Source organism: Anopheles bellator, chromosome 1 (assembly GCF_943735745.2).
Source record: "Anopheles bellator chromosome 1, idAnoBellAS_SP24_06.2, whole genome shotgun sequence".
In the NCBI taxonomy this organism is placed as follows: domain Eukaryota; kingdom Metazoa; phylum Arthropoda; class Insecta; order Diptera; family Culicidae; genus Anopheles; species Anopheles bellator.
Genome location: NC_071285.1, coordinates 26,311,982 through 26,580,372, shown reverse-complemented (window position 1 = coordinate 26,580,372; position 268,391 = coordinate 26,311,982). Strand labels below are relative to the sequence as shown.

General features: G+C 43.3%; 35 protein-coding genes and 1 pseudogene across 50 annotated transcripts; 13 read left to right on the top strand and 23 right to left on the bottom strand.

Annotated features, from left to right (window-relative positions):
• Positions 1-4,918: 4,918 nt before the first annotated feature.
• LOC131206012 (myc box-dependent-interacting protein 1) lies at positions 4,919-21,062 on the top strand. The gene is made up of 10 exons (XM_058198359.1): positions 4,919-4,993; positions 6,124-6,304; positions 15,224-15,359; positions 15,456-15,646; positions 15,722-15,826; positions 15,900-16,152; positions 16,347-16,442; positions 17,351-17,614; positions 19,357-19,499; positions 19,600-21,062. The coding sequence occupies exons 2-10, from the start codon at positions 6,236-6,238 to the stop codon at positions 19,678-19,680; spliced, it is 1,338 nt and encodes a 445-aa protein (XP_058054342.1). The 5' UTR covers positions 4,919-4,993; positions 6,124-6,235; the 3' UTR covers positions 19,681-21,062.
• Positions 17,935-18,943, top strand: LOC131206014 (uncharacterized). The gene has a single exon (XM_058198363.1). The coding sequence runs from the start codon at positions 18,289-18,291 to the stop codon at positions 18,871-18,873; it is 585 nt and encodes a 194-aa protein (XP_058054346.1). The 5' UTR covers positions 17,935-18,288; the 3' UTR covers positions 18,874-18,943.
• LOC131206013 (acidic leucine-rich nuclear phosphoprotein 32 family member A) lies at positions 20,448-26,619 on the bottom strand. 2 transcript variants are annotated; one of them, XM_058198362.1, is made up of 7 exons: positions 26,034-26,405; positions 25,690-25,763; positions 24,283-24,659; positions 24,155-24,207; positions 23,506-23,940; positions 22,608-22,967; positions 20,448-22,539 (listed from the first exon to the last, which is right to left on the bottom strand). In XM_058198362.1, exons 2-7 carry the CDS (start codon positions 25,735-25,737, stop codon positions 22,475-22,477), a joined length of 1,338 nt encoding a protein of 445 aa, XP_058054345.1. In that variant the 5' UTR covers positions 25,738-25,763; positions 26,034-26,405; the 3' UTR covers positions 20,448-22,474. The 2 variants fall into 2 exon arrangements, with proteins under 2 accessions (XP_058054345.1, XP_058054343.1); XM_058198360.1 differs by lacking the exon at positions 26,034-26,405 and adding an exon at positions 26,418-26,619 and having other exon boundaries at positions 20,449-22,539.
• An 8,769-nt stretch (positions 26,620-35,388) lies between these two features.
• LOC131215333 (uncharacterized) lies at positions 35,389-58,021 on the bottom strand. Its single transcript, XM_058209721.1, has 7 exons — positions 56,207-58,021; positions 56,014-56,155; positions 55,618-55,762; positions 55,020-55,133; positions 54,466-54,559; positions 54,178-54,307; positions 35,389-35,495 (listed from the first exon to the last, which is right to left on the bottom strand). The coding sequence occupies exons 1-7, from the start codon at positions 58,019-58,021 to the stop codon at positions 35,389-35,391; spliced, it is 2,547 nt and encodes an 848-aa protein (XP_058065704.1).
• Positions 38,322-40,094, bottom strand: LOC131216820 (uncharacterized). The gene has a single exon (XM_058211399.1). The coding sequence runs from the start codon at positions 40,092-40,094 to the stop codon at positions 38,322-38,324; it is 1,773 nt and encodes a 590-aa protein (XP_058067382.1).
• A 10,603-nt stretch (positions 58,022-68,624) lies between the features above and the next one.
• On the top strand, positions 68,625-80,226 carry LOC131209556 (calcium release-activated calcium channel protein 1). Its single transcript, XM_058202652.1, has 4 exons — positions 68,625-69,208; positions 76,362-76,713; positions 77,892-78,035; positions 79,185-80,226. Exons 1-4 carry the CDS (start codon positions 69,177-69,179, stop codon positions 79,710-79,712), a joined length of 1,056 nt encoding a protein of 351 aa, XP_058058635.1. The 5' UTR covers positions 68,625-69,176; the 3' UTR covers positions 79,713-80,226.
• Positions 80,227-80,809: 583 nt separating this feature from the next.
• Positions 80,810-82,881, top strand: LOC131216071 (zinc finger CCHC domain-containing protein 8 homolog). Its single transcript, XM_058210471.1, has 2 exons — positions 80,810-82,160; positions 82,231-82,881. Exons 1-2 carry the CDS (start codon positions 80,877-80,879, stop codon positions 82,762-82,764), a joined length of 1,818 nt encoding a protein of 605 aa, XP_058066454.1. The 5' UTR covers positions 80,810-80,876; the 3' UTR covers positions 82,765-82,881.
• Positions 82,882-83,729: 848 nt separating this feature from the next.
• LOC131211124 (alpha-1,3-mannosyl-glycoprotein 4-beta-N-acetylglucosaminyltransferase A) lies at positions 83,730-87,564 on the bottom strand. Of its 2 annotated transcripts, none has more exons than XM_058204490.1 (6): positions 87,443-87,564; positions 86,025-87,035; positions 85,673-85,803; positions 85,309-85,610; positions 84,977-85,238; positions 83,730-84,897 (listed from the first exon to the last, which is right to left on the bottom strand). In XM_058204490.1, exons 2-6 carry the CDS (start codon positions 87,031-87,033, stop codon positions 84,868-84,870), a joined length of 1,734 nt encoding a protein of 577 aa, XP_058060473.1. In that variant the 5' UTR covers positions 87,034-87,035; positions 87,443-87,564; the 3' UTR covers positions 83,730-84,867. The 2 variants fall into 2 exon arrangements, with proteins under 2 accessions (XP_058060473.1, XP_058060465.1); XM_058204482.1 differs by having other exon boundaries at positions 87,320-87,504.
• A 724-nt stretch (positions 87,565-88,288) lies between these two features.
• LOC131215332 (uncharacterized) lies at positions 88,289-90,038 on the bottom strand. The gene is made up of 7 exons (XM_058209720.1): positions 89,981-90,038; positions 89,719-89,912; positions 89,522-89,626; positions 89,293-89,457; positions 89,095-89,229; positions 88,535-88,648; positions 88,289-88,438 (listed from the first exon to the last, which is right to left on the bottom strand). Exons 1-7 carry the CDS (start codon positions 90,036-90,038, stop codon positions 88,289-88,291), a joined length of 921 nt encoding a protein of 306 aa, XP_058065703.1.
• Positions 90,039-90,940: 902 nt separating this feature from the next.
• Positions 90,941-94,769, top strand: LOC131211987 (serine-threonine kinase receptor-associated protein). Of its 2 annotated transcripts, XM_058205705.1 has the most exons (4): positions 90,941-91,053; positions 91,146-91,684; positions 93,405-94,070; positions 94,142-94,769. In XM_058205705.1, the coding sequence occupies exons 2-4, from the start codon at positions 91,579-91,581 to the stop codon at positions 94,363-94,365; spliced, it is 996 nt and encodes a 331-aa protein (XP_058061688.1). In that variant the 5' UTR covers positions 90,941-91,053; positions 91,146-91,578; the 3' UTR covers positions 94,366-94,769. The 2 variants fall into 2 exon arrangements, with proteins under 2 accessions (XP_058061688.1, XP_058061680.1); XM_058205697.1 differs by having other exon boundaries at positions 90,963-91,684.
• A 542-nt stretch (positions 94,770-95,311) lies between these two features.
• On the bottom strand, positions 95,312-109,065 carry LOC131215331 (hornerin-like). Its single transcript, XM_058209719.1, has 14 exons — positions 108,472-109,065; positions 106,426-108,321; positions 106,182-106,359; positions 105,779-106,112; positions 105,577-105,700; positions 103,996-105,247; positions 103,837-103,944; positions 103,563-103,757; positions 102,026-102,626; positions 101,786-101,948; positions 101,089-101,363; positions 99,907-100,958; positions 98,714-99,007; positions 95,312-98,065 (listed from the first exon to the last, which is right to left on the bottom strand). Exons 1-14 carry the CDS (start codon positions 109,063-109,065, stop codon positions 97,992-97,994), a joined length of 7,140 nt encoding a protein of 2,379 aa, XP_058065702.1. The 3' UTR covers positions 95,312-97,991.
• A 5,600-nt stretch (positions 109,066-114,665) lies between these two features.
• On the bottom strand, positions 114,666-119,696 carry LOC131206062 (E3 SUMO-protein ligase PIAS2). 3 transcript variants are annotated; one of them, XM_058198439.1, is made up of 11 exons: positions 119,420-119,696; positions 118,957-119,120; positions 118,253-118,886; positions 117,952-118,192; positions 117,759-117,864; positions 117,552-117,680; positions 117,313-117,476; positions 117,137-117,234; positions 116,903-117,062; positions 115,211-115,294; positions 114,666-115,073 (listed from the first exon to the last, which is right to left on the bottom strand). In XM_058198439.1, exons 1-11 carry the CDS (start codon positions 119,459-119,461, stop codon positions 114,952-114,954), a joined length of 1,944 nt encoding a protein of 647 aa, XP_058054422.1. In that variant the 5' UTR covers positions 119,462-119,696; the 3' UTR covers positions 114,666-114,951. The 3 variants fall into 3 exon arrangements, with proteins under 3 accessions (XP_058054422.1, XP_058054424.1, XP_058054425.1); XM_058198441.1 differs by having other exon boundaries at positions 117,137-117,231; XM_058198442.1 differs by lacking the exons at positions 114,666-115,073; positions 115,211-115,294 and adding an exon at positions 115,349-116,213.
• A 588-nt stretch (positions 119,697-120,284) lies between these two features.
• LOC131206114 (calnexin-like) lies at positions 120,285-124,674 on the top strand. Of its 2 annotated transcripts, none has more exons than XM_058198524.1 (7): positions 120,285-120,743; positions 120,820-121,224; positions 121,281-121,414; positions 121,483-122,071; positions 122,140-122,280; positions 122,958-123,077; positions 123,182-124,674. In XM_058198524.1, exons 1-7 carry the CDS (start codon positions 120,639-120,641, stop codon positions 123,530-123,532), a joined length of 1,845 nt encoding a protein of 614 aa, XP_058054507.1. In that variant the 5' UTR covers positions 120,285-120,638; the 3' UTR covers positions 123,533-124,674. The 2 variants fall into 2 exon arrangements, with proteins under 2 accessions (XP_058054507.1, XP_058054506.1); XM_058198523.1 differs by lacking the exon at positions 122,958-123,077 and adding an exon at positions 122,499-122,627.
• A 147-nt stretch (positions 124,675-124,821) lies between these two features.
• Positions 124,822-133,995, bottom strand: LOC131213808 (small subunit processome component 20 homolog). Its single transcript, XM_058207947.1, has 5 exons — positions 129,912-133,995; positions 127,109-129,833; positions 126,655-126,820; positions 125,545-126,510; positions 124,822-125,449 (listed from the first exon to the last, which is right to left on the bottom strand). The coding sequence occupies exons 1-5, from the start codon at positions 133,993-133,995 to the stop codon at positions 124,919-124,921; spliced, it is 8,472 nt and encodes a 2,823-aa protein (XP_058063930.1). The 3' UTR covers positions 124,822-124,918.
• A 1,299-nt stretch (positions 133,996-135,294) lies between these two features.
• Positions 135,295-139,407, bottom strand: LOC131215329 (metabotropic glutamate receptor 2-like). The gene is made up of 13 exons (XM_058209718.1): positions 138,505-139,407; positions 138,269-138,439; positions 138,059-138,203; positions 137,737-137,988; positions 137,482-137,656; positions 137,149-137,405; positions 136,948-137,081; positions 136,690-136,880; positions 136,481-136,615; positions 136,240-136,402; positions 135,952-136,165; positions 135,731-135,882; positions 135,295-135,653 (listed from the first exon to the last, which is right to left on the bottom strand). The coding sequence occupies exons 1-13, from the start codon at positions 139,405-139,407 to the stop codon at positions 135,459-135,461; spliced, it is 3,087 nt and encodes a 1,028-aa protein (XP_058065701.1). The 3' UTR covers positions 135,295-135,458.
• A 3,425-nt stretch (positions 139,408-142,832) lies between these two features.
• On the top strand, positions 142,833-143,597 carry LOC131215328 (bcl-2-related ovarian killer protein homolog A-like; annotated as a pseudogene).
• Positions 143,598-145,179: 1,582 nt separating this feature from the next.
• Positions 145,180-150,962, bottom strand: LOC131215327 (chromatin-remodeling ATPase INO80). The gene is made up of 12 exons (XM_058209717.1): positions 150,710-150,962; positions 150,463-150,641; positions 149,478-150,378; positions 148,680-149,408; positions 147,990-148,602; positions 147,213-147,930; positions 146,964-147,131; positions 146,597-146,755; positions 146,425-146,527; positions 146,058-146,354; positions 145,782-145,946; positions 145,180-145,721 (listed from the first exon to the last, which is right to left on the bottom strand). Exons 1-12 carry the CDS (start codon positions 150,960-150,962, stop codon positions 145,327-145,329), a joined length of 4,680 nt encoding a protein of 1,559 aa, XP_058065700.1. The 3' UTR covers positions 145,180-145,326.
• Positions 150,963-151,414: 452 nt separating this feature from the next.
• On the bottom strand, positions 151,415-152,966 carry LOC131216567 (nonsense-mediated mRNA decay factor SMG9). Its single transcript, XM_058211095.1, has 3 exons — positions 152,403-152,966; positions 151,900-152,337; positions 151,415-151,828 (listed from the first exon to the last, which is right to left on the bottom strand). The coding sequence occupies exons 1-3, from the start codon at positions 152,860-152,862 to the stop codon at positions 151,563-151,565; spliced, it is 1,164 nt and encodes a 387-aa protein (XP_058067078.1). The 5' UTR covers positions 152,863-152,966; the 3' UTR covers positions 151,415-151,562.
• A 1,595-nt stretch (positions 152,967-154,561) lies between these two features.
• Positions 154,562-186,680, bottom strand: LOC131205502 (coiled-coil domain-containing protein AGAP005037). The gene is made up of 20 exons (XM_058197622.1): positions 186,521-186,680; positions 183,891-186,420; positions 179,842-180,020; positions 179,405-179,775; positions 179,200-179,347; positions 179,071-179,133; positions 170,571-170,655; positions 170,395-170,487; positions 170,186-170,306; positions 170,012-170,110; positions 168,184-168,338; positions 167,321-167,389; positions 166,371-166,454; positions 166,211-166,273; positions 165,861-166,141; positions 165,237-165,409; positions 164,966-165,148; positions 164,762-164,858; positions 157,789-157,911; positions 154,562-157,534 (listed from the first exon to the last, which is right to left on the bottom strand). The coding sequence occupies exons 2-20, from the start codon at positions 186,403-186,405 to the stop codon at positions 156,671-156,673; spliced, it is 5,766 nt and encodes a 1,921-aa protein (XP_058053605.1). The 5' UTR covers positions 186,406-186,420; positions 186,521-186,680; the 3' UTR covers positions 154,562-156,670.
• LOC131205503 (uncharacterized) lies at positions 173,707-179,012 on the top strand. Its single transcript, XM_058197623.1, has 6 exons — positions 173,707-174,060; positions 176,798-176,945; positions 177,232-177,325; positions 177,438-177,558; positions 177,740-177,964; positions 178,067-179,012. Exons 1-6 carry the CDS (start codon positions 173,842-173,844, stop codon positions 178,844-178,846), a joined length of 1,587 nt encoding a protein of 528 aa, XP_058053606.1. The 5' UTR covers positions 173,707-173,841; the 3' UTR covers positions 178,847-179,012.
• A 391-nt stretch (positions 186,681-187,071) lies between the features above and the next one.
• Positions 187,072-189,570, bottom strand: LOC131211696 (RILP-like protein homolog). The gene is made up of 3 exons (XM_058205276.1): positions 189,260-189,570; positions 188,375-189,192; positions 187,072-188,312 (listed from the first exon to the last, which is right to left on the bottom strand). The coding sequence occupies exons 1-3, from the start codon at positions 189,524-189,526 to the stop codon at positions 188,195-188,197; spliced, it is 1,203 nt and encodes a 400-aa protein (XP_058061259.1). The 5' UTR covers positions 189,527-189,570; the 3' UTR covers positions 187,072-188,194.
• A 619-nt stretch (positions 189,571-190,189) lies between these two features.
• LOC131216105 (ankyrin repeat and MYND domain-containing protein 2) lies at positions 190,190-191,742 on the bottom strand. Its single transcript, XM_058210516.1, has one exon. The coding sequence runs from the start codon at positions 191,648-191,650 to the stop codon at positions 190,376-190,378; it is 1,275 nt and encodes a 424-aa protein (XP_058066499.1). The 5' UTR covers positions 191,651-191,742; the 3' UTR covers positions 190,190-190,375.
• A 462-nt stretch (positions 191,743-192,204) lies between these two features.
• Positions 192,205-196,849, bottom strand: LOC131211943 (tectonin beta-propeller repeat-containing protein). Its single transcript, XM_058205636.1, has 4 exons — positions 194,160-196,849; positions 193,011-194,082; positions 192,471-192,926; positions 192,205-192,415 (listed from the first exon to the last, which is right to left on the bottom strand). Exons 1-4 carry the CDS (start codon positions 196,598-196,600, stop codon positions 192,374-192,376), a joined length of 4,011 nt encoding a protein of 1,336 aa, XP_058061619.1. The 5' UTR covers positions 196,601-196,849; the 3' UTR covers positions 192,205-192,373.
• Positions 196,850-197,290: 441 nt separating this feature from the next.
• On the top strand, positions 197,291-202,491 carry LOC131206545 (luc7-like protein 3). Of its 6 annotated transcripts, XR_009156806.1 has the most exons (9): positions 197,348-197,578; positions 197,649-198,014; positions 198,080-198,285; positions 198,354-198,491; positions 198,567-198,697; positions 198,779-200,251; positions 200,322-200,381; positions 200,462-200,557; positions 200,640-201,215. XR_009156806.1 is itself a non-coding variant. In XM_058199129.1 (6 exons), exons 1-6 carry the CDS (start codon positions 197,477-197,479, stop codon positions 198,844-198,846), a joined length of 1,011 nt encoding a protein of 336 aa, XP_058055112.1. In that variant the 5' UTR covers positions 197,348-197,476; the 3' UTR covers positions 198,847-201,215. The 6 variants fall into 6 exon arrangements, 1 of the variants encoding a protein (XP_058055112.1); XR_009156803.1 differs by lacking the exons at positions 200,322-200,381; positions 200,462-200,557; positions 200,640-201,215 and adding exons at positions 197,291-197,311; positions 201,229-202,491 and having other exon boundaries at positions 197,399-197,578; positions 198,779-199,056; XR_009156805.1 differs by having other exon boundaries at positions 200,462-201,215.
• Positions 202,492-202,969: 478 nt separating this feature from the next.
• LOC131215326 (2-Hydroxyacid oxidase 1-like) lies at positions 202,970-203,658 on the bottom strand. Its single transcript, XM_058209716.1, has 2 exons — positions 203,245-203,658; positions 202,970-203,185 (listed from the first exon to the last, which is right to left on the bottom strand). Exons 1-2 carry the CDS (start codon positions 203,656-203,658, stop codon positions 202,970-202,972), a joined length of 630 nt encoding a protein of 209 aa, XP_058065699.1.
• A 1,235-nt stretch (positions 203,659-204,893) lies between these two features.
• LOC131215325 (2-Hydroxyacid oxidase 1-like) lies at positions 204,894-206,641 on the bottom strand. Its single transcript, XM_058209715.1, has 2 exons — positions 205,784-206,641; positions 204,894-205,694 (listed from the first exon to the last, which is right to left on the bottom strand). Exons 1-2 carry the CDS (start codon positions 206,639-206,641, stop codon positions 204,894-204,896), a joined length of 1,659 nt encoding a protein of 552 aa, XP_058065698.1.
• A 700-nt stretch (positions 206,642-207,341) lies between these two features.
• LOC131206298 (protein Fe65 homolog) lies at positions 207,342-221,371 on the bottom strand. The gene is made up of 12 exons (XM_058198805.1): positions 221,227-221,371; positions 215,709-215,943; positions 215,303-215,619; positions 214,869-215,196; positions 214,481-214,670; positions 214,162-214,289; positions 213,381-213,479; positions 213,182-213,312; positions 212,908-213,104; positions 212,176-212,358; positions 211,932-212,099; positions 207,342-211,839 (listed from the first exon to the last, which is right to left on the bottom strand). Exons 1-11 carry the CDS (start codon positions 221,369-221,371, stop codon positions 211,953-211,955), a joined length of 2,100 nt encoding a protein of 699 aa, XP_058054788.1. The 3' UTR covers positions 207,342-211,839; positions 211,932-211,952.
• Positions 221,372-243,169: 21,798 nt separating this feature from the next.
• On the top strand, positions 243,170-243,996 carry LOC131205215 (ninjurin-2-like). Its single transcript, XM_058197230.1, has 3 exons — positions 243,170-243,313; positions 243,389-243,574; positions 243,672-243,996. The coding sequence occupies exons 1-3, from the start codon at positions 243,239-243,241 to the stop codon at positions 243,855-243,857; spliced, it is 447 nt and encodes a 148-aa protein (XP_058053213.1). The 5' UTR covers positions 243,170-243,238; the 3' UTR covers positions 243,858-243,996.
• Positions 243,997-244,481: 485 nt separating this feature from the next.
• LOC131216197 (transcriptional adapter 3) lies at positions 244,482-246,561 on the bottom strand. The gene is made up of 4 exons (XM_058210621.1): positions 246,154-246,561; positions 245,405-246,089; positions 244,889-245,291; positions 244,482-244,803 (listed from the first exon to the last, which is right to left on the bottom strand). The coding sequence occupies exons 1-4, from the start codon at positions 246,413-246,415 to the stop codon at positions 244,645-244,647; spliced, it is 1,509 nt and encodes a 502-aa protein (XP_058066604.1). The 5' UTR covers positions 246,416-246,561; the 3' UTR covers positions 244,482-244,644.
• Positions 246,562-247,329: 768 nt separating this feature from the next.
• Positions 247,330-248,564, bottom strand: LOC131216612 (uncharacterized). The gene is made up of 4 exons (XM_058211147.1): positions 248,342-248,564; positions 248,111-248,274; positions 247,830-248,040; positions 247,330-247,751 (listed from the first exon to the last, which is right to left on the bottom strand). The coding sequence occupies exons 1-4, from the start codon at positions 248,411-248,413 to the stop codon at positions 247,659-247,661; spliced, it is 540 nt and encodes a 179-aa protein (XP_058067130.1). The 5' UTR covers positions 248,414-248,564; the 3' UTR covers positions 247,330-247,658.
• Positions 248,565-251,550: 2,986 nt separating this feature from the next.
• Positions 251,551-253,249, top strand: LOC131216431 (histone H1-like). Its single transcript, XM_058210921.1, has one exon. It carries the CDS (start codon positions 251,574-251,576, stop codon positions 252,279-252,281), a length of 708 nt encoding a protein of 235 aa, XP_058066904.1. The 5' UTR covers positions 251,551-251,573; the 3' UTR covers positions 252,282-253,249.
• Positions 252,430-260,215, bottom strand: LOC131216427 (ATP-dependent helicase brm). The gene is made up of 3 exons (XM_058210914.1): positions 259,664-260,215; positions 253,624-257,950; positions 252,430-253,510 (listed from the first exon to the last, which is right to left on the bottom strand). Exons 1-3 carry the CDS (start codon positions 260,213-260,215, stop codon positions 253,344-253,346), a joined length of 5,046 nt encoding a protein of 1,681 aa, XP_058066897.1. The 3' UTR covers positions 252,430-253,343.
• Positions 258,552-259,585, top strand: LOC131216430 (uncharacterized). The gene is made up of 2 exons (XM_058210919.1): positions 258,552-259,078; positions 259,150-259,585. Exons 1-2 carry the CDS (start codon positions 258,617-258,619, stop codon positions 259,522-259,524), a joined length of 837 nt encoding a protein of 278 aa, XP_058066902.1. The 5' UTR covers positions 258,552-258,616; the 3' UTR covers positions 259,525-259,585.
• A 661-nt stretch (positions 260,216-260,876) lies between the features above and the next one.
• Positions 260,877-262,299, bottom strand: LOC131216432 (acyl carrier protein, mitochondrial). Of its 2 annotated transcripts, none has more exons than XM_058210923.1 (4): positions 262,016-262,299; positions 261,813-261,923; positions 261,317-261,404; positions 260,877-261,247 (listed from the first exon to the last, which is right to left on the bottom strand). In XM_058210923.1, the coding sequence occupies exons 1-4, from the start codon at positions 262,187-262,189 to the stop codon at positions 261,156-261,158; spliced, it is 465 nt and encodes a 154-aa protein (XP_058066906.1). In that variant the 5' UTR covers positions 262,190-262,299; the 3' UTR covers positions 260,877-261,155. The 2 variants fall into 2 exon arrangements, with proteins under 2 accessions (XP_058066906.1, XP_058066905.1); XM_058210922.1 differs by lacking the exon at positions 261,813-261,923 and adding an exon at positions 261,598-261,723.
• Positions 262,300-262,826: 527 nt separating this feature from the next.
• LOC131216428 (SPRY domain-containing SOCS box protein 3) lies at positions 262,827-267,445 on the bottom strand. 4 transcript variants are annotated; one of them, XM_058210916.1, is made up of 3 exons: positions 267,402-267,445; positions 265,529-265,903; positions 262,827-263,660 (listed from the first exon to the last, which is right to left on the bottom strand). In XM_058210916.1, exons 1-3 carry the CDS (start codon positions 267,405-267,407, stop codon positions 263,073-263,075), a joined length of 969 nt encoding a protein of 322 aa, XP_058066899.1. In that variant the 5' UTR covers positions 267,408-267,445; the 3' UTR covers positions 262,827-263,072. The 4 variants fall into 4 exon arrangements, with proteins under 4 accessions (XP_058066899.1, XP_058066900.1, XP_058066901.1 ...); XM_058210917.1 differs by having other exon boundaries at positions 267,164-267,439; XM_058210918.1 differs by lacking the exon at positions 267,402-267,445 and adding an exon at positions 266,028-266,244.
• On the top strand, positions 263,931-264,432 carry LOC131216433 (peritrophin-1-like). The gene is made up of 2 exons (XM_058210924.1): positions 263,931-264,182; positions 264,254-264,432. The coding sequence occupies exons 1-2, from the start codon at positions 263,942-263,944 to the stop codon at positions 264,430-264,432; spliced, it is 420 nt and encodes a 139-aa protein (XP_058066907.1). The 5' UTR covers positions 263,931-263,941.
• Positions 267,446-268,391: the final 946 nt, after the last annotated feature.

Below are 268,391 nucleotides of genomic sequence, written 5' to 3'. Positions count from 1 at the left end.
AACATTCATTTTATAATTCGTCATCCATCAGCTGGTTCTAGCGAGCTAATTCATTCAGTTATTACAAGTTTTCGGTCTACTTGATCTACTTCGAAAAGGAAAATCGTCTGTGTCCGAATACTTTTGACCAGGAGTGTATGTTCTCGTAAAGGATGGGTCATCATCACAGGAAGAAGAAACAGGTTTAAAACACAATACACATTTGAAGGCCTTACTTAGTGGGTCTTCTTTCGATTACTTAACGTATTCGTGAAATTGATTTTTATGTCACACACGTGAATCGCGATGTTGCCTGTTCTGTTTACCCAGAAGGACAGAAACTTACTTTCGCTTACCATCCACAGGGCCGATTTCTTCCTTTGCATAGGAACAACACGCTGTAAGTTCCCTTATCACTTAATTTAATTACACTCGCTCCTTTACAACGGGACCTCGCATAACGAGCATAATCTGTCACACAACCATAGACGTGTGCAACACATGTTTATGTCCTTCTCGTAATTGTGGCATTAATTCAATCGGAATGAAAAGGTTTCTCAAGACAATAGATGAATAATTTACAATAATTGATTGCCGAGTTCGAAATGTAAGGTGCCACATATAAAGACTATTAGAGATTTGTTGGTATAAGATAAATAGACAATTAAAGCCTACGAGATAAAATAACTTTAAAGAGGGATAAGATTTAAAATCGATAACTGTGCATCGGCGGTTTCCGTGCGGAATATACAAACTACAATGCTTTGGAGTCTATTCGAAGTACACGTCCCGAAAGTTAGAATCTTCCGATAATCAAAAATGTCAAATTTTCAGCTTCTTCCATCAAGGGAGTGGGCATTATTGTTCACCATTAACACTCACAGTGAATCCTGTAATGTAACACACTGGTGTGCAGCAGGTTCTTAAAAACCATGATTCTTGAAACACAAAATTTTCAAAAATTTAAATATTCTTCGCTCTTCTCTTTTATATCCTGGACCAGTTAACGTCCAGCAAAAACATTATTTTCACCATACCAAATATGCGAAACTAATCGTGCTAAAGACGTCGGTGTGCTTTACTTTTCTCGGTTTTCGCCCAAAGAGGATAATTTCTAGTAACTTACACCGAAGAATTACAATAATCACGAAACACGTCACGTCAGTACGAAGCGTTTATAATCGTGCTACTCTTCATTTGTGTAAAACTTTGTCCTTAATTATGTTTTGATTGAAAATACTCACGCTGGGAATAGTGGTAGTAAAACCATTCTCCAAAATAATCTCTGCAGCAGAAAACGAAAAGTGAGTGTTACTGAAATCGACCATATATCTTATTGCCGATACTAGTCTTTAACCATTGGAGACCGGGGAAAGAAGACTTTGCGCAAGGTGAGTCCGGTAAGCGTGTAAATTTTCTACGCAAGCGCCAGCAAGCGATGTGCAAACCCGGTGTGGCCAAGAAGTAGAGAAGCTTTGTGGCGAAGACCAAAATTGAACGAAAAGTTCAACGAATTAGATTGACGAATTTGGGAATGTTGCCTGTGTTGTGCAAAGTGAAAGTCAAGGGTTAGAACGTAGCATGTACTAAGCATATTTAAAACGCTCGCTATACTTGCACTTGCATTTTCCTCCAATTTCTATTAATAATAACTGATCCAAGCCATTCAACTGGGCTTTACACGCTGTAAAGGCTGATATGTGATGGCGCCGATTTGTTTGGAAAACTGCTATATTTTCCCCATTCTCCATATTCTTTGAATAGCGAAAGATGCTGAAGAGGATTTTCTCGGAAGGCTCGTGGATTTAATTTTCTCTTTCCATTGTAACTTGTGCTGCTCAGTGTTAGCCATTCGCTTCGTTGAACCGATGAGCTGCTGATCCTGTGGAATTCTGCTCTTCATTCACTTCTTTCTCTCACTATTTCTCTCTCTGCTTCCTATTTTCAGTGTTCCAAACCGTCTCGGTATGAGATATGCGCGTTTTACATCATTGATTTATTTTATCGGGCGAGGCAGATTTTCCATGTTATTCATATTTTCCCGCAGGAAGTTTCTCCGAAGAGAAACTTTCTCTCATGCTCTATCTCTCTGCTCTTTTGTCTTTGGTTTATTGTGAAACTCTCGTATACACAGTACCTTTCAGCAAAAATAAAATAATTTCATACTTCTAGAGACGATTCACTGTTCAATAGTAAAGTGTCCCAAATTATAAATGCTCTTGAAACTTCTACAAACATTTACAGTATTTCCACAATTTTCCGCACACTTTAACAGGCAGTTTTGCTCCGTATTCCGTTCTACCAGGAGTAATTCAGCGCACTCTCTCTCTCTCACTTCGTTCTCGCGGTAGAGTATCTACAGTACAAGCTATTCACAAGAAATTCATTTCTCGCAATTTGCGTTCGCCAATATTGGGCCGAATTCACACTTGAAACACACGATAAATTCGCCACCAAATCATTTCGAACGAAGCCGCATGTGGCCAAGATGTACAATATAGGCGGATGCACTTGTAAAACCACGAACATTTTATCCGGTTTTTGCTATTGTGCAGGGCATTGCGGAGGACGATAGATTTTGCTCGCGCAGTCACCACCGGTTCACTAGCGCTCATTTACACCTCACTTTCCAAGCTGAGATCCGAGAAAATGACAACCTGATCCCATCGACCTCTACTACATCTTTACGACATTCACACACAAAAGAGCAGTTGTAAGTGCCTATGGCTGCTAAATCCGCTGCGAGACCATGAATATTTTACATTCTTACATTTGACTCTGCATTGCTCACTGTGCGTTTTTATTCGCATTCACCACATACCGAGCGCAGAGCCGTGCAAAGTATCGCCTCTTACAAGCTTACGAATGACTGCATATCACGCAGCAACTAGCGACTTCATGTTCTCCAGCGGGTCTGCGGTAATCAGCGTTTAGTTTCCACCTTTACTCCGAAACTGCCCGAATCACGTTTTGATGCAAAGAAACGATTCCTTTATGCAGCGCAAAATCATAGATGACAAAAGGGTGTAGACACATCGTACGGTTTGCGTCGCGAAAAAGTGCTGAAAAATACTTCACCACCATTCACACACGGCACACACACAAACGCACGCAAACACTCATATGCGCATACAGAGCACAAAAGTTGCGGATGGATTTTAGGATATGCCAGCTTTAGAGATAACCGAAACGGAAACACGGATTATGGAGCTGCCTTTTCAACACAATTTACTGATCCGCGGAACACAGTTTCGGGTTTTACCGATTCTGCACTACGCTGTCTTCGTTGTCGTCTGCGGTCTGCGGTTCTTCGTTGCCCGTTTCACCAGCTTCCGACGACAAACGTGGAACTGTACACTAGGTAGGAGTCAAGATTTACCCAGTGGAAATGCATGACCAAACCGATAACGATTCTTTTATTCGGAAAAGAAAACACTTTTATTCACTGCTCTTACTTCTGCGGCTGTATTTCTCCGGTTCTTTTCAAGCTCTCTCGCTTCCTTTCCTTTCCTCTCTTCCTGAACCGTGATGATCTTTTCGCTCTCGAGTCGCTCGAAAAAAAACATATTTCTTCACTCTCCGGAGCAAGAAAATGCCGTAAGAAATGACAACCATCATTCGAGCAGTTTGACAACTAAACACCAATCAATTGTGCTCGAAACATGGTTCTTGCGATTGGCAATTATTTTTATAAAATAACTTACTTTAGCTTTGAAGATGCTTGGGTATGTGTGTATGGCACATATAAATCGTGCTTTAATAACTTATCCATTGCAGCGCAGTTCGCTGAACGTAAATATAAACACTGATATACAATGTTCTTAACGACCGTGGAACGAATAGCTGTTCTAAGATTTTAGGAAACGGGCAGGGTTGCCTTTTTTTAAATTTTGCGATGCGAGAAACAACCTGTTTCTTCCCTCCCACCCCGGCAGGAGGGCAGGAACGCGATGTGTAATCGCCCTTTATTTAATTTTTATACATTCATACATATATACATTTAGCACGTATTTACAAGTAATTTAACGAATAATCACATTCACAAGCCGCGGATGTAGACGTATAGACGGTTTCAGATCCGCTACAACGAGCTGTCAGAGCTGTTCACCAACTGATAGTTCGCAGTTTGTTTTGATCGTGAAGTTTCCGTTGGTGGTAAGTATATGTTAAAAAGCGTTGATTTTTATGTAATTTCGTGTTATTTTTAAGTTTACAGTTCGCCGAATGATTGACGAATGCCTCGCCGGAAGAATCTGGTAAGTATTGCAAGTGTTGTTGGCGATCAGAGTGATCAAAGATCGCTCGTCATGTTCGCGCAGAGTGGCGTAGTTTTTCGATTTTAATCTGTTTCTTTTGCTTGTTGCAGCTGCCGAAGTCGTTTCTACACAGCTTGATAAGTATCATAAACCGATCGCTTGATCAATTGGAAAGAATGTTGATACTTTATTTCACTTTCAGGTGATACTGAATATTGTAATGAATATTTAGATCCGAAACGAGGGGTATGAAAGGGTAGGGTGCTGGATGAAGAGGGTTTTTTTTTCTTTTGAATTATAGAGGTGTTTATCTGCAATAGCTTAAAATTTGCCTCTTGGATGAAGAGAGTTCATGACACGTTCTTTATAACGAAGCGTTGCAGCGCGGGGCAAGGTCACGCTTCCGCATAATTTCCAACACAGAAGCTAATACAGAAGGTTATGCACGACAGATTTTGCCCGTTTCAACTGTGTATTTAAGACTTAAGCTCCACAAAATTACAGCGCGCGTGTTTGACACATTGAATAAGTTTTTGATCCTTAGACAGCGTTGACTTTCTCGGTGATGTTATACTGAAGTGCGTTTATATTGAATGCTTTCTGTTCTTGTGGAAAACAGAGACCGGGAACACACAGTCAAAGCTTCCAAAATCTAGTTAGTTGGGCGGTCAGAAAATACAAAACAGAGACAATGTTTTTTCAGAGAAAGAGTTGAAAGAGTGCAAAAGTGTTTCGTTCGGCCTTTTTCCTATAGTGGTGTAAGCTTTTTTTGTTTTGTTGTGGCTTTACCTCGGTGTTCTCAGTGTATGTTGCGCTGCTACTATGTTTTTTACTCATTCTCGCCCTACTAGTGTGGTTTTCTGTTGCCTTCTTGCAAACCATAGATTGCGTGAATACCTGCAAATTGTTCCATGTTTACTTCGCATTTTCTCGGCAACGATGTGGAGGGTGATTACTTAATTGGTGTGGCGATGTAGATGTTTTGGTAGAGGTGTGCGTGGACGTGTAAATTATTGACAAAGTTTTGTTCCGCCTTGACATAATATTTAAAAAAGCTAATTAACTCTAGCATTGGGAAGCAAAACAGAAGGAATCATTTAAGAAAGTCTGCTTGTGCAGCGTATCGGAAGTTGTGTAGTGAAAATGAGTGATTGTACACATACACACACACGTACTCATTTGGGCCAAACACTGCCACCTGCTCCGAAGATATCAATAGACTCAATCAGCTAGTGTTGAATGTTATTATTTAGCAGCAACGACGAGCAAAGAATGTTTATTTGACGTTAAGGCTTGGGCTTCAAAAGAAGCAACGGGCTTCGAGAACCCATGATCACCTGACCGACAGGCGGGAACACAAGTCCAGCATCAATTACGAAAATAAGTGGAGTGGTTGTTTGGTGACCTCCCGATGTCCCACTGTGTTCCATGCGGATCCGACCCCAAGGTTGTTTAGTGCAGTTAGGTTAGTGACAAAACCAAACACTTCTGAAAATTTTAGCACGGTTATAAAGTTTGGGTATTTGTTGGCGCGAACGCGTTGCTTTCTTAAGTGCTAAGAATTGGAGAAGATCGAAAGTGCCGGATCCTCCCCCCTTCGGTTTGGCTGATGTGGTTTCAACGTGTGTGCGTGTGTGTCCTTTAGCAACGTGGACTAATTTGAAGGACATACAATGTTCAGGAATCATTAATTGTTCAAAAATGCAATTACGTAGCACAAAGCCGTTAGATCATGCAAGGGTCAAATAGTAGCAAATACAGGGTGAAAAAGTTATAAAAAAGGTGTATAAAGTACACAAGTGAAAATATTCATGATATTGAATTTGCCTTCTATTGTTCTATATGTTGTAATTCTCATCCATCGATAACAATCCGATGATCGTTTTAGGAAGTGTGTGATTGACAGTTAATGCAGGTTTGAAAACCGTGCATGATTTGAGTGAATTCTATTCTATTGGCGAAAAAAACAAAATTGAAAATTCAAGTCTCTAAGCTTAATAATGGCCGAGAATAAAGGAATGCTGCTCGCGAAGTCTGTCCAGAAGCATGCTGGGAGAGCAAAGGAGAAGGTAAGTGTACCTTGTCTCTGAGACATGCGTGAAAATCATTTAAACAGAGTAATTATTCACTTTCGAGCATAACCATACAATTAAAAGCGTGTAATTTGAAACCGGGGTAGCTTGGGGGCATAAATATTCGTAGTTTCATTGGTACTCTTATAACGGATCGCTTTTGGGAAGGACGGTATGAGCATCCAATCATAGCACCAGCTAGTGCAACAGGCCGGGCTGGGCTACAGGCGGTTAGCAGGATTATTGGGTTTGTTGCTTCTATATTAAGGTTGCCGCTTAGATTCCACTTAGGGTTTGCTCACAAAACCCGAACAGATTTGCTACTGGTAAAGAGATCTGATGTTTTCTTAGAGCAGTGTGTAGGGCTGATCGACAGTGGACATCCGAAAATAGAACAGCTCGTTGTGACGTTTGGGGATTGGATGTTGTGACTCGTGCACGACCGTGACAATGTTACTTCAGCTTTACTTTCTAGTAAATCTCAGCCTAAAGAAACACTACAATCTTCTTTTAGTTGTTAACGTTGTTTCCAAAAATTACTGTTCGCAGCTCTTTTTCTTGGTCGTTCCGGGTGTGTTCTCCTTAGCATCAACTCAAAATCGAATCATATTGAATTGAACAAACGTAGCACACAAAGTCAAGTCAAAGTCGAAAGATGAACTTGTTTGAATTGACGAAAAAACCTAAATTTGCATGTTTGAGACTATTTGAAAGCGATTTAACGTGGTGGTATCGGTTGGGATTCACACTGCCAACGGGTTACGAGTACATTCCCTTTCTTGATATCCTTTGGCAAATTAAGCTTTCCAATCACATAGTATCTTCCGTTGATAGAGCAGTCGGTAATGCTCGTCTGCTCGTCGTTGTCACGCAGCTAGCCACGGATTTCGAATCCCGAGACCGGTTGTCACGCAGCTGGCAATGGGTTCCATTCCCGATACCGGCGTGACACGGGGTTTGGCGCGAGGCCAAAAATTCCGCCCTCAAAACACATACTGTTGTAGAAAGCACCAGAAATTAATATTGTCTTTGGTGCAGGCCAAGACCGCTCAGCGGTTGTAGCAGGATAAGAAAAAGAATCGTATAACATAGAATATCCTGGAATAAACTTTGTTTTCTTGAACATTTTTTCGATGAAATTGAAAATTTTCAACTGAAAATCTTCTTCTTTTATTTAAAAAAGGCTTACTACTTTCAAAAAAAATCCTACGTCAATTCGCTGATCGAATAATTACATCGAATAGATGGAATATTTCGAACAGTCTCAGTAGCATTCACATACAGATGTCACTACGGCTGAATTGATGTGAAAATTGATAAAAAATGTTACTAATGCATGTTACTCTTAAAATGTTACTTAGTATGCATTGTGAACCCCGCGAAAGATTAATTTACACATTTACTTAATTTAAAGAATTGCTTATTTAGCGATGTACAATTATGGTCTCTCCTAGTCCTCGTTTAAGTTTACGTGCCAACTTGCAACTTAACGCAACCACAGTGCACAAACCTGGAAATTGTTAAATGTTTGTTTGTTAAAATGTCCATATTTGTTAAAATGTCCAACCAAACTAGTTACCTCGTAACATAGTGCCTTATATTGTTTGAGTTCATTAATCGCATTATCAATAGTCTACCAATGACGCCTGTCCAAGCAACACACATCCTAAATATGCATTAGCTGATTATGCTACACTGTGGACTGTTGTTACACGGTTGGAAAATCGATGTTTCTTAATTCATTCACTAATCATTGTAAGAACATGAGCTAAATAGTCTAATACAATGACTCTATTCGATATCAGAAGCAACTAATATTAGCATGTCGTGTCATAAGGTTGAGTTCGATTGCAAATTCGTGAATCAAGGTCAAGCCGGAAAAGAGTTCGTACGAAAACATCAAATTTCGTTTCATTTCCCACCGTAACAATGCAAACAGAGACAAAGCCACAAACGACATGCTTCAAAATATGTGGCAACTCTTTAAATTTTGTAATAATTTATACCTTGCGAAAAAAATCTGATATGAAGAATGTATTGTTTACACACCGGATATTTTGTTACATTATATTTATATGGCAAAGTGTGGTAGAATAGCGTAACACCAATTGAACTAACATTTATCGCATTGAAGCCAATTCGATCTCTAAAGTGATCGGAAAAATTAGTTCTAATATATCATATCTGCAGAAAACAGTACCACGAATGTGGTCACATTCAAACCAGGCTCAGTCGTTGCTCCGTTGTTCCAATGGACCGGCAGACCTGAAGAAAACATAGTCAACCAGGCAATCTAACATCATGTCCACGAGTCTAGCCTTCAGTAAAAACCTGCATTTGCCGAGAAAGCGTCGAGCACCTTACGCAGGTCGAAAATACGACCCACATGAGCTTGCCAGCCGTAGTATATCCCGGGGTAAACGTCGAACGTTAGAGTAGTCGTGTGTTATGTAAAATCGCCGTTGTGCCGTTCGTATTGGTGGTTACGTTCTCGTGACCGCCGTGACTTTTCGTTGAAACCTTGGAGTTGTCAGCTTCGCGTAGATCACTAGACATTGCCCCTACACACGTTGTAATCCAGTCTCGCCGCCGATGTACGTAGCTGGCGGAAAAGCGTAAACTCGGTGACGTGGTGCTCTTCGATGTGAATCAAAGAGACACATGTTGCTCATGGGTTGTGGTTTGCCGGTTGTTGCTATCTGTTTTATACTTTTCGACCTTAAACCTTCATCCTGTACTCGGAAAGTTGTACAACATTGATCATCAACTCTGGATGTGAATGCGGTCCAAAAGGCACGCTGAGTTTGATTATTTTTATTTCGATGTGTGGATGTTCTTGCATGGTTTGATTATTTATGTTTCGATTTTTAAATTTAGCCAAAACCATCATGGTTTCGCTCAGAGAAGTTTCGCTGGCTGCCAAACACACAACTCTTTGCAGCACCGTCAGCCATTACACTGGACGTGCATGTGGCTCCCAATTTTCACTTAGACGAGCACTGATTTGAAGAACAAGTCGTCGTATAGTGCCATTTGAACGAGATGAAGAAAAATCTGAAAAATTTATTTTTTGCTAAAAATAGATCTCACAAACAGAAAAAAAACGACAGCAACCAGGAGATCGTCGCGTAAGATCGTCGCACATGGCACAAAACAGCGTGGTTCCCGAGTCTTTAATCGAGTTTAAAATAATAAGTAAATGCAAAAAGAGCGTTCCCAGCCAAACTCTGTGTGTGCGTGTGTAAATTGCAGTTCTAATTTTGGACGAATGTCCCTTTGGCCGGCCACGTTTGGGGGCTTGCGTTTGCCGGTTTTTCCTCTACATTTTTATTTTAAAATATTTCTTTCGCCCAAATTATACGTTCATATCGGCCTCTCATATATCGTACGTGTGGTGTGTTGCTCCCGAGCATCTTCGATGAATTGTGTGCGTTTGCGTTAGGGGCTGAACCTGCGCCGGGTTTGGGGTAGCTGCGCACGATTGCGTGAATGAAACCCCGGCAGTAATGGCTTTTGATGTTGAGCGATGGCGGCGAGCACGAATGTCACCTCAACATGGGCGTTAGAATGTATTTTTATCTGCTCAACTACCCGCATGTGTGTACTTGATTGTAAGACTCCGTCCTATGGCACGGCAGAGAGATTCTTTTCGCTGTTCCCTGAGTAAGAAGGCCGTCTCAGAAGAAGGGCGCTCAGAAGTAGGTAGAAGTTGACAGCTACTTATTCTTGTGGATACGGACTTCCAATTGTTAGATTAGGATACTATTCATATTGATTCAACCAAGTGCCAACATTCAGACCACCACCTGATGCTCTCAGACCACCACATGCTTTAAAATCGACAAGAAGTCCGTTCCGATCAGGTTATGCAAAGTAGAAGGATGCTAGACGATCAAATTAGCACTCTTCTCCCTTGAACCGAATGATTAACATGTTCAGCATGAGCGGTCGATCTCACTTTTCACACTTGTGCCGTAACCTAGTCTTGAAAATGGTTCAAGCAGGGCACATTCCGTATGGACCAAGGATGCTACAGCTTTACAGAACCGGGTAACGGTCCGTTTGTTCGGCATTATTTGTAGCTGGATCGGAATATGCGAAATGTATTTAGTTGTTTACCAGGAAGCAAACAGTGTCTGTAGAGAATTCAAGGTGTAATAGTAATCGAAATCGTCCCGCGGTTACTGCTTCGCCATAAATGGCGATTCTGGAACCAAACGCTCGAACCACTATTGTTGTCCACCGCGTTTCAGTTAAGGTACAGGTTTTGCTCAAGCCATCCATATATTGTCTTAGCGTGGGACTCTGAAGAACTGCCATTTAGAATTCTGGTTTAGCTTAAAAGTCCTGCTGTAACCAAATATAGAGGGTGTCAGCTTAATGCGTGTGGAACCAAACGCTCGGATGACGTAATGGCGTAGAGGACGGATACAATATAGGCTCATTCTGCATGACCACAGATGTAGATGCAGGTATTGTACAAGTAGTCGGCAGTGTATCCATGTCCAAGCTCACGTTTACATTACGTTCGGGAACGTTGATTAAGCAACTTTTAAACAAGCTGTTCCGTGGCGTGTATTTGTTATCTCAATCGTAACATGCTGTAGACAAATTCGCTGTTTTAGGTTGCTTCATGGTAAACACGCTGACGGAAATAGTACTCGATAAGAAAACCAGACTGTCATGTTCCAGCTCGTCAAAGATACGCATTCGTCCAAACGACACTGTGTCGAAGAATCCGAAGCTGATTGCAGGTATAACGATTTTAAACAGCTTATCAGAGAAGCTGTATCGATAGTACAAACACCGCCCAGATCTATGCTGGCATAACGATTCCGACACAATTCGGCCCCGTTGTAAAGTGCCATCTAGTGTCACCTGACGTCATCCGGGCATGGTCCCGCATTTGTGTGAGTGTGTCCGGTGTTTGTGCGAGACTTTAGAAGCGGGCTTGAGCTCGCAGATAGTAGTTTGCAAATCACGAACAGATAATTATCACTTGTTTCATATCTGTGTAGCCTGTATGATAAGGTTCGTTTTGCGCTAAGCCTTAGATGCTTTTTAACTGCTTTTCTCCCCCGTGTCGCATGCCACCAATGTGGTTGTAAAAACGTGACCGAAAAGATCGTACCTTTGGTAATTATTTTCATGAGTAAACAACTTGAAGTCTAAATAGACATAGTTTAATCATCGCTCAATTTGCGACAAATCAGACATGATCTCAAATCCAACTTTTGTAACTTGTGGTGACACACACCTTAATGCTTCATCTGTTTTAGTGCTAGTACTGCATTTAAATATGAGGTATATACATCACCATACAAATGCACTGCACGACCAGCATTCGGTCAGTTTCAGTTTCTGGTCCAAAGGCCCCAAGCTTAAAACGATATAAATTGCAAGCGAATTGTGCTGCTTCTGCTGAGACGTTGCTACGGCTTCGATCTACGGAACTATCGCACCGCACTGCGCATATACCGTTAAATAAATATCATCTGAATACTTTTAACTCTCGATGCTAACTTTTCTGTGTGTCTGGCTTATACTGGCAACCTTGTCACCTAGCACTAATCACGATAACGATTTTACATCATTATCACAGTATTCTACCATTATATTGTATACCTGAACCATGGGATGGTGATGAAGTAACGAGTACCAACATGTTTTGTCTCTAACTCAGTTTAAACATATCAGACACGATTCCGCGTATTGCCGAATATGCATATGTTCCGGTGTTATATTCGCGAACTTATCAAATGTTATAAAAAACAGATTCCAAATTGCGTGATCGCCGGTTTGCCAACCTTGAGAAAACTGGTTCGTTGGGGTTGATCGTTTGTAGAAACGCAAAGCATCCAGCTAACGACTGAAGCGTTCTAAGCAGATTGCCGAATACACTTCCAGTATTGGGCTTTCTATTAGATTTTACCGGTTTATGATGCTTGTGTTCAAAGACTGCCTTTTTTACATGCTACAGGGTGTTAATCTAAATGATATTGGTGAAATGATATTGTTTTCATAAAATATTATTGCCTAATGTTTTAAGGTATAACTGTAAAATGTTTTGTGTAAACATTGGAAATAGATAGATTGGGAAGGCATGTCTGTCTTATTTTCATCTTTGCATACATGCTGATAAATGTATTGGATCATCTCAAATATTCTGACTATTGTCAGTGTTTTATTACGTTTGAATGGATAAACTTTTCAGTCAGGTTTATATTGAAACTTGGTTATAAACGTATTGAACAATTTTGATAAAATGAATCTATATTGTGTTGCGGGGGTTTGAGACCTGCAACACATTCAATCAGTCGTACTCTTCAATTGTGTAAACTCCGATATTTCTTTAAATTTTGCTTGGAATGTGCCTTTTTTGCCCTACTGCGTGACGTCTGTTTGTAGCCCAGCAACAAGCAGTCAGATGGTGGGCTTTTTCATGGCGCGAGTCTTATTTATGTGAAGGTCGCGCTTGCAGTTCCGTTCATTTGCCTTCGCTTCAAAGACACTTGAACTCGAGTCTGCAGGTTCTCCCACGTCCTAAATTAAACGACTAAGCTTATAGTTGTTTGTTTTTTTCTCTCTCTGTGAGAACTCCCACCCAGATCAGCAGATAGCATTTTCGTAATTCTTCCGTTTGTATGTGTGTTTGGGTTTCGGAAAGGAATTCCACATGCACTTGTGATCATCGCACTGGTGGTCGTGCGTTCACAACACGCTGTTGCTGGCTTCAAATATCGCTTTTCGAAGCTTTCACATTTTGTGTCACCTATATAACATTTTCAGAAAAAAATAAAAAGGAACTGGGTCATCCAAAACGAGAGTGGCAGACAGGGGATTTGTTGGCTTCGTGCAACTCGTGAAAACAAAATTCGACCAGCACGATAGCTTCCAGGACATGCATGTGTTGGAGTGTATTGCACTTACTATTTGTGTACCGACTGAAACTGTACAACATTCAACAATATTTCACATAGACAACATATGGAGGACATTGCTGAAGTATGATGAAAAAGACCGAAGTATGAAAAACACCAAAAGACTCATCGATACACTTTTAGCTACTGTTGATCACTTCCATTCGAACTAGCTGCGAGTTCCAAACATCTTATAGTTCAGGATGCCGGTGACGGAGATTGTCCATGCGTGTGCCAAACACTAACCCACAACAAACTCCTCGACAACTTTCACTTAGACTGTGGGTCCCCGCACTAACGGTTTCACTTAGTTCATGTCACGAACAGGAAAGCTAGCATCTTTTCTCTTAATTTCGCTTCTTTTGTAACGGGATGTTACAAATCGTGGCACGTTTCGTTGCTTTACAATTGGTCAAGTGTTTACAACTTTAAGGCAAAGATGAAAACACTAATATTGTCTATGCTCAAAAGACGGGCCAAAATTATTGGGAATTATTACGCTTTGTCCATGTTCTGAACCGATAATATAGGTGATCCTAGCACCTTGTGTCGTCGTCGGTATGAACGAAAATATAAAGTACGTCAGGCACATACGTTGCTTCGTACATTCTGCTAACTATATGCTAAGCGTCCTGTCACGAAGGCACATTAGTAAAAGCCTCGGAATACGCTGGCCACCAACGGACATAAGGAAGAGGATGAGCATTGACTTTCATCCCATTTTAGCATCTAATTTCTCTCCCGAACCACACACCAATTGGCTTTCTCCATAAAAATGTTGACACCGGCCGGTGCGATCGCCGAAAGCGAAAATCGAAACCTGTTTTCCAACTTAACTTGAGCTTTGCGGCGAACTCCGTGGGCCAAAGGGTTCCTCTCACCTCACTGCTGGTTCTGGTGTTTATCTTCGATCAACGCTTCTCAACATGCTGAAATGGCAGTTTGAGACAACATTTCAACAGAATCTTTCAAAACACCCCAAACTGTGCAACGATGTTAAGATCGTTGTGCATCTGAACAGGTGTCCGTCCCAATCACTGCTCCGGGTTGTACATTTCATTGGTAGGCTCTACGGTGCCCCACAGCATCATCGATGCTCATGATGGGGTGAATCGTGGCACTTTCTCTTCGGTGCGTACCTGTTCGCGTTTATATGGCGCACACCAGATGAATCTGGTTGTTATCAACGGCATTGGTTTGTTTTTTTCAATCATTGCGTGTTAGATTTAAAAAAAAACCAATGCGATTTCTAACACTCTGAATCCTCTCATTTAAGAATGCCCAGGATGTTGCTGTAGTTTTACTCCACGCACAGGGTTGGTCACACTACTTGTTTTTGTAGTACATATGGATGCCTGGGCGGTTGAACTGTTCGTCCCACCTAGTTTCGTTGCCCGTGTGCGTTTTTAGCAGCCGGTTCGTCTATGGAGAAACCAGATATACTCAGGGGGTCAAAAGTTTTCGCTCAGTATGGAGGTTTCAATTTCAAACCTGACTGTTTGGATTGTGAGAAAAACTGTGCTGGACACTTTCAGATCCAGTAAACAACTTCAAGGAATGGTCGTCTTTGGTATCAACGTTACGGAACCATGTAATAAATACTGACTGAATAAAAAAATAAGAAAACATGTGAACAAAAAACCCAAAACCGCACAATTATCATATTCGCATTATGGTGGTTATATTTTTTACGATGTCATTTGTCAACTACATTTCACATTACATTGTGTTTTGTGGTCTTCTTCTTCTAATTCAACATGTTTTTTGAAATTTTCTTTGAGTTTATCAATGAAAAGCCGCTCTACTTACATTTTCTAGTTAAAATATTGGTCAAAATACTTCGGACCCACTCGTACAATACTCTAAACTATTTTAATGGTACAATTCGTGACATCTTGAGAGAAAACATGAGGGGCCAAACATATTTCTCATAGAAAACATTGTAGTATTTATTTATTAACATATCATTTATTTTTTCTCCATGTATAAAATGCAGCTTCTTCAAAACCTCGGTAAAGTCGATCGAACAGCTGATGAAATTTTCGACGAGCATTTAACAAATTTCAACCGACAACATACCTGCGCTACACGACTGCAGAAAGAATTCAGCAACTACATTAGATGCATTCGAGGTTCGTACCACTTCGCTGGCATGAATATCAAATAAGCGGTGCCAATTGCTGCGATCGTTTTCGTAATGTTTGCCCCATTTTCACCACCTTCGAAAGCCGTCCAAAATGCATCGAAAAGCCTTATGGATGCCGTAGCCGAAGTGTACGAGAGCCAGTGGACAGGATCAGAGGCCTTGTACGCGCAAACCAAAGCAATTGACACTCAGTTTCAGCACTTTTCGTACAAGCTCGCGGACCAGGTTCTGAAGCAATTGGATACCTATTCGTTGCAGTTTCCTGAAATGAAGGTAAGTGTTCATTTCAGAAGTGAAGGTGTACTAGGCCACGAGCGTTGTAATTGTATCTTACTGCTTTTGCTGCAGAAAAAAATTGATAAGCGCGGTCGCAAGCTAGTGGATTACGACAGCCAGAGGCACTCGTTCCAGAGTCTGCAGGCCAATGCTGCGAAGCGGAAGGATGATATCAAGGTACGTTATGAGTTCGAGGGAACGTGCGTGTACGAAGGGTGACAAAAATTTAACTAAAATTACACACCTGCAGGTTACAAAAGGGCGTGAACAGTTAGAGGAAGCGAAAAGCACGTACGAAATTCTGAACTCGGAATTGCACGACGAGTTGCCGGCACTGTTTGACTCCAGAATACTGTTTTTGGTTACGAACCTCCAAACACTGTTTGCTTGCGAACAACAGTTCCACAGTGAAACATCCAAGGTATATGCGGAGCTAGAAGCAATCGTTGATAAGCTGGCCACCGAATCGCAGCGCGGTTCTTACACATTGAAGAAGATCAATGGTACGTAAAATACAACATACTCCACAATGTTAGTTCAAATTAGCGTGGCTTAACTTGAAGCAACTTGTAACAAAAAGGGCCGTGTGCATTGACCCGCATGCAAAAGCATAGATTTTTTTTAGTAACTTTCAAAAAACATTTGGCGAAAGAATCTTTAGGATTTCGGAAGACTGTATTATTATAATTTTTTTCAGCCAACTCCAATCCGTCAAGTCCGGCCCAATCCCCAGTGAAGACCAATTTATCGATTGTGAATAACGACACGAATGGTGTAGCTATTACAAATGGCCGTGAGTATATTAGCAATTTAGTCGCACCGCTGAGGAGAATGTTTTGAACACTGTTTTGTGGTTTACATGACATTCATGTGTACTAAACAAAGGCACTTGATCTGCTTTCAACAGTTCATCATGGTATAGGGAATGTATTCATGCTGCTTCTTTTCTTTTTTTGTTTTTGGGTTAGTACGCTTGACATTAGCAGTCGATTCACATTAGGCTCATCAATTCCTCTTGGCTCACAGAGCAAAAGCATTACTGATTAAATGGTTCAGTTTGTTGTTTATAAAGCAACACTAACCTTTTTCGATCCATTCATTGTATCGTTATTCGTTTTGGCTCCGCTACGTTTACGTTCCGCTAGCAGTATAATATGCTAGTTATATAATTATATATGTTGATGTTTGATAGTTTGTAGGAAAAGAAGATGTTTATGTGTATTGCAAAAAAAATTCAAAATTGATGGTAAATTTAGTTGATTTTGAGGTTAATTACACACTGAAGTCATCATTAGTTGACGTACATTGGTACATTTGGCTGCAATGTACTAGGGACAGAACTTTTCCATTTATGCATCTCATCGGCCACGTGCTTCTTTTCCTGTCCAAATGAAGTTGACATCTTCTCACTGTCTGAACCGTTGTTCAAGAACGCGTTGTTACAAACTGTTGTGCGTGCACATCATTTTGGACTTTGATAATGTAACAACCCCTTTTTGTAGAAAGCATGCATGTGTGACAAATTGTTTTTTTTCTTTTTGTGTTTCTCTCTATACATGTTCCCTACTCGCTCTCCGTTACTCACACTTTTGCAACACCTTCACAAACTGTATATTTGTGCGAACGCGTGTGGAATAATTTGTGGATGCCAATCGCGCTCAACATATACATTTCGTACCGACCTGCCCAATGTGACAATAGATAATTCTCAAATTGCACAAACACCGGAACCATCAGCAACGCTACGATTGCCCGAGGATGATGGCGAGGTTTCCTATCAAAATACGGAAACGATAAAAGCTGCCATCGCGGCCATCAGCAATGATGGTGCGGCTAAAGAAGTGTTTGAGACAAAGAATACCGCGGAGATTGAGAACGGAACGGCAACGTCTGCTGTAAAGGAAAATGGACAACCAGCGGTGCAAGAGAACCTTGTCAGCACACAGCAAACTTTCGTCACAAACGGTACGATTCATCCCCATCAATCGCATACTAATCCGCATCACCCGGAATCGAGGCAATCCATCACCGTGGCGATGTCGCAAGACTCCACCGCAACCGCTATGCCTAGTGAACCAGCCGCCGAGTCGATAGTAACTGATGCGACCAAAACTGATGCTTCTAAAGTGTCTGCCGATGCTACCCATGTTGCCACACCTGTTGATCCCCCTGCTACAACGCCCACTGCTACAGGCGCAGCTGTTTCGCAAACAAGTAATAATTAAGTATTTAATCTCTTGCGCTAGTAAGCTATCATATCTTTTTTTTTGTTGCAAACCATTTGTTTCATGCTTTCTTAGACTTCCTACCCGCTTCTGTACTCATTTCCCTTCCTCATCGCGTCATTTTCCATGATTTACTGATCTTCCTTCCGCTTAACATGTCTGCATTCAAATGTGACTGAGTCAACTCGATGTACATGGTACCAACAGAGCTTGACTCATTCTTTCAGTTACAGTAGCCCGTATTTTCGTTGGCAGTCCATTTTAGTCTTCCAATGCTATCGCAGCATGCCTGTACCATAAATACATTCATTGCCTTCCATTCATTTATACACATTTACTGTGTACCACCGTCACCGAACAATATCATCAGCTATTGGCCATTCGTCTAATCCACCGCCACAAGCTGCCGGAATTATGCGGATCAACAGCGGTTCACAAACTCAGCAAAAAAGGGTACAGCTAGCCGTGGTCTCGTCGGTGCCAGCAGCAACGGTTAGGAATATCGGCACTTCAACAACACTCTACACCACTATCCCTGATGATGCTGTATCCCGGGATGCTCACGGTTCTTCCAGCCCAAGCCTGCAAACCACTCACCACAGCCCATGCAACACACCCAACTCGCATCATCATCATCATCATGCAACTAGCATCAATCTCAATAATCTGAATAACAACAGTAACAATTCATGTCGATCCTCGCTGACTGCAAACCAGCAGCATCAAGTATACTACTCTAGTCTGAACAATAACAGAAAGCTGGACATTCTATATGACATTCCGGCCGGTAAGTGGGTGATGATGAGTATGCGCTCGTGTTTCAATGGTAGCATTTTCATTGTTTTGACGGCCATTTTGTGTAAAGGTCCTTCCGCTTCCGGCACTGATTGCTTTCGTTTTGGTTTGTTTCGGGTTTGCGTTTCTTTTAGTTTCTGTAAGTTTGACCTTCGCCTGCGATTGTGTTTTGTTACGGCATCGAGTCCCTTGCGGCCTATCTAATCATGTTACATTATCCTTAACAATCAATGAATAGGGAAAATTTACCGTTCATCTGTTTTGTCTTCGGTGATTTGTAGTACAAGTTATTTACGCTATATGTGGCTTTTCTGGCAATGTTAAAGCTAGGTTTGATTTTTTTAAGCTAGTCCGATTGTTAAGCTCGACGGTGATATATAAATTCTCCAATATGATTGCGTTTAATGAAGTATGATTTATGTTTGTTTTTTTTTTTGTTTGCAGTAGATCTCATGTGTACCAATCAAACTAAATCTGTATGTTATCGACTAAGATTTCATAGATAATGAAAATGTGTCCTTAACGCAAAAGATACAGCCGGCTGTGTCCATGGTTAGAAATGTAATTCAATGATGCTACATTCTTAGTAGTTGAAATTTTACTTCATTTACTTGTGAAAGAATTTATTGTTATGTAGAGCTGCGATTTTAATAACAATTCTAATTGAACTCGGAATTTTACTTGCAGGTACACCGACTGCCGACTTGCCACCAGGTGTTTTGTATCGCGTGAAAGCCACCTACAAGTATGTTCGAGAGGACGTCGATGAGCTAAGCTTCGAAGTGGGTGACATTATCGATGTGGTTGAATACGAAGATCCCGAAGATCAGGTACGTGCTGTAAGGTTTGACAAGAAATATTGGTAAACTTCGTCAAAGTCTAGCAAACACCGCTAATATGCGCTTCATTACGTATTTTTGGTATTTGCAGGAAGAAGGCTGGTTGATGGGCACGAAAGCAGGCACAAACGAAAAGGGCATGTTCCCTGCGAACTTTACCAGACCACTGTAAGAACGTTCGATTACTGTGGCATTTGTACTAGGTGGCCACGAATGGCATGAAAATACCGACATACTGACTTCCAATTTACCACTTGCAGAGAGAGAACTATGGGTGAACATGGACGTTAAAGCATTGCTTTTTTTAAATGAAAGAGCCTCATATGAAAACGAAAAATTCTAGTTGTTGGTATAATTGGAAATGAGGAAAAAGTGTCATTTATTGCGTTTACAATGCGTTCATATTTTGTTCACTGCATACCATTTTGTGTTATTTTTACAAAACGAAATAAAAAGGGGAAAATATAGAAAACAAACATGCCCCCCTAATACCAGAGCCATGGCTGGAACAGTACGATGGCGACACACGTGAAAACAACGGTTGCTTCACAATATGGTATCATCGAACAAAACGTTAAAAATGTGCGATCTTATAAAAAAGCCCTTAGATGGGTACGAAACACCATCTCATGTCGATCTTTGAGGATCTACAGCATAACGATGCAAACTAATGAATATTGTGTGCCTTTTTAATAGAAGAGCAAATGTGTCCAATCACGAAAGGAAAAGAAAACATAACGAATTACCCTTTTTTGTTTTGCTAAACTGTTATTATCGTGTTTATTTATGTTTTTCTTATCTGTTATATATTATCTTATCATGCTGAATGTTGAGTTGCATCTGTTAACAGAGTAAAACCTACTCGAAGCGGCATACAATAACTTCTCGAAAAACGTTTCACAGAACCAATTACGAGCGCTACTTACTAGTTTCTGCATACTTGAAAATGTCTTAGTGCTTTTGTTTTTATATTTATAACTGTGTAGAAGGCCAAATACCATAATTCAATACTAAAACTATGGAAACTAATAAAAAATTGAAAAAAACGATTCCCTCAGAAAGTTTTATTCAACTAGTTGTTTTGGCCCGCGTTGATTCCCGATACCGGCGTCGCATGGGGTTTGGCGCGGGGCCTCCTGTAAAAAAAAACACCACCGTTACAGAAAGCATCAGAGACTAACATTGTCCATGGTGCAGGTGCAGTGCGGGTGCATTCACCAATCTTTCAACCATGGAACACACGAAGTGAAAAAAATGCCTGTAAGGTTCGTTCTTTCGAAATAGAAAATGTAATCCAAAGGCATTGTTTTGTGTACCACATACCCTACCGATACATTCAGCTAAAACACTGTTGGGTATATAATGAAGAGAATAATTCTCAATGTCAACAGCATAATTCAATAAACTGTGTCCAAAATATGCTTGAATTATTTATTTTCGTATTATACAAAAAATTGATACAATTAGTTTGGGCTTTTATAGATCATTTCAATGATCGTCGATAGATACTGTGTTCCAGTCCCATCCCATGTTATTACTACCGATTCTTCCGTTCATGTTTGGTCTGTAACTGTAACTGGTATCAGTATCTTGGTTTTTGTCGCCACACTTTGTCCTTTGCTTATTTTGTAGAAATGTAGATTATGAACGATATCTTCCTTTTTTGATTTTCACGTGTAAAACTTTTAAACCTTCATGCCGGATAAAATAAAATTGTTTGTTACTCTTTTACGCTGCAATTATCTTGTAATGATCGTGAGTTTTTTTGTCGTAAGCAAAGTTGTGGCTCGAATAACCATTATTCAAATGGCCGTAAGTTCGAATCCCGACCCTGCAATAACATGAATGGAATGGAACATGAATTTGATGAAAAATTGGCTGTGCCCATTCGTATAAAAAGAAACCTTATAGTATCCAAATCTACTTCTCGCAACTCAACATTTGTACGTTTATTACAAAAAAAAGTTATGAGTTATAAAAGAACCCGACGACGCGTAAGAGGTGTTATTGATACTTCACTGTACATACCTCGGGAATTGTCAGCAAACTTAATATACGATAGTGTTCTATTTCGTGTGCACATTAACGCTGTACTCATGGAGTAACGAAAAGAAAAACATATATAACTGCTTCGGAAAATAAGAAAAATTCCTCCAGGATTTGCAAAGTTACTACCGAAGTGTTTTTGATTAATATAAAATGAAAACCCATATGCGGCAGCAAAATCACACAACATTTCTATCAGGTCCTACATTTTGTTCAGCAAAGCATTCTCATTGGCCAACAAGGACAAGAAATTAACATCGAACAAAAAATAGCGTATGGTCACTAAAGTATATTGTTTGGTATTGATGATACGCAAGACAAACCGCATTGTATATCAACTAATTTAGTGAAACCCAAAATACATTTAAGGAAATATACGGTGGCCGAAACGGCTCATTCGTAATCGAATCAGTTCAACAAAAGCATGGAACACAAGAGTTTCCAATATGTGCAAACGCCAATTATGGTTCAAAACGAAGCGGTTAAAATATCTCTTTGCCTGTCAATTAAGTGGACCAAACCAATGTTTTATTTGTTTTTCATGTTCATACTACAGAATGGTACCTTCCTATGTATTTTGAACATGCCACCAAGTTTTCCCCTCAAAAAGAATGGTATTTAGTGTTTATTTCAAAACTGCGGTTTGATGTCAACGTGGTCTTAACTATTCTTTGCTTGAAGGTTTTGTGTTGCTGTTTTCTCTACAACTTGCGCCTTGTTAAGACTAATATGCGGTAATTTGATGGAAACATAAATTGTATACTATCTGTAGACGTTCGAAGATTTGCAAAGTTCTTCGTACGAAAAATATGATGTGTATTTTGAAACTGGAGATCCAGGCTGGCGTGCTGAAGTGAACTTAAGATGTAGAATTCGCCGTTAAGGCACACTGCCTGTTTACGCAGAAGAGCGACATTCAATTAACCATCGGTATCGGCGTCGTCAAGCTTTCGCTTTTTTCCCCGTGCTTCTTCGGATTCGTGCTCTGCAAAGAAACAAATAAGTGGTGAGCACATATTTGGCAACACTTGCCAACCATTCGTTTCGTCGAACCTTTAATGGCTGCAGTGGCGTCCTTATCGGTAGCATCAGTTGCCGCCGCTGTTTTCGATGAAGCTTCGGCTTTATCGGTTGTACCTTCGGAATCTTTCTCTTTCACCTCCTCTTTCGCTTCGTCCTGCTCCTTTTTGTCCTGCGTTTCTCCACCGTCGCTCACTGATTGATCATCTTCGTCGTCTTCTTCACAAGCTTCACATTCCGATTCAGATGAGGATGACGGAGGATTGTATAAATCCCGTTCAAGGGCACATTTCCACTCCTCATCAACTTCATCGTCAGCACAACGATCATTATACAAGAACGCTAGTGAAACTTCAGAATCTCCATCGCACGAATCTTCTTCTTCTGCTTCTTCTGTAGTAGTAGATGAACCAAACAATGCGAAAGGTGAAATTCGGTAGAAAAATAGAGAAATATAAACTTTCATTAGATAATCTACTCAAGTAGGACATTCGAAATAAAATACACGCAAATAACATAATTTTAAATAACTTTCGTTATCTTTTTGCATGTTATTACATCGGCAGACAAAATAACGTAAAATCGTACAATGTGTTTTTAAATGTGGTATTGTTCGTTAGAATAACACTAAAATCCATTAGAAAATGTACTTTGAAATATTAAATACAATTAAAATAATCAAATTAATATTATTTAGATCAAGATGTTGAATGTACCAGTAACCATTTTAAGTGTTCTTTGAACAGGTCCTTGGAACGACATCTAAATAATGCAGTGCTGATGGGCACGGCTTGAGAGACAGCGCAATAACTAGTTACTTGTTTCATAGGTCAGCATGAACGATTGTGAAGAGGACGTGAAAGACGTTTCTAATGTATTCGTTATTTCGTCTATCGATGTACATATTTCACGCATGTTTTCGATTTATTACCAATGTTCAACTGTTGGTGATCATCTTCCTTTTCTGCGGATAACGGTTGCGTATCGCGAAAACATATTTGATTGATCATTGCTAACAATGAAGCAAACATCAATAGCAACGGTACAAAGGATAACAGTCTTTGGCGGTGAACCTCTTCTGTCCGCAAGTTTAAAACCGCTTGTTTGCGCTGAATGTCCTCGTACAACTCGTCTAAATCATCTTTAACGTTTTCAGCATCTACTGGTGGTGCTGCAGAGCTGTTCGTGCTAGTGCCAAGTTTAAGCTGCTCGAGATTGCACTCAAGTTCTTCAAGAGCATTCCCGGGTGCTCGTTCGTCATTTTTACTTCGCTTTTGTCGGATACGAGACTCAAGTTCCTCCAGTTCGTCGAGATCGATTTCGATACCGTTGATGGAGAATTGTGAAGGATGTTGATTACCATCATCTGCAAACAGGATGGGTCGTTGTGGCATTGTTTCGATTTTGATATCAACAATACTTCGCGTGTAATAGCAAATCGTAGACAAAACGTCTTTTAAGAACAACAACCCTACGTTCACAACAATTGTACGTTTACAATTTGTCTCCAGTCTGCGATATATGTGCAACTTTACTGTTTTCTACGAACTGCCCACAAAGCGATAGCAACATGTACTTACCAGCGACTTCTTCTTCTTCTTCGGATAATGCTTCCGAAAAGTCCTTGTCAAATCTAAAAGAGTTTCGAATTATATTTGGATTAATACAACTCAACGGCGTAGCTAACATGCCACCGTTTTATACCAACCCGTCCAGATGAGATAGCGATGGAATAAGCATGAACATTTTGTCGCGATAGTTTTCTGTCAAAGTTACTTGATTGTTAAATAAATCCAAACATTCCAAGTTTTCCAGGTCTTTTAATGGCTGCAGTTCCTCGAAATCTACTATGCGATTTCCGGACAGATTTAGGTGTGTCAGTTTAGGACTTTTTGTAAGATGAATTAAGCCGTTCGAAATTCTGTTGTCTGAGAGTTCCAGCTTCCGAAGGTTGCATAGTTTGGGGAAATTTTTCAACGATACTAAGCCGACATTGATAAGGCTGAGTGTCTCGAGCGCAGTGAACTCATCTGTTAACCCGTCGATGTATGTACTTCTACAGTTGTCTAGAATTAGCTCTGTGATCTAAAAAAAACGCAAAGATAAAAAGTTAAATTAGAACAAAACGATAGCGAATGTACTGAAAAAAAAAGTTAGTTTCCCATTCTCTTCTTTATTCTTTTTTCCAGATTTGCTTAACTTGACTAAAAACATTCACATTTAAATCTGCGTGTATTTTTTAACCGTAAAGGAATGGACTGGCCTGCTTTGATAGGTAATGTGTTCGTCCGTATTTAAATATTTTCTAGCAGGATCTCTGCAATTTGAAATTTCGAGCTTGACACAGTTTGCGCGCGCAAAGTTACGGTACATCGTTTGTTCGTTTGTGGCTATGTTTGTTTACAATGAGTTTTTCAGGGCAATGCGTTGACCAGCTAGCTCCTCAGCCTGCGCTAAACCCTAGTGCAGACTGCAGTAAAAACACAAAGATAACGCAAAAATGAGACAACCAGATTCTTGATGTACTGATTGATCGCCTACGGAGCGAAAGGACCGATGGTTTCGCGCTGCGTTATGGAACTCAATTTCGTCGAATGGCGTGCGAATTGCACAGGGAGGAAAGCACGACGACCGTGAACAACGTGACGACGAACGACGTCAGCGTGAAAGAGCTCAGAAGAGAATTGGAAAAGGATGCTGAACGAAACTTTGGATCGATTACGGCACGACATGGTGATTTGCCGACGACGATTGCCGGCTTCAGAGGGCAAAACACATCTTAAACTACCGATTGCTTTGATTAATAATAGTGTGACCATTTCAACCACCATGAACCACCATTTAACGTCGTGGTCAATCCACGAGAATGGTCGTTTTTCTTATTTCAAACGACTTTTTATTGTAAAATATGTACCCATATTCTGATGCCAACATGAACATTCGAAAATTCAACTTCAACTAATGATTCATTGCAATTGCAATTTTCCTTCGTTCGCAAAAGCAAAACACATAATTCCTTATCTGTGCAAATAAAAACTATTTCGAAAATAGTGCAATCGCTCGTAATATAAAGGTGTTTCACCTTCAGATATTTCGCATTAGCAGCATGGCTTACCTGATCATCCGTGCGTCCGCGTTTTTCCAGTGCGATGCGTTTCTCCATGATAATGTATTGTGCAAAACAGCACGCTATGAATTGAAGAATGTGTCACGAGAAATATTATTTCATAATTTTATCAAAGCTAGTCTAGTAGAATTGAAAAATCGCACATTTAAATGTTTTCGTTTCCGAACTTTATAGTGTTCGCTACAAAACCGAAGCAGTTACCCGAGAGGTCCGTCGCTCTTGGGTTGGCTTTTTGCATTTGGTAGCCTCCTTCGTTTATCATTGAAGGACTTACGGATTCCAATATTTACTGTTTTTATGGGGTATACGTTTGTTACGTGTCACACACATACCTATACAAACAATAGCGTGAGAATAATTTGCTTGCCAATCGCGAGGAAAAACTGAATGCTTCCCGGAAAGTCTCAGTCTATATTAATCACGTACTTCTAAAGCGTTCGATTTGTTATCAATTACAACACTTTTTTGCCAACAATTGTGCACTTACGAGCAACGTGCTAGTTTTTGTTGCTCAACGCAAAATAATATTCGTATCCGTTTTGCTTGCAAAGCCAACTAACAGAACACCTGTCGGAAGGAACCACTCTAGAATCCGGCGTTACAATGATGCTTTACTGGCAGCTAACGTGTTTCTGGACGAAAACCGCAATTTTTATATTCAAATAACATGCACGTTCGCATCCCAAATCACTGTTCGCTCTCTGGCGTTTACATACTTTTGACCGGCAGCTGCTGGTGGGAACCGTTGCCTCACTTTCTTTTGAAGTTCTTGCCCGCAAGCGACTGATAGTGTTTTCCTATATGCTTCCACTGAAACAAAGCGAAACTTGCAACACTTGAGATCCAATTCAGCGAAACTTTGATCACTTGTTCGAGCGAAATGGGACCGAAATTTTTCGTGCACAAACTTCTAGCTTCTGCTTTGCCTAACTACGCGCTACGATGCTAAGTACTAGGATTTCTACCGCCAACGGTATTGTGTCCTGCTCGCTCTGCAGGCAATGGACGGTGATACAATCGAATGAGAAATTCGTCGTCTCGCCTGGCCTTCAAAGCTGCAACCGATGAGCGGCGTTCACGCACACCTCCGGCAAGCGATGCTTACACAGAGTGTGTTTGTGCTATCTGATACTCTCACTAACCCAAACAAACAGCCGGGCGAACGATTGTCATTGCTTAACCGTCAGATGCATCACCTCAACCGGAAGTATAACTTTGAGAATAAATGTTCCCTTTAAACAAATGTGCCTTAAAGTGGCGTAGTTTTTACTTCCAATGACTTAAAAGGGCAATGCTGCGCACTATAGTTAGATATCGCACAAACTATAAATTTGATTTGTATCTGCAACTGAAGGTTAGTTTCAAAATTAGGATGGCGGAAGAACCGAACCAGACATTGTAGACACTACAGACATAAAGCTAATTGTTGACGGTCTCAAAATAACACCCAACAATTATTTGTGCACGCATAGAACTCGATGAAACAAGGAACAAACTTTAAGACAACGCATTATTCTTTCATCTGAAGAAGCGGACAGAAATATTGGGCCATTTTATTGCCTGACTGTTGCCTTCTAATTTTTTTAAATTTCAAACTCTTCAATTCAAATTTCTATTGAGGTCCTGCACTGTGATATCGTCCAATCGGCGCGGGAGATGAATGATTGGCGGCCCTGTGCAAACTTTGCAAACCAACTCGCCAAGTCTCCTTAGACCGTCCAGATGGTCGTAGGGGTGCGATAGTGAAGCGAAAACGGCTGGAATAGCGAACGGACGGCCTGAGAAGATATCGGAGAGTCATTAGCATAGGCCAAGATCTGGCTGAACTGGCACTAGGATGCTGGGCCCACCGCAAGAGGACCTCTGGCTGGTTACAATTAACACAACGATTAAAATGTAAATACGGCTCTTAGATAAGAAATGTTTTTTTCGAATGAAGCAATTCAACAAGTCCAGTTTTAGAACAACATATGTATTTAACCATATAAACATTTGTTTTATTTTTTCATGATAATTTTATACAAAACATTACAATCAAGTTTAACATCCTCCTACTGGTTGGTATGAACAATCGTTCATTCTGATTGCGTTACACTTTGGTTTTACAGATGTTCGGCCCTACGCCCTAAAATTACCAACCGAACTAAACCGATAGAATCGCACAATTTTATTCCTTTGCTTGGAAAGATTTTTTAATTCGTACTCAGGTGTCTTCCCGGCGTAGTTTCAATCTTTTTTACAGTTGTGCAGATTTGCGTGTAGAAAAACTATCATAACATCGTTCTTCTACATCCTTGATTCAACTTCCTTTAATATGCAATGATTTTGCAGCATTCGAATGCTGAATCTTTGATAATTTTTTGTTGTTGATAAGCTAGAGTTCAAGATAAGACTTGGATTTTCGAGATACTTTGTAGGCTTTGTATTTTCATTTTATTTTATAAGATGATAGAGAGACAATAATACTGTATCCGTTCTGTTACAATGATCGTTACCGCTCAGGCGTAGTTTTAATTTTCTTTATGAAATCCAAGTTATTTGCAGCAAATTTGTTACACAACTTCGACGCTCTGCAAACTGAGCTCACCCCACATGTTCGAACCGAAGCCACACAATGGGACAGTGTGTTCTCCTAGTAAATTTATTTGTTTTATTATAGATTTATTATTTTATTTACATTTTCAATACTATCAGAGCTCATCATTCAAACTATTTGTGCTGTTTAGGTGAACAAAAGATAGTTTGTCACGCTCATAAAATAATCCAAACATTCAAAATATTTGAGCCAAAATCGATCATATTCGATCGATCATCAACAATTTTATAGCTCTTACGATGCTCGGTCAATAAGTCCTTTCGGTTTTTTGAAGGAAGCCAATGTTTTTGTCACAAATCAAGCACATAAACCAATTATAAAGTTGCAATTGTTCACGGACTTATTGGACCCACCCCGTGTATTTCTTTGGTTGGATTTTAATTGCAAAATTTATTTCAAAACAGTTCTCCGTGTAGTTAGCATTCGTCAAGTGGATTTTTATATATCTTTTCTTTGGGGTACCTTATTTGATTAAATTAGCTAGGTTTCAAGAAATAGTCGTTTACACTTGTTGACATTATTCAATCCTACAAAATAATGGGAAATTACTATTAATAGTCTTCTTTTCCTTCATAATGACTGTTTAAAAGTATGCATCATCTATTGCATGAAAGATAACAAATTCATTCTGTTTTCCTAGAGATCATCATTTCATAGTCCATATTGATTTAGAAAAATATCAAAACGTGCGAGTATAAAATTGACCCTTTCCGCCTGAATTCCGCCTCATTGTTTCGGACCAAAAACGTATTGCATTGGCTTTACTTTAAGGCTGCACCACAAGCTAATGGTAATACAAAACCCCTTACAATAATGTTGTTTTGTGTGGTTCGACTTTGAAATAACTTGTGAAAATAAGACAACTTGGTTTTTCACATTAGGGCAACAGCTTCGAAGTCTGAAACCGTCTATGGACATAACGCCATCGATGCATCGTTCGAATAAGAACTTTTAACTTTTGCAAGCACAAATTAACAACAGAATCCTGTATATGAATAACGTTTTCCTCTTTGTTTCAAAACATCGGAAGCTGCAGGAATGCCTGAAGCTTCCCTGAAGCAGTATCGCGGCCCTTTTTCGCGTGGCAAATTTCGATAGTCTAATGTTCGCACTCTCCCAACATACCATTAATAGTTCAGAACCCATAGCACAATTTTATTGATATTTGTTGCAAATTGGTGGAAAACATTATAACGTTTGGTTAGTATTCGAAAACTGTTTTAGTTTTTTTGAATTCTGATTCCGCCTGGAGGTTTGGGAATTATAGAATATTACTTGTTCTAAGCACATTCCTGTTGTGATTTGCATTATTGACCGTTATCTTGTGCCCGTGTCGGTTCCGGTATGTTCTAGTTTTTTACAAATAGTGTTAAACTATATCTGTATTGACAGTTGTGGAAGTTTCACTTTTAATTTGACCAGATTGACTGTGTAGCAAGAGAAACTAAATTGTACATAATTATACCGATCTTATGCTCCTTATCCTAATAAAAATTGTTGATTGCTGTATTCAAACATATTAAACATGAACAACATATAGTTTTCTTATAATGAAATTATCTAGACCGCGTTGAGTAATCGCAGGCAACGTTTTAACACGGACGTTGTATGAACTTGAATGGATAAATTTAAGGTAAATGAAAATACAGTTCGATCGTTTCTGGGATAAAGAAGACATCTATGAAAACCATTTAAGAGAATGAAATAGAGATAGAACAACGTTATCAATATTATGTTAACCAGCAGAATAACCCTTAATTTTATTCGAGTTGCCATTTCTTATTGATATTCTCATCTTCTTTGTATTCAAATTTTGAAGAAGATTGTGAAACCTTGTTGTTGCTAGTACCGATTTCAAAGTTTTCAAGATTTGATAAACCACTGGACTCTTGAGTCACTCAAAGAACATAACATGGAAAAAACCAATACCTTACCAAAAAACCACATTTATGTATATATTTTATTGGTTTTTACCAATGGAAATAGTATTCGTATCGTACATGAAAATGTAGAACTATTACTTAAACACAACGATAAGATTAATATTCTCAATAGTGTTGAAAATACGAGAAAATAAAAGTATCAATATAAATTAAACATATAGTACTACTTTTACTTTGCAATTACATCGTGTCTTTCAATAAAACGTGAAATATTGGAAAATCTAATAAAAAAATTTAGTTTACGTTTAAAAACGTCCTATTTACATTTTATAAGTTTTTCAACTTTGCGTTCTCATTTCGATTCCGAAATGAGCGCTTGAGATCAACTGAGCCACAGTTTGAGTATCTGCTAGAGTTAAGTCTTAAAAGGCAAATGGCTATAACTGCTGCTGGTCAAGCACAACTGGCCTGTCTTTGGCGGTAGGCCACGTTGGCGCCATCAGCGGATGGCTACCTCGAGAAAAATAACTTATAGTGTGCTCTTACGGTCAGTTTATATAGGAAAAACATGCTGCTAGGTGTTGTGACATCTGTGATTCATTCTTTCACTGCGAGCGTTTTTTAAAATGTAAATTCTTTCACTGCGAGCGTTTAATCGAATGTATCATTAAAACTTGATCATAACAAAGCAGCAGCAATTTGCGGGCCAATAATTCAAAGTTGAATAGAATATCTACGGTTGCTGATAGATCAATAATCAAGAGAAAAATCGAAAATAAAAAATTAATGCAATGAATTGCAGGAGCCATTGGCAGCTTCTACTGTTTAAACGATTTATTATTATCTATGCCTTTTTCAATATACTATATCTTTCACAATAACGCTAATTATTATATTTTGTTGCTCGTTTAACAAATTCAGCCATTTTCAATCTACAGCAAGTAGCATTGCAATTATATATATTTTCATACTATTTATGCCTAATTATGCCTCATCTAGAGCTCGTTTAACAATATCTTTTTTTTCAATTAAGTCACTCTAGCTTGCTTCAGTCGGGCTTCGTTTTCCCTGTTGATTTGTGTGCTACGATGTTGGTGACTGCTGGGTATGATGTAAAATGAAGGATGTTTTTGACCCAAAATTAACACTGTACAGTCTAATCTGTACAACTCGAATGAGCCGCGTAGAGTTTACACTGTTTAAGGTTATTTAATTTAAAACTTTTTCAATTGGTTTACGTTGCGTGGCTTAAAATTCGTGTGGTCTGTTGAAACTTTCTTATCACAAATCGTGAAACGCACAAAGAAGTCCAACGGCTTGAAATGTTTCTCTATTTTTTTCCACTTTAGAAGATAGGACGACACTTTCCTTAACGTGTTAGGAGAGCCAAACCTAACGTTCCGTTTAACCCTATTAGCCTTTCCTTCCTGCCTTTAATTTTTCCAGTTTTATCTTCGTATCGCTGGACTGATAGCCAACGCTATGTTTTGCTTAGAACCTTAGGAAACCAGTAAATGGAAAGGAGATTCTTAAAGGAAGTATGTCTCATGCCGCGACTTATGCTAGTTTAACGCTAGAAAGCTCCATTCTGTCAGCTGCAGTTTTTTATCATAAGATTTATTCATAACGACACGTAAGACAGCTTCTGATCTTTGGGCATATTTCGTACAACACTTCGTCATAGTACGGATTCATAAAAATGCTACAAAACTAACAATCAATGAAATGCAGCAATTAATGTTTTTTTTTTGCTTAGTCAGCTGTCATTTTTATAGTTTCAACAGTTTTCATAGGAAGCGACCTCGGTTACTTTAAAACTACAACAAGCTACTTTCGTGTCAGAAAAGGCTGAAATGTGTGGGTAAGTTTTTATGGTAAAGATTAGAAAATTATATGCAATATACAATATATTAAAAAAGAATGTTGAGAAAATACAGGCTTGGAAAAACATACCAAGAGAGTACGTCAAAGCGTAAACATGATACTGAGAACCTAACAAGATGTTATGACTGTTATTCAAAGATCTGTCGGGATCGAGGGCAGATTCTGCTTGTAGCAAACATGTAATTGATTTCCATGGGAAATAATTGAATTACATTTAATATACCGAGTGGATATTATAATTTAGTATGTTTTACGAATACTTAGATTCGAATCACCGAACATTTTCGACCGCGTTTAAGCTGCTCTCTACAGTTTTCTAGTTTCACAAAAGGTATCCTTGTTTGGCGGATCTAAGGGCTACAAGACGACTTTGGAGATTCATGGATTGTTCGCGGATACCGTGGCTTGAAAGGCAATTGTTTTCAAAGTGATGTCTAGCATTGTTGTAAGTGATCGTTCTATTTCGTTACTGTCATTCTAATTAGTGTATTTAAAAATCGAATGCCGTTCGGCTGAACAGAAGTTTTCATTTGCAATTTACTAGTGGCTCAGAGGCTCGTGAGAATCCTGTCATAAATGTTTATTAGCAAATGTCCCTGTGAACTTGAGGCGGAGTGCAAGCATGGTGAACAATGATTGTTAAAAGATACTTAATTTGTTAACTTTTATTTTACTGTGCGTCCGTTTTTATTATATTGTTATTTATTTCCGACATTTTCGGATACCGTTTATCTATGTTTGTGTCCTGTTCCATACAAACTCTCTTACAAACTTTATTCCAACAGCTTATTTTCATACAATTTCTACATGTTTGAAATACCAATACTAATTTTGGCACGATTTTATTTATTTCATTTATTTTTATACGCTGCGCTAGTGACCAGTGCTATAAGAAATCTGAAAACCGATATGGTGTTGGAAAAAATATTGAATAATAATTGTAAAATATTGACGGACTGATAAATATTTGATTTGATTGGGGGTATTAGAGTTTTGCCTGAATCCTAATAAATGAATTGCAAATTTCTTTTCATTTGCCTTTCGTGAATACTGTTGAGAATCGACCGTAAATTTATTGCTAGAACAATGTAGTTTAAAGACATTTAAAACAGGATTATTCAGTAGCTCAATTGTAAAAGTTCTAGTTCTAGTGGAAACTTGCAAGTTCTAACACCGTCCAGGCGAAGCGATGCAACTGAAATGTTTGTCTCTTACATCTAAGGTAAGTACCGTATTTTCATTTACTTAAATTTTTGCATTCAAGTTACTGCAGTTACTGTAGCAGAAATCGAACAACATCGGGAGTTTTAGTAAAGTTTTTCAGCCTTCCATCATCTACTGAACTGGTGGTAGACGACTATTCTACTCGTCTCTCCACCAAGCTTTGGATTGATTTGAGCGGAATTTTCAATTTTTCTTCTATAACACCTTTCCCTTTTGAGCGTTAAATGTCATTATACAATTTTCGTGTCTGTGAAAGGAACAACTTTTAAACACTCACCGCAAAGCTTGTTTCTTTTAAGGTATTTTTCGGCTGAAGTCTAAAGCATATGACTGAGTTACTTCAAATGCCGGTGCAGCAATCTAATAAACTAGTTGCAATGATAATTAAAAACGATTGACGATAAAATATTTGTGGAATTCATTTAGGCGAGTCAGAATTTTGAGCTTGAAACTTTTGCTTATAAATGCCTAAATATGACATCTAAAACAAGTTTTGTGTTTAGCTTCCGAAGTGGTTTAGTCTATTGGTATCAACAACACTATTTTCGTTGGCTTAAGTTATTAAATACATGGCACGGTGACAGATAGAAATATCTGACATGGTACGGTAAAAAACGAATATTACAGCTATGGATAACTTACGTAGTATAGTGAATCTAATAATGGTCAAGAAAACGAGCTTCTTTGAAAATTTTGTGTCAAAATATACATGTCTGCTAACAACACGGTGTTAGAACGTAGATCTGGTTAAGGACAGATTTCTACATAAACCTGGCATTATTTTCAGTAACTTCTCATTCGTACGCTATACTGTTACTCCGTGAGTAGAAAAGTATTTTGCACTTCGTTTGAAGATTGTAAGAGTAGTGTACGCAAACCTCCAGCAGGTCTGTAAAATGAATATTGCAGTTTGGTCCACTCTCTACTACGACAAGTACCTGCATTCGTGAGTTAGTTGACTACGGTTGTTAACCAAAGCTGAGCATTATATAAAGTTGGTAGAGGTATAAATTGACTTTTGGCCATTGTGATCTAACTCTCCGTGATTGATTTTGTATAAAATTGACCCGAAGTAGGGGGAACATAATTTGAATGGAAGTGCCTTTTAACTCATTAATAAACTAATGAACTCATATTGTTATCCAGTAAGATTAAATGTGTACCTAAAAGCTAATCGGTATGATGCAAATAAGGAATTCAAACATACGAATGTTTTCAACCAGCAGCTACAACTTTATGTTTTAACGCACTCCAAACATTTTTTTATGATCCCGTACAGTGAGTGTACCTAAGACGGCTACTATGTTAGGAATTAGAAATCTTTACCAGAGTAGGTAAAATAAGTCTGACAATGACAGTTCGATCCTGAAGAATTTTGAGCCCTGGTGCCTTTAGAGGCCACCCAGTACATACCTTTGATTGCAATACTTAAAACCATTGAGTAAAATCTGAACTCTTTCGTGGTGCTTAATTTTTCTCCTGGTTTTGTGAAGTTGTTTAAGCTCATTGACAAGTTTAAGTATCGAAGTGGTATGTTGGCACACAAGTTCCCAACTCCCAGCCAAACTATTTAAGGAAGCTGAAAATTAGAAATTTGTTTCATAGCATTCCATTCCTAATTGATAGGTTGGATTTCCACGAGCATGTTGTCCCCATATAAACAATCGTATGGAAACTCTTTGATTATTGCAATTCTAACTCAACGCGTAAGAAACCCTAACAAAACCGTGTGTAAAATAGAGCAAGTTACCAAAACGGAAGCCGTCGGTAAAAAAAGGACGAAAATAACACTGAGCACCATGATCTGGGGTTTGATTTCCAAATGGCTGAAAACGGCAGTTTTCATTAAGTGCTTTCGACAGTTGCGATCTCTTTACCGGCTGCCTAAGAGCGATGCCACCTGGTGAACCGTAGCGACTAGCGACGGGTACTTTCGATGGTCTTGTCGAGTCTCGTACTCAGCTGCCATACACGAGCGCCGAATGATGGATGAAGGTCTTTTCCAATGATTGCCCAAGACGCTCCTGCTTGCGGAGGAGTATTATAATTGAATTATGAAGTGTAACAATGCGTGCGCGGCATCGTGTGGATCATAAATCGTTAAGGAGTTTCGTCGCCACCAATCATCCTGTTGTACTCGGTGTAGTTTTTGATCATCTTCGCCCTGTCGAGGGACTCGCGCATAAGTCGTTCGTTCTCTTGGCGTACTGAAACGAGCAATAAGTAAGTAGAGGTAGAGCTTGAGAAGTTGCCGTTCACAGGTGCGTAGCAGCGGTCGGTATCTAGTTCGAGTGGCTTCCCCCAACACTTTGGTCAAGGTAGTACAACCAATTACTAATTAAAATATTAAATTACGAGCTACAGTAGAAGATCAGAAAAATAACATGTGTAGAAGTTATAGAAATCCCCAAGTGCTTCGGCGGTATTTGGGAAGTACAATCCGACAGAAGACCTCTGCACTAAGAACCTCAACGTCACTTTGTCAGCCTCTGGCCTGGACTGACTTAAGGAGTTAATGTGACCGGGAGGTCCGGGTTTCGACGGTTTTTATATCCCTGCTGATTTGTGCTACCAAATACGCTACTTTAGGTACAGGTCCACTATTCGTCGCCCACATCAATTGTTGATGATGTCAATTTAACTAGTCCTTTTATCCGGTTACTCTTCTCGAAACAGACCAGCGGACAGAGAAACCAATTTAATTTCCATGCTACAACGCACGCAGCGGACTTCTTTGAAGTTGCCACGCCACAGTTTGCCCAAAAATTATTAGATAATTATGCATTGGATCCCTAATGGAAAGGTACTGGCGAGCTATGCAGAGACGTTCGCCATTCAACTCTCTTATGTACTTCAATCACTGCGATAAAAAATGTTTCATGTTAGTATCGTGCGGTACATTTACAACAATCTATCTTGCAAACCTTATGCAAAATTCATACTGTTCGAACCACGTTTTGTAAGTGCCCTGGACAACGGATAGACATTATTTGCATCTTTATTGAAGGTCAGATGCTTTCATCATGATGAGTTGCGATGATGATTCTAGGTCGTTTACATGCTACGTGATGACATTTACATGTTTTCGGTGGCCTATTAGATTGCTTTATATGTTTTGCAGGTTTCATAGAATTGCAAGAATCACAATTTGTCATCTCGAAGATGGTCCAGACTAATTTCGTTGTTCGTTTTCGACAATGACGAATTTCGGCTGATGCGAAGGATTATTAGCACATTATTAGATATTTAACGGAGGGGCTCGCTTCGAAGAATCATGTTTGCGGTTCATTTTCCACATCACTTCTCCATCAAAATCTTACCTGGGTAAAGTGGGTTCCTCGAAAGTTCAATGAATAGATTGCACCGAATGTGGAGACTTTGATTGTGCTGCTAGGTCTCCTAGGGCTCACACAGTGTAATTGCACTATCGGTCGTGCTATACCTTCGCATAAGGCCACTGGCGTTGAAGTATTCGTTAAATATTACTAATGCGGTTAAGAATGTGATGAGATTCTCGTTGCACAATTGGTGGGTGTGTGCGCGTAAAGAGGTACAGCTTTCCTCCCCCACTGGTTCGTGTAATGGAAGAGCCACATATTATTGTAAACGCATTTCCAGTGTCGAAACATACACAAAAACGCGCGGAGAAGGAACCGCAACGGAACAGTGTGCCCGCCGAACAGTGGAGTGGATGGCATACATAATGCAAATGGGAAAGGTACGAACCGAACTGAGCTGCCCCGTCAGAACCTCTCTAAGGCATTGTTAGGTGTGTCTCCTTTGTCAACGGCAAGTGACTTCACTACTCAATCGGTTCCAGTTTACTGTATAGGTTTTAATGGTTCACTTATCAGGTTTAGTTCCCACAGCACGATGCAATGCAAATGCGCACAACCAGCAAACATTCCAATTCATGTTCACGCTTTTACTATAATGTGTGTTGTGTTTTTATTTGTTTTTCTTTGTTTGCCTTTGTTTACTTGTATACCGCCGATAATGGTGCTTTTGATTATAGGTTTGATTCGTTTATTATAGTTTTGTATTGTTTATGATAGTTTTTTTGTTTTGTTTAAAAGACGACTTTTTGACCGTATGTTTGTTTTTAGATGTTTGATGTTTAAAAGTTAGCTGTTAGCAATTTAGTTGTTTCGGTATTAGAATGCTCTGTTTTTATGCGTAGTGTAATACTTTCATTTATAGTGTGTTTGTTTTAATATTTATTTATTACGTCTTCTTGACTAGCCGCGCCTTTCGTTTATCATTGTGTGTTATAGTTTGTTTGTTTGTTTTTTTTACTGCTGTAGGTTTTATGCTTCCATTGTTATGTTCAACTTGAGCGTTTATTATTGTTTTAACACTACTACTAACTCACGAAAACATCGTGTTTAACATGCTTTAAGATTAGTGGGTCCAGAGGAACGCCGCCGCTAGGTGACCTACGTTCAAAATGTCATCACTGCAATCCTCTCTCTCTCTCTCTATCCGCGTAATATGCTGTCGCTATAAACTTATGCCCTGCATGACCGATAACGTTCTTCGCTTTTTTTTCTCTCTCTAGTATTCTGCCAATTCTGTAGCCGACGCCGAGTTTAGTTCAATCCCATTTCCGTGTTGTCGTCGAGAAACGTTGCCCGATTTACGACAAAATTTGGCATTGGATGCTGCTGTAAGCCCTCCAGTTTGCTGCGATTGTTTTGTGTGTGTTTTTTTTTAATATGGCCGCCCTCGTTAGGGTCGTCCTTGGCACTTTGTTGGATATTGTGGAGCTACGATCAGGCGGTAGCGTTCTGTAGCAGTTGTCCTAGTTGCTGTCGCCTTTCGCCGTCGCTTCGATCGATCGCGAGATCGGTAGTCAACTATGGGGGCGATGGCGCCTGACGACGCCCCAGACGTCACTAACTGTAGTGCGTCGTGAGCAGACATAGGATCATTTCACCAGCACCGCCGCCGCCTCCATCGGCGCTGCCTCGTGTCTGCCAGCGTTGCATCGGCGTGCCGCTGTGGGGGAAGCTGGTGCGACTAACGTTACTGCATCAATTGCCTCCGTTGTAGTGCTTTGGCGAGTCCTTCGAAACCATGTACGTGGGGATGGCGTGTATGGGTGTGTCCCGGGCGAACGTGTACTGCGTTTTGGACTGGGTGGCCGAGCTGCTGCCCGAGCTGGTGTGCGTCAGCGTCACGAGCACCGCCAACACGCTCAGCAGGGCCAGGGCCAGGAAAACGCCCATCACGAAGCAAACGATGCGCTTCCGCTTCCGGGACGACTCGGTGTCATCGTCGAAGCTGCCGCCCTCGAGCTTCTTGCGCGAATCGGCAAATTTTCGGCGCCCCTTGGGCGGGGCGTTCAACAGCTTCTGGCGGTTCATTTGGTACGTCTTCATGATGACACCGTAGTTGATGTCCATAATGTCCATCGGTATCGGCGATATGTCCACCCGGCCGGCACCGTCCAGCATCAGGTTGGAGGACAGCTTCTGCGATGCCTTGTAGATCTTGTCCGCCTCGTCCGCCGTGAACGCCATGCTGCTCTTCCGGTACGGGCTACTCGTGGCACTGATGATCGCCGGGTGGGGCGGCTCTAGGTCTACGATGAAACTTTTGGACTTTTTCGCCTTAAAATTGTCCCGCGCGTCCTGCCGGCCGTTCTTGTAGCGCAGCGAGTAGGACTTTTTCTGATCGAAAAGCGGTGACTTTTGCGGCTTAAACTCGTCGCCGAACGTTTGATTCGGACTGAGCAGATGCACGTTCGAGTGCTGCATGAGCGACCGCCGGAAGCTGTCCCCGCCGCTCCCGGCCACGTATGGTAGCGCCCGGTCCAGGCTGATCGTGCTGTTCTTCTGGTTGTACTTTTTGCTGTTCTGGCGGCTGACAAAGTCCGAAAACGATTCGCCCTTCTTGTCCGTCCGACTGTTGCTGCGCGACCGGTAGATCTCGTTCTCTAGCGACGCATTGGCCGAGCTAAACTTTTTGCCCTCCCTCGGGCTCCGCTCGATCACCTCCGACGGGATATCGTCCCCGAGGGAGTGGAACTTTACCGAGTCGCGCCGCAGGAAGGCGGCGTTGCGCTTCTGCTGCTGGTCGAAGTTGAAGGACCGGTGCATGTGGCAGTTCCGCCGGTTGGAGCCCACGTTCGGCGAGTGGTGATAGCTGGACCCGCCAGCCACCGGGCTGAGCGCTTTCTCCTCATCACCGCCAGCCAGCCCGCCAGCGCTGCTACTTCCGGCTCCGGCACTGTCCTGCTTCACCAGGTACTCGCTCGGGTAGATATGTGTGTGCCGCACGCTGCTGTGCCGGATGATGGGCGCGGCCACGATCTCGTCCGGATTGGAGCCGCCGCCGCCACTGTTGGAGCGCGAGTGGAAGGACGTAGCCTTGCGCAGCTGGTGCATGGAGGGCGAGTACACGTGCAGCGTGTCGGATCGACGGAACTGTTTGCGGGCGATGCTCCAGGGATCGTCGACTTTCAGTGACGTCGGTGAGGCCTCGTTGCGGATGAACACTTTCGGGTCCGGCAAATGTTTCTTCATCGCCACCGGCGACACCCGCTCGACTGGACTGTGGTGCACGATCAGGCTGCTGTCCAACAGTATGGGACTGCTGCCTCCGGCAAACCCGGAACCACCTTCGCAAGGATCGCCGCCGCCGCCGCCGACACCGGATGCCGGGGCACTCCGAGGCGAGTAGTTGTCGATCCGCATCGACACGGTCCGATCGGCGGACTTCAGCTTTGGTGGACGCTTTTTACTGATCTCCATCATATCGATTATCGTGGGATCCTGGTGGGAGCTGGCGGAAACTTTGGCCATGCCGATCAGCCTTCGCTGTGCCCACGTCTCGTCGTACGCAGACGGTGCGTGGTGGCTTCGACGGCTTTTGCGTTTGGGTTCTATGGCGACGCTGGTCTGGTGCGGCAGCTAGGAAACCGGCTACGTCTACGTTCCAGAGGCAACGGCTGCTGCTGCTGCTGCTCGGTAACAGGTGCTAACGTTAACTGAGTTCAGTGCTTCTCACACGCTCGGCCGGAACGGTCTAGTGCGCGGCGGGAGTGTGAAATCGGTAGCGACGGCACAAGGGCACAGCCATTCTGTAACGATCCTCGCCACCGCTACTAAACAACTTCGGAAGACGACTATGGCACTGGACAGGTCGCTCATTTGGCAAAAACGTACGGACGCGTCTCCACGCTCGGTACTGGCTGATCGGTCCTGATGAGTGTAGTGTTACAAACGCACGGCCTCTCCTATGTAAACTGGTATAATTATTGTCACCATGCAGACGCGCGCAGTTTCCCGTTGGACCATCACCTGTCTGCTGCCGGCGGTGTATACATACGCGAACGGCGCACGAGTACGTTTAACGGTTTCTAGCCTTTTGATTTTTAAAATGGTTTTTAACGTTAAATGGCACTTATTACGAATTCGGGTTTGTGTGGTTGTGAGCAACACTGGCAACAATACAATCTTCCAAAACGCTGGCTGGGGCTGTGAAAAGCAAAACGGTACCGGGTAGCGGTCATTACCAATTTTTGGGACGTTATGATGCGTTACGGACAGTATTAGGTAAGTTTTGTTATTAGGCACGTTTATGCATCTTTTTTTTTAAATACATTCGATTGAGGTGGTGAGTCCTTTTTCTTTTCCCCAATTGATGCTCCGACCGAATATTGGTTCAGCAATCATCGGCAGTTCATTAACATGGAAATGTGGCCACAGATCGGCCACGGTACTAGGCTGTTCCATAAGTTTGTAGCCTCGATAAGAAACATACATCTTTACGGTTTGAAATACACTTGATTCGGTATGACCTTTCTTCGTTCCAACGAGACTCCAATTTATAAATTCCATCCCTAAAATGAGGAATGGTTTCAAAATATGCTTCCAAAGCTATCATACTTTGAATAAAATAGAAATTTGCAATAAAATTTTATAAACATTTTTTTTGTTAAAAATAGTCCGATTCTCAATGCATAAGCCTGGTGTTATGACGTCATCATTTGATGAAAAACGCTTTCAAACGCATGAGTTTTTTCCTCCGCAAAGCTGGTATTTTTTCACGAATTTTCTCTTTCAATTGGTCTAAGAGGTTACAACAATAATCGAAATTTTATTGTTTTATCAGTTTGCAAGTAATCCCACTAGCAAAATTTCATTCGCATTCCCAAAAACTAATGCTAACATCTTTTTAGGCAATTTCTGGCCACGAACTCGATTCGAAATCGAAGAACAAGGGTCACACACTTTTTTGCCTTTGATTCAGGATCATGGTGATAGACCCAAGTCTCGTCCGCAGTGATGAAATCAACGCACAAAACTCACTTTATCCTTTCGAAAACGCTTCAAATGTTGCCGAGTCTTTTGCGACCACATTTGCATTCAGTAACACCCCATTTTCATGTACTAATTGGAGGCAAAGAACCCTTATACACTTTTAACATTCGTTCATACATTTGCTTTTAATCCTTCCAAAAATAAAAATCGAATCACTGCGTGGTACTTGATTTTTTCCGTTATAAAAAAATACTGTGATACGTCGATATTAAATGGCTTATAAAAAAGAATTAAGTGGCTGATTGAAATGAAACTTCATATACGTTTTATGAAGAGTGTACCAATATAGCAAAAAAAAGGGAGTAGCAGCGCCCTGTGTTATCGAGACTCCGAACTTATTGAACACCCCAGTAGAAAAGCAGATAAAATCTCCAGAGCAGAGAAGAGCGGTCCGTAACGTATGTCAGAAACACGTGTGACGAGTTTAAATCGGCGGTGAATGTTTTGTAGTTCACAGCAATTACTACTACTACTACGTCATGATGTCAACAGGAAGCCGGAGCGATCTGACACTCCTGCCACGGATGGGTGGCATAATCCGAGAATCACACACAACAATACCTTTTGATGTTGATAGCCGCACCGTTTGGGCAATTCAACTGGATTGTTCTTCTTTCAAGACGCTCACAGCCTGGCCATTGAAGTGCTTGGTAACCCAAATCTTCCTGCGCCATTAACCGGTCAGTCATTTCATGACTGATGAACGCGGGGAACTTAAAAAAAATGAAAGTCGATTCACGGCGCGACTTGAAACACTGTTCCTGGCAGTGTTCCTGGTGTACGGCCAGTAAACCTGGATGGTGGCCAACGAGGGGGCAGAGCATTCGTTACTGTCACACACATGTCACACAGTTTCGATCCCTCCATCGCCGGATGTAGCCGGATCAGGCTGGATCGCAGCGGAGGATGTATTGTCCCCGTCCCTTCTCGGAGCAGGCTGAAACCCAGAAACCAACAATGTCATGCTGACCGTGCACAAGGCGGTAGAATGTGAAGCCCAAACCTTACGGAGACCGTAAGCAGGGACACGACAGAGGAAGGTAGGGCTTTGCGTGCCACAAATGAATAGTTCGTATTTGTCTAGAGCTTCGCCAGGACCCGCTGGGCCTCGCCCAGAACGAATCGATGTCAGGCAAAAATCAAACGCCGTTTTCTGTTATGCAACATTTCCGTTTGAACGGAAAACGTGGAAAAACTGTGGAGCCTGGTGAACCCATTTTCGTCATTCCCCTATCGAGGACGGAGCGCCCTAGTGTGTTATTATGAGGTCCGTCAGTCCGTCAGTCAGTGCCGTGTGCAGTGTGTGGTGTGCAGCGTGTCACAGTGCATCCAATAGCCCGGACTTTTGAAGGGTTTGTATAAACACTAATCAGAGAAAGACGATTACAAGCACGACGTTCCAGAACCGGGCTACCCTCTCCGGGCCGGACCGGTGTATTTGCAAGGTCGCGTCGGAGTGCGGAGTAGTGTAACGAGGCTATTAATAGAACCTTTATCCCTAGGTTAGTGATTTTCCTAGTGCGCTTGCCGGGAAAGATGGAAAAACAAAACAAACTACAGCCTCATGCATGGTACGACGGACGGCGTTGGGTATGGTTCCTGAACCACCACCACAGTCAAACATCGTTCGGTACGTTCATGAAGTGGTTAAAAATGCATCACTCGAGGGGAGGAAAGAGTGAGTGATTTCCCATTTCTTTTCTGCCCAGATTTACACGCGGCGAATCCCGCAACCCGTGCTACGTTTATCGGCAATTATGCATAAGAAATTTTCCCACACCGTTTTCCGTGTTGCCGGCCGGGCCATGAAGCTACATTTGTACAGTCACTTCGAAACCATGTCTCGTGCGGTCGGAGGCACTGCCAATCTTTCTAAGCTCACTGTTAATTTGAAATGAAAGATGGCAGGATGGTGGCGGGCGCTGGCGAAGGCCAGCGAGGCACCGGCAGTAGCGTACGTCATTATACCGAGCCAGGGTGGGTTTCAAAATTTTCAAGGATTACCGTCCGGGCAGGGTGTGCAGGGTACGATGTGTCACATGCAGGATGAGTTTCTGGCCGATACCTTTACCGTATCCCGGTTCGGTTCCACCCGGAAAGGCACATTTCATGGCCATTGCCGGGCCTGATATGATGCGCTTGGAGCACATTTCAAACGTCCCGGGGAAAAAGTATGTCAGACAAAAATCAATGAAAAAAGAGGGAAAGCTCAAAAATAAAATCAAGACACGGTAGCCAGGCGGCTTGAGAACGATCTCGATTGTAAGAGGTTCACATGTTTTCGAAACAAAATCGCACCTAAGTATAACTTCTTGTGTTGCTACTTTTTCGCTCCGTCCGCCTGGAAAGCGTTTCAACTGCAGGATTAGCGTCAAAATGTATAGTAACACACAATTATATTGTTGTTTGGTATGCTCTTAACTATGGCAATGATACTCATCAATTCAAGCATCGAAGGGTACCGTTTGCATTCGATAAAAGGCAATGAGCCAACTACCTTTAAAGTTCGTTTGTGTTTCTTAATATGTTGTCGAAATTGGCAAACTGGCGTAAGTTCTCAATCTAACCATTGTTATTGACGAGTGCTTTAAATTTAATAATTTTGAATGAAATAACCAGCTAAACTATATACTTTGTGATTATTCCTTTGCCCGGATAGCAACACTCACGCACGGGACAACTGAAATATTCTAGCGTTGAGTTTTGTTTGAGGGGCCCAATAGTTGCATAAAACTTGAAGTCGAGTTAGAAGGAGTTAGAATATGTTTCGAATATGCTATCGAGGAGTTAGAATAAGTTTAAAATATGGTTCCACTTAGTGAGCCCGACTGATGGTAGAAGGACGAAAATGTATCACATCGCAACCACTCTACGTGATCGCAAAACGGCGGACGGACAGTGCACCGGTGCAGTTGCACCGCAATTTGTTAATTGTGCTAATGGATTGCAACAAATTGGCCAATTTTTGGGCATCGCATCGTCGGACCACTTTTACTGGTACGAAAACCCCGCAATCGAAGGATTTCGTGTCGATGTTACATCCGTCATCCTGGGGCGACATATGCGCCCCGCGAGTGTCGTGGCGTATTTTTCCGAAAGTTTGTGGCAAATTCGATCGAGATCTTAGGGCAACTTTACCTCGAAGCACGATTGATACATCCTCGGCACCGATCGGTATAATGTCCAATCTCCAGATTGGGCTAAAGACTAATTCGAAAAATTTCTTACACCACCGGTGAGCGCTACTTAACTCTCTTGAGCTTAACAACAAATCTGTTTAAAAGATGCAAAAACATCTGCCACGTAACACAAACGTTCGCGTGCAGGGTATTACATATGTAAATCAAACAACGGCAACATTTTTATCTTTTACCTTACAGTCGCGGCCTCGTCACTGTAATACATTACCCTCCGCCGTAGGGGTTTACAAACAACAAATGGCGGCACAAAATGACGTCTTTTATGGAACGTTAATCAATGGTGCATAATAGCAGCGTGGTGAAACTGGGAATTCGCTGCACAACAAAGCCGCCGTTGTAGTGATTTTGTTTGAACCATGGGCGCGTGACAGAAATCTTTAAAAAGCGAGCATACATACACCATAGCATAGCACAACGTCTGAGAACTGAGCATTTGGGGCCTCTTTTTTAAGGCCAACCTCTTCTCGGCTCCGTCACAGCAGTGCTTGGTAAACACATCATTGATTTTCTGTTTCTGAATGATGCCTTCAATTTTAATGTACTTTACGGCGAGTGTCAGCAACAGCAACAGCATAAATCACCCGTTCGGCATTCCAGTTTGTTGAACTGTTTAAGCACAAACGCTAGTGCCATGAATGATCCCGCCCGATTCGTCTTCATCAGCGCTCCATGGTAGGGTAATATTCAGCAAGGATCGAAAAATTGCGTATAAGAATAGACTGTACAGCTTTGGGGCTTTCTTTTACTAATCGTTGCAAATTTATGCAATCGCTTAGCCGGTTGCAGAACCTTTTGTTCGGCTCACTAAACACGCCTGCCGTTGATCACCACCAACAATCGAATGATTGTGCGCATTTCCTCCCTCGATATATTATACCTATCTGTCACGGTCGGCACGGTCGTTGTGTGCGAGCGTGCCCGTCGCTCTGTAGTGTGATATTTATTTGCCATCCACTTTTTTCTCGCGCACGAACTAATTCTTCTGTCATTTGCGATAGACCATATCCGTTTTGTCCCGTTAAGCTGTCCTATGGCGACAGGGGAGGGATTAATAAAAATGGAACAGTGTACAACAACCGACACGGCGATGTTTTAAGCCCGACTGCTGCTGAATCCAGCCGCCTTTTCCACGGCAGAGACGATTTCAAACAGCCTTGTGATCTGGGGCGGGCGTTACAAGAACCGTTATGCACACTTTGGCTGGTTTTGGGCATTCCGATGAGTTTTTAGAAGCCAGTTTTAGTTATCAGAGAAAGAGAGAGAGAGAGAGAGAGAGATGGAGAGAGAGAGAGAGAGAGAGAGAGAAAGAGAGAGAGTTTCGCAGCATCGTGGTAAACATTCCAACCGAAATTCTCACGTTGTTTTTCATAAACTTGAGCCAAAATCAAAATGCAGGCTGATTGATGATGGCCAGTTTTGGGCAAGTGGTACCGTCTGGCCAGCGGATATCTTAGCACGGGTAGCGCACTTACACGACTGTTAAATTTAGAAACTCGCGAGCAAACAGAAAAAAAACCCTTCATACGCCATATCCGGAGCTGGGAGAAGCTCATTATATTGATGTATTTTCATTTATCATCCGTAGAGTAGTGCAACCCGAATTACGCCAAGTACGCCCATTGTAGGAGCCCAGTGAAGTAATTAACGAACCAACCGCCACCGTACACTAACACACGAGCAACCGAGCGCTGTAGCACAGGTTTCCAGGTATTGCTTTTGTGTAACACGCCTTTTTCTCTCCCTTTGTATCCTAGGAGAGTGGAATCATAGCACCGTGGCGACGGAATGCTTCGATCATGGTCACGATCGCACGACACACGACGCCATCAGCCACTGTTTGCTGGAACAACCAACCAACCGAGCGCACTGGCCGATAACACTGCCAATAGTCTGTTGATTTCCGTTCACTATCTATCAATAGTGCTTTCTGTTTGAACTGTCGAGGATTCGCGCCGCTCACCACACGACGCGGTAGGGTGTTGTACCACGAGTTTGAACAAGCGTTCCTTATTGTGTTTTGTGACTTTTCAGTGGTTTGCTCCACACCCACAGCCACGTAACGCAGGGCAAAGGCTAAAACAGGGGCAAAATTCAACACAGCCTACACAACAGTTGCCACCTTCTCGGGGCCCTTTTCTTACGTTGTAATAGTCTAAAACGGGTATCTGTACGCTCTTGGTTTCAAGCTAGTACTGAAAAGATGCAATCATTGAGCTACTCGAAGAAGCAACATGTTGAACATGTTGAATCGCTGAGATCCTTTCGGCCCGCGGTGAGTGGTTTATCAATGACCCTCAGCGTTCGGGCACGGCACGGAAAATACGTTTCAGGGTTTATCATGCGCTCACGCGCCGCCCGAGAGGCGAGTGCTTCCAGTGAAACGCGTTCAATTTCGCAATTTTAGGCGTTAGGCGAACCTGCGAATCCTACCGACAACCACATTACAACCCTTCGGAGCTCTGTGCCGAAGGCGTTCTTCGGAAGCCGTTTCGCAAAGTATTATCAGCGAACGCGCGAGCATCATCAGGGTGGTTGCTGAGTGCCAGCCGTGCTCGCCGTGACCATGTGACCTGTTGACCGGTAGATAATTAATGCGCCCATACAGATGGTGTGGTCTGTGGCATTCGGAACCATTCTCAAATCGCCAAACAGAGACTTACGGCGCCCTAGTGATGCCATGCCATCCCCGGGATGGGCATTAAAATGTTGCCCCTGGTAGTAGCCTGCTCAGCAACGGGTTGTAAAACGGCGTTTGTGTACCAGTGAGCCCTGTTGTCTGATGGGATTATTTTTATTTACAAAAACCGAACAGCAGACACTCAACGGACGGCCAGTCCGCCCAACATGCGAACCTAAAAATGGCTATACCATAATCAACCACGCACACTGGCGCAAACGCACTGAACACTAAACACTGCACAAGGCAATAAAAGATCGGAATATGTGTCTTGCCTGTAAGTTACAGCTAATCTCCCGTTGAACGATATCATACGGAAACAGTTGTTGAATGTTCGAAAGCATTATTTTTTCCCGATGTATGTATCAAACGTATGATATTTCTCTTCGCGGCAAACACATTACATAAATCAATCAAAAGTGACCAACGACGCGCTAAAATGCTCATTCAATGGAGGCGCCTGGTACGTTTCACTTTTCGGCTTGTGGAGATCCTTCACCGGCAACGGGTACGTGCCGACAATGCTTTGTAATGCCAGAAAATACATTGTTCTAGCCACGTACAGGGGTCGGGATGCCTGCTCAAGGCCATTTAACTGCTTGACACACCCTTTGTAAGCCCAAAAGATCTGTACATTTGTCACAAACGACATGGGTGGTCAGTATGTTTGTGTGTATGTGTGAGAATGAAATTATCAATAAAGCCCCATTGATTGTATTTTGTTTGTTTAATCATGCCGCTAAGACTCGGCTGTTAAGAAATCAGAGAGAACTCTCAATGATTAATGTCATATTATATTGCATTTGTTTTTTCCCCCTACATAGGTTGGGATTTTTGAAAAAATTCTACAATCAACTAGCCTACAGAAAGGTACGGTTTAGTAACTGAACTTATTCACAGGATGTTTGTTTTGGAGGAAAAAAACAAACTACAGGTGTAGTAACCCCTTTACGATAACCTCTCTAGACGGCCGACTACAAAGAAGGTGTGGAAAAGTAGGGAACGCAATAGAATCGACTAATCACGCACATATTTCTCGTGTTGCGGAAAGTCCGCCTCTTTACGTCATAAAAATTGCTCGTGTGTAGGGAACCGGTGCAGTCTGCGGTGGGTGATCCATTTTGTGTCTCCGAACTGCAACTGCGACCGCCGACTGCACGGGCGAACGCAACAATTTGCCGTATAAATAATTCTGCATGCCGTGCGAGCTGAACCACACGCATACGCTTATGCATATCACAAAGAGTGCCCAAACACACCCATTTCGTGGACGTGGTGAGAGGCTTCCCACGTGACCGGTTTTCCCCACAGTGTGGGTGAGCGATGCTACCGTTCGCGACGATGGACGTGAACCTGGATGGATTCACTGGAAGGAAAATGAGCGGCTCCCGATGAGCCGGCACATCTGAGCTCCACGCTGAGTGAAATATGGTTATATAAACTTTACGTTTCCTTGGGACGGTCGCCAAACTGAAAACGACAGGAGGTTTCCGGATATCTCCGAACGACCAACGGGGGCCAACGGGGCTTCATGTCGCTGAGCCACTGATAGCATCTCCGATGAGCACGTGGGTGACGATGATTAGAGCACTTCTATGATCCCGTATCAGACTATCATATGTACGCCCATCAGACGCCAGTCAAACGACCGTCAGTTTTAGGGGGGACACATTGCTTGATGTCCTTTTGCTGTCCTTCTACTTCTACTGACTTGTCAATTCAAGTAGCTATGGTTAACACTAAATGGTATTTCGATTGCATAACGATAAAGACCTGTAAGTGTCAACGTATGCAGGTTGACAGGTTCAAATTTTGAATTGATCCCGGGAGAAATCGCAAAACCGCAACGCCCGTAGTGCTTGTCACCGACGACAAATTGGCTTGGAACGAATCGTTAACTTTGTGATGGTCATCTAAACGAAGTTTTAACTTTAAGATCTGCCTGTCTGCTGTTACGTCACGTGGGTGCAAATTTAAATAAATAGCGATTACGGTTCAATTTCGAGCCTGACTGGAATGGATCAACAGAGAAAATGCATGCATAATCGCAAAGCTTAGTGTCATACTTCGTGTATCACAAGAAGAGAAATTACCACCTCCGAAAAGTTCCCGCCCGTAAGCTTTTTACGAAAACTTAATTATTGGTGTGCCGCCCCAGCCTGCAGCGTAAAATACATATATACACAACAATGTTCCATAGTCACGCAAATTTGATCAATGCAGTGTTATTAAAGTACGCAAAATAGTAAAAAAACAAACTAAATATAATTCCATAACCAAAACAACATAGTTGAAACAACTTCAGTTGAAATTAACGGAAACTTTGACCGACAGTTTTAAAGGTACTTGTTCCGACCGAGTTAGCATGTAATGGCAACTGCCGATGCAACTTTCTTGACTTCCTCAGAGCTGTTTCAGTTTCTCTGTAAATGGTTGTCATTTCACGTACTTTGAAAATTTAGCATTCTTTCTGTCGTATTAGATGCACAAGAATTCGCCTGTTGGCTCTCGTTGATGCGCTGATCTTTAACGTTTTTTCGCACATTTTGCCCGGAAACTCGAAATTCTTTCCATGCATCTTTTTGCTCATGACGAAGGGGGGAACCGTAGTGTAGGATAACACCAGACGATGTACTGGGTGTACTGTAAATCTTTAACCGCTGACGCTGATATCGTTGAAACACGTACTATAAATACGAATGTAACTTTTAACATGGATCGAGAGCAAAAGTTGTCAGTAAAATCATATATCTACACCTAACCCTGAACAGTGTGAGCTCACTGAACAATGCCGTCCCAGGCTCCACCCTATAGTAATATGTTAAAACGCTTATATGCTTCTAAGAAAAATGTTGGTCGTTGTGTAATGTAATGTTGCAGCGATACAAATTTGCTTAAACGTGTAGTCAATTAAATCGTTTTCCACATTCCATTCCTGATCGGATCGGTATTTGAGGGGTTCCATGACGCTCGTTCCGTTAAAGGACGTTCGTTTTCGATTGATTCTAATTTTATCTCAATCGGCTTTAAAATATAGCGGCGTTACACTCCGTACCTTCGAAATTGTTCGTCACTTACACCGAATTCCAGTAAAACCGAATTCGGCACATTCGAACACCGTAAATGGGATTTTTTCTTGTGGTGTGGGCCATTTCCATTTATTTCGATTGACTGGAGCTTTCTGTCACCCCTACACGCGTGTTTAAGCGTAGGTTTGATTTTAAATTAATGAATTGTTGAGCCCGGCGCGCAATAAGTTGCAACTGGAATCTGGAGCCTTAGGGGGTTGTTAAAGGAAGCAGCCTTACCATCAATGAACAATAATCAATCGGAGCCATGTTCTTTCCCAGACATGCAAGTACTGGAACTTTGTTTTGTGCTTGAAAAAAAATAAATACGCATGTACCAGAAGAAAACTTTAGAATGTTACAATTGAATTGTACCATGCTGAAACTTCAGAGACTAGGTTACTCGCAGCATTTGCTTTCAATTATTAGACTTATTGGTTCAAATGGAAAAGTTCAATAACTATTAATTGTGAAAAAGTGGCCTACGTGAGGATATTTAGTTTTGCTGTTACTAACAAATATTAGTGGTCTGGTTAAGTACATTTAAAGTAGCATCAAAATAGCCCAAAAACATTTTCATCCCTCCGTAAGTTTGTCCGTGCGGGTCCGTCCGTGTAATAAGCCACGGGAAGTCTGGGCACGCAAACTGGTTTTTGCTTTTCTCCGGCCCTACCAGATTTGGGTCTTGGTTTTCTTTATGGGGTTGATTTTATTTTTCTACATCAGACGACAAAAAAAGTTCGGTACAGCCAAGAACGTTTTGCGGAAAATATTCAAACAGGTGGTCGATCAACTAGTGAACCACAAAGCCAGTGCCGGCTCTCGTCGGTACACTTCTTTGACACTTGAACTATTCGCAGGCTTTTATCGCTAGAGGAGAGCAAAGATGATTTTGAAGGATGCTTTAAATGCACGGATATTGGTACACAAAGTCGCGACGGAAGCCGTTTGTGCAATTTTTCTTTTTAACGTTTTCTGCCCTCTTTAGGCCGTTTCCGAACGAATCAAGAGTCGGGATGATGACGATAAAACCATCACGACATGGTTTTTCATTTCGCTCTCAACGGGGTTCCCAGTGTCCTGTTGGTCTTTCGTATCGATTATACACTCGAAGGAACTGATGGTGTCGTATTCCTGGAACTGTAACGAAATTTGCCACATGGGGAGTGCACTGAATAGAGCGTTGGTTGGATGGGATTCACTTTGCGAGGCAACTACATGGTGATAGTGTGCAAACAATCCGCTTGTGGTCGTTACACATATTAAACTCAATTTGATACCAGACGTTGCTCAGCTGATGAAAAGTGATCCTAAAAGTGGTTGCTTTTTCATCACAGATTTCGGTGTTTGGCAATAAAATTAATCCGGATTGACAGATATTTTTATTAGGATGGATGAGAATAATGAAGCTATTGCAATGCAGTAAGACGATAATCTGTTAAACACCGTACGGAATCGGACAGCCCCATGCAAGCCGAGATTGTTGATGTCTGTAGAGAAAACCCCAAGCTACGCTGGGAGGCAAATCTTTCTTTTCTTATTTTTATAGCCGCTCACAAATCGCTGCGAAGTGGCGATTGAAGTAACCATTAAATTTAAAATACCAGCACGAGGCTGGGATAGAAAACTCGTTGTTGTATCATTACTCCCCCCCTGCTTACAAGTTCGCAAAGTCAAGTACTGCAAACCACAGTCCTAATTTAAGGGCTATTTAAGGATGTTTTATTGCTGCAATTTACAAGAAATATGAAAGAATAGAGGGCTCATCTAGGTCCACATACTTTTGGCACAAACCTTGGTGTACTTTTTTCAGGTATGTACCCAATAGCTGGTAGATTTTATTTTTGTTTCCTAACAGACTTCAGAATTAGGAGTAACAGTTTCATGCGTCATCTGCAGAACATTCATGCAGAACATTAATATTTCGAACAACATAGTGACTTGTGAGTATTTTCACCTACTACTGGAGGTTCGCAAGGTCGCGTGCTTACTTCAACTCTTTTCAATGTCTTGCTGTCCACCCTACCTACGATGAAAAAAGCCTCTAGTTTTTCTATGCATAACACTGAAATACCCTGAAGCTAGTCAGTATTTAGGAGGAAACTTAGACCAAAGATTTAATTTTGAAACACAATTAAATAGTGAGAAGATATTGATGACACCCCTTCATATATAGAAAATCAGAATGGGATCTGAAGATCAAATTACTTATTTTACATACCAACAGTAAATTTGACAGTAAGGCCTTTGATGCATTATTAATTTGACTAAAATATACCTTATCACATAGACAGAAACTTAAAATTATTTAAAACAAGTTAATAAAAGTAATCTTAAACTTGGCTCTCCGAGCTCGTTCCATTTTGAGAACCCTATTTAGTCGGTAAACTGTACATAGTTTAGGTTTTTGCACTAAGACAAGTTTTACTACTACAACTACAGGACAGTGATTTAGAGCATGCGTCTATTAATTTGAGCAGACATTGTCTGAAAAGGAAGTTCTTTTGGATAATGTCCTTGCTAGGTTCTGGCCACGTTCCCGAATGACCTCGCTTTGATCAATGCGAACTGATGAAAGAGGAATCATCATTAAAAATGGTTATCAGATTTGCGGCTCACAGGATATAGGCGATTCCACCCAATCAGAACGCAAAAGGCCAGGCATTTGCCACCAGCCGTTCATTAAAGAAGCTATCTAGGAAGATAAAAAATCGAATAGCTGGTTTTGCGACTATGCTTTTTGAATGAAAAAAGCCCCTACCCCCCTTATGTCGACTTATGTCGAACTGACTTTATCGACTTCTGTCGGTCACATTCGGCATCTAACTAGTCAGTATCAAAACCATATGCAATTCTCAACAAATCAGTAACGGGTGGACGCCTTTTCTCTTTCATTCGTAAGAAAAGCGGCGTTCAAAAAATTACAATCATATAATCTAAACATATTTCTGGCAGCATTCAAAGTGGTTTAGTAAATTTGTAATCCAAGCCCAACGAATCGACTACCGTCACAAATCACAGCATACAAGTTGAGAATAGGATGCTCCTCATCAAAAAGGTATTCCAAAAGAGGTGATAAGACGGTCACCCTGCAGTTTGACTGTATAATGTTCCTTTCATTGTCACGCGATGTTCGTCGGCACTCTATCCACCAAACTCATTTGCGGTGCATTCATCCCACATTATGAACAGAAGGCAAATAATAGACCGCAATGATTGGCGAACACGAGAGACCGTATTGCCTTCGGAAAAGTTAATTTCTCTACTATGAAATCTGTGTCGGTCGTGGCACAAACCCGAGAGGAAACGATAAATCAGAGAACTTCCCTGGATATGAGAAGATGCGAATGATTCGTGAGCAGACATGTGGGAATACGCTGGGAGAGCGATGGGTCAGCGCAAGCGCATGGCCGCTGCCACCTCACATTTCCGGCGGATGGTGCTCTTTTCTCATTTACCGTTCGGATGTCGGGAAATTCGAAACGCTTTCCTAATGGCCCAAACCGTCAGTTGGAGTGAAGACTCGAGGTGGGCAAGTTGTATTCCACGCAGTGTCTGGTATGCGAGTTACTAAGGTACGTAACGGCTACAGGGGAGTAGTAGCTCCTTCAACTTACCCATATCATCAATAATAGGAGCCATTCGCAGAGTGATTCCGACAAGTAGTAGGCACATAATTAGCAGTAAGCAAGCAGTCGCTATGATCGTCCAGCGGGCACGTTGTGGCAGATCGTCGGGGTCTATCACCTGTAAATGAAAATAAAACAACAATATCTTCCATCAACATACTGTTTGATGAGGATGACTTGGAAGTAGGTGTACACTATTTACGGTGATAAAACAGTGCACAAAGAATGCATTCGGAATACAAGGGCCCTTTGAGATACATTGAGCTGCTATCTTACCTTCACGCTTTGGTCGTCCAAATCGTGTACTAGGATTTTTCGCTTTTTATGTCGTGTTTTCTTACAGTGCCGATGATGGTGATGATGATGTCTGCTTGCCATCCATCCAGTGATGTATCGCCCCCAAAAGGAATGTAAACAACACGAAGGATAAAAAAATATCATGAAATAAAACTTGACAACGGTTCGCTTGTACACAGTAAGAGCACAACTTGAGCGGTGTCCTAGAACGTATGCATGTCTGAAGAGATCTATTCTGATTAGAAATGACAACAGTCTCATATTACAAGCAATGTGATATAGCTGAAGAGAGACCCCTGAGACTACTCTAGGGAGCGCTTATTAGCATACATGACTATCCTCTTGAGTGAAGAGCTCTACAAGTGGACGTAGCAGAATTCAGGCCTTCCTATGCTACTATTGTTGTCCAAGGTTTTCCAATGCGGGGGATGTTCGGCGTATCATCGAATTTCATTTGTTAACTTAACCTCCGTTGCTCGACTGGGTGTTGCGACTTAGAATCTCAAATAACGGCACGTAGAGGCACTTCTTACCTGTGCTTGTGTTTCTTCTTCTTCTCAGACACTATCGAATCAAGTTCACCGTGACAGTCTGACTCCATTTGCATCGAAATATCGTACATCAAGTCTTCGTCGTAAGGAAATTGGCTGCAATGCCCCGTGCATTTCGTTGCGACGAGTAGAAAAGTAGACATCAATATGAAAAGAGAAAAAGAATGTCCATAAATTAACTTATTTTCAAAAAAAGAATTACGCCGCGAAAAGCTGAAAACTGGAGAAAATTTGTTTACTGATGTTGGTTTATATCCATTATTATTCTTTTTAAACTCAATTGAGCTCTCCACAGTCGTCGCTGTCGTAATATCCGTATGTTGGACGGTGTTGTACAACTTTCTAATAGTGCAAAGTTTTGAAGCTACTTTGACTTCACGCCACTGGAGAATCGAGCTCAACCGGTGGAATGTCGCCAATATACAATCCAAACGTAGTATTGATGACTAGTATTCCCAGTTCATCAAGAGAACAAATTTCTAACGTTAATGGATGAGTCATTTAAATTTAGTTAAATAAATTTTAAAATTGTTATGATAAAAACAATATTATCAAAACGGAAAATGTGAGCAACACTTACATAAGCTGATTGGGTGGACGACTAAGGATGCAGTGCTGCAGTCCACTGGCACCGTCGCCGCCGCGGCCGCTGCCGCCGCCACTACCACCGCTGCCACTGGTCGTTGGGAACACAATGACGGGATCAGAGCATCGTTTCAAATATTCTAGAACAGGAGGATGAGTAAAAAAGTTACTTTGAGAACATCGACCGTTCCAGTGACATCGAATCTTGCAGAATTGGGCTTTCGGTGGTGGCTTCGCGATATGTGTGCAGCAACGTAACGGGAGAAGGGTCCTTAACGTGGAGTACACAACAAGAACAAGTAGTGCGTACAAAGGGGGGCAAAGGTTGGAGATACGTAGGGCACTACTGAAACTATTGCGCGTTAAGCACACCATTCCTTTTTCTACTTACTGTACTTCCTTTTGTTTAGCTTGTCTTCGTCGCTTTCGTTCACGTCGTAGCCCATTATGTAGGAGGAATCGCCGTAACCGTAACTGCCGGCCCCATTGCCCTTGCGATGGTGATGTTCTTTCGCGTTCGATCTGCGGCTGCACTGCGCGTGGCAACTGTTACCCGGCGCGACTTGGGATGGTACACCGGTGACGGTACCGGAGGTAGTAGGTCCGTGGTGTAGCTCAACGTTACAACTTGATTGTCGAAGGAAATCGCTCTCCTTGCGGTGCCGTTGGCTGCCCGATGCGCGAGCCAAGTTGGTGATAGACTTAGCCAGTTCCGCGGTTTTGACCATCGAGGTGCTCACGGTTTCGTCCACCATCGAGGAGTACGCAGGCGGCGGAAGCTTGTGCGACGCGGAAGGAGAGGGGTCTTGGACGTGGGGTTTGTTCAGCTCGCCAACGGAACAGTACGTTGTGGTGCCCCTGGGCGGTCGTCGGCAATGTTGCAGCTTAACCGTATCACTAACCGGCGGTGATTGACGTGCGGTATGCGTTGCTATCACAGCTAGGTTGGATGCCGTCAGTTGATTAAAGCTTTCAATGAATCCTAGAGTAGATGGAGACTCTGCCATGGGTTCTCCGATCGCGGTATTGTCATCGTCCGCAATGGCACTGTGATTGTTACAATTTTTTTGTGCTAATTTGTTTTTCATACTAGCGCTACTACTACTACCGCCATTAGTTCCTAGTAACTGTGTCGCTTTGGTGGTTCCACCACGCGCGGTACGCCGGCCGTCACCAGCCACCGGCACTAGCTTCTGTTCCTTCACTATCACAGTGGAGTTGTAGTGCTGTTGGTGCTGCTGCAGGTGCTGCAAATGGTTCGCTTCCGCCTTGCTGAGATCCATTAGGGAGCTATCACACTCTATGGCACTCGTTTTCGTCGACGAATGCTGCCGATAGGTTGCGGGGCTGAATGTCAGGTGCCGGCCCTCCGTACCTGTCCGTTGCCGTCGCAGTATCGGACTGTTTTGAGCGCTTATCGACTTAGCTTCCAGCAAACGCAGCCGATTGACGGCACTTCCGGGTGACAGGTACGAACCCGTACCGAATCGATAACCAGCGGCAGAAGCAGCAGTGGCGTGTTGCTGCACCGAGTTTTTGATGATCGATATCGGCTCGGAGGCAGTGCTTCCCCGTTTTCCCGACACACCGCCCCTGACCCCGTCCAGCTCCATCGCCACGTTCGTTGCACTATCGTTGAGATCAAACGATTCGTGTTCTATTTCGATTGAAATAGGCTCGAACACCGACGGTTTTCTCGTTGTAGTCTTTTGATCGCTCCGTTGCGGAGGCACGCCTGCTTTGATCACAGTTGACTCTCTCGTCCGCACATCTGCGTTTGACGGTTGACCGCTATCGGAGCTCGTAGGCGTTAGGTTCACGGCGGTCGACACCGGATTATCACGTACTAGGCTGGGTGAGTAACATTCGTCTCTGGGAATGTCCGCCTGGAACCGACGGGCTGAGTCAACCGCATTCGTCGTCACAACCACATTGCCATCGGAGTCCACCAACGACGAAAGGTCGCCGATTTCAACGATCACCTCGTCGGCGTCATCGCTGATAAGGGAATTATCGATCGCTAACGAAGCGGCCCCATTCGCTCTCCGATCTTCACTCTCGTAGATTCGCCATCCAGCAGCCGATCCGGAGGCGTGCTCAGCCAGTGCACCATTACGATCGGCATAATCTGGCTCACTGGTGCCATCGGGATCTCCAGCAGAGATACTGCCGCTGGCAGATGTAGTTACCGATTGATGGCAGCAGGCGGTGGTTACCTTGCGGTTGAAAACGGCTTTGCGCAGGAGCCGTGATTTTTTGTGCCGCTTCTTGAACTCACACTCACGCTTGATCGCCAACATTTTATTCTCGACCAATGTCGAGAACACGGCCTCAAACTGAATCGCCCGCCCCAGATCACCGAGGGTGCCATTCGTGCACACGGCTTTATCAACTTTCATCCTTGCGTCGCACAATTTCGAAGCCAAAATATTGGAACAAGCCGGACAGCACAGCTACTAACTGGATTTTCAACATAAAAGCGCTTCACAAGTCGTTAACAATCGCTAAAACAGGATTACGTTCACCGAGCGAAACAGCGTAACAATGTGGTGACAACTCGTTCCCCATCTTCTTTTTTTTCTGCCGAAAGTACGTCTGTGTACAAAGTAATGTCGTTTACGAGTAACTATGAGTATTTTGAACGACGGTGCTAGCTGTGATTTGTCCAGCGTATGAAACCTTCATGCTTGACGATGCGCATAAGCTGATCGGGTTGCCGAGTAGATCTGTGGAAAGTGGGCGACACTACCGGGTCCGCATTGTAACTCACTAAATCTGGGCGGTTAAGCTGTGAGAAAAAATAAAAAAAGCGATCAGTGCGGTATTCGAGTAATTACCTTAAAAAACGCTATACACGGTTTACATACAGTCGGTACATAATCCGCCACGAAGAGAGCAGATATAACTTTTATAGGAATAACTTAAATACACATTTCTTCGTTTCAAGTACAAGTTCTACCTAAAATCAGTTACCACAAATACCACACACATATGTCTTCAAGTTACGCTGTACTTTTTCAAAACAATTCGAAGGTTCCTTTGACTTGTTCAGCTCGCCATCGAAATACAGAACCGCAGAGCATAAGCAAAGCATAAGGGGCATAAGCTGATCGTTTTTAAAAGAGTTTTAAGAGCGTATGATATTTGTGTAGGTTCATAAATTTATGGTTAAAGAGACGATTATCTAAGAAACAAGTTATTTGTTTCACGAATATTTCGCTTACATTATGGCATAATTCTTTTACTCCACTGGCGCATACACATTGCCCCGAAAAAAGTGTTTATATTACCCGTATTGAAAACTTTACAGGCTTTCTCAATTTAAACAGAATCGCACATGCGGAAAACAGCAGTTAATTATGTCTTGACGGTTTTACTTGTTATCCGCGAACTAGAAATCAGGGCCAAACAAAACAATTTCAAAACAGACAGCAATAAAACATATACACAGCAGGTAGTGCATTGGTCAACGCTGGAAACAGCATAAGCAACATTTTAGCAGATGAATGAAATTTACAGGGTGTGTTAATCGTGTAAACCCAAAAACCTAAAAGTAAAAGCAGGAATGCAGAAGTCAGTTTTCCCAGTGTAAATGTTGCACTGATCACTTGTTAATCACAATCACAATCAAGTAGTCACATTCTCACAGTATTAGTATTCTTTCAGCGAAGAATTGTTTTGCAATAATTCCTATCTGCTTGTCTGGATCAAGTAATTTTATTCGTGCCATAAGAACGAACCGGAACGAAATGATTCGGAAGGCACACATAGTGCTAACAGAACGATAACGAACAAGAGTAGCCTTTAGGACTAGTTCGGGTGAGGCGTCTCAGTGAGGTTTAACGTATAGGATATCGAACATCTGTAAACCAGATCGTCGATGCCATTATTTTACGACTGTTTACGGGTGTTTAAAATGAGTGACAGGAGGTCATCTCTTTTACAAACCGTCCTAGTGTAAGTCGCGTTTTTGGTGGCATCTGCACGTTTCACGTATGTTTACAATGCCCTTGTGAATAAGCTTTATTTACGGCAGTGAATCGAATTCCACCAGTTTTCACTGCATCGTTCATAAATGTTCAATTTGGTATTTTGTAGAAGCTCGAAGAATCAAGAAATTCATCTTACAACAACGAAGTCTACGAAAGATCAGCGGAGGCGTTTGAGCGGTTTAAAGCATGGCACCGCTGTCAAGATTAATAGGTTTGAATCTTCAATGTATACACAGCTAATGACTTGGGCCGTTTAATGATGTACCCGAACAGAAAAAGGTGATAAGTACGATTCGTTCGCTTTGATTGGTTTTGGGCTTGATTCCATCACCGCGCAACAGTAACCAGAAATGGTCTACCCGTTTTTATTAACTATAAAATGGTTAAGCAAACCACGTACGAAATCTCCCAACCTTTATCATCGTCATCTGATATTGCAAAGCTGACACTGTGTTACAGCTTCGTGGGTGAATCCGAACCATTGCCTCTTAGATAAGGCGATGTCTGCTCGAAAACTAGTGAAACCTAGTGACCTAAACCGAGATTTCGCTCCATCGCTAAACTGATTAGACAACGTCCGATACTTGCAACATTTGAACCTGGCATATTCTCCAACCATTTCTAAGTTTAGTAGGAAGTCCACCAGAAAGGTTGTTCGATCGTTTAGCGCTGTATAGATAGCGATGCCACATGATTTTAAACGTTCTGATCACCTAAAATCACTAGTAATCGTAACGACCGGAAGAAAGGAAAACTCGTAAAACGGTAATCTAAATCGTAAAGGAAACCCGTAAGGCGCGAAGGAAAAAGCGAAAAAGGGCTGCGTAATTATATTCAAATGTTACGCCATTTTCTCCTCCATCTCTGTCATCAAGGACTAAGCACGGATTTAAAACTTTGCCTTGGACGAAGAAAAAATGGGGACAGTCGATTGCTGTGGAGTAGAACGTGTGAGACACCCGAAACCGCAAGGGTTGACCGGCAAAACATTATGGCTTTTACAATTACCGAATTCACACGAAACCCTTCCTAATAATCGTTCACGAAAGCGGAAGGGAGAACCAGGGAGCAACAACTAATGAGCAACATTAGTGGAACCTTCGGAAAAAAAACGATGCAACGAATCGAGTTAAGAAGTGCGCCCAGCACTCGTACACCTGTGCGCAGCTGTCCTGGCGTCAAGGCCAGGACACAACCTAAATCAGAACGTTTTCTGTGAAGTCATACCTTATAGCCGACGAAAGTGGCATACTCCCGCTATATTTGGATATCTTTGTCATGTGTAAACAGGTAAAGCTGCTGGCAGCCGTGGCGAATGACACTACCACCCTCGGAAGGAGTAATTTCGGACCGCCGTTCTGGATTGTCCGGAGCCTTACGCGGGAGCTTCTTGGGTTGAGCAAGCGAAAAGCGGTGGGCGGCTTTGTTGAAAAATTATCTCCAATAAACCGGCCAAACACATCGTTAATCTAATTTTAGGTCAGTACACCGCTGTGCACCTTCAGACCGATGGAACATATGTACCGAGCAAAAATGACGCCCGACGTATATCGATTATGTACCGCGGTGGGTGAAATATTTATTTCTCCATCTTACGCATACGTGCACTATTAATAGCGCACATACTGGCACGGAATATTATAATATCACACATCGGCGTGCCTCGCACATCGCAGTGTTTTGCTGTAATCAAACAGCACCGAGCCGAGTGTGGGAAGCCTAATCCCATGTAGCGATATCGTGGACGGGGAATGAAATATCTTATGTGAAACAGCAGTTGTGAAACTCCGTGACCGTGATTGGTGCCTGCACACTATTCACTATTCAGCCCTGTTTGCCAGACCATTCTTCCTCGGTGCCTAAGCTGACTAAGCCTCTATGGCAACGGTCCCCGACGAACGTCTAAGGCAAATGAAGGCCCAGCACGGCGAGTGGACGAAGCAATCGAAGCGATCAATCAAGCACCACCTGGGGGTGTTGACTACCGATAGACTCTGCTTCAAACATCACGCTATAGACTGCAGGAGAGGCGGAGGGCAAGTGTGATGGAGATTCTAGTAGCGCTCGATAGAATGCTACTAACCGCAGCGTGGTTTCGTCAGTTCTTCCCTATGATGCCTGTCAGCACCTTCCGTATGGAGGCACGAATCCGTCATAGAGTGTGTCTTCGTCGGCCTGTTGTATAATCGCCCCTAGTCAGGAACCTGGGACCGGAATACGAAATAAGACCCAAAGAACTGTGACACTGCAGCGTTTATCACAACTAGTTACCATTCGTTGGACAGCTTCCTTAGGTTTAACTGCGTCGTATTGTGTTTTCGGTAGGCTGGACCATTTTCATCCGGCGAACAATCTATTATTTGTTCCAATTTTTAGTCAATCTACATCTTTATTTGTCTTCTATTTTATCTATTGTTCTTTTAAAATGCTCTTGGGCCGTTTGAAATGTACGTGCTTTCATGCTATCGATTAAGATCACATGTTAAACAACGTATTAGGTAAATGCAAAATAATTTTTACCTTAGTTAAGCATAGACACTGTTTTGCGGAGACCTCAGGGAGCCCCATTGCCCGTGGGACCCAACGTTAAACACTGTCCCAGTGGTGTAAAACAGTACAAATAGTATCAAATCGCTAGTGTATGTCATGCCTGTCAGATTGACCGGGTGAAATAGTACGATCCAAAGCATCGAGGAGCACTGTAACATTTCCTTATAGGGATGCAACGTTTTTTTTGCTATGAAAGGTAGCTTAGATGGAAACAAAGCAGTTTAATAAACCGGGTCTCTGCAGGTAGGGCTTTGTGTTCTTTTCAAACCCAAAAAATCGTTGTAAAATATTCTTCAACAGATGGCGTGCCAAACGCCATCTGTTGAATTTCAATGATGTACGATCTTCATCGTACGTCATAAACAGTAAACATTTCCATTTCCATTGCTTCAACAATGGGCAAAACGGAGCTAGCGGGGTGTGGTTAGTTTCAAATAATATCCCGAGATCCCGAGTGTGATATTTGTGCTGGTATGCAAAAGGATTTGAATACTCACCCATAACATTATACATTACAATTTCGTCGTAGCATATTCGATTGAACGTTAAACGCACAGCACGTGTTATTTCTTAGGATCTATTAAACCCGACGACATAAGCATTGCTTGAAATTTGTATCATGGTACGCAAAACACGAATTCTTATTTCTAGCCAACAATACTTTCATTTCCATGTTAGCCAACCGGAATCATCTTTACAAACACACGAAACAACGTACATAGGAACACTGTACATGATGCACTTTACACACTGCACTGCTGGAAGAGACAATCGACCCAATAAATAAGCTGTCAAAGGGAACAATTGCTACTAAAATCACCATCATCTTATCATTCCATTAAACCCATTACATGCATTGTAGTACTTTAATCCAATTTAGTATAGTTTTCGCCAGCTATCATGCTTGAACGAGGTTACCTTCAAACTGTGAATTGAAACGATTAGTTCCAATTTCATAGAAATCTATCAACATTTCGCATGAGCTGTGGACCATTCCTTGGGCTACATCTCTACCGACGAACCACAACAAGAAACGTATTTGTTGATAATAAATGATAGATTGGGTTGAGATCAAATCTCGATTAATGAAGTGAATGTTAAACTATAATACGACGAAACCACGGTTGTCAGTGTTGATACGGGTGGCTCAACCTTCTCACCCTCAACCAATGCACATAATGCTTTCCCGTTACGATTTTCTCGTCGACGATGATGTCACTGGCATCAGTCCCTTTTTTATCGGTCTTTTGTGTGTCACAATAAATCTCGAAATACCAAAAAAGGGAATAAAAGAAAGAAAAGCGTGTTTAACGTAGAAGACGCTCTCATTGGGTCGCTTTAATTCAGAATCGCCATGTAAATCTATCCCAAAAGAAAATGTAGTACTAATGAATTTCTCAATACGCATCGTTCAGAGCTTGTCAACCGATACCAATCGATAAATACTGGTCAATATAGGTCAATGAAAGAAAAACAGGCAACTCGTATTAAATCTACGTTAATGATGGACTGTGAGTCACTTTGCCTCAATACTAATCTTTTGCCATAACATACTAATCTTATCACAAACCATTACGTTCTCTCGCGTCAATTTGGACAAATTATACAGCTTTAACCTCCTTCATCACTTTCAGTTACTTTTATGACCCTAGATTACAGTCAGAAGAGTTTTCAAATGAATCACACTAAAGTGCTCCTTGCTCTACTACTTCACCATTATCAAATGAAGCTCTCAATGTAGGCGATTCGAATAAACAATCGATATCCGTTACATTACATTCGACAATGCTCACCACTGTTAATCTTTAAATAATTTACAACTGTCAATACAACTGACTGTATGGCAAAAATCTGAAATCAAGTTGAATTCAATTATTGCTGCAATCGTGGCGTTGTTAGTACTCAAACTGCATCGATGAAATTCAATCCCACTGGAAATATCCTGCTATTTGCCTGCTGTTTTAACTGGTAGTCCATTGAATATTTAGATGAGTTTAACCGCCAGACAAAGGTTGCGTAAATGAAGCAAAAACAATTGTAGAAACGGTAGCAACCGAATAGAAGCTTGTTCGAATGTGTTCGTGCGCTCATTTCAAATACAAACACATTGCCTATCAGGGCCCGTCAGAGCTCGTCGCTCGACGAGGATTTACCGTTTGCTACCCAAACATGAACTATGAAAATATACCACAGATAGTAACAGCAACAAATAATAGTAATCTATAGCGGTAAACTATGGAAGTCTGTGTTTTGTCAGTCTTTCATAGAATCACTGCATATTCGATTAACTCTTCGACTTCGAACGAATCGAACGAATCGATGTATGCTTCCAAAATAGTCAAGTCAAACATGCTTTACAATCAAACTTGTACGAAAGCGTGTACTTGTGCACCGAATAGAGATGAGCAAAGCGAAAACCTTCTCATGTAGTTTTATTTGAAACGCATAGTTCGGTAACATAGCCCAGCAAACGCAAGGGAAAGGAATGATTTAAGTTAATTGACGATTGACAAGTCCTTGGGTTGGAAAGGGAATGAACGAATGAAACTTGAGTCTCCACGTTTTTGCACAGCATGTTTGAATACTGCTAGTAACCCAGTTTGAAAGTTACTACTTTTTAGCGAACAATATTTAGCACATTTTTCGACAAAACACCGTTTGCGTATTTCCAATAATCATTCAATGCCGTAGAATAGAGCAATACGATAAAAGCTGTAGACATTTATTGCAAACGTTATGAAACATTTGCAAGAATCTGCGTGAAAGAGAATAAAGTAGATGTGTGATAATCAATGACAAGAATTTGGTGCTGGAATGGTTAAAAACATAAAGATAAAATGTATGGCTCTCTTAATGAGCCTGTTTTTTTCATTCACATGAACGTGTAAGTGTCTTCTGCAGAGGATACCAAGCACCCACTCTCTTTTAAAATGGTCGCTCCTCTCCCTGCTGACCATGTGCTGACTGTAAGTAGTTTATGGACGCTATTGATGGTTACTTCGACGATTGGCCATTTACGGTATGCTTCGTCTCAATTAGGATGTGGCCCATCATAACCGGCCCATGAAATCCACAATAGGCGAATGTTTCTCAATACTTCCGTCATCCCACGCGATCCCTCACGGCCAAGTGTTCTCCTTCTGCCTCTCTTGCTCATTTGCAATCACTCTCTTTTTTGTCATTCTGCGATCCGTGTCATTTTCTCACTATTCTAGTCTCTGAATCTGCAGCGTTCATGTTTTTTTTCATAGTACTTTTGTTTATCTCTTCCATTATAACGTTATATTAGGGAAAATGTGCATGTTATCACTTCCTGAAATTAATTTACGCAAAAAAGTAGTCGTTCAAAGATGATATTAAACAACAAAATACTAAAACGATGCGCCAGAAACAGAGCTTTAGAATCTAGTGGAACAGTGGCAATATTGCCATTCAACACATTTGTACAGCGCGGTTGCAACGGTTTGGCACAATTTCACACTGGGATTGAAAATTGGAGCATTCTAATGCCCTGGCAGTTGGGCAAGATAAATGCACATACACATCTTCACATACATGGGCACACTTGTTTACACTAAAGAATCTAGACCTTATTTAATTATACACATGCACACATTCGCTAACGTGAGCATCTCGCACCAGCTGAACCAGCTGCTCCCTCAGGCGGCTATAGAGGTCACATTTGCAGAGGGGCTCATATCAGAACCCTCAGAGAAGTACAGTACCCGAGGATGCGTCTTCGCGAGTGTCTAACGACCCCGTCGAGCTGTGGGCATATCGAGCCGTCGAAAGTGTGGTAAGGGCTTGTGGCGCAACGAGTATTACCGCATTAACGATAACTACGTTCGTAACGGAGGATAACTATCGTTGGCCTGTTGCACACGGGTGGTCTCGCGTGCACTTCCGAATTGCAAGGATGACTCCACTCCACGGCACCGTTCGAAGGCGCAGATAGCAATGTCAGGATGATGCGCAAAGCAAGCTGCAGTTGTTTGCAGTATCGCGTGCACGTTACCGCCACGTTCGAATACTTGGTCCGTACGCGCCTGAGTTTCCGACGGCACTGAGCAGAGTGGGCGATCGACGGGCTCTAGCTGCGTTCTCTCGTTCTCTCGCATTTTCCGAAAACCTGGACTGGATTCTGCCTCCACCGACTGGTCTATCCGCACGGTCGGTGGTGTCACGAGACAAGCACACGCCGTGTCTGCGTAAGATTACGGAGAAAATGGTGGCCTCCACCATCATGAGCAATGTAGGAAAATGCATGTCGTGCGAGCACGAGCTCTGGAAAAGCGGCGGGCATATGACGAGAGAAAACCAGGGAGAGCCCAACCGCACGGATTCTGATGGAAAAACGCGAGCCGTAATGATACGAGTCCAAGAGAGAGTAACGTGGCCATTACACAGCGGCAGGATTTCCGTGAGTAAAGAGAAATCGAGATACATATTAATGTGCCTAGAGAAAGCGTCATAAGATAAACGAACCACTTTACCGCATGTGACTTGTGGAACTCGTGTGCGTATCCTGTTGTGGTTCGATGTTCGATCTCCTTGCATGGTCCAATGTCTAGCCGCATCAAATGTTTCCGAAAACGCCGTTTTGTGTCCTTTTCATGATGAATGTTTCGTAAGATATTCAAAACGTTGTTTCACGTCATCAGAGTATATCTTTGGAACATAGAAAAAAAACACCAACCAACTTTTGACGTTTGTGGTCACAACGACGGCACACTCAAAATAAACAATCAAAGTAAACAATTGGCCAGACTAGAATCGTGTTAATCGTCGCCGCTGCACCTACTACTGCAGCACTGAACCCCGGCACTGACTTATCTCGAATGGTAACAGTAGAGTTTATTAAAAACATGACATCGTTTGTTTTTGAAAATGAAGAAAGAAAACATTTTCTTTCTGGGAGAGTTCCTGGGACACATTTTACTGCCACGTGCAGCCAACAAACGGAGTATGTGCGGTACATATTATTATGGGCCAATACTTGAAGATTGTAAGAAATTTTTATCCGTCCCATGTTTTGAAATTGAGCGTAATTTTCCACTGAAGAGACTGTCCATTTGATGCTTGCAGTTATGTTACTGATACTTGCAGTCGTTTTACTACAACGGTACATGTAACATTAAATTAAAATCAATGCCCTGTAATCCCTGCACAATAGACGCAATGTCTCTACCTCAATGATTCATTGGTCACAAAAACTTTTATTGAATTCTTCAACATACTATGGCCTCTTTGATTACCTAATCCTAATCGTAATCCTAATATTGAACATATGAAGTTCTTATCATAGTTATGACCCACTAAGGACTTACATACCCAAAAGTAGCCACGGAAACAAATTAGTGAAAGCGGATATTCGACCATTGTAAAGTCGATGTTCCTTAGAAAAAGGGGGGGTTTCGTAATCCATTGATAAGTGCTGCTTATGAAGAAATCTTCAAACAACACATTCTTCCCGAATTCAACAATAACTCTTCTAGTCGACGCCTGACATCTTTCCTCTCTCACAATGTCCGTAATTATTTTAAATGTTTCACCTTTCTTTTGATGACTTCAAAAGATTCTACGAAGTGAAGTTAACGAAAACTCCACATATAGATAGAACACTCCACAAAAGTGTAGAATATGGTTTATGTACTTCCTTAATGAGATGAATGTTTTTGACTTCAAGGCATCCGATTTGGTTCACATCAGTTAATGAGCCTCTTCGACCATTGGCACGGCCATACCATAAAAATAAGTTATACATAAAAAAAGTTCAAAATATTCAGTTTGAGAAGAAATAAGTTTGTAAACCTTTCATCTGGTTTGACGCTGGCTGCGCTTTGATATTTTCGACCACCACTGCACTGTTGCTACGAACGATGAAAAAGAATTCAGCTGTTCGTGCGTTAGCCAAAGCCATTTCGAAACAAGTTTTTCTTTATTTCGGATGCGAGTTTATTCGTGAACTGCACATACCATAGCAGCGTGGGTTTTCCTGCATAGGAAGATTCGCACCTGGCCAACTAACCAATGAGTTGTTGTACTTTATTGAGTAATTATTTAAATACACTAATAAGATGCGACCTCACATTAAGGACGAGTGACCCTTTCGATTCCCAATGTCTTTTCGTTGCTCGATCGATTACTTCGGTTTCGGCGCTGGTAGAAGAAGGGTTTGGATGAATCTTTCTTCACGCGTGTTTGAGCAAAGTGAACCGGGCGCAATTGAAAGCGTGCGCTCAAAGTCTTCTTCTCAGCAACCTTGATCATGAACTATGATCAAATAGGTGCAGGAAGAGAAACAAGGACAGCGAGATAGAGAGAGACAGAGGCAGGGGGAAAGTGCATTTGTGTGTGTATTCATAAGTGTTCAGCTTATGAACACTGCGTTTGCGTTCACTCTTGGGCCGACCCTCGCGTAAGTCACTTGTGCTGTGCGCGAGCTTGGAAAACGACGTTCTCACTGCGGTATGGAAGTTTGTTTACGAGGCCCCAACTCCGTCTGGTGCTCGGAAAGATAAAACTGTTTTATTGGACAATCCTCCAACCAGTAATCTGCTGTCACGTCGTACTGAACATAGTAGGCTTTTTCAAACGATTGCCCCAGAAGAGAGTGAAACCGAAGCGAGATTTCACTCAACTTCATCCAGGTCAACCGCATAATGAGGTTGGATCAAGTAAGTGCTCAACAAGCCGCAGTGAGGCACGCTTGGTGAGTGTAAATTGTAATAAAAGAGAAAACTAGTGTTTATATGCCAACAAGTGGACGGTTTGTTGGAAAAGAAGTTACCGCAATGTTACGTGAAGTGCAAACCGGAAACATAACCAGACCGGGCTTGATGCAGGACTGTAGCTTTCAAACCGGAAATATATAAATCGGAACCGTTGCAGCAGAAGATTTGGTGGTCGCCGATTCGCTGTTCCAAGGCCAATCAATGGTTGTTGTTGTGGTGTTGAAAATTGTTGACTAGTTACGGTTCTTTCGGAACAAAATAACCTTTCCAAACTCGAAATGCTGGACCCGTCGAGAAAGAAAAAACCGGGGTGAGTATAGTGATCATACATCTATACATCTAACATCAAGCTGTTCTTGTTAAGCCTTTGGCGAGCATTTTTAATAATTAAATTAAATTAAATTAAATCAAACCTCCCAGGCCAAATTGTACCCTCGGCCATGTCAAAACTTTACCGGTATCTACGAGTACCATTTTACTCGATCAAAACGGATTGAAATAGATGTGTGCGATGAACCGAGTAATGAAGGACCAACTCCCTAACGTAACTTTCATTACGATTTCGGAGTGAAACAATGATGTGCCTGGCGTTCGAGGTAGCTTCTAGTTCCCATACTACTAGCCTGGCCTTGTGAAGTGTTTCCAGCATGATATAGTTTTGCGCGCGTTACAGGTACCTAATTCTATTATGAAACACTGTAATTACTTTCAAGCTCTTCCAGTGGCCTAGGTATAGTCCTAGCGGAATTGGAACCGTTAGAACAAGCCACGTGCATGAATATATGCTGTCAGAACACGTTTTGATGTATATGGTGACGGACATATGGACATATGGTTATGTATCCTAATTGCCGGTGAATCACCCTAAAAATCCCGGAAATTAATTGACCGCCGCTTTGCACTGCTGTGACTACAGGAATCCACGACAAATTCACGTGTCCTCTGATGAATAAATTATTTTGATTGACTTTATTAGAAATGCCTCATCTTCCTCCCGTTTCTTCCGGGAATAGGCAGTAAGTAGTCTCCATCGCAGGCCTCAACATCCGTGATCTTCAATTAGTACGTACAGAATAACGCCACTCCACATCCAAATTCTACGGTAACGCAGAGAACGAGTCAATATTGTCGATGCAGGCCTTGTCTCTTTTAAATATCCATAAAAACAATTGTGGGTCAGTCAGTCAGTTAGGGTCAGTGTTGCTCGTGCTTATAATATTCAAAAGTATTAAGCTTCTTTTGTGCTTAATATAGTCGATTACAATCTGAAGTTTCTCTTGTAAAAACTCTTCTATTCGCTCTTAGTAACAGTGGCAACAACCAAATTTTCGACAGTTTCTCTCGCTAGCTTTTACGGTTCTCCATTATTGCCATGTGATTTTAATTTGCACACGATTAGCGTTCTTTTACATCAATGGCTGCTGGAATCATGTGTATCACACGATAGGCTGACGACGACGCGTTTCGCTCGTTACGACGATGATAGTGCATAAGAAGTCGAGATAAGAGCACAACCAACAATTTCCATACGAATCTTCACGCTTGTGACCTGCTAAATTTACGGATAATACAACATAAAGTAATGTTTGTGCGTTACAGCTGCTAGTTTATTTCTATCTTATGGCCTGTTCTATGGCTTGCTTCAGCTGAACATATGCAGCGATGTACTAAAGTAGGCTTTCTAACTGCAAAACACTTCGTATAGGTTCCATTTCTTACGAAATGGCCTTCGGTGCGTAATGTACGCAAATCTGGCCATTTTTTGCCGAGACATAAACATTGCATAACTTCCACAGAATATTCTTTGTTGGCCATTCAAACCTCTTCATTGTGTGCGTCGTACACCAACATCGCATATCGAAGAAAACAATAAACCTCTCACCTTCATTGCGGCGTTTGCGTGGTTTTCTTGTACCGCCGTTTCGATTTTTTTGCATATCGTACCCAGTACCCATGTCTTGTTGCTGCTGGTCATGATGTACTGCTGGGCTCATATACTAAGCCGTAGAAAACCTAGAGTGATCTACCACAACCTCGCAGGCCTGTTGACGATGGCATCAAACGAGCCTTGGGCTCTTATACAACTGATCTTCCGAAATCGAACGCATATACGGCATAGTTCTAAAACAACTAGAAACTACTGCGACACACAAGGAAAGAATCCCATCAGCAAACATGAAATTGTTTTTACTTTCCATTTATGTGTTTTATATATTTCAATTAATGGAATATATTTGAATGTCGTATCAAGCCTTTCAATCAGACCCTACGGCTTGGCGATGATTCTTTTATTTCTAGACAAAAAACACGAAACTCTTCTTCACCAATTCAGGTTATGTAGCTTCATCCGTTCCTGTGGAATGTCGCGGACGCTCGTTCAACGAGCGTCCGCAACGAGACAAATCGTCTACCGTTATTGACCTTTGTACCCTCTTGCGCGTTTACGAGGTTTTGCACCGTGCTGATTCACAATGAACCTAGGAAAGGTACCGTGTCATGAGTACGAAACTTCGTTCACCACACAAAATTTTACATAACATTTCTTTCATACGCTGACCAGAACAATTTGTTCTTTGCTTTCTCTTTTGTAATTTAAATTCCTTAATATGTTTTCGGTAAATTGCACATTACTTGGTGCACCTAGTTTGATTTGACGATTGACAGTCACATTTTATACAAATAACAAGGTGCGGACTCATAGGAGTAAAGATTAGGTCAGTGTAGGTAACCGTGCTTATTCACGCACCCGACCTGACTGTTAAAAACCTCATAACTATCGAACCACAATCAGTGACTATAATTAATTGGCACAGGTTCTAACTTTAGCGATAGAAAAGTGGTTGCTAATGAGGCTTGAATCGAATTGCACAATAGAGAAGTCAACAAACTGAAAAAAGTCAGTAGGGTAATTTTACATTTCAAGTTAAGCTCTTTTCGTTTTTCCTTTTTTCTTATTGCTCATTAAGCAAGTTCTTTTCCATTCCAGTTCGGATTTATTACATTTTGATTATTTTGCTTTCTTTGTCTTTAACTCACAGGGGTGGGTATACGTCGATCTTACGAGGAAAACATTATTTAATAAAAATATATTAAACTTACAAAAGCGACTCAGAAAACTATAGTTGTTGACAACAACACCCCAACAGCGTATTTCACGATCGGACATCAATTTAACCTTAATTGAACAACGTACTACGGCGGAACCATTCCGAAGCAAAACTACCGGTTTGATCCATTTATTAGTAAGACCAAATGTCAACCATCATAAATTTAATTAAAGCCGATCGTTACTCTGATAGGCCTCATTTGATGGCGATTTGAAAAGCAAAATTGTGCAAGCATGAGAATATTCGAATAAGAATATTGCTTTAAATTGTATTCATACTGCAGTCCGAATTGAAATATAGGAAGCACCAACTTAGGGAGCCATATTACGTTTCTTTTCTGCGTTTCTTTGATACGTTTCTAGGATAAAGTTGGAGTAGTTTTACGGGTCTTTATTACTGCGTAATGGTTTCTCTTTTGACCTCAATATCGACATGCATTATCATTTTCGACCTTGATATGACCGGAGAAATTAAAATGTGCTCTTCATTATTGCATCATGTTTCATACAAAGTGAAGAAAATAGTATATAGAATAGAATGCCCAAACATCGAGCCTCGAAACCATTTGACGACATTAAATTCAAATTATGTTGGAGTTCGAGGCCTCCAATTAGTTTCCTTATAACCTGTTAACCTGTTCTCATTGCTTGGCGAAAAGAAGTTTTCTCTGTACTGCTTGAGTTGGGCTTACAGTAATTAAATAACTTGCATAATATAATTGCTTTCGCCAATTACGCTCATAATTAGACCACATCGGTTGCCATTATCAAAAGCACTTCCTTTTCTTAACCATACTTGGTATGAAGGAAAATCGACCAACTACCCGTTACATGCTGGTATATGGTTTTGACTATCGTTATTCTGGGCTGAAATTAATTTTCATTTATCGAACGAGTAAAACTATACTGTAGGCATGTTGCGACAATCATTTCTGGGTGGAAAATTGACTTCGGACGCAAGGAAGGGGCAGATCTGTAATTATGATGACTAACACTAATACTGTGCAGTGTACATAGTTGCAAGTGAACTATTCTATTCGTGAGCTATTCGGGTTATCTGCGCTGTGGTTACTTTACACTATTATAACCAACTATACGCCGCATGATCTGTCTCTACCAATCAATCATTGACTGTGTGAAAGGATCATTGATTGTGTTTTTAATCAATCAGCACGTTAAGCTTAGCAAGTTAATACGGAAACCGCAGCTGGGTTTAGGGCAATAGACATAGGGCAAAAGGCAAAGTGGTTATTTTCTTTGCATTTTTCGTTACATTATTAGAAGAAGTGCTATTCTTTAGGTACATTATTACCAGGGTTTACATTCTTAGTACTATTTAAAGCCTTAAGTATGTCTGCAATAAGCATATAAGCTTATTCGTCTTTTGTCAACGTAATGTCTGACAAATAAACTGCGTAGGAAAAATTGTAATTTTAATGGTTGCAAAATTGGTTCGTTTTTTTACGAAAATAAAAGGAACTAAACCCATGATTGGTAACGTAGTATCCACATTCCTCTAATGTTGCAAATGCAGCAAAAACGATTTAAACTGCAAAAGTTTGAATGAAACTTATCACCATTAAAATTCGTTCTAAATTTTCATTGTAGTGGTAAAACTGCCCATGTCCGGAGAATCACATTTTACACAACAATGGAAACGATACCAATTGCATGAAATAGAAAAGGAGCTCAAAACGATTCAACAGTGATCGTAGACTACTTGGAGCTGCAGAATTCATTGCATATTAATCAAATACAGGCGCACACAGACCCTTTCACTTTCAAACTTCCATCAGTTCCACCCAAAACAGTACCGATTATCAACTGATATTAGCAATGCTGATTTTCATGCAAAACACAGATAACCTGACAAGAACGAGAAATATGTTTTTGCACCATCATCCATTGGGGGACTATCGACAGGGCAGGAGCTTGACGTGGATACAGGAAACATTCCTTGGGGTATTGCGTCAAACAACGCACATGGTACCTGGCAGGTTGTCGCCCCCGCGTCTGAGGGCCCTGAACTTGCCCCTACGGATGAGAAGAAACTACCACTATACCACTTAGAGCTGTACGCTGTACTTGAAGATAAAACTTGTCTTAGACTCTTTTGGCTGGGAGTGTATTGCTGGGAACGGGTCTCCACTTTCTTGATATGAAACAAACTGCATCAGAGATTTAACACATATCCCATTGCTCCGTTTATATCACGCATTCAAATGCAATTGCAAACCACTTCCGTGCCTAACCATTTTTGTCGGATTTATTTATTGTGCTGAAATTATTCCACAAATCTGCGTCATCCAACATGTGCGGTATTGCTTTTAGAGGCGTGGGCTTTGACCGTAATGATCTGGGCCTTCCATAAATAACCTTAAACGTAGAACGGTACACGGCAACAACAACCACTGGTATGAATTAGGCTGTTGTTCCAGGTGGTTACTTAGCTTCTCAATACGAATCACGCGTCATTTACCGCCCTTTGCCTTTTGGGTTTTATGGATTTTCATTTGTACGGTACCCACTGGATTGGAGGATGTAAATTTAAATAACATTTAAATACTCAGAATAAAATATTTCAAAAAATCAACGCAATAAATTGTTTAATTTATTGAACAATTTTGGAATAAACTTTCCGTTGACAATTAATGTGATCATAAAATATTTGTTGTACAAATTGTACAATAAATTGTTTAATTTATTGAACAGTTTTGGAATAAACTTTCCGTTGACAATTAATGTGATCATAAAATATTTGTTGTACAAATTATAGAGGCTGTAAGGTAATTGATGAAATCAGAATTTCTTTATTTTGGGTGATTTTCAGCAAAGCCCTTCCTCTAGAACGGGTTAACAAAGTCGGCAAACTTTTTCCGCGGCCTAATACCTATTCGCGGTAGATCGCGCATCGCTTAATTGTGGTTTGAGAACTCAGCTTTGGGCTCGTTTATCTACCCCCTTCAGTATGGCGCTAATGCAGCACTTCCGTATCGTGTCACGAAGTTATTTTGTCACTCTAGGTAACAGTGGAAACATATACTCATGCTGTCGACTGACACACTATTGCGGGTGAAACTACCTCACTGAGCCCCCGCGCTGATCCACACGTCCTGTACTAACTATGTGTGTTTGCACTCTCGACATTCGACCATAAATGGCTGATATAATGGTATCCAATTTTGAATGCAACAATCAATTGGGATTTAATTGCAACTTCGCGGGTAAGATGACACGTTGTTTTGAGGTTACACATTACCCGATCCTCAGAAGCACGAGCGAGTTGTTTTGTTGCACAACTTTCAAACACGCTCCTGCGTTGCGAGAATTCTTCGACGGGACCGTTCTGTGATGGACACGTGACTGAGCGAATAATTGTGTTTCCATGGCACTCGAATCTCGTGGTGGAAATGATTTGACCAACATGGAAACCGTAGTATGCAAATACAGTGAATCAGATGTAATAATTGAGCATGTTCAGCATGTATGGAACTTTGGCTCTGTCCCAATTAGCGAAGGGTCCAAATCATTTCAAAGGTCGCAACGGGCTTAACAAATACGATCCAGTCCGTTCCAATAAAATTTAAAAAACCGCAACGCGTACATTTGATACATTTCCAATGATCAGTCTGTTGTTTGTCGGTGCCGGTTTCAGTTACGCTGACTATTTAGCAGTTAGAAGCATTCGCTAAGCCTGTTAGAAGCCTATTTTTACATTTCTAAAACGTTTTTTATCGATCGATAATACGATTATGAAGCTTTTTCATATTGGTCTCGCTGGTCTCGTCTTTCGTTTCATCGTATTTACGGGCAATTTGAAAAAAAGACGTTGACGTGGTGAATTACTAAAGCGACAAAGAAAAGTAACTTATAGATTTCGCTATGATTGTAGTTATCAGCTTGTTCACTTTTGTTTTCGTAGAAAGTTTAATGTAAATCAAAAAAAAGAGTTGATTGGTACAGAAAAAATGTGCACTCGTTGGTCACGCCTACAGTTAGGCAACTGGCCGAGCACATTGAAGAAGTTCACGATGAAGATTTGTAAACGCGAAAAACGTTTGACACCGTCCTTCGCTGACTTTCGCGACTCTCTGTGAACTTGCCGTGGTACTCTCGCGTGTAAACCTGCTGTGCGAATAGTTCGGTTGTGAATTTAGCGTCGAGTTGAGCGTGGTGTCCTTTCTTTTTTGGTTTTTACTTACCTTTTCTATTTTTACACGGAACCTTTCGTAGTACCTTTCTGCTGAGCACAGCTAATACATTCCCGAAGTTTATGCACCAAAGTTTGTTTACCAACAAAGCCCACTTATCGGGATGCAGACCGAGACGAATAAAGTATTTTTGTTTCCTTTTCCAGTGGAAATGGTGCGATATCCGTGTGGAGTACTAGTACTGCTGGAATCGACACGGTTCTCGCAACAACGCTAGGAACCACCGTTGCACCGAAAACATTCAACCATCTTCATCAAGCAGGTTTGAGTTACACACCTAGCGGGGGCAACTACACCACCGGAGCATTGCCGTCCAGAGAACTAGGCATTGCCCACGAAGCAGGCCTCAATCACAGTCACTTTCATATGCCCAGCAACGGAAACAGTAATAGTGGAAGCATCGGAAACAACAGTACCCACAGCCTCAATCTGCAGCAGCAGGGCCACGGTGCGTTTCCGTGGAATAATCGGACCAGTATTTGCAGTACACATAATAAGGTAAAGGCCCAATCCAAATGTCATTCGTGTAGAAAACAAACCACTTGTTGCACTGTTTTTGAGGATTTCAAACTCGTGATCAATTCATCATCACGAGTATCAAAATCAGAAAAACACGTTTCGTGCAAAATGGTTGTGGGAGATCATGTTTCACGATTTAATAGCAAGGAAAATACTCCTACGTCCGTTATAACGTATGAAACGACAACGGTCGGTTTGTTTTTTTTGCTTAGTACATTTAGTTTTTTGCTTTGCTAAAGGTTTTTATTTTGAACTTCTTTAAAAAAAAACCTTCGTGAGCATAAATGTAATCAATTTCATCAATTTTATAACATTTAAAAGTGCATTAGCAATAATAGTACAAGTTTAGTCTATAAAACTATAAGCAATTGTTATAATGAATAGTATCAACATCGTTTCACCACCACCATTGGTGTGCCTGCCACGTTGGCAATGTTAGTCGGAAATGAACGGTCGCTTTTCCGTGCCGCATTTTCCGACAGCGGCAAATGAAGCGATTTGTATTTTGGCAGCAGCTTCTCGACCTGACCCTCTGTGTGTTTTCGGCAGAGGAAGTTACTGAACTTGAAAACCTGAGATGAGTAAATAGACGGCTGAACTAAACCTAATGCAATAAACGTAGTATACACAGCACACGAGAACCAGAAGTTTGAGAGAGAAATCGAAAAACAAGAGACGGAGAAAGAGCCGCGCCACGCGCTCTGGCTCACGCATCACTTGTACCATTATAGAGATCAGGTGGTGATTGTATATTTTCAAATACGAAACAATGCATTTAGATCGGATCTGCTCGCAATTGGACCAGTATCTCACCTCACTGTTGGTCACAGAAATTTCAACCACCACTGCCCCATCCGCTGGTGCAAAAGCAAATTTACAATCAGTGCAAAACATCCGATTCAACCTGCGTCACTCGTACTGCTAAGCGGCTTACGCTATTGCTCGGCAATAGTTGCGGTAATGGTTTGTGTTCTACCTTGACCGAGCATGACGCCTATCGGCATGGCTGTTTTAGCTTAAAGACCGGCTTTTTGGTACATCATTTTTGTTCTTAGCTCGTAGATTTTGTTTCACTATCAGGCTTGTTTTGATGTGCACATTCGTTTTGGCTTCCTTTTTACATTGTTTTTTCTTCTTCATACTAATTGTATTTTCAGAGGCGATCCCACTTAAGCACAATGTCCCAGACTGGCGATGAATATCACTCGCCCAACTATCTTTCTTGGCGGAAACTGCAGCTCAGCCGGGCCAAGCTGAAAGCTTCCAGCAAAACTTCAGCTCTGCTATCAGGGTTCGCAATGGTAAGTGAATTGGAGCAAACGCAAGGTGATTTCTCCACGTGGTGGTCACGTATCAGCGTTGCTCAGTGGCGCCTGGCTTGGTTTGTTAGTGTGTTTCACCTGTTGGCGAGATCTTTCCGCACCCAGTTCATCGGAACAAGTGCACGATCTAGCTTGCGAATTCATTAATTTAAAAATAGTTCAATCTCGACGCCCTCGTTTTTTTTTCCTGGGGTGGGATGAGAACCCGGAGGAAACCATACGTTTGAGGTTTGTTTGAATGTAGAATCATATTATTTATATCGTGGGCGGTCAGGTGGGGTGTTAAGTGGTGTGATTCGTTTATCGTTCCGCTTGTAAATTTGAGGGAAAAGTGCTGTCTGTTCAGAATTTTGCATTTTCCTATATTTTCTTATTTTTTATATGCTAAACTGATGGATTTTATATTGGCTACATTGATGATGTAACTAGTTTGCTGCATTGATTAGGCAGCGTGCTAAAGCCATAAAGTTTCAAAGGTTCCCATACAGGAACATTGGTCTATTGCCTGCCACTCTCACATATTACTTTAATGTTAGTCTTACTATACGTTATAGTTTCGATTGAAAGCTATACACATCCGGCTACAATCGCCGAGCGGTCTTGGCCTGTTTCAGGGAACATCTACACCGCTCGCGATCGAGAGCCTCTCGCGGTTTGATTGAAATCTATAGGATATGAAGTGTTCATCGTAGCAGAATGAATTAGAACAAATATCGCTTTTGAATTTGAATTTCCATTTTTTGAATTAATTCGGATGTAGCTGTTTATGATCTACTAAAGTGAGTTTAGGTTTGCAAACGGCCACTATGTGCGGAAATCTGTGAGACTTCTCTCTGGAATGGTCCACCCACCAAACCACTCGATTTGGTTCCCTCTAGAATTGCCGCTACTCTCTACTTCTTTTCACATTACCCTTTTACCATTGATTATAATCTGAATATTAATGGCTTGTTTGTTTAAGCATTCCTTATCCTGGTCTAGCTAGTTTTAGTTCGTAGCTTAGTTTTGCTTATTTTTTAAATTATTCTTGTCATGGTTGGTCATGATATTTCAAACGATGGATTTGCCACAAAGAACCACTTTCTTAATATTTATATCTGAGTAATTTTCCTTTTTTTATTTTTTTAGGTGGCCATGGTCGAAGTGCAGTTGGATGAGAATACTAGAGTGCCTCCAGCCATGCTGATTGCGTTTGCTGTATGCACAACGCTGTTAGTAGCGGTTCATATGCTTGCTTTAATGATTAGTACATGCATTCTTCCCAACATAGAAACAGTATGTAATTTGCATAGCATATCGTTGGTACATGAGTCTCCCCACGAGCGACTTCACTGGTACATTGAAACGGCGTGGGCATTTTCGACGTTGCTTGGACTGATCTTGTTTCTGTTGGAGATTGCCATACTATGTTGGGTGAAGTTCTACGATCTCAATACCACTGCGGCCTGGTCAGCCTGCATAGTTCTCATTCCAGTCCTAGTGATTTTCGTAGCTTTTGCTTTTCATTTCTATCGGTCACTGATGACGCACAAGTACGAGGTAACCGTATCCGGTATCCGAGAGCTAGAGATGCTGAAAGAACAGATGGAGCAGGATCATCTTGAGCATCATCATCATCATGGGACTCTGCATCCTTCAGGTCAACAAATCGTGTGATAATGATAGGCCGACTTCGAATAATCATTTCACGTTTCGCAATCTCAACAGTTCTATGCATACACAAGTTGCCAACTGTGATTCCCCTTTCCAACAATACACTTACACCAGCGCCTAGTGATACAAGTTCACTGGTATAGGGAAAGTGAGTGGTGAAAGATGTTTTTATTAAATTATTTCCAACAAAAAATAAGCGAAAAACTTAGATGGAACTTATGTTACTGAACTTAATGAAACGTTGCGCTATACCAAAAGATAAATAACGAAACCTGTTTGTTTCTTATACAATAGCAGCATACAGTAGATTGCATGACTAAGTTGTAAATATTCCTTATTGAACTGAAAATAAAACAATTGCGAACAAAGTAGTTGCTCAAACAAGCGCCAATCCAGGTCCAATCTAACCTTGAAAAGTAAATGAAGCAAGTCTATGTGACGTGTACAATATCCAAACAAGTCTATGTTACTCTTATGCCATTAAAAGAATTATAAAACGATCTTAACAATTTGATAATAAAGCAATAAAAATAAAAACTAAATGTGAGAATGTTTGTTTTAATTCGTTTTTCAGCTTTGGGCATATCCATCGATCTTAATTTTGGTTTCATTTTCGCTTGCAACGTATAAAGAATTGTACTGTGCAAGAACAGGATCAAAATTAACATTACTTAATGTCTCAAAATAAAACACTCTTGTATTTAAGTACTGATGTTTCATGCAGTGCGTTGACAGATTATTAATGTTATATTTTAGAGAATAAAATATTACTAGCTTTGCGACGATACTCAAAGGAAAATTCGAAGGTGAGGAAGTTCTCATTTAAAAGATCCCGATTACCCTGTAGGCACAGGAAGTTCGTTTGACGGATCAGAAATTAAAGGCTTTTAAACTAAAACGGATCATAGGGATCTTCGGAATGAGAACTTCTTCACCTTCAAATTTTCCTTCATTTCAAGAAAAAAAGAAATCAAGAGTGAAAAATCAAAAGTGAAATCAACTTAAAATGAAAAAGCAACCCTGCCAACGTCTATACGAAACGTCAACTCGCCTCTTCTGTGGAATTGTGGAACGCATCATCACAAAGTAACAAGGGAGAATAAAAACATGGCTGCGAATTGAATGATTTCAATTTCGTGTAAATAGTTTGTGTGCATTTTTGAAACTATGAATGAAAGTATTATCAGTAATTGCCCTGATAGTCGGCAGCTGAGGGATAATTCAACAAGCAATGGGCACACGATGGACAGTGAAGTGGAAATCTTGGAAAACGACGACTCGATGGTGGTGATTGATGATGACGATAGCCCTAAGCGTCCAGTACCGGCAGAGGAGGATAAACAATCCCTTGTTTTGAGGATTGAACTATCTGATACGCTACTTGATCGAAGCTTTAAGGATGAACTTTCATTGTCCATACAAAATGTTTTTGCTTCCCACCGACCAATGCAAACGATACAAGTGCGTGAAAGTAGCAATGGTTCGGTATTGGAGGTTTGGAGTTACGACACATTGGAAACATTGCTCTGCCCCGCCGAAGCCGATGATTCGCTGTTCATTGTAGATTCCACACCAAAAAGCAAGCAAAGCAAGGATCCCATACCAAGTTACAAGAAACTTTTAAACAAAGTGTTCGATGGCCATGTACCGGATAGCTCACCAAGCTCCACACCGCGAAGACCAAAAATAAAGCAAACGTGCTGGAACTGCGAAGGAGACCATGGTTTAAAGAACTGCAAGGAGCCACGGAACTATGCTCGGATTCGGCTGAAGAAAGAAGAGTTTTTGAAGAAAAATGACCGGTACCACGCGGACCTTGAGCAAAAGTATGGCCATTTCGTTCCCGGAAAGTTGAGCTCTCAGCTGCGTGATGCTCTAGGGCTCGGCAGTAGAGACCTTCCGCTGCATATATACCGAATGCGAATTTTCGGCTATCCACCGGGATGGCTTGAAGAAGCAAAGGTCACTCACTCCGGGTTGCAGTTGTTTGACTCTACTGGTGAGGCAGTCCAACATTCAGATGAGAGCGAAGGACAAGTGGATGAAAATCGGATGAAATTCGACGTGCGACGAATCATAGAATTTCCCGGATTTAATGAGCCTCCTCCAAAAAATATGTATGACGACTCGAAGTATCACAGCGTTCCTCCATACTCGGAGGAAATGTGCCGCGAGAGAATGTATCAACAGTTACAAGGGACATTAGTGCGCGGTTACCGCAGAAAAAAGCTAAAACTTGGCACGGTAGAAGACCCATCTTTCGATTGCGCCAACTCAACGGTCGACATGGAGACCGTCGATAAGGATGAAAATTGCTCGGAAGAGAAGCAATCAGCACAGGAACTGGAGGACGGAGAACTTTCGGACGAGGCTGAGACCACCGGTCGAAGCGTGAACATTGATGAAAGCGTCGTGCTAATTGAGGAAACTTGTGAAATTATCACTCTGGATGTAAGTACAGCAAAGATAAATATTGAAACAAGATAAATATTGAAACGAATTTCAACATTTCCGTTATCAGACGCCCGTACAGGATAAATGCGAAAAACGCGCCCTGTCGCCCTCGCTGGATGATTTGCAGCAAAAACAGAAGCAATTAATGAAGCAGCTCGCGGACCAGTCGCATGGCGAAAGAAGCGTTGAACGTGGCCCCTTTCCGGCGGCTATCTTGCAGTGCGAAAACCAATCTGTAGAGGCTGGAGGCGTACAATACGAAACGCCATCATCGCCACTACAATCAGGTGTAACGTTTGAGAACCAGGCGTCACATACCGCTGATACTATGCATGAAATGGTGATGAGCAAATTGTCGTATTCTGATGAGCTGAGAAATGCGGAGCTCAAAGAGATGTCTCTTGGAACACCGATCCTAAAGGCCTTCACGCCCTACAATTCGTTGCCAAGTGGGGAAGCATTTTCGCAGGGTGTTAGCGATGTAATTCACTTCGAAAACCTTCCTGATTCGACCGGAAAATACGAACAGATGAAATCGTTGCTGGCCGAAGTCCGACGTAAAATCAATGACCATCATCGCGAAACGGACGAAGAATCTTAGAATAATGTGTCCACCGAATTTTATCATAAATATTTTTTTTTCAAAATGTTATTGTATCATATTTTTTTAAAACACTAAGAATAATAAAGAACTGGATTAGAAGTCGCATTTCCCGCCTGACAATCCTTGGGGAATAGAAACAATAACGGCCACTTTTCACACGAAGGAGAAGGAGAATTCCACACTTCCATCGAGACACCAACTGAAGATTCACTCTTCTTGTTTAAAAAAATGTAACGAACTGCTGCGTTTGGATGGAAACAGATGAAGATAACGATAACATGGACAATGCTCTATCGAATTCAATCTCTTCAATTTTTCAAAGATTCAGTTTCGTTTCATCATTGAGGCCTTTACAGACGAATGTTGAGCTATTATAGCTCAAAGCCTTTATAATACTACAAAAGAAAAAAAAACATTGGTGCGGTTAAAAAATCCATCCTCTTGCTGACCATTCTTCACTGAATGTTTTTTTCAGAAAATAAGTATTAAAACATCACCTGTGCGATAATCGATGATTTGATAAAAATTGTAGATTGTTTTAACATCACAATAACGAATTGAAGACAATTAGGAAGCTTTTTCACGCCATTGATTCTTGTGGATTCAATTCGTCCAAGACTTAGTCTTCAATTTGTATCATATCATTTGTATCACGTAGGGATCGTTCTAAATGCACGCTAGTTGCAATAAGGTCAGCAAGTCTAAAGAAAGAGAAATTCGAAGACTGGTCGAAGAGCATTACGCAATAAACGGCATCCTACGGCTACCCATGTAACAACATTTCGTTGATATTGAACAACCTTAATTACGATCCAAAGGTAAGAAAGGAATTTTCTAATTCGTAACACAGATAAATGTGGCATCCAATGTTAAGCTTTTCCGTGATGTATTCTTACAAACGTGTATTTTTATTTCACATCCATCTTGTGAACTATAAGACTTTGGGTAATTTGAAATGGTAGTTTTTTTCTATCAACGGGAGCTGCGTTCTAAGTAGTATTCATTTTCATTTTAAAATTAAAACATTCCTTGACCATTGGAGAATATGAAAATCAAGCAATCAGACAGGAGAAAACGGCAGCTTACTAGTGATCAACAACAAGACACAACCGTCAAATGAAATATTGCGAAAGTTGTGTAGTGTTTATTGACACTGAGTAGTGCCGAGCACAGCATAAGGCAGTCAATGACCGATACAGCAAAGCAGTAGTAATTCAATGTAAGACGGATTTTGGGGAGAAGGATTGGGTCCTGTAGGATTATCGTGATTGGCTCTAGGCATATCGTAGCTTTTAAACGTAGCTAGTAGTATACCCGTAAATTTTGAACAGAAGGGAAGTATACTAATATTCAGTTTCTGATCTGCCATTTCTTCTTTTTTTGCAATAACCTTTTCATATTAATTTAACGTGCATTGGTTATTTGTATAAAATTCTGTTTACATTTACAATAAGCTATTTATACACCTATTAACAAACACTGACGTTTACATAAATCTGTAAAAATCGTTGTTTTCAGCAACTCACAAAAAAAGATACTGTTCGCTTCGATTGCTTAACTGGATTTCCAAGCCAAGCACTCGTCAATTGTGCAATCGCAAAAACAAAAATTAAGATCACATTAGACATTCAATTGTCTGTTTTATCGCATTCCGCTCGATAACACTGTACAAATTGCATGGGGACGAAAACAAGCATTCACACAAAATACATACACCGTAGATATATAATCGAGTATACACGCATTATAACCTCAAGTTATTGTAACGATCTGCTATTACGTGGCAAATTTTGAGTGTTGCAACTTCTTTTGGTTGTCTCCATTCGCATCAGCTTTGTCGTAATGCTGAATATTCGCTGTTGCGTTGACCGGTTTCGGGACCTCTCCGAGATCTATGACTCTACCTGAAGGTTTTGACCCTGTATAGGAAATAACACGATTACGCTGGAAAAGTTTGCTCCTGTTTACTTTTGGTAAGGCGGCCACTAGCAGTCCCAGCTTGCGTTTAGCGGCATCCAAGGATCCGAGTGCCACCGACGAAGACCTTGTCTTCAAGTTGCTGCTATAACCGAAAGGCTCTATCATTGGCGCATGTTTCTGTCACCGAACACTGTTGCTCTGCAAGTAGATCTACAATAATTACGAACAAGAGATAAAATATATTGCTGTAGTCTTTGGACCTACGATCGTCGAGACGCAACATTCTTACTTCACGCAATATGACCCAGTTTTGACTGTCACTGTTGACATGCAATCGAAGTTCTTTTAGTTTGCCGATTTTAGAATCTATAACACCCTCCGCTATACCATAATTGTTGAAGCTTCCTACCACAAGGAATCCGTCTTTCGTTAAGTTATACGGCAACGTGGCACTGATCGCCGACGCATTTGATCCTGCCGGTAGCACCTCGACGGTGGTGTTATAAAACCGATCTGAGGGTTGCTCAAAGTTTCCGCTGCGAAACAGATATCTTTGGAGTAGAAGTAGAACATTGAATTGCTGTCTGTAACATCTTCGATTTTTGGCACAGCGAGCAGTACCTGCGCACAATGGTGGGCTGTTTAAAGCGAAACTCAATCAAGTCTCCAGGCTGTGGCATTAGTCCCCAGAAGAAGCTATCACCAGCGTAAGCTTTCTGCAATGTGTAGGATTTGTATGGTTGAATGCCTGAGCGAACGTTGGCCGGAGGGTTTCGATGCGGATGAAAGTTGGGGATTTTGCCAAATTGTTTATCCTTCAACTTTTGCACCTTGCCCCTGAGCGAGGACTGCGTTCCAATGTGCTGAAACAGTGAGGGTCTGTAATGTATCCAGAGCTTTGTCATTTCCTGTTTGCAACTTTTCTGTAAATAAATATACCTAGTAAGCACTTGTAATTTCACTAACCTAAAAACACGAATCTTACCCCATCTTTCTCTACGCTACAAACTTTAGTGTATATCAAGTGGTACAAAAGCCAATCTACGGGTTTATCGTTGTAAAACATTTGAAAAAATGTTATTAACCAAGGCAGATCGGCGGATTTGAACATTTTGCCTAAAATGAACAATGAAAGCGGTGTGAGTAGAGGTTGGACCAAACACAGGGCAAAACTAACAGCGACAATGGCCCCACAACCGTTCACGCCTTAATGATGCAAACAGCCTTAAGAAAAACAAATCGATAGTCGATTGAGCTGACCCCACAAACGAAACCCCGATGTTAAGTAATCTACAGTACACTTGCAGACGGGTGGAGGTCATGCTAGTTTCACCTACCTATGAAACCTAGTTGACAAAAGTCAAGCACAAACCAATTGCTGTGCTCCTTCATTGCCGTCTTCTCCAGAGCAAAGTTTTTCATAATCGTCACGAAGCCTTTCTTCGTCAGGATGTCGTCCTCCAGTTGCAGGTAGAAGGCACCTTTTGGCTGCGCGTACGCCATCAAGAAAGCAAAGTCGAGATTCTGCTTCGAACGCCATCGCACGCGCTCCAACGAATCGTTCAGCGTCTGACGAAGATTGTTCATGTTGGGATAGTAGGAAGCGGATGGTGCAATGATTTCCAGAAATCCACTGTCGATATAGCTGCCGAAACGATTGCGTATGTGCTGCGCTACGAGCTTCACATAGTCGAGATCTGCTTCTCCGACGTATACTACAACCATAGTGTCATTCTGCTCTTCTTCGTCCATATTCGAAATAAGATTGTCTATTGTTTCGACCAGATATGACTGCTTATCGCGCTTCACTGTTGGAATACCGAGGACGATGCTTACACCTTGTCGTCTTCTGCTTTCAATGAAACTAGGTTGCAATGATGCCGAATCGTCCAACAGGTGCGGCAGAAAGTGAAAAGCCGTTGGTAACTTCAAGTTCTCGGCCAGCCGTACGGATGATGTTACGTTGCGTATTAGCGATCGGGAATCGGCACTCAAGCCCTCCAGCAAGTCCAAGTTTGCCAGTGACGATATATTTACGCCATCCGTAGAACTGGTCGAGCTACCACCACCCACACCTCTGCCACCGTTCAAAGCAGCCAGGCGAAGATACTGCGAAAGTATAGCAACGTCCTCCTGTTTTGTGCGGTACATAGACTCCAGATACTGCATTCGCATTTGAAATTCGGCCATGCGCTGAGACATCGATTGTTCAGCCGTGTAGTCAGTGCCGATTACGACGATCAGCACGGTGCACGGGATCAAGACGAGAACTATCCCGTACAAGCAACCACGCCTGCGCAGCGAAGAAGCAATCAGACCCATTTTCATGATTTCTGATATCACCATTTCTGTAAAGAAAACATCAAAACATAGCGAATGCATCAGAAAAAGCATATCCCGTACAACAAAGGAGGCTGTAACTAATATAAAAGCAAATTGACGACTGCAACAATAATTCCTTCATCATTAAGTTGGGAAACATTAGAATTTGTAAATTTCCAGAATATCTGAGAACGAAGGCGTAGCAATAACATTACTGTTGCTCATTTTTTCCTAGGAATTACAAGAGAAGGTGCAAATTGGAGCGCCCCATTTGACGCAAAACATCTAATTTTTGCAGCATTACTCTTACACAGCACAAAAAGCAGTCTTCCCACATCGGCTGACTTATCCTCGGACTCTATACAACCGTGTTTTCTGATTTTCTACACTGTTAAATTACGAAAACAAACCCCGAATCGATTACATTGTTTACCATTCGTGGAGGGCACAAAGTTGTCTATATCTACTAAACGAATGTTATTCACTAAGCATTACATGCTGCGAGATTCCACATTCGCACGGGCGAAATGATTTTTACACACTTTCACTTTCAATACATTCTAGAAAATCGGTTTGGGTTTGGTTTTTCGGTGAACTTTGTTTTGCTACCATTTGCGATGACAGTTGCTGTCAAGAACGAATGTTTTGGAGCATAAAGCGTTGCAAATGAAACGCTTAAATTATACTAAATTTAATTTCAAAATTTTCAGTTTTTGGTTTTTTATGTTAAAAACCCAAATAAATGGTTAAACACCTATAATATGGTTTCGCAACATTTATTTGACGGAAACGAACAAACCATACAACGCCGTGAGCATTGCTACATTCTGATCATTTCCCATGTTTTGATTATTCTGAAATTGCATGGGCAATGCGTCTCGATTGGAGACTTGGGGAATAGCATTTAAAAACTGATTTAGTAGCAGGTTCAGAGATTTAAAGTGAACCAAGCAGCGTTCCAAACTTCTATGCACTTGGTTTTCTTCTTCGAGCTGCTGGTCAATGTGTTGTTGCGATAATCTGACGAATAATGATAAATGAAAAAGTAACAGTACTTTAGTGTGTAACGGTCATAGTATTTTTTCTCACCCTGATGTCGGATAATCGTGTGCGGCAACCTTTGAATTTTCGATACCGATATCTAGCTGCTTACTAATCGATACTTTGTTGCTAATTTCCTCTTGCATTTGAGAGATTCCATGAATTTTATCTTTCATTCTATCTCAAACGAAATGTGCAATAGTTTTGAGGATAATGTAAGAATTTTACACGTCCGGTCTTACCCTAAATGCACGTTAGCTTCACTTCTACTCAAACAAGCTTGCTTTAGACCTTCTATTTTAACCTGTAGATTTTCTTTCTCGTTTTGAAACGCTTCCATACTTGGTGTCATGGATTTAAATCGCAAGGACCACATTTTAGGGTCGATCTAAAGAACAAAAAATGTTGAAATTGTGTACTATACTTACGTACTAGACATAATTCATAGAAAAATATTTGAATTGTTTTCATAAATTTGTATTACCTCTTCCATGCTGGCATTTGCTATTGCCGAACGTTCCTTCAACATAATCAATCTGCATTGCGCAAGAGACCTCATGTTTCTTTTGCGATTGATGCGAAAAGTATTCGTTAATTTCTGTTAAATTTAACATAGAAAAAAAGAAATTAATGCAAGAATTTTATTTATCACCAAAACTTCACATCCGCGATTTATAAATAAATCTCCATTGTCCCAAAGTCCTGGTTATGTTACTTTAGGCCAGAGTCAAATTGTCCCCACTTTCTACATGTTGGGGGCACGGAAGTTTGCCCTTTTGTATACGCTATGGCCAATCTCGCTCAGCTAGAGGTTTCATACAAATTATGTCTTAATGGGTATGTGAGTCCTAGGATTAGAAAGGATCACACCAGATGTGAGCGAAATAGCTTCATTTGGTCACGATTAGAACGTAACTATACTAAAACCAACCTAATCGTATCTGTTCATCTACTCTCAAGTCTTCTCATCAGTCCGTGCCATTTTTTATCCGTGTCCCTAACTATACATTGATGACAGTACCTAATAAAATCCCAAATTGTTACCTTTAGTTCTTTATTTAGTGCAAGGACATCGGTTATGACTGGGCGACCGATCCTGACTGTTTTGTGAATCAGTACCATTTGCTCTTGAATATTCTGTTTCAAAAACTCGAGAGATGTGTTGTTGCACAAGTTGTCCTACGAAAGACAATATGGGTCCGCGATTAAATGACGAACTGTCCCCGTTATTACACTTAATACCTTGAATAAGAATTTTCCAATCTGCAGCAAGCAGTTCTGCATATTCCGCGCAATACGTAAAGATGCCTCGCAGCGCTTTGTTTTCAAAGAAGCCGCTAGTGCTTTCTTTTTACCTTCTGTGTATTTGGAATTGTTAATTTCAAAATTATATGCAAAAATTTTCATCTGAAAATATAGCAACCAAACGTTGCTGTGGTTAAACCATAGGATGCTGATGCTGAGCACTTACCAATAAAGTATGATATTGTTTGCGATGAAACTGTATCTTCCTTATCAAACAATTTAAAGTGTTGCGCCGAGAGAAAATGGACTGTTCCAAGTCAAAGATAATTTTCTACATTTGACACCAAAAAATTAAAAACATGCTAGTATAATTTCTTAAAAGGAAATATCTCAACCACGTTGAAATATATTAAAATCTCTTACCATTACATAGTCGTACGGTATTTGTAGGAAAGCCTCATCATGTAAAACATCTCGTACATTGCCCGCGTTGATGACTAATTTTGGGTTTAGCTTTTCGTTTAATTCAATTGTGTTTTTGATAACACTTGCGAAGTGATTGCAGTATTGTTCCTTTTTGTATAGTATTTTCCGACGCATCAACTGAATGTTTCGTTCTGTAGATTTTTGTAACATTATACGCTTCTTAGATAGATGAATTGAACAATGAATTTTGGATATTTACCACTCAGGCAAGTGTAGTTATAATATTGTTGAATCTGATCGTTTGTTGTGTACTCCATGATGCGGCACCCCTTCAAATATCAAATTGAACAAACCAAATGCAACTAATTGGGTAACTTCAACAAATCTTTCGATCACCGTGCAAGCAAAGCCTTCTGAGCCAAACTACCATATAAAGCCCGGTCCAGACGCTACGATAATCGTTGCTCAGACACAATTGATTTCTGAATATTTTTTTCTGTTTTTTCGATTTTGTTGCTATACCAGCAAATAAGAACTTAAATTATCCTCTGTTTGTAAGCAAAACGTATGCAAACAGTGTTTATACACTGTTTGCTTGTAGAATGTGTAAACACTCTTGTAGAATGTTAATGCGTCATTTTCGGAAAAATCTGGAAAACTGGATCAAATTGCGGCATAAATTAAATTTAAAGTGTATGTACAGTAGGACTACCTAAGGTTTTTTTCTTCTCTGGTCTGCTCTCAAACGCTGTCTACAAATAATATGCATTCCCTAACTAATTTCTCCCCTGTCTTCCGCTTGGGATTTCTACATTTGCTACGAATGAAGTTCACAAATTCGTCCTTGCAAACTTCGTAATGTAGAGAGACCAATTCTTCGACCGACACAATGAAACACAACAAACAAAATACACAACACACACACGAAACACAACAAAATTATGTTGCTTACTGAAGGGTTTTTTTTACTACGTTTTAATGCCGCCTGTGAGTTTTTTTACGAAGGAATGCCTTCATATGTTTTCCGAAGGGCTTTTGTTTGTTTTCTGCCCATTTTGTTTTTTCCAACACCGTGAACCGTTGGATTTTCGTATTGCTCTGTATAGCTTCATTTAGTTTAGTACGAAATGACACTGCAGCTTTAGAACACGCATCAGCAGTGACGCTTCGTGTTGGACTCGTAGCTATAAACACCACTCTCGGAGCCTGAAAGTGCAACTTTTATTCTGTACGAGGAAACATTGCGAGGAGAACAATCGCGAGTCAGTAATGCCATTCTTCCTGGACACCGTTGCAGTTACTAGCAGCACGTAGGACACTGCCATTTGTACGGTATGGTTAACTATTCGCATTGACTATTGGTGCTACTCGCTCGCTAACGAACGGTGTTTTCCAACTCGACTGAATGTACGTGAAACTCCAAGGCTGGGTCACGAAGTGACATTGTGAACTCCGCTCACCACCACGCAACGTTCAACGTAAATTTCCGTCGTAGAAAGCGGCAGAGTGTAGAGAAAGGCAAAGGCAAAGTGTACAGGCGATTCGCAGTAGCATCGTCATAATTCGATTTCTTATCGTTTCGCGGCTGCGGCGCTTGCAGAGCAGAAGAAGCCTTGTGTTCCTGTTCCTTGCGGTCTACTGGCCCTTTACTACCTAGCCTTAAGTGCGCGTGTGAGGGTTGCTAATTTAGCTTAGTCTGGCCTGGCGGGGCTCGTGCGGTAGGACGAAGCAGCAGAGTGCGGTGTCTCGTCAGTGACGCTACTTGCTTCTCAAAGGAACTGTTTTGTGTTCGTAAGAAGTCACAAAAACGTTCACATAAGCCAACGACGACGGCGTACCTCCACAGCAAACCGAACTATGAAACAAATCCCCTTGACCTGCTCCGGGCACACCAGACCCGTGGTACATTTGGATTTCAGCGGCCTTACCGAATGTGGATATTTTCTAATATCGGCTTGTAAAGGTAATTGTTGTACTAAGTAATTTGTATCGTAGAGTTAATATATAGCACTTTAAAACACACTTTCGACACAGTATGCTTTGTTTTTGCGATCAACAAAACTGTTCGATCTTGAATACGTTGGTTGGTCGGTGTCCTTGAAAATGTAAGAAAATGATTTTAGCGCTCCTCAGCCACGCTGACGATGGCCTTGAGCCATACAAGCGTACTTTTGTGATACTTTCTTCCTCTCATTAATTGAATGCCAGTGTAGAACCGATGTAATTACAAAAACATTCTGTTCGGAACTGTTGTCTAGTTCCTGATCTAGGTTCCTTCGTCCGATCGGCACGGTACAGCACTTTGTCAGCGTGTCATTGGGACATCAAGGTTCTTCCGCGATGGGACTAGTGAAGAGGGGGGACAAAAACCCTGCCCCCACCAATATCACGAGCCGGTGGCAATTGTGTTGTAAGCATGGCAAATCGATCGGATAAAATATTAAACCTATCCGCCTCCAGCAACCGAATTGCTGGATGGGGTGAAACGTGCGTTTGTTTTTTAATCTCTGCCGACGAGCTCAGTTCGTGCGTGTTCGTGTCCCGTATGAATAATGCTTCGCGACGGGGTTTGCGCCCCGTGAGCGGCGGAGTAGCCCTTAGTACACGAACGTTATTGTGTAAAATGCGGAAGTAAACACCAGCAACCTACGGAGAGAGGCGAATGCAGTGTAGATATACACCTTCAAGGCGAGCATAACTCTTTCATACATACACCGCCAGCCAGGAACCTGTTTTAAGTACAGTTCCGGTGGTAGTAACCGAGGCATGGCGGTGTTTGCCAGTGAAGATAATGTTGGCTTTCCTCGTGACATTTCATTCCTTCCGTCTCCTTAGTTCGCAGTGTTCTGTTTCTCAAGGTTTTAATATTATTCACCGAGAGTTTGCGATAGTCACTAGAGTACTGAGAACCAGTTCCCTTCCTAATAAGGCCACGCAATGATTTATGAGAAAGAGAGTCGTAAAAACTTGCTCATGTTTCGCGAAACTTTTCAATTCATTTGTTAGATTATGTTTTGGTTTTTTTCAAACTCGTTAGATTCTCTAAACACATTGGATAGCTATGGCCATCTCGAAGACAGCCACGAAAGGCAATCTTAAGGACCTGAAAATATAGTTCAGCAGGTATTGATCGCCACTGCAGAATTACTTTCCCAAAGCAGTTAAGCAGAGCACTGAGTGGTCCGAATCGAGCAATCGGATACCACAGTCAGAAATCCTTAAGTGAGTCAGTTTTTTTTTTCTAGAAGACCGCCTATAGTGTTTAGGTCATTAGGTTGTAAAGATCTACCTAGGATTTGCATTCATTGCTCAACAGCCATATATGCATCGGATTGTTTTGTTAATCCGGCATTTTTTTGACAAAATACTACTAACAATTAATCAGGAAATACAAGGACTCCTACAACGTCAGTCTTGCACACGTCTCGTAGATAATAAAATTCAGCTTCGGTCAAACAGTCAGTCCTTTTTCTTCTTCTAATTCTTCACAGCGTTATTGTACCAAAACCAATCTACAATACTTTAGGTATCAGAAACAGAGTTTACGATTTTCGCAGAGAAACCCATTTCTTGTTCGTAAAAATATTAATCATTGCATAACCATGTTTTTAACAGTGCCGTAAGTCCAAAAAAATAATTTCAACCATTTCTCTTTCGAATGACTTTTTTACAACTTTCTGCAGATGGCAAGCCGATGCTGCGAATGGGCGACACCGGCGATTGGGTTGGCACGTTTGAGGGCCATAAAGGGGCCGTTTGGGGGGTGGCATTAAACGACGAGGCCACGTTGGCCGCGTCCGGTGCAGCCGATTTTACGGGTAAAATCTGGAATGCCGTGACGGGCGAGGAAGTACACAGTTTACAGCACAATCACATCGTGAAAACGGTGGCATTTAGTCACGATAGTCAGTTGCTGGTCACCGGTAGCAACGAGAAGCTGGTGCGGGTGTTCGATCTCAACTCGGAGGGTAAAGCACTGGAATCGTATACTGGCCACGCAGGCAGTGTCAAACGAGCGCTCTTTTGTCGGAACGAAAAGTGCGTCATCAGTTGCGCAGACGACAAATCCTTGCGCCTGTGGGACCGCAGCTCCGCGCAGGAGGTGCAGCGTGTCGAGTTCACATCAAATCCCAATGGTCTCGAGTTGTCCAAGGACGGAACGATACTCACGGTTACTTACGGCACATGCGTTTCGTTCTATGAGATGGAAACGCTGCAGAAGCTCAAGGAGATTGTCATCCCGACGCGCGTAGCCTCGGCCAGTTTGCATCCGGACAAGCAGATGTTTGTGTGTGGTGGAGAGGACTTTAAAATGTACAAGTACGATTACATTACGGGCAACGAGATCGGTGAGTGTGTTCATTTTGTTGCCAGACTGAGCCGTCATTGGCAAATGCCGGTTTCGCTTTCTTTCTTGTAGAATCCTTCAAGGGCCACTTCGGACCGGTACACTCGGTCAGCTTCAGTCCGGACGGTGAGCTGTACGCCAGTGGGTCTGAGGATGGCACACTGCGCCTGTGGCAAACGACCGTCGGTAAAACGTACGGACTATGGAAATGTACGGAACCGACGGATCTGAACAATTCCGCCACCGTCAATTGTCCGCCACCAGCTGCTCCCTCTACACCGGTCACCGCGAACTGAGTCACTGCACGATGTATACAGGAATGGTCTTCAAACGAGAAACAGTCTGTACTGACAAAAACGTGTTGTTCGTGACAAAAGCCCCGTAGTGAAACGGTAACAATAATCTTCCACCGTCGCCATTGGTTCCGGACGCCACTCTTTGCACTTCAAGCGGAAGAGATTTGCATTATGGACTCAAGATCCACGGTATGTGTGCAGCGAAAAGAATCCGGGCACCATGCAACAGCATCGATCTGCTCCGTAAAAGGAGCCTTTCCCCATTCAGTAAACCATATAACATTCTCGGATGAAGCAGTGAATGGCGTTGGCCAAACGACGTGAAATGACGAAATCCATTTATTTATCTGCGGAAAGATGTGAGTGAGAAGTGCTTTTAATTTGTTGCAAAATAAAAGAAAACGAACCAAAAAAACACTTTGTAGATTTGTAAACATGCAAACCGAATCACACATTCTAACCAATTTTTTGTCACTGATTTGCGATGGTACCTGTGAAATATTGTGTAAATTTTGCTCGAACTCGATTGAACATCGCTGCTCAGACGGATTTCTGGTTCCCATCTATGGAGGGACAATGGACGTCGGTTCGACGAACCACAGCCCGCAGTCTTCTTAAACCGTCCATAGGGCCCGAGAGAGTGTGGTGGGTCAGATAGCGAAACTGTATTGCAGGTGATGCGAGAACGGCCACGATAACGGCTACCAGTGGAGTAAACCTCTGTTGCGGGCCACGACCGCTCAGCGGTTGTAGGTGCCTTGGTAGGTGGCGGCCAGCTTGGGCTATAAGATTTAGGCAACGAACAGGCGTAAAAGAGAACCAAAGATATAAAAACTTAAAATGGGACAACTCACTACAAGTAATTTAGATCATTCGTCAATAAGTTCACTTTCAAGTTTTGATTTTATTCAGTTTTTTTTTGTTAATGCCTTTGTGTTTTGCTCCGGTTTATTTTCCATGTTCGTTTTAAGACTGTATTTTTCCAATACACGGAATGTACCCTCCTAAATTATGTAAGGTATGATTTTATGTATATATATATATATATATTTATATATATATATATATATGTGTGTGTGTATTGATGTTTATTTCACATATAGCAGATTTTGTTTTTTTCTGTCTGTTTCCTTTATCCATTTGCGAATATTTATAAGCTACACTCAGTTGCGTGTTCTTTTTTGTGTACCATATTCGTTATCAAACTAGATCCAATTAATATTATAATTATTATCATCATAATCCATAGTAGTACCATTATTTTATACTCACACTTTGCTTCTAGAAGCTTAATGATATAGAAGGGAGAACACGGCACGTTTTACATTTTCATATGTGTTTTGTTTCTCGTTTCCTCAATACCCGAATTTTCTTTTGCCACCGTGTTGGGGTTTTTCTTATGCTTTCGTACTATCCTGTTCTTTAATATACGCATCAATGGAGACGAAGGAGGCGCATGATAATGTGACAAAGTTTAGCACCTAAAAACAGGGATAGCTGGCACTATTATGAGACACTTACGCTGCCAACCAACGGTTTTAAAACTGCAAGAAGTTTAAGCTTCTACTCCGAAACAATGCTTTGAAAGCATGTTCATGTATTTGCTAAAGAAAATCAAGCAACGTATACATTTTGGAAATAAACTCGCATAACATAAAAAACATACTAATATTGTTTGAAATAATATCGAGCATGTTATAAATCTCATAAAACTGCACCATACAAATGGTGCCAAAACTAACAAAGTGTATATTTGGGCCAATTAGCAATTTTCCTTTCTTTTTTTCGCAATTTATTGGCAGCATATGCCACCATTCTTATCGGCAAATAAATGTGCCTGTCTGTGAAATAAATGTGCCTGTCTTGTAGAAATTAGCGCAACCGAGTAACGGGAAATTAAAATTAAAACTAATGTGACAGCATGTACAATGGGCAGACATTTTGTGCCCTGTGTTCAGCTCGCATCCATGCAACCCTTCGTTTTGGGTTGGTTAGCCAAAATGAATGATGTTGGTACACCCTCGATATGAACAAACTTTTGTTTAAATACATATTTTCCATCGTGTCAGATATATCTCCAACCTTCAGCAAGAAAGACTCAAATGTTTCACGCGACGTATCTTCCCCTTCTTCCCTATTTCAGAATACTTAAATTCATTCCCAAATGTTTTACCGTTATTTATTTACTTTTTTTGCGCGCTCTCCCTTATCGACAAGAACGAGGAACTGTGCGCTTTTCTCGACGTTTCTCAACTGTGCAGGGGAGGCAATCCTTCGTCCTAAAGCTATTTTCTACAAAAATTTACATCTAAAAACTCGCACATTCCGCGCTTTTCAATTACTCGAAGAGCAATTACAAAACGACGCCTACTTGTTTCAATATAACTTAATTATTAGATTTTGTACAAAAATATATTACAACGCCTCCTGAACGATGCAGAACTCCTATCAAAAATTGTTGTGCATTTGTGTTTGCCTCCAGCACAGGCCTTTTTCTCTCATTTCTCTCTCTCTACATCTACATCTTCACACCATTTCACATCCTTTCGTCGCCTGTTCTAGTTCTTTTTAATTATCCAATCTTTTCTTATTAGCTTACTATTTCTAAAATGGGTTTAACAACGATTTAGTAAGTAGATTTCTTTTTCGTTTCATCGTGTACCGATGCTTTTATTTTTGACTTCCGTTTTCTTCTCGTTTCGCGATGCGTTTTATTCTTTTCTTCTCTGTACGAATAATACTCGTCGGTATCACCGTCAGCGCGATATATCAGAAAGAAATTTCATTTACAATTCTACAAAATATACACGTCGACGCACCTGTAGTTAGAGTATATTTAACGCCTTTGTTGTTTTATAACATCGATCTTAAGTAAGAGCTAGACTTTTCTAAGACATTAGAGCTTGATTTGATTAAAACGCATTCTGCTTCCGAACCACCACGGTTTCCGTTTTTCTCGTCGTCGCTACTCATCGTTCTGTTTACCAATTTAATGCACAATAATCGGATTAACATGGTTCACCGCAGGTTTTGCTTGTTAACCGCATGTGAACAATAACTATTGACGTTGATCATGCTTGCAAATCTAAAAAAAGGACCTTCTTCATGCCATACATCATACAAAAAAAAACAATAAAAAAAAACAAAGCTCAGCGGTTAGCAGCGTTCTTCTTCCGCACTCTCGGCGACGACGTGTTCTTTCTTCACTTTGACAATGTTTTCTCACTTTGTAACACATGCTCATCTACGCTCGCGGACTTATCACACCATCAGGCTTGTTGAACAAAGTAAGCTAAGAATCTTTTCCCTGTTACGCGAATCAATTAATCTGCCGCTACAGTACTGATGATTACGCTACATTCTATGAACTGACAATTACTTGTCGTAACTAATTAATCAATTATAGTAGGGTTTAGAAGAACGATGTTTTTCGTAGATCGACATATATTGGCACGATTCTGGCCTTTTTTATTGATGTGGCTCTTGTCTTCGTCAGGAAGATAGTGAGAAAGAGACCATTGTTTCCACGTAACTCTCGTTCTAATATCACACAACTGCGCCGACGATCACTTGGTCGCGTGCCTGTTTCACTTGGATAGCCATTGAGTTGTCTCTGACTTTTACTTTCACTTGGTTGGTGGTCCCGTCTGGAAAGGATTTAGTACGGTGACGGCAGCTGCCTGTGGACTCGTTAATACCGCTGAAAAAATATTTAAAAAAACAGATCATGTACACTCACTGCTAAACCAATTAATTACGTGTTTTTTAAATTGCTTCCCCAATCAGAACAAACCGTGTTTTTAGTTTTTGGTGCATTATTAGCACATGTTATTATGATAAAGATTGTAAAATAAAGACCCAACGGACGGCTTCTCTATCTACTAGGCTGTTCAATAAGTTCGTAGCCTCGATAACAGAGAGCACTGCTACGAGCCTGATTTTTGTTTTGTTACATTGGTACACTCTTCAAATGAACGTATGTGAAGTTTCATTTCAATCGTTCACTTTATTCTTTTTTCACAATGTCACAGTGTTTTACAATGAAAAAATCAAGTATCGTGCAGTGATTTCATTTTTATTTTTGAAAGGTTTAAAAGCAAAGGAAAATTACTAAAATAAAAAAAACTAATATATCTTCATGCTATCGTGGTTCAATTTCGGAAAGTCAAGTCTAAGGAAGGGCATTCGTTTTGTTCTAATTAAGGGACGAAAACGGTTACCCTGAAACAAGTCGGAACATGTGCAACGTACTAAGCAAGTCTGGGTTGATGACAAGAGATTTCGGTTAAAAGCTATTCTGCATCTTTTGCCATTGAAGCGCTCATCATCCCCATCGGACAAAACTTACCTCCGTAAGGTGCCTGAAACATCGGATACCCCAAACCAACGTGAGTATGGTGGTGCGTATGAACGTGTCGTTGTGGCGGTGGACTTCTTGTACCATTACCACCACCACCAGCCGATGATTGGTGCTGGGAGCTACCCCCAACATTACTACTTCCGTGATCCTTTGTCACACAACTATCGGTTCCTGTTCCTCCGCCACTATTGCTGCTTCCTCCGCCGCCCAGACTGTTATTAATTCCTCCCGCACAGTTATTCACGTTACCGCCATTTCCAGTTGTACTATTGAGTGATAACCCTGGTAGAAAAAGGAAAGAAAGAAAAGGATTGTTTTACAAGTGATTGCATCTCAATAATCCACGTATGGAATGGGTTTCAAAATAGTTATCAGGTAAATAGCATGAAGCAAACTTATTTTGGCCCTTAATTCTCTGGCTTTCAAATAAATCTGTCTTAAAGCGCACCGAAACATGAATGCTCGTTTTGTCCGTATTTTTTGCATTTTCAGCTATTCTTTTGAAATGTTGAACGTTAGCTTAAGATTCTAAGAGCAAAATTATGACAAAAATATGACATTTTGATTTAAACTCGTCAATTGCTGCAGTCAGGGGTATTTGAACGATGCGAAACAAAGTTTATTTAAAATTTGGAGCTTCAAGTTTTTGGTTTTTCACATCTAATTCTTTCAAATCCTCTTCAACTCGTTAACAACATCTTACAAAAATTTCAGTCACAAATTTAAGAGATTCCTTCTGTGAGTGAACCTCAGCAGAATTTGCTCAATTAAGTAAAACGAAGTGGTGAACAATAACACCTGAGGGCTGCAGAAAGAACTACATGACAAAACTACCCCGGTTGGAAAAACGTTTAGACGTTCATACCAGAGACATTTTTGCTGAATTTGCGCGGCAAAATTGTTTCTAATATATCAATGATCCTAAACATTTCCCATGGCATTTTTGAGTGATTTCTGAATGATTAAAAATAATGTTTCACCCTGTAGTATTTCATCATTTCTTTTGTATTTTTTTCAATAAACTTTGGTTCGGTATTCACTGTAGGTGCCCTATGTTAAGAATTTGTAGTGTCGGCTGACACAGTTTACTGAAACAGAGGAATTCACCCATTCTGAATTTTGTTGGGTTAAAAGAAGTCAGTAGAATGAATCAATTTCTACCATTCCGTTTAGTTAAATACCTTGCAAATGGTTTCCGGACGAGGACAAGCTTAGTTGTTGTTGCGACGATGATTGCTGCAAAGGTGGAGGCCCACTACCACTCCCACTGCCACCGCCACCACCGCCTCCGCCACCAATACCTCCAGTTCCACTACCAACTTCACCACCAATTCCACTTCCACCATTTCCTCCACTGCCATTTCCTCCTCCACCACTACTACTCCCAACGCCACCAACACCACTTGAATTAGATGATTGCTGTTGCTGCTGCTGTTGTTGCTGCGTCGCAGCAACTGGTTGCTGTTGCTGTAAAGACAATCCTGCGCTACTGTTTGGTGGAGGAATGCATAGATTAGGATTTTGGCAACCGGGTTGCTGCGAAGGGTTGGGACTTGATACGCTTACTTTGACGCTGCTGCTGGTCGGACTTTTCAGTGCGCGCTCACTTAGCTCGTGTATCTTATGCGAGTTGTAGTACTGACTGGCATGGTGCTGTAGCAGGTCTAATGCTTTTGTACTTTGATTCCGAGACAAATCCTCGGGTGGGTGATTGAATCGTGGTATTTGCAAGTGATACGGAGGCGCATTGTACGGTGCTGTTGAAACAAGCATCTGTCGGTACATTTGATGGTTTGGGTCGAATCCAAACGGTGCCGCGCTCATGTACAGCGATGGTGAATAGTACTGCGAAGTCGGCGGTGGCGGTGGGCCCTGTGTTTCCATCGTCGGCTTCTGCCCTTCCTGTTTTACCTTCGCGCTGCTTTCTTTATCTTCTTGCTGCGATTGCTGTTTTATACTGCTGCCGCCACTACCGTCCGTGCCCTTGGAATTACCCTTCACAGATGCGGACGATGATCCTTGCAGCGCGGAAGATTTTGAAGCTTTTCCGGAAACTGAACCCATACTGCCGATCGATTGACCATGCATGCCCGACTGTTGCGACTGCTGGGTGTGCGATAGGGAAGCGTTGGATTCCTCTTTAAGGTTGAGACCGGCCGAAAGCGATGGACCAAGGTGTCCTACAGGTAGAGGCGCATTTCCACCACGCCGTTGATCGGAGTAACTAAACAACCTGGTAGCAGACAAAAAGCAGACAAAAGGGAAAGAATGAAGATAATTATGGTTGTTATTGCACATACTTTACATATATATGTTGCAGAATCAAGAGCATGCTCGTACTTTCATCACATAGTGGAACGTACCTTCTAAGATCTTCCTCTCTCGTTGACATAAGTGGCGAAGGGGGTGGCGGTGGACCACTGTTGGGAGGTATTACATTCAACCCGTGTCGTTGAAACATATTCCCGTACGGTCCAAGTGGCTGCGATGGTAACGGAGGAGGAGGTTGCTGGTTCGGCCCGCTAGGCTGTTGATCCTTCGGGTGTAATCCCGGACCATGATGGGTACTACTGCCGATCCCTGGTTCAGTCTTTACATCTTTTGTAGATTCTGATTTTATTAGTTTCGTCGCCATCATCTGCAAAAGATAGATTCACAATCGAAACAATCAAGTGAGGAAACACACTAACAATAGAAAGTGTCCGAACGAAGCACCGAGTCCGTTAATGAGTTAGTTTTAGTTTAGAATATTTTTGTTACAAAATGTGCGTTGCACATTTGAGCATACATTCAAGACAGATTATTTAATTTTTTTGCAACGCACAAAGCTCTGGATTGTCTTCGTTTGTTTTCGCAACAACAAACTTTTTTGTATGCAATTGATACATTTTCAGTGTTTGAAATGACGACACAAAGACGACCAAATTTAATCCAACACAATTTGATCAAACATGCGGTCCGAATAATTTTACATCTTTTGAATTCTTATTGCATAGGAAAATGTTCACGGTAGTTTAATAAACAAAGATTCAATAAAAATAATAAAATATTAGAGCTTACCGTGGGCGTTCCTAATTTACTATACTCGCTAGGACTTTGGCTCTCTTTCGATCTTTCCTCCTTTATTGTGACCGCCGCGTTATGTTTGGAATCTTCTGGTATCACCGATATTGGGCCATAAGCAGGATCTAGACCAGGATAGTTGTAACCAGGTGGTACGTATCTAAAATAATATGAATGATACCAGATTAATTTTCTGCAGAAAATTTGCTATTTTTGTCCTTTGAGCGACAGGCTTACCCATAGGGATAATAGTGTTGGAGAACTTTGCCTCCAGGTGGCGGCGGTGGTGGGCCAGCAGCTAATAAAGAACCATCCTTATGGTCTGCATGCTGTAATCCTACGCCGGCGGCGTTCAGTGACATGCCTCTCACGTCTCCAGATTGTTGGCCAGCAGAAGCAAGGTTTGGCGGCGGAGGCAACGAAGGCGGACACTGTGGTTGATGCAGGGGATGTTGTTGAAGACCAGCACTGTTTGGCTTGTTGATAAGATCCAGGGGCGGTTCTTTGCTTTTAGTGTATTCCATCGCACTTCCTGTCGCACCAGCACCTGGACCCGCAAGGCTTGTCGGCATGCCGTGTGCCACTATGCCCCCCATAGGTTGCGGAGGTGGAGGTTTATTAGACCCAACATCAGGAGCTGCAGGGAAGTACGCTCCAGCCGGCGGAGGCTGCTGATGAGGCAGCCCGGCATAATACGGATACATGCCATATCCAGCAAGGGGTGTTAGCGGTCCACCGGGAGTTGGACTGTTGTTTATTGTAGGATTACCACTTTCAGCTGGTGGATCATTAGGTTTTCGAGCGCCCAGCTCAGTGACATGAGAACTTTTTGATTTTTCTAAAAAAGAAAAGAAAAAAATAAATACATTGCAGCAAAGAAACCCCCCAAATAAGATGTTTATTCATTCAATTGACGGGACAACTTCAAACACTATATAGTAAGTCGTAGCGGAGATCGAGTAGATATGCGAAATAAACTTTCTAACTTATTGCACAACAACTGCTGAGCGGTTTTAACCTGCACCAGTGACTATATTAATCTCTAAGGCTCTCTGTAACGGTTCGTTTTTACGGGCGGGGTTGTTGGTCCCGCGCTAACCCTCTGACACGCCGGTATTGGGAATCGAAACCATGACTGGCTGCTAGTCTTTAAAACATCATGTAGCTTTCTAAGACATCACTTCGATTACGGATATGACAACAACTCTGCAAATTCACCACAACGAACAAGAGGGGTATCGACAGTACACCTTGTAAGCACACGTAACAAAAATTATGTGTGGTTTTATACAACAGAAACTCTTCTAACGGTAACAAGTACTCATACAATGAATAAAGGCATCGGATGCGCAGTTTTCAACAACTAAATTTATAGCGTTCTCTGTCTGAGATCCATCGGTTCAAGTAGATAACTAATAACGTGTTTTAATTTACTAATTGGATGTTACCATATCTCCTATTGTTTTTGTACTACTAAAACGTGCCAGAAAATCATCTCATACTGCGTATATTTAAAAAAATCGTACTATTTAAAATAATGTACTTTTTAAATTATGTTCGCCGAAGAAAACAAGAATCAGAGCAGGCTGCGCAGAGTGTGTATACTGCGTAGAGCAGAGTGCTTAGTAACCCAAGTGCTCGAGATTCTCTCGTCCTTGCCAAAACGATCCATTGAAAGAGAAAATGCAAGCAAACCCCAGGTTTGACAAGAAACACTTTTCACGATTCATTATCGTCAGTTCTCATCTAATGATCAAATCGTTTTTCAACATACCAGCTCCACCTCCACCCATTGGTAGATCAGTTGAATCGGTGACCGGAGTAGAATCATCGCTGATATCACTATAAGCTGGACTTTGAACATCTTCAGTACGGTTTGCGGCAGACGAAGTCATTGAATCGTACTCTAAGGGGCCAGGAGACTTCCGACATTTCTTTTGTTTCACATAGTTGTGTGATGTTTTAGTTGCTGGAATAGTACGAATAAAACAAACACATATAACAACCTAAAGAAAACTGATGCTACGCAATGTTTTAAATGCTGTTACCATCGACGGTGGTCGAATGTGCACCGCTTGAGGACATTGGCACACTGGTTACTGCGGTTCTATTCATTGCTCCAGAAACGGACGATTTTGAATTGGTCTCACCATCATCTACAAAAAAAGCATAGTTGATCCACAGTTGTCATACCAACGTTACATTACCCATTCCATCCATACCATTCAACGATCCCGTGTTACCATCGACAGCTCCAATACTGAGAGGATCTTGATCGTTCTGAGTTGTTGCTGCAGTGGTACTACCCGTTTGATCAACCAACGAAACAGATGGCTGTACTAAAATGCTGCCAGCAGCGTCGTGTGCCGTGTTGGTACCATCGTTACTGGACGGTGTAGGCTTAGTTATGGAATTGCTGCTGCTATTATTAGTGGCATTGCCGACGCCTAGTATCCCCATTGGCAGTAGGGGCTGTTGTTTAGATGTCATGCTCTGCTGTGACAATTGACTAGACATGGTTGAAATGCAACTTGACGCGGAAAGCATCGACGACGTCGCTCCTGAGGTTGCATGGGTGGCGGTGGTATTCGGTGCCGTCGTTCTCGAAGTCGCTTCAGATGATGTTGTGGTTGCAGAAAGAGCAAACACTAGCTCACTGTTGCTGGTCGCTGATGAAGTGCCCGTTATTTGTGTTTGCCCAACCCCGCCACCTTCAGCTATGCCAAGCTGAGAAACAATGGCCATAGGCGATGGTGTCGTCGTTGGTTGGGGTGATTCCGGTGCCTGCAGTGAATCCTCATCCATCGAAGATGTACTGCCAGCGTGTGCGTGACTTTGATGATATTTTAAACCGTTTGCGTGCTTGTACTTTTTACTGCAATCTTGCTCGGGGCATTCGAGCAATACGGGTGAAATGGCGCAGGCTGTTACGCCGACTTTGCCCTTCTTGGTCACCGAGCTACCAGTAACAGCAATCTGGACATTGATCCCCGTCACTGGGTTTATCAGCGAGTTTTGCTGTCCACCGGCGCTAGCAATCGCACTTCCGCTGTTGGATCCATTGTTAAAAACGCCACCGGAGATGCTACCGGCAGTTACACACCCGGGGTTTATCACAGTGGTACCGGTGACACTGCTGCTGCCACCGCTGTTACTTCCACCTACGTTAACGGCTACACCACCAATTCCAACGGAACCTGACCCTATCGGAGAAGGAGATTCATCCTTGGATTTTCGTTTTTCTGCTCGTGGCGGCAAAAACGCTACTGGAGATGTCGATGGTGTATTAGATGCGCCACTAGCAGCCGAAGCACTACCATTATTGACTACACCCAGTGAACATGGACCCGAAGTAATCGTCGTAATTTTTGTCACCCCACTGTTAGTAGCGCATGGTTCCAACACGCCCCCACGTGCACCTCGACCTTTCGAACCCCCATTTCTCAGCTTGCTGTGCATCTGCAGATAGAAAAAAAGATTATTGATTAATATTGATCCTATTTTAGTTATTGTCTAATGATTCGCGATCGTAAACTAGCGAAACTTTGTTCTTGGGAATTTGTATTTGGGAAACATTCAGTAGAATCGATATGTTACGAACGAAGGAAAAATCGACGAGACAGTGCCGAAAATTTAGTATTTTAAAAGGCAACATAATATAAATGTTCAAATTATTTCTAAGGATTACATAAGCACTATTTATAAGTGTGTTAGTAAAAATGTTTATCTCCCTATGCCTTAAACATTATCTAAACATTAGGGAAATTCATTTGTACTATCATACATACCGAGCTTCTAGTTTCTGTGAAATTGCTGAGGTCGTTAGACGGCAACAAAGTCGAACTGCGACCGCGCTTCCCTCGTCCTTTTGGTGTCCTGGAGTCCAGTTCCTCCGTAGGAGAATCACAAAATCTATTTATGGTATAAGACAACAGGTCAATTAAGTAGATAGAAAATTATCTTTTACGGTATTTAAATGTTAGCTACTACCTCGGTGGAGCCCAATCGTGTTTAGTGCAATCAATGAGAGTCCCAACGTAGGTTTTCCCTCGCCAAGTAACATTTACCACCAACACGCCACCCTCCGTTTCGTGCCAAACAATGCCTTCCAATGTTACAGATGTGCCCGGTTCGCAAGGTCCCAAACAGTCTGGCTCCGTAATGGTTCCGACAGAGGTTCCAACGCACACATCCACCATGTCTTTTCGATCGCTCTTATGCCGCTTCGCCGGCGGTGGACTGGAACTACTGCTTTTATCGTCGTGTGCCGATGTACCGGTTCCAATTAAACCTGACGATGGCCCAGCGCAGTTGTTGAACATACCTATTAGGGACCATGCATAAGCAAAACAAAATCAAAAGTTGCCAAGCCAAAGGTCTACCAGATCCGTACCCATCATGCTGCTACTGCTTCCCCGCCCGCCAGATACGTCACCACCGGCGTGCGAAGATGCTTGTAGTTGCGTCTTCAAAACCCCAGCGCTCGCGGAATGTATGTTGCTGACGTTGGTCATGCTGTTACTAGTTCCGGTAGTACTGTGCGTGTCAGTGGAAACTGTAGAACTCATTGCCTAAAATGAAAACAAAAATGTTCACTAAACCAAGGCCCTGACCGTTCTGTGCTCACGTTCTTTTACCTTGGCAACATCGTTTCCTAACGGTGGTGGGCCTGGGGTGTTCGCTGGATTATTATTGGTACTTGTACTCGAAGACGAACCAATAACTACACAGCCCCCTGTGTTGCCAACACTACTTCCAATTCGGTGAGAAGCACTGAGCACAGTGTTGCCGATAATTGAACCATGATCGCTTCCACCACTAACATTCTTTACGTAAATGCACGATGCGCTCGAGCAAGGCTGAAGAGCTCCGTTAACTTGAATGTCATGGTTAACGCAGCTGCAACTGCCATTGCCAATGGATGCACGAACGCTGCCGCTAGCAACGCTTCCTTCGATACTTCCATGATGCTGTGCCGGCTGTTCGTTTTTGTCTCGCTGATTGTGGTGTGCAGTTTTGTCTTTTCCTTTGTCTCTTCGGTGACCACTGCTACCCCGTTTATTGGAACCTTGTTGTTGCGGCTGCTGTTGCGAACTGAGCAAGTTGGAACAGTTCAATGACTGCTGATTGACAACATTGCTGCCGCCGATGCTCGCCGAGGTGTTGTTGGAACTACCGCTGCCTCCGCTAGCGGTAGATTGTGATAAATGTTTCTTACCACTACCACTGTTGTTGCTGATACCACCAACATTGCTATTAGTACTGTTGATATTACTAATGGAATTGTTGTTAGCGCTACCCGACGCGTTTGTGGTACTGCTCCCGTTGGTAGTGTTGTTGCAATTATGTCCTGAACCCCCTAGGCTACCGCTGGTGGAAAGTGTGTGACCTCCCACAGCTCCCTGGCCCGTTTTGGTGACAGAATTGATACCACCTATACTGCTACTGTTACTGGTACTATTGCTGTTATTGCCGCTAAGAACAAGAGTCGCACCACCCCCTATACCCGTATTGTCAGAAACGTTCCCCAAATGAGGTGTTCCTGCTGTTGAACCGACACTGATAGGGACACCGGCAATATTCAACAATCCTGTAGGTGCTACCGAAGCAACTGTCGTCACACCGGTTGCCGCAGTAGTGTTGGTCAACGCAGAAGACACAGCTCCTAGTGCCGACCCGCTGCCAGTAATAGAACTTGCTCCTCCGGCGGCACTAATAGTGCCCGTTGTTGGCGTTGTGCCGTTTTGATCCGATTTGACTATCTCGTGTTTTGCTTCCGAAGTTTTCGTTCCCGGTTTGGTGCGTTTTATCTTCATTTTCAATCCTTTGTCCAGCGTTGCCTGATGGTCAACGGACAATTTTGTCGTGGACTTACTGCTTGAGCCACTTGTAGTCGAAGACATTGTGATATTGCTGTTACTGGTGCTGTTGCTGTTGCTGCTGCTGCTGCTGTTGCTACTGCTGCTGCTAGTCTTACTGGAGCTACCTTGGGATAGGTTTGTATCAATGCCGGAGGTCTTATTCGAAAACAGCAGTGCTTCTACTCTGCCGAAACTGGCGGCACGTGAGATGTTATCGAGAGCACTTTCCTTTTTCTTCTCCGGCGTGTTCGTGACTAATGTTGACTCCGATGTTTTGTCCGTTACTCCACTGGATGAAGATCCTGCTACCGCCTCCACTAGTCCTAACGTGACACCACTAGATGAGGTTCGAGGAGTTGCTTGGGATTCGGAGTCTCCTTCACTTGCAGTGCTCTTCTTTTGCCGATGGTGATGATGGTGATGGTGATGATGATGATGATGGTGGTGGTGATGGTGACCCTTAGAGCTGCTCGTAGTGGTAGTAATAGTGGTAGTAGGTGAACCTCCTCCACCTGTCACTTTGTGTTCTACGGCAGGACCGCCGCCAGAGACGTTTCCAGTTGCCGCACTTTTCGTTGCCTTCCCTGTGGTACCACCTCCTGTAGTGCTTCCAACCACCGTCGACGAGGACTGCTCAGTGCTGGATAGGAATTGCAACACACCACCACCGGAAGCTGTACGATGGCTGTTTGATAGCGCGTTACTGACAAGATGCGATTGTTCATGCAGTGGATTCTGCAGTTGATTCTGCGGTTGTTGTTGTTGCTGCTGCTGCTGCTTCTGCTGCTTCTGCTGCTGCTGCTGCTGCTGCTGCTGTTGTTGCTGCTGCTGTTGCTGCTGCTGTTGCTGCTGCTGTTGCTGCTGCTGTTGCTGTTGATGTTGGAGCTGATTTGATCCGGTTTTCTCAATGTCTGCGTCCAAATCGATTATCAAATCACCGATACCTACGTCCCACTCGTTGTCGTCGTCAAAATTAGAATCTTTTATGTCACTCACAACTACCGCTCCTGGTGTGGATGACACTATTATCACCCCACCGCTGCCTTTTTCAGAAGATGAAGAGGATTCGATAATTGCCTTTGACGACACTGTCGCCACCGGTTGCTGCTGCTGAGGGGTCGTATGCTTTTGATTACTTCTGCCGATGAACGTAATGTCAGAATTACAATCGCTGCCACTCTTACTACCGCTAATAATTAAATCGTTGTTTCTACTGTTGCCACTACCACTGCTGGTGCATCGAGTGCTATTATTGTGGCTGTTGCCGCTGCTGCTAGCGCTGTTACTACTGCTGCTGCCGCTGCTGTTTCGGGTAAGATTTCCTTCTTTATTGCTATCAGTTCCTTGATTCATTAAGACCACCTTGCTTTGGTGGTGGCTGCTGTTGTTCGCCTCGTTGCGATTCATTGAATCCATGCAGTGAGAGAGTCCGGGGCCTCCGCCTCCAGCGTGCCCATCAATCGTTGCCACCTGTTTTTTTCGATGAACTGCGCTTCCAACAGCAACGATGCAAAATATTCGACAAATATTCGTCGACGTGGTGCCGGTAACCCCTCTTCGTTTACGAGATCGAGGGCCTCAGATTGATTGAACAGGTTTACGAGTTTCCTACTTGGTGAATCGCTTTCGAGCCAGTTACCGCAAGCAGTGAGTTGCTGTGAAACTTCACGACAGGGCTGATGCTTGCAGTTGTTGTACAGACTTTGAGCGTACTTTCTTAATCCTAGTAATTTCTCATCCGTATCGAAGGGCCACGGCCCTTGGGCCATTAATACCATTTTAATCTGCAAATGAAGATAAAAAAAAACGAAAATGAGTTAACAATTGCTTGTTTCAGTGCGAATATTGGTACTGATTTTGGTAGCAAATGTGAAAAATGAAATGTTATGAAACGAAAGATCACCATTCTCGTACATAGCAAACTTTAAGCAAATTCAAACCGTTTGATCAAGAATTTGCTATTCGAAATACTTTTCGGCACATGAATATCGAGCTTCGTATATGGCGTGTACGTTGGAGCGTATGTTTATATCACGGACCCTTCGTAGTAGTGTAATCAAATCGCTGTTGTATTGGTTATGAAGTCGTTCTTCATTCAAGCAGCAGATAACGATTAACACGTGTTGCAAACCCGAAATCGACCTTCTGTTTATCAAAAAAGTGGCTGCAAGATTCCATTAAAAATCATATATCAACAGCTAGTTCGTCTTTATCAGTAATTACAGTAGAGAGCGTTACAGGATTCGCGTGCAACACAGTAAACTTGTCACCAACACTAGCAGACCATTTTCTGCACCGTACGCCATGCCGTAATATCATGCACACACTCTACCGTTTTTACATCGGCATCCAAAACATCGCACACATAACATCGCACGGCTCCACACATTGTCGAGGAAACAGTGAAGAGTAATGAGGCGGCATGAGTTCTTCATTCAATTGGGATCTTCAAAATCGCACGTATTCGCACAGCAATAAGTTTTTTATGCACGCCCGCGAACCGGAGATCCTTTGAGAGGATTTCGAAGGTTCTCATCTAGGGGGCTGATTAATATAAAACACATATTTCTTTTCTTCTTCTTAAACTTCTTTCTCTCCGTTCATCTCACTCTCTCTCAGTGTTTCTTTCCCTCGTTCGCACGGAGGATTCGACCGCATCACACATAACTAACTGAACCCCTCCTCCTAGCGCTTGAAAAACAAATAACATTAGAACTTTTCTTATACTGTGCATTACGGCAGAGCAAAATGGATGCAGAAAGCGCAAATCCAATGTTATTCTATATTATGATTTTCAGCACCAACACTCACGAATTCACAACGCAACGGATATTTGATTAACGAACCCAAAAATCACGACTCACAAAAAGCCAGCAAATTGAGAAATTTCCGAAACGCCAACCAAGATTCAGTGTGCATATTCAACAAAACTAGCCCCCTAAATAAGCAGCTTTGCGTGACAATGGCGCGCAAGTATTCACTTCCCCACGAATCCTAACTGCTTCATAGAAGTATTCTACTTACATTATGGCCTATTTTATCACATTACATGCACCATTTTTTCATAAAAACTTATTCATTCTAAACTTCAAAGGTGCCAGCCAAAGTGACGCGTTAAACTGTGTTGTAATAAAAATGGATACCCGTGCATTCTATGTTTTTGTTTCCCTTGTACAAACACGAGCCACTCACTAACACTATCAACTCACGCGGTCTACAGTCCTCGCCGGCCGAAGATTTAATTCAGACAGAAGTCATTTTCCAATGTTTATAAAAGATGCAACATTCTGCACGAGACAGATTAGGCAATTGTCAACACTTGAGAAGATTTAGTTAACAACTGTACCATCATTTCAGAACATTTTTTTTATCAGCATAACACCGGAACACAACATGTTCAATCCGGATTGAAGTCAACTTGGACGAACCAGAACGAAGAAATCAGACAGAAGTCCTCAAGCCGGAGAGTGTCGTTTTAATCGACTGATTCCACCGTCCGCTGCAAAAGCATGGAGATTAAAGCCAGGAAAGGGTGTCTGTGTGCTTTCCATAGAGGTCTAGGATCTGAGTTGAGTTGGGATACATATCGCCACCATGTTGGTGACCTGCGTATGTCATCTAAATGGGCGCCCAAATGATTGATTTTTGATGCAATACAATAGCGTTTTATGTACTCGTATGCTTGCATTTTGATTATACCTGATGTTTTGTAATTTAGTTTTGTTTTTATGCATACAATAAACAAAAACAATAAAACGTTTACAGGTTTGAAACACATTTCTTGGCAACGAACTTTTCCGCTTTTTGATGAAAAATCCTTTACAACCATTTAACCGAAAGAGAAAATCAAACCCTTTTTTAAGCTTTAAATTCATGTTTCTAGCTTTGACTAACCAAAAGGTAATAAATGGAAAACATTGTGGTTTTCAGAAGTGAGCCAAGAATCATAACAATAATCAATCGCTACATATTCTATTACAAACGCTTTGAAACATTATCTTCTATATTAACATTATTTGTATGTTTTTAAATATATTTTTGCGGTATCTTTTCTTATATTCCGTCGCAGGAATGAAAAGACAGTTTACTAAAATAAAACATTAATCGAAACATGACTAAATGAATCCCGTGCATAACAAGCAAACACGGGGCTAGTCGGAAAATTTATCCACACGAACAAAACTAACTTCAAGAAAAAGTATTTAACAAATTAACTGTAGTAAGAGCACGGTCAAATGCGCCATGAAACTAAAGGACAACTGGCAACTGGAACTGGCTTACTTCGATCAGGTAGCGCATTGCATAGTAAAACAATGGGTCTACATAATATTTCCAGTGGGTTGTTTTATTTGTAAGTTCTGACCATAAAGCAGACCCAACTATGCTATACGAGTGTCGGTGTCTTCCAACACGAATGAGGTTGAGCTATGAAATTATCACAACTATACATAAATTTGACTCATTTTACACTAGAGCAGCTACTACATAGATCATTAATTCCTGTGACAATATGTTAGGTTATTTATATTATACAGCCCATTCTTCTTTCATAGAAAAAAGCTTGAAATTACACGATATTGTCTGGCAGTTTATACAAGTTTGATCCAATGTACCTGTAAACATTTAGATTTTTTTGACAGACAAATGACGAAATTGTTATGTCTTATAGTTCGCATTTCTAACTTTGCATTTGCATTTAAACCGATCGAAATAGATAAATTGTTGCAGCAAAGATTATCTTAAATATTAACAATTTCAATATCTACTCGGACGATGCTTGACGATGGATGATCAACATTCAACACATCTGAAACATTACAATCATCCAAAAATCACACAATCTACGCGATGATAATCGGCAGTAAAAGATGCTAGTATCAAGTATAGTTTAAGGAAAGACAGTGGGAAAGTATTTGCCAGGAGGAAATGGCTTTCGTAATATGTATAATCAATACGCAGTGTATGAAGCCCGCAAATATGAAGGAGCAGCATCCGAAGCCTGATCATTCCATTCAAATTATCTCAAAAGTCGTCAGCAATGGCGTAAAAATCTTGACAAAACTTGAACCGTTATCGAGGGGCCGAATGCAATGTCTGTCTAGAGAAAGGGAGACACTGTATACGATAGTTGTACTTTAATTAATAACGGCGAATCAAAAAAACATACAATTCTGTTTTCGGAATGGTATTTGTTTTGGCAAATTGACTTCTTTCATGGGTATACTTTATACGTGTTACAGAAAGCTTCAGCATGCATAATGATCGTATTTTTTAACCAGCATTCTAAAACAATTAATGAATCGAACTCGAATGGAGGTCAGTAAACAGGTCAATGTACGGTCAATTCGTCTTTTCAAGAATTTCAATCCAAGCCAAACCAGAAAACAATTTCACTAATATCTTGCTTGACTAATTTTATAAAGAACTTCTATAACATTGGTTACAATGTACCGCATCGGAATAAATGAGACACACGGTAAAAGCTAATTTTCTTTGCCTACCTGTATAATAAATATAATATAAGCATTCATTAAATGCTTTTATTCTGCACAATTTCTTGACATTGAAGATTGATCCGTTCATTAAATCCTGGAAATTTGCTGCCAAACACCACAACAAAAGTTTTCACAACCATCATTGACAATGATTGCTTCGTATTATTTCATACGGGAAGGACACACATTATTGGACGCATCGTGGAAAAGATGGTTTGACGGGCAAGAACATATGCACACACTCGAACACAACGGAACAGCTTACACCACTCTCCAGAGGGTGTAGGGTATATCTTTTTCACTGCACTTTTATGATTCTTTGCAAAAGCCAAATTCGTTAATCCATTCAGATTTTTTTATGCTTCCTTCACAATTCTTTGCCACTAGTGCACTGTATTATTTCAATACGAAGGGGAACGCACAGATACACAACACGGACGCCTTGATCACATTCTATTTCTCAGTGAAATCCTTCTCCAAAGCCTCTGCCGATGAGAACGAACCGAAAGAACCGCAAACGAAAAATATCCAAAAACACTCAGCGAACCACCCTAAAGTCTCTACCTTCGCAACAATCAGCAGCCTGCTAGCTGCACTGCTTCAGGAGTGGTTTCCATTCAATTCTGCAGTATTTATTTACGGATTAAAACAGCACCGACGAAATATCTACTTCCATGGAGGATATGATTTTGCAGTCAATCACCTCCCATCATCTCATCTTGGCATATGGGCTACGTTTACAGCACTGGCTGCAAAACTTCAAAGTTTCTACTCGAATGTTGTATTTTCGAGCACTTTCGACATTTTAGCAGAACAGCTAAACTAATTAAAACAATAGCTGTAAACGGTAAAAAAATGTCTTTCGTATCATTGATCCCTAAACATATTGTCATTTATGCGTGATTTTGATTGATTTTAGATAGAATAAAATATTTTTTCATCGTTATAATCGTAAAAGAAATAACATGAAATGTTGGTGCTTACCAAGTCGCTGTTCGGCTTCACAAAGTTGCTCTTTCTTCATACTGCAACTTTACCGAGTTATACAATTTCGTTCAAATGTTTTTGGACAATATTGAACGGAAACAATATAACTCAGTTCGTAGCTGATTACATATATGCGTTTCTCACCCAGGTGCACTGGAAGCTGTCTAATTTTACAGTTTTAATGTTACCCCATTGTTACAGCCATCATCAGGTTAAGTCCAGTTTTGGTGCGTATTCCGATATCATTCAGCAGTCAATAAAGTCGTCGTTAAGTCACTTGAGCAAAGACCAAAGATAAGTTAAAGTGTGTGTACAGCTATTTTAAAATTTGCAATAATTGAGGAATACGTCAGTAGTGTTCTAAGAAATATCTGCAACATTATTTGGCTAATTTTAGAATTTCGATTAATTCATCAGGCCGTATTTTATTTTCTCAAACTTAATATATTCATTTCTTTTCTTTCATAAAAACCGGTTTACACATATTTTTACAGCTTAATAGCTACATTTTATTATTACATCTCGACGAAAGAAATGAAATGTACCATTGAACATTTATGGATTTGTTCAAATGTTATTAATGAAGTTGCTGTTAGTGCAATGGATTCTTAATTTCGTAGTTGTACTGTAACTTTCCAACGCGTTGTTGTCAGAATTCATGTAGGCGAAATTGAAAATTGATTATTAACGAAAAATAGTTTAAATAAAGTATGAAAATGTATTATTCCTCGTAGTATCCTGCAACACCGTATGCAGTTGATTCTTTCTCCGTAATTCGTATTCATTCGCAAATGGTCACGACTCTGTAGCTGCTATTGTCTCACCTATTGAGAGCCAGCGGATTGATTTGAAAATTACTCACTTGATCAGCGCTTGTTCCACCGGGGGATTGTTGCTGCTGATGGTTATATGCCAGTGATAAGGTGGTTGTTGAAGAAACATCTGGTAGTAGAAAATTTGAAAACGTTAGACATTTCGTATATACCGAACATGGAGACACATATGATCAATACTATGATTAGTTGTTATAGATTTTTTTACTACAGAAGTATACTTGTTCATAATAATTGTTTAATTACCATTGTTGTTGCCGTTGTGTGAAGGGTTGGGTGTGGATGGTGGAGATGGCGAATCTAGAGATATCACGGACGAAGATGGATCCTCTGCAATTTTGAAAAGCAATAAAATTTGGAAAGAAAATAACATGAAGAATAGATTCCAACAAAATACTGAGATATTTAAAGAATATACTCTAGAGTTTTTTCCGCAATCAAATAACAATTGTATCAAATTTATAGCCTATGCTCCAATATACTTTCTAAACTATAATGCATCGTGAGCTTTTGCTTCCCCTATTTCGCGTTTTGTTAACGTTTTGTAAAAATTTTTCAAATAAAGTTATGGTCGACTATTGCAAAGTAAACTGTTTAACTTAAGCTAGCACACCACCAGGATTTTTTGTAGGTTATTTTTCAATTGCACAGAATGCAATAATGAACATTGTGCGAACCAATATAAAAAGTGTTGAAATGTCAAACTAAATCTGTTGAATATAAACAGACAAGTTTTTTTTTTATCAAATCTGTGAAAATAAAAACAACTATTCTGCTTGATTTATAAGATTTTTCGGATTATATTTGTTTTGGTCGATAATGTATTTCAATCGTTAATAGTTCATCCGATGTTATTCACCATTCAGTGCATTCACAGTTGTTTCAAATAATGAACAAAATAGAGTTCTTTTAGTTCTTTTCATAATTTAAGAAAAAAAATCAAATGACTGAGTATTGGATCGGAAATCTAACAGTATGATATGCGTAAAACACAAAACGTTAGATCCTTACTGATAACAATGAGCAGCAGCAGACCAACACAATTGTCTAAGTTCAATAATTGTGAAGTAAATTTAAATTTACAGATTTGGCCAATACAATTTGAAGTACACATAACTAAAATTTTGTTTGGACATGTTCCTGTGATTCCGTACAGTTCATAGTTAAGAATTGTAATATGATTAAATTTCTTCGCTATCTAATATTTCTTCACTGATGATAATACTTTTATTTCCTATTGGAAGGTTTTCTGAAGTGTTGCATGGCAGTAGCATAATGATGAAGAAAAAAGAGAAAGAGAAAGAGACAAAGTAGAGAGAAAAAGAGAAAGAGAGACTTAGAAGATAATTAACAAATTATCAAAGCACAATTTGGTTTGCATTGTGGCAGATTGTAGTTGCATGTGTTTCGATGAATTGACGTATGTATTCTGCAAACCAACTCGATATGCTCAATTTAAGAAATGAATAAAATTAATCAAAGAGATCAACAGATTCGTAGCCACCTATTTTCGGACTACGGTAAAAGTATGCCTTATACTCTTTTGGTGTCAACATAAATTTAAAGACAGCGAAACGTTTTTATGAAAACAATGTACCTTTAAAAAAACGAATGTGAAACTTTGTGGTATGACCAAAGTTCGAGTTATAACAGGAAATGTACGTAACTAAGAAACTTTAAATGAAATAACAAATCAAAACCCCTCTTTTATAGATAAGTAACCATACGCGGAAAGTGTTGCAATCGAACATAGACAGATAAAAATAAAAACTTCGCAGGTATGGATTGCCAACAAATAACCTCTGTCAAAATCCTCTTTATCATTATGTCTTATCACACAACAGCGAGAAGTATGAGTTTTCATCTTTGTTTTAATTTTGGAATATTTCCTAATTTTTGTCATCATTTACTAATTTCTACTAATCTTTGTGGGCTCACCATTGACTTTGGATCTCGTTAATGCAGCGGAACCAGCCGAAGCGTTGCCAGTCAAAGAGGAAGATGAAGAAGGATTATTAGAGCTGCTTGTCGATCTGCCGTTATTCATTTTCCTTTTATGTGATACTTCATCATCCGAGTCGCTGAGTGTTAGGTCCACCTATCGATTGGCAAAACAAAATTAATTGGTTTGTTCGTCTGCAAGTCGTTCGTCGTCCTTTTGAAGATTTTTACCGTTTCGTTGGAAGTTGTTGTAGAGGTGGGCTCATTAGGTGAGATGACAGATGTCTGCGGGACGATGGTATTTTTGGGAGGATCGGTAGTAATAACTTCTAAAAAATTATCTAATTAGTATTACTGTTCAATAAGTTTATCTCTGCGACTGCGTTATCAGTGTGTTCAAACCTGACCTATGTCATCCGAAATAACTTCAACTTTCTGGATGGCTTTTCCAGGAGATTCGTCACAAAATTCACTTTGTTTAATGTGTGTGCTCCAAGATCCATCTTTGTGAAGTTGAATTTCTGTATCCTCGTACGACAACTTATTTGAATCTAATACTTCTTGGAAATAGCTGCGGAGAATGAGAAATGTGACGTTGGTAATTGTGACTTTTGTTTTCTCTATCCTAGAACCAAGTAAAAGTTACCCATCGATAACTAAATTATCATAAATAGCCGGTTTATCACACACGGGGCAGTTCCAAGTAGGTTTTCGCTCATTCATCTGAAGGTATAGTCTTGCGTCGAAACATTGCAGATGGGAGCATGTAGAAGCCCTAAAAAACAAGCCACATTTACATTGTAATAGGTTAGAACGAATAAGATACGACGGTAATATAAATGTTTATACTTACCGACACGGAGTTATCATGCGAGCTTTACCCAGAGGACAAATAAGTGATACTTTCAGCATGGTTGTAGCTATTTCACAATCTGCATCTTCATTCAGTTTTTCTTTTACTAACAAAATAAACAAAAAAGGGAGAAATAAAAAGTTTAACATTAAAAGTATCTGTTAAATTACGAATAGCGGTGTCCTCTACTTACTTAATGCTCTGGTGTAGTCCGCAGGCTTCACTCCTTTGGATTTCATTCTTTGTAAGAGCTGAACGGACGTTAATTTGCGTACCAAATAGCAAGCAACAGCATAACCGCGGTTGTATTCAGTGCACCATGATACAGTTATATGATTCGCTACAACTGGGGAAAGCTTAACGTTTGGTGTAATGTTGACCGGCCTCGGAGGTCTCTTTGGTTCAACTCCGGGTTTGTTGGTAGGAATGGGATTCTGAGAAGAGAACACAAATAATTTGCCATAGCTAAAAGGAAATGCGGCTAAGAGTCTTACCGGTAACGGACACAATTTGTTGTTCACTTTCACGACGATATTGGGAGGAAAGTAGTCTTCCTGCTCGCAGGACGTTTCCAAAAGGCAGAAGCGTAACTGGACCTGGATAGTGTGCTCAATCCGGTTTGCATTACGCGTGTCACGGTTGAGTGCCACATCCGTTGCCTGCTGTGGAGTCAGGTGGAAGTAAAATGATCCTTCCTGCACTCGCTGGGCTGTGTTGCTAGGCACCAATGTAGCAGGCTTAAGTAAAGTGGCCAGAACATCGTAGAATGCTAGCTTTTTCAGGCGAACATCTGGGTGAATTGGGAAGCCTGGATTTTCAGCATAGCCTGGAGTCGTGATACCATTCGCGTGCACTTGGCTTACGCGATTGTCATTTTGAACAGTATTTGCATACTGTTGCTGATACATTCCCGCTGATACAGCGCGTGAATTAGCTATTGCGTGGATATTATTATTGTTGTTCGGTACGCTAGTTTTGTCGCTGTTAGCACCTACATACAACCCAGATGAAATGAGCGATTGCACCGCTAGAGCAAGGTTTGAATCTGTACTGACGGACGGCTGTACCGAATGCTCTCTTGCGCTATGCAATGCCAAGTTGGAGGAAGACTCTACAGACTCCTGCAGACTAAGGGGATCAACAAAGCAATATTTGTTATTGTGCACCATGTCCGCTACAATAATCAGCTGTTACTTACGCTTTACGGTGGAGGTCACGCACTTTATGCTTCAACACGGAAATATTCTGACGCACAAGGATCAGGACACGCTCAATCAACTCAGTTTTACGGCCACTGCGACTGACGTTGTGCTCCCCAAGCAATTGTTGCAGATCGGACACTCGAAGCTGGTGTACTAGTTCCTGAAAAAAATGATGCAATATTGAAAGAACTTTATCGTTAAAATATAAAAGGGAGCGTTTTAAGATAAAAAAACGGTTGTTATGGAGAAAGAAGGAAGCAAATATGGAAGTTCGACAATACTAGTAAATGTAGGCAGAGAATTCGAATACATCAATGTGTATCGAAAGTGTTAGCGAAAGCGTAAATGTAAAAGTTCGTTCGTTTCAGAAAATGTAGTAATAGCGAGCTAGACGCACAGAATAAAATAACAGGTTTGGAAAAACATTTGCCACCCGTTTATTGTTCAGCTGTGACTTACCTTAAGTTCCGAAAATTCTGCGGCTTGCCGCGTTTTTCTCATCTTCCAATGGCGCTTTCAGTCCGATCAGACTCGGCAACTGAGAATTGGACGATGTTCATGCGGATTGTCGAATCTGACAAATTTGTGCTAATATTCCCTAGAGCAATCGTTTCGCTGTCTAGATTTGCGTGAAATCCATGTGAACAACTGAATAGCAAGGATAACTGATTGATTCAACTGTTGCAGAATACTTGTACAGCACCAAATTTATCCGACCTGCGAAGCACAAGCTTTGAAAACCTCTTTTTCTGAATCTATGGTACGGTATGGTATGGTGACGTTCAGTACTGCCAACTTCTTATTCGATGTTTTTGCTAGCCGGTAGGACAGGATACGTCAACATAATGAACAAGCAATGATATCAATCGTATATTACATGTGATTCTATTTTTTAAATATTGTTTATTTATAATATTCAATTATTTTTAAATTGCTGGATTTGTTATTGTCTAATTGATTCGATGAATAAACCAATTGACCAGCAATTGAAATTATAAAATGTCAAAAACATCGAAATATGTATATGAAATACATCGCGAACCATTGTGTCTCGAAGTTTAGTGAGTTTTAGACAAAGCTAAGCAATTTAAAATTATGATTTTCATATAAATGATGGAGTAAAACATATTATTTTTAGTCGATATGTTGAACTCTTATCCGTATCCGGCAAGCTATTTTAGGACATGTTGACAGCCCTGTTTTGCTAGGAGCAAAACGTACAAAAATGTCCGTATTGTCAGATCGTTTGTGAATCTCTGAGTAGCCATTCCCTGCCATAGTGTTGGTTGTGTCAACGAGAAGTGAATCTCTTCCAATTTTAACCAGTTTCTGCCGAAGAGTTTTCGTAAAACAAATCTCAATTTATACATTTACTGGGGTAGCACTTTACATTCGCTAAGCTTAATTCGATTAACCCCTAAACGAAACCTGTCAAGTGCTAGCCCGCCGGCAACAGTGCGAAAGGGAGAAAACAAAACCAATGAAAAACCTACACCTATAGCAAGCAACCTATCATCACGAGTGCCGGCACCAACAGATCATGCGCCTATAGTTTTGTCATACGTGTACTAATCGAATTTGTGTTCATTGAAGCTTCTGCCAACCATTCTATACCAGTCAGCGTGGATTGCGGCCTCAGTTAGGTATTGCTGGTTTACTGGCACCACATTAGGGCACGATGGAACTGGGTCGGCCCCATTTGACATCGCTTCTTTTCCTGTGCTCAGTAGTCCTATTTCATAATTTAGCAGAGGCTAACTCCGATCTCCCGGATGATGTGCAGGTAATGGTAGAACGAGGGGGAAATCGTTGCATTACATTACAGTTTACGTGTGCATCGAAATAAATTTTATTTGCAGTCTTCCGAGGATGGTGATCGATACGTAACGCCAACGGTGGATCCGGCCCGTATGTACTTTGCGGAACATTTCGACGATTTGTTCGACGCCAGCGATATTGGAAAACGGTGGATCAAGTCCAAAGCCACTAAAGATGATGCGGCCGAGGAGGTGGCTAAATACGATGGTGAATGGCTGATCGAGCTACCAAAGAGACCCATATTGGCAAATGATTATGGTTTGGTGTTGAAATCAAAGGCCAAGCATGCGGCGATTGCTTCCCATTTGCTACTGAACAGACCATTCGTCTTTGACAACAAGCCATTCATTGTGCAGTACGAGGTGAATCTACAGGATGGTCAAGAATGTGGTGGCTCCTATATTAAGCTTCTGTCTGCTGGCGACAGTATGAAAAATTTGAAACAGGTACAGTGTTTTGCGTAAGTTCTGAAAAATGGGAAAGTTAACGCTTGTCTGTTTAGTTTCACGACAAAACACCGTACACGATCATGTTTGGGCCCGACAAGTGTGGCAACGATGTGAAGTTACATTTTATCTTCCGTCACGTAAATCCGATCAACAAGACTATTACAGAAAAGCATTGCAACAAACAAAAGTTAGTATAACAAAGTACTTTCAATTGTCATTACCTTTACTCAAAATAACTGCTCTTTCTTGGTGTAGGGAAAGACTTGACGAGCCGTTCAAAGATAAACGGCCGCATTTGTATCAGCTGATTATACGCCCTGACAATACGTATACCATTCGTGTTGATCATAAGACCATCAACGAAGGGTCACTGTTGACAAATTTTACTCCGCCGGTCAATCCTCCTGCTGAAATTGATGATCCTGAGGACAAAAAACCGGACAATTGGGATGATCGTGAAAAAATAGCAGATCCGGAGGCGACAAAGCCAGACGATTGGCATGAAGATGAGCCAGCACAAATACCGGATCCCAAGGCCACGAAACCCTCCGATTGGTTGGACGACGTCGAAGAGATGGTTCCGGACAGTACCGCTGTGAAACCATCAGATTGGGACAATGACATGGACGGCGAATGGGAGCCACCAATTGTTCCAAACCCCATGTGCGAAAAGGCAGTCGGGTGCGGTTTGTGGAAGGCACCAATGATTGCCAATCCCAATTACAAAGGCAAATGGCGGCCACCGCTTATAGCTAATGTGAACTACCAAGGCAAATGGTCACCAAGGAAGATACCAAATCCAGAGTTTTTCGAAGATTTATCACCGTTCCGGATGACATCGATTGTAAGCATTGGATCTATTTACAACAGGGTGTTGTCCTATTCCTTATTTTTTGGTGAACAAAATTTCAGGCCGCCGTCGGTATCGAAATTTGGTCCATGTCCAGTGACATACTGTTCGACAATATCGTAATCTGTGATGATGAAACAGTTGCTGATGACTGGGCTGCTCAAACATTCGATCTGAAAATAAAAATTCTGGACCGCCAAGCCGTAAGTATACTAGAGAATAATGGTTTGTGTCCCAATTCTATGCGTTTAAACAACCCATAAGTATTCGGCTCTTGCAACTCTATTGAGCAGTGCAATTAAAACCCCAAAGAACCTCTGGTTCAATGTTCAACTTACATAAAACGATTTGTTGGCCACGATGTATTAGTTCGAGGCGTTGTGTATTGTTAAAACTCATTGTCTTCATCGATGCTGTCCAGCAAACACTTTGGGATCGCGCATTAAGGTACATGAACTACAAACCAGCCTACTGGGGAGCTTATTTTGTCTACTGTACGATACCATTGATAGCATACATCTGGTTCCTCTGGAGTCGCCGAGATAAGAAGGTTTTTTTTTGTTTTTTTTAGAGAATTCACGTATTGCTTTGGAAACGTTTGCGTAATTTCTCTGTTTATTGTTGATTTGAAAAAGAAAAAGAAATATTGAATTACGTGTGTAGAATGTAACTTCAAAGTGCGATACTGCGATCTTTACATAATTGAAACATACACGAGTTTGGCTAGTTTTTGGTTGATTCATTTTTTACATAAATATTTAATATTTAATATTGTAAGTATGCAAACATTGTCTGGATTTCACAATACTGTTTCAATCGATGCTAGAAAAGTAGTGTTCACCCTAAAGAATCTGTACACTTTTAATCAAACATTCCACAGGAAACGTTGGTGTCCCGTTTTATGAAGTATTGTAACAGTAACCCCTGGATGTGGGCCGTTCTGCTAGTTGTCGTAGGGTTGCCCATCATTACTGTCGTGTATTTTATGTGTTTTGCAAAGGTAAAAATCACTGCACTATGCTAGTTGTTGTGTTTTAATATATAACTTTGTATGCAACTCTTTCAATTTTCGCACCTAACCTTTTTGTTTCTGATATTTCCAAGTCCGATGCGAAGGCAGCAGTTGGTCACTCAAAAAAGACGGATGAATTTGTGCCGGTAGATGATGAACGGGATGCTATGGGATTGGATGGTGCCCGGTCCGATAAAACCCAGCTGAACGCTAACGAAGTGCCGTCGAGCTTGGCCGGTGAAGCGGGTCAAGCGGAAAACGACGAGGACGAAGAGGAGGAGGAAGAGGACGAGGACGAGGGCGACGGTGTGGAAGATGTCCATGTAGCACAGCAGACTGTGGACAAAGAAGAAGAGGATGAGGGAGAATCAGGAGCAACAGTAGATAGCAGAAACGCAGAACCCGGGGAGGGTCTTAAGAAGCGGAAAGCTCGCAAAGATTAGATTAAAAATTAAGAAATTCTAATATTGCATAAGTAGAGGCATTATATTTTCATTAGAGTTAGACCGTAAGGCATCGTTCCTGCTATATTTTATGTAAACAAATAGTTTGTCAAAAATGTCTCAAGCTGACCGCAGATTCAGCTTGCGGAACTTTGTTCGCAATTTATTTAATTCCATCTCGATTCAATTATTGCATATCGTATTAAATATTTGATATACATATGTTCTAATGTAATACTTTATTATTTCACACAAGCAGTAATTTGGCTTATAACAAACCTCTATTTCGATGTTTCTTGAATAATTTGTTTTTTGGGGTTATGTAATCACTACTTCAGGTTCCGAAACAATGCCAATTTCAGCAACAATCCTCAACAAACGCATCATTGGATACATCGTATGTAATACTGCTTTTGCTCGGGGCGTTCCGTTCTAGCGCTTCTAACGCCCTTGTGCCGAACAGCATTGTGTCGTCTTTGTTGCTCGCTCGAATTATAAAAAACAGAAGAGATACTGTGCGAACATGTATTTTGGTTTAATCTTCTAGAAAACCCTATGTTTTGACAGTCTACAACATTCCAAAAGTTTGTCCTTCAGTTTTCATTCCAAACAGTTCTTCTATCGTATCGTTTAATACAAAAAAGCAAAATCAAGAAGATGCAATAACCGATATGAAATAAATTCTGAAGAAAGTTACATAGCTTCTAGAAGCCAGCAGAAAGATAACCTACCTTGAAAATAAGTTTTTTTTGCCACAGATTTTCGCAGTGAAATCATACAAAAAGCCGCAACCGGACCTCGGTTATAACAGATGTAAAAAGATATGAAATGTCATGTTCTCGGCATAGGTAAAGAAAAGCACATTTCGTTTATCTTTACATTTCCAATAACAAAGATTTGCTTCATCATGCAGTGTGCACTCCATCAAGCCCCAAAATATAATTTGCCAGAGCGTGCGCGCGCCCATGAAGAGATCTGTTATTATAGTTTGTTTTTCGGTGGTTTGGCTTTGAAGGATTTTGTGTTCTTTAAATTTAAATAACAACTATCTCACCTTAGAAAACGCATGTTGCTCTTTGATTCGAAAGTCTATCAGCGGACACGTTAGGAAATTCATAACGTCGACCATGAATAAACAGTGAAAACGAGCAAAATGTGGAGAATTCGCTATTATATCGTTGGCGGACGTTATTTAACCAATGAAATCGCTGCTCATTAATAAAGGTACGTATCTTTTATGTAACACATTTCACTATACAGTGTCAATTTTTTTATTATGAAATTTCTTTACGATTTCGACCATTACAATCTTGAAAGGAATCTATTGCAAAATGAACATTCCCACTACACTTTTGCGTACCTTAAATGCTGGGATCACAACGTAGGTTAATTACTTTTAAACATTGACTCCATAGTTCTGCGCCGTTTAGAGGTGTTGGCCGAGTTACGTTGTCTCTGACGTTTTTTGCTGATATCGGAACGGTTTGCAGAATAATCCTTGTTCAAGGAATCACCAAGGTCGTTTTGTGTTTGTAGTTTTCTTTTTTTGGCATTTTGTGTTCGTATCTTTTTGTTGTCCTTGCGACGCGCGGCAATCATCGGGCAGTTTATCTTATCCTGGGCAAGCTTTACTCTTCGGTCCGTACGCTTGCGGACTAGTGATTGTTCAAGAGCGGTCCGAATCTTGTCGTATGTGATCGTACCCAGCCGATTACTGATTTCTTTGCATAGCTTTGTGGCGATCTTACCGATACCCGATCTGGAGGCACCATCCGGATTGGATGCAGTGACGGTCGTGTTTTGAAGATCCGACAACTCACGAACGGCAGGAATTAGTAGTGCCGGAGCCAGTTGCTTGAGAGTGTCGTCGTCAAGAATGAGCACTACTGACGACATCCAATGCATGGCATGTTTACGCTGAAAAGTGAAAAGAATGGTAAAAACATAAGAGGAAAATTTATAAACCTAGTTCTCGTTTGGCTTCACAGCGCTTATTTGTGCGAAGTACTCACCAGTGTGTAGACGTTCGCATTTTTTACGATTTCGCTCTGTATCACATAGCGTACTCGTCGTACAAGCCAGTACAGGTTAATTTTATTCTTTGATCCGTTGAGTGGCACGACACGCAAAATGTTTGCCAGCAGGAAGAGAATCTGAGTGACGAGCCCGGCAGCCTCATCATCCAGCTCGTTCACCATGGCCGCGTCTGGTGTTAGCTGAGCGCACAGGTCTAGCGTTAAAGACTTGCAATCCCGCAAAGGTGCATAGTAGAGAAACTGTTTGCCGGGAGTGGAAGCCGTTTCCGACGAACCGTTGGACTCTTCGTCGATAAGATTCCGAGCGCTATCTTTTCGAAGCTTTTTATGAATTGCATCGAAATCAAGAGTGTTAATGATGGCATACAGTAGACGCAACGCACCAAGCCGCACCCATTGGTGGCCACTAGCCAGCAGCATTTGTAGAGTGTACGCTAACGAGTCTACCGTGTCGTTGTACTGCTCGTCAGTTAGCAATGTCGGATGTAACCGAAATAATCCCTCGAACACATGCAGTGTCTGTATGATGAGATGATCGCCTGATGGGTCGGCGTTAAGTAGGGTTGTAACGAGGGCGACGATTGGCTTAACGAACTTTCCCGCAGTATTATCGGTACCCGTGGGAACATTTGTTTGAGGTACTAGATTTAGGAGCAGCGAGGGTAGCACGTTGTCGAGCCAGCTGCTGATAAAGAGTGGTGTTGGTTCGCTATGCATTATCCGCAATAGTAGTTGCGCTCCGAGCTCGCGATGCTTTAGCAACCGATCAATGAGCATTTCCTGTACGACCATCATGATATTAGCTTTTCGCTTTGTAACCAGCCGTTTCAGTAATGTTTCGATACAATCGGCAACAAGCGCCCGAATCTCGCTGGTATCTTCGTTAGCTAAACGCACCCCCAGAGCAAAGAATAAGGCTTCGCTGTTTTTTTCCACTACTTCCTGGATTTAGTTAAAAACAAAAACATTAACAGATAAATTAGATTATCAAGTTAGTCAGTGATGTCGAATTAGTTTCTATCTGGCAAACATAAAAATTTGACTGCAATAGATATATTGGCATTATGTTCAATAATCGGAATATACCTTGGGCAGCTTTTGGAACAATTCTTTCAGCAACTGGGCTGCCGACTGGCGACCACTGGGTACTTCATACTGTAGCTGATCGGTGAAGTAGAGCAGATGCTGTTGTACTTTTTTACCCATAGGATAATTCATAATGTATTCCACTATAATTTGTCGACATTCAGACCTGCGAGAAATGGAAAATTGTGTCCAGTTATTTTTATGCCTTAATTTCAATTTTAGTTTTTTTACAAAAAATCATAATATTTATGAATTTCAAACAAACATCAACCAACCTACAACAGTGATCGACTTCACGAATGGCTACCATGTGTTATTGTTCTATATGAAAACATATCTTTAATCTAGTATGTTAAAGTATGTGAACTATGTAAAAAATTAAAAATTCAAAATTTAAAAATGCGTTTTAAACTTTCCCAAAGATGGCTTAAAAGTGGCCTCAAACTGTACTTACCTTTCACTAACGCTTTCAGAGAGTATGCATATTGCGAATAGTTTTTCCATCAATTGATTGAGCTCAGAAAAATTCAGCCTTCGAGCGATGATTGAACGAAGCAACACAAACGCCATCGATTGACGCCCTCCACCAACTGAAATGTCCTGCTCGATGTACAGCACCAGCAGCTGCAGTTGTTCCGTAGACAGTTGGTACGATCGCTTGCAGAATTTGAATAAGGCCACGATCGCTTTAAAACTGGCCCGTACCATGGAGAAGTTTGATTCGTTAACATCGAGCGCTACTGTGTTGTAGCGGTGTAGGATACTGAAAATCGACTTCACGATCGCATCCATTGTTTCGCGATGCTCCAGACACTCCAATGTTATCCGACTGGCCCACAGCGCACTCAAGCAGTTAAGTGCAAGGCAGATGATTTTCGAGTGCTTGCTGTCGAGTGATTCCACCAGCAGTGGCACGATCGGGTTGAGCCGTAGTTTAAAACATGCCTCACGATCGCAATCGTTCCGAGCTTCGATGTACTTGCCTTTTGTGAAATTTGCCAATATCTCTAACCCACACTCCAAAAACACGGGATCATTTTCTTTTCGTACGTGATTATAGTCCAGCCCAGTTGCAGCAGACGCCATGCCGTATCGTTTTGGTTCCGCAGGAATCAAAAATATTGCGCCAGGTTTCGGAACATCTCCAAGAAGAATTTTTCGCCTTACAGCGTTCGCGGAATCTTCCTTATGCTGATCAGTAGTGTTTTCAACAGGAGCCGTACATTGATCAAAAATTTTTCCCGACATCATACCGTAAATAAAGAGAAGCAATGATTCCGGATCAATTGTTTCATTTGCTACGATTCCTTCCGCTAGGCGACGGAAAGCGTCCTGGACCTTCTTCACCGTATGATGCGTGCGATACTTGGTCAGTACTCCGCAGAATGGAGTGAACAAGTCGGTGAGCATCTGCTCACGAGCATGTTGGCCAAGCAAAAAAAGGGTTTGGTAGGGTTTTCGATCGGATTTCGTCTCGGGTGCAGAAGCAATCTTCAGTGAGCCACCCGCAACCGTTGTACCATTGATGATTCCAATCAGCTGACCGAAAATATCTTCAGTGCAGATCTGCAGCACTGTTTGCAGTATGTCTGCCAAAACATGCTCATCAGCGAGGTGTTTCTGAGCTCGTTCGATGATCGTATGCACGGTGAATGTTAGTACGTGCCGTTGAAAGCCCCGCGTTAACATTGCTAGCAGATTTTGTAATACGAAGCTCAAGTACGCTGGACCCAACTCCACTGTTATGTGTGCCAAAATATTGCGAGCATTCGCACGAACCGTCTTCAAACGGGACTTCATGAAAGTGATGACCTTTATGACTAACTTTGGCAGATTAATCTCTATCTGCTTACGAGGTAGTTTCATAAATAGCTTTACAATTGCTATCGCAATCGGTAATTTAAGCATTTCTTCCTTCTGCTTAGCGAATCGTACCTTTTTGTCTCCACCTTGAGATTTTGATGATTCTGTGGCATAGTTAAACGACGACAGAAGTTTGGGTATGATTGTCCGTGTTATGTCAGCAACAATCTCTTTTGCTATTTTCGACATATCATTCGATTTTTGTTCTTCAGCTTGATCCAAATTTTCGATGAGTTCGGATTCGCTCTCCTCGTTTCCCTCGGCGATTGAGTCTGGATCTGCTACAATCTCTGTGTCCGCATCAGTTTGAACAGATTCGTCATTGGGGCTGCAGAGCGCTAGCTTTCTGTTCGTCAAGGCATTCAGGTGATGTGGTTGACATTGCTCCATGTTCTCTTGTGCTGCTGCTGACAGATCAAAATGAAATGCATCCATTATACCAATAACGATTCTGAGCAATTGCTTTTGATATTCCCACGAGTACTTAAGCCTCGTCAGGTAATGCTGCAACACGGCTTGGTAGTTGCGCCACGGTAAAGTTCGACAGATATTTATAATTGAATTGCCAGCTTCTTCCACCAAATTCGTTTGCTTTCGAAAGTCATCGTTGCAGACATAGTAAGAAACGATTGGCAAGAGAAACTGTACCGCTGTACGCGGGGTCAGCACACAACTGTCATCAGCATCAACCATAGTGAGCAGTTTTTTGGCAAACCGTTTGAGTGCTTTACGATGCTGGTGTGTCTGCAGGTGCGTAACGTTGTCGAAAAAATCAAGCTCCTTTCCAACTCCCGGTGCTTGGCCAGTGAAGTGCCACAGGTCGGCAAACACTCGGAATGCCGGGACGGATGCCCTTCCGATCCGGCGAGCTAGTTCCCCAAGCAGTTGAATCGACTCGTTCCGCCGCTCGGTGTCCCGTTTAAGCTTTAGTCCGTTCATGATGCCAACTAGTACTATCTTGTCGATGCAGTAGCACATATCTGCCAGGCTTACACCACAGCTTTCGGGTTCTGCCATGTGAACGATAACTTTGCACACATAATCGAACGCGTGTTGACGGGTAGAGAAATCCTTTTCGAATTGCAGCATGTGCATTGCCTGAGATAGGAATACAATGGCCACGTTTCCTGTAATCTGTTCCGGAAGCAAATCATCGATCAGACGGAAGCCACTGGTGCGGGTGGAATGGTCCGGTTGGCCAATCCAACGCTTGTCCATAGCGTTGAGAGTACGCACTAGATCAGCCACTAGCTGCCATTCTGCCGATGACGTGACAGAAAGATCTTCATACATTTCAATCAAAACTTTTCTTGATTCTGAAAAATAATATGTCAAAACAAATATATGACTATGGTTGATTGTTTAAAATTGGAATCAACACTCATGTTACATACCCAAGTCATTCACTTTTAACAATAGCGTTGCTAATTGTTTGATGAAGCGTTCCGGTTCCTTCGCCTTTTTCAACAGGCGCAAAATGATGGTATGCAGTAGACGAACGTTTTTGCTTTCTTCATGGTGTTGTTCCTCGTTCACGATACTCTCTTTCGTAACTTTTCTAATCAATATCGGCAAAATCAAATTGAGCAGCGAATCCCGATCGTCTTCGGCGGAAGCCTCATCTTTCCGATCGCCTCCGATCAAACCCAATTCGGCCAACCGATTTAGGATTACCAAAAAGGTGGTTGATATGGTTTTCTTGTGTTTCAATGAATTTCGTATGTATTGCATTAATTCCGTGACGTAGGGTATCAGTATGGTGCTCCGACGAGTTGCTGGATGGTTCACATCTACCGCAGAAGTGGATGGTTCGCACTCTAGCATGGCTGCAAGGGCAGCAAAAATTTCCTGACACACTCCACTGCTCGTTTGCTGCCCCTTGAGAAGCGCGATCATTGCGTCTAGTGGTGTCTTAAAGGACACCTTCGGTGAATCTTGGCAGCGCTGTCGTTTGAGTAGCACGTACAATTGGTCACTTCGGCTCCAGGTGAGCAGTAGTTTCAAAAGAGGCGTTGGTGAGTGAATGCTATCGCTGGGTAGGTTTTCAATTTGGGGCCAGACGTGTACTTGCATGATAGCTTCGATTTCTTCCTCTGCCCAGCAGTAGCCCTCGTCGTATTGATCGAAAATATCTACAAGCGCGCGCAATGCACTTGATTTATACTTTTTGTACAATGCATGATTCATTTGCACAAGAACAGCGTCAAAGACGATTTTTAAATGCATTACACGTGTAACAAAGCTTGCAGCCTGTAGTGGAGCCACTTCCGTCTGTAAAGTTGTTAACATATTAAGCGCCGTGTTCATTTTGTAAGGCGGCAGTGAAGGAATCTTCGTTGACCCATTCTCTATCTCCATCATTACACAGGCCACCGTTTCGATCGGGTTCTGCTGAAGCAGAAGCAAATAGGGTTCAAACCAACGGGTAAGCAGAATTTCTAACTCTGTAACACGTAGACGCCCAATAAAGTTCACGATTGTTGCTTTATGCGCTCCCGCATCGCTTGTACTACCCAGGTTTTGCATGATTTTTCCATCTAATACCTTCAATAGTAATTTTACTACCGCTGGTCGATGCTCCTCTGCAATGGTTGTCTGTAACGCAGGTACGAACTCCGCACTTTTCTCGTCGTTCTCTGCCACGAAGGCAGAGAGTAGAGCATTTTTAAGCAATTTATCGTTTGTCAAGCGCAAAAAAAAATCCTTGTACGGAGCCAGGTCGGCATTGCCGAAAGAGAATATCCCTGTCAGAGCCGCCTTCTGAATGTCTTCGTTCCGACTGCTAGCGAGTGTCTCGTAAGTAGCGTACAAGCAGCCTGCTTTTTTCCCGAGCGATTTTCTATCCAGATCACTGCATATATTAAGATAACACAGCAACACCTGCTGCGTGTGTTTCCCTGCTCCTTTGCTGCTCTTGCGCTTAATTTCGCTTTCCAACTTTTCGCCGCTGGCGATTTCCGCAGATAGGTCAGAGATGGCACTACTCTGTTCTGCCGAACCAAGAAACGTGTGAAAACGCTCCAGGATCAAACTTCCTTTCGAGCGACAGAATATCGTGCATCGTCGTAACGTCGTTAGAAGCTGAATGTGGACGTGGTGATAATCGATGTTTGGGTGTTTGCCGAAAGAGTTCTTCACTTGGTGTAATATTTCATCGTCATCTTCCTCGTCTTTCTCCATGTCTGAGGTTTCATGATGTGCCTCGTGAGGCCGCTTTGCTTCGGCTATTGTTAGCATGGATTCAAACACCTTCCAAAACAATGTTTCGTCCGATTTCGTCATATTATCCGCGTAATCCTTTATGATTGTGGCTGCTGGTTCCCACAGCAGCTTAAAATTGATGGCGAATACTGCCATCATGTACCGTAGCACGGTTTCTGTCCATTCGCTCTGCGGTACGGTCAATGATTGTTTGTACAGGTTGCTCTCGTAGGCAAGATCCTGGAAAAGCAGCAATTGTTCGCGGTAGGTGTGTATGAGGGGCTCAATACATTCAATCTGAGCAATCGTTGCATAGAGGGGACCAATTCCTGCCGTCAACTGGGGAAGGTGAACGAATTTTACAAATATTCCACTGACCATTTTTCTCACCCTACAATCATACGATGACAACAGGGGGTGTAGAGATGAGTGCAGCTTTAAAAACCATTTGTACGTAGCGATGTTCTTCCATCGGTCCATAATGAACTGCACGAGCAGGTGCACACTGTTAAGCAATAGACAATTGCATACGGTTATGATGGACAGCAATCTTCCCGCGAGATCCAAGCATGCATGGCCTTCTATCTCTTGCAAATGTACGATTGTTTCCACCGTCACGGCAATAAGATGTACTAGTTTAGAAGTTTTCGAAGAGGCACGGTCGTCTTTGATCTCGTTCGTCGCTCGGTGAACAAATTTTTCTAATATGCTGGAAACATTCAATAAGCCACCGACATTTTTAAGATGCGGTACCACTATCATTAAACTCAAACGCAGTTCGAAATTACTAAGTGTGTTTGCTGAATCCAGGCTTTCGGTGGACAGTAATGTTTGCAGATAACGCGCGAACTGGCCATTCGGTTTTACATTCACTGGAAACGATTTCCACTCCGACAGTTGCTCCCCGTTGCCACACAGGGGTACCTTTAGTAGCAGCAGATTGGCCAGAAAATGCAGCCTAGCGTCATCCATTTCTAATTCAAGCACTTTCACGAAATTCGGCCATATAAGCGCTTCAAACATGGAGCAGTGAACAGTGGACGCTATGAACCTTTCGTATAGTGGCCGCTGCTCGAGCATCAGCACGTTCATAACCAAACGGCTCACTTCCAGCTGCGTTAAATGAATGTATTTTGATCGTAACAATACGATTATCTGATTGACGATCGTATCATTAAACTCACTGCTCGGAGCAGCCACTGTCTGTATGGTGAGCATTCGGATTAATTGCGACACGGTGGCCGAAACACCATCTCCTAGAAGTCGCCCTTCTTTGTGCTCCAATACGATGCCGCTCAGTTGCAGGAGACGCGTTAAGTACTCTACGACACGAGCTTCGGAATCTTTTGCGTTCTGCAATGTATCAAGGCAGCCATCTATCGTGCTCCGCATTGTGTCCCAAAAAATCGATATATCGCCAGGTTGAATACGTTCTACGATGTCGGTGATGGTTTGCGTCAGTATGTCCTGCAAATGATCCGCTTCATTCTGGTCCAGTTCTTGAAGGGTGACAAAATACTGCTGCATCGTTCTCTTCGCCATGGTATGGAACTGATCCTGCACACCGTGCAACAATTCGAATAGCAACCTTCCACATGCTACTGTGTATCCTTCGTCCTGCATTTGCCATTTCAACAGCTGATTCAAAAGCACCCGTTTATCTTTGAGATCACGCGCCAAGTATCCCAGGCACTCTGTAGCAAAATCGACGACGTGCAAAGGGTTGCTCGATTCATCCAGCAACGGTGATAATCGGTGAAACGTAGCAATAAAGTCATTCCGTAAGAAACTTCGTAGGACTTTGAACAGGTGTGCCAAACACAGCAGCGTCCATTCCACGCGATCCGCGCTTGGCGAGTGAAGAAACTGCATAAGGACGTCGAAAACACGCGCAAAGTGAAAATGGAACTCATTCCGCAAATCTTTTGCTAGTGCCACCACCAATTCCAACAGAGGCTCCAAAGCCGCATCGGTAGCTTCCTCCAGACAGGTGAGCAGATGCGTCAGGATAGCATCTTTGTTGAACAGCAACAAGGGAAGTGTAATTGAATCTTTGAACTGCCGCTGGTACGCTACATACTCGTTTGTTAAATTGAGCAGAGACCACTTTCGCAGTGCTGCATGGAAGAATGTGCCATCCTCGCGATCCGGCAGATCGTGGTCTGTTTCAACCCGATATAGCGCACTCTGGCGTACATCAATGTCTTTAATGCGGTCACGAAATGATTTAAAATGGAATGCATTAGCTCCTTTGTGCTTCAATGGTCTGTTTTTCATATTGTTTAATGTAATAGTTGCACAATAATAGAAAGAATTATCCTTTAGGAATAAGGCACTCGGTTTTCGCACACCGCACACTTTGTAAAAACATCGGAAAACTGTCAAGCGGCACGTGTTACGTGACAGCTAAACGCCGACGCTGTCACATTTCGTCAAGATTGGTATAGAAAAACAGCGGTGGGCTTGATTCGTTTCTTCTGAGAGATCAGCGGTGAGTTAAAATACCACACTGATCCGATTTTGTTTCTCCTTATGGTAAAAGATAGCCGTTTCTAACTGGTCGGGGATTCAAATGAGTCCGAAATTGACAAAAAACCAACAGCTTTCATAGTAAGTAGATTACTAGCCAATGAGCAGCTCATAGCAGATAGTACATAGTAGATATTTAAACCCATAGCAGCTGATCATCAATCCTGGCGTGGGCTCTTTTTATTAAGGTTTCGGTTACAACGGGGGTACAAAGATAATTTTTAAATTAAATTATCCGGGTCGCAGTTGTTAACGTGCTATTTATTGATCCATCAAGTACCTTCAATTTTTTGTGTGAATTATTTTGATCCCAGGCTATCCAAAGAGTGCTTAAGATGGTTAGACAGTGTGGTTTGCACAGTTGTAACGAATGTGCGACACAATTTTGAAATTAATTCGAAACATGAATGCTTTTAAACCAAACTAATTGGCGGCATACGAATAAAATATATGCACAATGGTTGGAACGGATATCATATACATGTTGACTTTATTTCTCATAGTATCAGTTTCGTAAACATTCGCCTTTCCCTTCAGTGTGACCTACAAGATCACCATGGACCTAGCAGGAGAAATTTTAAAATTTCTAAGTTTTCGCTAGTATTAAAAAACTAACCATTGAAAAATTATTCGTTACTTTATTTAACTTTGGACTTGGACATTTCCTTTCGCCGCAATGCCGTCTACTTCGCAGAATGTAAAGGGCGTCAACGACACTCGAATTGTACTCGATGTGTTTAAAACTCAAAAAGCATCTTATGCGTGTCGTTAACAAAATTTTGAATACTTGCTTCGTACAGGGGCATAAGCGCAAATGATGCACAATGAATAGCGGGCAACAGCGATTTCGAGAAAACGGCCATTTATCGATGTAACATGCATCGACCCCTGTAAAAGTGTTCGGATAGCTATATAATGCTATCTTTGAAGGATCGAGGGAATTCCACTCGAAGGGGTTTTGTACGAAGTGAGTGCCCAAAGTTTCTGTCGAACTCGCGTGAGGTAGAATTTGATGATGAAGGAACACGCGCTTACATTTGGAACTACTGTCGATCGCAGTAGATCGAAAAAGATTCGATAAACGAATGGTAAAACCTCTTGCATTTGATTCGCTACATTAGCAGGGACATGCACTGAGAACAGGAGGCTTAGCAAGAAGTAAGGCAAGCCTTTCGTTTTGCCTTCTGTCTCGGTGCCCCCACAGGCTTGCATCAGTAGGACGCTGGAATATTTTCGTTCGAGACACTCTTGATCTTCTCGTTTTCGTTACACGTTGCCGCCGTTACTATCACCGCCGCCATAACCGACGATTGCGCCGACCCGGTCGTTTTGTTTATTGTGCTGTACCGAATGGGCATCATACTTTGTCGTATGTTTCGTTCTGGACGAATCAAGATAATGTACAACTGAAAGAAAGTGTTTGTAAAGCACTCATTAGCCATGGTTGTTGAGCAGTGATTATTTGTTAGTCTAATGTACGTACCTTTGGCGAAAACAAGCACACAAGCGTCACCGTGGCCGACAAACTTATAGTCACGGACATGGAAAATATTCTCAGCTGAACGTTGTTCGACGTACCGAAGTATAGTGGAATAAATGCTAACCAAATAACACAAGTTGTGTACATCGTGAAACCTGGTAAGGATTCGAGAAGCAGAAGCGTTAACTTCATCAATATGAAAAATCGATTCAATCGATTCGTACCGATATACTTGGACTCGTTGAATGCTTCGGGAGTTTTTCGCGTCAGTACGGCGTATACGGTGCAAATTACGATTAGAAAGATTGGGTAAAAGAACGCTATCATGTACGAGGCGTCTGTGTAGGAATTGCAAACCAGCAGGTTGTCCTCTCTGGTGGGATAGTAATGCATCGCATGTGCGGGCGATACTATCATCCACACAGCGTTGATGAGAATCTGGATTGAACAAGTGACCGTTATGTGCCATTTCCATTTTTCTGTATAAAAGAAAAAGTTCACTAGAAAACTACCTGAAAAGAAACCAGTATACCGCAGATAACAAGCTGGGAGTGTGGGCTGATAAAGGAAGGACGTTTCGCTGACTTAGTGCTGGCGTTAAAGATGCGTGCGATGCGATTAGTTTTCGTAAGCAGCGACCCATAGACCACAGTGAAGGAAAATCCTGACCAAAATCTGTAAAATGTAAACATTGCGAGTGGAGAATCACAAAAGAGTATCGGCACTAGAGATTAAAATCGCGCCTTTAACAACCTTTGCACTCCACAGACGATATCGTTCGGCTTAATTACGAGCGTATAAGTTACTCCGTAGCACAGTAATATGCCGCTGAGCAGTACGTAGCTCAGCTCTCGCCCCGAGGCTCTAACGATCGGTGTGTCGTTGTGCCTGAAAACAATAGTAATTGTAACGCTTTTCCCAACCTACTTACGGTGTACTATTAAAGGAGAAAAAATGCTCACTTGAAGAAAACACCAATCACAAAGAATGTTATCAGTATTCCGAATGAACTGAACGTCATGGCCCCAATGGCGTAGATCGATTCCGGCCGGAGATACGATTCCGGTATTTGTTGACACTCTTCGTGGTAGATATCCGGCAACGTTCCTCTAGGGCAATTAACACAGTGCGTTTCGTCGTTCGGACTTCGAATCTGAGCACAAACGTAATTCTTGTGTGATACCAGCGTCAAATTAGTACGAGCAAGCAGTACCCCATACCTGATACTGCGTACAGTTAAAGCAGTGCCAACAGCAACCTTCGCCTTCCACGTACTTCTTGGCCTGTCCTCGTTCGCAGGGCCTGCTGCACACTGATTCCGGCGGTAGTGTATCCTTAGTTCTAAATTGTATATCTGTTCGGGCAAAGTATTGTTTACAAATCTTGCACTATTGTTGCTCTGGCACTTCTTTCCGGCTTACCCTGCATATTTAAGCGCAATTCACCCTGGTAATATTCGCCAACTTTTATCCACTTGTACCGTTCCGGAGCAACTTGCTTGAAGTGGATAATATTGTACCGCGCAGGGCCATCACCGTTCCCGTCGAAATTGAACCGATCTCCACTGAGCCCGATAAAATCGGCCTTCCGCAAGTACTTCAACAGCTCCGATCCCTTGGTTGGATTCATGGAATCGCAAAGTCCCGGTTTACCACCGCATAGCTCGGTGTGCATGTTTCTAAATCGTTAACGGTTTACAAATTATTCGAGCGTAACCAAACTTTATCTAAACATCCGTTGCTCAACCAGCTTACTTGAAAGCGTAGCCAAATGCCATGACTGCGTCGCTAACGAACTGTAACTGATCCTCGAAATCGAGATTCCCTTTGGAAATTCTCTCCGTCGTAGAGCAGAAGGTTTTATAGTTTTTATTGTACGGAGTGTAAGGAGAGTGAGGGTATTTACACTGGAAATTATGTTCCCAAAATTCTGAAAATGGTAGCGAGCAGAGGGTAGTAACAAAACTGTTCAACTGAACGATCGATCGAGATCCATTAACTAGCACATACCTACGAACCACGGGTTACGCTTATTGTTGGCCGCGGTAAGGTTGAGAAAGTACTCTTCAAATCCAATCACAGGATTTGCCTGTGGTTGAACGGACAGTGTTCCCTCCACCTCCGCCTCATTACCGTCCGATACCAGATTTCGTGCGCTCCACCCATCCGAACCTATCCAAGAAAAAACCCCTGTAACGTTTTGACGACGGACTGCCTTCATCACTTCGGCCACCTCTTGGTCAGATCCAAATATAATAACACCTGCGGAAGAAAGTGCGCAAGTGTGAACCACGCTGGAACTGGGAGGCGAACTGAATGTTGCTTCGGTTACCTTTAGCACGTGGTTTAGTTAACAGCTTCAGTACTATATTATCGTAGGCTATCGTATCAGCAACACCTGAATCTTTAACGAGTTTCTCTTTTACTGCTATGCAGATACTATGTTTAGCTAGAAGATCATCCAGCTCTTCAAATGCCTGTTGGTGGAGAAACGAAAAGTTAGCTTTATCCATTGGCTCAACAGTCATTTCGAAGCATCTACCTTAATACCATAATTACTCTCTTCATAAATAATGGAAATATAGCTCCAGCCCAACTTCTGAACAATATCTACTATGGCCTTAACTTGATAGTGATCGGAAGGTATGGTGCGTGAAAAATATTCGAATCTCTGCTTGTTGCTCAGCTCTGGACTAGTCGAGAAAAAGGAAACCTGCGGAACAACACGTAAGGGTTTCTGGGAATCGTTTTACATGACTCAAAGCAAGGCTCTCTTACCTGAGGTATTTTAAATAATCGCAGCAAATTGGCTACCTGTATAGAGGTGACGGACGATGCAGCGCCAACCACACCGGATATAATTTTCTTCTTGTGACTTTTGCTACAGTTATCGTAATCATTGATGTCATCGATATTGCTAATGGAACCCTTGATAAAGTCGACCGCCATCTCCAGACCGTAAGTGTCCTTGTCGCAGTCATCGAGAATGTGTGCCCCGATCGTAACGTTCGGCAGCAAACCCTGCTCGTTAATTTTGTCCAGCGTATAGAGCATTGTTTCCAGCGCTTGGATGCCCCCTTGTGGCATGATAGGCCCACACGTGACGGAATCTTCCCGGGAGTGCACCATCATCAGACCGCCGAGTATTAGATCGCCTTCCACGATGGCTTCCCGCTTCACAGGCCACACCGCAATGCCATGCTTCGGCTGCTTCATGGCGGAAGTGGTCCCTACTCCGTGATGCTGCTCATCATCGTCCTGCATCATTAGTTGGGCGTATTGGTGCTCCGGCGGGTACCGCTGCTGCTGGACGTCGATCTGCCCGTTGGACCATGCCGGCTGGTTTGTGGCGACTGCTGTTGCGGAAGCGTTCCTTTGGTGTTGGCTTCCGTAGTGACGCTTGTGTTTGAGTCCAATCGTGTGCGATCGAAAATGGTGCCCACCGACACCGTTTCTTCGGGAGTGATGCTTTTTGGCGTAAAACTTAACCTGTCGGCCACAATAGCCGTTCATCCGACAGTTGCGGCTGTTGCTGTTGTACTGATGGTGCTGTTGGTGATGTTGTCCGCTATGGCCTCCGTGCAGGCTGTGCTCAAAATGATCGTATACTTCATGAGACACGATCACCTCGATAAAACAAACAACCAAAAGCGTGCCAACGATGCACAACGTGTTGGTCATTTTGCGTCTCGTTATACCCAACTGGTGTCTTGATGCTTAGGGATTTCTAATGTAATCTACGGTGATCGAAAGGGTGTGTAGGCAAGCAGAAAGTATTAAAATTTGTGTGGTTATTATTAACAAACTTCCTATTGCCTGCATTTGGACAGACTGTAGGATTTATGATAGCATGATTGCCGACATAAATTATCGCTTCGTGCCTTCTGTGCAGATAATAAGTGAATTTAACAAATTATACAATAAACAAGTAGAACTTAGTAGAAACGAAATGAAAACGAAAATGAACTGTCCCTTTACCACCCGATAGCAGATGGTCCCAGCTAGAAAACATCGGCTTTCTAATCGGCACAGTTTGTGATCGTACGTGATGCAGCAAAATCGACATCGAAAACTATTGTTAATAGTCATTCTTCGCATATTGTTTATGCGATGAGGATTATTGCAGTCAAAAATCTCCATCAAGGGGTTGGAGCTAGCCATACGCAGATGGTAAACATTAAACCTAAAATACGCGCTCCCCTTCGGAAAACAGACATGAAAGGCGACAATACTAGCGAGAAAGTGCGAAGCAGGCTTCTTATCACTCTCTTCCATTGCTAAAGCTCTCAGTTTTATTGTTTGTGCTCCGCTCCCCGTGATAGTGGGGCGCGAAAGGACTTTTGCGTAACGCTGGCACACACCTATGTACTCACATTGTTTGATAAAATATGCGTCCATCTTGCTACCGTGCGCATGTGTTGACGATAAGCATACGTGATGTCGGCTTTCTTATCACATCCTTTCGGAGGTGTTTCGGTGTTGTGGTTCGCACATCGGGAAATTGCACTCTCGAAAGTGATCTGTTTCTGCTGTCCTGAACCTCTTCAACGCAATCGCTACATTATGGATTACGCGACTGCAAGGCAAATACACGAGAAGCATAATCAGATTCGGCGTAAAACATCCCATTCCATTGCTCGGTTACAAGCTGTTAGAATAGAGTAATCTTTGGCCGGTGTACTTTTATGTGCCCGAACAAGTACCCGATACGTGCACGAGCATTGTCCTTTTTTTCGTAAAGCGTCAGAGGTGAGCAAAAGAATTGATAACATATCGCCTAAAGGACAACCCTTCCACGGGCAGTTTTGGATTTGAATTTCAACATTGATATGTACCAGCCGAAAACCTTCGAATCTTGGAGCGGCGCATGTGCAGAAGATCTCTTCGCTGTACGGCGTTGAACTCGGCATCGGTTCGGCGCTCGGAAACCGTCGTTTCGGGTCTTGGTTCGGTGGTCGCTGCCGTTCAGTTCGCGGCAGAAAGCTTTTTGCTACTGATAAAAAGTATATACGTATACACGCACCACAATTGGCACTTGCAGCAGCGTACGCATTACCGTTCTACCACCTTCGCACCAAGCAGCAATACTTCTGGAGCCGCTCCAGCAGTAATCTTTTCGGCGGAGGTCCTGCTGCGGGATTGAGTAATTGCACTGAAATGTGCCAAAACAGTCACTAGATACACAATTGATGCGCATAACTAGCACTCATCGTTGCGGAAAGCATGCTTGGCATTGCGGAACACCGAATTATCACACTACTTGCTGGCGATGGACAGCGCTGATAAGAGGTCACTCCACACACCAATGTGGCACGAATTTTCCACACAAGCACCGTACTTCCTGGATTGCAGGATCATCATCGACACTCACTAACTCTAGACCGTTGTAGAGTTTTTGGCCGTCGATTCGGCAATTGGCCAAAAAACAATGGCCCCATTGTTTGCAGCCATTCTAGTATGCTAGTAACACTATCAGGAATAAGCTTATAGCCACCACCAGGAGCTCAAATTTCTGAATCGTCCTTCCGCCCGACTGTCCGTCTTCGGCAGGCGGCCTTGTTCGATTGACGACGATTCGGCAATGCATTTTCTTATCACTGCCACTGATATCGCACACAGCGGTATAGCCCATGCTCTGTGTAGTGTGGAGCTTTTTGTTCCCATCTCTTTCCCGTTGGTGCCGTTTTGTCTCTTGCGTTTCAGCCAAACGGCCGTTCGCTGTGTGCGTGTGTGCTAGTGGCCAGAGCTTTCGGATCCTTTTTCCCCAGCCTGCAGCTTTCTTATCAGCGCTAGAGTGGGAGCACATAAATAAACAAACAATGAACGTGAACAAACAAAATAACATAACAAAACTCATCCATTTTTGGGCTTTGGTTTTGTGTAGTAATCCTATTCTTCGGAGTGTAGTCCGTTCAATAAATTTCTGTTGTTTAATTTCAAAGTTCCCATTGGGCAGAACATACTTTCTAATTGATCTTTCGCGTTACAAAGATCTGCGTTTCACATCGTCCGTTCCGAATCAGACGCTGAGCAATAAATCCATCGACCATGGGACAAATTACTGTAATGTAATCACTAAAAATTGGTAGTTATCAGTTACTATGCAATACCGGAAAATTTAAGATGTAAGCCTCTTGACTTCTCAATGGTTTACCTTCATTGACTTCAACAAGAAGCGCAAGCATCCCGCAAAAATGTTTAGATGTTGCCTAGCCTAGATGTTGACGCTTTCTCGGAAAAAATGGTGCCGAAGACTTCTTTAGCTGTGATTGAAACTGGCAAGATAGTAGTAACTTTTTGATTTGGCAACCATCGTCAGATTCTTTGTCAATGACAACCTTAATAGATTAAGTTCTTAGGTTGAAAAATTAAACTTACGTTAAATAATTAAATACTATACCACAATTCAAATCGCAAAGTTGCGTTTCAGTAGAACAACAATGGTTACTTAAGCCGTTAATGACAAGAAAAACGTTGGTCTTTTGAAAATGGGATTTTTCTAAATTTCATTTGATTGTCATTGGTTTGACCCATCGTCTGTAACATAATGGTTTTTTACTAAGGAAACTTAAATGCTCTGTGATGGGGGAGGAACCAGGGCCTTTCTAAAGATATGAAAGGCTCGCTTCTCCTACTCCTCCTAGACACGCCCAAGCCGTACAGACCAGCAACATAAATATTTTTCGAATATCCAACCTTGGATGTATGGGCTTCCCAAACCCTTTGGCGGATGGTTAATATAGCTAAATTTAGGGCTAGTGAGACCCTGATCGAGGTTTCCTAGGCGTCGAACTTAACACGATCAGGTCTCTTTCCATGGCATCTTGTACAAACAACTTGCAAAATGCCCCAAATATGACCTAAAACATATTCGGAGGGACTTCAACGCTAAAGTCGGTAGAGAGACGGTGCTCCGCCAATGCAGCGGCACTCATAGTTCACACGATATAAGTAATGACAATGGTTCCATTTCTCATCGATCGCACAGAATCTCCGCCTCTTCCAAGGTGATTGGAAGTACTAAACTACTCGCTTCAGTACGGAGTTTCGGAAACGAGATGGACGTTGGGAGTGCTCTTAACCATGTATTAGGAACTGTGCTCAAAATGTCTTGGGTGTGCGTCACGGAAAGGCTCGATCTGGCTGATATGGCGACAAAGTGGAGTGTAGAGATGTAACGGAACCAAACAGATCATTGCGTATAAATTGTGTAAAGCGTAACGGATGTAAAACGCTCACGGCGGTCAACGCGGCGGTCACCTCGCAGGACATCATCATGCAGGGCAAGTGCCTGTGCGGCCAGTACATCCGCTGCCGACTGAAGCCATCCGGCGTGTTCAACTGGAAGCTGGGCCTCCAGCGGATCCGCAGTATCGTCGGAACGTGGCCCTCGATACACGTCGTCTGGGAGGTGTTTCCCGCGCTGCTCATCGTAAGTAGAAAACCCCTCAGTGGGTTTGTCACTCACTGTCCTTCCGCACTTCCTTCCTAACAGGTGGGAGAGGAGCTAGAGCGGATCTACCCTCACGGATCTACACCGGAATCGACCGCCTGCTGACGCGCTTTGCATGCGGTGAACTGAAAACGCCGAAAACGACTCCGGTGCTGCTGAGCGCGATCGTCCGCGTCCTCTTCAAGGTGGACATCATGTGGGGCAAGGTCCCCGTTTGCCATCGCCGACAGCCTCCCGGTCGACTGCATCCGAAAGGACCACCCGAGACTATTCGCCAAAGCTGATGAAGGGCGCAACGGAGGTGATCGAGGACGAGTTCGTCGCGTGGATACCCGAAAACGGCGGATTGGTAAGGTGGATCGGTTTGGCGAACAGGGTGTGGCCACCGCAGGAAGAGATCAGAGGGGTTATGGGTTAATGCATTGAAACTGGGTAAGAACTGCGAGGTCCTTGACAGGGTGCACCGACTAGCTGCCATCAGAGTTACGTGCGCTTTCCGCACAATCTTCACAGCAGCAGTCGGCGTGATAGCATCTATTATGCCTATCACAACCCTTATTAGGGAAGACAGCGAATGCTATGCCAGGCGCGGCGATCCGGGTATTCGCACGGAGGCAAGGCGCAGCTTCTCAGGAGGGTTGCTCAGAGTGGCAGGAGGAGCAAAGGAGGAAGCCACGACAGCAAACTTCGTATGAGTAGCCTTGCCAAGTCGTGGGGGCACGAGTGGGACAAACTTGTCCAGCCTCCCCTTCGAAGGTAATACCGAGCAGGTGATCCGAAGGGGGCTCAAGGCATTGGTAGGGAGGATTTTAGTGAATAGGTCCGGAATCCTTAGAGACCGGAAATACCACACTACCAGCTAGGAGCTCTCGCACTCCTAACGGTGCCTATGAGGGTTTCCCGCCCCGCATTGAAAAAAAAAATTGCCAAAAATATTGTTTGACCGTTGGTCGGGATCATCGCACGCAACATTGTGTACAAGTTTTGGAAAGAAAATCTTGCATGTAATGTTCTATGCAAACATTACATACAATATTGCGTGCAAGTTTTGGAAACCAAATGTTGTGTGCAATATTGCATGCAAATCATTGGTGCTACATACCAGTCGCTCCTGCTCCCCTAGTCAAATTTCCGACTTTACGGGTTTCGGGACTTTACGGGATGTTAAAAAAATTTACGCAAATTTCTATTTTATTCAAAGTATGTGCCATCGCTAGCCAGATATTTCTCCTATGTCTCTGCTAAATCACGGACTGCCAGACGAAAGAATTCTTCGACTTTTGAAGTAAACTAACTACATATCCAATATCGACTTCCTCGTAAAAAAACGAAGTGCTGCTCAGTCAATACGTGTCCCATCGATGAAAAAGAATGATATTCGGAAAGAGCCAAGTTTGGTGAATACAGCGGGGGGATAGCAGCTTCCACGCAAGTGATTTGATAGTATTCTGAAACAGTTTTGCATGGAGGGGCATGGAGACGCCAAGTTTTTTTGGCCATTATGCCCCACCAGGCGTCTCCATTCGGAATACTAGAAACTGTGTTGTGGTCGTTTTTCGATCAATGCATGGTGCAAATTGATCATTTGTTGCCAGTAGCGATCTGAATTAACGTTTTCATCAGGTTTTAGGATCTTGTGATGCATCACACCTTTCTCCCGTCTCACCAAAAAGTCCGTTTTTTGTAGTCCTCCGATGTTCTTTCTTTGTTAAGCCAAAATCGTCATTTTGAATGGCGTGGGATTCCGAAGCAGTTCTTTTCGAGAGGTAGCAGAAAAATAATAATCCCCGCAAAACGTCAGTTTTAGGTACAAAAGTTGACATGGTCTAACCCTTTCAAAGATGGGTTGCAAACCGAAATAATTTTTTTTATCCTGAAATCATTTACTTGGTGTAAAAACAAGGTAATGATGAATGAACAACAGAACTAGGAAGTTTAAATCGACAGGTACAGTAATTTTTTTAAATTAATTTACAATTTATTTGAGTGCTATAAAAGAAATGTGCTACCAAACCGCAACATTTGACTTGCTTTTTCATTTGTTTCAACAACACAATACCACGATCAACGGAACAAACACCTTACGGCAGCAGTTTTACGTTCTATCACTTCTTGCATCTCTTGAGAAGTTCGGTTGCAGCGTTTGTTCAAGTGGACGATGCTACGTCATCCTGACTAACACCAGATGTTACATTTGTTGAAGGTTGTGCGGCAGTGGATGCTGTCAGGTACTTGGCAGGATTAACGTGTTTTTCAAAATCTGCCGTGTTAGACGAATGCCTTGACGATGCAGGAACCACTTTTGGGTGTATCGGATTCAATGGTAAGGATGATGGTGTCGACTGGGCACCTAACGGCACCATTAGTGGACCGATCGGTTTACGTATTCGAATCGTTTGGCGTGCGTGAAAGCGGTTGCCTTGATGACTTGGACCTTTTGCCTTTAGTCGTGGTCGGCCCGGTCCACGCCTTAGTTGTGACGTCACACTACTTGTAGCTGGCAACGACGTTGACGTTGATGGCACGGTAGGATTCGCCGGGTCTGTAAATACAATATATGATGCTAACAGATGCTCAAATAACAATGAATAAAACTAAATACCTAATTCTGATGATGGCTGTTCCACCACTGTAGCTCTGCATGAACCGATACCGCCAACGGCACCCCTCCGAGAGCCACGCGGACGACCCCGTTTGCTACTGCCACGCACCACCTGGCGAGCTTTAATGCCACGATCACGCACGCTATCGAATGACATGGTGGTACCTAGTCAACGAAAGGAATACTCGCTTGTTACATCCCATTTAGTCGGTACGATTCATCTCGTTCCAAGAGGCAACTGTTACTGCTTTGGGCAATATGTAATACCAACGTTACCTTCGTTGCTGGAATCGTCCAACGCATCATATGGCCTAGTGTTTTCGCTCAGACTCGAGCGTTCGCTCGGAGCCGGACTTGGTGCCGCGAACTCGCCAATGCTTGCATTGCCCATGGTAGTACCATCTGCCATTGTTGGTTCCAGCCCCCGTCTTCTATCGTCCGAGAATTTGTTGCTGAGTTTACTGTCCTTGCCGTACGATCCTAACGGGGTTTGTTTCAGTTTTCGTTCGCGATCTTTCGCGCTTTTAATAGAAGAGTCCTCCATTATTCGACGTTCCTCCGTTTTTAACCGATCTGTAATGCAATTTATCACAGAATTATGTTACATTATCGGTTTTAGAAGAGAGTGATATGTTTTGCCTACACTTTAGTTCAATTTCTTCGTCATCGAGCAGAAGTGACACGACTTCTTTTGGTTTAAGAGTGTCTGGCTTAAAATTGTCACCATTAATCACCATACGTTGTATCTGTTATTGGAAAGATAAAGAAAGGTAAATAAACAGGAATTCCATAATGGACCGCCGAGGAAATCTTACTTCGCTTTTCTCGCGCGCCCTTTGCAATATTCGCTCCTCGATAGTGCCTTTACAGATAAGTCGGTACACGGTGACCTGCTTAGTTTGGCCGAGGCGATGAGCACGATCCATTGCTTGCTGATCGACGGTTGGATTCCAGTCGGAATCGTAAAATATCACCTACGGACAACGGGATTATGCAAAATACAATGTTAGATCCTGGAGCCGATGACAATGTGGATGGCCTAACCACGAGCACTAATATTATACATGAATTATTAGACGTGTGTGCTTAAGTTGATTCAGATTTAATACTTTGTGGCTTATCTTTAACCAATGTTAGTGAAGGTGTCCCTCGCATTTTATGATCTGCGCATTGATTACTTACAGTATCCGCCGCCGTTAGATTGATGCCCAAACCGCCAGCGCGGGTTGACAAAAGAAAGACAAAGATGTCGGCCCTATTTTGAAAGTCTGCCACCATATCACGACGGGCGGAAATTTTGCTCGATCCATCTAACCGCATGTAACGATGTTTTCGGTGCCACATGTATTCCTGAAGCAGTCGAAATGGGAAAAATTAGACAGAAATAAAAAAAAAGTCAAAAAATAAGCATGTAATCACTAAAGCAGGTACCTCTAGCAAATCAATCATCTTGGTCATTTGCGAATAAATAAGAACACGGTGGCCTTGCTCTTTGAGTCGCCCTAGCAAGGAATCGAGAACGGCCAGCTTGCCGGCATCCGACACCAGTGTCTGTTTGTCTGGAATGATAATATTCGACCATCCGTGCGGTGGGTACGACGCTTGCACATGATGGTTAAGCTGTTCTTTCCGTGATGCCGCTCTGGATGTTTCAATATGTTTGTCCAGATTGTTCAACGACGATTGGAAGTCAACGGATTTTAGCAGCGTTATACAATTTTCAGATATACTGATGACCTTCGCGTAAAGTCCGCATAGAAATCTAGGCATAGGTGTGGGCTCGTCCATCAACACAGTCGGTTTGATGCGTGTTGGTAAATGGGCAAATTCAGCCATTAACAGCACCGGCTGGCCGGCTGGTTGTTGCTTTCGACTACGCATTATTCGATGATCCAGCGTTTCTGGCATCGCATGAAGCACGTGGTCTCGGTAAGTGTAGATGGGAGTGAGTGGTAGGCATCCATTACCGGGAACGGTGAATAATAACTGTCTCATCGTTGTCCAGGGAAAATGTTGTGAGGTCCACCTTTCGGCTGAAGGTTGCATCAGCATGTACCGTGCATTGTTCCAACTACGGTTTCTTCCACTCCACACCCACTGGAAATGTAAAACTTCTAGCCAATGTTTATACTCCTTGAGCAGATGATATCTACGGAAAAAATATGTGCCATTATTTTAAGGGAATAGATCGTGCAAAACAAAACCTACATGGATCCGAATTCATTGCGCCGTGCCAATTGTTCAACCTCGTTCGGTGATAGTCCGCCAGCAAGCCGCGCACAGCTGAACGCAGTGCACCAGTCGTCGTAAAACGCTCCAGAGACATTGCGGATATTGGACGAGTTCTTCGCGAACGATACAGGTTTTGATTGCAACGCTCTAAAGATGTACCATCGATTGTGCATCCAGTGGCGTTTACTCGGAACGCTGCAATCCAGCAAAAGGTACCGATGGAATATGGGTCGCATCGCCAGTTCATAGCTCCAGTTCATGCAGAATGGACTGCGAACGTCACGTCGCTCGAATAGCTCCGGATGGTTGCACACCTTGCGGAACTGCATGACCAAGTTCATCAGATTGGACGTGAAGTTACGATCAATAGACTGTCCCTCGCCGGCACTGCCACCCGCAACGGTGGTTAGGTGTAGCAAATCTTCGATGCAAATTTCCTTCTTCAAAGCCACGTACAAAAGCTTCTGTCGCGTTGTCAGTGGACAGTACACCATGATTTCAATCTTGTCCGAGAGCTCGTTCTCGACATCCTTCTTAATGCGCCGCAGCATGAACGGTTTCAATATCATATGAAGGCGCGAGATTTGTTCTGTGAATGGAATGGAAAATTGACCTGTTTACGAAACCTGTCCAAACTGCTTTCCTCTTACAGCCAGCGAAGCTTACTTTCGTCTATTCCGGTTTTGTTTTCCGCGTGACTTTCGATGTCTTTCGAGAACCATTCGTTAAACTCCTCGTGCGAGTCGAACAATGTAGGCATGATGAAGTGCAACAGGGCCCACAGTTCGGCCATGCTGTTCTGAATAGGAGTACCACTCAGCAGCAGGCGGTTCCGGCAGTTGAACCCTAGCAGCAGCTTCCAACGCATTGAGTTCGAGCTCTTGATGGCTTGAGCCTCGTCCAGCACCATGTACTGCCACTTGATGCGATTGAAGTACTTATAGTCGGATACTACCAGCTGGTAGCTAGTAATAACCACGTGGAAACTTGCGTCTTTCGTATGCAAGTGCTTCTGCTCCCAGAATTGACGCAAAATTTTGCGCTCATTCGGAGAGCCCCAGTATGGAACGACTTTGAATTCGGGCACGAATCGCTGCATCTCCTGCTGCCAGTTGTGAAGAGTCGAGGCTGGTGAAATGACCAGAAATGGCCCCCATACACCGTAGTGTTCTGCGATGTGACACAGAAAAGCAATAGATTGCACGGTTTTGCCGAGTCCCATCTCATCGGCAAGAATGCCGCTGATACCTTGGTTATAGAGGTTTGCTAACCAAGCCATGCCCTTGAGCTGATATCCCTTCAATCGACCTCGGAACATGGACGGTTGCGGTAGCTCAGCTATTCCATTTTGCTCCACGATGGTGGATTGCGGTATGGCCGTATCACCTGCACCATGTTGAACATTCTTTTTATCGCCTGTCTCAAGCACATTAGAGGATACGGCGAGTTTCGTGTTCTGTATATCGAATTGGTGCGTACGTGCGCGTTCATCTCGAAACGCTGCACTAGCGTTCTTCTGAGCCAACTGTTTCATGCGTTCACAATCGTAGTTGTCGATGGCCGATAAGCGCGGGTTACTTTCTTCGTCGAGCTGCGAAAGAATCTTCAGCTGTTCTTCTGCCGAAACGTTGCCTAGTTTGCGTGACATGAAATGAGCGTAGAGTTCAGTTTGCGTGATGAGGAAATTAAGCTTCCGCTGCTGTCGCTTAGCTTCTACTATTTCTACGTCAATTTTTCGCTGTTCCTCTGCCTCGCGCTCCATACGGCGTTTTGTTTCTCGCTCGACTTTATCGTATCGTTTCCAGTACACCTGCATCTCCCGAGTCAATCGTTTTGCCCGCCAAACGGTATCTTTCATCAGTTTCTGCGACTGCATTGCCTTCTGCCGCGAGACGCGCATGCACAGGACTGCCACCCTTCGGCAGTTGGTGACGGTGTCCTTATGGTTGTTCGCCTTCGCCCGTTGCACCTTACCGAGCTCCTTTTTCGCCATCAGTTGCCATATCTTGCGCCTCCTTATGTTCATCATTTCCGGCGTTTTATTGCGCATCTTCCGTCCACGCTTGCCAACCGTAGAACCATTGTGTCTCTCAGTACCCTCCGAGTCTACTCGATGCTGCATCTTTCGGTCATCGAGCAAACTACCATCAGCTGTGGCAGAGTTCCTACGGTCCACCGGATAAGCTCCTTTTTGGGCGAGATCGTCTCGGTTCTTGCGATTTTTCATTCTCTTTCGAATGCTTTTCGTTTTGCCTACTCCATGGTCTAGCTTACACTTACGTTTACCGGCCACCGTTCGCCGATGGTCAGGAAAGAGGTCACTGTCCGAAAGCAATCCCGCTCCATAATAACCGTACTGTGAGTTCTGAAAAACAAAAGAAACAGTGCCATGGGTGTCGATAACATTAAGAAAAAGAATCTCGGAGCACAAGAAAAGATCGATTCTTACGGTAGGCGAGTCATTATACTTTTCGCGGATCTTCTTTTGAAGCAGGTGGTTTTTGAGCATCCATGTAATGTATTCATCGTCGGACACTTCACTTTCGGTTTCCGTTTCAGAAAGCAGTAAATTCTTCAGCCACATACGCTCGCTACCGACAGCACTGAAATCGAACATCCGTTCACGATCTACGGCAAACAGGGAATTGTAATATATCTGAATTGCAATATTTATATCTGAAGCTTTGTTTACTCACTGGAACGTGTCGCAGCCCGATGGACAAACTTGCTCCCAAAGTCGTCCGATTCGTCGGACGAATCCGAACCAGGTTGCGGTTCATCGTCACTCGAAGGTTCCGACGCAACGGTACTGCAGAGTTGCTTTGCTTGCCGTATGAAGCCGTCCATAGCGAATGATGATAGTAATCGTTGCGTATAGTAGAGAGGGCGCCTTTTCAGGCGGTTGCTTTCGGCGCCGCCGGTAGTGTGTGGCTCTTCTGACTGAGACATGGCTCCAAAATATCAGTCCTTGTTTGGAAAACAACCAACTGTAAAGATAGTCGATACCAATGCGTTTAATTTACTGAGCACGGCGACAGGCACGTGCTAAAGCGTGCGCTATCTTATGGATTGTTTTGCCATCATTTTGGACGGCTTGCTTGTGTCCCTACATAGAACAAAATGCCTGTCAGAAGCAACGAAGGGAAGCGGGAGGAAACGCTTGACAGTTGGATTGTTTGACAGCTGGGAAACCATCCATGTTTGGATTGAAGACAGGATGCACCAACTAGAAAACGTTTGGCGGTTTCTGCCCATCGAAGCAGTTGTTATGACAAATATATTTGCCAGCGTAATGAGCAAAATTGTCCAACAACTTCTATAAATAACTCGATAGTACTCGGACGGTGTCTTTCGTAATGAAACAAATTCAACTGCAGCCCATAATTTTCTAACTTGGGTATATTTTCTTCAATCATTTTGATTCTTGACCATTGACCATCTTTTGACTCGACCCATTGTTTAACAGCAACAGGATTGCTTATGAATAATTGTTTTGAACAATTTCATCAAAAACATTAACGATCATTTGAATAACTACCCGCAGGCCAATTATTCAATATGGTGGCCTCCTAACGCGTCTCTGTACGGATGGTCCATAATTTTGATATGATTGTGCAAATTGTATTTGTCCTTCAGCTTGTCGTATCTATCGTTGAACAAATTTCCATCCTGCCCATCCACCAATTTAACTAACGCTTGCCCCCAAGCTTTTTCGGAACAGTTGTTAGCCATAATCGTCTGCCTGCCGCCGTACACAAGGTTGCGCAAGTAAAGTAGCCTATCCTTGAGGTTTTGACTCATCTCTGCGCCGGCATCTGCAATCATGTGGAAGAGTTAATACATGGAAGCAATGTAAGAACAAAACGATCTGCCGTTTGTATGCTACCTCCTTTTTCTAGTAGAGGAAGTTCAACAAAGTTTAGAACTTCTGGATTGCCTTTGCTCTGATCCGCGTCTCTCGCCCGGTGTACAGTGGAGAAGATCTTCGTGCCATTGAACATGTTCTTATACAAACGCAACATTTTTACTCGGCATTCAGATGCTTGGCAGTGTGGAACAACCTTGTTTTTGATGAAAACAAGTTTCCTTTGATGGGTTGAAGGGTTGAATTGACTCATCATTTCGGCCCACATAAGGGTACGCATGAGGCGAATATTGTACCATTCCTCTTGTACAATCAAAATAACGTGACAGAGTCGAAGAAGAATCATCATTCTTTTAAGCTCTTCCTGTTCGTGTTGAATAAAGTCCTTTCGTGTGTGACTTATGAGAGGCTCCGTGCTGTCCAGCAGTATGAGACGATCTTCCGTAATAAAAAGACGTACTAGAAAGACGAAGGAAAGCAGGAAATCATCTTATCTCACGCATAAGCAGTCGTTTTCGCCATACCTTCGTTTTCTCCGAAAATAGTCAGCTTCTCATGGACGGGAAACACGTTGTCCGGAGTTTCCTTGGACTTTTTGGAATACAGATTTCGGTTAACCATATTTAGCACGGTCGATTTGCCGACTCCTTGTCCACCGATTACGCCAACCACCACGTAATCTTGATTAGTATCGTGCAGAAAGTCTAGCATACGATAGTTGAGTTGGTTCTTTAGTAGCACCACCGAACGATCCATCGGAGTGAAACAGTACGGATCCGTCGGGGCTGCTGTTTTCGTTGGCTGTTTGTTTTCTATCTTCGTGCCACTCTTTTGTGTTTGCTGTCCATGTGGAGCGGCATTACTCGATGCTGCTGCCTTTAGGATAGTCGGCGTTCGCTTCGATCCGGACGATGATGCTCCAACTGATGGATCATTACTTTCTCGTGTTTTAATCAAAATTTTCGGCTGTTGCTTGCTGTTCATTGTGTCGTTCTTATACAGATACCATTAAAAATATAGTTTACGTTCTAAAAACACTGAAAAACCACTGTTATTTTAACTATCAAAGTTATACTTTTTGGGTCGGTTTGTTGATGTTTGTCTTGTGTTTCTTCTCCGGCAAACGTCAACGTATTTGGCGAGCTGCGATTCTCGTGTGCAGCATCTCTACAACATCGAACAAAAACATCGAATGTCATCTCCAAGGGCCAAAATTCGGCAAAACTCGAATATCGTATCGATTGAACGAGAGTGCACATTTTTGATGAATGGTTGTATACTTTCGATTGGTTTTGCTTGGTAACTCATCCAAAATCACTTAAATTTCACCGCTCACCGCTTCAAGGCGAGCCTAAACACGCCCTTGTAATAAACATAGACTGGGGCCGATTTTAATAACGACAACTTTATGTTTAAATTTATTTGAACATTTCGAACGGATTAATCTCGATTTGACCCTTCATCACCTACCTTCGCACCCACACACCGAGACCCATACCTCTAAAATTCAGGGAAACGGTGCCAACCGGGACCATTTTTTCCGGTACTTACCTGCGATTCAAAGTATTGGGCGATGTTGATGCTAACACGTAGCACCGAGAAAATCACCATTATATGAATCGAAATAGAAACACCAAAAGCGTTTTTTTTTCATATGGAAGATCCTTTATTATTTTATAATAAAAATGGATAATAAGTGTATAATGCTTCTCTCGTAGAAAAAATCCAACATGTCTATATTGCATACTGACTGACACAGTAATTTAATGACACAAACTGATGTGTAGCTGTGTATGTAATGTATGTGATTCGTAGTCGACTAACTAACCGCAAATGTTATTCTGTTTTCCCCTTTGTTTCTGGTTTGATAACGTTTGTTTTACCACCTTTTTTCGTGCCCACAGTGGTTTTTGATTTCTGCCGCGGTTCGTCCGGGATTTCGCATACACCATAATATCACTGCCCACACTACTGCTGCATGCTCTGTTTCTGCCTGTTAGTTGCCCCCCAATTGCTAGGTAAGTGTAACTTTTCGAAAAATGTCGCCTCTACTTGCACATACTGATACGACATCGAAAACTGTATCTGCTTTGTTTACCGCATGTTACATTACGCTGCGAATACTTTGTTGAATCGAGTTAAAATGTAAAATTGCAAAAAGAAATCAGTTTACTGATATTTAAAGCACAAGGCATTGCTAGAGAGAACGTGCGTATCGAATCTGAGCAAAACTGGCACATTTTCGCTTCTTTTCTCCATTGCACTCGTTGCGTTCTACCGTATCGCGCCGTGGGGCAGACTATCTAAAATGATTTTTTTCTCCTAGAGATTATGGGCCTAAAACGAAGGCTTAAAACGTTTAAAACCGGTCTCACGCGTTAGTGTTTCCGATCGTTCGCACTTAATTTGTTTCTCCTCGATTGCCTGAACGATCCCGATTTTTTCGTATGAAGAAAAATCACTGCCTTCGTCTTCGGCTTTGACTTGCCAACTCAACGCCATCCTGTGATCGCTCTCAGCACGTGTTCGGGTGTGTAGTGTGGAAAAAAGGACGATACGCGCGCTTCAGTACGATCGTAACCACCGTGGTTCTACTCAAATCACTCGTATTCGGAGTAGAGTGAAGAGTAATTTTACTTTCTAATAACAAATCAACATTCAAGCGGGCAAAACACAAGGAGACGGCTGGGAGTTTGGCGGTGTACGTTTATATGTTTATGCCATATTACACACTAGGGTGTACCATGTTTATATATCAATGCATTCGATAGTGGCGGTGAGATTGGTTTGATAACGTTTCGATTAGAAAGCTGAGTCGCATCAATTATAATCATCTACTCGCAGTACTTCGCCTGTTAGAATGATTCACGTTTATAGACTAATTTTGCGGATTGGTTGTGTAAGCGCTAGATCATTTTTGGGGTGATGATGGTTTGCTCTTGATGCTGCTCTTGTGAGCTACGTGCTGCGCCGGGGCATTGGATAACAAATTCGGTAAACATGAGGAGAGTCAACGTTATACTTTTGCCCGTGTTTCTTACTTTATTGATTTTAATACATATTTTACTAAGAACGATCGAATTCGGGTCCACATTCAATCAGGTTTTCGGTGAGCACTTTGCACTTGGACAAAACTTCTCCGTAGTCGATGTTTTGGCAGAACCAAGCACTTTTCTAAAACTTCCTACCAACATGCACATGGCGTGGCTGCACCAATAATGCCCTTAATAATATCGTCGAACATTTGTGTCCAAAAATTACGGATTCGAAAACAACAAACTTCTTCTGCAATCGGCTACCGAATGACTCTTTCACACGAATCAAGACAGTGGCTACGTTTGGCTTTGCTCTTTCAGATTGCATCGTTCGGATTTACAGTCAAACTAATCGGGACTTGCCTTGCATCGTGAAACACAGGCATTGGAGACCATCAGGGCTTGCTTTGAGGTTTGTGCACCGCTGGTGGATACAATTAGTCATTTCATTGCTGCAAGTAAGTGTCTGTGTGTTCGTTTCTCAAGCACATGCATTACATTTACAAACATTACTCTTGAATTTGACTAGGATTCTCGTCGTGCTCCATGGGTACACATAGTTGCAGATTCATAATTTTCTACTTTGCGAATTCCACGTCACACGTCACACTTTTCGGCCCAGCATTCCCTCCGGTAATGCCACAAGAGCTCGATGTTAGTTGTTAAGTTGTGCTGCTTCTTTTACGCTTCCTTGTTTTTTTTTTATAACTTTCTCTATCCCTCTTTTTTGCTTCCTCTACACAGTGTTGCTTACTTTGATGAACTATGCGGTTTACTTGTACTTATATTCCGTGAAGTGCAAGGAACAACTTTCTTCGTTTCGTGGTTTTCGTCACATTTACTTTTATCACTTGTACAATGAATAAAAATTTAACAAAATGTTGTTTTCCCCCTTTGCAACTTGTTCATGCAGTGTTTAATCACCCCAACTTTGGCAACAATTGGCCATCGACTTGGAGTTACTCTAAGGTTGCCACATCGAACGGTTTACATAGTGAAAGTGTAATTCGTATTGCGAAAATGGGCCGTCGTCTTACACCATGTTTTGGCTTTGCGTTTATTTTGCTTTATATTTCGGTAGTGCTTAGGAGTGTAAGGCGGGAATGACTAAAGATTAGCATCTTGGGCGTTGTAACTAGTTTGCCTTCCATCATTTGTACAAGTTCACGCTTAGTGCCTCAAAAAGTGTAGTGTTTGTGATGATCCTACCGTAAACGGATGCTACCAGTGTCGGAAATGTTATGGGTATGAGGAAACTTTATGGTACACCTAATTTAAATTGTGGCAACAACGAATAAAAGTAACTTTATAAATCGTTAGCAGAATTCTCAGTGTCTACTAGGTTTTTTGGTTAACTGTTTGGCCTACAGAAGTGCAGCATGCTGTCAAGTTAACGGTGTCAACCCAACTCATATTGTACGACACGAGACCACGAGCACAACGATGCTCTTATTCGCTGATTAGAGGGCGCTGATTAGGGCACATTTGACTATGAACTCAAGTATCAAAAAGGAATGTATGGTGCAAATGTAACGATATATGAAAACAAAAATTACAAAATGGCAACTGCTCTATCGCCTCCCTAGAACATCACACATCAGTTCGGTTGAAAGAAAGTTTAACATGATTTTTACAAATGCGTGCGTTTCTTATTGTGCTGTTACGTGCAGTTTCTCGCTGTTTGGCACATGGGAGGCCCTTTACTGGATTTCCATCAAGCTTAACGAACACCGAATAGTAGGCGGCGGTTGCACAAATTACAAAATGTCAGTTTCGTAAACCTTGTTGGTCGTTTTGGTTAAGTGGGGTGGTAGTGTTCCTAGTTTGCCATTCACAGGGCCATCCGACGCATTCGAGCTTAGCGATTGATCATTATCATCTTGATACTGCATTTCGATGTTGCTGGAGTTGTTGGTATGGCCAAGTATGGTAGCTGCCGGATCGAAGGTGTTGGCACCGTCACCAACGCACAGGTTCTTCATCGAGCCACTAACCGTCATTGAGTAGCCCATTTTCATTGGAAGATTCGACTCGCTGCCCGTCTTTTTGATATCATGGCTGATGGTTCCCGGCGCCAGTGGGACCGCATTTTTGCTCATTTGCTGGAGGCGTTGGTACTGTTCCTGGAGCTGTCGCTGCTTCTTCAGCAGCTCCTGATGGCGCAACTCTAAGGCGAGCTGGCGTTGAGAGTTGTCTGAGCAGACGGACTCGCTGCCAGAATCGGTACCCTCCGAAGTGCGCTGCTGTTGGTCGCAGTCGGAAAGTGTGACCGACGACTGATGGCCACCACGGTGGTGCGGTACATGCGGGGTAGTCGGACTCGCCAGTGGACTTCGGGAACTTGTGCGCGGTGGCGGCGGGGGTGGCACGCGCTTGTTGTTTACCTTTGACAGCAGATCGGCGTTACGCTCCGGAACCGGTGGCTTGCAGGAGTTCGGACGATTCGGCTGCGGTGGGCTCGTATCGGTATCCGAACCGCTCGGATACGAATGAAGCCGCCGCAAGCCGACATTCGATGAGTGGGGCTCTGATGGGTACAGCTGTGACTGCGAGATCTTGGTTGTGATGCTGTTCTGGAGCGTTTGTGAACTGTCGTCCGACGTTGAGTCGTCCGGACGGTGCTGAAAGTGTTGCAGGGCATGCAGATATTAGTTATCGCTTAGTCAAATCTAATGATGTGCAGCAAGTAGCGCAAGTAGGCAGTTCTGCGATTAGGGCGCATTCTGCTTTGTCTAAGTGGGCTCATATTGTGGTGCTGCTTAGAAAAGAATCGGTCCAGTTAGTGCCAGCCGAAAGATTCAAATCCATCGACAGTAAAGATGATTTTGAGTTTTAAGTCTTTGAATGAACAGATGATGTTCTGCAATATGCTTACCTCGCTAACACCATTAGGTGGTTTGGCAAATGTTTGGAGCTCATCTAGCAAAGCATCGAGTGCGTTTTCTGGGGCGATCCCTCCACTGGTAATGGTTGTCCCCAGACGGGGACTTGGGATTGGCTGAGGTGATTCGCGTAGCAAAGAAAATTTTTGGTGATCGAGCGTTCGATGGAACGAATGAGCGAAGAATGCATGTGTGCACAGAATTGAGAGCAAGGGAAACAATAGCGGGAGAATGAAAAGGACACAGAATTAAAGAACCAGGGAAATGAGGCAGAAACAGAGAGAGAGAGAGAGAGAGAGCGATATGGATATAGAAAGAGAGAGAAGGAGAGAGAGAGAAAAAGAAAGAGAGTAAACAGAGTGTTAGAAAATGAGACAGGTAGAGAGAGAGAGAGAGAAAGAGAGAGAGAGATAGTAAATAAATGGGAGTCAAACGAAACGTGACAATAGGAAGAGATAAAGAGAACCAGGTGTTTAAAATGTTAATATAGTTTTTCGAATAAATTTAAAAACATTTCTTTTCACACAGCCATGAAATAGGGAAGAAACAGCACTATGTAATAAAATATAAAAATTAAAAACAAAATAAGAGAAATATAGAAAGAAAGAGCGAAAGAAAGAGAGAAAAAGAGAGACAGTGAAAGATAGAGAGAAACAGAAAGAGAAGAAACTAACGTTCAACGCAACGGTAATCAAATTTTGATATACAATAGAGTACTATCATTTACGGTTATCTTACGTGTTATTTTTTATGTGTACACTATTGTATCCAATATTAGTGAAATAAGGATACGATTTTCTGTAAATATTTTAATTCTTTTGGAAATCAAATTACTACTTTGTTTGCACTATCTGCAGCCAATTTGAAGACTCGACCAACACACATTATCGTAACAAGCGTGCTTCCGATAACAGATCGTCATCCAATTCAGAAACGAAAACATAACCAAGTCTACGCTAACGAAAAGTACAGCACACAAAATGCAAACCGGACATCAGATTTCAGGTAAAGGATATTTCGTAAAGTTGGCCAATTCGTGGACTTACAAATATATTGTTTATGTGCGAAAAACTGAGCAACGAAAGCCAATTGTGTGGGAACTGGGATCAAAAGAGATAAAATCATTCATCCACCATATTCTTGCAACGCACGTGTTTGTTTTTGAACTATTTGGTGAACTGTTTTAAGTGTACTTGTAGTGTATATTGAAAAGAATCACAAACAAGTATATTGCATTTTGCGAGCACTAACATTGCTCTAAGGTAATCACGTGGACTTTGTAGAACTATCAATGAGTATAGCACCATCGTTCGGTTACATTGAAATCAAAAGTTTTCCTGTAGAATGCACAAATTGATAACGATAAAAGTACTGATTCGTTTCTTCCACCAACGTGAAAGGAGATCTTTGAATGCACCAACAAAACGGCAAATTCACCAAGCATTAAACACTGCAACAGTTTACTAGTTATTTACTAAAAACAACAGAAAACGTAAAGAAACGGTGCGAAATCACATGAAACAAAGTCATTAAGTATAAAGAATGTTCAGGGCAGGACCACTCCACTCCGATGATCTAGATTGTCCGATAATATCTTTGCAACTCGATTAATACTCGAACGAATTACATATTTCGTGAAAACAGCAAAGTAGTGATCACTAGTTGTTGTCGTGATAACTGATGTTGTACTTAATTTGCGCATGTTTGTTAAAGTTGTTTGTTCAAAATTCAAAGTTGGATTGCTCAAAATTGAAATAGTAAAAAATTGATGTAACAATGTTGGGCCACGCTATAAGAAAATGAAACGGTGAGAGAGATGTTTCTACTTTACGACGTCTGACTGCCGAGTTAAGCAGCGCCAGATAGTTTATAGAAAAACTGAAAAACCAAACACTTTTGGGACAAACGTACGAAAATGATGAGCATGCACCTTCATAAGAGGAAACGAAAGTTTAAGACTCGCAGTTTCTACAAAGCAAAACAATGTTGCAAAAAACGAAAGCTAAGCGGAACTATATGTTTCATTTGGCGCCAGATTGATTGACTTGGAGAGTTTTCGGTGGTTTAAATCAAATTGGTACATTTGCAACTACAGGAAGAAGCAACCAAAAAGGTTGATGGAAAATAGAAAAACCGGAAAATGGTAAGTGCTACAACTAAACAGAAAAACGATGGAAGGGTAGAGCGAATGGTTTGAACAAATGTGGGATGTTTTGCATTTGAGAATTTGAGATTTGCATTTGCCCTTCGCCAGCAAAAGTTCCGACAAGACGCTGACAGTGAGGATTGTAGAGAAAATACACAGAGCGAACACAACGTTGACAATTTAATATGGATGCGTTTTTGTTCGGTTGAAAGTAATAGTGCTACACTTCTTTAGTAGTACATAGTTTGAAATGATAATGAAATGAAATGATGTTTGAAATAATAAAATCTTCTTGTTTCATACAGTAATACGAAAGTAAACGAAAACGGAACATTTGTCAACACAACATAACATTCACTATGCCGTAGCAAAAGTATACATAAAGAGATAAAATATATAATGTGAGACGATTAGATAGAGATAAAAATTAGAGACGCAACTATTTCTTTCGGCGTACTGAGACATACGAAGAGAGGCCCATTTCAATTGCGGAAACTCAAACAATTTCAGCAGTATTAGACAGAGTGTTACAAGGGCAATGCAGATATGGTGTGCGATTAAAGTGCTCTAAAGGTGTCAGAGTACCACAAGAACCGAAATGTACAATGATGGCCAACAAGAAGCCCTAGTGAAGAAACCTATTCATTGGAGGCCTATTGAAAAAAAAAACATGGGATTCGCACTGAGGCACGTCTTTAAGAAGCTGAGAAGCTACACTGTGACGTTACGAGTTAAAAAGTACAATTTACAAACAATAAGAGTGTGTTCCGTGAGACATACAAAACAGCGAATGACAGAAATTCACACAAAGAAGGAAAATGTAATTAAAACCAAGAAACGGAGATTCAATTATGTGAAACCATTCAGCACTATAGAAGCGAAAAATCAATCAAGCGCAGGATAACAGATAAACAGATCGCCACAGACACTGAGGATCCTCATGGCACCGTCTCGCGTAAGGAGTTGAAAACACAATAGCGCGTGGCTCGAGGCAGATCGTATGCCATTGCCGCAGGGTGCATCATATTTTGTGGGTGTTTTGTGCAAAATAGTGTCGATTTGCGATGTGGTGAGCCAGCCAGTAGAGAGGCAACAGGGATACCAGCAGTGGTGAAGTACAACCAGTAGAGACAGTGGATGTAAGTGTGTGGTTTGCGCATGTGTGTGAAGAAGATAGAGAACGATTGATTTTGTAAAAGGAATTTAAAAGACACTTTTGTTACGCTTCCTTATGCGCGGTACATTTGTGGAACGAAAAAAACTATAACGATTATAATTTGTGAAAGTAAAATAGAGGAAACTGTTTGTTTTGATGTTATTTAAGTAAGAGCATAGTTTACTCATTGATCGCCTCTTTGAAGTTAGAACTCCATCGCCAGTTGAACTATAAAACACAAAATTATATGAATGCACATTTTAGCTTTCGATTCAATTCAAACTGTGATTTGGTTCATCGAGTTAATTCGGGTGGTTTATACAGCTGGAAACGGTGAGGCAGGATGGCTGGGTCCGGACAGGGATTTCAGGGGCATGTCAGGGCACCAACTGCGCGACCCGTGTGTAGTAAACATTAGCATTAGAAGTCGTGAATCGAACTTCGCAATATAGAAGAAGGAGGCAAAGGTGAGGATACGAGGTTGTCATACGATGAGGACACATGGCAGTACATGAATGAAGGATGTAGTGGTGGACGCGGTTATGTTACAGAACGCGTTCGGGGTTAGGCGTCTGAGATCTAGTATAAGCAGCTTTGGAGCTATTGGCACACTAGTTTTGCACGGAGTTTATATAGCATTGTATTTAATGTGATTTGAATTAGTAACGCTGATGATGGTGATGATGACGATGAGGAGTTAATAACGGAGGTCCATGATACCAAAAATTAAACATAAACTCCATTTAAGTGTAACAAAATCGATACATAAAAACCAAAGTGCGAATCAAATCAAACATTTAATCAAAATGTGCTGGAAATATTTTTGCAAATATGTTTTTTTTTGCGGTAGAAGGGACATAGCAGACGAAACTTTTACCAAGCAGTGTTACTTTTTCTCATTATAAATTGCCGTTGATCTATTCCGTTCCCGGTATAGGTTGGTACGTAGGTTGTTTTATTTTTCGACCACCCAACGAACAACCGTTGGTATGCGTAAGTTCCAAAGTTTACTTCCTAACAGTGTGTTATGCTGACCGAACTAAAATAACATTAGCCAGTGCTTGATTTTGTTGACGATATGGCCGATAGCTTTCGAAAGGGTAAAGAATTATTTTCTACTGCTAACATCTACCTAGCTTAACTCAACTTTAATTATCGTTGACTCAACAAGTACATATCATGGTAGTTGTCTTAAATCGATCAAAAGTGTGTGTCATTTTAAGTTAATTTTAAAAAAATGTTAAATAAACGAAACTTTTCGGTCAAACACACTAGAAGGTCCTTTTGACATGGCATAAACCTTGAATGCAGTTTTTTTTTGTCAAACGATTGGCGAATCGTACGAGTGTGTTGAAAATTTAGTCTAAAAACCGATCGTCCGAAAAAATTTCGACAAGTCTTCATTATGGAGATCCACTCTCATTTACTGATAAGAAGCACAAAGTTTTTTTTGCGTGACGTGTAAGCCTTCTTTATCACTGCAGCGGTTAAAATTTTTCAAACAGATAGTTAAAAATGTATATTTCACCGGATATAATTAGTTGTGTAACACGATAGATCGAATTAAAGAAAACTTACATTCTTTTAACGTGTTTTCTTCAAAGGCCACTACCGTAATGCGGTTGTAGTAATATGATAAGAATTTCCAACGGAGGGGTACTCTCGCAGAAATTTTATACCAATTAAACCGTTTTGGCAGCACCTTGCAAGTTAAGGTATCAACCTTCGTCATACTAGGATGAATAAATCCTTGCGAAAAACATAAACCAAATAAAAGATTCTAATGATTATTTCTATACCTTGGCACATTTTATTGACACGATAAAAGTATTCCACTGATTAAAGAATTGGGTCCAATCTGCACATATTAAAGAGTTAGAGTCACCGCTCGGATAGAGTACTTCTCAAAACAGAAAAAAGCAAATCTAGTTGAAATGTGAAATTTCAGATACATTTGGCTGCAATATAGGGAAGAGTACTCTGTAAATAATTAACTGCAACACGTCGTGGTACTAAAAGGCATCCAGAAACATCTACTATGAATATTTTTGATAATTTTAGTTAGAAGAATGATGGGCAGCAAATATTGTAGAAGGCGGGCTGCTTCTCTTTACAATAACGGTTACAATAGCTTTATGTCGAGAAATCTGTTGGTTTAGTCAGTCGCTTAGAATGCTGAGAGTGAGTTAGAACCCTCTCTTGAACGAAATAATGCCTTCTTTGCTGTTTATGCACTGCGAGACATTCGGAACACTCTGTTTGTCAGAACCGGGTAGTTACATCACTGTACATGTTTTCATACTGCTAATTTTCAATTGCACCAGTATACACCATCAAAAAAGAGATCACGTAGGAATGATAAATCTAGAGATAGAATACATTGTAACCAACTTAACTACACATTCAGAAGACGTATGAAACAAGTGAAAGCAATACCAAAGATCAAATTCAGCTACTCGGCAAAATAGAGCAAAAACAAAAGAGAACCTTGGTTCAACTTGAACAAATATGAGTACTGATCAACGATTAGCGTTTTGTATAAAATGAAATGATGGAGCGCAGTGTCGTGGTCGAGCGAGCTAAAGCCAATGTGAACGGTTGGAATACTATTAATGCCTACATTAACATATAACATGATGTTATAAATGATGTTGGCTGTTGTGTTACGCTACACGTTGGTTGTTTCATGAAACAAAAACAATATTCTATAGTTACCAATATCGTACGGTATACTCTAAATCCTCAAAGGCCACATTAATGCGAAAGTTTGGCATGCGCCGTTGATAAATATTGTTTATTATTTTCCTGTTTGTGGGGTTCAATTTGTTTATAGTATTTTACTGCAAAACCAACAGGAAAAGCATTCAGTGTAAAAAACGAGTAATGTTATTTCACCCATTTTGTTGTTTAGAACAAACTTTTTGAATTTACAAATTGTATTCAGTAGTATGTTCAGCAATCTTCAAGGCATTCAGTTCCTAAGCCAGCCAAAAAAGTGTAACTAATAACAAAAAAGCCAAAAATGTAAACTAAAATATGTCTAGTTTTAGTAGCATCAACTATTTAACAAGCCAGTACACGGTTGATATGCTTTGCGCATGTACATTATCGCTTGTTTTAAGTATTTGGTTAACACTACGCCCCGTTTTCATCAATTTTAAAGATGTAAAATTCACAACGCTGTCGTCATTTAAAAAGGGTTTTCGATTTTGTCGGACAATAGAGCAAATTCTTGAAACTGATCGATCGGTTTTGAATGCGAACAGCAAAACGAATGCCGTTAACAAGTTGCTGAAGGCTAGTAAATCGGATAGACAGTCGGTATGAAAGACTTAGAAAAACGGATACGCAAGAATGCACAAAGAAATAGAGTAAAAGAGAAAGAGAGAGCGAAATAGAGATAGAGAGAGATTGATATAGAAAGAATAAAATATTGTGATAAATTTTCTCGTTTATAAAAGAGACCCTCAGCTGGGGGACAAGAATGAGAGAAATTGGAACGAACTTGGAACAAAATCGGAAAGTAAAACTAAAACAAGTAGCAATGAAAGAAATGTTATTAACTAGTCTCGGTTTTTAGTGGCTAATATTGCTGTTTTTAGATTATTCAGACAAGGGATAGATTGTTGCAAACACAGGACTAGAGTGAAGTTGTGGCAATTACCTTATTAACGGTGTGATGCGTTTCCGGAGGTTTGACCGTTTCGTCCACGATGGTTGTGTCAGGAATAGGCAAACGCTGCTCCTGAACGCTCGCAAGTCTGTGGCATGTGGATTTTGTGTAAGAACAGAACAGTAGCTCCTAAGCAAGTTGGCTAAATCGGCTGGATAGCAGTGCTTTCATTGAACGGGTTACGAAAGTTTTTACCTTTTAAGTGTTACAAGCGTTCCAGTAAGTTTTTTACACCGTCGCAACGCGTTTTCCAAACGATCGGGTTCATCTTTGAGGAAAGCTTCCTCGCGGCAAACCCGTTCCATTTCGCTGGAAATCAAATTCCGCAACCCTTGTTGCAGTACCGGAAAACGCATCTTCAGCTCAGCCACGGTTTTGCTGCAAGCGTAATTAGACGATGGCGTAAGTAAGCATTTGTCCTGTTTGTGAGGATTCACACGTCGAATTTTAATCATTTTCATCGTACCTTGCCCGACTGAGAACCAGCGCCATATCTTCCACCGCAACCATATTGACCCGAGTTCGTCTGTTAATCACCTCTCCTCGTAGACCTTCCACGGAGGATTCCAAGTCAGCCAGATCTTTTTCCAAACGTATCACCTCCTGCTTGTAGATTTCTTCTTCTCTAGTAAGATTAGTCTGCAATCGAGTAACGTGACCCTCATTAATTCATTATTCTTCCTGTGTGTGTTTCATGTGCCTTATGTTATGGCATAAACCGTAAAACCTAAGGGAATGCAATCGATTGGGACCGAATCGAATGAGGATCGGATAAAAACGAACCATAATTTGTGATTCGAACAAACGTTCTCATTTGTTGGTTTGTGTGGCCAACAGCTCAGCATATTCGACGATTTCGGGATTTGAATGCAAGGGCGGAGCTAGTCCCTACCTGCTATGGTTAGTGAGCCAAAAAAGTTCTTCATTTAACCATCATTTGTTTTGCGACTTCTACTGTCGATACGGGATGTCAAAGTTTTAATAATACTAAATAAAGTTCATAGAAAAAACCGTAACAGCAAAACGAAGCATTCGGCATGTCACATTGATAACTTAAAAGCCCCAGTATGAATAGTATCCCTCGACTTACCCGTTCCTTATCATCCTGGCCCCACGCAAAGCCAGTGTTTGATAAAAGAGTGGCACGAATTCTCATAAATGTGTCTTTGATGTCCTCCCGAACGGCTACAGCTTGAGTTTGCGTTAACCGACGAAGCGTACGCGCCTCTGTGCGCAAGTCCATCGCTTTCTTCTGCAAACCGCGCAATTGATTGTAGACTTCCGGTGCAAGGGTAAGGTCAGTTCGGTACTGGTTTCCGGGAGCCATTACGAGGGGCTTCGGTGGAGGTGGAGGTTTTAAGCGGTCCCGTTCTGGGTGGGTGAGAAATAATGCCGAATCACGCGAATGCTGGCGTTTACGGTTCCACAATTTATACGCACCTTGGGATGATGTTCTAGGCAAAGTGGACGACTTTATCGCAGGTTTCGGAGGTTTAGAATCCGCTGAAAGTGGGCCCCATGGAACAGATGGGAAACATTACATTACCAACACGACGGTACCAGAACTGGTTCATAAACACTTATAAACCGCGACACTTACCAGAATGCTGAGGGCTGTGAGACTTTTGCACGCCTTGAATGTCATCGCTGAACGAGACAGATTTTTCGAACGAAACCGACTTGTCTGCCGAAGAAATGAAGAAGTAAAACGTCTTACCGTTACACGTTAAATGATTAAGACCCTGAGGTATAATTACATCCAAATATAAGGAATCACCGTTTGCCTATGATAGCGTTCAGTGTTAGTAACAATCCTATCAAGGCCACCACCGCCATTTTACTGCTGGTATTGTTTTATGCATGCTTTGTTCATGTAGAGAAGAAATCAAACAAATCGTTCGTACCTGTCTTGCCTATATTTAAACTACATACTATATACTAGGAACAACATTAACGTATTTGAATGCGACGCGCTCGCAATAATCTCACACACTGAAACCGACTTCCAACCGAAACTTCTACTGCAACTATATTACATGTTCTACAATTTGTTCTGTAAACCACACTATTGAACACAGCTGAACGGAAAACTTTAAAGCATCTATACTAGTGTCTGAAAAGATACCGACCTAATTAAGTAAACAAATAGTAACTAGTTTTACTTCTTTGATATTTACAATCACTGTACAATTGCTGCGGGTGAAAAGGAGTACTTTTTGTTCACTTTTTTGTTGACAATATGTTTCAACAGGAATCTTTTTTGCGGGCAATGAAAACGGCACAATTGGCTCTAAGTATTACTTTTATTTAGTTCGAAAAAGCTGAAATTACACACTGAACAACAAACGGGGCACCATGAATAAAAATAAAAAGCGATTCGATGTTTGCGTGATAGAAAAGAAAGTATAAGTGTATGGAAAATGGTTGCATCAATGGCACCCGGGTGATCGGATGCGTGAATGCTTGGGGAACAGTATGGAAGAGAGCTTGAGAGTAAACTAGGTAAATTTGGGCATATACTGGGATATATTTTCGAAAGAATAAACTTACGACACGTTGATTTTCCCAATTTAGGCGGTTTTTCGCGCGTGCAAACCGTACCATCTCCAGTAGCTTCAGCTAAATGATCAGTGTTTTGTTAGTTAACGGTGAGAGTATGAGAAGATGAGTTTTGATAGAAAAAAAACAGTACACATGAATGAATGACAGCAATTTAAATGGAACAGTATCAAACCGAAGTCAAATTTTCGTAAAATTCCCAAACTAAGAGCCAAACGATAGAAACAAACGCGTGAGAAAAGTAATGGGTCAGATATAATGATCGAGTGCTTTGCTAGGTGCAATACTATGTGTAACAGACGTTAAAAAGGAGTGCCGGGACGCATCGCAAACGCACTGCAAACGTGAGTATTTGGAGAGTGACAGATTCTTACACGCGATCTGCGTTGCGAGCTTTCGCATAAGATATGGAAATTTTTGCACAAATAAAACCAATCCGGGTGAACTAACAATGCATCATAATAAACCCAAAAGTACGGAGACCTACACAGCATTAGTTACCACAACTCACAATCATACAACTCGCAACCGAGATAGATAAAAATGCCAAATGTTCAAGTAAGCTATTCAACTGACAAAAATACACGCACAACCATTGTTATTATTATTATTGTGATTAAATATTATCAAACAAATGTAAGTGAAGTAAGTAAATACAGTAGGTAAAGTTCGAATGCACAACGATGAAGAGCTAACATAAGACTCGCTTAGCAAATTGCGGTTCAGTTTGTGAACGATGGCAGTGTAAAACGATCGAAATGTGGAAGGTACAGGAAGTCGGAGAAAAAAAAACCATATCAATAGGCCAAAGCAAACAATACCATCAATGAAAGTGTTATTTCCAACATACATACCGTTACGATATTGTCCTGGGATGTTTAGAATGTTTGGGGTATTGTTAACTAGTGGTATCGAAGGATTTTGTGTGAGAGCTTTCTGCACCAATCCGGTTAGATTTGCCAGCTGCCGTTCCATGTGCTCAACCCGTATTCTGTGCAGATCTTCTGATCTGAAAAAGGCAAAAGCATGCGCCCATTTAGAAAAGCTTCAATTTAATGGTTGACGACATTTGGATTCATTCAGCGATTTCGTGTCGCTCGCAGCGTATCAACACACCCACGGAGACAGGGCACGAACAGTGCAGAAGACATAAGAGGTCGCACCAGGGAAAATTTGAATCCGTGTCAGAAAAATGTTTAAGAAAATAATATGAATAAGGAATTTGCCCACAAAAGCTTTATACCAATATAATATTTACCAGTATAAATCGTTCAATGATGCATTATTGGATTTATTAATTTTTTTCAACAAATCGCTCACAATAGCAGCAGTCACTGTTTGGAGTGCCCTCGTTCACGCTAATCAAGACGGTGCAACGGAAAGGAAAATGCTCGCCGATGCATGCCTTGCACGGGTTGCACATTTTTTGTGCACTATGTGCTGTGCGAGAGGAAGTCATGTTTCATTCAACGTTTTCTTGTCGACTCTTTTGGTCGCAGTCATTATATCGCATGAAAAAAGGTGCGTTAAACTCTGTGATTTCGTTCCCCAAAATGGTTAGTGTTCGAATATGTTACGGTACGGCTCTCTACTATGCCTACACGTGGTTGGTGTTGTGCCGGGTCAGCACCGCCAATAACGGCTCGCTGGAGTATGATTATGTTCGGTGGAATGATTATCACTATTTGGAGCGCTTGCCGATGATGCGTCTATTGCAACTGCAGCGTGTCGCTCAAGAGTTGCACAGAAAGTTTAACGGCAGCAGCGAAGTTTTGGAAGTGCAAAGCCGAGAAACTGTGCACCCATTGAGCGATCAAAGCAGCGAAGAACGACAAGATGACACGGTCGCATTGCCACTGAAAATGGACAATTTCGCCCAAAGGTATACCGGTGATATGTTTCACGTTACCAACGATGGTTCGGTTCAACAACAGTCGTCTCTCATTACAGCAGATCAGCCGTAGAGTCGTGGGACTCGAAGCCCTCCAAAATACAGACGATTTTTCAAATAAGCATTACCGGCTTAGCATTTTTAGCCTTCGCCGGATATTTACTATGCATGATTGTACAAGCTATAAAAAGCAAAGGTGAGATCAGCATCGGCCTTTTCGGGGTGTTGTGTGCAATAAACCACCTTCGGTATTATCGCAGGTACTACGTACTATCATCCCACCATCACCGGGACCTCGACACTAACGTCAGCGATCAAGAAGCGAAAACCGTTCATGCGACGCAAGCGAAATCTCTTCCACGTGACAGAAACGACAGTACCCTTCGAAGGGATCAACGCGGACAAGCTGCAGCAGATGTTTCTCACATTCGCCGAATCTTATGTCGACGCAACGCGCCTGTGATGCCAAGGGTTTGCATAAATCGGGCTAAAAGCTTGACAAAACAGACAGGAACATGTTAATCGCCAATTTAATTTAATTTAAGCAGGCAGCAGTTAGTAGTAAGCAATAAGTAAATGCAAATAAGTTAGATGACCACATGACGCAAATAAGTTAGATGATGTGACAAGAAATATCTAAATACAGAGTTAGATGGGGCACCAACAATCATTTGTTAAGATTGCTTCAGTTCAAGAATACATTTCCGTCGATGATCATTTTGTTTTCTTAACAATAAAACTATAATAGCAAACACTGGACTACTGGAGTTAGGCACTACGGTCAATCTTACCTTGTGTGATCATACATTTGGTTGGGTGGCACTCGTGGAATTCGTCCAACATTCTTCACACCGTACATGGCGTACTGGTCGTCGGCGATGGATATATCCCTGCTTATAAAGAAAGACACCTTGTTATTGGAACATCGGTTCGAATACGACGTCGGTTCAGCAGTGAGACAGTACCCCTGTTCTTCGTCAATAATTGGCGCCACAGCCGCTGATCGGGTTCCATATTGGCTATAGTAGGGCTCCTCGTAGGCCCCTCTTGAAGCACCACTGCGCTCAGGAGAACTCATGTAACCGTCTGTAAGCAGAACAGAACAGTAGTTTATTTTTACCAAATGACGGTACGATGAGTACAATGTAATATGCACAACAGTTTCAATACACACCTGGAATGTTGTACAACTGCTCGGTAGTGTACGGCATTGGTGCCGCCATATTGCTGCGCGACCCATATGACCTGATCGGTTTTGATACTACACCTGGGGAGTGATTTTAGCAAGGAAGCGAATTACAATAATCCGTATGTATCCCGGACATATTGGGCGCTTCAATTCGTTCTTACCTATCGCACCTTTGTTCCTGTCGGAATACATGCCTCTCGGCAGGGTTTGGGTTGTACCCACGTAGTAGGGAGTTTTGGTTGGCTGCTAAAAACAAGAAGCATTCGAAAAGAAGTTACATTTAGTTGCTCCCGTTTACTGGAAACAGTTGTTGTTAAGTTTTGCGATTGTTTGTGTATGTTTTGCGTTTTTGGTTCTATTTATATAACTTTCAAATCTGTCGCCTATTAAATTTTTTTCAGAGCAGAGTCAGAGGCGGAGTGTAAAATTATTGCCCAGCTCGTTTGGTTGTAGCTCAGGAATTACTTTTAAATTTCACCAGTCGCACGCCAAATTTCACGAAAAATTCAGTCGTATAAGTCGAAATCGTTTCATATGAAAACGTCAATAATTAACAATAACGGTGCCGGAATGGTGGTTTTGGAAATTCCAACAAACGTGTGTAATTAAAAAACACAGTTTATGTAATAGCAAACACAAAAGGTGATGAATTAAGGTTCCAGCATTAGGGTCTTATAGTCTCGCTTATGAAATGTTACGCCCATAGAAATATCGTTGCCCTAGTCCCACTCTGTGCTTCGCTGGTGACTATATGTGGGCTAACGCCGTGACGGGCTCGCGTTAAAATGGATCAGCATTAATTGTTTCCATCAGTTTCCATTATCGCCTCAAAGAGCTTAGCGCTTGTAGAGCCTCGCTACACGCGATTTGACTCTTCATTTTGACCACCCTTTTCGCCAAACATTGTAAATGGAAAATAAGTGCTAGATCCCGAAGCAGACCGCTCGAGGAGTTCAAGGTGCACCAACTTTTCTCCGCCTGAAGGTTGAACACTAAAAGCTCACTTACCGTGGCAGTCGCAATCCAGCAATAAAGTGGACGATAAATGGACGATTACGAGAGATGGCAACAACGAGCACTTTTAACTGGTGCACGACGGTTACGACTAAACTCGTGACTCGTTGCCCTCAAAATCATGTTATTGTTATGATTTTATCTGTTACAACGGACACGGAGAGACATTATCATCAACATAAGACACCTTTCGTATAGGAACCGACAAATCGGTGGAAGCGTTAAAGGGATGATCCAAGGACGAATTTTGATACTAAATAGAACTCAATTTTTCGAGTAATTCGTTTCCAATCGAAGGTAAGAAGCCTTTTCCCTGTATTACGAGCCATCCCTGAACCCAATGCCATTCCCCGCGAAAGTGTTTCGCATCCTCGCTCCGCCGATGCCAAGGTGTTCCACCTCGGAACGAAGGTTTTTTTTCAAGGCTGAAACGTAACATAAAAGGTGCGCCAAAAACGGGGCCCGTAGTGGATAAGGAAAAGTGCACGGGAACGCTCGGCTTCGGGCGGTGTGTGACGTGACAAGTTTACGATCAATCTGCCTCAATCTTTCTCCGCCTGGCTGTGAACAGCACGGTGCACACGTCACGGCGTTTCGGTCGATTGAAGTCTCGTTTTTAATTCGGAGCAGCGATTACATCAAGCATTTCCGATGCGCTGGTGGGGCACCGCCGGCAATCGTGTTATGTTCAGCCCGAAGTAACGTGCCGCATAGGTTTTCTATGACGTCATACGACGACCCTCATCTTGAGGTGGAGTGGCTCACAATCTTATATGGCCGTCCGTCCGTTTCCGTCACCATTGGGCCTGGGAATCTCAAAAAAATGATCAATGTTGCCATCAAGCTCAACAAGATTGCCAACTACTCGTGGGCAGATTCTACAGCTTTGCAGTCTGATCACTAGCGTTTCGTTTGATTGATTTATCATCTGTCAACATCATCAGTACAGGTTGATGGTGGCCTAATTAGCTAGTACACCGTGATGAGGTGTACATCTTGTAGTGACCACACACTTTTACTTTTCCCTACTTGTGCCTGGGCCGTGGCATCTGATATATAACATTTACAGCGGCGCCACAGCATACAATCGCGCCCGGTACATAGTGTAATTGCCCGAACCGCGGCCGCGGCAGTAGGTGAAATTTGCCAACCTAATGCACAGCTGGCACAAGGGGCCCAAACGTCGTGATGGTGACGGCGACGGTCGGTCGGGTGGCGGCGGGATTGGAGCGATAGAAAGTGACGATTTGATCCGATCGGAGCTGTGTGCATTGCGTGCTAAGTTTTCGGCGTGCACCACAGATGTTTGAATTGAAACCAAACGGTTGCGTAACGGAAAATCGCAATCGACGTGGCCTCCGCGTGGTCGGTACACCACAGAAAATGGCGCGAAGCAAAATAGATAGCGGAAAACACAGGGAAAACAATGAACGAAAGCCGATTCGAGCTCGACAGCCAACAAATTAACCAAAAGACGGAACTCATACTCCGAAGGTCGATCCACAGTATTGTTGAAAGTAATATCTTATTCCTTGGTTGTCATTTGCTTGTCTTTTATCGATCAAGATCATATCGAAAATCTAAATAATGAACTTAAACACTCGTATTAGGTATTAGTACATCGAACAATGTTGACCTTTGGCTCATTGTTTCGTCTCTAACCGTAATGGTCTGTTCATTTTCGTTCACACTGAGCGGCATCTTAAAGCGCCTTAATTGATAATCTAATGCCAAATTGGTTCCACGTTTTCCCGCACACACTTTCCTTGAAGCCGCGCAAATTTTAGCAACAACCACGCCACGGAGGCCGCACAGAAGCGTGAGGAGCGCCGGCCGTTGAAGTGCCATTAATTCATCGCCTCCCGCGTACACCCGAATCTTCGTCCCATCTTCCGTCCCACCGGAGATTACATCGGTCCCAACCCGCATCCGTCACTACCGCCAAGCGCCGAGAGCCACACCGCCAGGCCGAGAAACAATATTACCACAAAAAGACTCCCCCACACACAAACAAAAGGTCTTACGAATCGTTTATAGTTTTTTTGTTGCTGTTGTCGTCCACCTTGTTTCCATCTCCCGTGTGGTAGGCTCGTGTTCGGCAGGCGGCTAGGCCCCTGCCGCCAGCCGCCAGAGTTACAACCTTTTTCCTTGTGGGCCACAGGCGTCGCGTCGCGCGTAGGCATCGAGCGGCGAACTTACTGCTCGGCGGCGTCAGTAGCCGTTCGGACCCGGTATCGCGAGGATCCGATATCCAGTACTGGGGTGCACACTAAGTAACGACTATGATCGTACGTCATCGATCGTAAAGTTTGAGCCGCCTTTCGTGGAACAGAAGACTTCCGCCAGCCAGCTAGGAGTGATCGTGTACAGAGTGGTACAAAGTGCTACAGAGTGATCGCGTTACGTACGTGAGTGACAATGGTTCGACTACTGCCGCTGGTGTTGCTGGGCAGTCTGACTCTGGCAGCCGCCAGTCCTCAGAAAACGGTCACCACGTACCATGGGAATCTTTTCCCCGGCCTGGAAACCTCGGCAGTTGGTAGTACCCCGAAATTGCTGCCAGAAACGGATACTTCGGAAGAGCGCATTTTGACCGGTGATTTCTTCTCCTCGTTCCGAGACACCGCCAGCGGTGACGTAAGTACCCAGCGACATCCAGACTAGTAGGTGCGGACTATCGGCCTTCTGCCGATCGCCTAGCGACGCTTACCACGCAATGCAAATCGTGTTCATAATTTCCTGTGCCATATCGAGGCGTTTGAAAGCGCAAGCGCAATTAGCGATCACGCCCGATCGATTCAGGTTCCTGGTGGTGCGCGCACAAGACACAAAGCCGAAGACACCGCTTTCCAAGAGATTAATCCTAGACGAGCCACCGGACATTGGGTGCCGTGGGTTGCAGCAAATCTGCACAAAATTTATGATGTAATGTGGGCCGCATGGACACACCGCTCGACGTTGCATATGCAGGGCGATCATTTTGCAATGCGTTGCAGTCGTCGCCGTCGTCCTCGTCGGTTGGTTCGCGCTGCCATGCGGTGCGTACACTGAGAGTGTCGCAAGAAGTCACTTACAGCACTCGACGCGGGCATAAGCCTACGACATCACCGACAGCTAGAAAATCACCGGTGCAAGCGATGCCGCGCCTTGCTTGCCAGAGCCCCATGTTGCTGGTGCTTTTACCACATTTTGGAGACCCTTTTTTTGTTTTACCTTCAGCATATTCACACAGTGCCGAGTAATGGCAACGACAAATGGTCGCTAGATGGCGGTCAGGGATCGACCCGGCGGCGGGATCACACCGATAATCCCTCGACGCCTGCACTACACTGAGTGAGGTCTTCAGGTTGCTCTTTTACAACCCTTTACGATGTGGCTACTTCTAAGATTTTATAACACGTTGTTAATCACATTGGTTAATGCTTTTGTTTATACTAAGCATCTATTGTTTTCGTATCCTTTGGTAGGCACGAGTAGCCGACGTCACCACCATCTAATAGAGCCATTATAATTGAGAACTTTTGCATCATAAAGCGGGGCAAGCTTCGGGCGTAGCAATCTAGACTTGGAGTGCTGAATGGTTGGTTTAGTGAGTCTGTCAAGGCGCCGTTCGGCTAAGCAACCGGCGACCTTAACCTGATCACCTTTTGTACGCAGTACGCAGAATTCTAACATTGGAACTAGTCTGCGCGCGGCAGAGACAGATCGTGCCGTTTAACCAGTTGGGAAACATTCAATAACCTGTTTCTACAAACCAGGTAGTGTTTGTACTTGACAATTTTTGATTAATTGTGTACCTTGTGGGCGTTCCAAACAAGGTTATACAATAAAAAAGGTTTCTTGAATCGGTTGATCGTGCACAGGATGGAAACGATTTCTACTTTCAATCTTGCAGTCAGGAATTTGATACCGGCTGTCACATTCGTCAGATTGACAACAGAATACAACACCATAGTCTAAAGTTCCCGTACACTCCTTGGTCACCTGGTCAAACCGCCATATGATCTACTCTATACAATATCTGTTGTGGATATTTCATGATTAAATGATCATTGCAGACAAATGATCTATGATTACCTCATCCGTGCTCATGCTGATCAAATCGAGATTGTGCCTGGCAGGCGAGTCGTGCTGGCGATAGTAGAAGCAGTCATAGATGAGGATCGGTGGAAGAAGTAATTTTGCGACCAGTTGAGTGCAAAAAGCAGGGCAAGATCGCAAGCTCTCAGAAAATTTCCATCAAATCAATTAGAATTTGAAATCGTCAATGCATGAGAGTCGCATCGTCGTCGAAAAGTATGAGAAAGGGAACAAAATAAAGGGTTATCCATTTCGTAGTTACAAAAAGAAACTTTCACATGAATTACATGAAAAATTAAGATTTTAATAAAGTGATTTATCATAAAATTTGTACTTTGCCATTATGCGTGAAGCACAATATCGTTCAGATGGTCACACCGGGCCTATGGCAATAGTCGATTCTAATAAGATAATTTTCAATTACTTTTTTCGGCTGTTATCATGGCCACATCTTGGCGAATGTTATCTTGCAAATGCTTCAAAGTTGCAGGCTTGTCAGCATAAACACGATAGCCTCACAAGACAAGTCCAAAGGTGGCAAATCGCACGATCCGGTCGCCAATTGATATAATCAAAACGCGAAATTATACACAATTTCGCACAATAGATCGAAGAAAATCATATCTTCAATTGCAGACCAAAATAAATTTGTCCTTTAATCGTTTGAGAGTTTTGAGTTCCCCAAATGAGGCAGTTTTGCTTATAGCCACCAAGTGAAAAATGTGCCTCGTCGTTGCAGAAATTTTCTTTGGAAAAATGAGGGTTTTTAGCGTGAAACTTGTGAAGTGCCAGCCCAATAATTTCAAAACTACAAAATTGATATTCCTGCAACTTCTCCGATGTAAAAAGAAGATAGAATCAAATTTGCGTTTGATGAGCAAAATAAATAAAAGCAAACAAGAATTCCGAAGATTCGAATGGAGCAAACTGGACCAAACTGTTGCAAAACTTTTGATCAGATAATTGAAACGAAACAACTGCTTTCAGAGTTGAAAGAACGACGTTTCCATAAAATCTCAAATTAAAAAAAAATCATTGAAAAACTAAAACCACGATACCAGGAATCGTTACAAGTCGCAGACCAAACAACAAAATCTGGCCGTCCGTATGGTTTAAAAGATCGTATTATTGAACAACGTTTTTTTTCTATTTACCCTGGTATAATGTAAATTCATTCTACCACTTTTCTGTAAGAGGATTTCCTGGTTTGGGAAACTATTGTAACTCAGTGTTGTAACAAGTGTTTGATAACCCCTTATTAATAAGCATTTTATGACCTGTTCCACCACCGTAGGATGCATGCAGCTTTAATAAGTACGCATTTGACCACGATGGTATGGTGAAGTATGGCAACCAACTGCCTGCTCTGTCTCAATTTACGCTCTGCACGTGGATGCGCTTCATTAACCACACGGGCGACCATACGCTCCTGACATACTCTGGTAAGTAGTTGGGGAAAGCCAACACTTTAATTTGCAAACTATGCTGCCGGTTGCAAAGTTCTGCTCAGCGTGACGTCGTGGCTATGATTGTAATTTAACTAATAAACTAGCTCCGGATTAGTCGGGCACTACTATCGGGCACAGCGTTACTATCCCTCTCTTCGCGACCGTGCCAAGAGAACACAATAAAAAGAAAATATACCCCAACACAAACCTGGGTTACGTCTCAACTATTTCTCGTTGCTTGCCTCTTTTTTCCCGGTCCGGTCGGAACCGGTATGGGCAGTCGACGAAGAACCGCGCGAAATACAGCTCTGGATATCGAACAGCATGGGAATGAGCTACATCAGCCTTGCCGTTCACGGCCAGTCTCTGTTTAGGTGAGTCGAAGAAAGATTTAACCCAACTACACAGCCGCACAATGCAAGCTTACGTAACCTTTAAACAACAATAACAAAATCACATCGGACTCCGAATTATCGAATGTAACAGGTTGAACTATCCTTTCAAAATGCGAAAGTGGCACCATGCGTGTGCCTCGTGGAATGGAAAAACGGGCGAGTGGCAGCTTTGGATCAAATCGGAGCGTGTAGGACGCGGATTCCACAACCGGGTAAGTCGGCAAGTGGTTCAGCGCCCAACCTTGAGATACATTCACCGGGCAACCGAACGATACACGGCGGCGCACGGCGGCTCGTGAAGGTTTCTGGAAAAGTAATCTTTCGCTCTCTTTTATCCGCGCGACCGTCAACTGATTGGGGGGACTACCGACGAACACGCTGACGCATTGGCAGTTGGTTAATTATGAAATCAAGCCTTACGGAGCACTGTTCTCGGGCGGCCCTTCCATTACCGGGCCGACCGACGTCGGGCTGCACTTCGAGCTGACGGCCGTGCAGATGTACAAGATAGCGCTCAGTGCCGGCAAGGCTCATCGCGACCATAAGCATCACCACGTGCATCATTTCGACCACAACGGAGGGGAGGTTACGTCCACCACGGCCCGCCCGCTCATGACGGTAAGTTGTGGTGACCAGTTTTGTCGCGACCAACTCGCGTCATCGCTCCGAGGCTACTGATTAAACGTTCTCCGCTAATGATCCCTTGCCCGCTCGCCACAGGTAGCGCCACAACCTACGAACCCCCAACTGGCGAACGGACAAATTCCGACGCGCGTCAAGATTAACCTTGCGAACGGCCAGCAAAACAGCGGCAGTCTAGGCATTCCTATCAAGGGTCTTCCTTCGCAGCTGGTCGGAGGGTTTAGCCCATCGGTCGGGCCCGGTGCCACCGTTACGACCAACTTTATCAACGGCCAGTTCAGTACCGGTGTCCGGTTTCTACAGGAGCAACTGGCAACGACCAATCTGCTCAGTCAGTTCCCGCAGCCGGGCCCTTCATCGTTGCCAGCATCGGTGAAGAGTAACGCTCCCTTCACGTTCCCAGACAGCAGCGGCGACTCGCTGTCAGCTACGCCACACGCTACGAACGGTGGAGCTTACTCGATCGTCCAGCTTCCCACCGATCTGGTAGCGCGCAAGATCTTCAAGCGGCAAACGAGGCCAGCGTCCGTGGCGAAGGAAGCGAAAACCAAACGTGACCTTGTGCAGCTGCAGGACGGCTCACTGGTCGAGGGCTCCGAATACATCTTCGACGGGTTGGCCGAGTTTGGGTTGCCCGAGTTCAAAAACAAGCTGGGCCGCGAAACCGACATCGAGGATGAGATTCGCGAGCACGATAAGGAACCGGCCGAGGAAGAGGTACGAGCGGTGTTGAACATCTGCTCCAAGTGTGCCCCGGAACCTTTCGCGAAGGCGCTGGTGTTTGCTTGGAAGGATGCGACGACGGAGCCCGCAGGGGCTCTGCAAGCCAAGGCGTCCTCTCACTGCGGTCATTTCTAGTGCTCAAGGTCCAGCGAATGCCTCTTTTCCCGTTCTAGACCAGCGCACACTTATTTAAATACCTCAACCTTATTAGATTATTTACGAAAGCCATAGCCCCCCGTGTGTGTGTAGACAGGTGTAGAGAGTTTATGTGTACTCAGAAAGGAAGACAAAAGTCGACAATTGATGTTAATAAAAAAAAGACGGAAAACGGTTACTTTAAACCACGTGTACAAACGTACCTTGCTCTTGTGGATGTGCTGATGCTGGTATTCCGAGTCAAACTCAGGTTCGCTGAAATAGCTCTGAAAGGGATGGATACAGAATACTTTAACGACTGAACATCGCCACTGCAACGCTCACGGACATACCTGTTCCTGATCCCATTGGTTCGGAATAGCCGCCGGCTGCAGTGGTTGTGGAATGTTCTGTCCCCCCGGCAACATCTGCGGAGCGCTCACCTCGTTCGACTCAAACAACCGCAACACCGATCGATCCCTGATCTCGCGAAGGTGTGATCTGCAAAAGAACGGTATCTGTAACCTTTGCTGCCGCCCACGGAATGTTGCATTTTACCTCACGTCCTCCAGCTCATAGAACATATCTTTGCTAGAATCATGGATGTAGATCTTCACGTTCGGACCCTCGAGGTACTGCATCGTCAGTTGCCTTGGAAAAGAACGCACAAACAGCGCCCGCACGGTGTCGATGGAAGTGATTTCGTTTGGCAGCAAGGCTCGCTTCGTCTCCGAACGGTACTGCAAAAAGACCAGCCCCAGTGGCCGTTCGAGTGTCTTGGAAGGCGTTCGCACCACCGGAAGCGATGACCGTTGCTTTCCGCCACGACGAAACCCGGTGCTGGCTGTTTCCGCTTCCGACATGATGCCGGGATCATCGTCGAACAGTGGACCTTGATTGGTCGGAGTATAGACGCGCATTTGAGCGTTCTAAAACGGAAACGGCACCAGAATTAGTAATTGTGGTCGTGGGGACATTTACCCAGTCGCGCTTACCTCAAATTCGAGCGATCGTTGAATGTTGGGCGGTTGCGTTTGTGCCTGATACTGAAGCATATCACCTCCAAGCGTGTGCCGACGGGGGTCCTCGCGGCTACGTGCCGATCGCCGCCTATCGTCCACCCCTTGATCATTCGGTTGATTCCTATTACTTTTATCATTCTGCCAGTCATCCTCTGTGAGTTAGTTTTTTCATAAGCCGGTTGGTTGGGAAAGAAGGAGTGCAGAATTAGTTTCAATAAAACGATCAACCCGTTCTCCAACCCACGTTACCACAACCCGGTCGCTGGTCGAGGACCACCGACACTACCCATCGTTAGATCACTTTAATTTGCATACACCAACTAAAGTGCTGTGTGCGGTGAGCTTCAAAAGTATGTTTAGCTTACTGCGCCTAAGGACCAAAGCGAAAAGACAGCAAACGCCTACTGTTTCAAATAGCTGAAACAAAGGTTTATTCGTGCCATGGCGGTAGTATGATCCGAAGCTGTAAAAGGTAAAGTGCTTGGCTGTAGAGACTAATCTTACCGCGTTCCACTTGGACGACTGATGTGGGTTGAACAAATTATGGTATGGAATTGATTCTAAGAGCACTTTAACTTCAACAAGAACCGATCGTCATTTTCAATATACTCCCTAGGCTTATTGAGTGAACGCGTACTAAAAATCGCTTTTTTTATCCCTTTTTTTATTGAACCAAACATTATCTGCTTCGTGAAAGTAAGCCTGAAAGCTGTCAAACTGCAATTGTTCCAAAGTGTTTGGAGTTTTTTTTTGTTTTGCTATACGAATCTGCGGAACAGTGTGGTGATTTGTTTCTACTAAATGGACAATATTTAATTAATTAAATATTGTTGTGATCTAATAATTACTACCAAAATCTTAAATAGAAAGCAAGAATTCTTCACGGTACCAGTCAACTAAAATAAGAAAAATCATATTTCCATTTTCCATTTAATAATGGGCAATAAGATAGCTGAAAAAAATCCTCCATTCGGTGGGATGCTTGTGACAAAAATGGTTTCTCTGGTAGTGGACCGACAGACACCTCAGGCACACTCGTACCAGGTCATGAGCGTTTGTTAAGCACATAGAAAGTTGAACAGGAGTCCACAAGGAAAAAACCTTCTTCCGTGTCATCTGCCATCGTTCAGGTTTCGAACTATTTTCCATAACCTGAAACAATGTTTCGTGTCACTTTGATGAGACACAACACAGGGGATTGTTTAAGGCCAATGGCTCATGCGGGAAGATTCATTTGCGTAGCGCACATTATAAACCCCACCCTGTTCAGGCGGCGCACTTACATATGCAGCTAATTTTTCGCTCCACCCGTCTCGGAAGCGCTTGGACCGAGAAAAGGCTGATCCTTTTCTCGCCGGGCGCTGCATAACACCCCCTGCATCCGCCACGCATAAAAAAGGAACCCAAAAGGAAGAAAATAACATGTAGTACGTACCACTTTCACGTCCTTTCCTTTTCTTCTTCGACGTGCTCGACGAGGAAGAGGCTGACGAAGAGCTCTTATCCTTACTTTTCCAACGAATCAGCATTTTTCTTTAATTTATGGTGCTACAATTTTTGGATCTATATTATCTTTCTCGATGCCGCTCAGCGGTGTTCAATGTTGGTATAGCGCCGGGAGGATTTTAGTCAATCACAAAAGGATTAGACGGTGTTTCACCAATATCTCCGTTTAAGACCCTACCGCTCTGACTCATACGGATGCTTTTTCCTTTGCTACTGGAGCCCCTAATGCTTTATCCGCCTCGCTGCTAACACCGTTCCGAACCGAGAAAAATACACTCACACACCCGATCCGCTCACTTACACGAGAGGGTGTGCTGCACGCATTTCACAGCTCTCCCTATTCGTTTGCGTTCTGTCGGAAATCGGAAAACACACCTCGAAAAGGTTGCAGAATTTTCACACAAAATGGTACTTCGATTCCCTCCGAAGCGAACGTGCTCTGCGCCCCCACTAGCGAACTGCTTCATTGGAACACAAGACCCTCTGGCAGCCTGGGTGCATAATTTTAATTTCCGGTTCGGCCTGTTGGCTCGAGAACTAAGCTTCATAGGACCAGAATATTATGCACATTTATATATGACCACGGCGGCACGTTGGGACCGGTCAGGATACGCGGGTGTCAATTCAACGACGATTTGCCGTTTTAACCACCAAACGCAGATGCACTCCGGCACGGCAGTCCCTTGTTTTAATGGCCACAATAGTCAAAGTTGTGGTTCTGTTTAACTGGAGCAACCGCAAAAGTCACCTCAACACTGTACTCGACGGAACTACACATCCTGCGAATACGATTCGTTTGTTACAACACTGGGTTTGAGGGAATTTTTGTGACAAACGATACGACTTTCCACAACGATTGCCTGGTTGTCTAATCAACAAAAACTTGTATTAGGTTTCCCATTGGCCTATGATACACCATTATCCTATCTTAGCAGTGCGGTGCGTTCCTCGTCGCGACGACTATCGACTGTGAAAAGTTCCACCCTAGTTCTGCCAGGATAAGGGAAGGTTCGTGCTTCGCACACATGCACGACGATTCTACGGCGTACGACGGCGGTAACCGGGTGTGCTGCGCATGCCCTACGACAATTTGCCGACGCCAACCTACAAACGGCCACGACATTGATAGGATATCTTCCCTCATCACTATCAGCCCGAATCGCCCTGCTGACCGGGCGGTGGTTCGAAGCCAAAATTTTGATCGACACGTTCAAAACAAATGTGCGAGCCTGAATAATGAATTCATCCGCCCTACGACATCCTTTTGATTAATATTAATTACATTATGATAAATATAGTGTGCGAGTTCTGGGCGCCCGTTACAGACTCCTTACCACCGCTTCTGGCTGATCATGTTTGGGCGAGGAGAGTAAGCTGAGTCTAGTTTTGCAGTACGAAGGCGTTCGTGATCCCAGTCCGGCCATGGCAAGGGCATGAATGAGAGTGACCCTAAATAAATGATTATGATATTATACCTACCTATTCGGATGGCAAACCCGCTACAGATCAATACGACACGGGTTAGTAACAATGGTTCGAACAGGCGATACTCACACGTGATTTTGTCTAGAAAACACTGTGTTAATTGAAACGAAAACGGTGTCTTAAAACAAGCTGTTCCAAGCCGATATTCAAATGCGTCACACATGTTTATTATCAAACGTTCAATAAAAGGTTAAAATCGCGTATGGTACATGTATCAAAAGGTGTGTATATCGCTGCGTGTATGTAAAGAGCTTAGCAAAATGATCATGAACGATGTAGGCTGCGATCAAAGAGCACTCAATTTTTTTCGGTATATACTGGATTTCACCACTCGATTTAGAATACTGTACTGGTTGCTGGCTATATCACGATCCTGTTAGCGCATCGGTTTCAATTAGTGAAATATAGCGCCAAAATCACACGCTGTTTGAAATCGCTCAGCATTGCGTTGTTCGATAATGGATGCCTGTGAAACAGTGAGCAGAAAGTAGCGGAGAAGAGGATGAACTAGCATTCAGTTACAGGAAGTGGCACTACCGCATCTAGCAACACTCACAGAAACGCAGTGCAAAAGCAACGATCACAATAAAAAACAAATGATAAAAAATGATACGTACTAAAAGAAACAATAAATTTTCTCATGCGTAAAGCATGCTTCAAATTAACAAAATAAAGCAGTTTCACATGGTCCACACACAGCTCCGGAAACGAAAACAACTGGCGAGATAGCTGAGCAAAGGAACATGAAACATTTATAATGTACCGTACGAGAAACATACAACAACAACAACAAGCGAAAGCTTACTTTTGCCTCAGAATAGCTACACTGAACTCCTTTTAATGCGAACCAATGCCGTAGGTTAGTAGGCCTGTAAAGTAGCAAAAAAATTACTGTTACCAATGTAGCAACCAGAACAACAGGCGAGGAGAGTTAATTATAATGTGCACAACCGTTAAATGTGCGTGAAAAAGTTGCCACAACTCGAAAATTTACGGCAAAAAACACTCCACACCAAAAACTTATTGCTTACCATCGGGGGCACCGCGAATGTTGACGTAGTCCGCTTCTTCGATTGCATGCGAACTCGGTAGTGGAGGTAGGGCCTGTTGGCTGTTAAAAAACGTCACCCGCCGCGGAAAAGTGGCCGTAGATGGCCTTGAACCCGCAACCGGCCTACTAGCGATGCTACGGGGTTCACCGTGTACATTGAGCTGGTGCATTTTCTTGTGCACGAAGGCGTAAATGTTTTCGATGTTCCTATCGTGCTGATTCGGTTGACGGTCTTTCGACGCATTTGGTCTCGGATGAGCTGCAGGGGCAAGCAGGGGGCCATGATGGGCCGGCGTTACGCGTGCATCGTTCAAGCTTTGCGCACGCTGTACGCGATGCTGTCGCTCGAATAGAAATAACGGTGCACCGTTTTTCGGCTGTGCACGATCAACCGCCACCATGCCTGCATTTGCGACGGAAGTTGTGCTGGCCCGTACTGAGCGGCGATAGAAGTCATACACCTTTTGTAGGATTTGTTGTCGATTGAGCGTGTCGGATGTGCGGCGGACTGGTGTGGATTGTGTCGAGAGGGGCGAGGAAACGTAGGGAGGACGAATCCGACCATAGGTTGGCCCTTCCTGCATGCTGCTGAACGACCGGCGATCCTGTGGGTGCCATGCGCTCAGCTGACTGTTGTTTAGATAGCCTATTCTTCCGTACAGCATCTCACGGCGCAGATTGTCCGGTGTTTGTTCGTAAATGTGATAGCTTATCGGATCACCGCGGCGCCCTTCCACATTCGTTATCATCGACGCGTCCCGTAACGGTTCCGAGTACACAGGAACCACCGTGTGCGTCGATGTTCCACCATTCATCCGGGAGCTGTTTTCTCGGCGCAACTTCGCATGCTGACCGGCAATAACATACGTTGGTGGAACTTTTAGATCGTTAGCTAGCTGGCGACGTTGGAAAGCTTCCGACTGTGTTACTGTAGCCGAGTCTGTCGTATCGCCCTCTAAGTTCACCTGAACACCTGCGTGCCGCATCGGGCGCCGGTTGACTGATTGGCGGTCGGTAGTGGATGAGCGAAGTTTAGAGCGATTGAAATCTACGGCTGAAGCAGGCCGTGACCCAGCCTGGTTGCCAACGTTCCCATCATCCAGGTACTTTATCTGTCTAAAGTTAAGCTTTGGTTTTGCGTCCACCGAAGCGGACCGTTTAATGAGCCGACCTGTGCTCGATCGAGGGGCGGGCAACGGTATACCGCTGTGTTGCACTGGCGTAGATGAGCGCTGTAGCATGGGTTGGTAGGTGGAATCACTAGCCGATTTTGTCGCGAATAAGCTGTTCTGTAGGAACTTTGTTAGTACTGAAAGTTTAGTCGATGCACGCGGCGTTGTGGAGGCACCGGTACGAATAGCTCCCGCTTCGTCAGCGACGTTCACGAGCGTCGACTTTTGCTTGGCCGGGACCAAAGACAGTCCTTTGCTGTGCAGATATTTTCTAAAGTCAGCACTCTTAACCGTATTGGAAAAGGATTTTTTGCCGTCATCCGTCGCGACGTGCTTTATGGGCTCTTTTTCGCTTCCATTGCATTTTCGATCCGGCAGGCGAATCGTTGGCGGAACGCAGTCTCCTACAACATCCTCGCTTTCGCCCACCAGGGCGGATTCAGGATCTCCGTCGTCCGTTTTCTCCGCGATCGTATCAATGTCATCCTGTGAACCAAACTCCACCGTTCGAAAGCGACTATCGAACTTTAGTGCGTTCAGCACGACCTCGTTTGAATCGTACAACGATTTCTCGGCCTCGGCCAAACCCGTACGAACTTTCAAATCGCTGTACACACGTCGCAGGCGCGGAACGGGCTTACCAACATTGCGTTGCATTTTTAAACGGTCATTGTGGCCTTTCCATCGGATAGCCCCCTCGTTGTTGTTATTTCTGTCACTAGTTTCATGACGGATTGTGCGGGGAGCCGGTATCGGTGGGCGCATTTGTGCGACGACCACCACATCTCGAACGTCACGTCCCGTCGCCCTTATGGCGTTCAATTTGTGGATAACACTTTCGTCGTAGTTCAGCTGCTTGTCGGGGTTCTTAATGTAGGTCTTTACATATTTCGATTGCCGTAATATTTCATCTTTCGTTATAAAGTCGTTGTCCATTGCATCGGGTTTGTCAATGCTTGTTCTATCGTGCACGATGCTAATGCACTGTCCATCGTCAAGCTCGCCAAAGGTGTGCTCAGCATTCTTGAAAGGGTTCCTCTGGTCTAATATTTCGTCACCTTCGATAAACTTGCGCAGCGCAGCATCATCGGCGATCGAAGAAGTTGTAAATCGGACGCACTTACGCCTAGTTGCTGCCGCCGGGCCTTCACTACTCAGGCATTGCTCACCCTTTCGCTCTGCTTCGTTTATGTCGTTATTAGCCTCGAATGTCGATTGCGTAAAAGTTTCTGTGCTCCGCGCAGCGTCACTGCTGGCGATGATTCGCTCCGGACCAATTGAGGGATGACTATTTCCTGCTGGACTGGCGTCATCTTGCGACATTTTTGCCACGAAAATCTAAGCATTACGCCGTGATCACGCAATTCGAAAGTAACATCACGAAGAATTACTAATTACATCGTCCTTCAAAGTCTACACAAAATCAATATAATCTTACCTAGCCAAGTTTCCCCCGAGAACGGCCTGAAACTGGCCACGAATCAAGGCTAGCGACACCACGGCTGGATCGTTTCTATATAGCACATTGCAATCCTTATCATTTTAAGTCAACACAGCGAAATGTGCCCTTATCAACGAAATGTTAACAAAAAAAATAATGCAAATACTCGCCAAGCTCCGCTTTGCTCGATTGCAAAATAAAACACACACGCACACACGCTCATCGGCAGTTGAATTTACTACGGCGGCTAACTCTCAAACGTCAACCGCCGCCGCCGCCGCCCAAGATTGCTCGCAGAAGCGGTGTGACACAACGCGCATGTGCAAAGCTTGTGCAAGGTTCAAATAATTAAGGCTGTTCGTTGATAATGAAGCGCTAACAAGCTGAACACGAAATTAGCAGTCGGCATCTGGTACCGCGCTTACTACCTACGCTCTTCAGGTAGTATAGTGTGTTCGGAAATTTTTGTTTTGCTTTTATTACACGGACGCGCACTTTCACTAAAGTCATGCTACTAATAATGATATTGTTTTATTTCAGTATGAGTTTTTCGCTAGAAATATGGGCGCTAGCAAGACAATGTCTAAGATATCATCACATAGTAGGTGGCTTCGAACTAGTGCGTTCAGTCAACGTTCACGAAATAGATAGTATGTTGTAGTACAGAGGTACATGGAATGGTTCTAATTGATCATATTGTCTCACATAATACTTGACACAGTTTCCGTATTAACGACATGTAAATAAAGTTTAAATCTAGGTAAATATTCCTACCCATTGAACGATCTCCATGAATCACTTCAATCAACGCCTTGTTTTGCTTCTGTGAATTCTTCCGATGGGGGGTCTGTAACTCGGTACAATCTCAGCCTCGTTTACGCACTTTACTCCAAACTAATCTCTCGCCTTTCGCAGAGAACTAACACCTATCACGATAGTGTAACGCAACGGATAATGATGCGGCAAAGGTTCCGTTATCGGTTGTTTAGATAAGAGAACGTCGCTAATGCTAAACGCTAAAAACAGTACGTACGCAACTCTAAACGTTAGAAATGCGGGGTTAAAAATGACTAGAGATGATGAAGTATACTGTTTTAACTCACTGCGACTAACACTGCCTGTAAGAACGTAATTTACTATGTATTCTGAGCATTTTTTAACTAATTCCAGTAGCCAGTTCCTACACTTTCTAAGCAATGGAAGGTTTATAAATGGCTTTAACATGCGCTATTTTTGTCTCTATAAAAACAAATCGAATCCCAAGATAAATTCTAGCACCAAACTTACAATCGGAAATTTTAACGAAAACCGTTATCAGTTCTGATAAGTTTTACTACGACGTATAGCAATGAAATAGTGAAGTGAAATCCTAAAACAACGTTAACAATTACAGAACATGGAAAGGCAACTGGGCCACTAGACATGTTCAAGCAAAGTTGTAAATCTGGGTCATGTAAAGGCTACAACATAGGTGTGTAAGGAATACTACACTTCAAATTTGGTCAAGGTTGTTTCTTGCCAGTCTCGTTCAATTTCTACACTGATAAAATTCTCGGAAACGTAGTTTACCGTCTTTGTTCAAAATCGATGTTTCTGTTTTCTGTTTTGCTGATTACCAGTGTGTGGGCAAGTTTACTTGCACTGATGATACACCTTGACTATTTTTACTATTTAAATCGGAATGTCACTATGCGGGCCTGAGGACAGAGCCATTTTGGAGAGGGTTGACAGAGAACGCTGTGAAAAGCTGGAGCAGTCAGACGAGGTTTCGTTAAACAGCTTGCGGAAGCTACATAAAAAACAACATTAATCATATGGAAATGTTCACATGTTTGAATGATAGACACTTACAATTTCCTGATGCCACTTTCGTTACTCTTTTTCCACGGTGCATCATCGGGCTCGTACGGCAGTGGTCCTTGAACAGGCAGCTCGCTAAAGTCTACCGATTGCAGTTCGTTAACGGAATTGTCCACTGTCTTGGTACCATCAACTATGTCGGCAGCAGGGCATGTGCCACTGCTACCTCCAATGGCCTGGCATGTCATAAGTTCTTGTTCCAAATCACTGACTCTGGCCTTTAGCTCGTTTCGATCAGTCAGCATCTCCTTTAGCTCAACCGTTGAAAATCGGGGGCGTTCGTCCTCTGCCACTCGATTCACCAAATCTTCATTTTCCTTTTCGGCTAAGCCCAGCTGAGTTCGTAGTGCTTTAATCTCGTGATGCTGGTCCTGAATTTGGGCCAAAAAGTCGGCCCGCTCTTCGCAAAGCGTTACGATCTGGCTGTGGGAAAGCTTTTGTCGCCGGCGACTTTCGCTTACCACTTTCTTTAGGCGATCGTTTTGATTCGATAATGCTTCAATTTCGGCCATTTTCTCGCACAACTCTATCTCCTTGCGCTTCAACTTTTCCTCCAGCTGACAGAGTTGTAGTTTGTGTTCGGAGGACTTTTTGTAAGCCGATGCCACCGTCCCGGGTGTGTTCGAATCGCTCCCCAATTCATCGATTGCAGCGTTCGACAGTTCATCTGCGTGGTTGTTGCCTGGAACCTCACTCGCTGTACGTGCAATCCCCCTTTGTAGCTTACGATTCTCCTCGTGCAACTTATCGATCACTTTGAACAGCTCCTTAGCCTCCGAACGCCATTGTTCTTCGATGGCTTCCAACTCCTGCATATGGTAGGATAACAGAGGCTTGTCAGCCCAACTCCGTAAACATACGTCAATCTTTACTTGCCTTTTCGTACCGCGACCGGGAGGCTGCTTTTTGTTCCTTTTCGGCCTCTAACAGAGCTATTCTTTCTTGTAACTCTTGAATGGCAGAATTTTCGCTTTCATTCTGGCAGGTGAGGGATTCCATCAACTCCAGCGCATTCACGACTTTCGTAATCAGCCCCGAGACCGTGTTTGCTCCATTGGCATCGATTATAACTTCGAACTCTTTGCCGATATCTAACGCCAAATCATACACGTCCACTACGGTAAATTTGTCTGCCACATTCATTTTGCACTGGAACAAAGTCAAACTGCAACAAAACCACCGAAACTCAACCGTGCTTAGTTGGAGAACAGAGAACACAAATCACTGCTGCTGCTCCACAGTCTGCGTTTGTGTGCTTTTTTTCTTTTGATGCGAATGCACAAAAACCCGTTTATAACACCCATTTTAAGCGTTCACTTCATCCGATCTGGGTGCGTAAACGAAATTGGAACATTTGTGATTTGCTTTTGATGAAATTGCTCTAAATATCTTGTTTTTGAATTATCTAGTTTGAAAATCTGGTTTTTTCAGATTCAGGATTTTCGACTTCTAGTCTCTTCCGTTTCTCTTTCCGGTTACAATATTTCGGTGTGCTTCAGCCAATTGTTAAGAAAATCCAAAATCAATCTGCAAAACAGATAGCCTTATAGTTAATGTATAGCGAAAACATTCAAGTTAATTACAAGAATGTAATTATAATTTTATTTTAATTATAATAAGATTCGAAAGTTCCATTCGTAATGGAATATGGAGCATTTTCATCAAGACTTAGGATGTTTCATGTTAATTATTCACCGTTGAATGTTCATCATGAACGTGACTGGAAAATTGTCTTTAAAATGATCTATTGACGATTAATAACAGATATAGTTGAAACAAATCTGATACAATTGTCTGTTTTAGCGATAAGCTTTATTTATTGATTCATCGGACCATACAACACGTAGTTACAAATGCACTTTACAGAAAGTCATTACCACATCGACACTATACAATATCTCAAACCGGCTGGTTTTGAACTAATTTTATGCGACATTCATGGGCTTGGGACACACATAAGATAGGTTTGCAGGTGACGAAGGTGTTCGCACTTCATTGACCGACGACAAGGTTCTGCAGCTGTTCACTAATTTCTGCGGAGTCGATCTCTCTGGCAGCCCCACCTGGTTGCTGCGCTTCCGTTGTAGCTGAAACAGAAGATGACGGTCTGGCGCAAACCTTTTTGTGAGCGAACCAATGCAAACGCTGGCATTGTCGATCGCAGTACTGAACTGCTTTACACTTTGAACACTTTTTATCGGGCTTTTCTTCCCCACAGGAACTGCAAATCGTTATTGTGTCCTGGAACCCGCGTTGCCCATTCATTGCACCACGAAGAATGTCGAGCGCAGTGGCCACATTTTCCTTGTGCGCCAACTGGCCCACCAGCTGGCGAAAGATTGTACATTCGCGGAATGGGAACTCTCGAACGCACTCACGAACCAGCGCCTCGATATAGTCCAGCGCACCATCCTTGTTAGGTTTGAGTACGCGTTTGGCAAACAGCTCCAGGAAGTCCGTTTTGGCATCTCGGTTAGCGTCCCGACGAGAGTTCAGATAATCACGATGCTTTACTATCTCGCCCAAGACGTACCCCAAATAGTGCCATTTGAATGCCATCACCTCATTTACGTCGCCGCGTCGATGCATCTCACGTTCCATCATCTCTGCCAGGATCAAACGAATGTTTTTCATATCTGCTCCCACCATTCCGTATTTTTGCAGGTTCAGTAGTATGCGCACTGGGTGCAAGTTAACTTGCATAATAAAATTATGGAATGATTCCAACATCGTTACCGGCATTACTGCTTTCCCTGGGACTGGCACTTCCACCGCGTAACATTCGACGTCCTTCAGCGGAACAAAATTGTTAATCGTAGCAACGGCTTCGTGATTTGCTACGAAAGCCCCCATCTGTGCTGCCGTGCGCCCCACCGAGTTTGTCACTTTTGGGTCAGCGCCGGCCAGCAACAGCTTCAAGCACACTTCCGCACTCCCTGAGAGAGCTCCAAAGTGCAATGCTGTGTAATTGTATTCGTGTTTCCCGGAATTTACATCAGCTCCTTGGTCCAGCAGCAATTGAACTGTCTCCTTGTTGCCCTTATATGCTGCATGTTGCAGCGGCGTCATTCCGTTTTCATCCACAAAGTCGACGCTCGTCTTACACTGCGCCAATAGAAACCGAAGCTCGCTGGTTTCATTCTTGGCAATTCGGTCAAATATCGCTCGCTGTTCTTCGCTTACTTCCACCTTCGAGGAAGAGGACTCCGTGGAAGCCATATCATTACCTTCCAACGTCTTTACCATTTCTTGGTGAGGCAGAGCCATGATTACACTAGACTACAGTTATACTGGACAATCCCGTAATATTGTAATAATACAGATTTATAGCAGTACCACAGAATTTAGAGTGCGTTTTCGCCAGAACTTTGCACACAAACATGCGCTCTGCCGCTTTTGACGTCTTAGAAACTGTCATTTTTCACCCTGATGCAAATGTTTTGACATATTGTTCTGCGACAGGATACCTCGACTTTTCGGATTGTTTGTTCAATTTTCAAACAATATGATCAGTTGCTAAATACCGATTGCTGGGCCAGCAATTGATTCTTACAATTCTCTCCATTTTCCACTCTGATAAGTCGAGCGTTTTCCAAAGACCCGGGGAGCATTTGAGGCATAGGTTTTTGCTTTTTGCTTTTTGCTTTTTGTGATGTAGAAGCAGCTTTCCTAATTCCTTGATCGAATGCAGAAAATGTAACTAAAGAACAACACTTTGCGGCTAATGAAAAAAGGAAAAACTTTAAAATCAGATTATTCCATTGATGTGGGGTTTCTTAGTAGGCTAAAACACTTTTATTGCAGCTAGTATAAGGGTCCAGTAGAGTAATGGGATCTGTGCCAAACAATAAATATGGTAGCACATGAACATTCACAATAAGATTCTGTCTCTGTAAAAAATAGCAGAAGCAATAGCATCTTGTGGGTTTCAAGCAGTCGCAAAACTGTTATTTTTTGGTTGTATCAGTTGAAATTTGAATTCATATCAATTCAATTACAGAAGCCCGTCACGTTAACGAAATTCCAGTTGGCCTACAAATAGACATTTGATTAAGCCTCATCACAGTTAAAAGTAAGCATATCTTACCTGTATTCCAAGAATCCACCCAGTGCCAGCGGGAATCAGTGGTGTAACACCACTGCGTTTGCATACGTAGCCCGATTGAGAGACAGCAAACACGTGATCACCAACGGAAACATTTTTGAAGCCAATGTTTCCCTCATAGTGCGGTGGATCGTTTAAGATGTTTTGCAACAGTTGCCAGTGGCTGCCTTCGGGGAACGTTTCATTAATCTCCTTCCGTACAGCTAGACGCCCGGTCGTGTCCAGCACCCAAATGCCACACTTTCCCACTGAGATCTGTTTGAAGCTAACGCCACCGGGTGCTTCGATCGATTGCCATTTAGTCCCGATCGTATTTTCAACCGTTATGCCGCATCGCATAAGAGCTGCTCCATTTTTTCCTATAGCCCAAACCTTGTTTCCGTAAATACTGATGCTGATCAGGGGTTGATCACAGGGCACGTGTTCCCATCCCGTTCCCTGGGAGAATGACAAAGAAAACAATGTTAAAATAGTATTGAACTCAAGAAAAGAGCTTCGCTCTCTGCCCACGCATGCACTTACTGCGGGTTGAGACTGTGACACGCCGCGGCGAAGGAGTACATCGCCGTTGGCCCCTATGGCCCAGGCAGTAATCGAACAGTCCGCTGCATCGCTGTCTGGTTGCAGCGACGCGTCCACTATTTTCGTGTTGCCAATTTCCTGCCACGGTCCACTAGTGGTTAGCCGACACTTGCGGTACCATCGGCGTCGTCGCACGTAGTCGGTGAACTGTTTCTTTGCATGGTAGGAAGCGGGGAAGTCAACTGCATACTGCCATCCGTCCCGGTCCACGCCACCGGGATTGTGAAAGTCCACCATCCAATCACTGATCCACTGCCAGTGCATCGACAGCAGTTTCGCATGTTCCTTGCTCCGTTTGTGCTTGCCTGTTATATCACTCCACATGTGCCGATCCGTCGGTAGACCCGTTGACGAAAAGCCCGACAATGGGTTCCACCGTTGGTTCTCATAGATATAGTAGTTTTGGGTGTCCGTCATTGGATTAACGCCGTGGGTGCTATTCTCCAGTCCTTTTAGGAAAGTGCCACCCCAGCCGCCCGTGTACAACCACACGGTATTGTCATAACCCAGACCCCAAACTACACCTGCCTTGCAGGAGATCACTCGTTTCATGTGACCACCAATCTGTCGCCAGTAGACGTCACGCAATGGAAGTATCAGCTTCGGGCTGTCATACGTTATGTGCAGTATCTTGACGCGTCCGCTGCTGTACAAACTGCACACCATATCCGGGGCCAACCCACTACGATAGTGAAAAGTTGGATGGTCCTTCTCGTTCACTCTTACGCGAAACCCATCAGCGGCGCTCCATATCTCGAGCTTAAACTCTGCCCCTGGTGCAAATGAAACACGCCGGTCGCGTATTTCGTCCTCGTTCCACTGCGAAGCCAGCATGGAGTTGAAGACGGTCAAGTTTTCATTGAACCGTGGGTTTATGTGGAGAGGAATGTTACGTTGCGATTCTGGTTTGTGCCGTACGCGTACCGTAGGGTGCGCCTGCAGGTCGAAACGGATCTGGTCGGCATCATCATACACGAAACCGGTAATTTCCAATCGTGAACCGATAAGCATGCTGTAAAGAAAAGTCCAAGATTAAACAGAATAGAATATTTTATGTGTAAAATCGAGATCGAATAATAATCTGCCTACCCGTTGTAAAGCGCGGTTAAGTAGGGAGTTTCGGCAGCTTTTAGGTCCAGCTTCAAGCGGTAGCTTTGGGCTTCCTGGCTCCATTGAGAAGCCTGCAGATTGGTGGGATCGAAAGCAAAAACATCGCCTAATCCGGAGGTGATCCACATGGCATTGCCGGCAGGCCTTCCCTGCACTTCGTTTATCTGACAGCACACGGAAGTGAGGTGTGAGCTCCAATCTTCTAAATCCGTGTCTCCACTGAACTGCAGCTTCAAGGGCGATGAACCGGGTGTTAGGCGCGGAGCATGAATCGCTAGACGCGGCGAGCCCGGCTCACTGCAGCACATGATGGCGGTGATTTCAGACAATGACAGCTGCATCTTGGTTGTGATTCCGTCCGAGTTAAGCACGGTCAATGTTCCTGAATCGGGCCCACACTCTTGATTGTTCACCCACTCGAGCTCGATCAAGCAGTCCTCGAACGGATGGCCCGTCTTGGCGCACCGTGCTTCTCCCGATTTGACCCATGAGCTCATCGCGATCGCTTTCTCGTAGTGTGCGTAGGCACCGTTTTCCAAATCGTTTGCCGGCAATCGGTTCTTCAGATCCTCGAGAAGTTTCATCCGCCAAGATTGGCTCACTTCCTCGGCGGCGTTTGTCTGCGAGACACTGTCGTGGAACCAGTTCGGCAACAGATGAGGATCCACGGTCACGGCCCCGGCAGAGCACCCGACCCACAGCACTCCGCAGTCCGTCCAGTTCTGTGACCCTCCGTGATCTTCGCATTCACCAAAAACACCCGAATCTCGTGAGCTTTCGACCTCGAACACAATCGAATCGGTTTCCGGATGAGCCTCTGTCCCAACCACGGATCCCACCGAGCGGACCGGACTCCAGGCCCGGGAATTTTTCAGCTGCTTGCCAGAAATTTCGTAAACTTCGTTGACCGGAACACTAGACGCTGTCATGCTTTCGAGCGACATTTTCTGCACCAGTTTGCGCTCCACCAGACTGCCAACGTGTTTCGCTTCAATCTGCTGCGTGATCACATCCGGCGACAATTCCGGCTTGTTCCACAGCTCTGGCCTGCTTTTGATGTTTGCGGTTGGGGCTGAACGAGAAGTTTCCTCGATCCCGGCGCCGATTGCTGAACCACCAGCCCCCTCGTCGCTGCCCATAGTCTCCTGCTGCAGACGCTCGCGGTACAGACTGTTCAGGCTGCGGTGCTTGGCCGTTGGAGAGCTACTTCCACTTTGGCGACTTGAAAACGAAAAGTTGCTCGATGTGCGACTCAGCTGCATAGGAAGCTGAATGAGGCGCCACTTCTTACCGGTCGGATCACTGCTGGAAACACCCGAGCGGAAGTACAGCGCACGATCCTCCGATCCAACTGCGAACACCTGATCGTTGGCGGCAACGGAAATGTGCGAAATATTGCCAACCATTTCGACCCAACTGCTCCCAATGGCCGCATCTTCACTGACGCCGGACGCTTCACCGCGGACTCCGCGTCGGAACCACACGTGATTGTCGTTCGTGACACACCAGACCGAGTTGGTGCCAATAGCTACTTGAACAATCTTCAGACTCGCTCCTGGTGGTTTCACCTCCAGCCAGGCGCTTCCGGTTAGGGCGTCCCTCGTGACGCCAGCCCGTACAATAGCGCGGCCATTATATAGAACGGCCCAAACCAACCCTGTGGCACCGACTGCAATCTGCGACACTTCGCAACCGGACGGTGTGGTTACGGCAGTCCAACGAAGTCCTTCTGGAGCCGTCGTGCTGACCCCTGACCGAAACATCACCCGACCATGCGCAGTTACGGCCCATACAAGCAACAAACCGGATGGGCTGCCCGGAACGTTCGAACCACCAATCGAAACATCAATGAACGGTTCCTGTGTAGGATCCTTATGCAGCGGAGCCACAGCGCACCACGAATTCAGCGCACAGTAGCGTCGAAAGCGTATCCATTTCCGACGCCGCACGCACGATTTCCAGTTTTTCTGCGGATGGTAGGTGGCCGGAAAATCGACTGCGTACGTCCAGCCATCGTGATCCAGCGGTTGGCCTTCGAGGGTGAGATCAAGTTGCCACTCGCCTTCCCACTGCCACGCCATAGAAGGCAACCGCACCTTATCAATATTGCGATCGACCGTGCCGTCAGCATTGGAGAAATGGTACCGATCGGTCGGCAGGAGATGGCTGGAAAAACCTTCGATCGGCAGCCATCGCTCATTTTCGAACGCTTCCTCCTTGATGCGTATCGGAACGTCCAGTCCGTGCACATGCACGTAAACTTGCCGATCTCCACCGATAGCCCACATAAAGTGAGGCACAACACTTATTTTTTTAAACTCCAGTCCCAAGTAAAGGAACTCGCGCCAGGCCGTGCCAGAGGTGGAGAGAGCGTAGACTCGGCCTTCATTGTTGTTCGCAAACAGTAGCGTGCTTGGCATTGTGAATCCCTTCTATGGGCAACAAGTCTAATGCGGTTCTATCGTTTAAGGTACTTCGACGCTGCTACATCCAAGTGGTATCAGTGACGACATCAAATCATGGACCCTGCTGCTACAACCAATCGATATATTCGGGATTCAAGCTTTTCAGTCTGGACTCAATCTTTCTCGGCTGTAACGCACTTCACAGCATTCTAGCTAATATTGTTCCGCACAACTAAGCGACAACGGCCAATCGATCATTTTCCACACGTTATACAGCGTTCCCTTATTATCGAGCACAATGAAATCGAACAACCGATGTTCAAGTTTTTCGGTACCGTCAATGAAAACTTTTCATCCAACTGAGGCAGTTGACAGTTGAAGTGTAAACACCTAATAGAGATCCGTTTGATGAGATGCGCCGCGAAACATTTCTGCGACCGTTTATTTCGAATCCCAAAGAACACAGCACGTTAAATTCGTTTACGATTTGGGGTATGAGTATAGTGTGGAATGCATTAAGGCTCTTCTGCTAGAAATACTTGCATCACACAAAATACGCCGAAAACGGAATTTAAATGTAGAAAAATACACGCTGGTTTGAGCTCTACAACAGCACCCTCCGCGGCAACCCTGCTCTACAACGCCACAGCGAAAATATTTTGACAGCACATCAATTTCCCATTGACTGCTTTTCTTCTGGCCGCAAGCGCAGTGACGAAAATTACAGTCAGTGAATAATTTTATCTCGAAAACAATCGTGAATTTTGTGGTAAAATTAACCTGTGAAACGTTTCACCCTTAACTTTCATCTAGTTCACCAAGGAGTGCGGGCATTCTGCTGAACCAGGTGCTGTGAAGGGCTGTGATTAGGGCGATTGCGATCGAATAAACATGGTGGACGTAGCCCGACAACTGCTGGATGAGCTCATGGGCAGGAACCGTAATCTGGATCCTTCTTCTTCGGCCAAAGAAGTCTCGTGGGTTGATGAAGAGGTGCGGTGTGGGTAGCAAATCAGCGGTCGTGCCCGATTCTAGTACGCCCTTTCGTTTTTCATACTTTCAGTTCTGTCCGTACTTCTTGGTAAAATTCTGTCCGCACGATTTATTTGTAAACACTCGGGCAGATTTGGGTCAATGTACCAAACTGCACGACGATGAGGCAAAACGGTTGTACGATGAAGCCAAACCGTGCCGCAAGAAAGCACAGTACGAAGAAGACTTCCTACGGTTCTGTACCAATATGATCAATGAAGTTGATCGTAAGATTTCGAAAGGTAAGCAAAGACTTCTTCTCATGAACAGCAAAACGGATACTGGACGATCCATGCCAAAGCATCAAGAGCATCTGAACACACTGACGGAAAAGATAAACAAACTAGTGCGGGAAGCCGAAGAAGCCGGGACGCGTGGCGACGTGGAGCAAGCCCAGGTACGATCGATCAACGCACTCGATTCAGTTTCCATTCAACAGAGCAGTTTCTTTCGCCTTCGTAGGGTTTGATGGAACAGTGTGATAAGCTGAAAGAGGAAAAAGACGTTCTAGTGAAGCAACATGAATCAAACGGCTGGTCTGTAACGGCCGAAATTGCGGCTTCACAAGAAAAACAGATGGAAGTTTGTGAAGTGTGTGGTGCATTTTTAATCGTCGGAGACGCACAGCAACGGATCGATGATCACCTAACGGGAAAGCAGCATCTTGGGTACGATTGCGAACAAGTCTTGCCAAAGCTTTCCCGTTTTGATGTCTCTCGTACGGGGTTTCTTTTAGGTATTCAAAATTACGTAAAGCAGTAGATGAGATGTACGAAGCGAGAAGAAAAAACACCATCAATATAGAAGAACGTCGTTCCCGTGATGATGACCGTCGGAGGCGAGAGAACACTAGGCGTGAGGAGCGAAAATCTCGGTAAGCGCAGCAAAAGGTTCATATTGCACTTCAGATTAGTGGATGAAAGTAATATTGATCTCTTTGGAATTTCAGAGAACGTGACGAGCGTCACAATAGTAGACGAGACGATCGCGATCGCAATCGTTACCGACGAGATCACCGTGACCACAAAGAGCGTAACGATCGCCACGATAATCGTCAACGTGATCGTAATTACAGACGGGGTGAGTTGTATCAGATTTTGCAGGAATGTGCAAGCTTGGAAACATCAATCTAACACAGAGTCTGTACCTCTGTATCTGCAGATCGCAACGAGCGCAGTGAACGAGAGCGGGATCGTGAACGAGATCGCAGTCGTAGCCGCAGCTATTAGGTTCCGTTTTCTGCACTGAATGGAAGCACTGCAAATGTGCGGTACAACAACGTGCACACCGGTTGTGTAACTCCCCGGGCATATCTTCTACAGAACCGTCTCGTTTATCTTGAGGTATCCCCACTAAGAATAGAAAACAAAAGCAAAAAAATCCAAATATGACCAATACACAAAAACCGATAAACTATCGAAACCCCTCTAGGATCTAAGGTAAGTGATCGTTTCTGACCACAGACTTTTATTCACATGTTCCTTTATCTCATAACCGATTTCTATCGCATTACGCGTCCGCGGCCCCGTGTCCGACAAGACTGGTCCGTTCGCGTTTTCATATTTTGTCTTACATACACTTACACAAAGATCAATCTATTTGCAACTAAAATCGTTTTCTAGACATTTTTCGATAGATAGAAGAGTGCCTAGGCAAGTTCTTTGGCACTAGACCTTGCCTAGGTTACGAGTAGTTGTGGAATAGTGTTCAATTCGTCCGTTTCTACAAATGCGTTAATCCCTTGCGTGCGTCGATTGAGAACTACCATACAGAACCTTTAGAAAAAAAAGTGTAACTAACTGTTTAGCCATGCCGTACCTAAAACCCATTCTGCCTTTGCCTCAGACACGATTCTGTGTCCAATGCTTTTCGATGATGCCAGTCGAATTACTCGAACGATCGGCAGCTTGTGTTCGATGCCAGCTAGCGTCGCACATTCTTTTCTTCCTCTTTGTTTGTTGGTCCTGTTATCATTCCTTTTTTCTTAATAGGACGACCCAAATGGTCATCGCATGTGCGTACGACGCAGCAGAATGAATTTTCACTCAGTAACATCGCGTCCTCCTCGTGCAGGTACCGTTTGCTAACCATGTGTACGCTCTGTTTTCTTCTTTCTCATCGTGAATAAGAATTTTCAGATAATCTATAACAAATTACCCCACGAGCGCTGTTTGAGCCAGCGATTGTTTGGACGCAAGGTACACCATGTAGGCTACAGTATGTTTATGTTCAGAAGTTTACAACAGCAGAGCTGCACTATTAAATGAAAACTTCTTCTCTTGTTTATCTCTCAAAATCATAAACAGTACTCTGTTCGCCCAGTGGCAAAATGCACTAAGCTCGTTGCTATCTCGCTGTTTCTCGTGCAGTTGAAACGGTCATTTCATATTACGAAAGTAGCGTGCCAACGCTGTACGTGTGAGGTAATTGTTACCGCATTTACTTAGGTTAAAGAAAGAGGCACGGGAAACCGTGTCGCGTAAAACCCTAATGCCTTTTCGTTATGCAGGACAAAGTAAGCGACGATATTAAATTTGGGCAAATGTGTGCCGTTAACATTGTAGCCTAAAGGGCAAAACACTAACGGGCGGTATACTGTTCGTGGATTGTGGATTCGAAACAAATTTGATCGAGGTAAATGTGTGTTCCTCAAACGAGGCACGATGATGCTACACAGCAATTCTTCTAAACAATCTTCCAGCAGGTGTGCAGGTTACGTTCAGATCATTTTGTCTCCCCTGTACTCTGATACAATGAATCGAAGGTAAATTGGTCGTACACTGTATGCGAAACTGAATGTATAATATTCGTGCTCTACTTCACACAACATCGCAATATTCGCAGCGTGAGCAGAACTGTGAAAATGAACTGATTTCGAAGAAAAAGCTGCGAGGAAAAACTGTTGGAGTGCTTACGCCGCAGCCAATAGAAAGAAACAATGTAAAAACCACTCGCAATATCCGCTAGCTGGAAGTGATGTCCCCTTTTTACCTGCAACGTTCTTACCATTTGTTTTTGCTAGTGAAGTTGGATATTTTATCCCGCTACCATCCACACCACTAACTGGTGATGGTGGATTAATCGTTGGTGGCTTTCTCGTCTTGCGTTCTCACCCTTTGGCGAAATATGTGTATACCAAAAAACCAACCCGGCTACGATGAACCTAACTCGATTCGTTCGCTCGATCCACCATTTTCCGGCTCGCCATTAGTGCCCTGTTATACGAAAATGATGTATCTCGAGGTATTTATTCATATAGCATGTACAATAACTATTGTTTTATTATTATTTCCTGTATCATTTCCCTGTAACAGTTGTAACGTACTATAAGTAATCAGTCCCAGACTCATATCTGCCCTAGTTTATTGAACTTTTTGGTCCATGAAAGAGATTAGTTACGGAAAGTCAAAGTTTACAATAATTCTCTACCGTATTATCAACCCTAGTACTAGAAGCACTAGAAAGTTCGAAAACTGCCTAATCATTCAAGCGTTGTGCTTCAGAACGCCCCATTGTGCGGTAGCCGAAAACAGGAATATTACTTGCCATGAATGTTATTTTCATCACTAATTCGCTGTTTTCGTTTTCTTTCTTTCTTTCTGTATTTTCAGTACCCATTTTATTTATCTTCCAAAACTGGCGCAGCACTGTATTTCTGCAAATGCGACAATGGAACTGAACGAAGGTAATGGCGGGACGGCCCATTCCGACGTAGAAACAATTTTCTTTCTGCAGATCCAAAACACGGCAGGTAGCGTGATTTAAAAAATCATTTTAAATGTAAGAAACATTCATCTCTCTGAGCCCAATGGTTCCGATATCCCAAGCTGTAGATCAACAAAATAGAGGACAAGTAGTTTAATAAAATTTAACGAATTGAGAAGTTAGTTGACGATTTTAGCACGCATACAGATTGTGGTTCTATTTTCAACTGTCGCCATACAGAGGAGCATCAATCGCTGTGGATGGCGCTCTACTCCACCCATACTTAATTCTCCATTATTTCCCACGAGCTGGTAAAATCTGCAAACGGTTCTTTGCAGTAATACAAACTGTACTATTTATTCGCCACTGGTAACATGTTTAGCAGCGTGGACCACGCTGGATGTAGGATTGAACATAGGTGTGAGCGCTTTCGCTTCGTGAGCAATAACAAAAAAAAAGTTGTGCCTTGTGCAAGTTGTCAATAACCGAAAGTGTGGCACAATCTGGATCGGCACGGGTTTAGTAATCGAATGAAAAAGGTATTCAGTGTCGCGAAAGTTTACAACCAATGGTTATAGTTTTTATTAACATTGTGCAGAAAGTTTGCAGAAACCTACGAGACACTGCTGAAACCGTTGAACTTGTGTTGACATACCCATGAGCAAAGGTTACAAAGCGAGGGAAACGACCTAAAAATACTCTTTCATTACTGTCATAATTTGTATTTTGATCCACATGGTGTAAGAGATCATTTTAAGGCTGAACTAAAGCCTAATTAAGCACCCCACTTTTCAACAAATTTGGAACCGAAGGACAATGTGAAACTGCAAAATGTATGCACTGCAAATGTAAAATAGTTTTCGGTGTGCTTCGACTTATGCAAGTTCATTAGTGTAAGGTGTTTAAAAACGTTCGTACTCCGACAAACCCTTCCATACTCCACGTTCGTTGTGTTAGGCACGTCAGTTCAGGCATTCAGAAAACACAACGGAGGGAAAGTGTAGAAACCGGGCCATTGAAAGATCGGCCACCTATATTTCCCGGTTGATCGACACCACCGATCGGCCCATTTGTCAGAAAACAAATCGCTTTAGACGTTGCTATGTTATAATTTTACTTCAGGTATTCAGCGTATAAATTTTTCTCTCCAATTTTCCAAGCAAATAAAAGTTCATTCGACAAAATGGTGAGGCTCGTAGTTAAGTAAATCCGAAAAACTGTTTAAACCTACTTTCAACTCTATTATGTGGCATCTGTTTTTAACCATCTGTTCAAATCTTAATACCGTTTTTGTTTGTAAGCCGAAATGGAGTAGTTTTTGAAAAATATTCACCAATCTTTTTAAAACGTCCAACGAACGGTGGTTAGGATGGAACGATACTTGGCTCCTAGAAACTACTGGCTACATGGACCTTTCGAAAAATGCTCTTTTACAAGCTACAAACCATTTAAACATAACCTACAAGTCTGATAAGCATCTGTGGTCTTTTATTTGCGATATTGTTCATCGATCGATTTTGTCACGCGTCGGAAAATATCGTGTTTAGCTTAAGCCATTACAAATTTTAACGCAACAGCTTTACATACCTTCCAAATGATACAAAAAACTAACAGGAGTTTCACGATAAGACATTCGATTCGATGTTATCATTTCGATAGTTCTTTTTTATAGATTTCTATTACATTCGAAACTCCGTCTGCGCCGTCGATAACCAGCCCCCACAGAGCCGGCAGATCTATGAAAACTCGCTCTACGCCGTTTGCTACCAGTTGTGCTACTTCGTCTTCCGTAAAACAACTGCCGCCAGCGAATATCAGGCCCGGATTGGCTGCATTCTGTTGGGCTTTCTGTAGTGCCTCAATCTATCGAAAGAGATACGATACGTTCGAATCGCTTGCAACATAAGTCCATGGACACTTACGTAACTGCAGAATGGCGTGTAGGGTCCAATGGTGAGTATCACCGCGTCCACATCGTTTTGAAGCAGATCGGCCACCATGGTTTCGTGGTGCATCTGAACGGCAGCAACGATCGGTAGCTCGGTAAGTCGTTTTAGAACGGTTACTACGGATGACGCAAGCTGCGGCTCCACCAGTATCGGCTTACCATGCATCGGATGCCCTTCGCGGAGTAGCATCTCGAAATCAGGCTGCCGAACGAAATCCTTTTCTTTCGATCGGTTTCTTTTTTCCGGCCCAGCGACGGTGAGTACGATTGCCCGGTATCGACATTTTTCGGCACGTTGCACTAGAATGCGTAGAATGTTTTCGTCCACGAATGGGAACAGCTCGAGCCATCGTTTCACGTTCGGATCGGGATCGGCCAGCGTTTCCATCGCAATCGGCGACCGCAGTGTGTGCACGTAAGGAATTCCATACTGTTTGGCTACCTCAGCGATAGTATGATACACGATAGGGTGACGCTGAAGTTCCACTTTGAAAATTGATAGTGGCCCTATTGCTAATGGCAATGGATCCTGTCGTTTGGCGAATAAATAGCGTGTGCCGTCGTTTGATGAATACATTCCTCTGTGCAGTCTTGACTTGATGCACTCTGAATGAGAAGTGGTAGAACAACTAAAGGTAGATGCTTTTGTTTCAGTGCTGCTAGCGTGTTAGTCAGACCTCCGGTTTTGTTATATTCAAGGACTTCAGCTGCGCATCTTTATCTATTACCGGCTTCCGGAATTATCATTGCCAATCCCAACGCTACCCAACTCAAAAACACTAATAAGCATTTATTACCACTCTGTGTTGTATGCTGTAAGCGTTTCAGTGTCGGTCAACGATAGATTTGTTTTATCGGTTTCACGGAACTCGTCATCTTTTTGATAATTGACCGACCCAATCCTCGAATCAATTTGATTTTACTGATTTAATTCGCGTTGGTGTTTTAATCACGGAAGTGTTGTTTAGCGTGATTAAAGGATCGACAATCTTCGATCGTTAGATCAATGAATGATGTGAATGGTGTGAATAATTCCAAATCCAAATCTATATGGAGATTAACTAAATGAGCTTGTCTCATGAAGATCATGAAGAGTTTAATTAAGAGAGAATTCATTTTGCCGTTAATTGCACAAAATTTTACTGCGCAGTTAAGCGCTTAAGTTAAATCTAGATTATTTAATAAATTTTCAATAATATTCATTGACCACATTACGCTAAAATTACACGTTTAGTTGGTTTGAGTTCATCATCGTAAAGCAATTGCATATAACGATCGAACTATGTGTAGTGATAGTTTTAAAAATTGCTTTGCATGCTTTAGCAGTACCGTAACATAGTGCTATCGTGATCAGATGACTTTATTGGTAACTATTTTTTCATATTATTTATGACCGCAAAGCTCAAAGCTGTTGTTCGTACTTTAACGTAAACAAAAATGCCACTTTTGTGTTCAAACGTATAGTTTGAATAATAGAGCCGGGTATAGTTATTTATTAAAATTATAGGTGGATTGTATAAAGAAATCGCATCTTTATCTTTGTAGATATTGTTGTTACATCGTACCGGTCGTCTTTCAAAACGAGAGTGAATGTTAAGCTTCATTCATTGATAGCCCTCGGGTTCACTTTTCGCACCCATTATCACCGCATAAGTTCTGCATCGAATGAGCTCTTGGCGGGCGCTTTGGTGCTTCCTGTCTTCGACTGATGATCGTTTTAGCAGTGCGCAAGTTGGACAAGCCTTCCGGGCCACAGCTACCCCCACCACATCCTGCAGAGGCATTGACCCTTCTCAGATTGTTGGTATTAGAGCGATAGATACCTCGCGGTTCATTGAGCAGCAACGGAACGTTGCGATAAGGTGGTGGCTGTGGAATCGGTGTAGAAGTCCCGCAAGGTCGCCCCTCCGGACACGCCAACCGCTCGTCAACGGATCGTTGCTGAAAGGCGACTCGTTCGGTCGTAGGTTCCCCTCGCAACATTACCTCCGCACATTCGGCATCAGTCACGTCCACGACTTCCTCCTTTCGGACTGTTTCGTTATCACGCAGCACACGTTCCCGCGTTCGGTAACGATCGGTGCGGCCACTCTCATTACGCCACAAACCCCTAGAAAGTAGACTTTCCGGTGGGTGGTAGAACTGCATCTCGTGGCACACGTGCTGTGGCGTTAGATCCGTCACCGTCCCGCAGCCCGCGTTCAGCATCGTAGACTCGAGCTCCGTCTTTAGTATCTCCAGCACCTCCTCTACGCCTCGCTGACCATTGACCGCCAGACCGTAGAGTGGGGCACGGCCGACAAATACAAGTCGTGCGCCAAGGGCGAGGGCTTTGAACACATCCGTCCCTTGGGTGACGCCACTATCGAGCATCACCTCGAGTCGGTCACCGACTGCGTGCACTATCTCGGGCAGGACTTCTAGCTACGGTAAGGATAGCGAATGGTACAGCTTTTAGAATCTATCGCTACGGTCCATTGGATCATGACGTGAACCAAGGTCCTTATACTCACTGCTGCTGGGGCACAGTCAAGCTGACGTCCGCCACAGTTTGAAACAATCAGTCCGTGTACGCCAATGTCGGCCGCAATGAGGGCATCCGTCCGATGCAGAATGCCCTTCACAATCACGGGCAGACTTGTGATGCTCATGAGCCACCGTATCGCATCCCAACCGAGCCCGGGATCGAACTGACTGCGTACGTAGTCGAGGACACTGGCCGAGCACGACTTTTTGGCGTCGGCCCCACTTGGCACGAAGTTGGCGCACGTCACTTTCGGCGGCAAAGTCAGGGGGTTTCTTCGCTCAGCGCGACTTAGTCCGGGCGCTGGACAGTCCACGGAAACCACCAACGCCCGGAAGCGTGCCTTTTCCGCACGCCGCACAAGGCACTCTGTAAGTTCACGGTCCTTGAAGATATACAACTGAAACCACTTCGGTGCTCGAGGTACCGCCTCGGCCAACTCTTCGATCGAAACACTCGAGAGGACACTCAGCACAAACGGTACGCCGTAGGTTCGGGCCGCCTTCGCCGTGGCTGCCTCACCGTCCGGATGAGCTAATCGCTGCAAGGCTACCGGAGCAATCCCGATCGGAAGCTTATAGGTGGTCCCCAGGGAGGTTACGGCCAGCGAACGGGTGCCACCAAGTCGCTGCAAACAGCGCGGACGGATACGCAACCGTTCGAAAGCGGTCCGATTGTGTGCGATCGTGCTCTCACTTGCCGCTCCACCGCGACAGTAGTCGACGACGGAGCGATCCACGGTCTCCACCATGCACCGCTCGTAGTCGGCTACGCAGGCGAGTTCGCAGCGCTGAGCCTCGCCAAGCCCCGACGATCGCTTCGTCCGAAACAGCTGGTCTAGCAACATTGCTCAACTCACAAGCGGAGCACACCACGAACGTTGTTAACTTCTGGCCAGTTGATGGAGTACTACACGGGAATCGCCTGACTCCGCGATGATTGCTAGCATCTAATGACCGCCAATGGTCTAATGGAAACCTCAACGGTTCAATAACTTCGCGTAAATCTGGCACGCCAGCTGAAGACGCGGGTGCATGCGAATGATGTATGAACTCTTGAAAAAATCCTTCCCAACGTAACCCAGTAACAGCTTCGAGAGCAAATGATCGAAGGATTTCCGACGAAACGGTATTGGGATACCGAATAATCTTTATGGATGAATCTGTTACGATTGATTGAAAACGTATTCGAAGACTAAAGACAATAGTCCCTCATAATCACGATCCCTTAGTACAAAAGCATAACAGCGATTCTGCAGTAATGAAATGAGATTAAATTGAAACAGTGAACAAGAGTATCTCACCTAGCAGCGTGTAACATGTAAGGTTCGTTGATAGTAAAAGAGGATATTACTAAAGGACTTGTAAATATCTTTATCTCCTCTTTCTATTTTAGAAATATTCAATCATCAATCTTGAAACATCGACAGGCTATACGAACAGTCAGTGATTCGGCAATTAAAAGAACATTTCCGTTTTTTCTTCATATATATATATATTTTATACAACTTTACATCATAATCAAAAGCAATGCAATCCTTGTATGCTTCTCTTCCGTTTCCTTCAATGGTTTCACCTGTTTAATGCTTGGCCGTGACATTCTTTCTCGTTGCCGGCTTTTTGGTTGCATACTGGGCCGTCCTTCGACCCATTTTATGAATTTACGCGTGTCATTCCGTTTCAAAGTAATGTAACCAGTTCCAGCGGATTTGTTATGACAATTTATTTGCGTTGAAAAGTGGCACAAATCTGCCCCGATCCACAAGCCAAAAAAACCGGACAATTGAGTTCACACCACACTACACTATTTCGGGGATAAAAACCCTTTTTGCATCTTCAATAACGTGGCAAGTAATTCAGCCAAGCCGCCTCTCTAGACCTGCACCAAAAATTCGTAGCATTTCTCAACGAGCTGGCCGGGCCAAGTTCTGGTGGGCCAAGTTCAAGTGCGGTTCTTCGGTACGGCCGTACTGTGCCGAATAGTAATTAGGGTCATATTGATGGTAAGCAAACTCGCACATCACGGTTGGGTGCTTCGCCTTTCGACTTCGCCATTATTTTCATGGTCCATTACATTAAAACGCAGTTGCGATGCGCTTAGTGCGCATCGCCCAAGCTCGCAAGGGTGAATGGTGGCCTAAAGGGGCAACACGTTCCGCCATGTTTGATCAATCTTTCCTTAACTCATCAGGAGTGCATACCATTGGCAAGGATTACTGATTCGTCAAATGTATCCGTTCGCCATGCCCGGAGTTCCAGGTCCGTGCTAGAAGCACAGAGCTGGAACTTCCGCCAAATAATTATGCAACTGTCTCTCCGGGTTCCGTACTTTCATTGAATAGTGCCATAAAGTGCAAAAAAGCAACAAGCACAAGTTTTGTTCGGTTATGTTTAGCGCTGTGGGTTGTGGGTATTTCGATTTACGTGTTTATTTTGTGTTGATTTGCATCGGGTTTTGCGTGTTGCCGGCTTGTTATACATCTACGCTTATTTTTCTGCTGCCGGCGAACCTTACTTAGTTGCTTGCATTTGCTTTTAAATATGTTGTGTATAGATTTCATTTTAATCTCTACCATTCGCCAGCGTTTTGGTTTCTATAGCTCTTGATGAATTCGAATGCGTCGCTCTTTGGTAAGTCCCAACTTCCTGCATTAGAACGGATTGTATGAGTGGCCAAGCCGAGCTTTTTGTCACTAGCTGTTTGTTTAGCTATCGCTTAAGCTTTATACTTTTTACCACAACGTTTTCACTTAACTACGCGCTGCTCTTGGGGCCCAGCCGTCAGCTCAGTACAGCCTTGCGCATACAGCTAAAGCTCCATGGATGCATAGATCCGAATCAAATGTCATAGTGCGCCGTTTAGGGGTATCTATCTTAGCATTTTTAATGTTTATCCCTATTCTATTGATTGCTGTGTTTATTTGACAGTTGGTTTTTCGTGCTCTCAGTAAAAATAATCATACGAAAATATGTGATGGTGGTAGTGGTGAAAAGCGTATTGTTCTACTGTGGCCCCGCAACTAAACTCACTAACGATCTTCAGGGATTCGGAGCTACCTGTTCGGTAAGTTCAAAGATGGGCATCATCAACGAATGTCACAACTTTTTACTCGCCGACAAGCTTGAAATTTGAAATTTCTCCTGTTGCATGATGTGGTTTAGTTTATTATACGTGTTTAGGGTTATTGGGTGGTAATAAATTGATTCAAAGATTCAACCACGTCAGATACCTTTTTAAGTTATTGCTATAACAAACTGAACAACAGACAGTGTGTGACACGACAGATTGTGGCAGTACCTTAAAGCATGTTTATGGGTTTGATGTTGAAATAATACACATTTGAATAATGAAACTAATTATCGAAAGCTTTCTGCACACGATGAATTCAAGTAAACTAGTCGGTTTCGCACCATCTCACTGATCAGCAGCTACAGAAAAGTTGTAACTTAGAAAATATGGCTTGAAAGGCTTTAGAAAACGCTCTCTGGTCTATTTGGTTCCTTTAGCTATTGTGTTCCATCGAAATTCCTGATTTGTGTTTACTTGCGTTCTGCTTTCCTTTCTTATGCTGGTTTATATATAGATTATATGTAGCACAATTGGTCCATACAGTTGCCTGGACTAAAACAGTGGACTCGCGTTCGTTGAAAACCGTAATTGAACCCTCTTTCCCTGTGGTTAAGAAGCAACAACTAAAGGGATACGAAATTTGCTCGGGATTTGCTAATATTTTGACTAACTTTGGTGAATCACTGTGTTCGTGGCGGGATATGTTCATAGGTACAGTTTCCTCTCCGGCTAAAATAAGCAGCATTTACCTCACCGTTTACAAATGTTCTTCGTAAGACCTCGTCATAGTCACTGTTTTGGTTTAGTCGCCAAAATGTAACCCATACAGGGGAAGTGTGTGGGAAAATTCTTCATCAAATTCACGAGTTATCTACTACCAACAGGTTTTGTTTCAACTACGCCGATACGCGTGGTGGGCGTACATCTGGCGATGCACACCGATCTTAAGCCTAACCCAAATGGCCGATACACGATTCTTCTTTAAATGCTATGGCCAAGCAAACCTTCATCCTTTAGAAGAATGCTCTTGGCAACTCATTTGCCTACATTTTAGTATTTTATTCTGTACTCTGGAACAAAAAGTAGCACGGATATGGCACGGAGTGCCTCGAGTTGAAAGGTCTTTCGAAGTGTTCTTTGTTTCTACAGGCGAGTTGAACGACTTCTGAGGCTACGTCAATAGCCAGCACAGCAGGACAAAGTCCATCGTCTCAAATTCAGACTAGGAACATGGCTTGGAGGAAGGATACATGGGCTAAAACTTGGGTTCGGATCTTACACTACGTCGCAAGTCTCTGATTTGTTCCTACATTTCTCGCTACTGCACCTCGTTCACTGCACTCGTGGTACAGACTCGCTAGACACTATGGCTAATACTCGTCGACTGTTCGTATCCCTTACGTGGCCTACAATTTGTAAACTATTCTCTAAAGCAAACACAATCTACAGGTAGCAAAAATAAAACCATCCATCATCAATCACCACTCTAATCTGATTCTTAGCCTTAAACACTACGTCCACCGATATCCTCGTCAACTGCGCAGGTCGGCGATTGTGTAACTCTATCACGTTTCCTAGAAAGGGAGCAACAGAACAATTTACGTACACGCAAGGCAAAGGCATTTGTGACACAAGCGTTTTTTTGCGTTTGTGTTTGTCTCAATCATTTGTCGTAAATTGGTTGGCGATACATTTGTTATGTTTTGTTTGCTTCTGTTTGGTTTCCCGTGGCAGGTGGTTTATGTTAAACGGCCTGCACGTGCAAAGCTGCCCAAATTTAGCATTTAGCTCTGGCCACACTCGTGACACTAGGGCTATAGTAGATTCCCTCGGTCCGCTCCTGATCCGCGTCGCTCCTTCTTAGCGTTCACATTGCTACGGTATAAAAATATATGCGTGTAAATGTATATACACCGAACGCGGCAACGGTTCCACATCGAACGGCAGTTTCCATTTGCTAATTAGTTGATGTTGCGAAAAGTGAGAGAAATGCACAAAACAGTAACGAAGCATCGAAACTGTCATCTCATCCTCGGTTGGGTGATTGGTGATCTCCATTTGGGTGGTAAGATGGAAAGGAAACTTCTTTTGGTTTGAAACACAAGCTTACATTTAGAAAACGCAACCACATCCACCGATTGTTTTTTTCCGACAGGAAGAAAAACTGAACGTAAGGTCAAACGGGACCGTTACAAACCTCATCCTGTGTGCGAGACCCAGAAACGTGCACTACGCTCTTCTTCCTCTGATAAGCAATACTGAAGCAAAGCCGAGTGGACGAACGGTTTTCTACTGTGATGAGCACGTTGGCGCTTTGGTGACCGCACAGCAGCCCCGTTGTTAGCGGCACGTATTGCGGCTTACGCGCATTATCCTGTTTAGGTGTCGCCGCCCCTGTATGAACTATGCGTCGAGCACCGAGTAGAGAGCCTCTTGATAATTGCAGTTCCTAGCGATAGCGGTATCTGTTGGTACTTGCCAAAGCACACGTTGAAGCGATCGCGAATGAGTAGTTTTCGTTTGAGTTTCATTGTTTTTTTTTCGATTTCCGTTTTCAATTTTTCATCCCTCTATCCGTATCCGTGTGCACGCCTAGCAGCTCGTAAACGATTCCTCCATCACGGCGTCAAGCAGCTTACTACTATCACTATCTTCCCTGTCCGCTACTGCTTCTTCTGTACGCTTGGCATCGTTCATGGTATCGACGGAACCTGACGTAGGATCGACGCCTGTATCGTTACCACCTATCTTCCTGACAGCGCTCAGTCCCAGCACCGACGAATGGCCGCCGGCAAACGGTAGGGGTTTACGGTGCTGATTGCTGCTGTATTTCGCTATGTTTATCTTCTGCCAGGCTACTGGCAGCATCAAATGCTACGGACTGTTGGGATGCTCAAAGATCCGCTTGCTTATCAGCGGCGACTGCAGATGTCGGTGCGGAATGACTTCCCTCTCTGGAGGAAGTGGCCAGATTTCCTGGGGGATAAAAGAAAATCAAAAATGGAACCGTTTCATACTGTAGAATTGATTTAATAGAGACAGAGAGAGAGGGTCACACAACTGCTCACCTGCAGAGATCTGGCTCGTTCTCAGGAACTGGCCTTATCCTTTTTTAGCGAGAACGAGCTCATCAAGTTTTTTAACGTCGCACCGATTCCCTTTCCGGGCGTGTGCGAGTCGGCCGAGTAGCGACCGCCACCTTCCGGGTGTGCGTCCAAGCATTTCTGGTACCGGAGCTGAAATACGGACGACAATATGACAGCGTTAGTGGTCTTGACTTCTGTTGACTTTGGTCCTCGGAGTCTCGGGTACCTTGCACGCAGCCTCTATCGTCTTGCAGAGGGGCCCACTGGTTGGCTCGCAATAGAACACGTGTGCCACGAACTTGTCCTGCGCGGTGTGCATGATGAAGGCGCACTGCTGCGCGTTTTTTCCAATACCCAGGAAACTCAAGTACCGTACGCGGCACTCGCACAGCAATCGTCCCTCAATATCCTGTTCGAAGAAACGAGCGAAAAGTAAAGCCAAAATTAGTCAATTAGCACCAGGTTACTCAACAAAGTCTACTACGTGAATCATTCTTCTAGGGCCTGATGACGAGAACGATGGATGGTGAAAGCTAATATCGAAACGTTTGGGAATTCCGTTTATATGGATTTCAGAACGTCCATTTGAAACATACCGTTTCCAAAATTGGAACAGATGCAGATATTGGAACAAACTAGTGTTACCAAATACAAAATATAACTTAGCATAGCAAACCGCGAGCGGTTTAGTAAAGCTAAGCCCTTTCGACCTATTTGGTCATTTGCTATCCGGACGGCTGGTGTTGTTACATGATAAGCCACCGAGTTGTAGCCGAGTCGACCTAGAAAGTCCTGCTCGTATTATGTCGCAATTGTTTTGACTTCACACGAAAAAGGCCGTAGGCTAAGCAGTACGTAATGATGAAGACAAAATTGAATGCTAGAGCCATCGCGACTAGTAAATTCCGGGTTCATACCAGTAACTGGTAAAAGGTTCTAGCTTAAAAGGTGACCTTACCGATGTGTTAACACTAATCATACTCGGTGCCACCGATACGTTGACGTAGTCCCAGGATTCCACCGGCGTACTGGTTAGCTTATCGATAGCGTCATTTAGCACCTCGATACCGGTCGGTTGGCTTACTTCGGCACAGCCAACGTACTGCGCCCGTAATACTTTCTTTGGTTCTTCCATCGGAGTGGGGAAAGATTGTGCTGTGGCGAAAGTTGAACAAGAAATCCGTTGCTGGCGTACGACACGATCGGTATTTTGTAGTTTGCGTGCTACTTACGATGTCGTATCCATCGCCGGTTCTCAGTCGGTAGATCCGTCGGACGTATAGCGCACCGGGTGCTGCTCAGGTTGGACCCGTTTGTGTCGAGTTGGAGGGAACGTTCGATCATTATTCGCTTACAAATATCTCTGCAATTAAGCAACATGATGGAAAGCAATAAGGCAAAACTCTCGCTGAGTATGCATTTCTACCATACCTGAGCGTGTTAGCAATCGTTCTGGCAGCAGTTTCGCAGCGAAACACGTGACACATATGAATCCTGGTGAGACGATCGCGAGCCACGTAAGCAAAATCTCTGAAAAATAGTAAGGGGAGAGGGAGAAACCACCAATGAGATCACCAATCGATTCCGGGGACCTGGCTTGGTTGAGAGGATTGTTCTTGCTGGCCACACATTGCAGGTCAGGACCTTCAGAGGGATTGCGTTAGACGCATTCGGTTTTCTTTCCTGTAGTAACAATTTACCTTTCACTGCAAAACGGCCCAAACGTGCCCAGCGTCGTTATTGTGTGTATGTGTGTGATTATCATCATCATCATCATCATCGTTGTCCCAATCGATAAGACGCCAGTGGAAAACGCACATAAAAGAACCGAAGATGGAAAAGGCAATAAACGAGCGTTTCAGAGTAAATCGATAGAGAGAGAGAGAGGGAGAGACAAAGAGATAGAGATAGAGAGAGTCAAAAGAAGGTCAGGGAATAAGCACGACACTCGGAGAAAGGGTTCTAAATAACGTTTTAAGAACACAATAAATGTCTGACGTGAAAGTGGAGCAGCAGCCAGAGTGAGGTTAGGTCGGTAAAGTGAAATGATATAAACAATAAGACGTCTAGCTATCAGCGATTCGGTCTTGCCATTCGGTTCACTCAAACCAAAGTGCACGTAGACCAAGATCACGTATGGATGGTCGGTCGCGTTAATCGCATGTTGATGATGATGCAAGCCATTTTGAGTACGAATGTTATCGAAGCTTACCGGCCATTGTCACGCCCAACGCCCCACACACGTATCGTGTGGATCGGCTGCGAGTTTAGTATTGTCAAATTTTCCGGATCTATCAGCTTGAGAGCGCCTTCGTCCAGGTCCATGAATAAATCCTTGCCCTTTTCGAACCGAATTACAGAGAAAAAAGAGAGAGAGAGTTAGGGAAATACCGAGAAGCTATAGCATTAGAAAAGCGTCCACACAACCACAACAAGTGATGGCCGTGGAGTTGACCGTAAAGCAGCCATTTTGATACTTTCAATGTTTGCCCAAAACATCATCAGACATCCTCCGTAGGGGGAACACTTACATCACCCCATCGACCGACGACGTCCAGCATGTCGTTGCGGCCGAGCGACAGGTCGACGATGCATTTGTTGACGGCTTTCGACGACCGTTCCGGCGTCAGGTCTTCCTCGGCAATCTCGACCCAGCCGAGCGACCGGACGGCAAATCGTATCGGGCGATCGGTGTCGGATTTCAGTGGAAAACTTCGTCGTCTGGAAGGGACGAGAACGTTTATGGTATGTGACAAGCGCTTCAGTCACTAACAAAGTTACTTTGTTTTTGACAAATCGAAAAGTGCGTTTCAGTTAATCAGTTTAAGCGAAAGTGCAGCTTTGCCGAGCCGACCAAATGATTTTATACTGTTAAAAACTTTCTCTTTAGCCTCGTGACCTCGGCCGGTGCGTACTCACTTCAGTGCTACGTCTTCTCGCCTGCGTCGTTCGTCTTCTTGGTCCAACGCCGAACTAGTGCTACTTCTGGTGACCGATGACGTCATGCTATCGTAGAGGGCAGACTTGGTGGAGTTACCGCCACCGCCGCCACTACCACTGGTGCCACTGCCATCCTTTGCCCCGTACAGACTGTTCAAGGCTTGGGTGAAGGACGAGTTCTGTATACTTTTCGGTATCGGAATGCTAGGTGTCTTCAGCTCCCGGTAGCTAGCATCCTTCGGCCACACGGGCGGCTCGCGCTGGATAGTCCCCGACTTGATGTGCCAGTAGTACGGCCCGCTGTTGTCTGCGGCAGACAAGCGAAACATTTGTAAATATGGACTTTGGACTTTGGTTCCAGATTGTGCCTGGAAGAAAATCTGTTTTGGTTGGGCCACCGCCGGCTCCCGTACCTTCGTGTTTCTCCCAGCCCGGTGGTAAGTCTTTCGTCTTGTCCTTATCCTCGATAGCTTCGATATCCTCCCGCCGACCGTTCTTGTCCTTGTCGGCCGTCTCGTCCTCATCGTCGTCCTCTTCCGATGGCACTTCGCCGACGGCTTCCTGCTGTTTCCGTTTGTTGGGCAGCGCGTACAGATCGTCCGAGTTGAGCGTGCCAGGGATGTGCTGGATTTCCTGTGCCTTTTCACCGTGCTCCGGTTCCTGATCTTTCTGCGTTTTGGACTCGTTCGGAGATGTGTCTCCCAGCAGACTTTTCTTCTCCTTCGGTGAACTGAAGGGTGAGCAGGTGGAAAAAAAAATGTTATTACCACGGTTTGGATGTACCGATGCGGCCACTGAGCCCTCCGTTTTCGTGCGCACCTGGCATCCGCCGGGTTGTCCTTCAGCTCTACGCCCATCGTGTCCAGGTCGAGCACACCGTACCCTTTTCTGTTGCTGCCGATCATTTGCGTCCCATTCTGGACACCAGCAATCGGCCGGAGGGTGCCCTGCTGCTGCAGCTCCGAGATGATTTCCTCGTACAGGTGCGAGTTCCGCTCCATACGCTGTGGGTCCATATGGTAGTTGGGATTCTCGTAGCTTAGAAGACCATTTTCTGGGGTTGTGGAAATGGAAAGGAAACAGAGTGGGAGGTCCCAGAAATTTAGTTACCACAGTTCGGCCAACAAAGCGACGTCCAATACACGAACGACTAGAAAGTGGACACAGAAACACTTTTACACAAAATACAAAGACGGCACATTGAGCCAATATTTCGAGCCGGCACATTGAGTTCACATTTTAAGGTGCTCTACATTGGGCTTTCGTACAGAAATGCTTAATGTAAGTTACTATTTTTTACGTAACCATAAAGAATCTCCACGTTGTTTGCTTGAGCAGAAAAAAAGTTGATACCAGTAAATGAACGAAAAAAGCACCAACTTTTACAACCACAGTTTTTTACGACATTAACATACTCTAACGATTCAAGCCGTGAACATTGGTTTTGTTTTATAAAACAGCACGTACATCTTCGTCAATGAAGTAAATCTACCTCAACTGCAGGTCAAGCGAAGCACGAACAGAGTTTTAACAGTAAACAATATATATTCTACAGTTCACTACATTTAGCGCCTTGCTTACTTTTGTCTAACAAACACCTCCACATATGGCCTCCAGTTATTTAGGTGTACAGATACTTTCAAATAACGCCCAATTCTCGGATGTTGCATAAATATTCAATCGTAACAGCAAAACCGTAAACAGATCCGCTACTCGAACCCTGCTCTGGGAGCAGCAAAAAAGCGTGCAAAACAGATCCCGAAAGTACTGAAATCAATATGCATCGGTTATGAGATTGCTATTTTGTTTGCGAAACGAGAACAATATGCTGCCGAAATTTGACATTCGGCATCACAGCGCTCGCAAGCGCGAGTTATGCTGGAACCGTTATCGATTGGAAGCGATACACCTGGGCGAGCTTTCTTGTATCGAAGCATACGAAAATGATTTCGAACCTTCAGGCGTTGGAAGATGCTGGCTCATTTGAAATGCTTTTGTAAGGAATTTTTTTCCAAAAAAAATTATTATTCTTGTTTTGATAATGCTTTCCAAAGCTTAAAGTAAACACTCAAAGTTCCACTTCCATAACACGAATCTTCGCTGACTGCCCACAAACGAATTGGACAAGAAGTGCCACCTGCCGCGCAACACCAGCAACGATCTGTCTAATTAAAGCAACGGAAACGGAATTTTAATTTCAATCAAGTTCCGATTCCAAAGTGAGTGCGAACATTTTACTCCAACCCACCACCCAAGGGGCCACAGTTTCATCGCATTGTATGGATGCCTAATCAAAACTCAGAAACAAAGGTAATCAAACTGATACTAAATTTTCTTAGCCGTTTTGTCGGCTTCTTTTCCTTCCTTTCGGCTCATTGACCGGAATCTTGGGGCTTAATTTGGCAATAGGCCACCGAACGCACACGACACCATCTACGGATTGTTCTTCCCGACAAAAGTTTAACTCGCTGCTGACTTAAAACTACTGAGACGAATTGAGTACGTGACGTCTTCTTTCATTTGCCTCGATTGGCACAGCCGGTGATGTAGCCAGTAATTGATGGGTTGTTGGAGTACAAAAATCACCGGAATTAACGAAATGTCGTATTTTTATGTTTTCATTGAAATTCACTAAACCTTTATCAAATAGTATCTAACACTGAGTAGCAAAAGTTAAGTCTATTTTATCACATCGCTATTCTTAAGCCAAAAAGCTCTTCAATTTGTTCGGCGGTTGGTCTCCTGTCTGAGACAGAATAGGACCAATCGAAACTTTGTTGAAAAATCCAATTCTATTTAAACAATTTGGCTCATAGTGACACATCCTGATTAGAGCTGAAAGACTGTTGTTTTTCCAGAAAAAGTTTCCAATTTTTAATTTCAAGAATTCGGTGCCCCCTTAGAAATTAGAGTCGATGAGGTCTTACATAAACATTTGCCTCAAATTTATACAATGCCATTAATGTAATGCGTTAACTTATGTGATATTGTTCAATATTGTTTGCTAAGGATTGTAAGCAATACATTGTTAGTCTCCAGGACATAACTTCCAAATATGAAATATTTTTCAGTGTAGCCTGCATTTTATAAGGGATGCCGAACTGTCACATGGTTGGTTAGCTAAGGAATTAGCTACCTTCGAATGGGTTGTAAAATACCCCAGCTCAATTGGTTCAAAACGGACCCCAACGGATCACACAAGGTTTATGCAAATCAGTTACAATATGGTTGCAAGTGTTAATCACATATTTTCAGTATTTTTTACGTTCTATTTACTTTAATTCATCACCATCCAACACATGTAGTCAAACAATTCGCCGTGTTTACTGAGCTTTCGCACGTTTCTCCAAGTTTGTTAATATTTGAACCTCACACAAAAACATTAATAAATAAAGTGGTCAACGATCGATTTGCTTGCAACATTTTCCATCTTTCCACCACCATCGTGCCTGTGTGTGCCAACACGCACAACCACCAGACCGGATAAAGAGCGGATTCCTTTCCTCGTTTTTGTGTGTGTTTTGGACCGGCTCACTGCCAACTGGCGCAAACGGTGCGAACTCAGAACTCTTGTGCCCTTTTTTCGGGCCCCTAGATATGGACGACTTGAGCGCACCGAGCCATGCTGTTCTGTCGCACGTTATGTTTGATATTGCGAACCCATCCCGCAATCACCTGGAAAAGCTTACGAGGCGGGCGTGGTGTGGTGTAAACCCGGAACATCAACGGATCCGCGCTCCGGCCTGCGGCAGGCGTCAAGGCATCATAAAAGTGACGCACGTGTAATGAAATCTGAATCATAAAAAGCGCCAGCACCGCCAATGGCGGGCCGCCCCGGTGTCGGTTTGTTATGTTGCGGGCTATGTTGTGTTGTCTGGCCGGCGAAAGGCACGTTGCCGCACGCGCTGTCAATCCTTCGTGGCGCAGCCAAAAGGTTGTCGGTTCATTCTTTCGCAGCAGTAAGTGGAAAATGGCTTGGTTTGCTCGTTCGGAAAATTCGAGGACCCCGCCGCTCGGCACCCGGGCGGACGTGCCCCACTGACTGCCTGCCTGACGAGCGGCACGAATTTTAAGTTGAAAACAATTTCTGCGTAAACGCGTAAATAAGGTGCGAAGTGCACGCGAAGTTCAGGCCAACGGCGTGGAGACGGCCTTCCACCGATCGATCAGGCACCGGCTTCCGGGTTCTTTAGATAGCCATTTACGCGGGTTGCTCGAGATGGCACCAAACAACGACTTGCTGACTACGGTTTTGAGCCTGAATTTATGGCCATTCGTTTGAAGGGTGCACGAATCAGGAAAGTTTTCTTGATACACGAAGAAAATGAGCGTTGGTCGTGCTAATGAGCATCACGTTTTGCGCAAAGGGCAAAAAAGGTTATTCCATCATGCAACTTTCATGCACTACGCGCCTAGGTGCAATTTATCTCGTCCTGTCAGACTTGAGTGCATTCTGCGGTCATTAGGTTCGTGTTGTCTGGATCAGGCTTCGCAAATGCGCGCTATTGCTGGCACTATTGCAAAATAACTGGCAAGTTGTTAGAGCTGAGTTTTGAACTTATCTTCCTGTCCTAAGTTGGTGCATTGGACCAGAACAGTGAAAAAAATAATTTCATTAACAATAGTTTTAGTATTTAACCATTTTGATAAGCGGTGGTGTCGGTACTGATTCAGGTATATTACTTCAATTAAGTTCAATTATTTCGGTTCGGAATGTTGATGAGCTTTTGATTGGTTTTACGAACTACATAGAAAACATTAATCTAAAAAAATTGATCTGTAATCTGTCAAAGGACGTATCTTTTGGTTCTTGAAAGAATAAGTATCCTTTTTTTTAATTATTTTACATAAATTGTAAGCTGTAAGATGCATGGTCGAATGTGGTCTTTGCCACAGACATTCACCACCACGATCACTAAAATACGGTTAATACGTATACATTTTGTACATATTGTTCCTCGATTTACTTGATGATATTATCCGACATGGGAAACTATTCATTTTCTTCCGGGTCAGACCCGAGTGCTGACCTATTACCGGTCCATGGCAAAATCACAAATTCCACCCAATGTTCACCTCGTGTTTATTCGAACTGAACAACACTAACGTGTATCGGAACTGCTGCTGCTGTTGCTGTGTCCTATGTATTAACAGATAATATCCGTTCATTTTTATGGCTCGCTGGATAAAGCAGGTCCATTTGGCCCGTTCCGTCGGCTTCCAATAACACTTAACCCCGAAACCAGAACCGGTCACGTTCTTAGAGCATCTAACGCTGTGACCGCGAAGTTGGCCTTAAGAGACTAAAAATGTTTACATGGTCATGAACACCCCGTATGTGTGTGACCAACTAACTTTAGTAAAGATTTAGCTCCACGCGGGCGAACCTCGTGGCCATGGTCCACGAGTTCGACTTCTTTCTAGGGTCGGTGGATTATTAGATTAGAACAGAGTTAGTTTTATGGTGTTTATTTTCGGGTCGAGGAAGAGTGTTTTTATTGCGTTTTAATTTATTTATGCCCTGCCCTGCGGGGTGAAGGTACCGTGGCAAGGACTTTGGCCAGAGTGCATGGTACTTTTGCTTTTCTCCTAGTCCAACCTCCCCCTGGGTCGTAAAAAGTAAATGTCGTGCAAAACGTCATCGACATCCACTGAGCGCACACGGCAAGTCCCAAGTACGATTTGACCTCCACTGCAATTTGACTGATGAGCCGTTCCTGAAATATCGCCTCATAAACCGGCCGACCAAGCTAATGCTGCGAAAAATCATTCACTACAAGCTGTCCAAATAGCTGCTCAAGATTATCCTCCACTGCGAAATTGTGGTAGTATTTCAAAAAGGTTTGGATGTAATTGTATGATTTTTGTGTATTATTTCACTTTTCAGTCCAATTAATGTGGTACAAAAATCGTACATTAGTTTATGAAAATAACAGGACCTTATGAAAGACCGCTGGACCTTATGTTAAAAGTCAGTAAAGGTCAGCGTAGATAAAGGTCAGCGACTAATTGTGCCCTGTGACCTGACAGTGCATTCAACTTTAAGTAGACGGTAATACTTCTCAGTTACGTTACATTTAAAACAGCGATACTCAACAAATGCACGATAGTCCTTTTTAAAGCATAAACAGTAAACCGATAAAACACCACATTTAGTACACAGCAGTATACGGGACTGAGCACAACGAGGCGCATTACACCTAAACTGACGCTAAAACACCTAAACACCACCTAAACTAATCCACAACACTATAGGAAGGGCAACATAATAAGCACAGTGGGCAACAACAGCGAGTGACAGAAACGTTGCGGAAGCGTTGAAAGTGGCATAATTTACCTAGGAAAATATCATCATCGTCGATATTTTGCTGATTGGCTAGCGTTGCAAGTGCCGCCATAATTTTGCAAAATTCTATTAATGAGGGTGGCGGCAGCAAGGCCACACTCAATGGTTGGCGGATCAAAATATCACCTGACAACATTCAAATATGAGCAAGCCGCGTCTTACCTGCAAAGAAAAGGAAAGGTTCTGGTTAGAAAATTTATGGTGAAGTATGTAAACGGTAACGGTATGTGATTAATGTTTAATATAGGAAACACAAACAATTAAAAGAAACACAAATAAATTCCCAAAGTGGAATATTTACTCTATGCATGATCGACTTCTCATAACTGGAGTCATGATCAGCCACGAATTAAGTATGAAAATATTGCGATGTATAACAAAGAACCATCGAACGGAAAACGTACAAAGTTGTTCTTTATCCTCACAGTGTGGGACGTGCAAAAAAACGATAACTGGACCGCTTTCCGTTGCGAACCGCATCCGGTGGTTGGAACTTCCTTTTCCAACACATGAAACACACGCCCACAGTGGTGCGGGTTGGAACATTTCCGTGAAGGTTAAGAAAACTGGGAGCTTATTGCATAAAGGACACACCAGGCAGAAACGTTTTTGTTACTCGCAAAATGACCCTTTGTGCAGTGAGACGTGCAGAAAGACGTGTGCTGTTCTGCGTTCTTCGTACGAGTGTGCAATGCAATCTTCTTTGGCCCAAAAAACTAGAATATCCCTTCCCGTTGCATCGGCGGAAAACAAAGGATCTGGTAGGATGGCAAAAAGCTCTCGTGAGATCAATTTGTAACAACGTTTGTCATGCTTTGTCTGGCCATCCGGGAAGCGTAAGGAAAAAGAGCTTCGGATGGGAACATGAGCTACAGTTTACGGACCGAACTGTTTTCGCCTTCATAAGGGTAAGTTTCCGGCACTTTCGAAAACTATTTTGCAGTCGGACCTAAAGTACGTGTCTCAGTGAGATCGCTTTTATAACGTCATCAAGAAGGGTAATGGTTAAGTTAGACGTAATCAATTGATGGTACAGAATGAAGTAATCCACATTGGAATGGTTATATCAGTTCGGCGCCAGAAGTGTGGCTCGATCCATCCATCAAAACGACGAAGCGCAACACTAACCTATAATAATGTTTGCTCCTTTGAGTCCCATCGTGACCGCCGCATCGGTGCTAATTTTTATCGTCAATATCAGCCCGGTGGTCAGCAGGTTGAGCTGGACCAACGCATCGATCAGCACACTATTGATTGTGTTTATCAGCAAACACAACGACAGTAATGCGGCTCGATACTGCAGCCGTTGCCCGAAGTACGCCACTTTGATGACTAATTGTTAGTATACGGCGCCACTCAAACACAAACACTAGCGAACCGCGCGGATTAAGCGCGTGCCGTAAATTGATACGCAATGCCGAACGAAAGGACCAGCCGAGATTTAGATTTAGACATCACATCACAAAAACACACACGCGCGTGGTATCTGTTGCCTTCCAATGGCTTCCACAGGGAGTTCCACCAGCGCTGCTTATTCGCCGACACTTAACATGGCTTCATTTCGGTTTGGTTTCACTTAAGGACCGCAGGACGAAAGGGATTGATTACTTGTATAATTCCACTGTTTGAAAGCATATCTCGGCTTCGGCGTTGAATGAAGTACTCGAGTCCCGGCAAACGGATCACTCTCTGGTGAAGCCACCTTCCCTCATGGGGTCGAAGATAGCGACTAACCCGACGGCGCTCTCGGGGAAACGGCTCTTCGTTAGCCAGCCTGCGCATACCGGCCGAGGCGAAGAGCTGACGACCGAGCACAGGCCGGCCGTGCCGTCTACTTCCGGCGATGACTCATCGTGCTCCAGACATACCGGCGCGTCCACCTCACGATAGCGTCATCCGACGGTGTAAAATTAGACGACTGGAAGCACCACAAGTGTTACGACGAGTGTTTACTGGCTGGCAGGTTGTGCATTTAACGAATCTCGCCAAAGCCATTAAGGGGGCAGCGATTTAAGGGCAGTTTAATTTACAAAACTTAATTTACCCAACCGGGCGCGGTTTGCACAATCACATTCTCACTAGCGAAAAGTGGGTGACTCCCCAACGGGAGTCTCCTGGAAATTCCGGCCCGGGACTCAACGACCGGAACACGATGCGAATAATGTCCTTTTTCGTGTCGCTCTTTGTTCGAAGCTCTCGCGAGCGGAATCTTTGCGCACACACCGATGGTGCACCGGTTCGTACATCCTCTTTTTTCCTCTTTTTCGGCATGAGGCCGAAACGGCCATTCCGCGGCTACAAGTCGTAAACGTTCTCTGCAGCAGCGCCGTCGTCGTGCAGCGTCGCGCTTTATTATGATGCGGTGCCCGGCACCCGGTGCATGAAGTACTCTTCTGCGTCCCCCGGAGCATTGGCAAGTTCCTTGGGGTTTTTCCCCTGACCGGGCAAGCACGCCAGCAGCAGCGCCACAAGGGGGAATTACTTATTTCTGCTCCACCATCACGTTCGGATCTCGGTTTCCGGGAGCGCGGAAGGACCGACAACGATCGCTCGGGTGACACGAAATCCACGAACAATCTACGCCACGGGTAACGTGAAAGGCTACTCACGTTTCGAGTCGGTCGGGTTTACGGCCTGTGTCGTAGTTGGAAGTATTCGTTTTGCTGGTTTCTTCAGGGTCCAAACATTTGGACGCCATTTCGGTCAACTTCTGATCCGAGTACAAACGAAATTTTGCGATGATCAACAGATTTGAAATTGGTTACAAGAAGGTCTACAAATATGTTTGCTAACTTGGCCTTGTTATTGCTAGTGTTGAGCCAGACAGGACTATTCGACTGACGGTACCTAACCTTTCTGGGTACAGCCCAGACAAGGTTCTATATGTCTATGGCATGAGTATATTCACGTTCTCCTGCAACCGATGAAGAACTCCACGTTGAGCAACTGAAGAATCTCGACTCGTATAGCGTAACCTAATACTATACTATCTTTCATCACAATCATTTGTGAGAAAGGCTACACAGGCAGAGCTAGGTTGGTCCACATTGGTACGTCGGCTTTGTCGTGGTGGTCGTCAGGTCACAAAGACGCTCGTTGAAATAGAATAAAGACTAACATTGGTAGAAACTAGATAAAAGAAATGTAAACCTGTTCGAAACTTCTATACAAACATGAGCAAAAACGATACGCCTTTTCACTGAGTCTTCGACTCCTTGGCCTCTGGCAGCCGTTTCTGCATGAATGAAACGAAACAGAGGTGCTCAGAAGCTGTCTTCCTTGCTGTCGCTGGCGAAGCACAGCGAACGAAAAGAAAAAGAAAACTTATACCAATTTTGAAGTTTTTCCATCATCATAATCATTGTCACCATTCACGCCAGAAACGAAAGGACTTCCCACTTCGTTGTTTACGCCATTGTTCCGAACGAGATCGAGGCAAGAACCGCCGACAAATGGACGACAACCAAACCAAACACACCACATCCATGTCCTGGGGAGGTCAACTACTTTTCGGTCGGCGGAACACCGTGCCAAGGGGCCAAGTTCAATCCACTTCGGATATAAGAACGGAAAACCTTGATGGCTCCGAAAAAAATCATATTCCTTGCCGCCGGGCCAGGCAACCATTTCGGGGTTCGGCGCATTCTGCTCGTCCGTGTTTCTGTGTCACACACGAAAAGCGGCCCTTCGAACCCACCGGAAGTTGTTTCGGGGAAATTGAATTCAGCCATACGGGAAATGATCCTGCCCTGGCCTGGACCAAGTGGCTGCGCGTTCGCTGGTTCGCGCTAGACCCAACGACAAGTTTATCGGTTTCCGTTCTACACGAAACGAAATCTACAATCTACAGGTCGGTCGCCCCGACCCCGAAGCGCACGAAAGCGTTTCCGGATTGCCGACCCTTGCAGGAGGACCGTAACGTCCGTTATGACAGCAGCGACGGAAATAACGGAATGTCAATATGGCGGAACCACCACGCAAACGAAGGCCGAACGAAGAGGGTACAATAAAACGGAGAATGCTATCAAATCGGTGTTGATGCGATTAATAGACGGTCTTAAGCGTCTCGAAAAATGGTGGTCCCGACAGGCTTGCCCAAGAGGCCATCGGTCAGCGGGTCGGACTGCTCGGAGTGCGGAATGAACAACCTTCTATACGAGAGTCGTCGTTGACAACACAGTGGCCATTTCGGCCAAATGGTTTTGGCAAATGACCAAACAATTTGTCGGTTGTTAAGGCGTATGTCGCGCAGTTGTTTGTCGATATTTTGCATACAAGTAGTTAACCCCGCAAGAGAGTGAGACGTTTGCTGGCAAGCATCGCCCTTTTTGTATTTTTTAAGTCGGACTGTTATGTCTTCCCATCCACACGAATCTCGTCTGAATAGCATAAATCAATGACAGAATAGTTTTATTTTTTACGATAACTTAAATAACGATATTCTTCGCCCTAATTCGAGCATTAGTGTTCCTCCGAACAAACCTCATCACATTTGGGGGTCCGAAACTGTAGTCACTTGGATATGCATTCGAAGCATCGCTGGTATTCAAATGGCTCCCACTATGCAACCGAAGGTCAGCAGCAGCGTGTGCTAACTCCCTGGCCCACGTGCACCACATAGTATCCTTTCAGTTCTCTCTCTCTCTCTCTCTCTCTCTCTCTCTCGTCCTCCTCTCTATGTTCTGCCAAGTCTTTCCTCTCTATGTCCAGTATTGGCAGGCACCCACGCGGACGCCCCCCAATCACTCGATCGATGTCGCTCACTTGGAATGACCTTGAGCGCTGTGGGCCGACCTCCGCAGACGGGAGCCTTCCAAAGCCGGTAGATTCCCGCTGGGATAGGCGCCCTCTCACCGCAAGAAAACGGGGCTAGTGGCGGAGGTCGTTAAGGGGGGCTGCGCGACGGGCGAATGGATGAATTGTAATTTTCCGTAGGCGTCCTTAAGTCTGGAATCGATCCATTTCGCTTCCATTTGACCGACCCACAACGATTCAAGTCACCCAGCAGTCAGCGAACGACTTATTATGATAAGAAAGTATGGGGCGCTACTTTTCTACTGGCCGTGCGGGCACCAGACTCAGCTAGGACCTCGGACCTCGGGGTTCAAGTTACCTTGTATGAAAATATTTTGTTTTCCACGTGACGTTTGGCCTCTGGGCGGTTCGCAGGTCGCGCATTCGGAACTCGAAAAGTGTGTCGACCGAAGTTTAAGACATTATTCGATCATTCTCGGAAAAAATTATAAAAAACAGACTGTGTAGAAACTTAAATCTAACACTGTAGGAAGCTCGGACAAGCTCAGAAAAGACTAAATAACGAGCTATGGCAAACATGGGTTGTGGGTGTATAATTCAATATCATAGGAATGGGCCACTTGGTGTATTTGGATTTGGCCTATTATAATAGGAATATTGCAAAAATTATTATGGAATCACTATCAAGTGTACAAGAATGAAACCGTACTTCATCCAACGAGGACATAAAGAACGGCCTCTAACATTTCGTATATCCTTTGAGACCCTCGATTTCGAACAATATTAAATCGATTATAAGATCCGTTTCGGAAATACTAATTTAAAAGGACCATATTTATTGTCTTAGAAGGACGGACCGGGCCGTATTTATATCACCATGTGCTGATCATATAAAACGGCCCAAATCTACCGCAGATATCGGTTTTCTGTTTTATTTGTCAAGCATGGTGTCTCAATTTGGTAGAAGGAATTAGTTGCTATGATATTTTGCTTGGTTTTTTTTCTTTTGTATTATATTGCTATGACGGCTTGCCAAAAATAACGAAGCATCGTATTTTTTAATGAAAATGCCTCACTGCAAAACCTCAAGCAACAACCAGGCTGTTCAGTTAAGGTTAATTCATTCATGTTCAATGTTGTTCCGGTTCCAGGGACACATAGTTGCACATCATATATTAGTGCTTACACAATTTTACATGGCTGGCTCAATAAATAGTCTTCCTGCCCATCAAAATTTTGAACAAAAATTGTTTTCTCATAGAACGCGCCATCTACTAATAAGGATAGTAGTTCCGTTTTATCTAGTTATTCTCACAGGCGGTTACTTGAAACAAAGTTACTGGTGAGAGACAAATCCTCTGGCCTGTTTGTGACGATGTTTTTAGACCCTCTTAGGAGGAATCCACTAGGGTCCACCAGGAAGTACAAGCTCACAATCCCACTGTCCTGCCCTTCAGCTACCCACTAGTGGACGAAAAATCCACTATCGCGAACCGATCCCGAGAGCCTGGTGGCGATAAAAATATTTGTACTTCGTAACGACTCCAGGCATTACGATGGTCCTAGTACATGAAGTTTTATTACCCTGGCCCATTGATGTTTATATGAGTTTTGTTTTTTCTTACTCTACTCTAACCGAAGCGATGCCATTTTGCGTCCCTGCTTGAGCTTAATCCAGCCATGGTACATCTTCGCCTCGTCGTACACTTTTTTCCCTGTAGCCAGCGCAACCCTACGGGCCAAGGTTCAGGTTGTCTTCGTTGGCCTTTTGCTCCGTAGAAGTAGGAGCACTGGAATGAATTGTTGATGTACACGGCTCGCTGTTCTGAGCCGGAACAGTGTTCCGTCGTAAAATGGAAGAAACAAAAAACTTGTTCACAGCCATAATTTTCTTCTTGGGCACTGTAACAATGTAACCATCCTTAAGCTTTCCTTTGGCGACATTTTAGATCATTTTGATCGGTATCCCGCGGGCGTTGGCAAGAATAATGCCAGCCCTCACTCGAAGGTGTAGCGAACGTTAGGTAAATTTCAATAGTGTTTTGAGGTGACGAGGTTTGAGGTAAAATAAAAAAAAGGATCAAATAACTTTTGTGAATGAAACATATGAGCTTTAAGTACAGAGAAATGTGTATTCTGTGAAAAATAATATCTTCAAACTTACCATCTACCTGGCATTCGTCAAAAACTGTACATAACCACAGAAAGGGGATTCATTCCTGCAATAAAAAAGTAAAACGTCATGTTATAGATTTTTACCATTACATCGCTCTATTCAAAGTAGTATACTTCATAAAAATAATCATCTAAATTAATTAAAAAAGTTGTGTTAGTTACACTTTCTACAACCCAAGAACGGTTGAACCGATTTGGCACGGCAGCTTAGAACCAGAACGCACATAAGATACTTTTTATCCCCCGGAAGTCCGATCCACGGAAACGCCGGAGCATCGCGAAATGAAATCAGGTGTGACGGCGCACGCCGGGAACAGCTTCATGAAATCGACAAATTCTCAAAATTTCGTAATTGTACTGTTTCGCTCAATCTACAAATTTGATCCTTGGTTGGCATCACTTGATTTATTTTTCAGACTTTTGATTTCTTTTTTCTTTTTCAAGACTTTTTTCAAGATTTTTTCAGAAGACATTTTCAAGCGAAAATGATACTAGTTGTGGTTAGGATTATAAATTCGATAATAAGGCTAAGCTAGGATGATATCAACGTGGAGTACACTCTTGCTTTACATGCTCACTAATCGACACTTGCTCCATCGGAGCCTACTGAGAGTGTGACTCATTCTCAGCAAGCATCGCCAGTTTTGCATCCGTCGGCATGGAAACCCTTGAAAGGGCTTACCGCCGCGATATCTCATCAAACAAACGGTGGACGAGGACCTGGCTTTTGACCGAAGAGTGAAAAATGTCATTTCGTAGTTCGAATTTCTCGAAGTCATTACGCCATATACGTGACAGACATACCATGCGCTGATGCAATCAGGGACGCTCCGGAAGCGAATTCTTCGAAATCAACGCTACACAATTTCCAAGCATTTCTGGTATGAGAGCATAGACTGTGGAACTGAGTGCCAAGGCCAACCGTTGATGAAAACATAAAAAGAAGCAGAACACGCGTCGCACTGATGGCCGCGGCGACGGTAAGCATTTTGACGGCGGTTCCGTAACGCGCAGCAGTATCATGTTTCGGCAAATTTCGGTGACGACAAGAGCGAACGCATCCTCTGCGCAGGATACGTGACTTCATAAGTTTTTCGGCCAAACCAATTTCGAAAAGTTCCGGAGAACGAAGCGTCATAGCAAAACTCAATATTAACAATTCGTTAATTTGTGTCTGACACCTAGCTCATTACAAGTAGTAGCACTAGTCCAAAGAAGAAAACATTGAACTTGTGTACATCATGTATATCTAAATGTATAAATGTCTTTTTGTGGGTCACAATTTACGAAACCCCCAGCTAAAACACGGACCAACGTAGTTTTATCTACACAAGAGCTGAAGTAGCAACGAATGCACAACGATGTCTAAGGACCTCTATGAGCAATTCCGCAATTGCCGGAAAGTGTACTTGTACCCACTTCCAGGATCTTCTTCGTTGCAATTTTGCATACCGTGCTTCGATGCACAAGGCCATACGAAATACCGTCAGCTGTCGGAGATAGTCTTAATGGCATTCTTTCTTTCTCTTTTCGTTCCGAGCACTTCGCTAACGAGCTTATGAACGATGTGGACATTTTAATTATGACTCTAATGAAATTTATCGTCACTTGAAACGACCAGAGTTATCGGAAGAATATTATATTATCCCTGCGAAATGGCCAAGTGCTACGTCGAGATGGCGAACCGCGTGCCCTGTTAAGGCACAGAACGAGTACGGACAGGCTAATCGGCCTCGCACATCCTGTCAACGATGAACATGATGCTGCAAGAGCTGATACATTCAGCGCGCGTCGTTAGCTGGCTGCCGAAGAATGATTGCCGTCTAAGAAAAGATGTTGAACGTTTGCCAAACTGTGTCGTACGAGCTAGAACCGGTCGTTAGTGCCAACTATGAACACTTCCGACCGTGTGGATACAAGTGACTATTTAGCATCGGTAGATACTACAAGCTTGCTGGAGAACAAGATCCAGCCTCCAGTCCATTGCTTGTTTTTACAACCTGTTGGTACCTAAGTGAAACCAGAGACAGAGCATTGGATACAACACTCGGCGCAGAAACATACCCATGAAACGTGACTTTAGGTGTCTAACTTTGCGTAACATCTTCTCTACTAAAGAAACTTAGCAAAAGAAATTGCAAAACCTTTAATGAAGATATTGCATTATTTCATTAGCAATCCCCAATATCATGGTACTTTAGCTATTTTGTTTTATTTTTAGCAATCCTTTTTTAATGGTTCTTAATGTTATTGTGGAAACCACAAGCTAGTATACAAGTTTGATTGAGTAGTAAATGCTTGACTAGACTATTGCTACAAAATGGCAGTGTTTAAACATAGAATCGTTGTAAGCTTAGTCAAATTTACAACACGACATAGTGAGTTCCAAAACAAATTGACGGCAAGAAATGCCGAGCAGCAACGACCCTTGGAATTACAAATCCTCCGAAGCCACCTCCCTGGCCGGTTGGCTTGAGCCATAACTCTCAATTTATTGCGCAGGATCATGTTTTAATGGTTTGTTTGTATACCGCACCCGGCGGGCCGTGGTAAGGGTTCACCTTGGGATCAGCGAAAGAACTGGACGATTGCAACCCTGTCCCAGAACTTTTCCGACTAGGGCCGGGAACGGGAAATTGAACTTTATTCGGTTCCCGAATTTTTCCATTAAATATTAGATGCCAGCGCCGTTACGTTGGCAGCAATGTAACGGTGTAGATTCCCTTTCTCTTCCTTTTTTTTCTCCGTTAAATCGAGTTCGAACCGAGGTGCACTTTGGAATACAGAATTTCTGTACGACAAGAAATGTAACTACGCCCAGCAACCGAGTTTTAGGCCATGGACCGGCCAGTGCCTCGAAACGACGCTCAAATCGAAGAGCGTTCGGGTGATGATTCCGAAATCATTTATTTATGATTCGTCCTGCTTCATTCCGTTGATTAATGCCTTCGAACGCACCCAGGCCGACCAGACTGGTGAGGGCCTGGGAGCACGTACAGAACCCTATCATTTTGGTGATAATATGATTTGTCTTACTTTTGGGGCATAGATCATACTAGAAATTCAATAAAATTGCCAACCGATGTGTCGGACGATGTAAGTAGTGATTATTGTGAAGAAATTGCGATAGAAATCACCAACCAAATTCGAAATTAATTAATACGTAGACATAAACGGAAAAAGCATTTACGTTTCTGCAATAGCTCATCGACCACATACTTTTTCTACATCTCACATCTCATAGTAGTTGTTTTTAACTAACAACACTACTGCTTCGTATTAACCTCGACTGACATCACAGCTTTTTCGAGAATTCTGGAAGAAATTGCGAAACACCAAAATCGACTGCTTCATTGATGATATAGAGTCAACCTAATTGGCATGCAAATAACCGTGTGTCCCATTTGCATGAATAACTGGGAAAGCAAAACCCGGGGCCGGATATCCGCTGTCCTCGTTGGCTGTAACCGTTTCTCGGTCCTGGTCGAACACAAAATCATAAATTTCGCAACCGATGTGGGGCAGGTTTGGAAAATATATCGGGAAACGGGGAACACAGGCAGGCAAACCTTTTCGCAATCATGCCTGATCCTTGTTGCTCGTCAGCGGAAGCGAAACACACACAAACTGCGGTGGTCCTACAAAAAAAGGACAAGTGTTTCCAGAGCGGCTGAATGTGAGTACTTTTTTCGCCGGGTTTTCCATTTGCAACGGGTCCGGGTTCAAACACCGTGACATGAAATATCACTTATAGCTTGCAGCCGGCCATGTGCATGTGCGCAAATTTAGGCCGCTGTGCTCTGAGCCCGTACCGGAGAGTTTTTAATTTACGAGTGTACTGGTTTGCAACAGAAATTGTTGGTGCCTTGCAGAAAATGAACTCACCTTTTCCAACAATAAATGTTTGTTTCCAGCAAGCAACGGCTAAGTAATCCTATTCATGAAGCTCAGCAGCGGCGCATCAGGTTGCAAAAGTATTTTTGCGGATATTACCTAATTTATTATAACAATTTTGCACGCAAAAGAAGTCACTGTGGCTTTTGCCATTAATTGAAGCACTAGTTGTCGGTATACATGACACACTCAACTCTCTGAAAGATATTCAGGTTCATGAAATATTACTTATTAAGTTTAGCAACGAAAATTAAAACCCATCTCTAGGAAGGACATCTGGCCGTGTGTGTGGTTGCTATTGTTTTGGTGTAGAGAATTCTCTTTATATCATTGTATTATTGATTTGTTTTTTTCTTGTTTGGTCAACGGAGTTGACGGTTCTTTAGTTTGCAGTCTCTGGGCTCTGGACCGTAAAGGAACGATTTCTTTGTGATGATAGTCCCCAAAACAGGATAAATGTTGGCCAGCACACCCACCTGTAAACAACTGGACGCAGACCAAGCAGTGCTCCAAAATGTGTGTGTATTAGAAATAGCCATTTTTTAGGTGCGTATCAAGAAAACGTTTAAAACACACCAAATGCCAGGGATTTAAAATAACCCCATCACAGTTACAATATACGCACAAATATAATGGTTACCCAAATATTTAGCAAATGTTCACGATCCAAAAAAAGGCAACCGAAAAGATTAGGAATCTCCCGAATTAAACTCACCGAAATCAGACTAACTGAGCGTTAAACCATTCCTAATCCGTGCTTTTCAAACCCACCAACAATTCGTTTGTCCACCGGGCGACGCTTTCCGTCAAAACATTCGCGAATCGTCCTGGTTCTCCGAGGGGGTCTGTCCGCCGGAAGCGAAACAATTCTGCACCCAAAAAACATTAGGCGGCGGGTTACATAAGCTTATGCTGCCGACAAACGTTGCACAACCTTCTCTCCGTGTGGCTCCCCGGGCCATCCTTGGCCATCACCACTTCTACCTCCCTGGCCAGCACCTTTCGCCAGTCGGCGCTTTTCAACTTCGTCGAGCTTATCAATTTTCCGCGCAACCAGTTTTCCGCCCAGCTTCGCATTGTGTGCAAATTAGATTTTAATTATTAATCTTCACACTGCGCTGCGCTCTTGTGGGCTGGAGCCGTCGGTGCGGTCTGCAAACGTTCGAGGTCCTTAGGGCAACCGTAAGGGCGGTTAGGGCGTTGTGGTGTGGAAAAACGGAAAATCTAATCATCCTTCGCAGCTCAATACACTCCGATTCTGGGGGCAGCCCCCGCGGTAAAGTTGGCCTTGTGCCCAGCCAGCTCCGACACGGGGCAGGGAAACACTTTTTAGCACGCCCTCGGCACGTGGCATTCACGGTTTTGCTTTCTTTCGCACATCTCACTCATAACTCTTGGCTCGTGCCAAGGTGGTTCGGACATTTTTATGTCGGCCGCTTTTCCTTCCCTACAATCCTATTACTGCAGAGCGCGTTAGTTTGGTGTGTGCAGCAGTGGTTTGCTGGTTCAGCGCCCCCTGAAGCCTATGCGCGGGTGCATGTTTCGCGTGCTGGAAAAGGGTCCTGCAGAGGCTTTGTAGATTGCACAAACAACACCGCATAAGAAACCGTTACACTAGCATTCCACGCGGCTGTTATGAGCGTGCGGGGAAAACAACACGAAATCTTGGAAGATTTGACCCCATCAGACCAAATGTCACTCTGGCAACCGCCGCCGCCGTGGACTGCAGGGAAACCGGCAAAACACAGGCCACTTTGCTTCGGTTCACTAACCATCGAACAGCCGTCAAACGTTATGCTATTGCTGTTTTAGGAAAGCTACTGTGGACACGCACACATACACTCACTAGAAATGCCCACTATACAGTTATATAACATTTTCTCACAAACTAATGCTGTCTGACGAACCAAATCAGCACTGAATCAAGACTAGTGAAGCACCAGGGGACTCCATGACACATCCAAGGAGCGAACGTCCTGGAGCTCGAACAAACGCTTCACACTGTGGCAAAAATGGCTTAGTGTCACACGTAGCACATCCTGTCGCGTTCAACAGAGGGTAACTGTACTCCTTACCCACGGATTCACGGTTCACGGTGACGCAGTGGACACCTCGATACGCTGCCAAAGCTGACGTCCTTTTGATTGCACACGGCCAGCACAGCTCCACCCGAGGAGTGTCGGTTTGCTGTGCGGAACCCTTCACCTCACCCCACACACGCGCTACCCCTCCCGAGAAAGAGACAGAGAGAGAGAGAGAGAGAGCGACAGAGAGAGTAAACATTTCCAACGTAGCGGATTTCTCATGTCGCTGTGTTGGTGAGAGCTCTGAGCAGAAAAGTCTGCGCAGGATACACAGGAAAACACACCGGCGGCCGATTTGACGACCGAACGTGACGTCAGGGGCCGACTCGAACCCGACGGACTCGCGAAGCCCCACACTTCGGGGTTTTTGGTGCGCTTCACCATGGAACTGGGAAAAATGGAAAGCATTTCGAAGGGATTCCCCCAAATGGTTGATAACTTTTACAGTGGCTATTCTTGTTAATTGGTGGGATCTTCAGGTATGCACAGCCTACTTCCGGTGCGTCCCGGAGACAGTGTTTATAGGCCGTTTATTGGGCTGTCTACCAGCAGGCCAAGAGAGGCGCTTTCGATCGAACTCTTTAGAACGCATGGACCCACGAAGGACACGACGGTACACAACTACCAATAGGGTGAGATTGCTGGTACGCCCGTGGCACTTGACGCAGTTCATCCTTACCGTGGGGAGGAGTGTTGCCCTTCGGCAGACTTTTATTCCATTCGCACCGGGTCTACTACGTGGCTTGGAAGGTCCCGTATCTCACTGAATGAATCGTAAACTATGAATATGTTATAAACATAAGACAGAATCTGGCAACAGATTGTCAGAACAAGTACAGTGCTTCTCGATCTTTAATAGTCAGTTAATGCAATTTCAATAAATACATAATTCAAAAATGAAGCATATTAGTATGGAAACTTACAGGGGCTATAGGGGCTTTTATAGGGCCGCAACAATAGATACCAAAGTAACAGCAAAAACCGTGAAAAATATGTGAAAACTATCCCATCATCTAAACTATTTTACTTTGTGACCAAGATATTTTGCCAGGCGACAGATAGCATCCGCAGAAATTACTATAGCTTCAAACGAAGAATGCATCGGCATCGGAGAAAGTCCATCGGCAGTCACTGTTGACCACCCCAATAAATGAGATGCTCAAATGCTCAAGTAGACACGTCCATTTTGTGATTTAAGGAAATACGTATTGTGGGCGTTTAAAAACTCCAACGGCCCTTCCGTTCCGTCCTTCTATGATAAAAAAATGCACCACAACTTATCAAACCATGTAGGCCGATGCCGTGCATACTGAAACACGGGACTCGCCGCGCTGTACCACAATTCGTATTTGCTTACTCACCGTCATACAACAAGTGTGACGGTATTACGGTTTTCAAATTCTTCGATCTGCCGGGAAAACCCAAGGCACTCGCACACACGCGCACGAGGTGCGTTCCAAGGACCAACCGAAACGTGGTGCGAATGTGTGCGTGACCGGTGTTGGGAGCAGGATGACTCACTGCCCAGTTCCCTTGCCATGCCCGTTGGCCCCTTTTTTCCGCCCAAACCCCGTGCCATGCCGGGACCGACGTTAGGGGTTTTTTATAGCAAAGGACAGATGGTAGTCAGGATATTGCTGCTCCCATTGTTGCTGAGTGTCGACAGAAAGATATGTGGATCTTAAAGAACGAATGAAAAACAGTTCTAGCGCCCACGCCAGGTTGTGGGAGAGGCAAAGGACGAAGCCGGATAATTAGAGGCAAACCACAGAGTGACTCTCCTGGTGGGACCTGGAGTGCTGGGGCAGGTCCGGTCTGTCGGGAGCGGGATAACAAATGGAGGTGCCAATGTGATGTATGAGGGCCATGAAGGTTTGCTTTTAATCATTTAGCAAGACTGCCGGCGTCAAGACGGTGCCTTCTATTCGAATTATTGGACATTGGACGATGAAAATGCTGATAATAACTATAATGGCGATCTTTCGAGGCGATCTCTTATTTTCTTGGTCATTTTCTTTTCCCAACACGCAATCCGAATATGAACACCCAACATTTTTTTTAAACATGTTGCTATCGCCCTCAAATAACACAGTCCGAACTTCAGATCCTCATACCCTCCTACTACTTTATATAAATTATACTGTGTGGCAATATTGCGCACCAAGTGTATCAAGTTTTCCAGCACGTTCAATACACGTTCTACACAAGATCATTTGCACAAGATCACAAGATCATACTGATTAGCAATTTTTGTTGTGCAAGTGTCTCGATTGTTGAAAGAAACAATTTTTCATTTATCAGTGTAGTGAAGTTCATCCGTGAACGGTTTTAATTGTATTAAAAGACGTACAGATTGGATGAGTGTATCAAACCAACCAACTCAACAGCGACTAGTTCCGTGATTATGATTGCAGTTCCAACCCGGTAATTTTTGTCTGCAATTGTTAGGCCGTCTCATTGACAACGCCCAGTCATTTAATGAGTATCGTGAAATTCAACTGTGAAAAAGAATAAATAAACGGACGCTTTAACGGGCGGCATTAATGTGTATATAGGTGGTCCACCGTGGGAATGCGTGACTCGCCCACTGTTAGCACACGCAACACCAAAGTGCCTATTAAGAAATTAGGGTAACCTTCCCGAGCATTAGAGTGTGATTGGCCCATTAGTCCACGATTCATAAATCTGTTCGACTGATAAATGTGTGTGTTAGTTTTGGTTATGGATGAACCCTCATAAAGTTCGGTTTTTTCGTCTTTTGCCCTTATCCGGCCTTACCAGTAGGGGTCCCGACTAGTTTGTTGCATTCTATTTAACATCATCCAACCACAGCCAAAAACGGCCACCAGGCTCGGTTCTACGCCCGGTGCTTCTATTTGCATGCATAATTAAACAGTCCGCCCAATACGGAGCCCTAAAACATTGCTACACGGGCCGATGGAAGTAACCAAGGTGAAGAAATCTGTACCAAAGCCGCACACCAGGTATGGTAGGAATAAAATAATTAGACGAACGGATCCCGGACCGCAGAGCATATAGCAGTAGCCCGCAGTGAAGTTAGTCGCCGCACTAAAGATCGTAGCAATATAGCACAATTAAAGCTCCACCACAGATGGTACCGAATCAAACGGTATTTTGTGTGAACCAAAGAGGGCCAAAAATAAATACAAACCTTCGCTGGTCTCAGCTGCAGGTCCTCCAAGGTGCGAGATAGGGCATGTGATAAAGATAACCGAGAAAACCGGGCAAAAAAAGGGAAAACACCTCAAAACACCACAGCAGTGGTCGGTTGTAGTAACGGTGCACTATGCTCATGTGGGGCAGCCCGAAATTTGGTTGCCCGAAACATGGCGGTTCCAGCACCACAGGGCATTCTGAAGCAGCAACAGCATAAGGCACACCCAGGACACAACCGTAGACAAGGACAATAAAAAAAAACTAATCGTTAGCATTTATTTCCATTTCATGACCCTCTCTCTCTCTCTGCGGGCGGTCTCTGGCAATGGGTTTGAATTTTTAAGACTGTCTTAACTGTGAGAAACTACGGTTTCGTTTAGTGGTAGCCAGCGTCATGGTTAAAAGTTTCAACGTATTCAAAGCGTTCCCATTGCGCCAGCTACCATCTGTGATTTTTTATGTAAACATAATCTAAAGTTGAACATACAGATAAACTAGGGAAACAATAGAAACGACAATGAGGAATCAGTATGAGCATTTGCAAATTAAAACTTGTGTTGCTCATCAGCCAAATATATGAAAGGTTTTTTTGCAGGAAAATCGCAATCGATGTTGGTCTTTGTATACATCTCGTTTCGTTTTTTTCAAAATTTCACCGTCGACAACGGCACGTCCTTATCACAAAAAGAACACAAGACACTATTTGTGTCTCGGCTTTGTTAAATCATGACGGAAAATTAAGCATCACCGTTTTCGTTCAGCATCCGTCCTAGTTTTCCAGCAATGCTATCTCAATGTACATTTGATGCACAATAGACCGCAAGGCCTGCGCCAGGCCTCGGTGCCGATCCCGAGAGAAACCATGGCTGGACAGGTATCGTCCAACCACTCACGAGATTGCGATTGTCACTGTCAGTGTATTCATCACGAAATGATGTGTGCAAATCGTGTCACAGCAAGTCGTGCTGCTGTAGAACTAGCAGAACTTCGAGAGTAAAACCAGGACCATAGTCCTGGTTCAGGACCAACTTATGCCACCGTACTAACGTGCGTTGCGTTGTGTTCTCATCACGCAGTATTACCACCTGACTAGAGTGTACTTTAAGTGTAATTTTAAAGTTGCCCATTCTTAACACTAAACATCCAGTTATGTATCTATTGCGCGCTTTTTGAAGCACTTTAACCTTAAGCCTTCTTCTAAGCCCCAAGCGCAATTAAACTTAAAGGTTCAATAAACTCTCTACCATTAATCCATGCTGTAGACCTTGCTATGAAGGAATAAAACTGTTCCAACTGTTCTGTTCTAAACCGGAAGGTATAAAACCGTTCCTGTAAGAAGCAAACGAAGTTGTGGTGCTTTATTTGGTTGCGAATCGTCGCGATCTAATGCACGGTTAGGGAACTCGGGACTATGATAAGGCGTAAGATATTGCACAGTTTTGTTTGCATTCCCGGTGTATATATTTAATCCATCCCGCGAGACCCTTCAACACCGAACCTGGACTTAACAAGCGGCCTGGCATTGACACGCTACCGAAATCGTATCACCCGAGACTAGCGGCCGGTTGCCGAAGAATATGGAGCAAAATTTACCAAAAACCCGGAGCAGGAAAAAAGTTCAAATTCCCCATATCGTACAGAGCCTGGGAAGAGCTACTCTCGGAAACGTAGACGTTTGGGACAAGCCATAAGAGAGGTTACGGGTTTGCGTAAGGACAGCATCAGCCCGATCGTCGTGCGTTTCGAGATTCTTACAAGATTTGTTTTCTTCCCGTTTGTGTGGACTTTCCTTCCTTTGACGCCACTTGGTTGATGTCACAATTTCATGAATATATTTATTTCTTGCTCCATCACGCGGCGAAAGCATGTTCGCCATGTTCAGAATGCGGAGTCAAATTCAACGTCAGCGAATATGGTGAAATGGTCGTGTGTTGCGGGTTTACATAAAACCATGCGCCATGTTACTTGCCATACTACTTGCAAAAGGAAATTCAAGAGGTTTGAAAACAATACTCAGCAGCGGTGCAATGTTTTAACTACGTACGTCATTGTAACATTCGAGTCTATTTCGATGCCACGATAATCCGATCAAATAATATCTTAAAGAACATATTACATAAAGTTCTATAATGTTGAACATCAACTCCAGACCGTTGAGCGGGCGTTATTTTGACCCACTGCTAACACGTTCAGCAACAATACAAGTGATTCTACTGATCGACTAGGCATAGACATATTTTCTATCGACCGTTCCTACCGCTCCTGCTGCAAACCCAATCGAGTCCATACGGCGCAGCGAACGAACAGGGGATAGGGCGTAGAAAATCACTTTCATCTAATCGAATTCCACTTGAATCTCAATCTACGGGAAAATATATCGATTAGTTTGCGCTGCACTGCCCAGCGAACCAGGTACGACGGACGGTTCTTTGCGGTCTGGTCGACTGACTACTACCACTGCTTCAAGACGGCCGAGCGCCCCGAGGCCAGAACCGTGCCCGATGCAAAACGGGACATCGACCATATGCACTGCAATTCTCTCTAACCCTCTTGCTGCAGAAGTTGTTTCACTTTTATGCTATCACCACCGTCGACGGGCTGCCGGAGGCTGTGGGAAATCTCAAGCTCCTGTGAAAACGATGGTCGGACCCAACCCCCCTGTTGACCCCCTAAACTCTAATGATCTTTCAACAACTTTTAGCGAACCGATATTGAGATTGGTAACGGCAAACTCCTGATGCATTCACCTGGTTAATAATGAGAGAGCCGCCACTTTCGGAGGTTCAGTGAAATATACGTGAAACGTGCCTCCGTCTTTCGGGGGATGGTACGTTTCGGTCGGTCGGTCATGTGCCTGTAGAGCACTTGACGGTCATGGAGCGCAAGCGAAAAGGCCAAGAAACGTTTCGCTAGCAAAGAATAGTTGCCGCCAAGTTGGCCGATGCCAGGGCATGGTTCGAACCGCTTGTCCGTAGTTGAAATTTATCGGTAAGGCTGCCGTTGGCTCATTCGAAAGGTTAGAAAGACTTAAAGAGAGAATGAGGAGTGCACAGCGGGTCGACATCTCGAGCCAGGGAAGCGCAATCTTGGACAGTCCTGATTGAAGTAGGTTTTTAAGGAGCACAAACCCAGCCGACGCCTCGACGATTGGAGATGTCGAGGTCTCAACGGAATAGCTGTTCTAGAATATCAGGCATTGGCGGTTGGCCTTTTGTAGCATCACCGTTCGTATTGTAACATGCACTGTAACATTGTAACATTCACTGTTTATAATGTAATGGATTGCATTTTGGAGTACACTTTGGAATTAGTTACATAGTTCTACTTTGTGTCTCTAAGTCGGTACTATAACACAACTCAATATTACACTGTGTGGAGAAACGGCCGTTTTAATCGTCGCCACCTCTCAAGGCAAACTTGCGTGAAAGCGTAACATCGAACCTTGCTGCAGCGGCCAGCATCCCAGGCAGAAAGACACCGTTTTGCTATTACACTCATTACTCAACGCAGCTGCAGCAGCAGCAATGACCGCATCCTGACCGCACCGAGCGCCACCAGGAAAAAGTTCAAGCTTTCTGCTGCAATTGTGGCGACATACGAGTGGTCGGTGCCAATAAGGTGTAGATAAATAAAAATAGTTCACAAAGGTTACCCAATGATGACGCATACACGGCACTACGAAAACATACAGCACTGAGTAGGCAGCGACAACCAGCACAAGTGGCGGACACAACGATAACTTTCATTAAAGTCAGTCGTAGAGTCGAGGTGCGCATCGTAGAGTAGTGGACCCATGAATCGACTGATCGACAAATGATGTAGATAAGGTAACGTAACATGCTTGTAAGAAAAGTGTGGAAAAAATGTTACTTTTTATCTAGGACCCAGTTTTACGCTTACAGACGTTATGTTCCATTTCGAAACACTTTTCAATTGTTTTCAATATAAAATTTCAATATTATCAATATTCCTATACGAGAGATCGTCCCCCGATACTAGTTCCTGTGATAAGGTCAGAGGGAAAGGATACCTTGCCATCATTCTCGATACTTCTTCTTCTTTACGAACACTTGCGGTCAGTAAAACAATTATTTACATATTTTATTTGTTCCCCAAAGCACTGTACAACGATGGAGAACCACCAGCTAGACTGGACGGTAGTTGAATCTAAAATATGGAAACAAAATCGACGCAACAGGCAACTGTAATAAATTTGATGGAACATACAGGCCACGGCACATAAGGAACAAATGTAGACCACAGAAAAACTGCTCTTGAAGGTGTGATCGATCAGGATAGGAATATCAATTGGATAGGAACATAAAGACTTCGGGATTCAGTCGTGTATGATTGAGAATTTAGTAACCGGTCCATGTCGCAAGTGTTATTCAGCGAATGCTATCATTCTTATTTTCTACATTAGGTTTACGCTAGCCAACATGGAATAGAAAAACCACATCAACTGTTTCGAGAAAATTGGCGTGAGCGTTGCAATGTAGGTATTGTTCTTTTGCGGTGTTCACTCTCCATTACCCGAACCAGAACTCCGAACTACGAATGACTCTATGTATCCCGCTATAGAGGATAAATGAGCACGTGAACAAAAACAATGTAAAAAAATACTTTTGCGCATTATCGTGTTTTTTTCCCGCATCGCTGATCCGAGTATGTCCTAGCAGGACAAAGGGTAAAAGCACTAAAAAACTACAAGTATGCAGCTGAAATATACATTCACTAGCTTTCATATTTTTTTGCTAGAAAAACATGATTGAATAGCTATTTAATGACAGTAATTGGTTGCAAAATTGCCTTCATTCCTTGAAAACTCTTGACTGACTTTATCCAGATACAACTCTCGTTTGAATATAGCCAAAAGAAACATTGGAATCATCACATTATTTTTATAGCTCTTCTTACATATTAGATGAATTTCTCCGGTATTATAACAAGGTTTTTGTTGGTTCATTTGGAAAAATAGAAAAGCATTGGGTAAAATCAGCCCAAAACTGGATTTGAAGCTATTCGTAGTACCGATATGTTGAATGATATGAATTTCTGCACTCACCGTAATGTGTGTAAAAGGTTCTTACAACTGTGCTGGAGCTGGTGGCCTTGCCGAGTCCAAAACTATTTTTTCTTTTATCGTGGACAAGAACATCAACCAATGGCACTAGAATTTGCACAACTATATTTTTTTTATTCACTAACACACTGTTCGTTGCACCCACAGTTCTCACATAATTAACCACGCAAAGGACGTTTTCGGACGATGGTGCTTTTGCACTTTTGCAAACAAATGAAGAAAAATAATCTCCTTCGACCGAGATATTTCCTTAAATCCATGAAATTACTTCGAATGCACACGAGGTGAATGTTCCGAGGCAATTTGACGAGGCCGAGGCAACAAACAACACCATCCCAAGCGACGCCTGCCGACGAGTCCTTCCGTAACGGATACGCATGCGCCACGCCGGTCTTTGAACAGATGGAATGCACTAATGCAAAGCACCATTGTAGAACGTCAATGGTTATCCTTCAACAATGAGTCACTGCCCGAGCTGGCAGATTTGACCGATAAGTTTAAAACGAACGTTTCTTTTTGACACCATGAACCGATGTGACCAGCTTCACGGCTGTTCAGTCGTTCGTTCGTTAAAGATTTTGATTTTTACGGTTACCCATTGTTCCTAACAGATAGCACGAGGAATGAAAACAAGCGAGCGACAATCAACGTGGAGTAGAGAAGGAAACAAATCTAAGCTTCCGACAGTTATCATTTCTGTTGTCTACTGAAACGAGTACAAGATTGCGATAAGATTGCGTTGAATAAGTTATTAAAGCATTCACTTTGAAACGTCTGCCATCATAACGGAGCGCACTGTTCTACGCAATAGACACGATAACTACAGCGCAACACAATGCGTAAACAATCTTTTGGGAAGGACGAAGCCACTCCGGATGGAGATCGGACAGATGTATCTCCCAGAGAAATCGTGAGTATCTGTTTTGCACAAAATTGAAGAAAAAATTAACAGTAAGTGTAACCTTCTTTCACCTTTTTTTTCTAGTTTAACAGTATAAAAGGTCTTAATTTGAACAGCTATGCGACGCGAAAATCAATCGCCCAGGGAATGCTAGATCTGGCACTGCTCACTGCTAATGCATCACAGCTCAAGTACATTCTAACCGTCGGAATGGCGCATGAATTTTATCATTTCCTCCTGGTTCTCATCATAATATCGATCGCGCTTCAGGTGAGAATCGGCTGTCCACTAGAAGGACAGCGTGTCTATAAACTATTTCAAAACACTTCGTCAAACAAATATGTATACCATTTCTACACGTCCACAGGTATTTCAAGCGCTTTTAATAATTTTGCTCGCCATCGTATTTGATATTAACAAGGTCGAAGAGCAGAAGCGCTCTGATATCATCAACAATATTCTGATCGCTATAACTGTGATAAGTGTCGTTGTAAATGTAATCATCAGTGCGTTCGATATGAAATCTCAAACAGACGTCCTGAAGCAGAGCTGATCACGCAACACTCACGAATACACAAGTTCTATGTACTAGATAAGAAGAAAAACGTTGCGTTATCAAAAACCAAACTAGAAACGCATAGCTGGAAGCAGCACGTAAACTAACCAGCGAAAAGCACTCTGCTTCTAATAAAACGTCGAAAAACAATCAAGCTGTGTTGTGAGACATACGATTAGTGCCGTTTTTCTCATTGTTCATAATGACGGATAGAAGCACATAATTCCGAAGAGGAAACTCTACCAATGATTACATTTTTGAGTGACGTATCACATGTTCATCCATTTCAAGGCCGCAAAAGTATACGACTTCTTTGTCGTGCAGGTTACACGTCTCAATAGGCTCCGGTGGGCAGGTCATTGGAATGGCGGACGACGGCAAAGTCCTCTTAGACCGTCAACAGGGACAGAGGGGGTCCCGAGTGAGATGGCGTGATTGCATGGACAGCGATACGAGAACCTTGGGTCTTATGGGTTGGTAGACGATAGAATTCGATAACGAATGGTGAAGAGAGTCTTTATTGCAGGTCAGCACCGTTCGGTGGTTATGGTTTCCGGATAACAAGCACATAAGTATAGACAGCTTACCTGTAAAACCCATAACCGCCGCTAAGTTCACCTTTTCTCCTAAATTATACCAACAACTAAACTGTGCACTGCCCACCGACAGTTTTATTGAAGGAAAATTCATAACGAACCGTTCAAACGACTGTTAAGCCGTATGCTGCTGCATCTTCGGAGAGCTTTTCAAAGGCATACTTGCGGATTATGCATTCACAATCTCCCTAATTGCGTCCGAACGGACCCTGAACAGGCATCAATTCCAGTTGGTCTGACAACCGCTTTTGTTCCTCTGCCAACCGAACTACTTCATCTTTTTCCTGTTTAGTCAATGTGCGCCTTTTAAGCCGGGCTGCAATCACTTTTTGATAGCATTCCATAAGCTGCAATTAGAATATAACAATTTCACATAAGAATGTTATTAGAATTGATGTTATTCCATTCAAACATGTTTCTGCATCAAATTACCTCTTGATCGACGCGATCCAGCTTTCTCTTTACTTCGATCCGTTTCATCTCGTCTTTCGCCATCGATTGCAGTTTCCGAATCTCGTTTGAGTTGTACTCCGCGATAACAACCAGCTCGGTGCGGACGCGATTGATCTCGGACAAAATTTCGTCATCCTGCTGGCTCTTTGGCATGTCGTCGGCGTCCAAAATGCCCTGCTCTATCAGTTCCTTGCGCAGCCTTCGCTCTATACTAATCCCGTTCTTTAGTAATGCAACGGCACTGCGCGCATTGTTACTGTTGGTGACATCGGAACTGCTGTTGCTGTTCTCGTTGCTAGTACTATTGCTGTCAGGGTGTAGATTTTCTTCCATCAAAGCCGAAACAAGGCGTTGCGTGAGCGGACCAGTGATTCCCTCACCCCTTTAAAATAACAGCAACCGGCGATAGTTAGTGGAATTTGTGATTAGATTTTGTTCAGCACTGCAGCCGATATTGAAACACAAATTGAGAATCTGATTATAGTGATGACTTACATCAACTTTTCCTTTTTGCCTACGTCGCCATTGGTAAGATTTTTCGATTTCGTCTTAGAAGTGGCGGAACTGGCAACGCAATCCTGTTCTTCTCTTATATCGTCTGCTGCCCACTGAGTGCTGTAATGCGGTCCTAGCTCCGGTATGGGTGGTATTAAAGGTCCAGAGTATTCTTCCAGCAAGTCGTCCAAAAGCTTCAGATCCTCATGCGAGATGGGCATACAATACGGTTCTACCGAGAGCCAAAACTTGTTCGGCGTGTCGTCCTTCGGGACGATTGGTTTCGAACTGTCACTGCCAATGTGCTGTAAATGATGGTTTTGTGGTAGAAATGGAACCGCATCCATGCTGTCGTCTGTGTGCTGTGACGGTGCCGGCGAGGGTGGTACGACCGTAGCGGAGTGCTTTATTTTGGATATTTTTATCTGGTGGCCGATTAGTTTACCAGCACTTTCACGAAGCTTTAGCTTCTCTTCCACGCGCCTCCGTTTGCCCGGGGAAGCGGGAGCCTTCTCCATGTGTTTCCCTTTACGTTCGCGCCGCTCGTCGGCTTTGTCGATAGTTTCCAACTCCGCCTTTAAGACTCTGGAACGCAGGGCAACCGTTGAAAGAAGCAACTCCAATTCTAGTTGAATTGTATCCAAGTCTTCTGCCGGAACCAGTTCATCGGTTGTATTGGCGAGCGCTGATAGTAGGAAATACGAACATTACCGAACTGCTAGCACACGGTTCGCGCCACTTTCACTTACTAGCCATGTACTTTGGCAACATCTTCGGATTGTCGGTCGTTTTGATATGTGGAATCAGTACAGCCTGATCAGGGGAGCCGGGCGAAGAAACAGCATTAGCCATTTGCTTGGCCGGAGGTGGTAGCTTACTGCCCGCCGCGATGGCTGCTGCAACTGGACCACTAGATGTTCCAGGAACTGTGCTAGCGGATCCAGGAACTGTAAAGCTTGAACGGTTTTTCGACGAAAGCGAAATCCGTTTTACCAAACCTTTGTCAGCCATGGTTGCGAGAACCTTTCACGAAACACCTGAAACCAATTTGTTTACAAACTACGGAACAAGCCCAAATCCAATTTCGTCTATGACAGCACGAGAATATGTCATCGAATGGAAATTTCAACCAAACTCACGCACACTATAGCGCAATTCCTCATAAACCGTATTTTAGATATCCAAGTGCGTCTTTTCAATAAACTTTTCTTCCAATAAAATTTTAATATTTCATTACAACACTGAAAACGCTTTTTATGCTAAAATATACTCTTTGCACGCTTTTACCCAGCAGCGCGTTCGTTCTACCAATACATCTACAAAACCGCACCTTGAATTTCAATAGCGCAGGGTCCTGCAAGGTTCGACTGGCATTGTAACTAAATCTAATCTGCAGTTAGAAATTATTTAAACAATCAAGAATTATGTTTTACACTTTTGGACGACATACGAGCATAGCATAAATTTAGTCTAAATTCATAAGCCACAAATTTTCCAACATACTTTAAAGAACAACTTTGTATCCGAAAAATAGGTGTAATTGGGGGCCACACGAAGCGTAAAAGAAGGTTTCACATTAAAGATTAATGTCAAATCCTTTGTGAGTATTTAAATAATGGCCGGTTAATAAGACGACAGAAATTAAGAGCAATGAGTTTTGCTTGGAAGAATTTTTAACGCAGTTTTTCTTTGAAAAGGCAAAACTAGCCATTCAAAGGAATGGAAGGAAACATCTTATGTATGTCACTGCCAAGCAATGACAAGCAAAACCTAACCGGAAGAAGAATCGAATGAAGAATCGTCGCTTATTAACGAGGTTATCTCGCAACTCGGGTTATTAATGCAGGAAGAGTTTAATTGCAAATAAAGAAATGAAAGGCAACCAGTTCAAAAACTAGCTTATGATTTGTTTTATTTTACACGCATTCGCTTCGGTGTTTCATTCCTCGCCATCTGATGCTTATCACTAGATTATTTACTGATTTAACGGTCACCTGTTGTTCGGTTTTAACGTTGTGATACAAAAGGAATTAACGACCTCGACAATTACAAAACATTCTTCTTAACCCTTCTGACCTGACATTATTGATTCCCTTCCTGTGAGAAATACACATGCAAACTACCCATAGTTCATTCGCAACGCACAAGAACGCGGTTAGTGAGAAGGTTATTGAAGGAAACCAAAATCACGCAGCGTATGGCATACAGTATTATAGTATACAGTATTTTACAGATTTCTCCTAACGGCGTAATATTATGGAATCCTGAAAGGTACTACCAGATTTTCGGTGTGTACAACACTGATTTCCGATACAGCTACATTTGCCTTTTGTACCATGCTTTGGATCTGAAATGCAAAACACAAAATGAAACTTGTTAATTTGAAACCCTCATTACGAATACAGTGTATGTCTTCGAAACATACCATACTCATATCCTCCGTCGTTATTGGAAGTGAGGCTAGCACCAATTCTGGATTCGGTATATCTCTGAGTAAGCTACCATTTTCTCCCTGATTCGGGTGGTTCACGTTATTCCATTGTTGTTGCAATCTTTGCGTGTAGATCCGAATACGATCATTGTATTCACTGGCCTCTAACTTTTGGGTATCTAGAGCAGCTACATCGATGATGTTCCTTGGAATAGACAGAAGTTGGAATACGTCCATTGGAGCATGGGAAAGACTTTGGCATCAAAAAATCTTACTCAGTTGTTTCTTGGAGAATTTTTTCCAACGCTGACTGTTCGTCCTTCTTTGGCACCGAGTTAGGATACTCCTGAGTGAATATTTCAGTGTCAGTCCGACGAACGGCAGGACTGTTACTCACGGGGTCTGCCAGCAAATGTGTGCGTTCGTTTGGTTCATTTCCCTAAGCATGGGCGATACGATCCGTTTTTTAACACAATGCAAGAAATGTAATTACCAGTCCAACTAACCTGGGCGGATGAGTCTTCCTGGCAAGTAAAGCATCTGGAAGCATAGTGCAGCAGAGACCGAACACACTCCATGGTTAGATTGTCAGAGTTCTTTTGCTTCAATTTACACACTTTACGGATGAAATTTTAGACCAAACGTAGAGAAATATTACTGATTAAGCTGGTAACACTGACACAATAAGAAAATTGGTGATAACAAATCGTCCGATCGCTTCGAAGCAAGAAAGGCACCATCAAAGATATTTGACACATCAACCCACTCTGCAGTATTTTGTTTTGATTAAGAAGTTGTAGTTGAAAGTAGTGTGTTGTTTCGTGGTGAATTTATGATTCCTGGCGTAAATGGTGAATTTCGTGCCCTTACTGGGGAGCTACATGAGGCGTAACGTAATGTTTTTGACATTACAGATTGATGCCAAACTGCTGCGCCTCTGTCAAAACGTTGACGGGTCGGCCAAGGCGTAAACCCGAGCGTAAATACTTTTTGCATACGCCTTGCTTACAAACAAAGGTTAATTTAAGTTCTTATTTGCTGGTAAAGCAACAAAATCGAAACAAACAGAAAAAAATATTTGGAAATCAATTTATTTCTCTTCTATTTCTATTTTCTCGGACCAAAAACACGTTTGACATTTCGTTTTTATATTTTTGCTGCCACACGAAGCGTAAACGATTTGGCATTACAAATTTACTTTACGCTAGTTTTCACGCCACATGTAGCCCCACAGTAAACTTTTTGTTTTCATTTTTCAGTTTTTCATTCAATGGTTTAGTTTTTCATTATAATTTGTCTAAATCTTAGTGTAAGTGAAATCAACCGAACGCCGCACATGAAAAACTGATAGAAATAATAAATAAAAACAGCATAATAGCATATGAAATAATAGCATAATAGCATATGCTATTATGCTATTATTTCATATGCTATTATGGCATTAATCTATAATGTCAAAAACATTACGTTACGCCTCATGTAGCTCCCCAGTTACAGTTCTTACACGCACACAAAAAAGTTTACACGCACACAACTAAACAAGGTCACCCGGTTTGCATCTCTCAAATTAGAACATACTTCGCCATAACGTTCAAATTTTTGACTTTCCAATATGAACAACTCAAAATTACAGTTTTTCTGTTCGACGAAAATCGTACTTATTTCACTCTATAGTACATATTACATGTATTCTATAGTAAAGAATACATGTTGAACTATCTACAACAATAGACTACGGACTTTTGCGAAATTGATATCGATTTGTAATTCGATATACATTCGACGGAATCGTCAAATCGGTTGCGATCGACTAGCTTTTAAGTGAAAAATATGCACTATCTAACATAACACCTTCATTAATTACATTTTTGTTATCAAGTATTGATTATGTACTATTCAAATTGTATCGTTTTTGATATATTTAATATGATATTGTGTGTAAAAATTTGAAAACGGTAAAGGACACCCGTGCGTTCAGTGTCATATTTTTGCGTCGTAATCTTCCAGTACGAATGAGAACTGTTTCAAAGAATTTGTAATGTTAAGGGTTTTTCGAATATGTTTTTCCCTATTTTGTTAACAATATTTTATTTGTAGTTTCCCAATAATTCATTAAATGGGATATATAAAATAATTCAAGCGATTTCCAATGGTTTACTCGTTTAATCACTTAGCCGAAGGCGTCGATTCCTGAAGGCCTGGTGCCTGTGACGGCAATGAAGTTTCAAGGGATGGAACTGTTACACGAAATGCAATAAAAATATAAAAGTAAAATAATACTTTTGGGTCCTTTCAATACACAAAATGAACTAGGTACATTTTGCAATATTTTAATGTTGTACGGCATACAGAAGTCAAATGTCGCAACATAAACTTATTGGAAGGAAAAGGTACTGCGTAATGCAAAGCCGATCCAGTGAAAGAGTTTTGCGTATTAAAACTTTCTTTTCTTATTTCTTGTTACTTTTATTAAGCAATTATTTTCAAGTAAATAAATATGTTACTATGGGGATTTTACTCTAATTTACATAAGTTTAGTTGTTCAATACACTAACAAAAATGATAAAACAATATTCGAAACGTAATAATGATGCTGAATGTATTGGTGAATATTTGCAATGTTGGTATAACGTTTAAGGTAAATTTGTGTAAAGAATTAATATCCATTAGAACAAATCTCCAACACATCTTGTTAAATTTATGAAATAATACTATCAAGGTAAAGAAATGGTTTTGAATCATAAAGTCTTAAGAAACCCGATTTCAATCATTTGGCCCTCAAGGTTTTATGGTAGCTGTACATTCGTTTCAATTTAGGGAGGATCGAACAATGAAACATACTTTAAAAACAATAAACAAAAAATCTTTCTTTAGTTTATGAAAATGTGTGAAAATGGGTCATTGTATCAGTGCACTAATTTGGAAATCATTCATGCTTCGGAACCATGTTGACCTTCACTATGCAGTATTCTAAGAAGAATATTCTCAGTCACAAAACGAGTAAAGTATTGGATACTGTTAGAAATCTTTCATTCATCTCATTTTATGAATGATTTAGCTGTAAAATTCACAATATTTTAAGCAAAATACAGAAAAGATGGCATAAAAACACTTTGCTTTACGAATTATTTGAAACAACAGCAATCCGGACTGGGCGATTGCGTCGCAAAAATATGATACTGAACGCACGGGTGTCCTTTACTGTATTCAAATTTTTGCACTCAAGCTCATATTAAATATATTGAAAATGATACATTTTGAATAATACATAACCAATACTTAATAGCAAAAATGTAAATAATGTGGGTGTTGTGTAAAATAGTATATATTTTTCACTTAAAAGCTACTCGATCGCAACCGATTTGACGATTCCGTCGAATGTATATCGAATTACAAATCGATATCAATTTCGCAAAAGTCCGTAGTCTATTGTTGTAGATAGTTCAACATGTACTCTGTATGGTAGAATGCTCATAATATGTATCATAGAGTGAAATAATTGAGATCTTCGTCGAAAAGTGAAACTGTAATTTTGAGTCGTTCATGTTGGCAAGTCAAGAAATTGTGCGTTATGGCGAAGTATGTTCTAATTTGAGAGATGCAATTCGAGGGATATTTTGGCGGCATTCTCCGGCAAAGTCTACTAGTGTTTGTGAAATCCGACGTAAACAGCTGGAAACAACAACAAAACAGATATAGCAGTGAAATACCCTCATCTACGGAAAGGAAGATAGTTTGATGAAAATTATGGCAGATAGTGTGGCTACAGTAGCAGCCCCGGCGGCGGTGCCAGTGGCCAAGTCAGCCAAGAAGGCGAAGGCAGCCTCCGCTGGTTTGAAGAAGCCGAAGAAAGCAGCGACGCATCCGCCAGTAAACACCATGATTGTGGCCGCCATTAAAGCCTTGAAGGAACGCAACGGATCTTCTCTGCAGGCGATCAAGAAGTATCTGGCCGCGAACTACACCACCGATGTGGCCAAGCTCGCTCCGTTCATCAAAAAGGCACTGAAGACGGGCGTGACCAACGGCAAGCTGGTGCAGACGAAGGGCAGTGGCGCATCCGGTTCGTTCAAACTGTCCGCCGAGGCCAAGAAACCAGTCGCCGAGAAGAAGAAAAAGGCAGCTGCTCCGAAGAAGAAGCCTGCCACTTCTGGTGACAAGAAGAAAACGGCGACGAAGAAGCCGAAGGCCGCTGTCGAGAAGAAGAAAGTGAAGAAGGCTGAAGGAGCGAAGAAGGCGAAAACGGCTGTTGCCGCGAAAAAAGCGAAGCCAGCCGCAGCCAAGAAAACCGCGCCGAAGAAGTCAGCCACTCCGAAGCAAAAGTCTACGAAACCATCGAAGAAAACGGGAGCGACCAAGCCGAAAACCCCGAAACCAAAGAAGGTTGGAGGTGTCGCGAAGAAACCAGTAGCAGCTGCCAAGAAACCCGCCGCGGCCAAGAAGTAAAGCGTGTTTTGCGGTAGACGCGGTCGAATCGAGAATTTCCCATCGTTCTGTAATTCGCACAACAAACCCCAACAGTCCTTTTCAGGACTACAGAATCTATAAGAGAAAGAGCATTTTGGAAACTTTGACTTTATTTTCAGCACTTGCATCAAGCGGCAGTTACATTACATCCTACAGTAATTATGGGTCAACACATCACAAAATCACATAAATTATGTTGTTTGTGTCATTATTATTGAAACGGATAAGTATTTACTGGTACAATGGAATTACTTTGCCGGGTCGTCGAAGCGCACCAGCATAAAGTGATTTCGTGTTTACGAGTCAAATCAAACTAATGTAGTTCCTTTTGTACAAAACATTTCCCTGACAAGCAAACGCTTTGGAGCCGCCATTGGAGTGAATTGTAAATCGTAACGAAATTGACAAGCAAAAACTTGTAAAAATCTGGTATTCGTTGTACAAAACAATTTGCTCGCAAGTGCTTTCGGAATGGCTAACAGGCTCTTTTACGGACAGCATAAATAAATCTGATCGTTTAATTTCATACATATATATTATCATACCGAACCGATAAGGTAAACACACTGTGACAGAAAACCGTGGTTAAAGAACGACGAGGTTTCAGCAACAAGTAGCTGTGCGAAAAGCTCCCTAAATTCACGTTTCACCTATCAATACCACCTGTACTGGTAAGTTGCAAAAACACTGACATGCTATAAATCTTCCATTGGACGAAGAGCATTCTCCTTGACCGTTGTGGCTAACGGATGTGTATTGCAGTAACATTCCATTTGCTCACGCTAATGCCTGGAAAGATGGAAAAGGGCTTCACTCCTTAAAACGAAATTCTATGCTAAACGAAACTATGTTTTAAGACGTTCTCTCTACACCAGTGTACACGATGAAGGTTTACTACGTTAGTTACTAGTTACTAGGTTGGCTACACTACGAAAAACATTAAATAAAACTGCATATGTTGACGTTGAACAGCGTTCTTTCCAATGGTACTATTCGAATTGCCGAGGTATCACGACGACCCATGCCCCGCTCCTTCCTCCCTTAATCGATATCATCGTCGTCGTCGGAGATGGTGTACTTCTTTTGCGATCGCTTCCTACGCACCGGTGTCGCTTTCTTTGCCGAAGCCGACGCGGACGAGTTCGGTCCCTTAGAAATCTTCAGCTTCATCTTCACACTGCCACCTTCCTCGTCCGATTCTTCTTCCTCTGTGGAGGTTGGTGTCGGTGGTCAAAAAGTAAAGAAAATCAAAAACTTGTGATTAGTGGTGTAAAATAGTAGACATTGCTTCTTGGGCCGATCCACTCGCCCCTTAACTGACCTTCTTCATTCGATTCCTCCTCTTCGTGGCTGTCGAGGATCTTCGCTTTCGCGTTCGAAAACACCGACTGCAACTCGAGACTGTCTTCGTAGATGAGCGACGCTTCCTCGTTGTACGTTTGCGCGTTCTGGCACAGCAGGAAGAAATCGTTTTCCAGATCCGCAAAGTCGACGTACTTTGCTTCCTCGATGCGATTCAGTATCTTCTTGATGTCTATCGGTTTTTTGATCACCTCGTAGTAATCCGGTAGATCGCGACGGGACGGTAGCTTGAGGAACGGCTTGCTCAGCACCCGCTTGTCCGCGTCTGTGTACTTGATCACCGCCTTTAGCACCTTTTTCATTTGTTTTTTGATCTTCGGATCGGTCGTGCCCTTCTTGCGCTTCGTCACCGTAGAAATGATGCTCTCGTCATCGGAATCATCACGCCCTCTGCCACCCTTCCGCTTGCGACCCTTGCGCTTTTTCTCGCGCTCTTCCTCCTCCAACTCTTCATCGAAGTCAGCCCCATCGTCAATGGCCTTCAGCCATTCCTTCTCTGTCAGGCTATCGGTGTAGTCCACCTCCTTGCGCTGGCGGGATCCACGCCCCAAAATCGAAGATGTTTCTTCCTCGTAGTCCCACCTGTCCACCTCTTCGTCGTCTTTCGAGAGCCACTCCGGCAACTCGCCTTCGTCCAGCAACCGCGGTTTAACCTCTTCTGCCCGCCGTTCGGCGTCCATCTTTTTGAACAGCTCGAGTTCATCATCCGAGCGCGAGATCATCAGATTGATCATCTCATCGTCCGGGACTTCGTTCTCCTCTTCCTCGTCCATCTCATCCTGGTGCAGGATGCTCTGCAGGAATTGCTGTCGTTCGCTGCCAGTCGACTTTTGATCAAACATACCGGCCTGGATGACCTTTTCGTCCATGTTGAGCTTGTAGCGGGCTGCTGCCAAAATGCGCTCCTCCACCGAGTTTACCGTCATCAGGCGCAAAACGCGCACCTCATTGCGCTGCCCGATTCGATGGGCTCGATCCTGGGCTTGAAGATCCTGGTGAGGATTCCAGTCCGAGTCAAAGATCACGACCGTATCGGCCGTCTGCAGGTTCAATCCCAGGCCACCGGCTCGCGTTGACAGCAGAAACAGAAAGTAGTCCGAATTCTTCGAGTTGAACTTCTTCAGCAGATCGCCGCGCTCTTCCGACTTGGTCGTACCATCCAGCCGCAAGTAGCCAAATCCACGCCACGATAGATAGTCTTCGATGATTGTCATACACTGCGTCATTTGACAGAAGAGTAGCACACGGTGGCCGGTCGCCTTCAGTTTCGGTAGGATGCGATCGAGCAACTCGAACTTGCCGGACGCCCGGTACAGATCTGGACCCGTGACCGTGCCTTGCACACCGATGTGGTCGCAATATTTCTCCTCGATGTGCTGGAACATGAAAGGATGGTTGCACAACTTGCGTAACTGCATGATCGTGTTCATCAGGGCCTTCGCGCCGCCCTTGCCCTTGTTGCCTTTCTCCGAGCCATCCGTCAACAGGACACCCTTGCTCTGCATGTGCTTGTACAGCACCCGTTGAAGTCCCGACATGTCGCACTTGATGATGTACTCAACCTTATCCGGCAACTGTGACTCGACTTCCTTCTTAAGCCGACGCAACAAGAACGGTCGCAGCACTTTGTGCAGACGGCGAATGATGAGGATCGTTTCCTCTTCGTTCAGCTCCACCTTTTCGCCGGTCGTTGCAAACGGTGCGTTGAACCACTGCTCGAAAGTGGAGCACGATTTGAAGATCGACGGCAGCAAGAAATTGAGCAGGGCCCACAGCTCGGGAAGCTTGTTCTGGAGAGGCGTGCCCGTCAGCAGCAACCGGTGCGGAGCGTTGTAGTGTGTATTTAGGACCTGCGTCAGCTTGCAGTGGTGATTTTTCATACGATGACCCTCATCGATAATCATGTACTTCCACGAGATCTTCGCCAGCACCGCTTTGTCCTTGATAACGTACTCGTAAGTCGTCAACAGCACGTTGAACTTGGTTGCCTTCATTTGGTTCTGCACCGCACGCCGTCCCGCGGGTGAACCCTTGTAAGCAACGACGCCGACGGCGGGAGCCCACTTTTCAAACTCCAGCACCCAGTTTGAGAGCGTAGACAGTGGCACGATCACCAGGTATGGTCCATTGTTTTTCTTCTTCTCCATCAAATACGTCACGAGGGCAATTGTTTGGATCGTCTTGCCAAGGCCCATCTCGTCGGCCAGGATGCCGTTCAGGTTGTTGTTGAACAACGATACCAGCCATTCGAGCCCCTTGATTTGGTACTCCTTCAGCTTGCCGTTCACAAGGATCGATGCTTGCTCCGTGACCTTTTCGTGCACCGTGTGGGCAATACTGTAGTACGTTTGCTCCTCCGTTTTGTACTCGTCGTCCTCGACCTTTGCCTTCTGGATCACTTCCTTAGTCTTGGCCTCATCATTCAGCTGCTCTTCTGCCGTCCGTTTGCGGCCACCCTCGGCATCGTCGTCGTCATCTTCTGCGTCACCGTCGAGGATCACGTACTCCCAGCCAGGGTGCATCTGCAGCCAAGTGTGGAGGTCACGCAGGAACGGTGCTTCGTCGCCTGTGAGCGTCTTTCCCGAGGAAGTTTCCATCACCGCCACCCGACAGTCTGACGCCTCACAGTGCTCATCCAGGTGCTCGATGTCGCCGCTCTCGAGGATGTGGCGCTTGAGACGCTTCTTGCGCTGCACCTCGTCATCCTGTTTCTTTTTCTGGTCCACCTTGTGCTGCTTCACCATCTCGGTGAGGTTGCTGATATATTCGTCGGTTTGCGACAGAAGGAACGCTAACCGCTTGTCCTTCTTCTGATCGATAAGCTTCCGGTAGCCTTCTTCGTCCTCCGCCATCAGCCGCCGCATACGTTCCTTCTCGATGCGCTCTTGCTCTTTTTTCTGCTCCCGTTCTGCATTAGCGTGATAGTTCATCACCGCCTTGTTGAGGCGGCCTAGTTTCGCGACGTTATTGCGATGGTACTCCTTGAAGTCCTTGCCGTGCTGCAGGACTGACGCCAGAAATTCTTGATGCTTCTGCCGACGTTTGCGTTCCGCTTCAAGTTTTTGCTGTTTCTCCAGCTTCTCGGTGGCGCGTGCCTCACGCAACCCTTGTCGTTTAGTGCGCTTGTAAGCCTTCACGTTGACCGCCGTCTCGAGTGTCGTATCGCGGCGGGTGCACTGCACGATCTCACTGCGCAGCTGACGTTGGAAGTTCAGAACGCGCAAGGCGCGTAGCTCGATTGCCGCCTGCAGTCGCAAATCTTCCGCCATTGAAGCGGGCAAGTTCGTTAGCTCCTCCATTCGCAGTGCAATACGGGCCGCAACACGGTTTTCACGCTCCTGTAGTATTGTGATTGGATCAAGCCCAACGGGTTTGGCCACCGTAGTTACACGGTTTTGTTTCGGCATCGGTTGCATCGTCGGAGCGGGAGCCGCAGGACGAGGACCGGGACCACCAGCCGGGCCCTGCGAGCTCGGTCGTGCTGGTTGTCCGACGTTCGGATGCATTTGTTGTTGTTGCTGCCCTGCGTGTAGATGCTGTTGGATTCCCGGATGCTGCTGCTGTGACTGTGGCTGATGATGCGGGCCGTGAGGGGGTCCCTGAGGTGGTCCACCCATGGTCATGCCCGGCAGCGGGCTTTGGTTAGGTGGCATACCTCCGCTGCCTACCGGTGGCTTTCCTGGTCCGTGGACGTCGGGCTGTTGCTTTCCTGGCGGAACCCCTGGCTGCATGGACGTTGGGGGAACTCCGGATTGCGGGGGACCTTGTTGCGATTGCTGCGAAAGTCCTTGTTGCTGCTGCTGCTGCTGGGGACCTTGGGGCTGCTGTGGAGGCTGCTGCTGTGAAGCGGCCTGAGAAGGCATGCCTGGTTGCGGCGAAGGACCTCCGGTGGCTCCCGGGTAAGGGCTGGCCGGAGGCGTGGGACACTGCGGTGGTGTACCGTCGGACCGTTGAGCCAAAATCTGCGATGCCAGCTGCTTGGTGATCGGCTGGTGGCGCACGATTAGCCGATAAGCCATAATTTGTCCCCGTAGCTGATGTAACTGTGAGGCATTTAGATGCTGTTGCTTCGAATTGGCCCGCAACGCTAGCAGCTGAGAGTAGCGTGGATCCTCTTGCAATCCTTTCTCTTCCATTGAATCGATGGCTCGCTGTAAGGCGTTTAAATTCTCCTGTCCAGGAGGCGGCGGTGGTGGTGGAACGGCACCTGGCATCATGTTTGGCGGTGCCCCTGGTGGGCCACCCGGAACACTGCTTGACTGCATCGGTACCGGTGGCGGTGGACCCTGAAAAGTTGCACAATTGTGCCATTCAAGAGCAAAATAGATAATGAGGAATCAAATACAGGTTTGCCACTCTATAAATTTGTGTAAAAAATAGGGATCTATTGTTTTCCTTCTTATGCTAATTTGTTTAACATTTTATTGGGAATAGAATTTCTTTGAAAGTGTTAACATAAACTAAAGTTATTTGCAAATCAATCAAATTTGCAAAGGGTTGTGGGACAAATGCCCGACCCAATTATGCTGAATTATTCCAGCTGATAACGTTCTGAGAGCGAAACGTCAGATTAATCTGTCACTTTTACGTTTCACCAGCACGCAACGCAACTCAAGCGGAAACAATCGGCACTTGTTTAACTGTTTACTTTAGTTTTTGTGGTGTACCTGGAGAAAACTTTAAAACTCAAGAACAAGCACGATATAATTAAGGGGATGCGAATTGCTGATTAGTAAGATACGCTCCTCAATGTCGCACTATCATCCTTAAGCCGTATTTACATTTGTTATCGCACGCATACCAACACCGGTACATGTTTACAGCGAAGCGGTCGGTATGTCAGTGAGACAGTGATTTGAGGTTTTCTGCAAGCTCAGAACACACCGATCCGCCATTGCAGCAGGTTAAAGTGGGCTTCATTTGCACGGTATCTCAAATAGCGCGGCAGCACGATGTGTGACGATAGTGAGATAAAAGAGGCCTACGAGTTGGCCGTTAAGCTGGTAAAGGAGTGCAACGAAATAGTGCTCGAAGGATACCGAACCGCTTCGAAGCGGGTTGAGGTGAAGGGTAAGCATTGGGATCTCGTGACCGAGTACGATCGACGCGTGGAGGATGTGCTGATTGCCGGAATTCGAGCGCGTTTTCCGCATCACAAATTTTGCGCCGAGGAATCGTCAGCCGGGACGACGCTCGGGGCGGGCGAACCCACATGGATCATTGATCCGATCGATGGAACGGTAAACTTCGTTCGTGGTATACAGTTTACATGCATTTCGGTTGCATTGGTGGTGGCGGGCGAGCTGCAGATCGGAATCATCTCGAATCCGGCCGGCGATGAACTGTACACCGCCATCAAAGGCCAGGGAGCATTCCGGAACGGAACACGCATAAGGACGCGCCGTTCGGAGCAGGTGAAAGAAGTCGAATTCATGCACCTAGGTGTGTGCTTTCTCTAACCGATGTTTCGTTTCTGACATTGCAGCTCAAAGATGCCTTGGTAGGACACGAATTTTCAATTGGCAGCTACGAACCGATCCGGAATGCTCTTTTCGAGCGCGGAAAACGCTTCATCGTTGAGTGCTTGGGATTACGAGCGTTCGGGTCAGCTGCCCTGTCGCTGGCGTACATCGCTAGTGGACAACTCGATGCGTACAGTATTCAGTTTCTCAAACCGTGGGACATTGCCGCTGGAGCACTTCTGATAACGGAAGCCGGAGGAATCGTGATAGGCATTACGGGCGGGAAGTACGATATCATGAAGCCGGATATTATAGCCGCGTGCAGTGAGGTATTGGGTCAGCGGGTGCTTCAAATCATTCAGGAGGTGGATCGCGATCTTCAGTGTTCAGAAAAGTAACCAGTGCGTGACGAAGGCAAAAGCATTCCATAACTATCGATCAATGCACCCGATGGTTTGCGTATTTTTAAATAATATAAAAATAATAACCTACTAAAAAAGGATTTTAAATTGTGCAATGAGCACATCAGATACTTACCGCGTTCGGTGGAATCGCGTGTCCCGGATATCCACCCGGTACCATTCCCGGCGGCATCGGTGGACCCTGTCCCGGGTGACCAGCCATTCCCGGGTGTGGCGGAACACCGTGTTGACCCATCGAAGGATGAGGGGGATGTTGAGGCATATGCTGGGGCGCTCCTGCGGGGGGCATATGATGAGGAGGTCCACCTTGGCCGTGACTTGGCGCTCCCTGGGGTCCACCCGGTGGCGGTCCATTCATGTGTGATGGATGGGGCGGTGGTGGTGGGCCGTGCGGATTGGGAGGCTGTGCGTGAGGCGTTGGTGGCCCTTGCATGGGCATGTGTGGACCGGGTGGGGGTCCTGGTTGCGGGGGGACGTGATGCCCTGATCCGGTCTGCATGTGGGTCGGTCCCTGGCCCTGCACCGCATGGGGCGGAGGTGGGGGCGGCACGGATTGGTATGGACTGTGTGGTGACGGAGAAGGCGCCGGGCTCTGGGAGGGAGGTCCCATTGGGCTTGGTGCTTGCGGCGGAGGCATTGGGCTATTTTGCGGCGTCGGGCTAGCCATCTGTCTAATCGTTCAAAGCAACTTTGTCAAACGGCCACGCAAATTCACGCTTTTCCAGGGTGCGTCGTCCGATCAAACGCCGTGTAACACAAATACAAGAGAACAATTTTTTCTTCACGCTCTCCGAGAGCTTCGTTTGCGATAGAAAATGGCTGCCAAGCTGAAGTGATTGCACTACGCGACACCAACAAAGCACAGCGACGTTGATAGGGCCACCTGGCGCCTCGCGTTTCAACGGCCACAACCGAAACACTTGGCGTGGTGGGCCGCGTCCTTCAGCACTTGTTTTGTAATGGTTTATGCAATTTTGAACGTTAAAACATCTCGACAGCGTACTGTCGCCAAGGCTTCCGTCATCATGCGGGCTACTCGAATTATGCACAAGCTTCTTTTCTTCCCGATGCCGCATCAACGTCGCGTGACAGTTGAGTCAGTGTTGCCAGACGAACGTTTAGCGCTTCTGCTGCAGCGCGCTCGAAATAGGAACTCGAAACACGCATAATGGGTCGCGTGGTGTCATTTTCATACTGCACAAAGAATTGTTATTTCGTGTTTTGTTTAGCTGCTTTGTGGTTGTTTTTCTATTGGCAATCGCCTTGGTTACATGAAGATCGTGTCGAGATCACGAATAAAAAATAGCTATAGGAAAAATACATTTAACGGGAGCGGCGAAATAGCAGATACATTTTATTGTAGTTGTTACACCTATCGGCTTGAGATGTGTTTTTCAAGTGTAGATATATTTTTGCCGGTCCACACACATCGAGCAACGGCGAACCCCGTTTAGTCTTTTCGTTCAACTCCGTACCGGTGTTGTTCCTCGTATGTTCTGCTTAATCCAACCATCAATTACGCAAACTAAAAGCTACAACGCGTGCTGGCAGCGCTCCGGGGCAGAGACTTTACAAATTGGTTCCCCGCGTCCGTGGCACGTCCTGGCTTATTCATAGATATCCTCTTTATCAGCAATGTACTGAACGATGTCAGCAGGTCTGAAAAGCTTTTCGGCATCACCATCGGGGATTTCAAAACCTGAAACGAATGACAGCCACACAAAGCCAAATTTAACCTTTAGTTACTGTGCGGGTCTCCAAAACGTACCAAACTCGTCCTCCATGGCCATTATCACTTCGACATGATCAAGCGAATCCAAACCGAGGTCGTTGATGAAGTGTGACTCCAGGGAAAGCTGCAAAACAGAGTGAAGCGAACATAAGACCGATTCAACGAATGTACCTGTTATGGCTGTTTCGGGGGCGCAACAAAAGCAATCGCTGGCAACGAGACTACAGCAAGGTGTCCACCAAAATTCTGTGCATTATTTCACTGGTTGCGGCAAAACAGTGAGTCAACATCTACAGCAACACAGCAACAGAACGTACCTTCTCCGGATTTACTTTGTCGTACAGCTTAAGCACCAGCAGGACTCGCTCTTTGATCAGCTGAATAGTTAGCGGTTCCTTGGCACTGTACTTTCTGACTATCTCTAGTTGCCACCGACCGCTTTGCTGCTTACCGGTTCGCGGTAGCGACCGAAGGGACGCAAGGGAAAGAAAGAAAGGAAAACAAAACTTATCAGACGACTTTGAATGCGCACCTTGTCAGCCGAAACTTTATCGTAGGCCCCGACAACTTTCAGCACCCGCTGCTTTATGTCATCAGGTGTCGGCTTTGAAGCGAAGAGTCTCAATGGGCCCCTTACATTTAGCTGTGGCAAAGGATCACGCGGAAAATGGTGTTACATAAATAGTGCAAGACACCGATTGAACAGAACAACAAGACTCGGGGGTGCTTTCTAACCTCAAACGGGGACAGTCGCAGCAAGGAGTTTGGGGCCCCGGCGACTGTCAAAAACTTCTGATTACACCGATCGTTCCGAACGATGGTGGCGGACGAGACTGACCGCAGCACCACGCGCATTAGCGACGTATTCCGGCAGGCCAAACCGCGTACACTATTCACCAACGATGCCATTCCGACGGGGTTTTGCGTTTTCCGTTGGCAGTTTCGCTGAAGTGCAACCCGAAAACTATCGCGAAAACTTCGCAACTCGTTTAGCCGAGCAATGAGTACAATCTGATTGCTGCTCTAGATCAGTTATGTAAGCTGAGACATTGTCAGAAATTTTAACTGTCAACATGGTAGGGGTGCTTGCTAGAAAGGGTTGCCTTCTATTTTTTTTGTGCGCTTGAATAATCTGAGATTTTTAAATTCGAAATAGTATAGTTTTCGCTTTTTAAATATGTGGTACAATAATCTACGGCAATGATAAAATTATTGGGAAAGGTTCGGCTGAAAACCTTTGGAACACTTAAAACATGATATGCAACTACATTAAACCGGAAACAGATAACGTGAACGTTTACTTATAAAGCTCATAAATTATCAATTCTGTCATCAGCTTTTAACGAGGAGCTAGGCAGCTAAAGACGGAACACAGGTGTATAACTTTTAAATATATTAAAGAATAACATTGAATCAACACTGATACAATTTCGGAATTTTTTTGTAGTTTATGTTCGTGTAAATGATAAAAAAATGAAGTAGAAATGAAAATTTGTATAGAGAAAGAACATTGTCGCATCTAGAATGCATAGAATATTTAAAAAAATCGAAAGTCTGAATAAAGTTTATTTTGATTGCTGCTCATTACTCCGTAAATACGCAAATGCAAAAGTAGTAACTGACCTGAACACAAAGGAAAACATGATGTGGAGCAAAACGGAATGTAAAGTATTTTGCCCTCTCTAGCCCGCTAATTACTAACGCTGTTAGTAAATGTGTGGCTTGCACGCTCCTAATCATGCATGATTTAGTAATGTAATGAACTGAGAAAAACTGCAAAGTAACTGCGCGTTTATAATACTGCGAGGAATTCCGTATTTTCGTATCTTTGCGCATCAGAATCGAGTTTCAGCTTTTTTCCGCACAGTACTGCTTCATCGGCCAGATGCGAATCGTTTCGAGTGGGATCGTCTGCTGGTCCTTTGAACTGCAAAAACCACAACTCCTGCACCATATGCTGCAGCCCCGGAATCGCTTTTACTTGGTCGAGCAGCTTCGGGTACTTGCATATTACCTTCATGCAATGAAATCGCAGGCTGTCCTCGAACGAGGCCGCGTTGATGAGCTTCATGGAAATTTTTGAAGCCGTGCACGAAATCATCGGGTAGATTTGAACGCCTTTGTTCGTCGGGATTCCAGCGTAAGCGCGACCTAACGTGCGTCGGTTGAGAAAGTACTCGAGTGTGCCGCGGAACATGTCGACGTAAACACCGATGATACGGCCCTGGCTGTATTTGCTGCCATAGTACTTAAAATGTCCATTGTGCTGTGCCAGTCCGCGGTAGGAGTACCCCCAGGACTGATCATCTTGACCGAGGACACTGGCGAATGTAAAGCAATGCTGAAGTAGATCCACCTTATCAGTGCCGATCCCGATCATCTAAAGTAGAGAAATATCGGACATTGATATCAGTACCACATTTTCTTTGACAACTTTACTTCAATCAAAACACGCCGAGATTATTGGATTAAGCTAATAAACCGATTATCAACATAGGAGCGGTAGAATTTAATCTAACATGGACAGGTTGGAACAAACATAGATTACCCGTGTGGCAAATGATTCGCAAAGGGAATGATATCATTTGAGGAGAGCATTCGGTACGCCGTAGTCACACGTGTAGAATCAGACCTAAAGTCATGCAAGACAGTGTGAAGAAAATGAAATGCGTTGCAACCATCCTAGTGATAATCGGGCTGATGCAGCTACCAGGTATCACAGCAAGGGCACGGTGTGATGGAATAGCTGGTGGAACATTGCTGCAGTACGATAATCCGACCGAGTGTAATCGCTTTTACGCCTGCCAGCACGAAACCGACCACGAGTGGCTGTGTCCACCGGGGGAATTTTTCAACCAAAGAAACCAGCAATGTGAGGCTGCATGTAATTCTGCCGATGCAAGTAAGCAGTATACAAAAAGATTAACTACGTTTCATACACTTCGATGGTAATACATTCTGTATATGCCGCAGATCAATGGTGTGCTGGATTGCCGGATGGTCTGTTCATTCGGGTGCCACCGACGGAACCTCCGAACTGCCAGAAATACTACACATGCTTTGGCGGCAACATGTTCGAGCACCTGTGCCCTCCTGGATTTCTGTTTTCCCAGCTTGACCAGTCCTGTGGCAACAATGTAGCGGAATGTTAAGAAAACAGACACACAAATGAAAGCTGATTTTTCAACGAACAAAAATTATGAATGATGAATAAATGGTAAGAGAATGGTGAATAATTATGAATGATACGCTAGAACGGTAAACTGTTTCGATAGTATAAGACCAAACTTTTAATTAAAATTTATATTACATTATACGCTCGACGCACTATGTTTCAAACAAAAGAAGGCAGATACAGTAACTGTCTGAAATGTGCTTTGATATCAAGTCATCAATCACGGCATTGCATAAAAGATCCCATTTAATATTCATCAAAAATAGAACCCGTGAATTTGCACCGGTATCGTGCGGTAGATACAATAAATGACTGTTATCGATTTTGGTGGTTTTATCGACTAGATGATCCGGACTTTGTGGTAAAAAAGTGCGCCGATAGACGATAAGAGTTTGGCCGTAATACGCACAACTCTAACTCGACTAACGAAAACCTGCCAAATCAGTACATCTTCAGGGTTTTTGAAGTGCGCATCAATGAAAGGTAGCTGCTAGGAAATCTTTTTGCTTATTCGATTCCGTTTTCATTGCTATTTTTGATATTAGGTCTTTTTATAGGGGCAACTGGAGTGGTGTTGCTACTTTCTTCGGTGAGTGCGTTCTTCTGCGACGGTATACCTGGTGGGATGAAAATACGTTTTCCCCTACCGGAAATATGCAACGAGTACATCGCGTGTCACCATGGAACGGAACACGAATGGCGGTGCCCGAGGGGCAAATTCTTCAGTCAGAGAGCGCAGCGCTGCGTAGATGCTTGCGATGCGACTGAATCGATCAACATTTGCGTAGGACTTGCCAACGGAATTCTACTTCGGCCTCCCCTGCCGGACTTCCCATTCAACTGTCGGCTCCACTACGAGTGCATCGGAGGAAATATGATCACACGAGAATGTCCACCCGGTACCTACTTCTCACAGCTGGCACAAGGTTGTGGCTCTGTCAGGGAAGAATTGTGCATACCGGACTAAGAAAATGCGAGTCCGGGTGCAACAATCTCTTACGTCACTTGGCAGTATGTGGCCAATCGGCAATAAAATACTAACCTATCGGTAACACTAACATGATCCTACTTACTATGTCCGTGCCGGAGAGTGGTGATAAAATCTTCAGTTCCCAATAATGATGCTGACCGCGTGTTAACGGTTCGTTGCTACGAACGACGGAGGTGCCTTGGCTATAGATGGGATGAAAAAGAACCTCGGAACCTTTCATATACGGAGGGCTTGGCACATTGCATCGTGGATCGTGTGGAACGGTTTCCCACATCCAATCGACGCGGGTGGATGTGTCCTCGCCGCAACTGCATTGTTGGACTTCTTTGGCAAAAATACTGAAACGCTTCCCCAACGGGTATTCGCAGCGACAGAATGGCTTGGAATAGTGTTCGTGGTTGGACGTGAATTCGCTTCCACTCCGGGTTTTTGTGCCGTGCGACATTTCGGTGGTAACCTGCGGCGACAAAGAAAACGCAATAGATGTACCAGGTAATGAAAAAAAGTATGTTCTACGTGAAAAGATGAGTGTGGATGAACAAAAAGTGAACATTGAAAATGTGACTCTACAATTACCGTACCACAACGTGATTTCAGAGATAAATAATTCTAGTTCAACTAAGTATTGGAAGCGGCTTTACTTGGGAGAAGTGACGCATCTCTTTGGAATCACTTTGGGCTGTTAAGTATCTCATTGGCGTGTGGTAATTACGGTTCACAGCATCACACATTTAATTTCGAATGTTGATAATCGTAGAATGTACTTTTTCTTGAGCTGACGGAACATATGAGACGAACAAACATAAATAAACATTAGCAGAGAGAGAAAAGCAAAACAGCCGCTGCGTTTTGACAGTTGCTTGCCGTGCTGCTCGAATGCGTGCTGCTCGAAATAATCACTTGACACTTTTAATTTGAAGGATGACAAATCTAGTAGTTTGAAAAAGATCGATAACCCATTTATTTTTTAGATAACCCTCTTAAGATCTGAAACCTTTCACAAAAATATATGAAACACAGAATATTATCAGATTCAAACAACCTTAATTGAATGGTTTTCTACTGAGACCAATGCTGCTCGGCCTCACTGTTTTAAGCAGATTTGTTTGAACTATGCAAGTTATCCTTATAAAATTAATGTTTGTGTGTCATAATCTTTTTCACTCAGACAATGTGTTTGCCCCCCAATTTTACGCAAACAACACGCGAACGAGGGCGCCGCTGCATCTTTTTTTCGCATGCCCTGGTGACTGCGCGGTCAGTTCTTCAGTTGGGCAGAGAGGTGGTGCATTGATCCATCAGCTAACAAACAAGTTTGTCTAAGAAATACGACCGAGCTTTCCTTAATTTTCGACCGAGTACCGTTATCAGGTATAGGGTATAACAAAAATTTGCACTCTAATTAAATTTTGATAAAACGTATTTGAACTCTTATTGATGTTTTTGCAAGAAGGGAGAAGGGAGTACGCAGTACAAAATATTTTCCCCATGTTTATAAGTGATTTAGTTGCACGACACTTTTGTTTCGTATCGTTCGTCGCAGACTGGTTAGCTTTGTCAATAGTGATCACAAGCTCTGTAAATTCGGCACCACATGATCCGTGCTCAATCAACCCTGACCTACAACGTTTCACCCTTTAATCTAATGGTCACACTTTGGAGGTCATTCTAAGCCGGTGATGACACGTGGTTAGTTTTTGAAAAACTGTCGGCTTACTTGTGCACTGTATTCCAGAAAACGGCGGTCGCAATTCTAGGCCACTCACACAGCTCGCTTCCAGATGCGTTCAGCGGTTGTGTAATGGAGATAAGTTCGCACCCAGCACAAGATTTGCGACCGACACCAAAGTTCAAACTTATTGTGCAAACTTTGATAAGGCTACTCAACCAGGAAACGTGGTCTATGATTGACAACGAGTAAGAGTCACGGAGAATGGACGTGCACTTGAGCGTACTTGCATCGCTTAGCTGCCGATGGTGCTACCGCGCGAGAACGCTGCTGAATACTAAGACTAGTAGTTATTTCACTTGATGGTATATATAGCTGATTATTGCGTACGTAAGCACATCTCTCGCGTGAACCGAACATTATCCGACGCCACCAGCCGGTAGTGGAAGATCGGTGTACATTAAAAATATTACAGTTTACACTACATTTAATTTCTACAGTGAACACGTGTCGGTATGTTAGTGTCTCCCGGCGATAGTGATAATAGTTGCAAACAAGACTGACGAACAGGAGAGAAATGCAGTAATGTGAACATCGCGGATTACGTCGCGATAAAAAGTGTTCAACTGAACAATGTGGGAACATTTAAACTGAACATTTGCTTTGGGCTAAGGAGGCTCTTGTAAGGATACTGTTAAAAAGACAACTTATTTATGAAATCAATATCAACATTAAGTGCCTGTATGTGCATGTAAAAGTAAACGTTTAGTTTACTATACGTTTAATAATAATGTAAAAGTATTACATAGAGTTTATGATAGAGTTTACAATTTACTGTGCGTCCATTGCACTTTTCCCACTTGTACATTGGTATGTTCTATAGATCTCCATTGGTAATCACATGCGGATGGTGTGGCAATCGTAGACCACCAAATACTGGGCCGTTTACTTTGTCTATCGACTTGCTAGCATAGGTTATCTGGCGAAAGGTCGTTACACAGCAGTCACGAAGTGAGACTAATAATCTTCCGAAGCATCCAAAGCGGTCGCTTTCTCGTTGGCCCCTAAAAGTCTGCCAAACAAAACGTGAACATTTTCAGAAACATTTGAAAACATGGTGACCAAGTTTGGATTACATATCAATGCACAGGTGGTTTCAAACGAATTGCCCCAGGCGAATAGGGTCCGTGTAGCAGCGGTAGTATTTCGTGAAACCGGTAAGAAACCGGTAAGTCTGTGTGATTTATTGTGAAGCATGCGCCCTGCCAGCCGTGAA

What these genes read in the sequence shown, in the direction of transcription:
- LOC131206012 (XM_058198359.1), top strand. Translation starts at nt 6,236, where the DNA reads ATGGCCGAGAATAAAGGAATGCTGCTCGCGAAGTCTGTCCAGAAGCAT. An exon ending in TGCAGTTTCCTGAAATGAAG is followed by an intron (nt 15,647 to 15,721) that starts GTAAGTGTTCAT and finishes CTTTTGCTGCAG; the next exon opens with AAAAAAATTGATAAGCGCGG. An exon ending in ACGAAGATCCCGAAGATCAG is followed by an intron (nt 19,500 to 19,599) that starts GTACGTGCTGTA and finishes TGGTATTTGCAG; the next exon opens with GAAGAAGGCTGGTTGATGGG.
- LOC131206014 (XM_058198363.1), top strand. Translation starts at nt 18,289, where the DNA reads ATGCGGATCAACAGCGGTTCACAAACTCAGCAAAAAAGGGTACAGCTA.
- LOC131206013 (XM_058198360.1), bottom strand. Translation starts at nt 25,737, where the DNA reads ATGGAGAAACGCATCGCACTGGAAAAACGCGGACGCACGGATGATCAG. An exon ending in AGAAGAAGAAGAAGTCGCTG is followed by an intron (nt 23,941 to 24,154) that starts GTAAGTACATGT and finishes TCCTGTTTGCAG; the next exon opens with ATGATGGTAATCAACATCCT. An exon ending in CGCCACTGCAGCCATTAAAG is followed by an intron (nt 22,540 to 22,607) that starts GTTCGACGAAAC and finishes GTTTCTTTGCAG; the next exon opens with AGCACGAATCCGAAGAAGCA.
- LOC131216820 (XM_058211399.1), bottom strand. Translation starts at nt 40,094, where the DNA reads ATGGCCAAAGTTTCCGCCAGCTCCCACCAGGATCCCACGATAATCGAT.
- LOC131215333 (XM_058209721.1), bottom strand. Translation starts at nt 58,021, where the DNA reads ATGAAAGTTGATAAAGCCGTGTGCACGAATGGCACCCTCGGTGATCTG. An exon ending in TGGACGACCAAAGCGTGAAG is followed by an intron (nt 54,308 to 54,465) that starts GTAAGATAGCAG and finishes TTTCATTTACAG; the next exon opens with GTGATAGACCCCGACGATCT. An exon ending in TCCTATTATTGATGATATGG is followed by an intron (nt 35,496 to 54,177) that starts GTAAGTTGAAGG and finishes TGCTCGTTTCAG; the next exon opens with TACGCCAAGAGAACGAACGA.
- LOC131209556 (XM_058202652.1), top strand. Translation starts at nt 69,177, where the DNA reads ATGCTGGACCCGTCGAGAAAGAAAAAACCGGG. An exon ending in TTTGCAGTACACATAATAAG is followed by an intron (nt 76,714 to 77,891) that starts GTAAAGGCCCAA and finishes TTGTATTTTCAG; the next exon opens with AGGCGATCCCACTTAAGCAC. An exon ending in TGCTATCAGGGTTCGCAATG is followed by an intron (nt 78,036 to 79,184) that starts GTAAGTGAATTG and finishes TTATTTTTTTAG; the next exon opens with GTGGCCATGGTCGAAGTGCA.
- LOC131216071 (XM_058210471.1), top strand. Translation starts at nt 80,877, where the DNA reads ATGAATGAAAGTATTATCAGTAATTGCCCTGATAGTCGGCAGCTGAGG. An exon ending in GTGAAATTATCACTCTGGAT is followed by an intron (nt 82,161 to 82,230) that starts GTAAGTACAGCA and finishes TTCCGTTATCAG; the next exon opens with ACGCCCGTACAGGATAAATG.
- LOC131211124 (XM_058204490.1), bottom strand. Translation starts at nt 87,033, where the DNA reads ATGGTGATATCAGAAATCATGAAAATGGGTCTGATTGCTTCTTCGCTG. An exon ending in GTAGCGTAGAGAAAGATGGG is followed by an intron (nt 85,611 to 85,672) that starts GTAAGATTCGTG and finishes ATTTATTTACAG; the next exon opens with AAAAGTTGCAAACAGGAAAT. An exon ending in ACTGGGTCATATTGCGTGAA is followed by an intron (nt 84,898 to 84,976) that starts GTAAGAATGTTG and finishes TAATTATTGTAG; the next exon opens with ATCTACTTGCAGAGCAACAG.
- LOC131215332 (XM_058209720.1), bottom strand. Translation starts at nt 90,038, where the DNA reads ATGGAGTACACAACAAACGATCAGATTCAACAATATTATAACTACACT. An exon ending in AACAATATCATACTTTATTG is followed by an intron (nt 89,458 to 89,521) that starts GTAAGTGCTCAG and finishes CTATATTTTCAG; the next exon opens with ATGAAAATTTTTGCATATAA. An exon ending in TTGGAAAATTCTTATTCAAG is followed by an intron (nt 89,230 to 89,292) that starts GTATTAAGTGTA and finishes TGTCTTTCGTAG; the next exon opens with GACAACTTGTGCAACAACAC.
- LOC131211987 (XM_058205705.1), top strand. Translation starts at nt 91,579, where the DNA reads ATGAAACAAATCCCCTTGACCTGCTCCGGGCACACCAGACCCGTGGTA. An exon ending in TCTAATATCGGCTTGTAAAG is followed by an intron (nt 91,685 to 93,404) that starts GTAATTGTTGTA and finishes AACTTTCTGCAG; the next exon opens with ATGGCAAGCCGATGCTGCGA. An exon ending in CATTACGGGCAACGAGATCG is followed by an intron (nt 94,071 to 94,141) that starts GTGAGTGTGTTC and finishes TCTTTCTTGTAG; the next exon opens with AATCCTTCAAGGGCCACTTC.
- LOC131215331 (XM_058209719.1), bottom strand. Translation starts at nt 109,065, where the DNA reads ATGGATTCAATGAATCGCAACGAGGCGAACAACAGCAGCCACCACCAA. An exon ending in GAATGGTATGGATGGAATGG is followed by an intron (nt 103,945 to 103,995) that starts GTAATGTAACGT and finishes CTTTTTTTGTAG; the next exon opens with ATGATGGTGAGACCAATTCA. An exon ending in CAACACTATTATCCCTATGG is followed by an intron (nt 101,949 to 102,025) that starts GTAAGCCTGTCG and finishes ATATTATTTTAG; the next exon opens with ATACGTACCACCTGGTTACA.
- LOC131206062 (XM_058198439.1), bottom strand. Translation starts at nt 119,461, where the DNA reads ATGAGAAAAACGCGGCAAGCCGCAGAATTTTCGGAACTTAAG. An exon ending in CGTGACCTCCACCGTAAAGC is followed by an intron (nt 118,887 to 118,956) that starts GTAAGTAACAGC and finishes TGATCCCCTTAG; the next exon opens with TCTGCAGGAGTCTGTAGAGT. An exon ending in GGACTACACCAGAGCATTAA is followed by an intron (nt 117,865 to 117,951) that starts GTAAGTAGAGGA and finishes TTATTTTGTTAG; the next exon opens with TAAAAGAAAAACTGAATGAA.
- LOC131206114 (XM_058198523.1), top strand. Translation starts at nt 120,639, where the DNA reads ATGGAACTGGGTCGGCCCCATTTGACATCGCTTCTTTTCCTGTGCTCA. An exon ending in GTATGAAAAATTTGAAACAG is followed by an intron (nt 121,225 to 121,280) that starts GTACAGTGTTTT and finishes TTGTCTGTTTAG; the next exon opens with TTTCACGACAAAACACCGTA. An exon ending in GGAGTCGCCGAGATAAGAAG is followed by an intron (nt 122,628 to 123,181) that starts GTTTTTTTTTGT and finishes GATATTTCCAAG; the next exon opens with TCCGATGCGAAGGCAGCAGT.
- LOC131213808 (XM_058207947.1), bottom strand. Translation starts at nt 133,995, where the DNA reads ATGAAAAACAGACCATTGAAGCACAAAGGAGCTAATGCATTCCATTTT. An exon ending in GTTAAAAGTGAATGACTTGG is followed by an intron (nt 129,834 to 129,911) that starts GTATGTAACATG and finishes ATTATTTTTCAG; the next exon opens with AATCAAGAAAAGTTTTGATT. An exon ending in TGTTCCAAAAGCTGCCCAAG is followed by an intron (nt 126,511 to 126,654) that starts GTATATTCCGAT and finishes AACTAAATCCAG; the next exon opens with GAAGTAGTGGAAAAAAACAG.
- LOC131215329 (XM_058209718.1), bottom strand. Translation starts at nt 139,407, where the DNA reads ATGACCAACACGTTGTGCATCGTTGGCACGCTTTTGGTTGTTTGTTTT. An exon ending in ATCGTCTGTGGAGTGCAAAG is followed by an intron (nt 136,403 to 136,480) that starts GTTGTTAAAGGC and finishes TACATTTTACAG; the next exon opens with ATTTTGGTCAGGATTTTCCT. An exon ending in TGTGCTTGTTTTCGCCAAAG is followed by an intron (nt 135,654 to 135,730) that starts GTACGTACATTA and finishes ACTTTCTTTCAG; the next exon opens with TTGTACATTATCTTGATTCG.
- LOC131215327 (XM_058209717.1), bottom strand. Translation starts at nt 150,962, where the DNA reads ATGTCTCAGTCAGAAGAGCCACACACTACCGGCGGCGCCGAAAGCAAC. An exon ending in ATCTAACGGCGGCGGATACT is followed by an intron (nt 146,756 to 146,963) that starts GTAAGTAATCAA and finishes CGTTGTCCGTAG; the next exon opens with GTGATATTTTACGATTCCGA. An exon ending in CGAAGAAATTGAACTAAAGT is followed by an intron (nt 146,355 to 146,424) that starts GTAGGCAAAACA and finishes ATTGCATTACAG; the next exon opens with ATCGGTTAAAAACGGAGGAA.
- LOC131216567 (XM_058211095.1), bottom strand. Translation starts at nt 152,862, where the DNA reads ATGAACAGCAAGCAACAGCCGAAAATTTTGATTAAAACACGAGAAAGT. An exon ending in TATTTTCGGAGAAAACGAAG is followed by an intron (nt 152,338 to 152,402) that starts GTATGGCGAAAA and finishes TCGTCTTTCTAG; the next exon opens with TACGTCTTTTTATTACGGAA. An exon ending in TCCTCTACTAGAAAAAGGAG is followed by an intron (nt 151,829 to 151,899) that starts GTAGCATACAAA and finishes ACATGATTGCAG; the next exon opens with ATGCCGGCGCAGAGATGAGT.
- LOC131205503 (XM_058197623.1), top strand. Translation starts at nt 173,842, where the DNA reads ATGGTTCGACTACTGCCGCTGGTGTTGCTGGGCAGTCTGACTCTGGCA. An exon ending in CACGGCCAGTCTCTGTTTAG is followed by an intron (nt 177,326 to 177,437) that starts GTGAGTCGAAGA and finishes CGAATGTAACAG; the next exon opens with GTTGAACTATCCTTTCAAAA. An exon ending in CGGCCCGCCCGCTCATGACG is followed by an intron (nt 177,965 to 178,066) that starts GTAAGTTGTGGT and finishes CGCTCGCCACAG; the next exon opens with GTAGCGCCACAACCTACGAA.
- LOC131205502 (XM_058197622.1), bottom strand. Translation starts at nt 186,405, where the DNA reads ATGTCGCAAGATGACGCCAGTCCAGCAGGAAATAGTCATCCCTCAATT. An exon ending in CAGGAACAAAGGTGCGATAG is followed by an intron (nt 170,488 to 170,570) that starts GTAAGAACGAAT and finishes ATCACTCCCCAG; the next exon opens with GTGTAGTATCAAAACCGATC. An exon ending in TCACAGCCCTCAGCATTCTG is followed by an intron (nt 166,274 to 166,370) that starts GTAAGTGTCGCG and finishes GCCCACTTTCAG; the next exon opens with CGGATTCTAAACCTCCGAAA.
- LOC131211696 (XM_058205276.1), bottom strand. Translation starts at nt 189,526, where the DNA reads ATGAATGTGGCAGACAAATTTACCGTAGTGGACGTGTATGATTTGGCG. An exon ending in CCCGGTCGCGGTACGAAAAG is followed by an intron (nt 189,193 to 189,259) that starts GCAAGTAAAGAT and finishes TACCATATGCAG; the next exon opens with GAGTTGGAAGCCATCGAAGA. An exon ending in GAAAGTGGCATCAGGAAATT is followed by an intron (nt 188,313 to 188,374) that starts GTAAGTGTCTAT and finishes TTTTTTATGTAG; the next exon opens with CTTCCGCAAGCTGTTTAACG.
- LOC131216105 (XM_058210516.1), bottom strand. Translation starts at nt 191,650, where the DNA reads ATGGCTCTGCCTCACCAAGAAATGGTAAAGACGTTGGAAGGTAATGAT.
- LOC131211943 (XM_058205636.1), bottom strand. Translation starts at nt 196,600, where the DNA reads ATGCCAAGCACGCTACTGTTTGCGAACAACAATGAAGGCCGAGTCTAC. An exon ending in TTAACCGCGCTTTACAACGG is followed by an intron (nt 194,083 to 194,159) that starts GTAGGCAGATTA and finishes TTTTCTTTACAG; the next exon opens with CATGCTTATCGGTTCACGAT. An exon ending in TGTCACAGTCTCAACCCGCA is followed by an intron (nt 192,927 to 193,010) that starts GTAAGTGCATGC and finishes TCATTCTCCCAG; the next exon opens with GGAACGGGATGGGAACACGT.
- LOC131206545 (XM_058199129.1), top strand. Translation starts at nt 197,477, where the DNA reads ATGGTGGACGTAGCCCGACAACTGCTGGATGAGCTCATGGGCAGGAAC. An exon ending in GCGACGTGGAGCAAGCCCAG is followed by an intron (nt 198,015 to 198,079) that starts GTACGATCGATC and finishes TCGCCTTCGTAG; the next exon opens with GGTTTGATGGAACAGTGTGA. An exon ending in ACGGGAAAGCAGCATCTTGG is followed by an intron (nt 198,286 to 198,353) that starts GTACGATTGCGA and finishes GGTTTCTTTTAG; the next exon opens with GTATTCAAAATTACGTAAAG.
- LOC131215326 (XM_058209716.1), bottom strand. Translation starts at nt 203,658, where the DNA reads ATGGAAACGCTGGCCGATCCCGATCCGAACGTGAAACGATGGCTCGAG. An exon ending in ACACGCCATTCTGCAGTTAC is followed by an intron (nt 203,186 to 203,244) that starts GTAAGTGTCCAT and finishes CTCTTTCGATAG; the next exon opens with ATTGAGGCACTACAGAAAGC.
- LOC131215325 (XM_058209715.1), bottom strand. Translation starts at nt 206,641, where the DNA reads ATGTTGCTAGACCAGCTGTTTCGGACGAAGCGATCGTCGGGGCTTGGC. An exon ending in TTGACTGTGCCCCAGCAGCA is followed by an intron (nt 205,695 to 205,783) that starts GTGAGTATAAGG and finishes TCCTTACCGTAG; the next exon opens with CTAGAAGTCCTGCCCGAGAT.
- LOC131206298 (XM_058198805.1), bottom strand. Translation starts at nt 221,371, where the DNA reads ATGTTGTCAGGTGATATTTTGATCCGCCAACCATTGAGTGTGGCCTTG. An exon ending in CGAGAAGACGTAGCACTGAA is followed by an intron (nt 214,671 to 214,868) that starts GTGAGTACGCAC and finishes CGTCCCTTCCAG; the next exon opens with ACGACGAAGTTTTCCACTGA. An exon ending in ACGATTGCTAACACGCTCAG is followed by an intron (nt 213,313 to 213,380) that starts GTATGGTAGAAA and finishes GCTTAATTGCAG; the next exon opens with AGATATTTGTAAGCGAATAA.
- LOC131205215 (XM_058197230.1), top strand. Translation starts at nt 243,239, where the DNA reads ATGCGTAAACAATCTTTTGGGAAGGACGAAGCCACTCCGGATGGAGAT. An exon ending in ATGTATCTCCCAGAGAAATC is followed by an intron (nt 243,314 to 243,388) that starts GTGAGTATCTGT and finishes TTTTTTTTCTAG; the next exon opens with TTTAACAGTATAAAAGGTCT. An exon ending in TAATATCGATCGCGCTTCAG is followed by an intron (nt 243,575 to 243,671) that starts GTGAGAATCGGC and finishes ACACGTCCACAG; the next exon opens with GTATTTCAAGCGCTTTTAAT.
- LOC131216197 (XM_058210621.1), bottom strand. Translation starts at nt 246,415, where the DNA reads ATGGCTGACAAAGGTTTGGTAAAACGGATTTCGCTTTCGTCGAAAAAC. An exon ending in GGCAAAAAGGAAAAGTTGAT is followed by an intron (nt 245,292 to 245,404) that starts GTAAGTCATCAC and finishes GTTATTTTAAAG; the next exon opens with GGGTGAGGGAATCACTGGTC. An exon ending in TGGATCGCGTCGATCAAGAG is followed by an intron (nt 244,804 to 244,888) that starts GTAATTTGATGC and finishes TTCTAATTGCAG; the next exon opens with CTTATGGAATGCTATCAAAA.
- LOC131216612 (XM_058211147.1), bottom strand. Translation starts at nt 248,413, where the DNA reads ATGGAGTGTGTTCGGTCTCTGCTGCACTATGCTTCCAGATGCTTTACT. An exon ending in ATTCTCCAAGAAACAACTGA is followed by an intron (nt 248,041 to 248,110) that starts GTAAGATTTTTT and finishes GTCTATTCCAAG; the next exon opens with GAACATCATCGATGTAGCTG. An exon ending in CGACGGAGGATATGAGTATG is followed by an intron (nt 247,752 to 247,829) that starts GTATGTTTCGAA and finishes TTTGCATTTCAG; the next exon opens with ATCCAAAGCATGGTACAAAA.
- LOC131216431 (XM_058210921.1), top strand. Translation starts at nt 251,574, where the DNA reads ATGAAAATTATGGCAGATAGTGTGGCTACAGTAGCAGCCCCGGCGGCG.
- LOC131216430 (XM_058210919.1), top strand. Translation starts at nt 258,617, where the DNA reads ATGTGTGACGATAGTGAGATAAAAGAGGCCTACGAGTTGGCCGTTAAG. An exon ending in GGACGCGCCGTTCGGAGCAG is followed by an intron (nt 259,079 to 259,149) that starts GTGAAAGAAGTC and finishes CTGACATTGCAG; the next exon opens with CTCAAAGATGCCTTGGTAGG.
- LOC131216427 (XM_058210914.1), bottom strand. Translation starts at nt 260,215, where the DNA reads ATGGCTAGCCCGACGCCGCAAAATAGCCCAATGCCTCCGCCGCAAGCA. An exon ending in ACGCGATTCCACCGAACGCG is followed by an intron (nt 257,951 to 259,663) that starts GTAAGTATCTGA and finishes GCAACTTTTCAG; the next exon opens with GGTCCACCGCCACCGGTACC. An exon ending in GGAGGAATCGAATGAAGAAG is followed by an intron (nt 253,511 to 253,623) that starts GTCAGTTAAGGG and finishes CAACCTCCACAG; the next exon opens with AGGAAGAAGAATCGGACGAG.
- LOC131216432 (XM_058210922.1), bottom strand. Translation starts at nt 262,189, where the DNA reads ATGGCATCGTTGGTGAATAGTGTACGCGGTTTGGCCTGCCGGAATACG. An exon ending in ACAAAGTAAATCCGGAGAAG is followed by an intron (nt 261,405 to 261,597) that starts GTACGTTCTGTT and finishes TCTGTTTTGCAG; the next exon opens with CTTTCCCTGGAGTCACACTT. An exon ending in GGCCATGGAGGACGAGTTTG is followed by an intron (nt 261,248 to 261,316) that starts GTACGTTTTGGA and finishes CATTCGTTTCAG; the next exon opens with GTTTTGAAATCCCCGATGGT.
- LOC131216433 (XM_058210924.1), top strand. Translation starts at nt 263,942, where the DNA reads ATGAAATGCGTTGCAACCATCCTAGTGATAATCGGGCTGATGCAGCTA. An exon ending in ATGTAATTCTGCCGATGCAA is followed by an intron (nt 264,183 to 264,253) that starts GTAAGCAGTATA and finishes TATATGCCGCAG; the next exon opens with ATCAATGGTGTGCTGGATTG.
- LOC131216428 (XM_058210915.1), bottom strand. Translation starts at nt 266,177, where the DNA reads ATGTGTGATGCTGTGAACCGTAATTACCACACGCCAATGAGATACTTA. An exon ending in AGATGCGTCACTTCTCCCAA is followed by an intron (nt 265,904 to 266,087) that starts GTAAAGCCGCTT and finishes TTGTCGCCGCAG; the next exon opens with GTTACCACCGAAATGTCGCA. An exon ending in CACTCTCCGGCACGGACATA is followed by an intron (nt 263,661 to 265,528) that starts GTAAGTAGGATC and finishes TCTCTACTTTAG; the next exon opens with ATGATCGGGATCGGCACTGA.